Source organism: Tachypleus tridentatus, chromosome 12 (assembly GCF_004210375.1).
Source record: "Tachypleus tridentatus isolate NWPU-2018 chromosome 12, ASM421037v1, whole genome shotgun sequence".
In the NCBI taxonomy this organism is placed as follows: domain Eukaryota; kingdom Metazoa; phylum Arthropoda; class Merostomata; order Xiphosura; family Limulidae; genus Tachypleus; species Tachypleus tridentatus.
The window spans coordinates 23,344,988-23,633,345 of NC_134836.1; the positions used below are offsets into that span (position 1 = coordinate 23,344,988).

Sequence of the window (288,358 nt, forward strand, 5' to 3'; positions counted from 1 at the left end):
TAGTGAGATTGACCGTCACATAATAACGCCCCAACTGCTGAAAGGGCGAGAATGTTTGGTGCGATCGGGATTCGAACCCGCGATCCTCGGATTACGAATCGAACGCCTTGACCCACCTGGCCATGTCTGTCCGTTGAAGTTTTAAAATTATTATAATTAAATGTAACACAGAGAATTTTCCAAGAACTTAAGTAGCTGAGGTTATGTCTATAAACTAGTTAATCTTTGTAATCTAAATAATAATAATTTATATATGGTTTATAGAACGTATCTGATTACATATGGTCTTCAAAAAAAGTATTTTAATTTAAACAACCTGAATAAAAATGTATGTTAAAAAACACACAGACAATTGAGATAAAAATCCTAATAAACAACGCGAACCTAGTTCATGCATATTTCTGGGAAATATGCAAAAATAATAGAGATTACTTCTGAAAGTGTATTATGCGAAACATAATACTTGCTTGCATCATTTTCAGTAACACAGTCCTTTATTGCCATCTATAGGCAACAAAACTTACTATTTAACTCTTAGCATTTAGAGAAGAAAAAACAAATACGCCTCTTCTCTTCTGCCAGCTACCGATAATAACAGTGTGTAAGGTTCTTATTCTGTTAGACTTCAAACTCAGTAAGATACTATTGTGAATATGAGTGTTCTTTAAGCCTAACATTCATTTACTTGGAAATTTATGTTTCCAGATACCGTTAACTTGATTAATCCTTACATATTCTGTTATATCAGCCAATTTGTTCAAGCATTCGGTATCTGTTCTCCAAACACCGAGAACGATTGATAATTACATTGCGATGTTGTTTCATTTGTTTCGTACATTTTATTCTAGAACTATTTTTAAAGTTCCATTCCTTCGTAATTGAAACCGATACTTTTCGAATTCAAAACTCATAAGATAAAACAATGTTTGTAACTTTCAATACGGGAGGAATTTTTAGAAATTTTTTCAATTTATTACTTAATTAATACATATAGGTGCTGACTTTAGTATTACTGTTGTTACGTTTTATAATTTAACCGCCCTTTCAGCCGTGGGGGCGTTATAATGTGATGGTCAATCCCACTATTCGTTGGTAAAAGAGTAGCCCAAGAGTTGGCGGTGGGTGGTGATAACTAGCTGCCTTCCCTCTAATCTTACACTACTAAATTAGGGACGGCTAGCACAGATAGCCCTCGAGTAGCTTTGAGCGAAATTCAAAAAACAAACAAACAAACTTTACTGGTTGAAATTTAGTCCCGTTTTCCTGTTGACGTCTCGCAACATAAGGTTTTATCACGTTTTAATTTTTGTCCTTCCCTTGAATCTTCTCAGCACTTGTTTCGAAGTTTTCTGGAAAGTGGTAAAGTGTGATATACCTAATTCATCATTAAACAAGATGGAATTCTCAATAGCCGCGGCACTTAAAATTATTTCAGGCAGAATTAGAGTAAATTAATCTATGAGACTGTTTTTTTTTTATCAACTATATTTTTGTGCACCAACAGTACCAAGCGTCGGCGGACGTATATCCGATTCGATTTATTACTCAACGAGATTTCCAAGAACATACACTCAGATTGAAATTCTTTTAGGCAGGATTAGAATAAGTTAATCTAAGAGAACTTGGGTGTGGTCAAATTCATTGATTAAATGGGTTTGACATTTTGAGTCCAAAACTGTAATTAGATCTCAAATCGAAATGGAAATGACAGAGCTATGACCTAAAAGTTTGTATTTGATTTGTTTGTTTGTTTTGAAATTTGGCGCACAATTACATGAGGGCTATCTGTGCTTGCTGTCCCTAATTTAAAGCTACCTAGTTATTACCACCCGCCGTCAACCATTGGGCTACTCTTTGACCAACGAATAGTGGGATTGGCCGTTACGTTATAGCACCCTCATGGCTGAAAGGGCAAGTTTGTTTGGTGTGACAGGGATTTGAACCCGCGACCCTCAGATTACGAGTCAAGTGCTCCAAACACTTGACCATACCGGGCCCGTATTCTCTTTCAAAGCCATGCAAACATTATCTACGCAGAGCCAACCCTAATTTTCATCTAATAGTTTAGAGGGAAGGCACTTCGTTAATAGCTTCTACTGCCAACACTTGGGCTACGTTTGTCTGTGTAACTTTACTGTCACTCTTATAGCACATCCATGACTCCAGTTCAGGCAAGCAAACCACTAGGCTACATCCGACCTGTTATTCTTATTACAATTTATAAATCTAAAGTATGAAAAGATTAATCATAATTCCACGCTCTTTTCTCTATTAATAAAGCTCTTTTCTCTATTAATAAACCTGAAGTATTATTACAAAACCATTATTGTGATTAAACGTAATTTTTGACATAGACTTTAACCTGAATAATGTGGCAGAAGTTTGTTGACAAAGTTCGATTCTGAGCTGACATGATGTTAATATGACAGTTGTAAGAACCAAAAACAAACCTAGAAGTAGACCACGCGTTTTAATATTTTTTACTGCCTTTAGAAATTGGAAGAGAAAATGTGGAAGGGTTAAGCAGCTAGAAATATATAGTTTATAACTTTATCATCTTTTCTTAGCGTTTCGAGAGAAATTAAGTATTAATAAATAAACATTAAACAACATATGTCATGGAACCCCGCGGAAGTGTTTCCAAGAGGAGGCAAAATAGTGTGAAATTGTGTTTCTTTGAAATTAAGCACGAAGCTACACGATTGGCTATCCGTGCTCTGTTCGGCACGTGTATCAAACCCGATTTCGTTTTCTTTTTTTTAATTTCGCACAAAGCTACTCGAGGGCTATCTGTGCTAGCCGTCCCTAATTTAGCAGTGTAAGACTAGAGGGAAGGCAGCTAGTCATCACCACCCACCGCCAACTCTTGGGCTACTCTTTTACCAACGAATAGTGGGATTGACAGTCACATTATAACGCCCCCACGGCTGAAAGGGCGAGCATGTTTGGCGCGATGGGGATGCGAATTCGCGACCCTCAGATTATGAGTCGCACGCCTTAACACGTTTGACCATGCCGGGCCTAACCCGGTTTCTAACGTTGTAAAAACTGGAGTACAACAGCTCAGAAATTAAAACAAAGCTGGAGCTATATTGAAGTTATTATACCAGTGTGAGGTTAGTTCGTTATAAATGTTATGGTTCCAATTTCAAACTCTATCATTATGGACGATTGCAGCAAAATACATTTCTAGTCAGATTATTGAAATAACATTTAGTCAACAAAGTCTGACTATTTCTTGGTTATCCGTTTGTTTCTATGTTTTAGTTCTTTCAAGCATTATTTTGGAGTTCAATGAATTTTAAGTTTACATTGATGACACACTGTATCAGTTACTGAACTCATTGGTCAATGACACTTCTGAGGTTAACGAACTCAGCAGTAACAAGAACTTTTCAATGTTTATGGTTACATTAACTTATTATATGAAATGGAAAAGAGGTAATCCCAAATATATATATATATATATTGATCAAGGTTAAAGAAAAACAATTATAGATAGATCAATCAGTCTGTGGTCTAACGGTTAGACAGATACAGTCATAGCGTACAATTCATTCTAGTTTGTATAAGCAGTAACGTAGCAGGGTCCGCCATGGCCAGGTGGTTAGGGCACTCGACTTGCAATCTGAGGATCGAGGGTTTGAGTTCCCGTCCGACCAAAAATGCTTGCGCCTTTGAGCCGTGGGGGCGTTATAATGTGACGGTCAATCCCACTATTCGTTTGTTAAAGAGTAGCCCAAGAGTTGGTGGTGAGCAATGATTACTAGCTAGCTGCCTTCAATCTTGTCTTTCACTCTTAAAGTAGAGACAGCTCGTGCAGATAGACCTTGTGTAGCTTTGCGCAAATTCAAGGAAATGTAAGAAAAATATATTTAATTGTTATACTGGATGTCAGGTTGAGTTTTAGTTTCACTTTAAGCACCTAGCATTCTTTGTTCAGAAGTTCTGTGATTAATCTTTCCTATGCAGTTAGAATATTTTTAAATAGTCTTTGACCACAAGTGTCTCTTAAACAACCTTTAACCACCATATTGTGTCTTACATTTACAAAACTTTTAGGACATGCGTTGTCCACTGTATTGTGTCTGATGAGGTATAAACAATTTTAAAATAATCTTTAGCCATCCTATTTTACAATAGGGCCTGGCATGGCCTAACGCGTTAAGGCGTGCGCTTCGTAATCTGAGGGTCGCGGGTTCGCGCCTGAGTCGCGCCAAACATGCTCTTCCTCCCAGCCGTGGGGGCGTTATAATGTGACTGTCAATCCCACTTTTCGTTGGTAAAAGAGTAGCCCAAGAGTTGGCGGTGGGTGGTGATGACTAGCTGCCTTCCCTCTAGTCTTACACTGCTAAATTAGGGACGGCTAGCACAGATAGCCCTTGAGTAGCTTTGTGCGAAATTCAAAACAAACAATCAAACAAACCTATTTTACAAAAGTTTACAAAACTTTTAAGACAAGCGTTGTCCACCATATTGTGTCTGATAAGACTTTTAAGACAACCTCTGTCAATTTTGTTCCGTTTTAATTTTTTTTCATAGAAGTTTCAATTAAAAAGCATTACCGCTGAGCTTGTGTGAATTTTCCCAACGGTGTATCTTGAGTTAATATATATTCACAAAAAATATCTCATAGTATTAACAATAAAGTGAACTTTCGTAGTTGGCTGCAAAGTTTCTATAAAACAAAGGTGGTTTCGAATTGCACTGATCTGTATTTCTTATCATTTTAAGAACAACCTTTAAATCTAGTACAATTTTTGAGGTTTTACTTTCTACGATAGAGCGCATGCGTTCGACTAAAGCGTCACGATTTATATTTCAGATGGTCACCGCGTGCACGTGATGTGCGAAGAGACGCAGCGAGAGGTTGATGATGACCAAAGCGAAAATGGTGATGTTTTTCGTTTATGCGTAATTGGATATTCTGGGTTTATTTGAGAAATTTTGATCGGTGGTGACGAGATCCGTTTTAGTTCTTATTTCTCTAAACAACGTCTAGAACGTTTTGGGCACTTCCGAACGACTCTAACTCGTGCTTTTAAATACAGATCGGCATGATTCGACTTTCAAAAATCATTCGATTCCTTATCGTTTCTTAAAGTACCTTCTGTACAGTTACTTCTATAGAATTATAATAACTGTCAATATTAAAAAAAAAAAGAACGAACACTTCAGAATGCGCCTTTTAAAGAGTGTTAGTGCTCATGTTAGAGTGTTGGTACTTACGACTTTATTAATGAAGATTGTCGAACCTTCTAAACCTGGTGGAACACCTCACCATATAAGGAGTACCAGAGGTATTTATTACGTTTGTGACTTAACTTTACAGTAGCAAGTAGATCCTACGTCTAGCGATGGCTGGATATATTTGCTTCATTTGTTTAAGCGCAAATCTATACAATAACTGGTTATCAACGCTGGATAGTTACACAGCTTTTAAACTTACACAGTGGTCTAGTAGATATGTCGATATATTTTACAGATCTATAATGGTCTAGTTATCTGCGTTGAATAGTTATACAGAAAAATGTTAAACTACACAGTAGGCTCGCTATGACTATCTACACAGAATTATTATATAGAAAGATTTCAAAGCTACAATGTTCGTGCTATTTGTGCTGCATAGTCATATAGAAAGCTTTTAAAGCTACAATATTCTTGCTATTTGTGCTGCATAGTCACATAGAAAGCTTTTAAAGCTACAGTGTTCTGTCTATTTGTGCTGCATAGCCATATAAAAAGCTTTAAAGCTACAGTGTTCTGGCTATTTGTGCTGCATAGTCATATAAAAAGCTTTTAAAGTTATACAATGGTTTGGCTGCACTGGATAATTATATAGAAAGCGTTTATAGCTACAAAATTGTCTGGCTATCTGCGCTGAGGAGTTATATACATTACTTTTAAAACTACACGTGAATTACAAACTGAAATATGTTAAATTTGAGATACTCCAAAATCTGCTTAAAATATAATCTATTGTTGTAAAAGTGAAAATTAAGGCGTGACTTGAAATTTGGAATTTTCTTGTTACTAAGTAAAATATGGACTATCATGACTTCACGGGAGCTCGAATAACAGACTGTGAGTTGTAGGATCAAACCCCGGCACAGAACAGGCTTGCCATTTCAGTTGCAGAAGCGTTACAATGTGATACTCAGTTACTAATAAAGAGTAGTCCAAGTGTTGGCGGTGGGCGCTGCCACTCGGCTTCCTTCCTTGTGGTCGGCAGTTCAAAATAAGGGACAACGACAATTGTCTTGGCAGTGTTGCCATTAGCAATACCAGTAACGTAATACACATCGAATATATCAAATATGTACACATAGGTTATAGTTTTTGTTTGATTTTTTGGTAACATTTTGTTAGAGTACCGCTTTATTACTTTTCTATAATGATTGGCCTGAGGTTTTGAATCAGGATATTATGACGATATTTATATCATTATGCCGCTATGTCATAACGATATTTTTAACTTCATAAAACCATGTAATTCAATTATAAATCTTTTAATATTTTAGCATTATGACCTATGAAGATCATATCTAAAAAAAAATTATGCACCATTTGTAATTGTTGTTTTCATACAGACAAAAACGGTTATTTTGTAAGTGTGTAATCTGACATAAAAACCTGACATTAGCCATCCACTTGATTGTCCAGAGTAACCAATTAGAGTAAAGACATCAACAAAATCAATCCCAGATGCTTGTGGAAAACGAGCTGTCCTTGTCGAGGCTTTACCTCGTGACATGTAATATGAGAAGTGTTTGGTTGTTACTGTGAAGTCTGGGGTACGTCATGACTTTTATTTAACCAATAAACACGGGTTTTCACTTAGTGTTTTCTTCTCGTACAGTGAATGTAGCTGACACTTTTGATAACAAGAGGAATTCGAGACAGAACCCCTACTAATATCCAGTGAAAACACGTCTACAATTTTACTTCATTCACGTACGTTTGTATAAAACACTTCTCTGATGTTGAGAAACGTGTAGTCTTACTCATACATTTATAGATTATATTTGGACTTTAATTTTCTCGGGGCACTCCCGTTTCCCCCCACAGCAAAAACTCAGGCATTGGATCTTTAGATCCCAGCCAAGGTAACTATTGCCATGCCCCGAATCGGGTCGTGTAGATTTATGTTCACATTTACCGTGACATCGGCCTTTCGGGACGGGATTTGGCCGTTTTCTCCGGTGCTACCTGTGGGGCCTGGCATGGCCAAGCGCGTAAGGCGTGCGACTCGTAATCCGAGGGTCGCGGGTTCGCGCCCGCGTCGCGCTAAACATGCTCGCCCTCCCAGCCGTGGGGGTGTATAATGTGACGGTCAATCCCACTATCGTTGGTAAAAGAGTAGCCCAAGAGTTGGCGGTGGGTGGTGATGACTAGCTGCCTTCCCTCTAGTCTTACACTGCAAAATTAGGGACGGCTAGCACAGATAGCCCTCGAGTAGCTTTGTGCGAAATTCCAAAACAACCAACAACCAACTACCTGTGCCTCGTTCACGAATAATACTAAACTTTACTCCTTCACCCAAAAAAAGAGTTTAAAAAATTATTTTATAAAAAAACCCAGCTAAATTCAATAACCTTCCACGAAAGGGGATGAAGAGGAACCACAACGTTCCTGAACACCCCAGTTGGAGAGAGAATTCTTCTGATTTCTCTCTCTCTAAACTAAACCCTGCCACGTTAGTTTGCGTTTGCGTTTGCGTTTCGGACTTTAGCCTCCGTAACGTAGGTTTTCCAACTAAAATATGACTGTCTTCTTTTAAACAGTAATTTTTAGTAACGGCTTACATAGAGATGACAGTTTGTAGAAAAGACTAGAACAAACAACTTTGACTGGTTCACTTAACTACAATAAAATAACGCGAATTGCTAATAATTGTTAAAATCACTGTATTTGTAGTCAAATTGACTAAAACAAACGTTTCAGTAGAAAAATGGACCTCGACTGTTTCAAGTGTTGGCGGTTAACGTTTTCGACTAGCTGTCTTAAATTGACTAAAACAATCAAGTTTACGAAGTGTTTCTAGAAAAATGGACCTCGACTGTGAATACGAAAGTATGTGGTCAGATAAGAGCATCTCAAGTGTTGGCGGTTAACGTTTTCGACTAGCTGTCTTACCTCTAGTTTATCCATTCAAAACTATAGACAGCTATGTAGCTTTGCGCGAAAATCTGTCATTACAATACAGTCTATGATTATTACACTTTAAAAATCACCACTATACACACTTTATGGTTGAACTCACGTTCTATAGTCTAAATTGTTTGTTTGTTCTCTTTTACTCTCACAAACTTCCTTACTTGCACCAACTTGATCGCCAATGTATACATTTTCCGACTGAGATCTAGAACTTCCTACAAACTACAAAATGTTATAATGGAACAATACTCACTTAAAGCAACGAGAAATTTTTAGAAGGTTAGGATAACGTGGCGTCAATTCACAACAAATGATTCTTTAATAGTTACCTAAGCAAATCTGTAATATTTATAGCTTCTAAAAATAACTTATTTTAACACTCGAACCACGTAAACATTATAAATAACAACGCTCACGTTAAAAATTAAATGAAACAGTCAGACATATCTGGATATCAGGAATGCCGTAATTACACATGGTGGTTTATTTTGAATTTCGCTCAGAGCTACACGAGGGCTATCAGCGCTATCCATCCCTAATTTACCAGTGTAAAACTAGAGAGAGGGCAGCTAGTTATTACTACCTTCCGCCAACCTTGTGCTGCTCTTTTACCACCAAACAGTGAGGATTGACCGTTATATTATAACGTCCTCATGGCTGAAAGGGCGGGCATGTTTGGTGTGACGGGGATTCGAACCCGCGACCCTCGGATTATGAGTTAAGATCCTTAACCACCTGCCCAATCCGGGGCCCGTAATTTCACATGGTAGATGTTATTGATCCTTACTCAAAAAATGTAATTTGTAAATGTCTTAAATAACATTTATAATAATTACATTTCACTAACTTAATCTGGTTCAAACCCTCACAGTTGTTTACTGTCCATCAAAAGTTATGATACACGTACACATTCACACACACATGTATATTTATGCTATAAATGTTGTATTCTGAGTAATCTGGTGAGCTCCGGTGTTATGCGAAAGGCCTCGTCGACACGCGATATGGCAAATGTAGTGTGTTCTTTGTTTCCACTCATGGGTTCTTCGAATTAAAAGCCATGTTCTAATTACTCGCGTCTGCTCCATATAATTTAAAGTACTTTAATAAATTAATTTATATTTTTTTATTTCACATAGTTTCTTAACCAACTGTTTTAATATTTTTTCTTCATTTTATAATCAATTTAACAAAATAATAATAAAAACGCATTTAAAATATAATTTTAATGTACAATTTAGTCAACTATCCTTGCAAACATATTGGAAAATATCATAAAATGTATACTTCATCGTGCCTGGCATGGCCTAGCGCGTTAAGGCGTGCGCTTCGTAATCTGAGGGTCGCGGGTTCGCTCCTGAGTCGCGCCAAACATACCCAGCCTCCCACTTTTCGTTGGTAAAAAAGTAGCCCAAGAGGAGTTGGCGGTGGGTGGTGATGACTAGCTGGCTGCGTTCCCTCTAGTCTTACACTGCTAAATTAGGGACGGCTAGTACAGATAGCCCTCGAGTAGCTTTGTGCAAAAAACAAACAAACGTATACTTCATCAAAATTTACTCAGTTTATATGCCGCGATTCTAAGTGAAGGTCTAATACAACCTGAGTCTTAATACGTATTTTATTTGCGAAATTGTCCTACCAGTGGTACAGCGGTAAGTTTTCGAACTTACAACCTTAAAACCAGGGGGTTGGTTCCCCTTGGTGGACAAAACAGATAGCCTAATGTGGCTTTACTATAAGGAAATACATTTGTGAAATGAATTAATAAGCGGTGAACTAGATGACTTGTAACAATAACATTCGGAGTTCGATCAATGGCGGTTGCGTCACAAATAGCCTATTGTACAGCCTTGTGCTTAAAACAAACCAAATATTCAAAAAATGGAGCATTTTCCGAGTATCGCAACGAGTTTCAAAACGAAACCAAAACCAGCCAAGTGCGTCACACTCATGTGATGTGACACCTATATTTTCCACTTTTCATTATTATTCTTAATATTATTCATCAATATTTGATATCTGCATTTCCTCATTATTTTATCAAATAAAAACAAAACTAATACTTAAAATATGGAAACAAAAGACAAATCAATGGCCAATGAGAAACGTGTACGCGTCAATCTTTTCTTTCTTGCGCTTCACGACAGCCATAGTGTTACCATTCAATTTGTTTGTTTGTTTTTGAATTTCGCACAAAGCTACTCGAGGGCTATCTGTGCTAGCCGTCACTAATTTAGCAGTGTAAGACTAGAGGGAAGGCAGCTAGTCATCACCACCCACCGCCAACTCTTGGGCTACTCTTTTGCCAACGAATAGTGGGATTGACCGTCACATTATAACGCCCCCACGGCTGGGAGGGCGAGCATGTTTGGTGCGACGCGGGCGCGAACCCGCGACAAGAAAACGTCTATAGAAGTAACAACCACGTCTTCCAGTGTAGACATACGCAAGTTCTCATAACGTTCTATGTGGGATTTTGGAAACTATGTTGTTATATATAATTTAAATGCCTAATGAACAGAATAATACATAAACCCTCCATACAGATCAACTTCGTAACCTTTACTAATAAAGAATACTCAGTGATCCATTTGTTTATATTACAATACATTTCATAATACAGAACAGTTGAAAATAAAACATACTAGTTAGAAATGGGAACAGTTCACTGTAAGGAGTTTTAAAGTTCTGTTTAACTCTTGAGCCATTAAGTTGGCCTTTTTTTTATAATGTTTAAATCTTGAGCCATTAAGTTGGCCTTTTTTTTATAATGTTTAAATCTTGAGCCATTAAGTTGGTCTGTATTTTATAATGTTTAAATCTGGAGCCATTAAGTTAGCTTGTGTTTTATATGTTTAAATCGTGAGATCTTAAGCTGGCCTGTGTTTTATAATATTTAAATTTTGAACTGTAAAATTGGCCTGTGTTTTATAATTTACAGATTGATTAATAGTAGTTGAAATTCATTTTTTTCTAAGAGTGTATTGATTTTAAGCGCAGCTTTTCTGTTGTAACACTTCTTTTGTAGAAATTATTTTAATGACGTTCTCGCTTGAAACTACAAAAGACATTTTTAAATATTCTACTGTGGCATTCAGGTACACTGATGTACAGTTGCTTCTCATAAATATATTAAACAATGCAGATTCAGGAAATGTTATGCAATGAATAAATCGAAACAATAAGCAAAGAAACAAACAAAAACCAAAACAACAAGGAAATACAAGTGAACACAAATAAACACTGTTTGAGAAATACATTTATCTACGGTTCAGTTACTTATTCCCTTCCAAATCTCCTATTTATATCAATCTTACCATTAAAAACGAAAACAAAAGATGGCGCATCAATCCTATTTAGTTCTTTAATAATTATGAACAGTTTCAACTGATTCATGTAATCCTTATTTTCTCAAGAAAAGATAACAATAAGAACCTTAACTTGTTATTATATGACAACTCCTTCATCCCAGGGGTCATCCTTGTAGCATATTTTGAATACTTTTTAAAATTTCCATGTTCATCTTAAGGTAAGGAGCCCCAAACTAAACACAATACTCAAAATGAGGCCTAACCAGAAATCTGTACAAAGAAGTTTCTTTGTTTCAGCGCAAAGCCACATTAGGCTATCTTCTGTGTCCACTAAGGAGGATCGATATCCCGATCTTAGCGTTGTAAACCCGCAAACTTACTGGTGACCCGCTGGGATTCGTACAAAGAAGCTATTAACGCCTTTGAGTTAATATTTAATATTTCTATAAGTGCAGCCCAAAATCCTGTCTGCTTTCGCACTGGTAACAACATAAAGCTTGAAAGGCTTAAGAAATTAAAGAAACTGGTCTACAGAAACACGTCAGTTTTTTTTCCTTCACGACAGATTTGAGTTAATTTTCATCAAGGTGATAATGATAATTTAAATTAAAATGTATCGCATGCGTTACTTTGCACTTAGCATTATTAAATACTGTCTTCAAATTCAGTTGTCTAGTTCTCTAAATAATCTAAAAACGTGATCACGAAGATTCACGAACATAGTCGTATCTTCAAGTTGGGACACCTAAACAGAGCATAAAAAGGTGACTAATTTTGTGAGACCACAAACATCCTTTTCAAAACCAGCGAAATATATGCTAAGTAAGCCACGAAGTGTCAAATCCACAGTACAACACATTAACTTCTGGGTTCATTAGGGCTTCGTAAGCCTACTTTTAGTTGTTCTCGACCTTGCGATATTTCTATCTGTTGTTGCACTACAGCACAGTTTATTATATACGACTAATCTTTGTTTTATGTAGTCTATACGATAGAGCAAAGTATTTCTTGACTCACTTTAGCATGCCATATAAACTGTTACATCTTTTGTTTTCCCGATAGAATATAAACATTATTTTTATACCTATTTTAGTACTACTTATGCGTTTTTATTACCATCAGTCGAGTCTAGTTACGCGTTTGTTCGAAGTTTGAAAATGATACTAAGGCTGTAGTGATACTAAAAGCGTATAACAGGATTTTTATTCAACTGACTTTATCCCTACCCTAGTGGCCCAGAGGTACGTCTGCAAACTTACAACCTAGAAATTGGGTTTCGATACCTGCGGAGGACAAAGCACAGATAGCTCATTGTGCTTGTCCACAAACAAATTTAACGTTTCGACTGTAAGTCTTCTTCAGCAAAGTTTGAAAAGAAATGTGTTGGAATGTTCCTTTTGTTGGAGAATAACAAATTCTTCTGCATGACAAGAACACACAATCTTTCTATATATGCCTCTCAATGTTTGTTCTGTGCATTTATATATTAATCGGTTTTTTAAGAAGCCAGATATTGCTGTGATCTCTTGTTTGTTTTTGAATTTCGCACAAAGCTACACGAGGGCTACCTGCGCCAGCCAACCCTATTTTGGCAGTGTAAGAAAAGAGGGAAAGCAGCTAGCCATCACTACCCACCGCCAATTCATGAGCTACTCTTTTACTAGCGAATAGTGGGATTGACTGTTATATTATAACGCCCCGACGGCTGAAATGGTGAGCATGTTTGGTGTGACGGGGATTCGAACCCGCGACCCTCAGATTATGAGTCGAGCGCCTTAACCACCTGGCCATGCCAGGCTGATGTATCTGTATACTTCTGCTATAATAAATTATATGCTGTGACCTGAAGTGATTTTTAAAACATACCAGTCACCAACTAAAAGTCATGTTAAACGTTTTAAAACATACCAGTCACCAACTAAAAGTCATGTTAAACGTTTTCTGCTTTCTATTTGATTGCACAATTTACCCAACAAATAAACATTTACTCTGCCACATATCGTGTATGCTAACGTTATATTAACGTATATCCACAAAGGTCATTGATCGTTTTTGTGTTTTGTTTTTAACTTTTCCTTCTCTCTTTCAGTAACTTCATAACTTTATCACGTCGGTCGTGCCTTCCTTTTTTTTTATTCATTTTTGTTTCTTGTAACGCTGATGCTTAATGGAATGCGGTGGAACTTACAATAGTCCCCGGCTGGGACAGCGGTAAGTCTACGGATTTACAACACTGAAATCAGGGATTCGAATCCCCAGTGGTGGACACACCAGATAGCCCGATGTGGCTTTCTTATAAGAAAAATACACAGATACTCACAACAAATTATTTAAATTATACTGAGTAAATGTTAAAAACAAAAAACGCATCAGTTTCCAGGTAGTACACGTTTCAGAGACTGAAGAATCAGACTGGGTAGACGACGTAAAGATAACAGTATCTATAAACCGTGTGAACAGTGTTAGTTTAGCTTTTCATATGATACATATATACTGATGTTTCTACATAGCATTTCAAAGGATAGATGAAAATTGGAAAAAGTAGGAAGTATAAGTAAGACACATGAATAAAACTGAAACTATAGACACGTGACAGGTGTGTTGAAAGTTTACAATGAAATTGGCTTAGCTGGTTGATATGAATATTATGACAATCCTACAGACAAACCACATATCAGATGCATTTCTAAAATCATATTCCAAGTAATATTATTAGTACTTACAATACAAAGATTAATAACCAGTGGCGGCGGAACCATAAAGGAAGGGGAAGGTTAGCGCCCCCAATAAAAATTTTCATAAGAAATATTTAATAGGTGTTCACAATGGTTGTTTTCCTTTCTCACGCTGACAGTTTTAATATGTTAAGTGTTAAATATATTGAAAGTGGGAACTAGTTTTTGACCTATTACAAGCAAAGCCTGCTGAATGTGTATATATTGTTTACTTATATGTCTATCACTATAGCCTGCTTCTCATTTTCATTGACATTATAAGATATTTTAACAGAAACTATTCTCCGGATCTGGAGCCAAAGCAGAATTCCTATTTTCATTTTCAGGTTATAAAGTGACATAAGAAGATATATAAATAGAAAACATTTTCCGGATCTGAAGTCACACCTTTGCTCAGATGAAATGTTTTTGTTTCAAACGATCATCCTTCACTGTCATAACAAACGGAAAATAATAGTCCCTAATGTCTTCTTAATAAACCTGTTTCCAACCGACAGACTCGAAAGCGCATAAAACAGACTAAATAAGAAATGAATAATAAAAAAAAGTACCCAGCGAGCTGACGTAATCATTACCCGAGTCCGAGTTGTCGTCATTCGTCCCACGCGCCTGTCCCTATGTTTTTAAACAAGAGATAGAATGAAAGTGCATTCCAAAAGTTCCATAACCTATACCTTCACAGTTGTTCAAACGAGCGCTTAAGTCAATAAATTTGCCCTACATAAACGGAGTGACACTGGCGAGCACAAATGCAGTGCATAATAGCTTTGTTTACGTATCATCTCAACACATGTACACTAGGGGACTTGTTTGTTTGTTTGTTTGTTTTGGAATTTCGCACAAAGCTACTCGAGGGTTATCTGTGCTAGCCGTCCCTAATTTAGCAGTGTAAGACTAGAGGGAAGGAAGCTAGTCATCACCACCCACCGCCAACTCTTGGGCTACTCTTTTACCAACGAATAGTGGGATTGACCGTCACATTATACGCCCCCACGGCTGGGAGGGCGAGCATGTTTAGCGCGACTCGCGCGCGAACCCGCGACCCTGGAATTACGAGTCGCACGCCTTACGCGCTTGGCCATGCCAGGCCTCTAGGGGACTTAAGAAAACAACTGTTAAACACTTCTAAATTACCGACACATAGAAAATACCAGCAAATTAGTGTGTAAATTGTATGATTCATTTATTAAGTTGCAGTGGTTGAAAGTAGATAATGGTTAATCTCTTGCTTTTTGGAACATTGTCATATAATATATTACGATACCATTTTTTAATTACATGCCTAAACATTCATTACAGATGTAATACATCATCTAAACATAACAGAATATACAGTCACTCTGTCCCATTCATAAACTGTAAGACCATATGAATAAAAACAAAACACAACATGCTATAACATGCCAACTATACTACACCTACCACGTCTAGTTAGTGTTGACGAGACATTTCTTTTCACGCTGTGGCTCATAAGTCCGTCTTGGATACCACAGAAATAGACGCTACATATCGTCAACTATAAAAGATATATTCTATTTGTCACTCTGTAGATAACGCTTTTACCCTTCGTTTTTGATAAAGCTCAACAGTATACATCGTTGCTTTTGACCAAAACATTCTAGCTACTCCAAAGACAATTGAAAATCAATTGTATTCGCATGCTAACGGAGAGGGAAATCTGTAACAGAGAAATGGGAACATTTTACTCCACGAGTAGTCAATTACACTTACATCAAAGATCTGTAACTTAGCCATCTGAAACATCAGTTAAAACCTTCCTATATTTGAATCATGTAGTTAACAAGATAATATTCCATCATTAAACTGAATAAAGTTACAAAGTTCACCACTTCAATTGATGTGTTTAAGACTGTTCTTTTGTTTGTCGTTAATCACAAAGTTACACAATGGGCTCTCTGTGCTACACCCACTACGGGTATCGAAACCCATTTTCTAACGTTGCAGGTCTGCAGACATACTACTGTGTCATTTCGGGGGTATTTAAAGCTGTCAAACCATTTGACCCTTTTTTACCTGAAACACCTTCATTAATACAATTGTTTTTCACCTTCCAAGATCCACTGAATTACTTAAAATCAACAATGAACCATGAACATTTGAAGAATTTGATACTATTATACTTACATGAATCTACAGCTGATTAATTAAACATCACTGAACATGTTAAGTTTATTTCAGCTAATGACGGACGCGTTCAACACTTGTTTCTTATTTATTGCTGTGTTGTTGTGTAAATAGTACAAAAGAATAAAGGCTAATAAAGGTTTAAATAGTTTGTTTTTAGAGCAAAGTCACATTGGGCTAACTACTGTGTTCACGGTTTAGATTCGAACCCCGGAATCTAAAGTTGTAAATCCGTTAACTTACACTGTCCCACTAGAGGACAGTTTAAAATGGAACTCAAGGTAAACTAGGCAAGAATATTGTCAAAGAACTGGCAAAAACATTCAATGAAATCAATAGAACTGATAGATAAAGACCTGATGGAGTAATAACCAGTCTTCTTACCCTGAGAACGTTGTACATTATTATATTTATAATTATAATACAAATCTCTCAGCACTGGTCAGTGTCAGTGCATCAGGAACGGGCATGGCCAGGTGGTTAGGACACTCGACTCGCATCCTGAGGGTTGCGGGTTCGAATCTCTGTCCCACCAAACATGTTCGCCCTTTCAGGCGTGGGGGTGTTATTATGTTACAGTCAATCCCACTATTCGTTGGTGAAAAGTAACAAACAAACAATCAGTGCTGCACTGAACAAGATAGATTACTTTCCTAATCTTGGTTAAAAGTAGGGCAACCCAAGCTTGCTATGAGCGTTAAACATACATACACATCATAACTACCAATAATGCCATAAATAATAATAATTAGTTTTTAACAAAGTGAAATATCTTATTTTATTTATTTTTCGTACCGAGTAATTGTTCAATGTAATATTAGTAATTGTATCTCAGAACGGCTGGTATGGGTATTATCACTTTGAAGATGACCTAGGAAGGTCGAAACGTTGTTCTCTGCTTATCAATAAACGTGATAATACCAATACCAGCCGTTTGAGATACATTTTTATTGCAAGTGGGTTTCTCGTCATCAAGAATATTAGTAATTGTTACTGAAAGAAGGGTATATTAAACGCAGGTTTCAATCCCCGCCCGCGATTGTGAAAAGCTTCTGTCGCATATGTATTATAGATATATAATCCATCCTCACCAATAGTGGTTAAGTGAGAGGCTTGTTTGTTTGTTTATTTTTTGAATTTCGCGCAAAGCTATAAGAGGGCTGTCTACACTAGCCGTCCCTGATTTGGCAGTGTAAGACTAGAGGGAATGCAGCTATTCATCACCACCCACCACCAACTCTTGGACTACTTTTTTACCAACGAATAGTGGATTTGACTATCACATTATAATGCCCCAGGGCTTAAAGGGCGATCATGTTTGGTGTGATGGGGATTCGAACTCACGACCCTCAGATTGCAAGTCGAGCGTCCTCACCGCCTGGCCATGGTGGTCCGCAAACAAAAGAAAATAACATACAGTATAAATAATAACTACACCAATGAATACTTAATGCACTTCTTTCTTGTTGTTTTGATACTGAGAAGATGAAAGACTAATATTTAGTATTCAATAATTCCCTAACAATTGAAATCTGGAGTTACCTTGTGGAGTAACATTAGCTGATAACGTCAGATCACTTTTGTGGCTAATTTATAGCTTAGCATATTTAACTTCTTACTAAAGCAAAATAACTATACAAATTAGAGCTAAAACTTCACCCAGTAATTACTACAGCTAATTTACTATAACGCTTTAATTAAATGTAAGCAGAGCAAATTAAAACCAAACAAAATTGATGATGATTATAATGGATTGCTTCATCAACTAAGTACGTTCACTGTTAGTGAAGTACCTTCACTGTCAGTGTTATTTTATGTTACAACCTGTCCGTGAATAAATAATTTACTGCGATAACACTTCGGAGGTTAACTGACATATTGGTAATATTTCCTTCTTTCCTTTTGTCTATTAGCCTAAGCCACTGCGCATAAAGCTAGTTAATAAATTGAGATATCAAGTCCGAAGCTAGCTGAGCAGGTTAGGTGATTGGGAGTGCATTTACGTTTTGTTAATAATATGAGAGATCATGTCTGATTTGATGATATGTCTTGGACTAACTATCATACTGTTTTTGGCTAGAAGACAGTTCGAGAGATTACATTTGAGATACAGTTTATGTGTATTGTAACTAGAGTTTTTGAAAGATAGCACAGTTGAGTTAGTGAATGTTCTAGAAATAGTTACGCATATGTACCAATATTAATTAATATAAATAGAATGACGTAGCTTTGGTTAAAATAACGATTATTTCATTTTAACCGTGAATTAATTATGATTATTATTACTAGCAAGGCCCAAAAGAAGTTAAATAACAGTGAACGGGGTTTTATTTATTGGCATGTTTACAGGAAATCTTACGAAATAGCTAATGCCAAACACGTACAGAAAAAGAATGAAGTGGCCGTTAAACCTAACCACACCTCTCAGAATCAACCCCATACGAATCTCTTATCAATTTATGTTTCTGCTTCTCTTGTTTTCAGACAAATTTCTCTCTCTTCATTTAAAATAGATACACTAACCGTATTTGTAAGACCACACCTGATTTATTTTACCGACAATTGTTTATTTATTTATGTCCTAAAGGATAAAAAAGAAGACAGCTAGTCAATACAAATATCTTTGTATAAATCCTGCGGTTGGAACCTTTTATCTTATAATAAGCTACTTTTTTCCAACATCAACAGATCAAATGTAAAAAGAGTCTATTTTTCTTTCTTTTTACTTTTTACGTATGAGTAGAAAAAAATAATTATATTCAGGTTTATCTTTACGAGAAAGATTACTTACTGTTTAGTAAGTAAAGTATATTAATCGTGTAATAAAAAATATTGTAATATTATTTGTTTAATACGTCGTTACTGTAGGGCGTTGGCCTTTTACGTGTATGTTGTTGCATTCTGCGATTAGTGAGGACTACTTTTTGATTATGGCCGAGTCAAAATGACCTTACGTAAAATAATTTGCTAAAATGCATGGCTTGTAGCCAGTACCCCATTCCTCCTTCCTCCCACAAAAAAGTGTCGAAAATCACTATAACATCTCACTAACAGCTCAAATGAACTAAAATTACAATAAATCTATCAGTATTTCTAAGTTAAAGAAAACTTCATTAAGAGGTAATTTGAAATACGGTTTTTTGTGAACCGTTTACAGCGTTTGTCATTCCATGTGTAATTTCAATTAGAGAAATTGCATTTCGTTTGATTTTAAGCAAAAGAGACCAACTATAATGTTTTCCCACCCATGTGGCACAATTGTATGCCTGTGCACTTAAACGACAGAAACCAGGTTTCGATACCAATGGTAGGCAGAGCACAGATAACCCATTGTGTAGGTTTATGTCTAATTACATATAAACAAACAAAAACTGCAATGCATTGTTGGCAAAAATGTTTGGGTTTCGATACAATAGGAACATTCCAGTAAAACAGAGCGTTCAGCTTCGCTCGGTAACGGAGGAAATTTTTTCCATTGGATGCCAACGTTCCTTGTCATTTTACTGACCGCAAGAAAAACTCGCCAGCAAAATGAGCTCTTTTTGACAGTTGTCATTTCTTTCAGAAGTGTGAAAGGTGAGATATTAAGTTCAATTCAAATAAATTTCTGTGATGGTATAATAAAATAATTAAAAACAAAACAAAAACGAACAATAGCAATTACATGTATATACAAAAACAAGTTATTTTTTATGCGTTTTTTTCCATTTATGTTATTACTATTCAAAATATTTCTTTTAATCAGTCGGCTTAGTATTTCTCGTTTGTTTGTTTTTTTGTGAACTTCTCTCACAAAAAAAAAACAATTTTGTTCTTAACGCGTATTTTTCTCAGATTCACCACATACGAAGACTGACGGATAAATATTGATATTGATACCAAGTTTTAGGAATTAAAAAAAAGGAATGATTTTTCCTTTAATGTACATTGGAAAATAAAAATTTTGGTGTATATATGTATATTTACTGCGGTTAACCGCTTAGGAGACACAGAGTGAGATAGACAGACAGACATTTGCTATTATATTTATAAATTTGTTTCTTTAATGTCCGGTATTTATAGAGTCTAAAAGAAATGTAAGTTCAATTATATGCACGAGAAAGATTTCACACGAACAGTAAATCGACAAAAGTGCCTAATGTTTCATTCTGTTTTACGTTTAGTCAGTGTCGGTTTGCTTTCGCAACATCCAAAAACGAGATAACGCCAATTGTCGCAATAAGGCTCGGCACGGCCAGGTGGGTTAAGGCGTTCGACTCGTCATCTGAGGGTCGCGGGTACGAATTCCCGTCGCACCAAACATGCTTGCCCTTTCAGCCGTGGGGCGTTATAATGTGACGGTCAATCCCACTATTCGTTGGTAAAAGAGTAGTCCAAGAGTTGGCGGTGGGTGGTGATGACTAGCTGCCTTCCCTCTAGTCTTACACTGCAAAAGTATGGTCGGCTAGCGCAGATAGCCCTCGAGTAGCTTTGCGCGAAATATAAACAAACAAACAAACATTAAGAGAGAAGTTTTCTTATAATTCTTTGTTTCGAAAAGCAACATAACAAGTGTATATAATACCTTCAAATATTACAAGCGTTCATATATATGTTCAGGATAGAGAAATATACTAAACTACGCTAAGTGCTTAATTCCAAACAAATAAACTTTGAAGTTTAGTATTTTATCTCCTCTCCCATCTCAGGTGGCTCAGCGGTAAATCTGAGGGCTTAGACTGCTTATATACCTTTTCGATACTTGCGTTGGCAAAGAAGATGTAACAAATTGCGCAACTTTATGGTTGATAAATACACTGCATTCGTTAAAAGTCAAGCGAAACAATACAAAATGTCAAACCATACGATTTTACAAAACTTTAATGAAAAGATGTTATGAAACTGTAATAAATATTTTAAACACATTCTATTCTAATCCTTATGAAATAATGTAATTCAGTTTGGTAAATGTAGCTTCGATCAAATCTTTTAAAAATGTATTTTTAAGTAAAAATTATTGTTTCACTTTATTTTCAGAGCTCAATATTTTGAAAGAATTAAATATCAACACCACCTTACGAGGAGTGAGTGAAACTAATGGACCTATACCCTGGCTACCATCTTGGCGCTTACATTCCGGAATGAACCATGTTCAGGTTCCAAAGATGGCGACTAAGGTCTTTTTTCAAAATTTGAAGGAATCCTTTTCCGTTTTTTTCGTCTTCAAGCCAAACGTGAAGAGCATAGCTACATTGTTAAGCATACACATACCGGGCAAAACGTCACCGCTGTTGAGTTTGACCATTAACCCGCGATCGAAAAAATTGGTGTTTTCATATATGGCCCAAAGGTCATTGACCTTTCCACAGGTCAGACCAAATTTAAGAGCTGAAAAAAGCGACAGCATCCAACAAAGTCGCGTTCATGGCCAAGTTGTTCACCTGGATTTCCCTATACCTCGAGACTACCTCCGTGAATGGATGTGGTTAAGCGTGTCTGCTAACAGCTCTACCTTGGTGGTCTTTATTAACTGTCTCAATGAATCCTACAGAGAACTGAAACGACCTCCGAGTTTTAACTTTCGTGATGACTCACTCATATACTTCAGACAAGAACCAGGAATGAAAAGAAAATTTTTGGTAAGTTGTTGGAATTCACTCGCCATATTGTTAAGGAAGTGGAAGAAGCAAATAATCATATGATCATTAGGTAAATTATGGCGTAATAGCATTATTCACAAACGTACTGGTAAACGGACACAGTCCAGTGTACACAAGTTGAAAACACATGTTAAGATAACGTTTCAGTAAGACAGTAATTACCCCTCCCTATGTGTGTAAACTGTATATGTAAGCCTGTTTTCGTTTAATTTCGCACAAAGCTACACGAGAGCTATCTTCGCTGACTGTTCCTAATTTAGCAGTGCAAGACTAGTGGAAAGGCAGCTAGTCATCACCACCCATGGTCAACTCTTGGGCTACTCTTTTAATCAACGAATAGTGGGATTGGCCGTGTATAATAACGCCCCAACCGCTGAAGGGACGAGTATTTTTTGTATGACGGGGATTTGAACCCACGACTCTCAGATTAGAAGTCGAATGCCCTAACCACCTAACCATAGTATTTTAATTAGTCTTATAAGTTTGAAGGCTTATAGCACATAAAAACCGGATTTTGATTCCCGTTGTGGTCACAGCCCAGAATAGAATAGCCTATTATTTAGATTTACGCTTGAATTCAAACAAACAATAATATATCAGGCGGTTATTCAGAAAATGTAGGTATGACACTTCAGTTTGTTTTAGTTAAGCACATCTCACAATCCACATGAAATGACGTAATTTCCCTTAGTAAGTACTGTTTTAATCAAAATTTTAAAAGTTAATTTCAAGATCCGGTAGTAGTAGGAACAGTTTTGTATATAAACTACATACAAAGATTAATCGTATCTGAATTTCTGCATTGAATTTCCTAAATAACTGAAGTTCGCCATTTCCACTCAGAGCTTTAGGAAAGGGTATAAAATAATAATATGTAGTCTTCGCTACTGAAACCAGAAGGAATCCTCAATAGCTGCGGCTGTATTTAAATCTCATGTCGCGGCTAAAAATTCAATTTTTTTTAACAAACAATTTTATAAAAACCGTTCAATAAATTGGTTGAATTAACATCATTTTGACAAGAATACGAACCAGAAACCTTCACACTCACATTTAGAACACCATAACCACCAGGCCACACCCGAGCCCTTTAAATCTTGGCATTTGTTTCTCTCCTCATCAGTATCATGCTTCGCAGCAAATCAGGCAAGATATACTTCATTTAATAATTTCTCAGAAACATCGTGTAATCTTAAGAAAAATGTTCATAAAAAAGCATTATCTTTGATCTTTGTTACATGTTCATCTGTTAACCGTCGTCTTTTGTTTTAGTAAAACAATGCGTTTGCGATACATCCTATTGTTTGGATGGTTGTTACTTTCAAGTAACACTTTTGCTTTATTTAAAAAAATGAAAATATGTAAATATGTTTGTCTCGACTTCTCAACATCTAAGTGTTTGCCATAATTAAAAATACTTAAAACTCGATTATATTTCGTAAGAAAACACATTAACAAAACAAACGTGTTGTCTTTGTTATAAAAATATATATAAAGGTCGAGCAATATCTATCATTGTTCTGTTTGTTTTGAATTTCGCGCAAAGCTGCACGAGGGATATCTGCGCTAGCCGTCCCTAATTTTGCAGTGTAAGACTAGAGTGGAGCCCGGCATGGCCAAGCGTGTTAAGGCGTTCGACTCGTAATCCGAGGATCGCGGGTTCGAATCCCGGTCGCACCAAACATGCTTGTCCTCCCAGTTATAGGGGCGTTATAATGTAACGGTCAGTCCCACTATTCGTTGGTAAAAGAGTAACCCAAGAGTTGGTGGTGGGTGGTGATGACTAGCTGCCTTCCCTCTAGTTTTACACTGCTAAAATAGGGACGGCTAGCGCATATAGCTCTCGAGTAGCTTTGCGCAAAATTAAAAAAACGAAAAAAAAACCCATCAAGATTAGAGGAAAGGCAGCTAGTCATCACCACCCACCGACAACTCTTAGGCTACTGTTTTACCAACGAATAGTGAGATTGACCGTAATATTATAACACCCCCACGGCCGAAAGGGCGAGCATATTTAGTGTGATGGGGACTCGAGCCCGCGACCCTCAGATTACAAGTCAGTGCCTTAACCACCTGGCCATGCCGGGCCCCATTGTTAAGGGTTTGTATGTGTTTGTGTATATATAAATGTATGACATACGTATAGTTTTCATATAAGTGAACTCTCCAAGCAATAAATGCGAATATATATATATATTTGTCACGAAATTCGGATGTGCATATTTCACATTACATCCTATTATTGTACACATAAATTACACTCTTCTTAGGTATGGTGGTCATACTCGTCTTAAAGGCATTCAGATTTTAGGGTTTTTGTCATACAAATTTTCAAAAAACTCACCTAACCTTTTGAAGAAATGTTTCAACAACTATAAAAATAACATTACCGTTGTAATTTTACATAATTTTTGTTGTGTCTTGTACTTATGAATAATTTATGTGTATTTTAAATCACTTACTTTCCATAAAAAAATACGTGTTTACAGATTATATTAACCTATTTATTTAAAACTTAATAAACTTTTAATAGTTATTATAAACATTTTAGGAAAGGAGATCATAAAGCAGGAGCATTTCTTTACAGAGAAGGTTTCTCTCAAAATTTGAAGAACTAGTACAAAAAATAAAGCTTTTCTCACACATATGAGATTGGCAGATAAAATTAGGGTTCAAACTCTGATGTCCAGGATTGGGTTAAAAAGCGTTACCTGCACTATTAGAAACTACTCGACGGTGGAGATACCGTGTCTATCGGAAATTAACTCTCTTCTTAAAAGTCACACGTGAATTAAAGCTGGAACTAAATACTTAAGAACAAATATAGGTGCTCACTCGCACAGGAGTCCAAGTCCATAATTATCATTCACTGTATGCAGTATGTATTAGAAAAGTGGTTCGATTCATCTCGGTGGACTCAGCAGATAGCCCCAGGTAGCTTTGCTTTAAGAAAAACACACAGAGACACATATGTATTAGGAAGGTTTTGTCATACTGAAACAAGCAATAATGATAAAAGATAAAATAAATACAGGTTACCTAAAACAGACTACTGGAATGATATGTTAGGCTTATCTCCTAAGATTAAGTATCTGTATGAAAATCATAATAAATATGACTGTGCCACAAATGACTGCTGTAAGAAAAAGTCTACTTTAACCTCCTTTAATAACATATAACCTTCTTCTTGCCAAACATGCTGTTAAAACAAGTGTTCATTTGTACAAATGACCATAATTAACCACATGTATACCATTCAATACACATAAGTTAGTTACCAAAGTTTAACTTTGGCACATAGTGAAAGTCAATAGAGGGACAGTGACATTAAAATAACCGATAATGAGAGAATTTAATGACAGATGGATTAAATTAGGTCACAAGAAACAGTTGGAAATCTGTAAGTTGTTTGAATTTCATATGTTGCATAATGTTAAAATGTATAAAAAGAAAAAAACAAAGCTAAAGTGAAATGTGAACTCATAACAGTGTGACTTGATTCACTTACAATTTCAAATTATCTATTGATTGGGTTATCACAGTATTTTCATAGTATTAACTTCAATATCTTTAAAAACGCTATTTTTACAGAATATACCCATATCAATATTATAAGTTTACAAGTGTTATCACCGTATTTTCGAACATACTGTTAGTGTGAACATGCTTTACAGTCACTATGAGAAAAATCTAAACACTGGCTAGGTGAAGTGAGGAAAAGATATCATCGGCCATTATTCAGTTCTTCACAAAATATAGCCCACTAATATAAAGAATTAAATAGTGGCAAGTGACATTTGTTCTTCATTTCACCTATCCAGTTTATAAGTTTTTCTCGTAGTGACTATAAAGCACGTTCACACCAACAATATGTTTGACACTTTCACTATGATATACACTCAGAGACCACTTTATTAGGTACACCTGCTCTTTAACGCAAATAGCCAAACAGCGAATCATGTGACTGCAACGCATTATATAAATGATGCAGATGTGTTCAAGTGGATCAGCTGTTGTTCGACCAAACATTAGAATAGGGAAGGTGCGTGATCGAAGTGACTTTGACCGTGGAATGATTGTTGGTGCCAAAGGCGGTGGTTCCAGCATCATAAAAACTGCTGACCTCCTGAGATTTTCACCCACTATAGTCTTTAGAGATTACAAAGATTGGTGGAAAAACAAACAACAACAACAAAAACATCCAGTGAGTAGTAGTTCTGTGGACGAAAACGCCCTGCTGATGAGAAAGGTCAGAGTGAAATGACCAGACTCGTTCAAGCTGACAGGAAGGCCACAAATATTTAAATAACCACTCTTTACAACACTGGTGTGCAGAAGGGCATCTCTGAATGCACAACACATCGAACCTTGAAACGGATGAACTACAGCAGCAGTAGACCATGCCAGGTTTCACTCCTGTCAGCTAAGAACAGTTAAATGAGGCTACAATAGGATCACTAAAACTGGACGATTGAAGATAGGAAGAACGTTGCTTTGTCTGACGAATATCGATTTCTTCTGCGACATGCAGATGGTAAGGTCAGAATTTGGCGTAAACAGTATGAATCCATGGATCCATCCTGCCTTGTATTAACGGTACAGACTGGTGGTGATGATGTAATGGTGTGTGTAATGCTTTCTTGGTACACATTAGGCCCTTTAACATCAAATGATCATCATTTGAATATCACAGTGTACCTGAACATTGCTTCCAATCACGTGTGCATCCATTTATGGCCACAGTCTACTGGTTTTCCAATGGCTACTTCCAGCAAGATAATTCGATATTTTACAAAGTGCGCACCATCTCAAGCTGGTTCCGCGAACATGACAGTGATTTCAGTGTACTTCAATAGCCAGCAGAGACTACAAATTTTAATCCAATAGAGCACCTTAGGGATAAGATGGAACGAGAGATTCGTAGCATGAATGTGTGGCCGACAAATCTGCAGGTACTGCGTCATGATATCGAGTCAGCACAGACCAAAATCCCTAAGAAGTGTTTCCAGCACCTTGTTTAATTCATGCCGCGAAGAAATCAATCTGTTCTGGAAGCAAAAGGGGGATCTACTCGATACTAGATAGGTGTACTAATAAAGTGGCCACTGAGTGTAGGTCCAGCTTGTCTCTTTTTGGTTAACTTGTATTCAGGGTTACTAATGAGAAATGGGATTCTTTGAAAGTAGTATAAACCAATAAAACATGGCCTGGACGTTATAATGTGTTAGTCAGTCCCACTATTTGTTGGAGAGTAGCCCAAAAGTTGGCTGTGGTTGGTGATAACTAGCTGCCTTCTCTCTAGTCTTATACTGCTTAATTAGGGACGGCTAGCGCAGATACCCCTCGTGTAGCTTTGCGCGAAATTCAAAAACGAGCAAATAAATAACTCAATGAAACATGTTGATCAAAATGCAGATTAAACTAAACCTCCTTTGAACTTCGACTTCTAGATTAAACAATTTTCTTAAGTTTATTTATTATACCCGCTTTTCAAAGCTTTTGATGCATATTAGACTTTTCCACTCATTATTCTCAAATATGCGAGACGGTGCACGCTCATTAGTTTTGTGACTTTTAATTTATCACTTCAAACAGTGTCAACGGACTCGTTAGTTATCGGTTTTACTGATCTATTCTATTTTGAGAAGATAGTTTTGTGCAGTAATAAGAGTCTGTGACTCGTGGTTTTATGTCGTCATGAATACATGTCGTCAGTAATTTTTGTAAGTTATTAAATATAGGAAGATTTTCTGACATTAATTTTTTAATATATTTTCATTGTTCCAACATACCCTCGCCCGACGTGGCCAGATGGTTAAGGCTTCGACTCGTAGTCTGAGGGTCGCGGGTTCGAATCCCAGTCGCACCAAATACTCTCGCCCTTTCAGCCGTGGGGGCGTTATAATGTGACGTTCAATCCTACTATTCGTTGGTAAAAGAGTAGCCCAAGAGTTAGTGGTGGATGGTGATGACTAGCTGCCTTCCCTCTAGTCTTACACTGCAAAATTAGGGACGGCTGGCGCAGATAGCCTTCATGTAGTTTTGCGCGAAACGTAAAACAAACCCACACAACCCTAGTGTACAAGTAAAGGGATTACAGATAAATATTAATTTCCTTCCCTACGAGGATATTAGTTACATATGATGAATTAACGAGAAATCTTGAGCCTTACAATTTTCCCATGAAATCCACTTAGACTACAGTTTGATTAGCTTACCTATTGATTTTGTCTTCAAGTTATATATCGAGAATTAAAAACTACAGATATGTCGCAGTTTGGAAACAAAATCTACTATAAATCATCTAATTTTAATGTTGGATTATTGTTAAACAGAAAGCTACTAAACGGTTTGTCTGTGCCTTGTCCAACACGGGTATCACAACCAAATTTTTCGCGTCGCAAGCCTGCAGACGCATCGCTCTAGTAGGCCCTTTTTAACGTAGTCTCATAAGAAGAAAGGTCTATCATGACTGCTTCGCGAATGTGTCAGTCTTGGAAAAATAAAGCAAGAAACTTTTTTCAGTCTATGTTTTATTGTGTTTATTGCTAAAAGTAATTAATTGTTTAACAAGTTCCTAACCATATTATGCTTAACGCATTTTATCTTCATACTGTTTTTTATTGAATTAATTAGCTCACTATTGCTTTAATAATATTTTAAACTAAAAACAACTTTAAAACGTGTCCTGAATAATATATTTTTACAGTTTTCTTATTATCTGTGAATTTATTTTTCATTATTATTTCCGTTCTTGGATAACCCTTGTCTATATTGGTGTAAACACAATGTTGTGAGGTGGGCTTTAACTCCTCATCAGGATGCTTTCACAACACCGCTATACCATCTTCAACAACTTACACTTCAGAAGGAACTTCCAATGTTTTTTTTTTTTTTTCATATTCAGTCAGAAGACAATAAGATATAACCTCATTCTCCTTCAATCATTCACTGTTCACAGTTTGTACTTTAGAAACACTACATGCTATCCTGTTTACATATGAAACAAGTGGATTTCGAACTTATTGTTGGTTACGTCATTACGTTATTTTTAAGATATAGAAAAAAAGAAAGTTCAATCCTGACCACTGTTGAAGGAATTGATTACTTTAACCATACTTTGGTGTCTGTCCTGTCGTTTCAATATGTCACCAGCTATTTATTTTCTTATTTGTTGTTACTGTTAATAAATTGATGATAGATGAATATGAAAGGCCGGTAAAACCAGTGGTCTTTAATAACAGATATGTATCACTGAATTTCACAAAAAGATACTCTTTGCTCATAATTGCCCCCAATTTTGAGCTCGTGGACAGGAGGAAAGGAAGGTAGTCAACATCACCCATCGCCAACTCTTAGGCTACCGTTATCTAGATGAATAATGATATTTGATAATCGCTTTTACTGTGTACCCATGGTTGCAAAATACAGAGCGCGTACAACAGTTCACGAACCAAAAGCCCATGCATTTAACGTAAGATACTGCTCTTTCTAAATAAAAACTGCGTATTATGTCCCTTTAAAGGTTATAAGTGTATTGTTGTTTTATACGTCACAAGTAACTGCCTAATACATCACAAGCAATTAAGTAGAAAGTTCTACGAAATGTGGTAGGGGTGGCGGGTCCTAATAACATGCCCTGTTAATAATGTGTGCAGCTAAAATTAAGTTCAAAATAATCAATTCACTGAAGATAAAAACTTTTCTTTTCGAAAGTTTTTAGGGTAGTAAACAAAAACATTTTTATTCAAGTTTTATAGCTTTAATAATTACTACAACAATTAATATTATTTTACTATATATAGAAATGTGTTATTTTCTATTCTCGTATGCCAAGATTTATCTGTAAATAAAACAAATGTTTTGTAATGGCTTTCTCTGTGAACTTTAAACATAAAAAAACTGAAAAAGTCATAGAGGTTTAAATTAATTTATCATTTATTAGCAACTTTGAATCAAACAAGTATTAAATAACTAATATATTGAGGTATAGTGAGATGGAATTTGCCCTTTTTGAGAAACATGAAAAACAATACTTTTCAGCAACTTTACGAAAAGCAAAACTAGAGGTTTGTCTGTACCAAAATGCATGACCATCCACATATTATTCCAGAGGAATAAGCCATCGTAGAGTGCAGGCCGTTTGTCTTGGAGTTTGAATGTGATGCTCTGCTGGCTATGGCTTTTTTATGTAAACCTAATTTCGTATTTTATATTCAAACACTATTTTTCTGTAATATAGGTTTTCAATAAATTGTTCAAATAAAATTACTTCTGAGATTCCAGGAGGACATGTGCTCACTTGTCCCTCTGTTAAGAACGCTCATATAGGTAAGGGAGCTGATGATATTAAATTTTATTCTGTTAAAAATAAAGTTGTATTAATAATAGCAAAAGTTGGTGTTTTTAAATATTCGGAGCACAATGCCCCCCATCCATAGCACAGCGGACTTATAATGCTCAAAACCGGTTTTTGATACTTGTGGTGGACAGAGCACAGACATCCTTTTATGTAGCTTTGTACTTAACGAGAAACTAATAATAGTTTAAAACGTTTTTTTTAGATAAGTTATAAAGTTTTAAGTAAAATTCCAAGTTTGTTTGTTTGTTTTGAATTTCGCACAAAGCTTGTTTTGTTTTGGAATTTCGCACAAAGCTACTCGAGGGCTATCTGTGCTAGCCGTCCCTAATTTAGCAGTGTAAGACTAGAGGGAAGGCAGCTAGTCATCACCACCCACCGCCAACTCTTGGGCTACTCTTTTACCAACGAATAGTGGGATTGACCGTCACATTATAACGCCCCCACGGCTGAACGGGCGAGCATGTTTGGCGCGACGGGGATGCGAACTCGCGACCCTCAGATTACGAGTCGCACGCCTCAACACGCTTGGCCATGCCGGGCCTAAATTCAAAGTTATAGAAACAAGTTCGAAACCCAATTTGTTTAGTACAATGTTTTCTATTATGTTAATAGTACATGAAACGATTCAAGTTCGTTTAAGCTCATGAAATTCTAGGCTTTCTTATACAACTAGAAAAAGAAAAAACATAAGTGGTGGATATTGAGAATTGTTTGATGTTGTGTTTTTTTAGCTTTTTTATCACGAAATGTTTGTTAGTTTGAAGTTAAGCACAAAGCTACACAATTGGCTGTCTGTGCTTTGCCCATTATAAGTATCGAAACTCTGTTTTTAGCGTCACAAGTTCTCAGAATACTATCGCTGTGCTATTGGGGGGGGGGCTTTTATTACGAATGGGCGTCGTTCTGATAATGTTTTCAGGATATTACTACCATACCAGCTGCTAGGAAATTAAAACTACGCTTGAAAGGGTCCAATAAATCAATGTCTCGCGTACAGGTTCCTAGATGGTTAATTCCAACTCTTATGTGCTGATAAGTTGATATCAGCTAATCTGTTGTGACCTTTCAGTACCATACAAGTTTTTATTAATCAAAGTTGCACTTCGACGTTGCTAATAGTACTATAACTTTATGGTTAAAAGGAATTGATGGTATTATTTTTAGTTGGTTGGTTAGGAATTAATATCACACTTATCAACGTGCTTGATGATCGCTGATACATTTGCAAGACACTAATAATTTTGTGTTACTAGGAAATTGTAGGTTCATTTGAATGTTATGAATATGTGTTTGCCGTGGGTCTTATTTTTGATAAATTACGATAAGAATTGCAAAGTTTCATATGTACATTAGATACAAATAGTTTACGTAATAATCATCATTAAGGTAAATGAATAGTTTTATGTTATTATTAATATCATCCACTTTTTGCTTTCACTAAAATGTTTATTATTATTATTTATTACTAGGGGCCAATTCAGGTGGCGCGTCTATTTACGACACAACTGACAACTCGGCCTTGGATCTGTTCGACCGAAGGCGCGCCGATGCTATCAGGTGCGTAATAAAGGAAGTTGGGAAAAAGCTGACTGATCTATTGGACGACATAGAACACGTTTCTCTTGCTCTCTTCTTTTTCTACATCTAACCTTCCTCACTAACAGATTGCAAAAGCTACAAATAACCATATGGTTTGTCTGAGAATTAAGCAGTTGTGAAACCAAATTTCTGTGATTAACCATTTGATGGTGGCACTAATAATCTATATACGCCGTATAATAACATTAATAGTAAGCCTTAAAAGCTTACGTGTTGAATATGATGCTGGTTACATTTACTGTAAGTGTTGGTGAATGTAATATCAAAGAATAAAAACGTAAATAAACTATACTTTTTACTGTCGGTTTTTCCATGATTTATTATTGTTTAATTTGTTACTGCTAGACTAGAGTATGAACATAATTCTTCCTTATGAAGAATTGTTTTCTTTTTTATAGTACAAGGTAAAAAAATAACGGTTTAAATACTATTTTATGAAGGATTGTTTGGTTGTTGTTTTTTGAGTTAAGCACAAAACTACACGGTGGGCTACCTGTGCTCTGCCCACCATGGGTATAAAACCCTGATTGTAGCGTCGTAAGTCCGCAGACATACTACTGAGCCACTGGGGGACCTTTATGAAGAATGGATGTATCCTTGTCTATCTTTCAACCACAATTTCATAGCAAATAATTATCGACACCGACATACGGCCCACGCATACAATTTTTGTTTAGGGTGATAGTGTTACACAAGGAGAATGGTTGGTTTAGGGAATGGGCGTCATTCCCTAAACTTTTGTTTCAAAGACAAAAGTTACGAGCATTCATCAACAAAATCATCTTATAAAAAAAAGTGTTACTTGCAACATAACTAAAAACATATTACCTCCAGCATTACAAAATTAATTTTAAAAATCGTATTATCTCTAAAATAACTCAATAACATTTTCTCATAAAAATGTGTTACCTGTAACATAACTTAGGAAAATTACCTCAATAAAACCCACATTACCTCTAAAATAATAAAATTATTTCATAAAAATTAACCCTGTTACTAACTAATATACCCAAATCATACTTTGTCTAAAATAACAAAATTTTCTAACCCAAAAGTCCTCTAGTGGAACAGTTGTAAGTTTAGACTTACAATACTAAAATCCGGAGTTTGACTCCGTGCAGTTGACATAGCAGTTAGCTCAATGTGGCTTCACTATAAAACAAACACAAAATCATAAAAATCGTTACCTCTAACAGAGCTTAACAAAATCATCACATTTAAAAGTTATCGCTAACATCTCATTTTCTCTCTTTACCCATAATTTTTATCTTTTTCAGTTCGAAAATATAAATATATGAAAAACGGTTTAAGAACTTAGGTGTGTGTATTCACGTGTGTTTTTTTTATATGTGTTTTTATTTTACAATGTGTACAAATTTTATAATTTCAACATCAATAAAGTTGAGTTAATTTTTTCAGTACTAAAACTTTTTGTAGAATTATGTGGTGTTGGCCTAATAGTTATGAGTTGTTCTTAAAACACGAAATTCATTACGTCTTTTTTTTTTGTTCTTAGTAATATCTCAGTGTCATAGGTTTATTTCTCTGACTACCAAATACAGAGAACCGCAAACAAATTTTGAGATAAAAGTTTTCTATAATTCACATGAAAATCTTATTTGCTTGTGTGCATTGTCTGATTTACATCAAGAAACGACAACGAAAACGAATAGGTTACGTAGTTTTTAAGTTTTATTATTAACTTCTATTACACAATTATCAAAGGCTTCACAGCTTTAATCTAATCTAAGTGTTGTTTCATTCTACGAACCACAGTGTTATATTCAATATATTTAACAAATGAAGGAATGTCACTTTACAAATTTTCAGTCATCGTAAAATTTCTCTCACATTGAGATTGAAAGTGAATGGCATAACTACAAAGATTCCTTCCTCCCGGCCCGACATGGTCAGGTGGGTTAAGGCGTTCGACTCGTAATCCGAGGGTTGCGGGTTCGAATCCCGTTCGCACCAAACATGCTCGCCCCTTTCAGCCGTGGGTGCGTTATAATGTGACGGTCAATCCCACAGTCCTTAATTTCAATAAAAGCATTTAGAAGTGTGTTTAATACCGAATGAGCAGTTGTATTTCACGACACGTTTCAAACTATTATATGTTATTTGCAAAAATTGGTGGACTGAAAAGTTTCAACCTCAAAGCCAAAAACAATAATAAAATTCAGTGTTTATTACAAATTAAAAAAGTTGTTGTATTTATTTTAGCATAAAGCTACTCAATAGGTACTCTGTGCTGTGTGCATCGTGGGGAACCGAACACTACATTTGAGTGTTGTGAATCTATAAACAAGGCCCGGCATGGCCAAGCGTATTAAGGCGTGCGACTTGTAATCTGAGGGTCGCGGATTCGCATCCCCGTCGCGCCAAACATGCTCGCCCTTTCAGCCGTGGGGGCGTTATAATGTTACGGTCAATCCTACTATTCGTTGGTAAAAGAGTAGCACAAAAGTTGGCGGTGGTTGGGTGGTGATGACTAGCTGTCTTCCCTGTACTCTTACACTGTTAAATTAGGGACGGCTAGCACTGATAGACCTCGAGGAGCTTTGTGCGAAATTCAAAACAAAGAAAACCTTAAACATATTTTGTAGGTTAAATATTACTTTGTGTACTGATTCAGTAAGCGCTTTACTGTGATTATGAAATGTAACAACATTCTATATTTTTTTTTACATTTCTCTGTATTGGTATATATAATATGATATCAGTCTTTTTTTCATCTTTTATTCTGTCACCCTAATAGTAGCAGTAAATTTTAAACCTAATAATTGTTAAAGCCTTCTTTTTTAACCTGTTATAATTTTCATTATAGATTTAAGTTTTATCGCAAGGTGTGCGAAGTTTCAAAAAGTGCCTTAAAAGGAAAATATTAAGATCAAGATATTAATATCGTAATTCCTTCAGTATATCGAGAAGAGTTAAAAAACTCAGTACTATTACTTAATTCATTCAATACATCAAAAAGGGTTAAAAATTCGAATAATAAGAGCGCCTTTACCTACGGCCAAATATGGTCTCTCGCAAGTCTTAACTTCATCTAAGACAACTTTGGTCTTCAGACAGCTCATTTTCAACCTTATAGAAAATTACTGTTAGCAGCTGATTGAGTTGATAGTCTTGTTGTGGCTATGCTCAATAATAATTGATTTCTTGGGGATCGAACAAATTCATTTTTAAAGTCTGTTGACAATGGTCCTTTCCTATAAATTAAATTACAAACTGCAGTCAGGTGTTTAGTCACTAAATATCCATTTAAGATTAAAAGAAAAATTCTACTCAAACCTTCTTTGTGCCACACGCTACGGCCCGACATGGTCAAGCGTGTTAAAGCGTTCGACTCGTAATCCAAGGGTCGCGGGTTCGAATTCCGGCCGTACCAAACATACTCGCCCTTTCAGCCGTGGGGCGTTATAATGTGTCAGTCAATCCCACTATTCGTTGGTAACAGAGTAGCCCAAGAGTTGGCGGTGGGAGGTGATGACTAGCTGCCTTCCCTCTAGTCTTACATTGCTAAATTAGGGTCGGCTAGCGCAGATAGCCCTCGAGTAGCTTTGCGCGAAATTCAAAAACAAACAAACAAACAAAGCCACACGCTACACTATTTTTCAACTTTAAATAACTTTTTATACCTCTCTTTCTAGAATCTTTGGCGTTTTTAATTTGTTTCATTACAGAAAGGACTGGTTCTTCTTTCCTGGGGTTATTATACCTCGTATAATACACTCAGCCCATCTGAGAGAATAATGATTTTCAATTAAAAAATCAGCTCCAGTTTTTGGTTTTACTATTATAATTCTTCAATATTTTGGTTTTATTATTCTTATAATCTTTCTAGATTTTGGTTTTATCATTCTTATAATCCTTCTAGATTTTGGTTTTACCACTCTTATAATTCTTCTACATTTTGGTTTTACTATTCTTATAATTCTTTTCGATTTTGGTTTTACTATTCTTATAATTCTTCTACATTTTGGTTTTACCACTCTTATAATTCTTCTACATTTTGGTTTTACTATTCTTATAATTCTTTTAGATTTTGGTTTTACTATTCATATAATTCTTCATAGGGCCTGGCATGGCCAAGCGCGTAAGGCGTGCGACTCGTAATCCGAGGGTCGCGGGTTTGCGCCCGCGTCGCGCTAAACATGCTTGCCCTCCCAGCCGTGGGGGCGTTATAATGTGACGGTCAATCCCACTATTCGTGGGTAAAAGAGTAGCCCAAGAGTTGGCGGTGGGTGGTGATGACTAGCTGCCTTCCCTCTAGTCTTACACTGCTAAATTAGGGACTTCTAGCACAGATAGCCCTCGTGTAGCTTTGTGCGAAATTCCAAAACAAACATATAATTCTTCAATATTTTGGTTTTACTATTCTTATAATTCTTCTAGATTTTGGTTTTACTACTCTTGTAATCCCTGAAGATTTTGATTTTACTATTCATATAATTCTTTTCGATTTTGGTTTTACTATTCTTATAATTCTTCCACATTTTGGTTTTACTATTCATATAATTCTTCTAGATTTTGGTTTTACTATTCTTATAATCCTTTTAGATTTTGGTTTTACTACTCTTATAATTATTCAAGATTTATGTTTTACTATTCTTATAATTCCTCTATATTTTGGTTTTACTATTCTTATAATTCCTCTATATTTTGGTTTTACTATTCTTATAATTCTTCTAGATTTTGGTTTTACTATTCTTATAATTATTCAAGATTTATGTTTTACTATTCTTATAATTCCTCTAGATTTTGGTTTTACTATTCTTATAATTCCTCTAGATTTTGGTTTTACTATTCTTATAATTCCTCTAGATTTTGGTTCTACTACTCTTATAATTTTTCAATATTTTGGTTTTACTATTCTTATAATTCTTCTAGATTTTGGTTTTACTACTCTTAGATTTTGGTTTTACTATTCATATAACACTGGGGAACACTCATTTTGTTGCATTTAAAAAAAGACCTTTCTATAGTCAATTTGAGTGTGTTGATTTCAAATCTGAAGTCAGTTTTTGTCTGCAAGCTACAGATTTTATGCAATTTGACATTTTATTTATTTTTTAATTTTTCGTTATTATATTATTAGCTTATCAATTTGTTTGTGTATTTTATTCAGGTAGGAATTTGCGTTTGTAACATTTTGGCGTTTGTACACTTCTTCTGGACAATTGGTTTGCTACTATTCTGTCCCATAATTCTTTGACCTTTAGATCTTTGGGTTTTACAGCCCCAGGTTTCAGGGAACTTATCAAGGTGGCTGTCCAAAAAATGGACGTGAAAATGCTTATACGTTTTGCAAGTTCATTTGTACAATTTCATTAACCTCAAATTGCATATAGAGCTTGTAGAGAAAAACTAATTTCAGATTTGAAATCAACCTAAAATTTTGGTTTTACTAGTTACTTTTATAATTCTTCTAGATTTTGGTTTTACTACTATTCTTATAATACATCTAGATTTTGGTTTTCCTATTATAATTCTTCTTATAATTCTTCTAGATTTTGGTTTTACTATTCTTATAATTCTTCTAGATTTTGGTTTTACAAGATATATGTTTTACTATTCTTATAAATTCTCTCGATTTTGGTTTTACTATATTTTGGTTCTTATAATTTTTAGATTTTGGTTACTACTACTGAAGATTTTGATTTTACTTATAATTCTAAATTTTGGTTTTACTATTCTTATAATATTTTGGTTTTACTATTCTTATAATTCATATAATTCTTCTAGATTTTGGTTTTACTATTCTTATAATTCCTTTAGATTTTGGTTTTACTCATATAATTCTTCTGATTTTGGTTTTACTATTTTTACTATTCTTATAATTCTTCTACATTTTGGTTTTACTATTCATATAATTCTTCTAGATTTTGGTTTTACTATTCTTATAATTCCTTTAGATTTTGGTTTTACTATTCATATAATTCTTCTGGATTTTGGTTTTACTATTCTTATAATTCTTCTAGATTTTGGTTTTACTATTCTTATAATCCTTCTAGATTTTGGTTTTACTATTCTTATAATTCTTCTAGATTTTGGTTTTACTATTCTTATAATTCTTCTGCATTTTGGTTTTACTATTCTTATAATTCTTTTAGATTTTGGTTTTACTATTCTTATAATTCCTCTAGATTTTGATTTTACTATTCATATAATTCTTCTAGATTTTGGTTTTACTATTCTTATAATTCTTCTAGATTTTGGTTTTACTATTCTTATAATTCTTCTACATTTTGGTTTTACTATTCTTGGTGTTATTACTTTCCTTTTTTTTAACACATTTTTAACATAACACACTGGTGTTCAACATCCTTATTTGCAAATTCTTTTTTTTTATTAATAATATTTCAAGTCGGCCGTTTCTCTGTTCCACGAAGTTTTAGGGTATGTACTTAATTTTAAATTCTATGCATCATTTCGCGTGTGAGGTAACTATGTTTAGCTTCTTAAGTTTCAATTTTATTTTTCCGATCGCTTGGTTATGTTTAGAACCACAGTTTGCCTAAGGATATTCTATTACATTTAAGTTTCTGTAGCGTTCTTTGATTTGAATGTAGTCTATCTGATTTCTTACAGTTCTTTAACTATCATCTGCTGATCTCCAGGTATATACTAATGCCCAGGGGCATGTTTGAATCTTTTGCTTACAGATAAGCTTACTTCAGAAAAGTGTGTTAATCTGTCTCCCCTGCAGCTTTGTTCGCTAAAGCCGAGTGGACCAAACTATTACTTCGTTCCTACTTTCAACATTATATTAAAGTCACATAGCAGACAAAATCCTCGATTATGTTTATCTTTCTATAAATGCATAAAATTTACTGCCTTCACTCATAAGAGTCCCTGAATCAGTCCACTTGATCCCATTTATTATATCCCTGAGATGACACACTTTAATTTTTGTTTTTATTATTTCTGGGCATACAGTGATCAAAAATCCAGTTCTCTGATCCATGCTTCTATCAGAATATTTACCTTTATTTTATTTTGACATAAGGTTAGTTGATGCTGCTTTTAATAGTCGTAGCATTAGAACTAGGGAATCTCGCAGGAGTGAGATTTGCTGACAGTATATAATTATGCCATACATTATTAATAGAAACACCAGAACCATTCTTTTTAGCATATTTCACGACAGACTGTCTATTAGTCCACATCTTGTCGCATCTTTCCGTGAATGTCCTTATAAATTTATTAGAACTTTCCATAACTAACTAGAGCTAAATAGTAAGGTAGGACACCTGATCTTTTCCACACCCAGTGGGTGTTAGCGCCACTGGTCAGATGGATGCCAAGGGGTGATAATTAAGATAATTTAATGTGCTTTAAGCACCCACTAACGAAAATCCTACATCAGAAACTTCTTTATAAGATGTGTTAACGCGAAGTAAATACAGGGAAGTTTACATCATAAAGACTACATATAGAAGGGATATCAGAATAAATTAAAAAAGACAGGTAAGTTAGATCCATCGAGTGCACCTTGTATGTTTTATGGGAGAAGATTGTATGTTTGTTTTTTGAATTTCGTTAGCTGTCCCTAATTTAGCAGGGTACGATTAAAGTTGTCACCCCTCATCACCAGCTCTTGGCTACTCTTTTACCAACGAAGAGTGGGATTGGTATTCACATTATGTTGGCGGTGGGTGATGATGACTAGTTGCCTTCCCTCTAGTCTTACATTGCTAAATTAGGGACGGCTAGCGCAAATAGCCCTCGAGTAGCTTTGTGCGAAATTCAAAAGAAACAAAAGAAACTTATTTTTGTGACGTAAAAGCATCCCAAAAAAATGGAACATGCTAACATCTTATTTCAGTAGTGCATACACACACGGATACGAGTGACTGAAATAGTTGATATATTACTGTTGAACAACTATTTAATTTATTAATATACTTTAACATAAACTATTCTAATCTTGTAACTTAGCCATTCGTTCTCTCAAATATTCTGCGTACTGACCTTTTCTTTCGCATCTGAGCGCAGATAAGCCAGTGGCGTAGCTATAGGGGGGCAAGGGGGTACATCTGTTCGGGGAGCGCCAAATTGATGTTACGTAATTAGGAATTATGGCTTACATTTTGTCACGAGAGGGCGCGAAAACTGACTTTGTTTCCGGGAGCTGAAAACCCTAGCTACGCCTCTGAGATAGGCCTCATGCAGCTTTGTGCTAAATTGAGAAAGAAACGAACTTTGGCATCTGAACAACACGTCACGATAACAGTGTTATCATTATGCAGCAAGAGAATATTTTTTCTTCTTAATCCTTTCATTAATCAAAATAAGATATAACATCATAGTACTAAATTAATATACAATACTGAGTTACAACAAAGACTTCCTTCTAAATATTATAAGTTGATATATATATCAAACTTAATGGTAAGCACGAAACATACAGAATCAATTGATTTCTCATTATTTAGGTAACTAACATGTAATACGAGAATCACAATATTTTTAGAAGATATTGCACTGTAATTTGTAGGGGCTATTAACAAATCGTTCAAATAATTTAGTGTAAAATTTAATTTAGAATAACAGCTGGAATATAAAAGATTTTCGATTAAAACTGACTGTTCGGGGGGATTTACGCTCTCCCGCTAGTACAGCGGTAAGTCGACGGATATTTGTAACGTTAAAATCAGGGGTTTGATTTCCCTCGGTGAGCTTAGCAGATAGCCCGATGTGGCTTTGCTATAAGAAAAACACACACACACACTTTTCGATTTAAAATACACCAGTTAATCGAAATAGCTACAGAAGCCTTGATATTTTAAAAGTTTTAGTCAAAATTATGAAACACTATTATGAACAACATATCATTACATGTATTACCAGAAACTAAAAGCAAAACAATGATTTGTTTGAATAAAACTTTAAAAATACTTATCTTTCTGTTTGACTATTTTAGTCAAATAATTTGACTGTGAAACCATCAATAATTATATTACGGGAAAAATAACTTATTTAATTAGTGAAGACTTATATTTTGTTTAATTTTGTAATGTTCCTATACAAAAAAAAAACTTTTAAAATGTATAGATCTACTACTGAATAATGTTTTGTTAATTTATCTAATATTGATCTTTTTTGTATTGTTGATATATTCAATTTTAATTGAGTTTTGAATAAAATAAAAACAGTTAATGGGTAACGCATACTAAAAAAATAATGTGTTGTGCAGACATACCATGAAATTCTCGGAGGTGTTTACAGTAGTGTTGTGCACATGTGTTTGTTTACGTTTCTTTCTTCGTTGCTTGTTTTGGACGCCATCTTAGATTTAACATTTCGGAAAAAATGTCTGTGTTTGGCTGAAAGAGGAATGTGCAGTTTAATGTCATCGACACAACTCGATGGTTCTATTCTGCTTGCTTTCTTTTTTGTTACTCTACACGTTAGCCGCATATATGTATTAAATATTATGATCTATATAGTAATATATAAATTTATCCAACTTATATTAAAGATTTATTAAAATTATTTTAAAAATTAAATTAAAACGTAATTTTCTTGTGTGTTTAATTTAAAACAGTTTTATAAATAAATAATTTCTGAGAAAAAAATACATATTTAAGACATTTGAGAGCTGAAATATTTTACATATACACAATATATTGTAGAGAGAAACACATCTATAAAATACGCCCAATTAATTTATATTTATCAATAGGAGAAATTGTCCCATACGTCAGTAGTAAGTTTACAGATGTACGATACTAAGATGTTGAGTTCATTTTTCGGTAATAAACAAACACAGACAGCTCATTGTGTGGCGTTGTAGATATATTTTTTGCATGTATGTACAGTTAAGCCCTATATTAGTATTTTGTATAGCATATATATATTTATGGAGTTGTATTTTTAAAGAGCCAACCAATTTGTAATTATAAGAAATGAACACTTAAATACATGTGTACTTTAATCATTTTTTTCATAATCAGAATATTCGTTTTAAAGAAAGGTTTTTTGGGCAGACAGTATCAAATAGTTATGTAATTTGACAAATGAATCTAACAAATTTTATGTGCGAGTTTACTAAAATTCGTGAAAGAAACAACTTATAAAATTACACACTGAGGAAACGATATAGCGTACAAGTCCAACAAATTTCACAGTAACATTTTTTTTTTCTTGCTTTCAAACGTTATTTGATTTTTGACATCTTTCACTAATTATTGTAACACATGCATTCAGGGGTTCGATTCCTCTCGGTGGGCTCAGAAGATAGCCCGATGTGGCTTCACAATAAGAAAACACACACACAACACGTGAATTATAACATTTTTATCCAAGCTTAAAACTAAGAACAAAATTAAAATTTTACTGTGAAAGAGATGTTTCACAGATACTAATAAAGTCAGTCATCTTGTTAAAAAAATAAAACCATTTTAGCTGGCGTTAACATATTTTTGACATATTTTTTAAAAAATAATTTAAAAAAAGTATCCAATTTTTTGCCTTATGCTCAGATATAATGCTGAGGGATCAAACATCTCCAAACGGATGTGATGTTCAGACTACCAGATTAAGAGATGAGGTCCACTATCTTCAAGATGTAACACTCACCCTAAGAAAAGAGGTAATAACAGTTTAATTGAGTGTTTTATTTTAACCTTATTATTAAATAATAAATAGAACTTATTAGAAGGGATGTGGAAAGGAGCATTTCTCATTTAAAAGAACAGAACAATAAGAAACTCAAAACATTTATGGTGTATCATTTAAGTAACTAGTTATAAAAATGAAGAAGGACTTAAATAATTGAAATTATTTTAACTGGAAAATAAAATGAAGATGAGACATTTCAGGTGTTTTAAATTGTTATGCAAAATCTGTTGTAGTTCTGGATTATCTGATAGCAGTAATGAAAACCTTCATATTGAAGATCAGGTTTATGTTGTAGCAACTCTATTATTCCAGCTAATTATATGACTAGTATCTGGTGACGTGGTGTTGGGTCAGATTTTTGAAAGTTTTTAGTTGTCAAAAATTGCCTTGCTAGCAGGATATACTGGATTAAACCTTTAGCCCAGTTAGTACAGTGTTTACCTGGTGTACAACAGGTGCTGGGTTCACTTTTCATTTTCCTGAAAACAACAAACAAATAAATTCAACATTATTAAACAAATTTCAGAAGAAAAAAGCTTGATTTAACTTATTAATACCCCTAATGATCAGGACTTTCAGAAACTTGGTTTGTGAGTTGGGACTATTAAATAGCTTTATCTCAGTAGATTTTGTTATTTTTTAATATTGTTTTTATATCCTTTCTTTCTAATGTTAACTTTCTTACAGTTCACTGCTGATACATACATGACACTTAAATAGAAATATCTGAACTATTTGTTATAAACTTTAGAAATTTTGCTTGTTACTTAAATTTCACTGGGTGTAGTTGTCTTTTGTAGTAATGGGTCTCATATTGCAGATTATATTATATTCTTGCTGTATTTTATTTAACTTTGATTCTGTCAATTTATTATAATTTAATTATTTTTTTTCTTGAGGTCTCTCAGTTATTCAAAAGTAAGTCTGTGCTTACATTGCTAAAAATTGGGTTGTAATACTTGTGGTGGGCACAGCACAGATTGAGCATTGTGTAACTTTGTGCTAAGCAAAAACAGAAAAACTTTGCAGCTTGGTTATGATCTTTTGTTTTTCACTTGACTGTGTTATTAAATGTTAGCCATTATCATATGCAATGTTGATTATGATTGGTATGATAGTATAAACTTGAAGTAGTACATGTATTATCTTGTATTGTACTCTGTTGTGAATAGTAGTGGAAAATTTTCAATACCTATTCATTTGATGTGTCCAACTAGTTCTTATACGTATGACATACCTTACATGAGGTTTCATTTGTAAATTTGTTATTGCTTTTTTCATCATTTCATTATGTTAATTGTTATAATGTGTAGCTGTGTAGGAAATATTGTGTATTAAAATTTTTCTTTGCAATGTCAGTCACTTCAGACACAGTTAAAGTGGATAATTAATTTTGAGCTTTGATAAACATTGAAAAGTTAATTATCAAGACCAAAATTAAGAACATCATAAAAAAAGATGTTTTGTCTTAGGTAAAAATACATTATTCTTTGCATGAAATAATTAAAGACTACATGATTAAGGGTACATTTTTATTCTTGTTTTTATCAGGAAGTGCCTTTATTTTATTCAAAAGTAGAGGAGGCAAGCTGAACTAAACTTGTAGATTACACTAACATGGGGTAAGGCTCTTGATTAATTTTTTTGGGTGGGATAAGATTTGTGAGTAACTTCTTGGAATGAGATGTGTATTACCTTTACTCAATGTTCACATGGAAGGTAGGAAGTTGTTGCATGTATTCAGATTTGTAATGCATATTTTGAATAAAATATTTTATTTATAAATGTTTTATTTAAATTTCATAAAATATTTTTTATAGTTTAATTCTTAATTTCAGAAAAGGGATCTTGTTCATCGTATTGACCATCTTTTAGAGCTTTGTGTTTGTAAAGCCCAGTGTATGTATGATGGAAATATTTATGTTGAAGGAGAACAAATTTACCCAGATCCGTGTACTGTGTGTGAGTGCCAAGTAAGTTTGGAATCAGTGTATTATTATTTATTAATAATACTTTATTGGTGAATGATTTAAAGTAATTCTTTAAAATTCATTTTAACTAAAAATTGTACTATTAAGAAAACTGTTATTTTTTTATTTAGATTTTCCTCTGGGAATGTAACTTTATTCAGATTTCTGCAGAAAATTACCTTGTCTCAGATCTAATCTGAGATTAAACAGAAAACTGTTATTTTTTTATTTAGATTTTCCTCTGGGAATGTAACTTTATTCACATTTCTGCAGAAAATTACCTTGTCTCAGATCTAATCTACACATAAAGAACACAATGTTCAAAATAAATTATTATAAATAACTGTAGCTATGCTAATCTAGCTTGACCTAATAATATTAGTCTATGTATACCTTACAAGGCTTACATTATCTTGTGGATAAGACCTACTTCATAAAACTATTTATCTGTAATATACTTTCATCCATATTTCCATATAAGAAAGAAAACTGTGATACATTGTGTGCACAGAACGTTCCTTAATATTATGCATCTTTATGAGATAAAGATTCTATTAATCTGATGTTGTACTAGTAATATTGAGTGTTTATTAATAACACAACATTATGTTTTGGAATAACATGGAAAATATTGGTCCATCTTAGTTGTTCCATCTTCTTAACTAACTTAATTTATAAAATAAATTAAAAATCTTAAAGCCAGTTTTTATCATTCATATACTTATCAACCATTTTCTTAAACTTGTATAAATTTACTGCCTCTACAACATCCACCCTATTAAAAAAATAAAACTGTCTTAGCTGAAGAAAACTCTAACCTTGCCAAAGTTTATATTTGTGTTCCCTAATCCTACTATAAATATAAAAATATTTAATATTTTTATAAATTTTTATAAATATAAAAAAGAGATAATACATCAACACTATCACTCTCCTTTACAGTCTTAAACACCTCAGTCAGAGCCTCTCTTACTCTTATTTTCCCTCAAAAGAAAGCAAGTTAAGAAATTTCTGCCTCTCCTTATATGACAACTCGTCTATCCCTAGCATCATTCTGGTAACCCTTCACTGAACCCTTTCCAACAATTCAATGTCTTTCCTCAGATAAGGGGCTCAAGACTGAACATGATATTTCAAACATGGCCTAACCAGTGACCTGTACAATGAAATTATAAGCTATTTAGATTTGTTTTCATTATTTCTGTAGATACAACCTAAAATCTTATTTGCCCTACCACTAGCAACAGCACACTACTTGGATGGCTTTAGAGACTGATTGTCTATTATGCTAAGATCTCTTTCCTTCATAACACTGTTAAGGTTATTTCCATCCAAATTATATGTATAATTTAAATTATAAATTTAGATTTAAAATAATTTAAATAACCCACATGCATTAATTTGTATTTATTATAACTAAAATCTATTTGCCATTTATTTGTTGATCTCAATTCTCTTCATAGCTAGTAACACCAAGACTTTCTTTATATCATCAGCAAATTTAATTAATATATTAACCATTCTTTCATCTTTATTACTGATGTAAATAAAAAAGAACAAAGTTCTTAAGACTGAGCCCTGAGGTACTTTGCTTATGACATTAATCCAATTTGACTGAACTCCATTTGTAACAATTTCTGCTTTTTTTTTTTCCATCCAACCACTCTTCTATCCATTTTGCTAACTTATCCACCACACCTACAGAGATAATTATTTTACAACCCTTTTTATGTTGCACTTTGTCAAATGCTTTTTTGAAAATCCAGATATATCAAATCCAGAAATGTGGCTATCAAATAAAATTCTAAACTTTGTTAAATTACTTTGCAAAGTATCTTTTAACTGACTTTCCAAAACGTTTCCCACAATGGATGCAAGATTAATGGGTCTATAATTACTGGAACAGTTTTTTCATCTAATTTGAAAAGAGGAGTTACATTAAATAACTTCCAATTCTTTGGTACATGTCCATTATTCAAGGACTGGCAAAAATTAGTAGTAAGTGGATCACATATCTAATCTTTAACTTCCTTCAAAATCCTTGGAGAAATATTATCTGGCTCTGGAGCCTTATCATTTTTAAACTTCCAAATATTTTCTTAACCAGCTCAAAATTAATGCAGTCAGTTTGTTTGATATAAATTTTCATTTATCAGCTATTCAAGATGTGGAGTACTGCTCAAATCATCTCTAAAAAAAATTGAAAAAAAAGCAAAATTTAATAGCACAGTTATCTTATAACTGTCACCCCCCACTGGCTCAGCAGTATGTTTGCAGACTTACAGCGCTAAAAACTGGATTTTGATACCCATGGTAGGCAAAACACAGATAGCCCATTGAGTAGCTTTGTGCTTAATTCAAAACAACAAAACAACAACTTATAATTGTCAGATACTAGTCTTTTTTATTATCCCTAAAGGGTTCTACACCTATTTTAACATTGTATTTACCTTAATGTATTTGAAGAAATCTTTACTATTAATTTTTATATTTTCAGCTAACCTTTACTCACACATCCTTTTTGGTGTCCTAATTTCCTATTTCACCAACTTTTTTTATTTTCTCTGGTCTTCTAGATCTCCTGTTATATCAGTCAGTTTAATATTTTTAAAATTTATGATGCTTTTCTTTAATTTTATCTGTTAAATTATTTGTGAGTCAATCTGGTGTTTTTACTTGCAGCTACACTTTTTTTTTCTTTATAGAATCTTTCATGAATATTTAAAAATTTTTCCACTTCTGATTAGTGTCTTTAAATAAGTCAGCTGTGTAATTTTGACACATCCACAACAGATAATTTTTGACACATCCATTCAAAATTGAACCTTGAACAATATTTTTTGAAATGTATAAATAAAATATTGTCATTCCTTATTTCCATGTGCAGCACAACATTGAACCTAATAGAACAATAATTATTTGCACCTACACATTCTCCAATTTCTACTCTCTTCATCATTCCTTACTTCCATGTGCAGCAAAACATTGAACCTAATAGAACAATAATTACTTGCACCTAGATGTTCCCTAATCTCCAACCTTGTGATCATTTCTATATTTGAAGTTATCAATAAATCTACAATATCTTTGTTTCTAGTATGTTCTTTGACTAATTGGTGAAGAAAACTGTTCTGAACAGTTACCAAGCATTTCAGTAAAATGTAACTTGCATATTATATATAAAGCCACTCCTTCCCCTTCTTTAATACTCTATCCCTATTAAATAGTCTGTAACTATATTTGAAAGAAAGTCCTGTTATCAAAATTATCTACATTTAACCACGTTTCATTTATTCCCATTATACCAAAGTTTTTCATTCCTACCAGTCCTTTAATTAAAGTAATTTATTTTCTTTCTTATAATTCCAGCATATATCTACTTCTGTTTTATTGTTATGGTTTTTTACTCTTTCATTGCCATTTTTATAGAAAATTTTTTCTCCAGTATCAGGTTTATTTTTAGGTGCAAAATGAAAACAAAGAGGCACATATTTCATTACTTATTAGAAACTTGAAACTAGTTAATTTTTGGAAGAATGAGAGAGAGAATGTCCTTTCTTCAGCATGGTGCAAAATTTCAAATTCAAATAGCAGTGAAAGAGTTAAGGAGAGTTGAAGTCTTGTTTTGTTTCAATAAAAAATAAAAGCAAATAAATAATACAGTGAAAATTCCCAACTGATTACCAACCATTTAGATGAATAACCTGTTTTTCTTAAATAATCAGTACAAGAAATTACACTTGTATCATTATTCATGTATAGTGCAAAAGTGATGCAAATAATTACAGCATTGAATGTTTTCTTTGTAACTGTATGTCCAAAATTTATATAATACAATAAAATACTGTTAATTTTTTATTAAGATTAATATTTACATTGGGCATTAACTATAATGTGGAGATTTAGATTAACTCTCTTAAATCTTGAGGTTCAGAATATTATGAATACTAGGAATATTATGCAGATTCATAATGTTCTGGAAAAAAAAACCTATAAGTAATAATCTAGTTTTTATTTCTCGTTTTTTGTCTCACAGGGAGGAAGAGTAACATGTAGGATTTTAACAAATCGACCTGAATGTGTAGATCCTTGCATCTCAAATCCATGTATAAATGGAGGACACTGTCATGGAAAACTTGGGAATAGAAACTTTTCCTGTGATTGCCCACCGATGTATACTGGGAAACACTGTGAGTTTCACATAAATTGTTGTGTTTATCCAAGGACTGATGGAGCATGCGTTGAGGAGGAAATGCGATGGTACTTCAATATTGTAAACAACCAATGTGAAAAAGTTATTTATTCTGGTAAGTTGAAATATAAAATATTTATTTTAAATTACATTTTCATATATAACACTTTAAATCAAATTGCTTACATACCATTAATAGTTTTTTTTAGAACTACCTGAATTACTTTTATTAAAAAATCATAATGATTTGCATTAAGATAACACATAAATAGCTAATAAAAATACAAAGCCCAGTCTGTTATTCAGTTCCCCACTAGCCACTGAGTTATACCAGTTTTGGGGAATTTCAGTAAAAACAGAAATTGGCTTCATATAATGGTGTTCTGTTTATTATATGTAACACACATAAATAAATATCTATATAATATAAATGTTTAAGCATGAGATGATAACTAAGATTTTATAGATATGCATTTGTATATTTTGGACAAAAAGCACATTATTATTTCTAACTCTACCTTAACTAAATTATTTCATGTCATAAATATGTAATTTAGCCATGAGGCATTACTCCCCATCTTTCCTTTAAATACCAGTAGAACATACTATAAAAGTGTTTTGACTGTTGGTATAAATGCCACATGGAAATTTCTAAGAAATGACAGTATAAAAATTATATTTTTATTATACTTTTTATAAACATAATACTGGTGTAAAGTATAGGAGTCTTGAGCTGTAACATTTTTTCTTTCATTAGGTTAGTTTTTTCAAATTGTTTGAAAGTAATTTAAGTCCACTTTACATAACAAGGACAGTGTAGTTTATCTTTATACAAGCCACCTTCACTTTTTGAATTTGTAGACCTAAATTTACAAATGACACATGAACAGAAATGCTCTGATGATAATACTATAACTATTTTAGAAATGAACTTACATATACAGTTTCGTAGCTTATAAATCGAGTAACTCATTGTATCTAACACTGGCTCAAATACTGTATTGAATGACTGGCAGTCTATTAACTGAAAGACTGAAATACTAAATCAACAATTCTAGGTATTCACATGCTGAATATTTAACTTTCAAATTTACTACTACTTTACACTTAATGACCTGTATTTATAACTAATTTCTTACTTCTAGATATTCATTGAATTTACTAAAATGTCATGGAATGTTTTAAAAGATGTCAACTTTAATGCCATGTACCCTCTAGTTCACATCTAAACTGAAACGTTAAAAATATAGCTTACAACATTAAGTGCATTTTACAAATGTAACCAGGTATTTGTAGTAAAGTTTCTTTATCTAATTTCAGATATTACAAATATTTCAATTAATTGGAGGTAATTACATTCAAGCTTTCTCAAGTTAAAGACACTATTATTTTATAGACTTATTTTAAAAATAATTCTGTCAAAGTGCATGATTATATGGTTTTTAGCCAAGTAGATAATGATCCGAGTTGGTCTTGTTTATGTATGACTAACAGAGAGATAGCCACCATGTTTAGTTAATTTGTGCTCTTTATTTTAAAAACAAATTTTGAACTGATTGCTTAGTTAAATCAAAATGTAATTATAATTTTTTTTCAAATTTTCAGAAATATAAAGTATAGATTCAATAGATCTTTAATATATTTTATTTGTTTTAATTAGGATGTGGTGTTTCACCCAACAATTTTTTGACACTCTCAGAATGTGAACATACATGTAGATATGGAGCTTGTTGCTTCAGAAGTAAAGGTCTTCCCAAAGTTACTGAACCTGTAAAGCCTTATGTGGAATGCAAGGTTTGTATGTTTATTGAATACATATTGTTAAAATCTATGTTTTTTTTAGTTGATAAAACAGACAGTTTTTTCAGTGAAATCTTAAGGTTTCTTGGTATAATTTTTATTTTGTTTAAATACTTTAATATTGTGTTGTTAAGTAATAAATTAAGTAATAGTGTATAAGTGCAAACTGTGACAATTACATGGACATACTTGTATATAAAATGATCAAAATATTCTTTGTGTTCTTTTGTTAATGTTTTTATCTTTTGCAGTCCCAAGTAGTTTCTGAATGTAAAATATAACTAATAAAAATGTCTCTGTGAGACATATGTGGAAATATCATGCCTTTTTTAGGCATATCCAATATTTGTAGGTTTTTTGAATTATTTAATTGTTTTATTCAGCCACACACATTTGACGAGTGTCAGCGGCTGCACCTTGAGGAAATTGAATATGAAGTTGTTGCATTCCATCCAGGTGCCACTTGCAACCAAGAAGAATGCAATCCTTTGCCAGTTGGTTTTGTATAATGGGTAATATAACTTATCCAAGTGGAACCAAAATGATGTTAGGGTGTGAAGAGTGTGAATGCATGAGCGATGGGTCTATACATTGTGGGTAAGTTTAAATACACTTGTGTGCAGTCTCAAAATATATATCAAAAAATTATTTTGTCAGTGTTCATTCAAAGCTGGAACAACTTTATTAAATGCATGGCATTAGAGTGAAATTTGTATTTTAATGTAGGCTTAAGATGTTGCAGCATCTTTTATTTAATACATTAAAAATGTGTTAGCCTTTCTTTGTGAGTTGATGGCTTATATGATCTACATTTACTGTTAAATTGTAAGGGTAAGTATTTTGTTAGAGATAAATCATTTAATGAATATGAGTTAGGAAGTTGAAACCATGATCAAGTGATGGGAAAGTATAGCCAAAAGGTGATATCTTAGTCAACTATGTCAGCTAAGTCAAAACATGGTCAAGCAATGTTTAAAACTGCCTACCTTTATTCAAACTATTTGAAGTACAATTGCTATGACTGTCCTTCTGTTGTTTTGAATAAAAGTTGTATCAATTTTGTGCACTGTGAAAGAATTATTTATAGAAAAATAAGAAATCTGTGTCTGAAGATACATGCAAGTCAACAACTTTAGTGCTCAGTTGTTGTTGTTTTTTAAATAATAGTTTATAATCTTAATTTTCTGCACAAAGTAACATTCAAATTGTTTAACCACATTTGATATTATTTCCCATCACAGAATTAACTATTCTCATCCATTGCTGCTCTGTATATGTGAACTTTTTCTGTTGGCATGCTGCAAGGCTTCTGCTTTCCTCTATTGGACTTGCAAGATTCCAACATGTCTCTCATGCAAATCATCATGCGTCACCTCCTTACTAGTAGGAACATGAGATGCCCACGTGATTCACTCAACACTCCTGCACCTAATTATCAATTCTTGTTTAGCAGTGCTTGTGTTTGGACATGCTCTTTTGTTTGTTTAGTTCTTCTTGTTCAACTTTGTTTCCTCACAAAATGTTTTTTTAAAAATTATTTACTTTCTTTCAGCCTGTTTCTTCTATCAGTATTTATCAGTTAATTCCAGTTGTCTTGTATATATAACAGTTAATTCCAGTTGTCTTATATATATATCAGTTAATTCCAGTTGTCTTATATATATGTCAGTTAATTCTAGTTGTCTTATGTTCTGCACTTGAATTTGGTGAAGCTTTCTGTGCAGTTAATTTCAAAGTTAAAGTTACCACTTCACAGTCATACCAGCAACCAGTCTTTTTTTTCTTTTTTTGGTCAGGCTTTAGGTTTTGGGGGGATCAAAGGGTGGATTTATACACCAAGAGATTGAATATTACTAGTACAACCTTTGTCCCCAGACATTGTCCAGACTCTTCCAGAACAAGCTAATCCTCTGCAGGCCAACAAGGGCTTCAGTTGTGGTTTTCCACTTCTCAATTTTGCCTTTACTTCTCATTCCAACCCAATGAGTTTGATAGGTCTAATGTAGCCTTTATGGGTTATGTCTCAGGCTTGTGATATTTTATCTCTTTCCCTTATCTTATGTACCTTGTTATTCTTTATTTCATGAACAATTTTTCCAACTCTTTCCTTCCTGAACTGGTATTCAAGTTCATGCTATTCACTTTGCCTTTGAATTAAGCGAGGGGATCAGCATGCCATGTCACTCTTGGACTTCAGATCAATTTGTACTTTCCTTCTATTTTGCTGATTTTCCATTTTTATGCCAGCAGTTGTTATGCTCCTTATTGCCTTTTTTAAGGGGGTAGCTACCTTATCATCTGTCAATCTTACCCATACCCAATATTCTTGCTTGAATCTTACCTTTATCAATCTGTAATGGTATCATTCTTCCACACACCTTCTATCTGAGGCTCTTCACAGAAATCCTGAGAGGTTTTTTAGACATACCCTTTTCCTTCTTTCCTCCAATTTAGCTCACATATCATCTTCAGATATGGCATTACATAAGTGGTTTATTTTTTGTTGATACTTTATAGATTGTGATGCCTTACTGGCTTGGGTTCATTTACCTGCAAAATATCTTAGGGATTTTCATTTGGTCTTATGTCTGAGGCATTACATTTTTGAGATGGTTCCAGAAATTCTAGAGCTTATGGTGATATCAGTCTAATAAAAATCCACCATTACAAATATTGTAACCCATTTGTCTCTGTCAGAGCCTTGTATACTTTCTCTTACTGTTTTTTGTATTTCCCTTTCCCAGTCCTTAACTGTCACTTTTATGTGAGGTACTTCTCATAACTTCCATGGATGATGCAACCCTTACTACTACCAGTACCAGTAGTTACCCAGTGGATTCCAGTTTGGTGAGAGTTTGGCTTCTCAAGTTTCTTCATTGCAGATATTCCTTTGTCAGCAATCAATGGGTGTTTCAGGTTCTGTCAGATAAATTTGTTGTCCAGATTGTTTCCTTATCTCCCACTTCTCCTTACCTTGTTTCCTTCAATTCTCTTCAACAGAAGTGGTTTGGGAATTGTTCTTGCAGTGAGCCATTGAACCTATTTCATATGTTTTCCTGTGGTTTATAACTCCCGTGTTTTTCTTTTTCCCAAGAAAAACAAAGATTTGTGGCTGGAAATTGATTTATCTCACCTCAACCGTTTTGTTTCACTACCTCATTTCACCATGTCTCTTGTTAGATTTTGCCATGTTGCCATGCCTTTTCTAACCCTGAGATGGGCATTTTCTCTGGGGTTGTGAATGACCAAAATGTATGTCTCTAAATGCTTACGTACATATACCAGTATCACCTCAGTCTTATTCTTGTCTTAACTTTGTCCAACTCGGGGTGATTTATCAATTTTGGGCTTTCCTCTTTAGACTTGCCTTGTCACCTTACATATGTTGCTGAGTGGCCCAAGCTTTTTCTTGACATCTCTATGTTCTCGAATTTCAGTTGACACAGCCTTCTCCTTTACAACTTTGTTCAATGGAATTAATGGTTTGCCATGCCTTTTTGACTTACTCATATACTTCTTGACTCAGTCATATACTTTTCATGAGGTTCTATTGCTTGTGGGATGTAGTTATGCTTGTATTAGATCCATTCAGTTGGTGCTCCATGATTGATGAAATCTTGCTTATGATCCTCTTTCCACCCCATTTCCTTCCTTTTTTCTCTATGAGATCAACTTCTTTGGTGGTTGGGTAAAGCCCATATACTGGAGACCACACTGCTTTATCCCTTTTATCTGGATGTACATCTTGTCATGAACACATACTATTAGTGATGGAGGCATGTGGTCAATCACCAGAAGCTTCAGACCATTGGTGTTTGGATGAAAGTCTTTGCATATCAATGTTCTCGACCTTTTAGCTGTATGTAGGGCATTGCATTATTTCGTTTTTGTTGCTCAGCATTGTTTTTCAGACAGTTTTACAGTGGTGGCACATATCAACCACCAAGGGGGCACCCAGTCCAGAGATTTTTGTTTTTGGATGTTGTATTTCTTATGTTGGGCCCATAGACATCATATTCATCTTATTGTGTGTCATGTTCCAGGTGCTTTCTATCTGGTAGCATATCACCTTTTGTGCCCCAACCAGATATACCCCATAGAGTTGGCATTAGATTCTCTTGTTTTCTTGTATTTTAGCTAGCCAAGGGGTTCTCTCCATGTGTATGCCTTTGTTACAGAATGAAAGAACAAGCTACTTCTATTATGGTTGACTACACCTCATCTCTAGGCTCTGGCAGTTGATTGGTCGCATAAGTATCTTTGGGTATATCCACCCATCCGATTACTTCATTTTTAATTTTCTCTTCAGTTCCTTATTGGTCGTTTAAGCCTTGGTTTCCATGGTTACAGTAATTGCTTCTCTCCCATTCTGTTCCTTTTCCACTTTCTCCCTACTTTTTTCATCAAACTCAATTACATGTCCTGCTTCCCAAATTTTTATGAAGACCTCAGCATTTTGAAATGGTGGTTCCTTCTCTTCCTTTTGCTTTTTTTTACTCTCACCTGGATCCAGATAGGCTTCTGTGCCTGGTCAAGACTCTTTGTTTTTATATTGCTCATACAACTTCTTTCAGGGGTATACCTTTATAGCTATTTATTTTTGGACAGGCCTCTTCCATCAGATTCTTCCACCTTTTACCCTTTTCATCTTTTGATTAAATTGGCCCTATTTCTCTGTAATTAGTTCTACGTATCCTTCCATCGGATCTGACACCTTGCTTCTTGTCTTTATTGTCAAGTAGATGAGATTCTACGAACTATTATGTGTTCCACACCCAGAACATTCATCTCCCACTATCTTCATCATATTGTGGTTTCCTCTTTCTTAGGGTTTCATCTACCGCCTATTGCTAATTTTTAGACATTGGTGGAACTCTAAGTGGTAAGTTTTTATTCATACTTTCTTTTGAGGAACCACTTTCTAGTTTTTTATCACATGGATCTTGCTTTGTGGTGAGTAGTGCCTGACCAGATATTCTTCAACTCGAAATCTGTATTGTCCAGCCATGTTGATTCGTGCTTTATCTTTCATGGCTTTGGATACTCACCATTTAGATGGGGTATTCCACAAGATTTCTTGCATGTTTATGACCTTGCAATTTTTGGCTTCATAAACATGTTCATCCTCTATCATACCACCCATGGACTGCATAGGTAAAGGAGAAGGGAATTACTGTCCATTCTTGTCGTGCTTGAAGTGAATAACTCAATATGGTATGCTTTTCAAAGTAAGGCTTTGTGGTTACCCATTGCACTGTCTCATGTGATCATGTTCCTCTGGACTTCTCACCATACTGTTACCCTTCATTCTTTGAGTGGAGTATGGGAATCTTTACCACTTTCAAGTTCCAAGCTGTTGGGGTGATTAACCATGGAGGCACTCCTCTGAATGAGTTCCACACAATAATCATTTAGTTACAGAGTATAGCAGTGATGTTCAGCAGGTGTAGATGAAGTGATATCTTCCTATTTATGATAACCAGTGACAACAAAGGAAGAGGTCAGAAAGCATTTCATCCCTTCATTTGGAAGCCTTCATTCTACTCTCTTATGGATGTTGCTTTCCCTCATTCAGGTTTTAGATTTAGAGCAAACCAATCACTATAAGTTTTCACACAGGTTTTGGGTTGTCCATCTTCCTTCCTTCATTACCTCTATCTATGCTGTGGGTCACAGTAGTGGTACATGGGATTGTTGTTGTTCTGTCCTTGGCTGTTCCTCATTCTTTATTATGGGGATATTATTGCCATTTAGATGGTCTCAGTCTGTTTCAAGGTTGAGGGAGTTGACTGCATATGATAGACATCCTTTCAATATTGGATTGATATCTCAGAGCTAATTTTTGTGTCATGTCTGGGAATTGGAGTGCTTTTCCATCCCTCAGTTCTTGGGCTTAAAGTGTAGGTGGTTTGACCCTTCTCCTATCCTTGTGCAGATGTTGGTATACTGCAGGCATGTTTTTTACATAGTTTACTTACCAAGTATTATCTGCCATGCCATAGCAACTCTCCACCTCAGTTTGCATCCTTTGTTTATCCACCTTTATCATTGTGGGATTGAGTTACATTTTATCTCTATGGCTAGGATCACATTCCTGCCTTATTCTCTCCCAGTTGTATGTGCTCCTCCAATTTTCTTTTCTTGTATCTTACACATTCCACAATTGGACAAAGAATATACTAAGCTCAGAAGTGGTGTATTTCCCCTCTTCTGGTCTTCAAATCTGGATCTTTCATTTACAGGGGTATCCATTGGACACCTGGTTGATTCTTCTTGTCATTCCCTCATATCAATGTGGATTCTGGCTAATCATGTGAATGGAACTAGGTACTGTATCAGAAGTTATAAGCTCCTATTGGTGAGGAGGTGATACATGATGAGAAACATGTTGGAATCTTGCAGTTCCAGTAGGGGAGAATGTAAGACTTGTGGCATGGGTAAACAAATTTGCACATAGAAGGCAGCACTAAATGAGAATAGGTAATTTTGTGAATAGAGGCAAGCACCTGTCAGAAATACATTTTTGAGTATAGAAAAATTATAACTGTTATTAATATTATAGTAAAACTAAGCAAACCATGTTATATATGAAGGTTATAAATCAGAAGAACTTGGATTTTCTAATTGTATTAGCTCAGTAACATATTTTTTTTTTTATGTTCCTACTAACAAATCATGAGCCAGGTGCTTGTCCTTATGTTCTTAACTGTCATTTGGTGTCTGATTTTCAAATGTCTTTTTGTGCTTACATTTAGTTGTTTTATATGTTTGAATTTTGTTATATATGATTTTAATACAACATTGTAGGTGTACAAAGCTTGTTGTTCGAAAGGAAATGAGGGATATGACCAGAGATGAAATTAGAAGATTTCAAAATGCCCTGAAGCTTCTTCGTTTGTCTGGACCTGAAAACATTTGGGAAAAGTTCCGGGACCTTTATATGTCTCATATCATGCATTCCCATGATATCTTGTACTTCTTACCATGGCATAGAGTTTTTGTACGCTATATGGAACAACAAATCCAGGAAATAGATTGTGATGTTTTCATTCCATATTTTGATGTCTCAGTTGATGCAGGAAACTTTTCTAACTCTATTCTTTGGCAACCTAATTATTTTGGTGGTAATGGGGAGGGAAATCAACATTGTGTTGTTGACCACCCTTTTCGAGGGAGTCCTCCAGATTCATGGTGGCCATGCTTAAAGCGACAGTTTGATACCAGAGTAGTGATACCAAATATGATAGAAATTTCACATGCTCTTGCTGGGAACAGTTTCTTAGAATTTAGTGAAAGTATGATGTCATTAGTAGTTCAGATTCACAGTTTTGTTGGTGGGGATTTGGCGACAGCAGGTAAGAAAATGAAGAGATCAGTCATGTGTGAATTTTTTTTATTTTAGGCTATCACTCCCAGTCACTATATAAATATCTAATGAGTTTATACAATGTTTAAATAGTGTTACGATTTTACATTTATACAAATTCTGTTAAAGGTACTACAAAATGAATGTGAATATGTTAAAACCTCTTTTGAGAATGCTTATATATGGGGAGAATGTTTATTTGTTTTTATAGGTCCTTCTTCATAAATATTAAGTAAAACCATATGTAAGGTGAAAAGTGATGAAATCTTTTTCCTTTGAAGAAAAAAGGGAGATATATGCTTAACTTGATGATACTTTACTGTGATGTTATAAAGTTAGTTGGTCTTTTCTAATGTTCATAATTTAAAAATAAGCATTAGAGAACTATAGTATATGATAAATTAATTTATAAGGTGGCATAAAATATACCTGTGCCAAAAAACAGTTGTCACCAGTGTGTGCAACATAAAACCAACATCAAACATTGTAGAATTCATTCTGCCTTTAAAAAATGACTCCTTACAGGTTATTTTTGAACATTAGAATTCCTCTCACAAATTACTACAACAGTAAGACATTAGTGACATAGAAATAATGAATGAAGAAGGTTACTCAGCAATGAGGTTTATGGAAACTTGATAAAAACATTGAAATAAAAGTATTAATCTCTCATGTATCTTGTAAATATTACCACCACTACACTTATTTATGTTGTGGCAGAAGTTATACATAATTTGCTATTGGAGAAGGAAATCAACACAGGGAGTGAGGTACTGATGATGCCATACACATTGGATTAACACAATCAACAGTCTGGAAGGAGATGCATGTAACAAAAACAAGGCTGCATTTTTCAGGGTAAAGATCATGTATGACCTGGTAGCACACAAAGAGCTAAACTTTGCATGTCAGTTCCTGGCTTGAGTGCAGATTAGCAACGTTTTGTTGGACAAAGTGATGTGGTTCACTTTTCTCTTTATAGACATGTCATCAGGGAAAAGGCACTCCATAAGCCTTTGTGGAAAGGTAATGAAAAAATTACAGTGTGGGTTGAATTATTGAGCATGAGTACAATCGTTAGGTCTCAGTGAATGGTGAATACTTCTGATACATGTTGAACTGTTCCTGCACTTCAGAGTAAATATAATGTTGAATGAAACTGTTAAAATGCAAAATAGTGCTCCATTCCACATTTCATGTTCTGTGATGATAGTGCTGGAATATGCTTTTGGATATTGAGTAATCCACATATATTATCCATACTGAAAGTCACCACAGTCTCCATATATCACCTGGCTGCTTTGTGAGGCCACTTCAAGTCACCGATTTAGTGTGTATCTAATGGATTTTATGGATAGCAGATAAAGCCAGGTGAAACTCTTGGAAATTTGACAGTGTCATAATTCAACAATACACTCTCTCACAAAAGTCAAGCAATAACGGACATGAATGACAGTCATGTCAAACATTATTAATGTGTTGACTGTACAAGTTTACAATCAGAATCTCCTAGTAACAGTTGTTTTTCTTACTGAAAGCACCCTTTACATTGCTCATCTACCAAATACTAGGACTGTGAGAATTAGTTTTTGAGCTATGGTCGTTGGAATAGATCAACTAATTTTGTAATAATCCTCTATATGTAAAGGTGAAATTCTTCTGAGGCTGGACAATTTTTATGAATAATTTATGCCAGAGAAATATACTTAGTTAATGTTTATGGCTAAAGCATAACATGAATAAATTCACTTTAACCAGAAACAGGATTTTTTTTTGTTTTGGGAGGGATATGCGTGAACTTAAAAGAATGGTAAATAAATGTTAAAGACATAGTAATACCAAAAACATTCTTAATATGGATGCTTTGGAATTTCCTAAAAATTCCATCATCAGTGTTAATATCTCAAAAAAAGATAGTTTATAATATTTTAACTACAAAAAAGCATTAGCATTGAGTTTTCATTTCAGTCAGTAGTTTAGGAAGAACATTGGTAATTGGTAACAGCATTATGGAATGTACAATAAAATGTGAGGCATACACATGTTTAATAAATAATATTGTTAAGAGAAACTGTTATAGAGAAAGGCTCAAAATATAAGTATCAACACTGAGAATCTGAAACTGATTATGTTAATGACAACAGAGAGGAGTTGATGTTATTATTTAATGTTGGGTACTCATTGAAAATGGAGAGGCTTTCTTTAATGAAAAATACTGTAATCTGTGGTTCCAGAGTTGATAATTTTAAACTTTTCTATAAGTATGGGGTGGTTGGTATTCTCACTGCACAATCAGATATAAGACTCGGGTGGATTACTAAGCTTACATTAGCTTTTTGCTGACATTTTCATGTGCTCGTGTGCATATATTTTTAGGTGGCATGTAGTTTTACCAATATAGGTAGCTGTACAGCTACCACACGTGTATTTATGTAAGAGCCATGAGTGCATGAGTAGGATATATTTGGTTTTAAACATTTTTAATTTTAAATGTTGAGGTAAATACTAAACATAGCTTAATTAGTGGGTAATATGTTTTGATTATTTTTTAATTTGATATTTGAGTTTAAAACTTTGTTTGCCAATGAAATAACTGATAAAAACTATTTTGAGACAGTGTGTGTTCTGTCAAGAGTATCCCAATACTTGGTGGTAGGTGCTAATAACTAGCTCTCTTTCCTCTAGTCTATCAGGAACGAATATACAGCTTTTCTGTAGATTTTTTGTAAATATTCTGAAAATACGTACTTTCTCTAATAATAGTAAAAGGATGGATAGGTCTCTATGAATTTGGCATGTAAAAGTTATGAAAAAAACACTGTTGCCTTATTTCCAAGCAAGTTTGTTGTTTTAATTTATTTCACTTTGTTTTTGTAGGTAACTCCAGTATAAGGATATTAATTATGCTTATTAATATGGAATGTATTATAATTCTATTAATTCTGTCTTGCTTTTGTTTATCCTGAAGATGTGTATGATCAACATTAATTATGTTTTATAGCTGCTGCTTACGACCCCCTGTTCTACACAGTACATTCTTATATTGATATGCTGTATTGGAAGTGGCAGAAATTACATGGTAATATTGGAGACGACAGCTATCCCTTAGAAAATCTGGACACTCCCATGGTTCCATTCAACCTGGCTTCTCATGATGTCGTACATTCTGAAGAAACCATGTGTGTCACATATGCTTTACCTTCAGAAGGAAAGCCTTGTAATGGTTCTTTTGACCACTTCTTTGGACCTGATGGTTATGATTTGAATGGTATAGTTACATTGATTTTCATGGCTTGGTATGAAACAGTTATTGTGTATTAATGATGTTGTTGTTATTAAAACGTTATATGCAGCTATACTAAAATATTTGTAATTTACAAAACTTTTGTGATTCAAAACACCCTTATTATGCATGGACACCTGTGTGATTAACAATGATTGTATAAAGATGTTTTTACCTGTTTTTATCAGTTGACTTACATAGTTTGATGTAGGTCATGAAAGATGTACTTTTTTTATGCTCATGATTATGAACTACTATGTACAATATTTTTTCCAAATTCTACTTATATAGGATATGACATGCAAGGATTTGACAAGTATGGATATGATAGAGCTGGATACGATATCAGTGGATATAACCGAAGTGGACATTATGATAACAGAGACCTTTATCACTTTGATGGCTTTAATTGGGAAGGATACAATCGTGCTGGGTATGATAGGAGGGGGTACAATCAATATGGATATGACCAAACAGGTAATTTTCTAATTTTTTTTTAATATAATGAATAGTTTAGTTTCTTTTTATCTAAATAAAATTTTGCACACTAATATACAATTCAATTATTTAGTTATTTTTATTAGGAAATAAAACTTTGAGATATGTCCTGAGAAGTAAACACTTGTCATGTCTTTTAACTAAGTTACCTTATATAAAAGAATATATTTTCCTTGAAAGTGTCACACAAGATGTGTGTTGATTAAGTGAGTAAAGGAGAATATCACCAAGAAATTCTATTTGTCATCTCATGCATGGAACCATATTGATAACACATAGAATTTGTGGTTATTTTATAAGTATGGACATATATATGGTTTTTATTATCAGTAATGTTTCATAATATATAAAAAAAATTCAGGTGTAGAAGCAGTGTAATAATAATAATAAAATGACTATAAGTTCATCTTCCCACTTTATTTTGCCAGTAATATTTTATTAATGTATGTAATTTCACAAAATAATAATACTTTCTGGCTTCCATTATGTTTCTAATAGCAATACAAGATATTATTTACTTTAGGTTATATCATTGTGTTTCAAACCATATCAATAAACGTGATCCACTTGTGCATTGATGTCTGATGTTCTTTTAGCTAGTAGTTTCTTTTCTTGTTAAATAACACTCTCATGAACTTTATTTTGAGGAAGCATCATAGCTCATAACAATGTTATATATTTTAAGCCAAATAAAATTTGTTTTTAAATGTAATATAACTTAAAAGGGCTAGTATGTCTTTTTGGAGAAGTTTCCGAGCTAAATAAACATTCACCAGTTATCAGTACTATTATATGTTATCAGCTTCTCACAGTTTGAAGGTAGAAGAGTCTTACAATATTTCAGAGTAGCAATAATATTTATGATGAGCACTTATATTACTACACGCATTAAAAACGATATAACTTTTGAAGAATTTGTCTAATTGTTTGACAGATAATTTAACACACAGAATTAGTGATTTATTTGAAATTTTCACAAATCCAGAAGATTTTTAAATACCTTTTTACTTAGATTTACATGGTATAATAGTTGGAAATTTAGATCCAGTCATGTTATTAGTACATAAGCCTCTTGTACTCATTTTATATTCAAGCTTAAATAAAAAGGGGTAAGTTCAGTTATTTATCTTAGGCTTTGCATGTTGTGAGACACATTTATTCTGGAAAAACAAACAAACAAAAAAACATTAAAAAGAGTTTCATAAGATATATGTGTGTACTTATAGAATGGTAAAGTTGCTATTGTGAGATCCAAATTCAACTTAATATTATTTAAGTTTCTTGCTTGTTTGTTAATATAAGAACTTAAAGCTAAGCTGAGTGGCTTAGAAATTTGTGAATTTTAGTAATAAATTCTCAGTTATATACAATTTAAAATTTATTAGGTTACAACCGAGAGTGCTTTGACATTTATGGCTATGACTGTGATGGTTATGATCGTTATGGGTTTAACAAACAAAGGTATGACAGATATGGAATTGACCATAGTAGAAGAAGGATAGAAGCTGATATTGGAGATTTTTATGATGAACATGGCCTTGATGTATATTGTCTTAATTTTCAGGGTAAGCTTGTTTGTTCTGAACTTGTGATTGCTTTTTCTTAAAGTAAGTGACATATTTCTGAATACTCTAATGAACCCTTTTTTGTCTAACTTGTAAATTTTGTTCTTTTTATTTTTATTTTGTATTAAGACATTGTAATCCACTGAACAAAAATACTGACAGTTGTGTCATTTTTCTATTAAGAAAACACTATTTTTATTGATTTTTTTTTTTTTACAGAAAGAAGGCTATCTTTTAACATAATTATTTTATCAGAAGTTGTAGGAGAAAACTTTACCACTCTTCCAGTCATGAGTTTTGTTGACATTAATAAATAAAAATTTATTGGTAACAGTATAGAACTATTCTTTCTTTTCTCTGGGTCTCCAACTGGTACAGCAGTAAGTCTAAAGAATTACAATGCTAAAATCAGGGATTCAGTTCCTCTCAGTGGACTCAGCAGATAGCCCAATGTGGCTTTACTATAAGGAAACATGCACATGCACACTCTTCCCTGTGGAATACACACAAGATACACATATTCACAGTAGTCTAGCACTGAAAAAAAACTAATCACTTTCCATTATGCTGTAGACACTGCACTTAATTATCTCAGTGTTGTTAAATTTGTTTTCAGTTAGAATAATGTTACAGTAAAATGTATTAATTTTAATAGGTTTGAGTGTTGATGGCTATGACCGCTTTGGTTTTAACAAGGAAAGATTGGACCGTAATGGTTGTAGCTGTGGCTATGAAGGACCCTTTGTACTTATAAATGCTAGACGTCTCCAGGATATTTTACACCATCAGAGTAGAGAGTTTCTTCATACTCTGCCTCGAAGTTGCAGTAGACAAGACAATGTGATGCTCACACTTTGGGAAAATCAAACATGGAAAACAGAGTAATAAAACTATTCATTTCTCATCATTTAAGGTATGTGATATTATAAACTAAACATTTATTTCGTTAAAATAAATAATGCTACAATGATTTAAACAATTTTAGTTTTTCTCCCAGCTGGTTATAATTCAGCTTGTAATTTTTGATACTGTGTGTGTGTATTTTGTAACCCTAAAAGATAACAGGATACAGATAATTTTTCAAACTAACAAAGAAAACGTAGTATTATTGGTTTTATATATGTGTAAGCTATAATGATGGGAAAATTATAAGTAAAAAAAAAAAGACTGCATTATGAACATTTCACAGCTCACATTACGTAAGTTAAGGACAGCTAGTGCAGATAGCCCTCATGAAGGTATGTGCAAAATTCGACCAAAATAAACCAAATTTTTTATATTTGTAGTATACATTGATTACCTCTTTTGAATCAGTTTTCTAGGCTAGTGATGTACATCCAATCAAATTAATACATTAAGCATATCTTGCAAGATAAAATGTTCTCATTGATATAGTGTTTTAGCTTTTGGAGCTGTTTTCATTATATTTCTTAAGTTTTATTGAAAACAATTATTATATACTTCAGCTGTGGTTAGGTTCATCCTGTAATATAATTTCTTGATAATGTATACATCCAAAGTAGCTAATCACACAAGATAGTCACTTGTATTTTGGCCCAAGTGAAGTAACTATTATTGATTGTACTTCAACATCTTTTTCATTATGTTGTACGAATATGAAATATTATGTTTAAATATTCAAATTAGTTAATTTTTGATGCATATGTGAACTTCATAATTCAAGTTATCTTTAATCTATTAAATTGCAAATTATGTCTTTAGTCTGTGGGGTTATTATTATGTTTGTTAATTTGCAGCCAGTATCAACTCATCAGTCTGTTTGGTCTAAAATGTTCTGCTTTGATGCTGACATGTTTCTTTCCCACTGCCCTTGCCAAGAAGAGACTGTAAGTAAACTTATTACATTGTCTTGAGCATAAGTAAAATACCATATATTATATGTATTGTACTCAACATTTGCTAGATATCACTGATTTACTGCAGAGGCAGGGAATCCATTACTTGATTAGCTGATGGAAAAGACAGCTTTCTATTCCTGGATGTCATGTACTCTCTTCCCTGCAAGAAAGTCAGTTAATTGTCAGTTAGTAATAAAGATCTTTGACACAGTTAGAAATAAGCTAAGTAAAAGAATTGTGTTTACTTGAACAACTTTTCATTTTTGAACTGAACTAAAAAATATTTATATATTAACTAAGGGAATATAAAACATATGGTACCATCCTTCATATGGATTATTTTTGGATTCCTCAGTGTTTATGTGAAATTCTTGTATTTCAAACCATTTTTGTCTGAGAATAATGTCAGAATGCACTTAAGCATGGAGGAATTTTAATATTGTCTCGATGTGCTACACATGAAATGTCCCATTGTTATACTGCTGGTACCTTAGTTGTGAGTCAGAGTTTCGTTTCCATACTTGGAAGTTAAGTAATTGAAGCACTGAATTGTGCAGAAGCATGATGAGAGGAAACAAGAACATTTTAAATATTTAAAAGAAATAATACAAGCAACATATATTTATTTAGTTATTTGTTTATTCATTTTGTAAGTGCTTCCTCCCAAATTTTAACTAGTGTGTAAATATATATACATAAATATACATCAGAAAACTTCAGTTAAATTTAATTTGTACAATAAATAGAAATGTTTTAAATGGGCTTGTATATATTTGGGAAAGTTTCAACTCTATACTTAGAAAACTTTCATTAATTTTATCCATACTTGGATTTCTCTTTTGGAAATTAGTATAATTTGATGATTAATGCCATTATTAAAACGTAATTCAGTTAAAATTAAGCCAGTTCTTAGAGGTTTAGATTTAACCTTAATGATGGGGTGTGTATTCGACTTAGTAAATTAAAAATTACTGAGAAAAAAGTTTTTCTTTTGTTTTTGAATTTTTGGATATGATGATTGAAAAAGTGTGTATATATATATTTACTGATGGATAATAATAAACATTAAAAGACACACCTAGGAATTATGTTTAATTTACAGCTTATCATAGAAAGAAATTTATCTATCTAGAGTATCACAAGCATTACAGTAGTTTTTGTAAGTTTGAGGCAGTTTTTCTGGGTGTTCTGCTATTTCTAACTCAAATAAATTTACTTTTGTTCTATGGATATAAAAATAAGAATGCAAGTTATAAATATTTTTTGCTTGTTTTTACTAACTTTAATATGTATTTTATTGAAATTCTAAGATTATAATTATCCTCTTCACACACAAAAAAAAAACATTTTCCTTATGCATTTTCTTAAAGGTTGTGCCTGCCACTAGCCTTGAGACAAATCCCACCTAATTTCATGTGTTTTAACATTAACAGATGACATTGTCCTGCAGTCAAAGCCCTCCACTGCTGGGAGTGTGACACAACCTCAATACAAAGTAACTACCCCTATGCACTTGTACTCATAGTAACTTCATATTTCCTCATGGCATTGAACTGAGCAAACAATCTGTTTCCCTGTGTCTTATTATTCAGCTTTGGCAAATGATGTTTTAAGCAAGGCCTGGTATCATTTGTTTCTATAAGCCTATTTCTACCTTTCTTAGATACTCACCTTGATACACAACACTTTGTCATGTCCTATTTTTGGTACCTCTTTGGCCAGCTCAGTAATAATTTTCACCCCCCCTTCCTTTACCCATTATTAACTTCCTTTCAACCTCACATATCCATTTGTCAAGGAATATCATCCCATCATTTTCATGTGTGGGGTTTATCCAATCTTTTCACCCCTTCAGGGTTACCATTATTAACTTTTCCTATCTTAGGATCACTCTTCTTCTTGACTCCTTTATTAGGTATGTTTGTCTCTAGTTGTGGATGCTTGAAAGATTATTCACATATTTTTGCATTTGATTTGTCACTGATTTCATTCTCTTGCATTTTATCTTCAACTCTTGGACAAAGTCCTACAGGTGGGCATGTGGATGACTTCCCATAACTTTGTTTCTCTTTATCTACACCCTATGATGGTTTTGCCTTTTGATTTATTTCAAGTTCTATTTATTTCCATTCTCATCTTTCAGAAGAATATGTCCAGTTTATTTTTCAGAACTTGTTTTTAATTTGATAGGATCCTGCCAAGTGATAGTGTTGCCTCCCATGGTATACTTGCCCCAAATTCATATCAAACCATGATAACATAAAGTGATCACACCATCTGTGCTGGCCTACCAGTATCTGCTCTGAGACCACGTGTTCTGCAGGCAAGACCACTCAAGGTATTCTTATGGTTTACATATGTACTCAATTTTCTGATTCAGACTCTGTGTTTCATGGACTATTATGGAGAAAAACCAGAAAACAGCATCAGGGAAATGTTCTGCCCACTTTTTCTAGCTCATGCTTGCTGGCTTTAAAATAGAGTTTGATGATCACTCATTGGGCTGTATTTAGTAAAAGGCTTTTCTGGTTGGAAGTTCAGTGGGAATTTGATACTTTTCTGGGCCTTTCAACTGTGAATTCTTTTTCCCTCTTTCCCTTTGTTTGGTGGAGTACCATGGAGAAACCTAACTGACTGGGCTTATCAAAATACATTTAGAAGTGAGGACTGTTGTGACACTGTTAGTGTGTTATGGGTCACCCCTCTAAACCATAACTAACAAAACTTCGCCTTTCTTCTGATCACACACTATATGAAACTATGCTGCATAATTAAACTGCCATTCTCTGCTGCTAGAGTCTATTAGTAGAGTTGAAGTGAGCACACACTAGACTAAACCATACTGCATAACTACAGTGTCCTCCCCTTGCAGCTGGAGTCTGGCTTGTAGAATATATTCAGCAGAGTGGAGGTGAACACTACACCTATTGGCTCACTGAATGATTGTCAATAAATAGTCAGGTTCTTATAAATCTCTTCCCTGAATTGTTCATTTGTCTTTTTCCCATAACATTCTGGCCAAATAGCATATGCTGGGTGAGATGGCATACAATCTCCCAGGAGTGTACCCATACAGGGCCTCTGCCATTAGATGTTACACTTCATGGACTCCCCTTTGGGTGCTTTCTGAGGGGAGCTCATCAAGGTAACATTTTGCAATGGCCACTCTACCATTTCAATGTGGGATTCTAGCTTTTCTGTGTGTGTAGGTTATGGTCTCAGAAGTTTATATTTTTGTAATGAAAACGTATTTCAATACATACTTCTTCACACATTCCAACTTTCCACCTCTGGTGCACATTTTTTATTTTGTTTCATAAGAGAATGAAGTTATAAGGAGTGCAAGTGCATTGAGGGGAGTTACTGTGTATGGAGGTTGTGTTGCCCTCCTGTTGGTGTATCTCTCAGATACACATTTTCAAATGATGAAAATGTAAACTTCAGTAACTTATAACTCTTAAAAATATGTTTTAGATACATCCAACTAACTGTTTCTAATGCAGAAGGTAGCATGCAAGAATAAGAAATCAAAATTTTGTTATTTTGTATTTACTTATAAAGTTTGTGAAGGTTATGAAACCATTACATACAGTAAATAAAAATAACAGACATGCTAGTCTGTCAACAGTGGTTATAAATCTTTTCTAAAAATTGCATTTACAAAAGTAATTTTGTAATTATGCATTGAACCAATATCAGTTGTTTTTGAGCACAAGCTTGGTTAGTTCAATAAAATGTCTAATCATAGGTATATGAGAAATAACCAAAAGGATGTAAATATAAAAATATTCTGTATATATACTTTATTAAATTAATGTTACCATGGTTTTTTTAAATGCATCTTTGTTAATTATTTTATCATTCTATTTTGGAAGTTAAGCACTTTACTTTTAGAATATGGATATTGTTTTTCTTTTATATGTTGCAAAAGTTTATTGCGACTTAATAATTTTTTTTGTCCATTTTTTAATTTTCAGAGTGTAGATTCTGTTTTTCTTTTCATATGTTGTAAAGATTTACCACCAGTTAATAATACTCTTTTAACTTTCTATAAACTTCTTAATTGTGCAATGAATTGGAAAGATTTGAATATAAAGGTGGTTGTATTTGTTTTATTTCTTCTGATTTAAAGGTACAGCCTTGTGATGTCACTCCTGATATCTCTGAGTGTCAGAATTACAGAGAAGCTAAGCGTGTTTTGACTGTTTGTGACAGCTGCACCACTCGCTGGCATATTGATGGTCAATTTGTTGATTGTTCAGAACCTCAAGGTAGCATATCAAAATTAAAAAGTAGTTTTAAAATATTTTTGTAAATAACAAAACATTTTTAATCAGTTCTCAGTTATATATTATAACTGTTATATCAGTGTCTTTGCAATTTTTAAATTTTGGCTGTGTTAGTTGCAAAAGTGTTTTAATATTCTGATTATTATAGTACATGAGCTTTATCAGAAGTGTGAAGAAATTATATAATTATATTATGTAGATATTAAATATCATCCATGTAATGGGATGGTATTTGGTATGACTATCACATGGCTTTATCAAAGCTAAATGTTTAATGAAAAAAGTGTACACATGCATTTTATAGGAACTTTGAAATTTCCAACTGGTGAATTTTGAAGCTACTAGAGAATTTGCTTTTATATAGCTCATGCTGCTTAAAGGCTCAATGCTAGTTATTTGGTTATTTACTACACTAAAATACGTTAGTAAAAAGTTTTGTCTTTTGTGACATAGTCAGAATAGCTTATTGATTATGTCATAGGGCATTTAATGCTAGATGATATTCTCCAAGAAATGTACTTCTGTGACAATAGCTCATGCCAGTGTTTCTGTGTTCCCAAAGTAAAGTATTCTGTATTATTATTTATTGTTATTTTCAATAACAGTATTGCTCAAACTATTTAATTTATCTGATGTCATTACACTTTTTTATTATTTTATATCATTATACTTCTGGTATAGAGATTGTTCTGCACTGTTAACTTAATATATGTATTTTAGAACTAACCTAAGTTTACTAAGCTGGCTGTATCTCAAGATATATTATTGGAATTATGGACAAAAATATTGCTAACATTTAAGTTCCCAACTGATGAAACAATGTATTCCAATCTTTATAAGTAGATATGTAAGAGAAATATACATCATTAACTACATTGATGTCTAGGTTGGTTTGTTGTTTTAATTTTAAGTACTTAGCTTTCTCTGATTGAAATTTAATGTGTTAAGTGTGCAGACATAAATGTGTAACTGGTAAATGGTAAGTGGTAATCAAATAGAAATGACTCCTCACTCTGTGTAAAAAGTGAGCACTGCTCTTATACTTTATGTGTGGGGTATTCTTTATGTTGCTTTATTACACATTCAAATGTTGATCAATATGATTTTAATGTTTCTAAGATGGAACAATTTATATGAAATATAGTTTTTATCATTAAACAAAAGCACTCTAACTTTGCCTGTGTAGTTGCTTTACATTAATATCTCTCAAGCAGTTAATAAAAACAGTAACTATTTTAAATAATAAGGTTGATAAGCTCTTTTGTCACGGTGGGAAAGAACTAAGAGATATCATGGTGATCCATGATTTCTAACTATGTCACTTTATAACTGGTGCTAACCATTCTGTTTATAGTAGGGTCACTAGGAATTATGAGTAAATGAATTAGTTCATTAATGAATAGTAATTTATCTGTACATTTGTTGAATGTAACTTACTTAATATCTTTCTTGAACTAAAATGATTATTGATGTTGTGAACTATAACCAGGGGAACTCGAGGTGGAATCATTGATGTCAAAGTTACTATATCTTAAACATTTATAAATATCACTGAGAGAAGATTTCATTGATGTTGTCAGTGGGTCCTGATTAAATATAGCCTCATACTTAGAACTATTAGATTAAGTCTCATGCTGCTTACACACAAAAAAAGGAAAAAACGTTATTATTCTGTAACTGGAATTTTCTACTCACTCATTTAATTTGTCTTATTGTCTGTTGTACATTAAATTCCACTGTATTTATAGTCCAAATTAATTATTAAAACATGTGTAACCATCTCTTCATTAGTTCATATAACTTGTTGTTTTTTTACATGCTTGTTGCTTTAAGTACTGTTTCATCATTTTTTTAGTTTTTTTTTTTATTCTGTTATAACAATATATAGCCATGTTATTGATACAACAAATCAAACAACCATGTTACTGCTTAGATAATGTGACAAATTGTAAATTTACAAAGCACAATAGACATTTTACAATTTTTAGAAATGATTTAGTTATTAGTGCCTAGATTGGACTTTTTAGTAAAATATTTCAAACTATAAAACACAAATATTCAAAGAAAAATACATCAATATTTTAACACAGTAAAATGATAAGAATAATTCATGAATTACAGAAAAAAAAGGATTCAGAAGGAAAAAAAAATTAAAAGATTATACAAACACTTCTCCAAAGTGTCATAATTAATGGTCAAGCAAGTAGCTGCAGCAGTCTATTTCTTATAATAACAAATATATTTTGTGTATTTTTTTAATTTCATTAATCTTGTTCAACTTAAGATCTTAAGCATTTTTGTACTAGACCACAATCTTGAATACTGTACATTACTCACAACGTATTATTTATTTAATGTAAGCATATGTGAACTTAGCATACGCACATCAATTGTAGGGTGCCTTGTGTCAATTATTTTGATATAACAATAACTTATTTAATACTTAGTGAACACTAGGAGGCAGGTGAGATAGGCAAATAAAAATGTATCAGAACTAAATGATAGAAATAAAAAGAAAATATATAAATGATAAAAACAAAAAATCATAACTAAAAATAACATAGAAATTTTTAACTTGCACCCTGGTTGTGGAGTTTTTATCAGTCAACTTGTATATATTTTTTTTTAATCCCACTGCTAACATATGTTTTGCCTCCCAGTGGTTCAGCGGTATGTCTGCAGACTTACAATGCTAAAATCTGGGTTTCGATACCCGTGGTGAGCAGAGCACAGATAGCCCACTGCGTAGCTTTGTGTTTAATTCAAAACAACAACAAAAAATTCTTATCTTTACTGCATTAAATTTATATGTAATTTATGACATCATTAGTTCCTAAGACAGTAACAGCTAGTAAATTTCAAATCATATCTTACTTTCTGGCTTTATTTTAAAGTGTAATCTGAAAACAAATGTGAAGACATTCATATAACGTTCTAGAAACTTTTACTTTCTTGTTTAAAAGTACTTGTGGTTCTTTTAACATAGTGTGAATTAGATTGAAAAGCTGTTAAGTTACTGGCACAGACTGTCTTTAGAGTAGGTGAAATTTTTAAGTGTATGAGCAAATGGTTTAAACTAAAAGGCTCAAAACACAACAGAAACATAGTAACTACAATTATACTTATTTAAAAAGTTGGGTTTATTGTATTGCAGTTTAAGTATAGAAGCTTAGTTTAATACACTTTTTTATAATCTTATAAATCGTTTACTTTCAAAATTCATGCATTTTTGATGAGTCCACTGGCTGATCAGCAGTTAATTTACAGACCATATTAAAATTGAGGGTTTGATTTCATGTGAATAAAGTACAAATAACCTACTGTGTAGTTTCTCATTAAGGATTCAGCAACAGCAACAGCCCAAGGATAGTTAGTTATCATAGTCTTAATATACAATTTATTACACAACTAATTTTCAGATTTATGTATGTATTAAATAACTATTTGATTTATAAGTTTCAAAATTATTTTGAGCTTTTAAATGTTTCCAGATTACTGCATCCCTAACCCTTGTCAAAATGGAGGAACCTGCTTATCTTCTAGATGGCCTCAACATCCTCACCTAGTGAGTTGTAACTGTGCTCCACAGTTTGAAGGAACATACTGTGAGCATCCTGCTACTCAGTCTTGCTACTTAGCTGTGGATCCTGGGAATAGTAAGTATAAAAGTATAAAAAACCAACAATAACAAAAACTCAGGTTACCCAGTTCAGATGTTATAATTAAAACAAAACAGTTAAATCTGATATAAAATATATTTTTATAATCAGTTACAAAATTAAAATTTCATGGGTTTCATTCAGATTATACTGGAGATAATTTGTGAAAATATATCAAGGTAAGTTTTAATCACTTTAATCTTCATCATTATGTTAATTTTAAATATTATTTACAGTGGTGATGGCATTTTTGTTTTGTCCTGTGTTGTCAAAAAAAACAAAACATTATGGTTCTTTGACAAAATATACATTTATATGATTCTTTTTATTTCTAACCATGGCATAGAAGCTCATAGAATGGCATCGTGTCTTTTTCTTAAGTAAGAACTTTTAACTTGTAGCTCCTTCATCTCTTGACTGATTTGAGATAAAATTGCAGTTTTGGACATAGGAGGTCACACTCTTTTGATTGGTGTATTAGATCATACTCAAGGCCTTATAGATTTGTTTACTCTAATCCCACCAAAGTAAATTTCAATATGTGGATGGTCTGGTAGAGATCCTGATGAATAGTAAAATTGAATTAGATGTATGGGCACCCTCTGCTTGGTGCATAAAATATAGTTAATAAAAGAATGAAGGAATCCTCATTAGCTGCATCACTATAAATTATTTTAGACAGGATTAGAGTAAATTAATCTATGAGACCTTTTTTTTCCCTTTTTATTAGCTATATTTTTGTGTGCCAGCAATACCGAGCAATACTCATCAGAATCTCTACCAGTCTATTCTGAAATTGAATATCTTGCAGTTAATTAAATTAATTTATGAACCATGCATGTAGTCAAATACTTCAGTTGAAAGGGCTTGACCTCCTGGGTTCAAACTATAATTAGATCTCATATCAATCAATAGATGATGGATCTATGGGATAAAAGTTTCTACTTAAAAAAGTATAAAACCACAAACTTGGAGCTATTCTATGAGTCATTATGCTATGGTTAAAAAAAATGTTTAAAGATTAATTTACTCTTATCCTGCTTAAAAGAAGTTCAAGTGCCATGGCTGTTGAGGATTCTCTCATGTTTCAGAAAGATATGATTTCAAAAGTGGATGTGTAATTAAAATATTTCTAAAAAATGTTGTTGTTACACACTATAGAAAACTGTCATGATGATCATCAAAGATGGTTCTTCAACAAGTACACTGGGAATTGTGAGCCTTTTATATATTCTGGATGTTATGGTAACAGCAACAATTTCCCATCTTACTATGACTGCAGAGTTTCTTGCATAATCGGAGCATGCTGTTATCGTATGCCACTTTATCCTGATCGACTGTATGGCTACGATGCTGAGGGCTATGACAGGTAACATATTTCTTTAGATTATTGTCAAGGTTTTTCTATTCTATACTTGTATGTTATTGAATAAATAAGGTATTATTACCTTTCTAAACTTTGATTATTTTCTTCTTAAACGCACTATAATTTCATGTAATCAGTTGAAGATGTGATTTTGAATAGAACTTGCAGGAGTAATAGTACAGCAAGCTGACTTTTAAATTTAATTTCCTTTGTATTATGATTTTAATTGTATTTTGTAGGTGTTTAACTTATTTTACTATTGATGCTTACATCTGGCTTTCATTCAGTAAAGAAGTAGCTAGTATAGTCTGTAAAATGTGTGTTAACCAGGGAAGAGTAAACAGTCCTATACACTTTAGTTACACAAACAAAAGGGAAGAGTAAACAGTTCTATACACTTTAGTTACACAAACAAAAGGGGAGAATAAAGAATTCTATACCCTTTAGTTACACAAACAAAAAGGAAGAGTAAACAGTTCTATATCCTTTAGTTACACAAACAAAAGGGAAGAGTAAACAGTTCTATATCCTTTAGTTACAGAAACAAAAGGGAAGAGTAAACAGTTCTATATCCTTTAGTTACAGAAACAAAAGGGAAGAGTAAACAGTTCTATACACTTTAGTTACACAAACAAAAGGGGAGAATAAAGAATTCTATACACTTTAGTTACACAAACAAAAAGGAAGAGTAAACAGTCCTATATCCTTTAGTTACACAAACAAAAGGGAAGAGTAAACAGTCCTATACACTTTAGTTACACAAACATAAGGGAAAAGTAAACAGTTCTATACACTTTAGTTACACAGACAAAAGGGGAGAATAAAGAATTCTATACCCTTTAGTTACACAAACAAAAAGGAAGAGTAAACAGTTCTATATCCTTTAGTTACACAAACAAAGGGGAGAATAAAGAATTCTATACCCTTTAGTTACACAAACAAAAAGGAAGAGTAAACAGTTCTATATCCTTTAGTTACACAAACAAAAGGGAAGAGTAAACAGTCCTATACACTTTAGTTACACAAACAAAAGGGAAGAGTAAACAGTTCTATACACTTTAGTTACACAAACAAAAGGGGAGAATAAAGAATTCTATACCCTTTAGTTACACAAACAAAAAGGAAGAGTAAACAGTTCTATATCCTTTAGTTACACAAACAAAAGGGGAGAATAAAGAATTCTATACCCTTTAGTTACACAAACAAAAAGGAAGAGTAAACAGTTCTATATCCTTTAGTTACACAAACAAAAGGGAAGAGTAAACAGTCCTATACACTTTAGTTACACAAACATAAGGGAAAAGTAAACAGTTCTATACACTTTAGTTACACAGACAAAAGGGGAGAATAAAGAATTCTATACCCTTTAGTTACACAAACAAAAAGGAAGAGTAAACAGTTCTATATCCTTTAGTTACACAAACAAAAGGGAAGAGTAAACAGTCCTATACACTTTAGTTACACAAACAAAAGGGAAGAGTAAACAGTTCTATACACTTTAGTTACACAAACAAAAGGGGAGAATAAAGAATTCTATACCCTTTAGTTACACAAACAAAAAGGAAGAGTAAACAGTTCTATATCCTTTAGTTACACAAACAAAAGGGGAGAATAAAGAATTCTATACCCTTTAGTTACACAAACAAAAAGGAAGAGTAAACAGTTCTATATCCTTTAGTTACACAAACAAAAGGGAAGAGTAAACAGTCCTATACACTTTAGTTACACAAACAAAAGGGAAGAGTAAACAGTTCTATACACTTTAGTTACACAAACAAAAGGGGAGAATAAAGAATTCTATACCCTTTAGTTACACAAACAAAAAGGAAGAGTAAACAGTTCTATATCCTTTAGTTATGCAAACAAATGCTGTATTTTACAAGATAACTTTGAGAGGTTATTTTTGTTTGTTTGTCATTAAGCACAAAGTTATACAATGGGATATTTGTGATGTACCACGTGTATTGAAATTCAGTTTCTAGTGTTACAAGGCCACAGACTTACTGCTGGTTGTTGGAGAGCATTAAGTGTTCAAAAACTTACCTTATTGACTTTTTATTTAAATAAAGAAAATTCAAACACATTGGTATTTTGACATGTCTGACTATTTAAGTACATTGGAAGACATTTTCTTTAATTGAGAAGATCAGATTTTTGGTTTCCACTTGGAAGAAACTCAGTTGTTTTTACTAAGGTGTGGCTTTAAAGGTCTAATAATTTAGGTCCTTGTTGCTATAAATTGGCATCTTAGACTTTCACTTTTGGTAACTATCAATAATCTCTCTAACTATTTGGACTAATTTCATATTTAACCAGTAGTTTCAGTCTGTTTACTTCAAGCTCAAGCTTATAATAGCAAAAAAATTCCAAAAAGTAAACTGTATGATACATTTATAAATATTTCTTGATTGATCATTTTTGTTCATTTGGAAATGAGGGAACAAAAGTAAACGAAAACTGTTAACTTTGAGTTAGATTAATGGTTAACTCCCTAACATTAAAAACAACAAAGTATTGTCTACAACCTGACAATAATAATATTATTAACACAAGACCTTTTTAACTAAAGTTATGGAAACTTTCACAGTGAATTTAGACATTCAATCATTAGACTTTAGATTGTTAATATGAAGAGAAATAATTTTAGTTAGGTCTTTAAATCTAGTCTCTTTTTAATAAAATAATAGCTAATGATGTATAGTACTGGATAATACAAGTTTGTAATTAAAACAACAAATAAAATTCCTACTTGAAAATATATCCTAGTATTTAGTTAAACATTTTAATTTCATAGTACTTTATGATTGCCTTTGTATTTAACTCAAATACACAAATCTCATTAAAAACTAAAAAGGAATAACGGTAATATCAGTTTACCATTGAGAACAACAAAGAGTCTGAAATTGAAACCATTTAGAACAAGTTTGATGGCCTGTTGAGATTGTAGGCCATGAATTGCCTCCTATAGATACTGGCTATACATTGACTCTCGATCCTTGACAAAAAGATGCCATTAATGAAGAAAATTGGCAAGTCAAGCTCCCCATGTGTAGTCACCAGTACTGTTAGCAAAGTGATGTGTTGTCAAAGAGAACAATGAGACGAGGCATCCTAAGAAGGAAGGACAGGTTAGGGTTGGGAAGGAAAGGAAACTGAAACAGGTATCATAAAGAACTATGATTGAGATGAATGGGCAACAAGATTGGATAGGGTAGACTGTTGTTGTACTGATGAAACTTGAGACTCCAGGGATTCAGGGATTGTGTCAAATATGTAACACCATAAAATAGAACCAGATGTGAATTATGAAGAAAAGATGCTGGTAAATAGATGGAGTTAAGGTCACACCCCAACCTAAGGGGTACAACAATAGAGAAACTACATATGCAAAACCAGAGCCAAAGAACAAAAATGGAAGAAAGAAGGGAGAGGATGACACCAGGTAACCCTTCAAGATTTTGATGGAGAGCCTCAGAGATACCATAAAAAAGTTGTGAGGAAGGAAGTGGTTCATAGGAAATAGGGGCAAGGAATAAAACATAGCATGCCTGAGAAAAAAAAAAAAAGTAAAAAAAAAACTGTAGTAGGCTTAACTATAGTTTCGGGAAGGGTATGGGAAAGGCATGAGAAAATCAGAAGGTGAAAATAGGTGGTGCAAGCCCTCATTAGTCTGAACAGACTCAGTGTGTTCTGGATGGAATGGGGCAAGGTTCACAGATAGATATGGACCCAAATAACATTCAATTTCCACATGACAAACGCTGATTAATCTCCTGCCTGGTTGCTTGCACTTGAGGCCTGTGATGCAGCATTAGTCAAAGGCATGACCCTTTAAGTAATAACATGGACTTCAGAATTTATAATCAAGAAGAATAGACCAAAACTGGAATTATATATAATAATGAGACTGTAATAAACTGGGATTAAATGAAATTAAAAAAAACAAAAAAAAAACTGTCTAAATAAACTTGGAAGTTATTTAAATGAAAACCACTTCATGAGTATAGTAAAGCTGATTGTGAAACTATAAACAAAGAAAAATGTCAATGCACAAACACTTTCAAACAAGAAGTGATAATTTGGTATAAGCTTATAGAAAGAGTCATATCAGTATATCATGCTTTTATTGGTGGTTAGAGTGATCCATGATGATTTTCACGAGAGACATTTTGGAATCATTTGATTCCATTAGGGAGTGCAGAAGGCTTGTGCAGAAGTGAATTATTTTAATATTTTACATAATTAGAGACCACTATTTAGATTTTAGTTTCCAGTTGGGTATCAAAATTATGATGGCCTTAATTTTATCAGCCAGTCTTCAGGAAAAGGATAAAGTATTTCATATGGCTTCAATTGTTGGCAAACTGTATGTGGTGACTTGCCAAAAGCATACTTGTTATAACTGATCATTAATTTTTCAAAAAGTATAAAACAAAATTTCAAGTGTTGCTAGGAATGATGGTCATTATATTACCTTTCTATAATAATTTTATTTGTTATAATGTTATTGCCCCCAGTGGCTTAGTGATAAGTCTGGAAGCTCATGATACTAATAATTAAGTTTTCAATACCTATGATGGGCTTAATACAGATAGACCATCATGTAACTTTGTGTTTAACAACAACCAAAACAAATCATAGTGCTATCTTTATTTTAAAAAAATAGTTGTACATGTAATTATAGGATTCAACACTGTCTGGAGTTTTGTGAAATACAGTGGAACCCCTCTAAAGCAGCCACCTTTGGGACTGAGACAAACTGGTCTGATTAGAGGGGTGGCCTGATTAGGGGGGTTCCACTGTACATAATTAGGGATTATGTAAACAAAAAAAGGGACTGTGATTGAATGACCACTTTCAAGGGGTGACCGAATCTGAGGGGTTCCACTGTAGATTTTTTTAAACGAATAAAAAAAAAAGATTATTTATCTATTTGTTTAGTCATAGTTTTTGTACTGTCATTCAGAATTGTCAAAGAAAAATATTTTTAAATGAAATGCATTTTTCTTGGGTGACACAGATCTTTTAAAATAATTACTGTTTGTTGTTAATATGATTTTGTACATGTGTGTGTAAATGTTTTGTTAATTTTAAGCCACATTACTGTACTTAACTGAAACAAATTAATTGTACATTCAGATTCTAAAATATTTTGAGCATCTCTTTTTATAGATATGGATATAATATCAATGGATTCAATAGAGAAGGAAAACCACACTCTTTTAATGATTATGTTGGAGGTTCTCAAGAAATTTATGATGCTGATGGTTTTGATTATCAAGGTAGACATTTTCTTTTTTAGTAAAAGGACATGGTTTATCATATCTAACATTTTTATTTTCATAAGAAACCTATATTTCTCAAGGAGTGATTCAACCAAGTACAATTAGCTCTTTAACCTTGCTATGCTTGTATATTAAATTTATTTGGAATAAGTTTTTGTAACAATTGCACTTCCATTGAAAACATTTTACAGTTATTTTGATGTAGAGTATTTTGATTTTGACACCAATGTGAAAAAACAACACCATTAAAAATGTTGAAACATTTTTACTGTTAATCAACAATTAATGTGTATTATTAATTTATAATTATTTTTGTTAATATAGTTTTTGATGAGTAAACTAAGAACCTGTTTGTGTAGTATTATAATTTTTTACGTAAGTAGTTATAATGTTGTTTCACTAGTATTTTTAAACCTCTGTTATTTTACCATTAGAATCTTTTTTGTCCAAAATAGGAAATTGTGTGTTATCAGCTTTCAGATGTTTTAGAACAAAATATTTTACCATTTTAAAAGTAAAACATGAGGTTGTTCCACTTCTTGTAGATTTCATGTAAAAGGAATTTACAAAAATAACCTAGTTGAAAAATATCTGTATATTTTTTTTTACAAGGATATGATCAACAAGGTTTTGATAAAGATGGATATGATCGCCTTGGTTACAATCGTCGTGGCTACCACAAAACTACAGGTTTTAATATGACAGGTGAATGCACGATTCAGAGTTGATTTTAAAACAAAAGCTTAGTTGATGTATGTATTCTGTTTTAATTTACTACAAAAACATGTTTGCACTGAGAAATTTCAAAACACATGAAACAGAATACAAAATCTCTGATTTGATAATCTGCCTGTTGAACAAATGGGTTAACACTTAAGTTTATTTGAAGCATTGGTGAGTAGAGTCAAAGCTACTTTTAATTAAACACATGCTACAATCATTTAATGTGCAGAACAAATTCTTGTAAAGCACTCTTTCTGCCTAAGTGTGTCCAGAAACATATTTTGATAACACTTAAAATGTCACATTTAGGTAGTTTGAATTTTAATAATATGATTGTTAACTTGAGTGTGTTGTTTCACATCTTATCTTGATTATGTATAATTGATTTAGCTTGAACTTATACTATACTATTATAAAGTGCATATAATTGTTAGCTTAAATAATTTGTCAAATTCATCTCTTTTTAGAGGAAATAAAAGAAACAAAGGTGTTTTCTGGTAAATTAAGCATTACTTTAATCAGACACACAAGAGTAGGTTACATGGATAAGACTGCTAGCAAACTTTCAAGTTTTTGCATTATGAAATTTTCATAACATTTAAACAGTTCACTGTTTTTGTTAATTTTTAAAGAAAAATTATGTGTATATATCTAACAGTTTTACATTATGATTATGAAAATATGTTTTATTTATGACTTTGTCACCTGTTTTTCATCATAAGTCTTGTGATATCTTTTTTCAAGTTGTGAATGTGAGGAAGTTCAGTTTCATAGGTATATATTTCTTTCTCTTTGGATCATCAGATTGCATAAAAATTAGCAATACACTGTTCAATGGCTTGTTCATGAGATAACTCCATTATTTATTGTATAGGGTATTTACTATATGCATTTGGCATTTTATTTTTTCCCTATTTGGGCTGCAGATTTAAAAAGCTAGGGACTGGATTTCAGTACCTGTGGTAGGCAGAGCACAGTATGTAGCTTTGTGTTTAACTGCAAACAAACATTAAATTTTGTCACTTATCTGTTGTCTTAATTTGTGTTGGTAGAGCAGCCACATTTTCTTACTGTCTCAAGTTTCAATTCAGTGTTTCCTGCAAAACGTAAGCAAGTGTAACTTGTGACACTTGAAGTGATAACAAAACTCATTAAACTTTTATGGCTGAACCAGGTATGTTAATAAGTAATCATTTTAATCTCTAACATGTTTGATTTGGTTTGTTTTGAATATTGGACAAAGCTACTTGAGGACTATCTGTGCTAGCCGTCCCTAATTTAGCAGTGTAAGACAAGAGGGAAGGCAGCTAGTCATCACCACCCACCACCAACTCTTGGGCTACTCTTTTGCCAACATACTGGAATTGACCCTCATTTATAATGCCCCTATGGCTGAAAGGGTGAGCATGTTTGGTGTGATGGGGATTTGAACCTGCAACCCTCAGATTACGAGTCGAGTGCCTTAACCACCTGGCCATGTCGGGCTGCTCTAATGTATTAGATTAGGAATTGACAACCCAAATAACAAGGAGAGTCATTTGTTTCACATTTGGTAAAAATGAATGTTTCTGAGAGTCATAATGCAGGTAACCCCTGTTTCAGTAATTGGACAGCTTAGAGAGTTAAATAACTGCATACAGCTCTGGAGTTGAAGGCTACTGACCCCTATGTTAGATGAACATGAAAGTTTTCACATTTGTATGTTAACATTTTCATGGAACGTGGGTATCAGCACCCCTTCACAGCCTGCAATTTATCCATATTTTGTACTTAAGAAATAGATAACTAGCATTATTACAACTAGTTTAATTTTGTTACAAATTTGGCCCCAATGTAATTTCATATACATTAGAACATATGATATATATATATACACACACATACAAACATATATACATAATATATATGTATATATACGTTTCGTATGTATATTATATATATGCTAAACATTAACTAAATGAATGTTAGAGAAGCAGACACATACATATGATCTCATGAATGTGAAAATCTTACAATACTCTTCATTCTCCAACTATGCGACAATGTTCAAAATGCATCTTCTTTGATCCCAAACATTGCAAAAACGTAAATAAACTAAAAGAACTTGGCACTACAAGGTCTACCAAAATTAAAGCAACACTTATGGGCCCAAACACCATCACACACCTAAATCTTTCTTTTTCAAATCTTCTTCATTTGTTAATACATTTTAAGTTTTAACTAAATAATGGATGTACTTATATTTTACTTATTTAACATATAGAAAACACTATAATGATCATTATATTAAATTAATATAAAAGATGACATAAAAATGTCAGTTGTGGCACTTGAGTATTTCAAAGTTTGTGTATTAAATGTTGTTATAGTATTTTCAAACTTAAAAAACAAATGTTGTGCAGGTGCATAAATGTTTATGTATTACTAATGTTTTTATTTTTATTACTGAGATTCCTGTTTGGTCTCCTTTCAGGAGTGGTCCCCAGTGCCAGTGCATTAGCATAGTTATGCCATTGATCTCTAAATTACCCAGCAATATTTCAGAAGAATCCAAATTATCAATACATTTCAATGTGTCATGTATGTTATACCAGAAATTATTCAGTTAAGTAAAATGCATATGTGTTTTCTTGTAGCAAAGCTACATCGAGCTATTTGCTGTATCCATCGGGGGAAATCAAACCCCTGATTTTAGCATTGTAAATCCAAAGACTTACCTCTGTCCCAGCAGGGAAAAATTAAGTAAAGAAAAGACCCAATTAGAAAAACGTAATTCTAGTCTTCAACAAGAATTTAGTCATCAAATAAAGATTTTTTTTCAACTGATTTTTGGTTTTGACTGCTATAGATGAAGACAGTCACAGCCCTACAAAAGATTTTTCATAAATCCTTAGATAAAGAATAATTTTTCAGCTTGCTTTTTTACATTGTTTGTTTTGAATTTCGTGCAACTCTACTCAAGGGTTATCTGCACCAGCTGTCCCTAATTTAGCAGTGTAAGACCAGAGGGAAGGCAACTAGTCATCATCACCCACCGCCAACTCTTGAGCTACTCTTTTACCAACGAATAGTTGGATTGACCGTCACATTATAAATCCCCCATGGCTGAAGGGGTGAGTGTACTTGGTGCAACCTGGATTTGAACCCGTGACCCTCGAATTACGAGTCAAATGGCTTAACACACTTGGCCATGCTGGGCCCTTTTTTTACATCCTCATCACTGTACGACAAAAAACTACACATATTTTACATACACGTATATATAAAAATTTTATTTTTACAGCTGTAAAAATGTAAAGAGGTGAGTTGAAAAATGATTCTTTATCTGTAGGTTAATGAAATAATCTCTTGTAGGAGTGATACCATTTTCATGTTTAACAGTCAAAACTAAAAATTAGTCAAAAAAAATTTTATATTTGATGAATAATTCCTGCTGAAGGCTATAATCAATGTTTTTAAAATTATAGTCATTTTCTTTATTCAAGTGAATAATTTGTGTAATAGTATGCATAGCACATTTAGGTGAGTTGATAATCTGGGTTCTGTTGAGGATAATTTTGTTTTTTTTATATATTAATGCAAACTCCTTTATCTGCTGAGTGATCCATATTGTATGTGGTTGATTATAGTTTTCATATTATTTTGTTATTTTCTGGTTTAGAATGTAATATATTCAGAACAATAGTCTGATTAACAAATTCTGTATAACTATCTTGAACTTAGGTACACTTTTCAGTGTTGCACAGTTAATACTATAATCTCTTTTCAAGTGTTTCTTAATTTTACTATTTTAGTTTTTATTAAATTAAAAATCTAGAAAATACATTTTATAATTTGTAATATGTGAAGAACAAACAGTTTATGTAGAATAACTTACAATGTTCATTTTATTTGTTAGGTACTTTTTGTTATTTCTATTTTATTAATACTGTTGTATAATTTGTTGTTATTTTAATTGTTCAGGATATGACAGTTTTGGAGATCATGATGGGATTATTGCTTACAATGTAAAAGGCTTTGACAAGGAAGGATACAATCGAGCAGGATTCAACTGTCAGGGTTATTCTCGTGATGGCTGGAATTATTATGGGCTCAGTGCTGGTTGGAAGTATGAATGCAGAGCCACGTCCCTTTATGACTGTCAAAAAATAGAAACTGAGTATCCCTATTTAAAGAGGAAAGTTGTGAAGTTTGCCTTAGGTAAAAAATGTGAAGAGACTCAGTATCAAGAACATTGTGGTTGTATGTTTTTAGAACATTCCTATGTTTTGGGTGAGAAGTTTAAAATGGGATGCACATCATGTGAGTGTCAACTATCTGGAATAATACATTGTTCATGCCCTCATCGTCTTGTTAGGAAAGAGATAAGAGACTTGACCATACAGGAGTTGAAACGATTTCAATATGCTGTGAAGTATCTTCAGACATCAACAGGATTTCCATCTAGGTGGCATTATTTCACCTCCTTATACCATGATTACATTGCTCAGGCTCATGGGGGACCTTTTTTCCTACCATGGCACCGATTCTTTTTAAGACTCATTGAGATGGAGCTTCAAAAATTAGATTGTGAAATTACAATTCCTTATTTCGATTGGACTATGGATGTTGGAGCCTTGGATACATCAGTTGTTTGGCAGGCAAATTACTTTGGAGGAAATGGAAACATTGATGATGGCTATTGTGTAACTAACCATCCTTTTAAAGATTCTTTGGAGCTGCATTGGATGCCATGTTTCCAAAGAAACTTCAACTTGTCTGTACAATTACCTGATGCAGTAAACCTGCAATTGATTCTGAATGAAGAATCATATGACACATTCAGAATTAAGTTAGAATCTGTTAGCAGCCTTTTTCATCTTTTTGTGGGGGGCCAAATGGCTTCCCCATATTGTGCCTATGATCCAATCTTTCTGGTACATATTGCTTTTGTGGACAAATTGTGGGATAATTGGCAGCACCAAAAGAAAACTCCTGTTATTCAATTTCCACCAGAACTTCGATATGTTCCAATGATGCCTTTTGATGTCACTCCTGATGATGTACTTGTAAGTCATCAGCAACTTTGTGTAGCTTATGTACTGCCAACAGAAGGTACTCCTTGTAACACTAGTAGTATTGTATCTGATGAACAAGAAAATAGAAACTTTGATCTTAATGGTTTTGACAGGAATGGCTATGACAGAAATGGTTATGACAGCATGGGTTGGAACTTACATGGATTCAGTAAAGATTTATTTAATAGAGATGGGTTTGATCAAAATGGATATGATTTTTCAGGCTATAACCGTTATGGATTTGATAGGAATGGCTGTAAAGACTCTGGATTTTGCATTAAAGTTGGAATAGAAGTCCAACCTGATAGTCTACCTGATGGTTTTGACAGCAATGGCTACAATCGCTTTGGCTTCAATGTTTTTGGTTATGATCGAAGAGGCTATGACATCTATGGGTTTGACAGCAAAGGTCTTGATGAAAATCACTGCAGTTATGGGCATGAAGGTCCATTTTATCCTCGCTTCAAACACTGGGTAGAGAAACAATTACCCCAAGTTCCTATTGAGAAAATTCCAACAATTGAAAGAATTTGTCCCCAAATGTCCACAGTTCCTGAGTGGTGGCTGGAATTGGTTTGGCTTGTTAGAGATGACCAGGTTGATGACATAAGAGAATTTGAGGTCACAGTAACCCTTCAGCATTCAGTGGATACTAATTATATAGGAGAAACTTCAAATGGTGAATGGCAGCCACCTATGCCTGATGAAAGGTGAATTTTATGTAAATCTTTATTTTCCTACACTAATTTTGATTATGCTAGACTTTCTGTATGAACATGTAAATCAACTTTATCATATCAAGGTAATAACTTGGGGAAATTGGTGTATTTTCACTTCTAACAGGCTTAGTTGTGCATATCAGTTATATATTATATTAGTTACATATCATGTATGTGTGTGTTTGTGTAGTAAAAATATAATTTTACAGGTATGTCACTTTGTTTCTTTTTTTTTCACAGTACCTTTCATTTTTATTATTATTACAACTTTTTAATGCTGTGAAGTTAAATCCTAGTTTTACATAATTTCATTAGATCTGTAAATTTTTCCAATGTATCAATTTGGGCTAGGTTTTGTTTTAAGCTTAATTTCTACACTGGTTGTGATATGGGAACCATGCCTTTGCACTGTACTCTTGACAAATGTACAAATGTCTCCTGTCCTGGATTTCCTGGTGCTCACTGTCAACCTAAAGGATGTGAAGTGTGTGAAGCAATGTTTGTGGATGGATCATCAGGAGAAACTGTGGAGTGCTTGAATCAAAGTAACTACTTTATATTCTATAGAAATATATAAATAATATTTATTTACATACTTTGGTTCTAGCTTGTTTTTATGTTAATCAAAAGTGTATGTTTTTATCTATATGAAGGTTTACACATGAGTATTTCAAGTATTTACAAATTGTTTTACAGACTGTTACAACAAACAACAGTTTTGTGGCAGTATGGTTTGTAAAAATCTCTGACCTTCTTTACAATGACATAACTGGATGTAAGTTTGTTAAAAGAGACTTAAATAAATTTTGCACTGTTTTTTACATGTTAATTAAGGACCAAGACAACACTTGATAGGCTGTCTCTCTTGGGATGTTATATGGACTAGAGACTAAACATTTGCTAATTATAGCAATACTTAACTGATCACTAAATTATAATCAGTTACAAAATATCATTTTACTGATTAACTGAAATTTCGATGTAATATTTGTATATATTATTGAACACTAATTTTGTAGTTGTCTAATTAATGTACACTTTAGTTGAATTACTGTAGTTTATTCATAATATTTAAATTCTATCAGAATGTTTAAATGTTAACCTTGAAGATGCATGTTTGTTTATTATTTGGATGGAAAAATATCTGTTAAGCGTTTCATCACGGACACTTAGGTTTGACTTGCATGTGATGATTAGACAAAAAATTGCTTGACAGCCTAAATACTGAGTAGAGTTTGAATTGAATGTAAGGTAATTTCAATAAAAACTTTCAGTATATCTTTATTGAAGGAAAATACATTCATTGTACATAATATATAAAGAGCTATTAACTTAAACTTATTGATGTTGTTAATTTCCACGACCATGTAAAATAATATATATATTTTGGCATTTAATAATTCTCAGTTGGTTGCTTGATATTTACTTTTTATGAAATTATAAAACTGTATCCTTATAGTGGTTTTAATCTCATCTTAATATCATAAAATAAACATGACCAACAAAACAGTTATGGTAGTTTCTTGTCCTTCTCTTGAATCTTCCTCAGTCTATCATTTTCACACAAGCCTTTTAAGCTATGTTTTCATGCAGGTGTTATGTGTTAGATTAATAAATCTTAGTCTATTTGAAAAACGTTTACATGGTCTGCAGATGAACAAACTAACATAGACATAACTTTATTTAATAACACTACACATAAAATAAACAGTAAAGCAAAATAATAGTGTTTATAATGGTGTACAGAGTATGTTTAGTGTATGACAAAATCTCACAACTTGCAACAAAGAAACTCACAAAAATGAAGAATAACACCTCTAGTAAAGAAAAATTACCAAAAAGGTGTTTGTAGCAATTTGTGAAATTAACAAAAGTTAAGTTGTTGTAAAGTAAAATAAATGTAAAGTTGTAATGAAGGCTAACTTAGCTGCATATGCAGAAACTTCTGAATGTGTGTTTACAAAGATTACAGTTTTGAACAAAATGCATGTATTTATTTTAGATGTAAATTGTTCAAGAAAAGTCAAAGAAATTGTATTTAGTGTAATAAAACACTTTGTTGTAAACATAATGCGCATGAAATTCTGATAAACCACCCAAGAAAATTATTTCACTGACAGAATGCCAGGACAAAAATGGAACTTTCCGAGAAGATGGAGAAGTGTGGTACAAAGATGTTTGCCAAAAATGCAGATGTGAGGTATGGTTTCACATAACAAAATAAATGTGAAAAAATTACTGATAAAATTTCTCAACAATAAATAGTAATTGTTTTCAGTGTGACAGCTCAAAATACTGAGTCTTAATTTTCAACATACTCAAAATATGTGACATTGTTTGGATTGATTTCAATAGATAGATCTTTATTCATTATAGAATTCCTTGCATTTTTGAAATGTCATAATAAATAGGGATAGCTCCTGTTATAATTTTTGTTAGTAATTAATCTTTTAGAATTGACTGAAGAGTTATTTTATGAGAATTTCATATGGAAGTAATTTATATTGTGATGCTGTCTTCCTTAGAAGTGTAATATAAATTTATTACCATATTGCATGTGTTATTAGTTAAAAGTGTTATATATTGTAATTGGTTGCACAAGTTATTTTCAGGTTAGTGATTTACTAAAGTTAGTATTTTGCCATTTTGCAGCGCAGCCTATAGAATGGCACTGAGTTTTTTCTAATTTATAGTACAAATTTTAGTTCATATAACTCCATCTTTCAATAAATTTGAGATCTAATTACAGTCATGGCTATTGAGGATTCCCTCTTATTTTTATATGTTAAATGTTTGTGAGTTTTTAAATAAATGATCCAATTAGTATTGACCAAAATATATAATCACACACCAATGACTTGGTTGTTTTTTTTTAATCTAAGTAACCTATTTTTTTCAGTTTGTAACTGTTCATTGTAATTTAAGAATAATGTTAATCTTTCAATAAGTAGCATAAATATGATGCAAGAATCAGGGGTAATTAAAAGTTTATTTTTAGAATTCTAGAAATTCAGCAGGCAGTGTACTACAGTTTACATTTTTATGGTGTGACCTGAAATGGAGTGGTCATACTAGTGCTAAGCATGGAACAGTAATCATGCAGAATTTTAAATGTTTTATCATCTTTGTTACTTATTATTCATAATAACTTACAATAATGTTTTTATGCTAAACATGAAAATATTTTTCATGTATATGATATAATTATTTATATTTTCCTTTATTAAAAATTATTTTTATGTATACCCCAAGAATGACATAGTATATCTTGAGTTCCTCCAGTGGATCAGCAACATGTTTATGGACTATCAGCAATGCTAAAATATAAGGTTTGATTCCACACAATGAACAGATTGCAGGTAGTTGCTTGTATAGCTATGCACTAAAATAAAGAAACCAACAAATTGCACATGTGGGAATAATTGTAAAACAGTTAGAGTAGAACCAGTATAAATTATGAATTCTGGACAGTCAAAATCAACTCGTTTTTGAAAGTTTGTCGATATGTGTTTGTAAGCTACTTGAACATAACAGCTTTTCTTTATGCTAATTAATTAATTGTATTTTAATGTAAAAATATTTGTTTACCATAGTGTAGGTAATACTGTGCCATGATATTTTTGTTTCAAATCTATGTGCATATTTCTTTTTTTTTTTAGTAGTTGCGATTTTCAGTGACAGATTTAATTATTTAGGCAGGTCAGGTAACATGCATACATGTAACATGCCCGAAAAATTATGCTTGTCTTCATCCTATCTCAAAAGATGAACAGTGCTGTCCTCTGTGCAAAGGTAAGAACGTTTTAACACGAGCTGCTAGGAATTTAAATTGTTAATTATTTTTAATTTAAAATATATTTTATTTTAAAAAAGTCAAATATGTTGTCATAAGCTATATTTTTAATGTTGTAATTTTTTTTTTGTTAGAGAACTGCAGGTCTTACTGATGACATTAAGATAAGAAAGTTTAATAAAATAAACTTAGGATGCCTACAAGGTCATAAAAGATTTGATATAAATTTTTGTAGTACATTGGAAGGTAGATTATAAATTAAGAGATATTTGTGAAGGTTCTAGGACTATTTCAAAATAATAAAGCTGGTAGAGTGAATCAGTCAGTGTTTTGATGTCTTAGTTGCTTTATCAGCCATTAACCTGTACAAGTAAGTGTATTTTAACATTAGTATAAGACAGTTAGCATAGTAGTAAACTTAGAACTACCAGTTACAAAGTGCATAAGTTTGTAGAAATGTTGAAGAAAAAAATAAATTAATGTTCCATCACTTACAGGGACTAGTGTTTGAAAAGATAATTTAAAATAATCCACTAATAAAATATAGTGTGTAATATATCATTAAAATATTTAAGGTAAAAATTACCTTATTTAATTGCAAAAAATGGCATGGTCTTTGTGGTACAGTATAATGTCTACTACTAGCTTTATAAATGTTTTTAGAGTAAAAATAATAAAAAGATTTTACATTTATTTGAGAAAAAGGTATAAAACATTTGTTATAATGTAGTTTGAATTTATTATTATACAAACAACTGTCTTATGTCTTAACTGCAAATGCTTTTTGTGATAAAGAGTAAGGTTGATTGAAAGTGAAGTTTCATTTTTTAGAAATTTCTGCTTAGCAAAAAATATTTGATAAATTGGTTGAAGCATAACAAAAATATAATTTAGTTTATAGAAGCTGCAATTAGATTAACAAAATAGTGATTTTTTTTTTGTCTGTAACATCAATGATGAAATAATAAAAATAATATTGGCCAATATATTGATGCACTTTTATATTGTTTCATCACATGATTAGTTAACTTACTATCTAATCAAATGTACTCCAATTTAATTTAAGGAAATGGTATAATACTTTTAATAAGCAAATTGTATAAAATTCTTAATAAGGATACAGAATTGTGTAGTTTAACTTGTTCCTTAACTTAAACTTTAAGTATAAAATATTTAATTTTTATTGGAAAGTGTGTGAAATCTTAGGAAAATATAGAATATTCAATTAAATTTATAATGGAGCTTTTTTACTTCACAAAAAAACTTTAATATTAACTGTTTTATTGTATGTTTGCTGCTTTTACCATGAATAAAAGAAGCTGCAATGATCCAAGTGTTATCAAGGTTTTAAGGGTAAAATTTCAATGTTGGGTTTTGGTGCTTAGAATTTATTCAGATTTGACCTATGTATATTAAAACATATGTTATAATATAGATAATGTTGTAAAATACGAAGACATTATGATATTTTATTCCAAAGTTGAAAAACTATTGTAGTTTCTTTTCTTTAAAAATTTATAATATAAAATTTTATTTGGTACTTTAGAGTGAGCAACTGAACACATTTCTGTTTTTCCTGCAAATGTACATACAGATAAGAAAATCATTATAGAAAGTTAGAACTAGATTACTGATAGGAGTGTATAAATGTGAGTCATGTATTTTGGAAGGGGATTACAAAACAGTGTGCTACCATCTTAAGATAAACTGTCTTAAAATTTAAGAAGAAATAGAGAAGTTACAGTTAAACTAGGATCTCTCTAATCTTTAACTTTCACTTATTTTCATCTTTATTGACATTTTATGAAATTTATTGATTTTACTGAAACAACATTCCATTAACATTTGTTAAGCAATGCTGGTGAAGTATTCATCAGGTTTATTGGAATGTGCTTTTTGTAACAAGTGAACAATCATGGCATTGGTGGATTTAGCTTATTTTTTTACATAGAAAAGACACTTTTTCTTATAAATAACAAATGTCTGTAAAACAAAGTTCTTACTGAGATATTTTTAAATGTTCAAGTAGTTCTATAATTTTTTCTTAACTAATTGAAATTTTAATTTCTATTAAAAATTACTACAACAAGCTCTTTTTGAAAGAATGAACTGCATGATGGGTGGTTATTACTTACAACTAAAACTGTGATTAAGTTCATAAGATTTTAAAGATTCTTTGTTAAATTAGTTTTTTATGTATTAAAGTATAACTCTTTACAGTCTTGTAACTATAAGTAAGTAATAATTATATTACCATAAAAACTCACGAATAATAACTTTTATGTATATGAATAGGTTGTATGTATGAAGGACAAATATATGAAAACAACACGAAGTTTAATCACCCCCAAGACCCATGTCTAACATGCGTATGTACAAATGGGACAGTACGGTGTACTGGTACTACCTGTCCCTTGACAAACTCCTGTGATCCAAAAGACCTTGTAACACCTGTAGGCCATTGCTGTCCTCTGTGCACTACATGTGGACCACATCAACATGGATCACATTGGCAGGAAGAACATTGTAAAATATGTACATGTAAGGTATGTACTGTGTCTAAGAGTCATTTGGAGTTATTTTGAAATTATTATTCAATGCAAGTTTTTATAAGTTTTACAGATTGTATGGATGGAAGTCAGTAGTTGTGCCTAATCTTTAAATTATACCAGATTTTAACATGTAGTTACTAACATTAATTGGTCAAAATAATATTAAAGAACATATAGTTGGTGAGGTTTTTTCCAAGTGTTTTTTTGTAAAGCAATTTTCCCTCAATTCTTATTATATACACCAGTGGCAAGAATTGTAACTAAAGTCTAACATATTTAAATATGGCTAATAAAAAACATGTACACACATTCTGTGGGTTAAACAATATAATTCTTTATTTACAATTAAAAAAGAAATCAGTAATGTGAAAAATAAACCATGTATTTTTATTTTCACTATTTTACAAATTCTATGAGCTACAATTAACTCATCATTTATCCCATCAACTAAATTATAATTACATCTCCATAAATTGAGAGAAAGAATAACCCTAAGTTAAGTCGGACACTAAACTTATAAATAATTATACATTAAACAGTGATAAATACTGTGTCCTAACAATGTTGTTGAATGTAACATTATTATAAGTAAATAACAGATTATCACATATTTAGGTTCAAAAGATATTTCATAATTTAACTTGCATAACTGAACATTCTGAAATATATCAACTGGTAGTTATTATATGCAAAGTGAAGTTTCATTTATTCTTTAAATTTATGTAAGTACAAAACTTTCACAGGAAATGTAGCAATACAGAAAATTACAAAACCTAATCAAGGTTCTAGCTGCTTTCTCAGCATAGCTTTTGATGAAAATGTTTATAATATATTTCTTTAGCTTCTATAATGAGGGTATATATATATATATATTACTTGAAATATTATATTGATGAATGTTTATTGCAGGTTCTAAAATCCTCAGATACATTTCGTGTTCTCTTTTTATTATGTAAAATCTGCTTCATACTTTTCATGATATTTTGTACACTGTTTTTTTCTTGACATAATTCTTTTAAATTTTGTTGAGAAGCCAAGTGGTTTTTCTTCTGACAAGATGCAGATTCAACAATTCTGTTTTTTTAGAATTTTTTTCAAGGCATTCAACCATCTTTATGGGTAAACTTTTCTTCTAAACAAGAGAATAATCGATATAACAAGTTTGTCTTGTATCCATGTGTGGTATTTTAACTTAGTTAATACTGTAGCAGTTATTTGTTAAATCTTGATCAATACATTTAATATTTTGGGATAGAGTCACTGTGAGTAAATGGAATGAACTTAAAATACTATTGATAAAAAATTTATATCCTAAATTTTTCACAGCTCAGGGAAGAGTTAAATCTTTTAAGTTAATGTTAAGGTTCATAAATCATCTTCTATCCCTTCAACCCAAATTATTAGGAGGGAGGAGTATTGGTGGCATTGTCTGTCTGTTAAACATCTACTATACTCACAATATCTGGAGTTCCTTGCTTGGAGAAGGGAAAGAATCCTATTGATTTTGAGGGTTAAAAGATCAAAGGTTATCATTGGGAAAAAATGGTTTCAGTGCAAAAAAAGAATAACCAAAAAAATAAAACACAAATGAATGGGAGGAGCAGTTTTTTTCACCCATGACTATTGTTATTTTTTGTCAAAATATAAACAAAACTGATTTCTTATGTTTTATTTTTGATATTAGTTTAAGATAGAAAACATTTCTTTACATTGGTAATTTTACTTTATATTTCATTTTATTAATCTTTTGAAAGGTGGGGAAAGTGGAATGTGAACAGATGAAATGTCCGTCACCATTATGTTCTTATCCTTGGACACCCCCTGGTGGATGCTGTAAAGAATGCAGTGGTATGCTGTACTTTGTAATCTTATAGAAGCAATATTTTTTTTTTAAATTTAATGATTGTTAAATACAGTAATGTCAATTTAAAATAATTTAGATTACAATAAGCCTAGGTGTTAACAAAGAATATATTTTCACATTGATAGTGAATGCTAAAGAACCTGTGACCAGAGAAATGATACAGTCAGTTGAAAGCCCAGGTCTTGAGACATGGTCAAGGATCAAATATTTTATGTTAAGAATTCATTTCTTTAATACTGTTTTAGTGTTTTTTCTCACTGTTGAGGTAAAAGTTTAAATAATGGTTATTGCTCATATATCAAAAACAAGTTGAGAAATGGGAATCAGTAGTGTCACTTCTGTATTTATTGACATATTAAGAATAGTTTATTAGAAGCTCTTTAATAGGATATTGTGACATTTATTCTGGTTAATATTTTTTAACATGTAGACATGGTATCATAGAATGAGAATGAAAACTAATTCTAGAATTTTTTCTATGCTGTATACACTGCATAGTATTTATTGTATTTAAAAGCTTTGTGTATAGAACATACAGTAAAATACAGACATGCACTAGTACAAATTTTGTATCCTCTGACCAGAATAATAATAATATTTTACTTTGAAATGTGTTTTGAATCAAGTGAAACTAACATTTTTTGTAGAAATTTCACATTAATAATTATGTAAATGTTGAAACACATTTCAAATATCTGGTTAGAAGATATGTGTTGCAACTGTCTTGTGTAGTAATAAAACAAATAAAATTCTTACATATATTTTATATTTGCTTTGACAATTATATCATGCAACTCTTAGAAAAATTATGTGTTTCATGTTCATGTTGCTGTTTTTCATCAAATTAGTGTATCTATATATGTAGGTTGTCTGTATGAAGGCAGTACTTACACAGATAGTGAAAGATTCAGAGCTTCTTGCAGTGACTGTGAATGCAAGGTATGTTACATATGAATAATTCCAAACTATATTGCACTAATAATTATTAACACATGTTCAGTATTTTTTGGGGGGATGAAAAGTATGCACATATTACTGAAGACATTTGCTATCATTGTTTGGTATATTAAGTTGTTAAGAAATTTGACATTCTGGAAGATATTTTAGCCACTTAGACGTGAAGGAAGTGGAGAAGCAGATTGTCTGAATGCTTTTGTTTAACAGTGGCAGCAAATGTTTTTATGTACAAAAACTTAACGTTGCAAACAATAAACCAGCAGAATTTTTACTTTGAAGTCAATTTTCAAGTTGGAATAGAACAAATGATAGTAACAAAATAATTAAATTCTATTTAATATATTTATCCAAATTAACAAAAATCAGTGAAACATATTACACAAGATTTTGAGTATGAAATGGAAATGGTACATTTACATTTTAACCATCAACATCTTTCCAGACATATTTCATAATTTGAATACGTATTTGACAGTAATTTTATTAAATATGGCTGTGTCTCAAATATTTAATACAGCTGAGCTATAGGTTTTAATAAACTACATTTCTCCTATCTAAAAATTAAAGAAAGATGGACATTGTGAAACTGTTCATTAATCTTAAAATAAGCATGAAAAGCTCTTGGTAAATATTTAAAAACACATTGATATTCCATCAAGTAAGTTAAGAGAGGTTTTATGATGTTAAATTGTGGAAATTAGTGCTAGCAAAGTAAATGTAATAGTTACGATAACATAAATCATCATGCACAAGATGTAAAACAAGTTTCCAATACAAAGTTTGTTTTATGCATATCAAACAAAGAAAATCAGTGGAACATAAGATAAACATTACCTCAGAAGTGTATTCACAAAATATGCTTTTGTTTACAACTGTGAATATTTAACATAATATATAAAAACTGCACATTTCTATTATGCCAGTGAAGAAACTGTGTGTAATTAGTTACGTTGAAATTATGCATACTCTGAAAAAGTGATTTTATTTTGTTCCATAAAATTATGTATGAACAACATAATATGCTGAAAAGCCCTCATTCATAATTCTATTGTTTGACTCTAGCATAATAATTATACTATAAGTGTAGTGTGAGCTATGTTTCTATTGCAGTGTTGATTCTGTGTTCATGATCAGTTATTGATGCTGGCCATTCAATGAGTCATTGTGCTACAATGAATTGATTAGAAAAATAAAAAGTTGAGTGTCTGAGACTTGTGTTATTTTATATGCTTTAAGTAATTCACAAGTCAAAAGTTCACATGGCTGATGTGGACAAGCACATAGAGGATGCACTCTTATCTAAATTTATCCTTGATACAGAAAACAAGTTTGAGAGATAACATTTTTTTAAACAACTTATAGTGTAAGAAACATTTCCAGTCCAGGACTACCTACCACCTTTTGTGAGAGTAAACATGCTAAGTTCTCCATATGTCAGGTAACTAAAAGTCAACAGAAAAAGACTACCATTAAAAAAATGTTATTATCATAAAAAGGTTCAACACATTGTTTATTTTAAAATTATTCCATAACATTAAAACACTCAATTCTAAAATGTGCAGAATACTAACAAAAATCAAACAAGGACTGGGTATGGCAAGTGGCTAGCATACCACAACTATAAATCCAAGAATTCCTTGTTTGTATCCTTTTGCCAACAGAGATGTGCTTCATTCTTTGAATCTTGTGGGCACACTTTAAGGATGACAGTCAAATTATATTATTAAGTCACAGAACACTAGCCCATGAGTTTGTAGTGGACGTTATTGACTAGCTTCCTTCTTTATAGTTTGTCAGCTCAAAATTAGGGATCATTTGCACAGATCGCTCTTTTTTAATTTTCATGAAAATGTTTAATGATAGAGATTTACTTATTCCTTTTTTTTTCAATATTTTGGTAGCCACTTTTTCATTCAAAGTTTTCCATATTGACACCAGGAGGGGTCATGAACCATAGTTCCAGTACATCTACATTATAAGTTACTTTAAATTTTTATTGTTGTTTTATTAATAATAAAAAAATCATTTATTTATTTACTACTCTGACACAAAAATGAAACGTTGGTAGCTGGTGGAAAAAAGTTAATATCATTTACTGACCAATCAGAATGTTTTAATTTCCATAATTATTTGTGTTCCCATAGAGAGGTAATGTAAAGTGTCAGAGGATAAAATGCCCACAGCTTCACTGCTCTCAACCAACAGTTAGACCTGGTGAATGTTGTCCTACGTGCGTGGGAAGTATGTAGTACATTTGTCATATATATAACATCTGTAGTAACAATAAATATTGGTAGAGTCATAAAGTAATATAAAAAGCACAGAAAAAAACTGAAAAAAATGCTAATTGTTTTTAAAAGGCTATAAGTGACAAGTTAATTTGTTGAAGAAATTTTACAGGTTTTTCTGCTTAATATTTTAAAATATGGAAATGTGCAAGAACTAATTATATATCTATAATTCTGGAAGTATTCTAAAACCTAAATGTATTTTTCATTCTCAGGACCTTACATGTAAACCATTAATAAATAAAAGTATAATTATCTCCTTAAATGTTATGTGATATGATAAAGCTGCACATAACTCTATATATTTGCATTAAAAAGTAAATTTCTATTTGTTGCTTTAATTATATAACAATATTAGTGTAAAAAGAATTGCATTAGAGAAAACATGTCTTTTTATTTTTTGAGTGTTTCAAAATTTAGAAGCTCAAACAGATGGTGTAATTTTCTATTTTCATTTGCATAAATTGTTTCATGCTTTGATATGATATGAAAGTGGTAAAGCATATATGAAATAATTTTTGTAATTGTTACGAGTATTTATATAGACAGCTGTCAATATGAAGGAAGAACATATAGAAATGGAAGTTTTTTCTCACCTAATTTTAACCCATGTCTGAATTGCTCATGTAAGGTATGTACTAAGAAGCAATGAATAAATATCTTTATATTCTTTATTACTGAATTGCATAGCTCACTACATCACTAGTGTTAAGGGCATACCTTTCTTTGACATATGTTAATTTGCTTTATTTTCTATGTATTAAGTACATTTATATATTAAGGACATTGCCTTCCATTTTTTATTCAAATATTAACTGGAAAAAAGTCATAACATCACAGAAATTGCTTGTTTTTTAAATTTTAAAGGTAAATTAACAAAAATTAATATTAATAAGAAGAGCTCTTATCTTTTCTGGTAATTTTAAAAGCTTCAAGAAATTAAAAAAGTTATTTTTGAGATGTGGACTTGGTGGACTCAGCAGAGAGTCCAGTGTGGCTTTGCTATAAAACATCCACACACACACACACACACACACACACACTCTTTACTGACTTGTAGTCAATATAGAATCTTGTTGCTTTAAGCATATAAGATATTAGTATATAAAAAAAGAAACCCATTAAAGAAAAGTTGCTTCTTTTTTTGAGTACCTCAAAACTTGAAATCTGGAACAGATAGCATAATTTTCCACAATCTGTTTTAGGTAAATGAACAGGTAGTGGATATATGTTTTGGAAATAGAGTGCAATAAAAAAGTAGTTATAGACAGGCCATGAAATTTGACTCGCAAACTAATGATTGACTTTATTAACATACTCACACTCACAACAACAGTTAATTCATTATATGTATGATTATGATGATTTATTTGTTGTTAAGCACAAAAAACCTATCATAGGAACCAAAATTAGGTTTTTAGAGGAATATAAAACAAACAATTGTGTGACTTCCTAACAGATTTTAGCAAAATATGTGTATAAATCATACACAGGCTGTCAAGTTCAAGTTATAAATCTATTCCTTCAAGTTGAAGATTAATGTTATGGACACAGTAAGAAATTACCATAAAAATGTACATGATAGTAAAGTTAATATTTTTGTTAAAAACTATAATATTTAATTATGATTTTTAGTGTAACTGGTAAATTGTTTTGCCAAAATAAGTGGCTTCACAGTCACCAAAAATGTATTTGTAAATAACCTATGAAGATATGGTGAAACAATAGATATTTGTACAAAAACTGTAATTTATAGATGAAATTGAAACAAACTGTGAAAAACAAATGTGCCTTTTGATTTGAGAGGAGAGCATAATCTACTTTGTTTCAAAACATCTAACTTTGAAATTCATTTTTTTTAACCAGTTATTAACCACCAGCTTCTTTTGTGAATAAAATGATGAATTTACTACTTTTCTTCTTTTGGAAGTAATCGAGAACAAGATATGGAAAACAAAATATTTTAGGACTTAATCCTGGCAAAAAATGCAGAAGTTACATTTTATTTTAGTCTTTTTTTTTGATAATTAATTGAATGTATATCAAGTATTAGTGCAGTATAAATACATATCATTGCTAGTAGTGAGATGTATTATTTGTTTAGAATTAGTTCATTGTGGATGTGATTATGATGGTTTCCTTGTTTATTTGTTGTTAAGCATGAAGCTAGATAATGGGCAGTTTGTGCTGTGCTCAACACAGGCATCAGAACCAGGATTTTAGTGTTGTAAGTCCAAATACTTAACATTGAGCCAATGGTAGACAATTATGATGAAAATAAAGATATGGATAAGCACTCAGTGAAATTGATAAAGCAAATTATATTGAAAAAGATGAAGGTGTGAATGTTACAGCTGTGGAGAACCCATTGCTAATGGATTTTAAAAGTGTTGCTGATTCACTTATCTTATTTGATATCATTGGGAAATCCATCCATTTTCTTAAAATTGTAAACAGGGAAAATACAATGTGGAATTTGAAAGACATGTAAAGCTTGAGAAATCAGTCATTGTTCTTTCATGGATAACATCATTTAATAGCAACACATGATCAACATGATGAATTGGCATCACTGTGTTCCTCATACAGTCATGTTAAAGTGGAAAAATTGTTGAAAAGGTCAGTTTACATACTATGTTTGATCAAAAGGAGTTACATCTGTAAAAATATTCTATAAAAGCTGATTGGAATTGGAAGATAAAGAACTAGTTACAAAACAGCATCATGTTGCCATGTGCTCTGGAGATACTGTTAACAATGCAGTAAGGTATATTCTGTTATTTGACAATATTCAAATACTTTCTCAGGTTGAGCAAGTGATTGTTTTGGATAAAATACCCACAATTACTGGAATATAAACATAATAAATTATTTAATGATTATATTAGTAAATGTTTGATACAAATAATCAAATTGATGTATTTTTGTTTCTGAAATTAGTCAATGCTCTAACTTATATGTGAGTTGCAACAGTGATAGGTTAGTGATAGGATCCTACTGCAGAACTGTTAAGAAATTGTAACTTTGATAATCAACACTATTGAAGATAGTGAAATGGGATATACACTGAATGATCTGAGGAAAAATAGCAAAAAAAATACTATAGAATATAACAAAATAATTGGGTATTGTTAATCAAAATATGTTACTTGGTTATAGCTACAGCATTCTAAACTTATTATGTTGCATAGGACATGAAAGTCAGATGTCAGCCAAAGACTTGCCCAGAGAAGAACTTTTCATGTGCTTATCCAGTAACCTTGCCTGGAGAATGTTGTCCTGTGAAGTGCCCAAGTTAGTTTTATTTCTTGGTAACTTCTCTTGTGCTATTTTTCTAATAAACAATAATTTTTGATGTAAGGTACTTTTATGCAGTGTCTTCCATATATGAGCTGAGTTTTCTATGGACTTCTCCTGCCTATTCTGTTGATTATGAAATGACATTTTGAGCTTTATTGACGTTTTGACTTGATGGAGAACTTGGAAAAAGAGTCCAAATCATTGTTTCACCTCCCCAACAAAAAAAAAAAAGACAGGAGAAGCCAATGCAAAAATCAAACTACAATAGATTAATTACTTTTATGTGTGTTGAGGATAGTTAACTTTTCTTCTTTTTCATGATGATGAGAAACCCACTTGAAGTAAAAATGTATTTCAAGATAGCTGGTATGAGTATTATAAATGTTACCAAAATAAAGTAGAGAACAATGTTTCAACCTTCTTAGGTCATTTTCAAGTTAACAAAAATGACATAAAAAGGTCAAAACGTTGTTCTCTACTTTATTTTAATAAAAGTTTTAATTCTCATATCACTTGTCTTGAAATACATTTTTTCTTGTTTTTATTAATTTTATTTTGTTCTTTCATTGTTGGTTGTAATTTTAAAAAGACTGTAACAAGCATTCAAAATATTGGAATAATATTGAGATAGAGCTAAAATTATAAACTACCATGTGCTAATTTTTAAAGGCTGTATACATAAGGGACAGGAACACCAACATGGGGAAGAATGGCCCTCAATAGAAAGTGATTGTGAACTCTGTAAATGTATGGTAAGTGTATTAAACAAACTTTATTTTAAAATTATCAATTCCAATTAGTTTAGAACAGAGTTACATGAATGGCAAAGAACTGAAAATTCTCTAGAAAAATATATTTATGTTTAAAATTATAATAGTATTTATGAGAAAGAGACAAAGAGGTATGGATAGATAGAAGTATAACTTCATAAATCATAAGATATTTATTAAAAGAAAAAATATGAATAAAGTTACCTGATGAAAGCCAGTAGCATTTTCTGTAAAGGCTGTATTTATGCTCTGAAAGATACTTCAACATTATTCTGTTTTTGATACTTGAAGCTATACCATTAATAGAGATTAATTACTTATATCAACTGAAAGCAGATACCTTTAATTTAATCAGGGATCGATTTAGTTTATTTTGAATTGCACACAAAACTACATGAGTACTATCTGTGCTAGCCATTTTTAAATTAGTGAAGGACTAGAGGAAAGGCATCCAGCCATTATCACCTACCACCAACTTGTGAGCTACTCTTTTACTAACAAATAGTGGAATTAACCACCACACTATAATGCCCCCCCCCCCTGGCTGAAAGGGCGAGCAGGTTTGGTGAGATGGAACTTAATAGTGGAAGAACAGACTGATTTTTATCAATGTTCCAAGATTATATCAAGAAATTTTGGTCTGTAAAATGTACCAAATACCAATAATTAAAGAAAGTATACAGTAATTAACATGTTTGAGATAATTTGAAAATTAAAAATAGATGCATGTAAAAACTATGAAGTTATATAACAACATGGGTCACCTTACTGTAAAAGTACAAAATCCTTATGCATGCTTGAAGGCATTTTATTTTTCAAAACACGTTTTTGGAACCATTGAAGTTTTTATCATTTTTTAACTTTGTTTTTCAGCATAACTTAAGCATTTAACAATATTCTCTACTATAGTGTAAAACATACTTTTCATGTGCTGCAGCAATTTTTGTAGAGTAATATGTGAATTATTTATGCTTATATTTACTGTTCATTGAATTTCCTGCAGAACTACGTGATAGCTATGTGCATTAATTGCTCTAATTTTGAAATGATAGGACCTTAGGTAATGCAATCAACATCACCTGTTCCCTACTTGTGGGCTACTCTAATTGAATAATGAAATTTTATTGTAACTGTTATAATGCACACACTGAGTAGAATTGTTTTGTGATAATGACACAAAAATTCAATTAAAATAAACACAGATGAAGAAACCTTACTTCAAGGACTTAAAAAAAAAAAGGTGTCAGATAAATAAAAGAAACAGCTGAGTACTTTATTAGTAATATTATAATTATCAGTGTCTGAATATTGGTGAATTGTATTTCAGCTTATTGTAAGATCAGAGTAAACTGTCTGGAAGTTTTTAATTTTTATGCACTCACATTAAATTCACTGCAAATATGTGTGTGATTAACTTTCCATTTTAAGATAATATTTTTAATTAGCTATACACTATTTTGAATATTTAAACGTTAATATTAGAAAATACTTAACTTCGAAAAATGTTTCTTGGGTTTTAACCCTCAGAAGAACTGTCAGTCAGGTATTTCATATAAACAACTTACTTGATATGACTTATCAAAGTTATATAACAATTGTATAAAAAAAGTAAATTTTCATATGTGACAGTGTGTTTTTCTTATTCTAGGAAGGAGTGGTGACATGCTATAGCCAAGAACCTTGTCAGTCAGAATGTATACATGGTTATAAGCCTCCTAAAACTTGTTGTTCTCCTTGTGTAGGTAAATATCTATAATTTATTTAGTGCTAACTGGAATTAGTCACTTTTACTTATTAAACAGTTTGATGATGATGAATAATCTTTTTTTATATATTCAACATTTTGGTTTATATGTGCTTCAAAATTGCTGTATATTGTCTGAGCAAATAACTGTAACTGCTGTGTTTTTGTTAGTTATGTAATAGTGTATATTGAATTTACTTACAGATCTTTTATGTATGAAATATTGCTACATTAGATTATCAGAATATTAAGTTCACATCAGTAGAATATGAACATTATTAAGACTGAATACATAAAAATTATAGTTTTTCTTCTTGTAATATTATTTTATTTTCACAAGTATCAGAATGATTTATTGAATAAAACATGTATCAGAAATATAAGGGGTGAATATATTCACAGACATTAATTAGTCGTGCCAAGCTTCGTCTCTGTACTTAACCCTGTGATGGTAGTTAGTTAAACTCCAACATATTTTCATATTAATGTGCACTTCAGCTATTGCACATTATTTTAGCGTTCTGAATAGGTTTTAGCTTCACTTGACTCTGTTAGTTTTAGGCATTGCATTAGTGCATCTGTGCATAAACCATTATATTTTCATTGTTGATATAATATACAGATTTTAATACATTTTTAGTAAGCATTAAGAACTTTTGTTATTAAAACATGTACATAAATACAGTCACAAATTTAAAACTGACTGTGAGGTGTAAAATACTACGGATAATTTTAAAACCCTCTTCATTATTGTGGAATTACTCCTAGGCATTCTCAAACTAATAAGCAAAGAGAACCAAATTTTATGTGAATAGATTGCAAATCTTCTTACTTCTAAGACTTATAACATGATATTTAATCCAATATTGTAAAAAAAAAAAGAAACCGTTTTTTAGAATCTATAATATTTTGACAAAATCAATAAATAGAGATTCAGTGAAAAGTTAAAAACACAAAACAGTATACAGAATTAACTCGACAGTATCAGTTGTCCACCTGTCATACAGAAACACAGCACCATATATCAACATTGGGTGTATTTCAAGACATAGCTCTATATTATTTAACAATGGTACTCTCTTATTCAGTGTTTTGTTTTTCTTTGTGCTTTTAACTTGTTCACCAATTTTAATCATATATTTTTCCAAACTTCTTTAGGTCAAAATACATCTTAATTTTCTGAAATTTTACTTAATTTACTAGATTTCAATTTCATAATTTGCTCTTACAAAAAAAATAATTAAACTATAGTAGTTTTTTATAGTTTTTTAATTATTATTTTCCTTAATTATTACACAATAAAACAGCAAAGAAAGTTTATTATATGTTAATTTTTAATAGTAACTGTATTTATTGTCTTCAATCAAACTTCTAAACCATTTTTATTCATGTGGAAAACATTCCAGCTGTGGAATTAAACTGTTCTAGTAATAACTTAACTTGGGACAGTTGAGTCCATTTTCCTTAGTTGTAGAGATTTAATGTCTTATGACAAAATGTGAGTGGAATCAATATGTTAAGACTACTTTTTTTAAGCTCAATTCAATTTCTTGTAATATTATCCATCGGAATGAAGAAAGTGATTTTCATCATATTTTTACTGAGTAATATTATCAGAAACTAGTTGAAAGTTTTATCTGGACATGATACTTGTTATCTGCATGACATAATATTTTTAGGTTTGTACAGTTTTTCAAATTATTATTGTGTTTATGTTGCTCCCAATGCTGGCTAAAAAATTCTAACATTATATATCATAGAAAGTTGATTTGTGGGTTTTGTTGACTTAGATTGTGTATATGAAAGTCAAGTGGTTCAGAATGGGCAGACATTTACTCCACCACATGATCCTTGCCTCAAGTGTGCCTGCAAGTTTGGAAATATTGCTTGTTCTAAATTAAAGACTACATGTCCACCTTTGTCCTGTCAAATCACTGAGGTACCTGAAGGACAGTGCTGCCCAGTTTGTAAAGGTGTGTATTTCTTTATTACAAAATTACATGTATCATTGAATAAACATTTTTTTTATTTACACTAGGTTCAAGATTTGGAGTAATTTGTTTGTATCAAGTTTCTAAGTTTACAGTACTGTTTTACAATATTTTCACTGTGATCAAAACATTGTATATTATAACAAGAATCCCAGTACATAAATAATAATTGATGAAGCTCATATTTATAGCTGAAACATTATTATATTTTAAAATATAAATCATTGTACAAATTAATATCCTACAACATAGCAATTCTATATCATGAGAATATTAGTTGGACTTTTTTTTTATTTACTTTATGGGGCACTTTTGAAAACAGATACTTCAAGGATGGCTTAAGGTACATAACATTGGGATACTGTAAAAAAGTGTTTAGTTCTTGAAAATGGAACAAAGTTATTTTTTTATATACAATTAGTATATAACCCATCAAAAAAATGATGGGGCAAGTATTGCTTCCCCCACCCCAAAGTATACCATACCTGCACATTTAATAGCCAACTGAAATAAATAAATTTTGCAAAATGAAGTTTGACCAATAAGGAGTCAGAAGAGCACAGTTGAGGTAGTACATTGGTATATTCCTTTGTGAGCCAAATTAAAACTCATTTCATGAATCATAATGAGTTTGTAGAATAATTATTGGTTAAAATTATTCAACCAATTGAATAATTGGTTATATTTAAATTGACATCACAATGTCAGTATCAATATACTAGATTTGCTTTCTTGGTTTATTAATTAGAGAATAAATGCTTCACATTTGTGATAGATTTGCATAGGCCTATGTTTACTTTGAAGATTAGTTAATGCATTACAGCTCTAAACAATTTTAGGTTGCGAGGATGAAATGAGACGTCACTTGGAACATGGTAGAAGGTGGATCCATCCCAGAGATAATTGTCAAGTTTGTACTTGTTTGGAAGGAAAAATTCGTTGTGATAGACAGAAATGTGATGCTCACTGCTCTCATCCAATTAAACGCTCTAATCGATGCTGTCCAGATTGCAGTGGTGAGTTATTTGCACACATCTAAAAATGACTTTGAAAGTATTCCTTTTAAATCAAATTTCATTTATTTTCAGTATTTTGTATTTTAATGAATAAAATCATTATAAGACTTAGTGAGTGAAATACTCCAAAGGAACAAAAATTGATTACTCTTCAGGGTGGTATACCTTTATAATATATATTTGTTTTTATTTATCAGTTTTTTATTTCTAATTTCATTCTAAATGTTTTTACTTTGTATAATGATTATTCTACATAGACCTAATTTTAATATTGATTAATTTTATCATACAAATTATTTCATATTTTTAGCTTTATGTTAATTAAAAACCTACTAAGCTGACCAAACCAAATATATCTTTATCCATGCTGTGGTAGTTCATACTTGCCTATCAACCTAAAAAAAAAACATGAAAGTTTTGTCACAAAGCAGGCAGTGTTGGTTAGAATATTCAGTATGTGTGTGTGTATATATACATAAAACATTTTTATTATTTCTAATCTAATTTAATTTTAGTTTTTTTTTGTAATTATTATTCTGTATTTTTAGCTTAGTAAATGGATTTAGAACTAACCTAAGCCTCCTGAGTTGGTTGAATCTCATGAGATGTTATTAGGTTTACAACTGACAATATAATTAACAACAAATGTACTCAATTGATCAAGCAATGCATTCTAATAATTATAAATAATACAGTTTAACCACTTTATTTAATTAAATGGGCTCATTATTAGGTATATGTTTTTTCGTTTTGATTTATGTAAATACCTTGCTTTGATCAAAAGTTATAAATCTATGTCATTATTTTGTAGTCACTACTGTTTGAAAAGTGGACTCAGCAGATGGTTATAAGAAAAACACGCACTTTGTTTGAAAAGAAAATTGATATAAAATAAAACAAGTTGTGTTAACTGTGCAACCTTACAGATCTTTAAAATGTGATTACAACCTCTGTTATAAATATTTAATAAGAATGTACACAGACTTTCAGGTACATCATTTGATTTGCAAACAGTTATAAACTCATGCAACTTTTTGTTTCCTTTTTCCAATGATAGGTTGCCAGTTTCATGGAGTAGTGTACCATCATGGAGCAGAAATCAAAACAGAAAATCCTTGTACCAAATGCTATTGTTATAATGGTGAGTTCTGAGTGGTAAAAGCAAGAAATTAATTCCTTCATGTTTTTGTCTGTATGACGTAGAGTTAATATATTAAACTTCCAGCAAAAATATGGTATTGATATAGATATTCAAGTCTGTATTAAATATAGTGTTAAAGATTTGTTTATCTATTTTAAATTCATTGTTATTTAATAAACTTGTGTGTTATAGATCGAGCTTCTACTGAGAATAGAAGTCAAACATCACTGAAGTACAAGAAACATTATAATTATTATTTATTTTTTGTATAGTAAAGTTATTACAGTTATGGGTCTGTATTCAGACTTGTATCATGGCTGCTTAAATTTTTTAATTTTAAAAGCTGGAGAAACATTGTAAACCAGTAGGCCTGATATTTGTGATATCTGTCATGTTAGACTGCAACATAACAAGATTGGATGGCTACTTGTATAATGATTAGTAAGAAAAAATGAATTTCAGTTCCTTAAAAATAGCATTATTGTATAATTCAGCTTTTTAACTGCTTTCATGTATTTTTAAAACTACAGATAATAACTGAAAATAAATGACTATTAGAGAAATTGTAAATAATTTATATACAATAAATATTAGTCAGAATAAATAAGGTACTTTGGTGGAACGTTCATGCCTTTTCAGTTATGAACAGGGGCGTAGATCCTGGGGGGGATGGGATATACATCCCCTCTTTATTTTAGGTGGGGGGTATGGTGCATACAATCATTCCTCTCTGCAGTTTGGTCTGTTGAATTGTTTTATTGCATTACAGGCCTACAAATTGTGTGTTTGTTCTTGTGATTTTCGTGTTCTTACCAATCGAATTACATAATTAAGCCTAGAAGTAGGCTTTTTCAGTAGCCGAAATGTACATCTTTAATATAGGCGTGCTTCTAAGCTTTTCGATCTAAGTGATAGTTCGTAAGTATCTGTCAGTAGGCCTAAGTATACATGCAAGTATCATGGCAACAAGATTACTCTGTGACTGCATGTTTACAGCTTCCAGGTTCACATAATCAGAGATTACCAATTTACAAATTGAACAGTCCACATAAGTGGTTGCAAAAATCATCCCCCCCATCAGGTGTAAAAAATCTACGCCCCTGGTTATAAATAACAATTAAAAAATTTTTTTTCTTGCGTTATGTTTATTGTATGATTTATTCAAACTCTTTTCTTAACTGTCATATAACAATTTTGCATGTAGAAAATTTTTTTACATTTCTTGGTTAAAATTAAGTGGCTTAACGTACACTTGGTCAGTCTGGATTTGGATATGAGGGTCCAAAATCCATGTCTTGTTACTTCAGAAAGGAAATTGCACTCCTTGCTTTAGTTTTGTGGATGTGTTATAAAAGTTATGGCCAAACAAATTCACTATTTTAGTAACTCAAGTGTGGGCTAAAACTAAATGTTTTTCCTTTAATTTGTCAAATAAAAATTAGATAACCTTTGTGTAGATTTGCTCATATATTTAAAACAAACAAACTGTTATAATGCTTCAAAATGGAAATTACCATCCAAACCCCTGATGTTTTTAAGGCTGTAATGATTGGTTTAGACGTTTTGAAAAATTACCTTTTTTTGAAAGAAATTTGGAGGTGATGTTCTTCATTTTGAACTATTTTTAGGCAATGTTGGATGTGAGTCAGTCAGATGTTCAAATGTTTCCTGTAGCAGGCCTTATATTCCAGCAAATTCCTGCTGCCCAGTTTGTGATGACTGCCTCTATGATGGATCTACTTATAAAGATGAAGAGATATTTTTTCCATCTTCTAATCCCTGCTTGAATTGCACATGTAAGGTAAATATGTAATGCTAATTTACGGAAATAATGCTCCAAATTTTTTCCTTTTCCTTTCTGGCAGAAATATTTAGTAATCTAGTTTGTACAGATTGCTTTGTTGTCCCATTAATACAAAAAGAAAATGATGGCAAACTAACAAGTTGTACAGATACTCAACATTATACACTGAAGAGTTTTTATTTTTCAGCATTTTAATCACAGAGTGTATTATACAAGGTGGAGCAAAATATTACAAAGACACTTCATTATACACTGAAGAGTTTTTATTTTTCAACATTTTAATCACAGAGTGTATTATACAAGGTGGAGCAAAATATTACAAAGACAACTCTGTTATTTTGTATTTCAGAGTAATATTTAGAGATTGAACTACTATGTTATGAATGAAACAACTGTACTACACTTTTGCCACACTATATAAAATAAATATATATATATATATATGAAAGAATCTTGAAACATAAACAGCTGAATGCTAGTTTAAATAATATGTATGGCAATCTATTCACTATTAAAAAATTAGAAAAGTTAGTTATATCTCATTTTTGATATTTAACTTTTCTAGATATGTTTGTTTGCTGCCAAAATTGTAAATATTCAACATAAATATAATAAATAAAGTTTACACTAATGGTATTCTCGTGTGTATGTGTATATATAGATATACCATGAATTTAATCACATCATTGATGGTAAAAGTTTTTTTTTTAAAACATATATTAAGAGCAAACTAACAAAACAATTTTTACCAGAATTTGATACAGGCAATATTTGATACAAGGAGATAATCACTATACACTTGCTTCCACTGAAGTGTTACTCTCTCCATACACATGATTCTATTAACATGGAGGATGAAATTAACATTTATTTTAATAATGGGAACAGAGTTCCCTTCCAATCCCTCTCAGTTTGAGTGCTAATGTTGACTAAGAAAATACTGTAAAAATAGTTTTAGCACCATCTAATGTTTCTAATTCTGAATATTTCATCTTTCAATATGTTGTACAGTAATTTTTATATTTTGTGATTGTAATATACTTTAAGTTATTTCAAATTTCTGTAGAAGGATATTGAGGATTCAAGAGAAGCTGATATAATTAATATAACTTATTGGGTATTGAACATCCAAAAATCCTATAATAATATATGTAAAATAGTTTTTGTACTTTATTAAGCTACAAGTTTTTTAGTACTAAATATTCATCAAAGTGAATGGCACAAGTTATAAAAATGCTTTTAAGCTTAGTTTTGCACTACAATTTATAACATAATTTTTCTTTAAAAACTTTTGAAAAACTAGAACTGATTGTAATTTACTGTTTCACTATTATTCTAGATATTATATTAAAGAGTGTCAGGTATTCATTTGAATAAAGTAGTAGACATATTTGCTTAATGCTTGTTTAGAATGTACAGATTTTTAACATTTTGTTTGTGATTTTGATTTCTCTAGAAAGGTTCTGTGAAATGTGAAAACATTGAAAACCTCTGTAACCCTCAATGTTCCCATCCAGCAAAAGCCAAGGGACAATGTTGTCGTATGTGCAATGGTAATGTTTAATGATTTTTGTAATTAATTTATCTCCTATCAAAACAAGTGTGTAGAATAGTCATATCCTATGATTAAAAATAATCACAAAAAACACTATCCTAAAAATATGAAATGATTGTATTTATAGTGCAATCAAATTAATAAGAAATTAATAAATTGAACTAACATTTACTAAATAACATGGTTAGAAACATTTCATAACTAGTGAATACTTTAATTTGAAATTAATAAAATAACAATATATACATATATTAAGAATAAATTAGGAAATAATATAAACACTAGGAATTGTTAAAGTGTACAAGACGTTATCAAATACTAAACTCTACAAAATAATTACGTGTGTGAAAGCTACTTTACATCAAAACTGAATGCTGGAAATAAACAGTTCTGTGATCTAAGAATATCTACCTAAAGCTGTAACACTTCAGTTCATATGTAAATAAAGTTTACAGTCTTTGAAAAATTATCATGGGAAGCTTGAAAACGAAACCAAAACCAGAAGGATAATATTGTAACTGGTTCACATTCATAAAGCAATATTGTAAGGTGTAGTCCAGAAACTGTTAAAGAAAAATTCATGACCACGAAAGGACTGATCCACTGACCAACCCAGTTATTTATGCATGCAGACACATTTCTTAGTAGAAAGGTAGAAACCGTATTCAAACCTTTGTCAGTCTGCTCTGGAGAAGTTTGCAGTTTGTTTCAAGCATACATTTACCCAGTTATTTCTACTAACCAAGGAAAGTCTATTACTCGAGCATAGGTGGGAGTCAGCTGATAAAATGAAGCTGTACATGTTATTTCACAAAAAAATAAACTTCTGTAAATTCTTTTTATTAATTACCAATAAAAAATATTTAATGTATTTTAATAAAATTTAATTTAATATGTATGCTGCAAAGCTTTGAATTACAATACAAGTATGCTCATAGTGTGTGGATGATTGTTCAGATAATGCAAATGTGATTGTGTTTACCTCTCCATTCTTAAGCCTCATTTGACTGTTTCTTTTGAATAATATTTTAATAGCATTTATAGTATCACAGTTACCTTTTGTAGTTATAACCCTTTCTCTGTTTAAGATGATGAAATTACACAGAGAAACATAATTTTGGTGAAACTCTTTGAACTTCACTAAAAATCAAGAAGTCTTAAGTGTTAACTGTTTTCATCAGGATAGGAGAAACAAAACGAATACATTAAACAAGTGAGGGAGAACTTCTGTGTTATTTTCTAGCATGACAGTATCTGTACTCATGGAGTAGAAACACTTCCATATGTTACTTCACTAATAGTTTGAGTATGTATTAAAATTACAATATTTGAATACATTTGTGAACAAGTACACTAATTAAATATAATAAGACCCAACCATTATTAACAAAAAAATTAAAAAATACCACCATCATATAGATAAACTGTAACATGGGTGTTAATGGTATTCCATGATTATAATTTCTGTTGTTTTTTTCAATTTTGTGTCTGTGTAGTTGGAGTATGTGAGTTAACAGGATCTTATCTGAGTATTAATTTTTAATCAAGACTGTAATTTTATAATGAATATAATTTAATGACTTTCAGAAATTAATTATCTGTAAGTAGAATTTACCCCTTCAATATAATATGCTCTTTCTTTTTTAGACTGTGAGTTTAAACAGAGAAACTACGTGAATAATCAAGAGTTTTTGTCACCAGATGGAGACCCTTGTGTAATTTGTCATTGTAGGGTAAGACTTTCTTGCATTTATTAAAAATTCAAAAAATAATTTGTTTTAGTCTGTAAATAATGGTACACAAAAGTTTTTATTCTATATCTCAACTGACATATATTTATCAATGTTTAAATTTATGAAGCTTTCACTGTATCATTTTCTTTATATAATTGTCAGCTTTGTTCTAAGTATTTGTTCAAGTATTTCTGTGAAACTCGTTTCAGTTCATCTTTCCTTTCATATACGTAGTTGAGTTATTGTGCTGATTTAACTTTTTCTGAATATACTTCTGTGCTCTTTTTTTTTTATCACTCAACCTATCTTTGGAAAATACAGAATAAACAGTATGTGGTGTACTCCAGTGTAGGCTTAGTTCTCATTGTCAAATAATGTTTTAACCTTAAAAAATTCACATGAAAAATTGAAAGGTTATCATGTTATACATAGGAATCAGATCAATGTTCTTGTTGAAATAAACTGCTTGAATTTACTGAATTAAGAAAAATGAGGTTAACTGTATATTTCATAAATATTTCATTTATCACTGTCATGGTTATGCATGTAAAAATCATGTTTTTTGTAATTCTACTTATGTTTAGCTGTCTTTTTAGTATTCAAACTTTTTCATAGTGAAAAACACTTAGGAATTAGTTTTATTTTTATTAATTACATAAAAATAAATCGTCAGAGTTTATTGTTCAAGGACTGGAATTTCCATGTAATTATCATCTACTTTAAATTAGTTACATCCATTAGTGGTTGTACTGTCATGAAAATTATCTTGAACACACACAGTTTTTATTGTGATGTTATTGGTTTGGTTGTGTTTGTTTGAAATTCTTACAAAACAATATGATTTGCATAACTAGTGAAGTTTCAAACAGAAATTTCTTACCATTTCCTGCAGATATAGTCAGATTGTAAATATCACTTCCAAAAGTAGCATTATTCAATTCAATTACTCACTGAATACTGTTAAAGCTAAATGGATGGAATGTCATTTATGCCACCTATTAGCAACAGCTGCATACTGTCTGCTGTAATTCATGCTCATTAAAAATTTAGTGGGGGCCTGGCATGGCCTAGCGTGTAAGGCATGCGACTCGTAATCCGAGGGTCCAGGGTTCGCGCCCGCATCGCGCCAAACATGCTCGCCCTCCCAGCCGTAGGGGCGTTATAATGTGACGGTCAATCCCACTATTCGTTGGTAAAAGAGTAGCCCAAGAGTTGGCGGTGGGTGGTGATGACTAGCTGCCTTCCCTCTTGTCTTACACTGCTAAATTAGGGACGGCTAGCACAGATAGCCCTCGAGTAGCTTTGTGCGAAATTCCAAAACAAACAAACAAAAAATTTAGTTCTTAATCTTTATATGAGTAACTACAACTAATTCCTTTTTATTTCATTTAGTTGTTTTCAAAGGAAATAAAGTTTAAAAATACTTCCATTCCTATTACATGTTGAAAACATAGGGTAGGTAGATAGGCATTTTTATTTTTTACATCCTTGAGAATAGGGTAGATAGCCAGGGTATTCGTTTTTAATGCAAATACATATTTTATGATATTAATAAAATTATGATATATCAGATTGTACAAGATGCCAAGCACTATCAGCAAAAGTATTATTTAGACATATGGTCACTACATAACTAAAATGTAAAAAAACAGGAAACTATTTAGGTTGGTTAAGGTTAGATTAGATAGAATAAATAATAATATAAATTTTTCATGAAACATGCATTTGCAGGACAAACTAGCTCATGGGTAATGTAATTTGTTGGTAGAATGTGATATGCACACACTCCAAGTGATTTATAACTTATAATGGTGTGAATAGTGTTTAAACATAGTCCAAATGGTAGTAAAAGAATAAAAGTGAACTATAAATAGATGTATACTATTACAAGTTTAATGTTATAATTTTAAGTCATTATAGAAATAAAAAAAGGTAAATTAGATTTATTCTGATATTCTTTTTTTTGGTGGTTACAAGGTTGATCAAATTGACCAACCTTTTATAGAATTATGGTGGAGAAAATAATAAATATAAAGTTTTACTGTAAAAAAAGCATAAGAAATCTATTTAGGAGGGCTCAGAGATTATGCAAGTGACAATTGAGTATTTTTAACCTTCACATGAAAATCACTGGTGAAAAAGAGACAATATAAATCTTTAGTAAAAGTACATCACTAAAAAAAACTGTTTTGTATATGTAAAAGATGTAATGTTTACTGAAAGTCTACTAAAATTTATGAAGATACACTTACTATATTAAAAGTTAGTAGTATCAAAACTATACATAGTGATCACATGGTCAGTCAGTTTGGCTGAACCACTGTTGAGAGAGATAATTAGCTGAGAGTGTTGACATCTCATACTAACTAATAAATTGTATATGGGATTTCTTATAACCTTCACCTTGCACAATGTGGTAACAGATTGGTGCAATTACATAATGAAAATAACAAATTAATCAAATGGAATATTTCATTAGCATTAGTCAGGAAATAAATTTGTTTTGGGAGAAGTGTTGAAGAAATTTGAGGGTTGAGCATTGTTATACAGGGTCAGTCAAGTAACCAGGAGCAAAGCATTTTTTTAGGCCTAAGTAAATATATATCTGTTAAATTCATGAATAGATTATCATACTTGAAAAGAAAGAAATGTGACCAATATCTTGATTTAACTGTTAGTAAAAGATCAGTTCAATGAACTTTCATTAATGAAAACAAAAAATAAAGTTTGAATTATGACCTAATCTGCAACTGAAGTTCAGTGATAGTTGAGTAAAGGAGTTACTATTGTACCAGGGATTGAATGACAGAAAGCCATCACCTGAAATAACACTTCAAGAAAGAGCCAGCCTCGTGAATAAAACTTACACAAAGGAAATACTAAAAGCATTGCTGTACAAAATTAGAAAAGAAGGTCAATGGTAATGGAGAATAAAGCTTCTTAAACCATCAGAATTCAAAATCTCTGAAACTGAGGGATGAAGAAGAGATTCTAAAAATCTGTTTAGTGACCAATTGTCCAGGTATTTTATTATCTCAAAGTCAGTGTTAGCAAATACAAAAACAACAAAACATATAGTTTGTATATACACTCACAGTTAAATAGTGCAGGTTCATTCATTACTTTTACATGATATAGCTCTTTGCCATTTATATATACTAAATACGAAGTGCTGATAACTCTTTAGGAAATGGGACATATATATATTATTCTTTTGTCTTCCCATAGGATGGTTACATAAATTGTATAAGACAAGACTGCCCTCCAGTAATGTGCAAGAACCCTGTTATGATACCAGGCCAATGTTGTCCTTCTTGTCCAACCTCCTGTAATGTTGATGGCTCACCTAAACGTGAAGGAGATATCTGGACAGACCCAGATGACAAATGTAAAGACTGTAGATGTATTGTAAGTTCAGTATTTCTTGTTTTTACAATAATAATTGAGTAAAACAAAATTTATATCGATATGAATTAGTTAAATCTAATGTATGTGTATAGTTGTTGTAGTAATATTTTTTCTGTACCATGAATTAAATATGTGAAAAAAATAATTATGTATTTTTAGCTATTAAGGAGAGAAAGTTTGATTTCAACCATTATCAAATATAAAATTGTGTTTTGCTTCTTTCTAACAGTCATCACAAACTGCATGGCCTGAACCTATTCTAAGAGTGATAGATTTCTCATTATAAAATGACATACTTAGATCTGACGTGATCATTAAGTTAATCACAAAGAACACTGGCTAAAGAACCTGATATGACAAATTGATGTACATGAATATAGTTTTTATTTTTTGAACTGGGGTGGAGTAACATTACCAGTTACTTATGTTATTACTTGTTATTATTCATTTATTTATTCCAGGGTAATTAACATTAAGGTTCAACAATGCACCAATGGTAGTTATTATTCCTTTTCACTATAAAGAATTGCTGTGTAGGTGTGTCAAAAAAAAGAATATTAATAGAAATTATTAAATTGTTTAATTAGTTACTTACATTTCAGTCATTGTAAATTAAGTAATCATCATATTTCTTAGCATGGACAAGTTCAATGTCAATTGAGACCTTGTCCAGAAGCTCCTTGTCCACACCCTGCTGCTCCATATAGGGAATGCTGCCCAGTTTGTGAACACTGCCAGTTTACTCGGCGTTTGTATCGCAATGGTCAGAAGTTTGTTCATATTGGAGATTCCTGTCAGACTTGTAAATGTCAAGTAAGTGAAGGTTTAGTTTATAAATAATAATAATTTCCAATCAACATAATTTGTATACTGAGATCTCACCTTAAAATCAACCTAGTCATCAGTATAACTAATTAAATGTATTTTGCTTGTGTTTCTACTTATAAAGATTAGAATGTGCTGCTTCATCAGTTGAGTACCATTGTTATTAGCAGCATTTTTGGCCATAAATCCAATAATATCTCGTGATGTTTGGCCAGCTTAGGAGATATTGGTTAGTCATATGTATTTTTTAAGATAACAATGCACAACAACTTTTATAACAAAAGTATAATAATAAACACTAAATGAAAATAAACAATAATAACATTTGATAAACTAACGTCTTGCATATTTAACCAATATACATGAACATGGATATACTATTTAGTGAGAATAAGATTCTTGCCATATTATAACATAATGACCACTATCACTACAACATAGGAAATTTCATAGTTCAAATTTTGAAGTAACATTGTTGTGATGGTTCAGTGTTAAAATTCTTGCTTTATTATGTACATATAATGTATTCAAAGTTACACAATTAAAGTCTAATAGTCTGTGTATTTAAGTCTAACTAGTTCTAAATCTATTATAGATAATAAATAACATTTTTGAGACTGTTTGACTGGGTAACGGAAATAACTTTATTACAAATGTACGACATTTTAACAAGATTTTGCCATCCTCAGGTACAGGTAGTAGTTTACAGAAGTACATGTATGCAGTACAGAACAAGGAGGCTACATGATCAGATATTGCTTCATAGTTTAACATACTGTTTCAGGCAGCTTAAGGTTTTTATTATAGAACTTGACAACAATTCATCTATTCTTAGTCTAACCAGTTTTTCTATTTATTCTCCACTTTCAGTCATAGTTGGAAATTCATTCAGAGTGAGATTTGTTCTTGTAGTTTCATTTCCAGTTATTACAAAGATTAACACAAGTAATAGTATGTGACCATTTGTTCCAAACACAGCGTATAAAGTCCATTAGTATAGTATGCATTAGTTAAGCAACAATTAATTCACAGCACTTAATCGTGAAATATATTTTTATTTGAAGCCAACTGACAAATACACCTTAGGCTAGTACAATTCAAAACAAAGGACATGTATGCCTCAATTGCTTGAATTATTTATTATTGAAACATAACAAAATTTTGAAACATTTTAAGGTTACAATATCATTCATCTGGTATTCATTTTATTACAGTTGAATATCCTCTTTAATTTCATAATATCAAAATATTTTATCTTGAAAAAAATAATACAGAAAATTCAGTTCAGGATTTTAATTAGCTAATTTAAAGGGTAGCGCATTAATTGCTTAAGTATAACTTGATTTGTTTCCACTCTTTTTTGAAAAAGTACTTAAATCTTATATATATATATATATATGTAATTATAATACCATGCCACAGTATTATTCATCTTTAAATACTTTGTGTTGGTGCAAGTTGTAAAACTAGAGATCTTCTTTTTGGTACACTAAACTGTAAAAACAAGCAAATATAATTTCAATCAGCTGTTTAGCTACAAACTGGAGGTTAGTAAAATAATAACGTGATATTCAGGTTCATTGATCTCAAACAGAAAAGCCAAAAGTTAATGAAAAAACAAATTCATGACTGTTAAGTTAAGACAATAAATAAAAGCAAGAAAAAAACATATATGTAGTTTGAAACACAAAAACATTTTGTTTGACATAAACATGGTGTTTGTTAAGTAAACTGGTTGGACTTCTCTCATATCATCTACCTTTTTGGGGTTGATGAGAAAACAATCTAGAGCATGAGAGGCTGAAATCAATAGACATACATAGATAAATACTTGACTGAGACGCTTAAATGAAAGAAAAGAAAAATATCCCACAAATCCGAAAATTACTTTCTCCAGCCAGTTTTTACACACTTAAGCCAAGCCAGATGTGTTGGTTTCTGTGTTGCCTATTTGAATATCTACTTTCCAAGAAATCCATATAGAAACACTTAAATGCTAACTTGAGACTTGAAAACAAAGGTTTCAGTATGTAGTCTTTATGTGTGTAAAATAGTTAGTATTTTAGAGACACCTGTTCAAAGAATGTCAAAACTACATGCAGAAACTCCATGAGATGTTTGAAAAACAATTACATGAATATACCTGAATAAAGATATAGTATGTTTTAGTTATAAGAGTATGTGTGTGTGTTTTGTTATAGCAAAGCCACATTGTGCTATCTGCTGATTCCACTGAGGGGAAGTGAACCCCTGATTTTAGCATTGTAAGTCTGTAGCCTTACTGCTGTAGCAGTGGGGGACAGTTTTAAGAGAGTGAAATTCATAACTATTTCATAATTACCATAATAAAATTACTATAATATGTGATTTATATATGATTGATTATACCTTCATGTAATTTTTTTATTGTATAAATCTGAAAGCTGAGAAGCTGCTAGGTTATTTAAGCAAATTTTCAGAAGGCCAAGAATAAAAGCAAAACAAAAAACGTTAGCATTTTAAAATAAAGTCCTAATGTTTATGTGCTTGTGATACAAAAACAAGATTAAATAAATGTGATATTAAAAAAAGGTTGCTATGTTTTGATTACGGTGCATCAAGACCAAATGTAAGAACAAAAGTTATGACACGTACACTTTATAAACAAAGGTTTATGTGACAATGAAGCCATTTTTTAAGATTTTCAATAAATTAAGTATAGCATTCTTTAAGAAAGAATAGTCATTATTGAGTACTTTTGTCTGTGGTATCCTATTAGAATGGAGCCGTTACCTGTGTCACTACCTTATGCCCTCCTCTGAAGTGTTCCAATCCTTCAGTTTTTCGTGACCAGTGCTGTCCTCTTTGTCCTGAAGTTATTAACTGTCAGCATAATGGTAAAACTTATAACATTCAAGAAACCTTCCCAGATTCAAAGAATTCGTGCAGGCAGTGTATCTGTTTAGATGATGGCAATGTTATCTGCCATCTTCTTCCTTGTCCAGATGTCACATGTCCCAATCCTTTTCATGGAGAGTGTTGTGAGCAGTGTAATGGTAAATATAGTAAATATTTTAGCTTTTTGTAAACTTTTTTGCATATACTCTTCAATATAACTGTTTGTATAAGATTAGTTTCTACTTGAATCTTTTATATATACGTAGAGAATATAGTTTACAGAACTTTGCAATTAATATACATTTAAGTTATTTAAGATAGCTTTGTATGAAACTTTGAAACATTGTAATGTAGCTTTTCCAGAATGTTTAAAAAATTACAAATTTTGGTGTTGTAGTATCATCTTATGAACAAATAACAGTAGAAAGAAAGTTAGAAGAAGTGACTTATTTACTTATAAAACAAGACAAAAATCATGAAATGATATTAAAAATTGTATTTTAGTATCATGTTTGAAGTGTTGTTTTATGTCAGAAAACTGTCTTTAAAAAAAGGAGTAAATTAAGGTTTTTATGAGGTTTATTAAAATGCACATCAAAAGAAAATATTTATACTATCAAAACTTTTATAGGCTGTGGTGTTTTTATTCTCCATCTGTATTATTCATTGCAGGATGCCCATAGATAGTTATGTTTAGGTCTTTTTGAATTGTCTACAAATGTAATCTATACTGGTGAATTTATGAGGAGCTGCAATTATGAAAACTTTTATTTTTCTATATAAAATGGCTTTCAAAGTTTAATAACTTGTAAAACCAGCCATAATTTACGTCTGAGTATAGACTTCAATGAATCATTTTCACTGAAAATACTTCATATTTTTTACAATCTCACTTATGTTGGCTTTAGTTATATATTAGTTATAATCATGGATCCTAGAATATGGTATTAAAGAGTTAATGTCTGAGTATTGTAATACATGCTTTTAAGTAGTTTATTTGTGTTTAGTTAAATAAGAATACAAATGCTCACTCATTAAATAACAAAAGCTTGTTGAAATGAGGATTGAGGCCATGCCTTAAAAAGATCATCTTTAACATAAATTAGATAGTTATCAGGTCAAACTTGAAGCTAAAGGTTAATAAATAAATAAAATAAGTTAGTTATTAAATCATACAAACTTGAATGTAAATTTTAATATGCATGAGGTTTTCAAAAGATGCAGTCGTGTGGACATATCATCAAGAGGACTGAATTATTCTTTCAGGATGTTCTTATAGTGGGAAAAATTTCAGAAATCAGCAAGACTTCACAGATCCAGATGATCCATGTAGGAAATGTCACTGTCAGGATGGCCACGTAACCTGTAGTCATGTACAATGTCCGCTTGTAGATTGTAAATCTTTCGTTGAAGTAGAGGATGAATGTTGTCCAGTTTGTCAGGGTAATTATGGTTTGGTGATTATGTTGATTAGTCTGTATTATATAAAACTGTTCAGAAGAGGACTATTACATGATAGCACAATAGATTACTGGTAGCTGATTCTGTTAGTAATGTTTATTTAACAGTACTTGTTTTAAAAAAAAATGTTTTACTCATGGGTGTATACAGTTTATATTCAGAATATAAAAAACTTGTTTGTTCAGGACAAATAAACAAAACAAAATATGCTGATAAGACTTAAAATTGGTAAAGCAAAAATACAAAAATAAACACTGATAAACAACAGTACTTAGATCTTTATTTTTTCCAGAGAGAGCAGTTAAATAAAAATACAAGTTATATTCAAAGATTAGGAATACATTCAGTGTTTTGGCTGTGATTCTAGTGATATCAATCTGCAATACAATGCAAGCATAAAACTGAACAGAAACAGACCTCTCATATTTAGTAGCTTCACCCTTTTTTTCATGTTCCAAAGGGTTTTATGTTTAATGAATTTATGTATTTCATGGGCAGGAAAATATTGTATGTATCTCAGACACTATCACTAGTTTCAAAGGACAATGTAGTTTTAGCTGTAACTATTTTATTATGGTGTGTGTGATATTTTCAGGTAAAGCAGTTTTTTCTTAGAACTTAAAGCAACAAGTTAGGTCTAAAGAACAAGGGAAGATTTGAACAATATACTTTTATCAGATTGACCAAACCTAATGATACTTATTTAAAGGACTAATATCAGATACAGCCAGAGCTGCTAGTGCTACCCAATTCAGACATTGCAACCTTTAGATATCATGGGACCGTTTGAAGACACCTATCTACATTCATGTATAAGGTGCAGCTATACAGTCATACCTTCTGTGGGTAGAACAGATATTATCTCAAGAAAATAACAGAGGTAACAAGGAGAAAAGCAACCTAATGGCTTTCTTAATCATTGCTATATGAAAACTTTACATACCAAATTATTTTTAAGTTCTGAAAAAAAAAACTGTATTGAAGTAAGTATATAGAAAATGCATGCTATTTTTATATTCCAAATGTGAACCAATTTAATGAAGCCTTGCTTAATTAAAGGATACACAATAATGTGTTCCATAAGGAAGTTAAACTAATACCAAAAAGCTTTTTCTTCTGAAAGAAATTAGTCTGTCATAGGAACTCTGTCACATAATTTCTTGGTGTTCAATAACTTGCTAGATTTTTAATACTGATTTTTCTGGATTTTTTTTAACTTGTCATTTTGTACAGTCCTTGTTTTTAAGTCTTCTATTCTCAGTTTTGAAAATATTTCGTAATATAATTAATTATCTTCTGATGTTACTCCTTATTTTATGTGCCTACTTTGTGATGTAATCTTGATTTGGTTATTGAAAAGCTATTGAGCAAGATATTATTGCATGAAAGTTCAAATATATAAGTATAAATGGTTTAATTTAGAGGTATATTAGGTAGGTAATGACAAAGCTGGCCATAAAGTGGTTTTTGGAGGGGCTACTTGACTTAATTCACATGCAAAAAATCAGGAATAGTGAATTTATTGGTAGTTAGTGGCTGTAGTATAGGTACTATAAATTTTGCAAGTTTGTAAGTATGTGTGCTTAAGGCTGAAAGAATTGGTTGGAAGGATGATGGTGCCTGCTTTATGGATTGTAGGAAGACATAAGCTCTTTTCTTTGTCTTTAAAATTTTCACATTTGCAAAGATTTTCACTGGTGTAATACAATTATGTAACTAAGAAATTACAAGGTAGTTCTTATATTACAACCTGTTACTTCTAATTGTAAATACCTCCTCTGTTTTTTTCAGTGAATGTTTTTCTCCCAGCTATAATGTTGAAAGGTGTAATATAATTACACCTTATGTATTAGTACATATTTTTTATAAACTGTATAATTTGTAATCATTTAAGTGTCTTTTTTAATCTTTCAGAGGGTTATAGTTCATTTCTCATTGCCATGAAAATTCACTCTACATTTGGGTGTTACAGGTATATTATAAGAGTAATAGTCAAATCTTATTATTTAATTAGAGTACCTTAATAGTTAGCAGTGGGAGCTGTTGACTAGACCTAACTTATCAGTTCAAATTTGAGGATTTCTAGTGTAATCCTTGTGTAGTTTTGTTTGTATATTTGAAACAAACAAATTTTCACAGCTTTTATAAGTTAGGATTCTTCATGTAGATGTCAAGGATGATGTACATTTTAAATGTACCGAGAAAGCTTTGATTTTTTTTTTCTTTTCCCCAAGCTTAACTGTTTCTCTTGTTTCAATACCCAAGCCTAGCTCAATCTGTTAATACTAGAAATAAATGACTTTGTAACACTAGAATGTTGTTTATATTTAATTGGACACTCAACATTTCACCTTACAACTTTCTCAGGAGAGTTCACTGAAGTATGAACCAAAACTGACAGTACAAGTCTCTGAATGATATTATCATGTCTTATATACGCCATATGCACTATAGAAATTAAATAATAGCTAGTCTATATTTTAAAATTTTCTGTCTGCTGTGACATTTGTACCACATTTTAGTTTATGTTATCACCTTTAATCTTGTGGTCACTTTTCTTATTGTACTCCATGTACTGCTATGATTTTTTTACACATTTCCAAAAGGAGAAATGAAACAAGTCCAAAAATTAGGTTTGGTCTCATTTGTCATTTTATGTGTTCACATTTATTTTCTTCTTTAAAGTGTCTTTTGTGTAATTGATTTGTCATGGATTTTTAAATGTCTTATCTTTCTTCCTTCCTCCACTGGTGGGCCTTTATTTTTACTTTTGTGAATAAGTTTGCACAGAAATACCATAATAATGTGTAAGAATAATATATGTAAGAAACTTAAATTGAAATTATGCTACATAAAAAGAGTATAATATTGTAAATCGTAAATTATTGTATGATTAAGTCAAGAATAAAACAATAAAAATAAATGACTTGAAGAAATAACTATCAGTGTAAGTGAAACCTATGAATATCATTTTTAAAATGATGTGAACAAATTTGTGAAAATCTCTTGTATGTTGGGGCACTCAACCATGTGACTAAGCATCGGGAATGCATTGTTTGTGCTAACTGGACAGATCATAGCCGAAAGGAGCTTGCTTGATCGATGTTCACAGGTGTCCGCGACACACGCTAGAAAATCACAGTCGTAATATTTGTCTGTCCATTCTGTCATTGATAATTTGTTATGTTACTTAATAGCATTACCAGACATGTACGTTGTTCAGATGTATAGGTAAATTAGTGAACCAGACATGTATGTCGTTCAGAGGTATAGGTAAATTAGTGAACCAGACATGTATGTTGTTCAGGTGTATAGGTAAATTAGTGAACCAGACATGTATGTCGTTCAGATGTATAGGTAAATTTGTGAACCAGACATGTATGTTGTTCAGGTGTATAGGTAAATTAGTGAACCAGACATGTATGTCGTTCAGATGTATAGGTAAATTTGTGAACCAGACATGTATGTCGTTCAGATGTATAGATAAATTAGTGAACCAGGCATGTATGTTGTTCAGATGTATAGGTAAATTAGTGAACCAGACATGTATGTCGTTCAGATGTATAGGTAAATTAGTGAACCAGACATGTATGTCGTTCAGATGTATAGGTAAATTAGTGAACCAGACATGTATGTTGTTCAGATGTATAGGTAAATTAGTGAACCAGACATGTATGTCGTTCAGATGTATAGGTAAATTAGTGAACCAGACATGTATGTTGTTCAGATGTATAGGTAAATTAGTGAACCAGACATGTATGTCGTTCAGATGTATAGGTAAATTAGTGAACCAGACATGTATGTTGTTCAGATGTATAGGTAAATTAGTGAACCAGGCATGTATGTCGTTCAGATGTATAGGTAAATTAGTGAACCAGACATGTATGTTGTTCAGATGTATTGGTAAATTAGTGAACCAGACATGTATGTCGTTCAGATGTATAGGTAAATTAGTGAACCAGACATGTATGTTGTTCAGAGGTATAGGTAAATTAGTGAACCAGACATGTATGTTGTTCAGATGTATAGGTAAATTAGTGAACCAGACATGTATGTTGTTCAGATGTATAGGTAAATTAGTGAACCAGGCATGTATGCCGTTCATATGTATGAGAAAATTTATATCAGTTATCACTAAGTTACACAATTTTGTGTTTATTTAACATTATGTTTATTCTACATTACATAGGTAAGAAAAACTGGGGTGTATTTTAATTTAGCCAAGCAATTTTAAAATAAGTTAAAATATACTATAAAACATTGGTATTCAAATTACATTTTTTAACTACTTCACTAGTGCTACATTAATGGTGTTTTCAGTCTAGTTTTCTTAGTACAAAACTACTTTATTTTACAAAAAAAATGGTGGGTTTCTATACTGTTGTTACTGGCTGGTATATGCGTTGTATCTCTGATGTTTGTGTTGTTTTTCGCCCCTCAAATCTTGGTATGTGGGTAGAATGTTAATTACTTTTTTTCTTTCATCCCATTTTTGTGTTTCACTATATCATTCAACTGAATTCTGCATAGGGTTAGTCATTTCAGCTGATCTTGTATTGGGAGAAGTAATGTTGACTATAATTTTGAGTTTATGAAGGGTAGGTATTTTTACGAATTATATAGCAAGATTTTAGTCAAAAGAATAAGCCTGTTTTTGTACAAAATATGTCTGTGAAAAGCCAAACTCAGTCTGACTTATACTTTGACAAGTCAGTGTGCAAAGTGATGTTCATGCAATGAATAAAAATAGTTCTGTCGATTGTACAGTTTGCATAAACTCTACACAATCTCTTAAATGCACAATTAAGCCTTTCTCAATATCTCTGTATATTGTTTCTGGTATTTTTTCTACTTTAACACAAACAACAAACAATTTGAAAGTAGCAATGTAGGGTAACATGAAATGCTGATAACTTGCATTAAATGCACAATGCAATGTTAAATTGAACTCTATACATGGTTGTACCATGCACACTTTATCCCCACTGATGCTCATAAGGTTAAGCTCAATTAGTTGTTATCTGTTTTTACCTTTGATACAAATAGTAAACTCTGTCACCAAGTAAATATTCTAGTATTTTATCCTACACTATTCTCTGCTTTATATATTTTTACATAGTTAAGAGTTATTGGTGAGGGATGGAATGTTATGAAATAAGTCTAACCAAAAGTAAGGATAAAACATAATTTTGGAACTTTCAAAATGCCAAACTCTTTCACCATAAACTGATGAAGAAGGATGTAGATACATTTTTATTTCTACGGCTTTAAAGTGTAAGAAGTATTAAACCATGCTATTCTCTTTCATTAAAATTTATAAAAACATAGATTGCAATAATTATCTATGTTCACATTTCAAAATTAAAATGGAAAAATGCTTTCAGAATATTTAATTAAGTGACAAGCCATAGTTAATTGAGTGCACAATTCTGTGATGTTTCAGACTGCTTGTACAAAAATCAAAGGTTTTCTGATGGGGAAAGCTTTACTGATTCTACAGACCCTTGTTTAATTTGTCAGTGTAAGAATCAACGTGTAGTATGCTCCAGACAGATCTGCCCAAAAGAAACATGTTTGCATCCACTGATTACAAAATGTTGTAAAGAGTGTTCAGGTAAGACTTTGATTTATATATATTAACCTACTTAGGAACATTTTTTATTGCTTGAACATCTCTTATTATCTACATAAAAATCTTTAAATGTCATGTTTCTCAGATAACGCTTTTCACAGTAATAACAACATTCATTGATACTGTGATTTTTACTGCTGCATCTTTAAGAATGTCTTATAACAAATAATGTAAGGTTATTGTAAAAGAATGTTTTTACTATGCTATTCTTTTTCATTAAAATTTATAAAACATAGATTGCAATAATTATCTATGTTCACATTTCAAAAATTAAAATGGAAAAATGCTTTCAGAATATTTAATGAAGTGACAAGCTATATTTAATTTATTTTTTATAATATAAAGTACTTTTGTGTTATATGTACAAATTCAACATTTTTAAGAACACCAGTATATAATTCTGTGCTACATGTAATTCATAATATTAATATTTTTAAGTTTAGTATTGGAACACTAATTGAACCATTTACTGCAGCTCATATATATGGCTTTAATTTTTTTTTCACTGTGGCATTTCATAGTCAATGCTAACTACTAAATCCACAAAATGATCTTGACTTTTCCCAGCTTTCAAGTTGTTTGGTGCCATGATAGTGAGATGTCATACATTCTTCTTTATCATTTTGAGGAGAAACTGATAGATAAAAGACAGAAATAATTAACCTACTGTATGGCAAGATATAATGGAATATTTATAAACAACATTAACATAAAACATTACAATTCAGCACTTGATACAGGAATTTTAGAACAAGAAATACACATGTGTACCAGTCACAGTGAACAGAAAAACACGTAGAGGCCATATATGAACCAGCTGCAGTAAATGGATTAAATAGAAGGATCTTTTTATCATCTTTGTGAATTATTTCACAAATAATATTACCTGTTTTCATTAAATAAATAGTTCTCCCATTACTTAATCCTTACATTAGAACTGATTGCATAATTTTCAGATCAGATATTGTTTTTCTTTCTGATTTGCTGTTATTTTCTAGATTGTTTCTTTGAAAATAGAAAGTTTTCCAACAAGCTGTCATTCCAAAGGCCCTCTGATCCTTGTCAGACCTGTATATGTGAGGTGTGTTAAGTATTTTTCATGTTTCAATTTTAAGTTAATTTTTCCAGTTTGATAAAGTTTATAATTATTAATATAACAGCAATGGACAATTTATTTATTGTAATGTACTTTCAACCAAAAATGAAAAGCAAGAAACTCTTAAATATTTTACTGTACATTTTTTTAATTTTCTGTGTATTATTATTATTTGCTGTGTAGAGGATCCCAAAGATAAATGTACCTAAAGCCATGAGTAACTTTGTAATTGTGCACCAATTAATGTTTTGAAATAATTTATTGAAAACAAAAGGTAATTAAAACATATTAAAAGATATGATTGTAATGGTATTTTGTTTATGTATATTGTAATTACAGTCGTGTCAATGCAATTTCTGGTTGATAACTTAAGTTTTACCATTATTAAACAGCTTCTCTCCTTTATATATCAGCTGCAGAAAAGTGGGGGGACAGAATCTGCAAAAAGGAATACATAGGTGTGAGTACTCTACATAAAATGAATTTCAATATGCATATCAGTAGATCACATGACAACCACAGTGAAAATGAAGTCTTGGTAGAACAGATTGTATCATAACTACACTATGACATTTGGCATTTGAAAAGCAGTATGATGCCACTTGATATTAGAAAGGGTATGCAACAGCTCATTTTGACACCAAATATTCATACTCAGATCATAAAGAGTGTTTAGATTTGAAAAATAGAATTTTCAAGGTAGAGCTATCCTTTCTACTTAAAGGGTATAGAGAACAATGGAATGTGGATGAACTTGGAACAGTATGACTATTCAGAAAGAAACCTACAAGAAGTTGTGCCCCCCAGCCATGGTAAGCAAAGTGCAGAGTCTTGTAATAGGTAAGAATCCATTAAACCTATTAAGACTTAAGGTGTGGGTTCACCAAGATAAGGCTTCTAATCATACTTATTCAACCATTGCATACCTCAAGTGGCTGAAGATTGAAATGGATATTCATGCTATTCCGTAATAAAACATACTGTGTAAAGTGCCTATAAATCTTTGTGCAATTGGATTGTTAAAACAGGCTCTGAACTCTTGTCTTTGTATACTTGATGGATTATTAGAGTCTATAGGGAAGAGTGGTGTTATTTGGACATGACAACTTTGTGACAGAGCACTTTGCAATGTAAGCTACACATAACCAGACATTGCATTGTAGACTGTAAATCATGTGGTGAGGCTAAAATTGTTTAAAAAATATAATGTAACTCTTTGGCCACATCTGTAGTTTATATGAAATGCAATCCTATATCATCAGTGTTTCTCACCTTCAGATTTAATGTTAAAATAGAAGGTTAAAAATCAATTAGATCATTTATTTTGTTGGTGATTGCTAGAAATATATTTCTACCTATATGTATTTTATAACATTTTGTTTTTCTGTTTAATTGTTAAACAGAATGGAACTGTAAGCTGTCGGTCCAAAATTTGTGAAGAACTTAAGTGTACTCACCCCTTCCAAGGTCGTTGTTGTCGAGAGTGTGGTTCTGACTGTAAATTTAGAAATCAAAGGTATAACAATTGGCAAGTTTTTCCAGATCCATTTGATCCGTGCCTTGAATGTCAGTGTAAACTGGGTAATGTCACATGTAGAGATAAACCTTGTCCTTCTGTACACTGTGACCATCCTTTGAAACGTCACTGTTGTAAAGAATGTGAAGGTAAGAACTGTAATGTATTTGTTATTTTATAGTCAACATTACATAGTATTTAGCAGGTTTGATTGTAATAGACTGAAAGTAATATTTTAATGATTACATAGAATGTTACTATTGAACTGCTAGAATTTTTATATACTGTTTAGGTATTTTAGTGCATGACAATAAAGCTGTTGAGAATCATATCATACAATTATTTTAGATACTGTGTTTCTATGGTGTATATATATGGACCTCACCTAGTGCTACATAGAGAAGCCAACTTTATGAGACACAGTTATTGTTCATTTTATTTGCTTTAACAAGCTCTTAATAACCAAACCTTAAACTATTTTTCTTTATAGCACAATGTATTATTGTTAATAATTTGTTGTGGGTCTTGCTAATACATTTACTGTGTGTTTGTCCACTCTCATTCTGAATCATTACCCAATTCATGATGAATGAAGAATGCAGATAACTGTTTGAAAAACATATTTAGCAGGTATAAAACTATTTGAACTTGTTGATATGGACACTTCTAGCAAGCCCATGCACATGTTTAGCAGGTCAAGTGTCATAGCTAAAATAATCTTGGATTAAGCTCACAACTGGCATATTTTCTACCGCCTGTTCCAAAGGCATACGGGATAAGATTTATAAGGTCAATGGAAGGTATTTTCTCATCCTCTTTCCATTTTGCTCTCAAATGGCTAGAAAGTTGCTAATGTACAGGGCATTGTTGATACTCGCAGTGAGAACTTTGCTAATCTTTCCAGCACATTTGTCTCTTTCACTGCATTCTTGGCAATCAAGCCTTGGTCAGAGCTCCTTTACACTGGTGGAATTGAAGCTTGTTCTTCATCAGTTTGGCAACATAACAACTGGACCTGATTTTTTTTCACTATAAGATGTTGTACCATCTCTATCTAGCTTCTCTTGTTACTCTTCTAGTTGTTTTTGATCAGATCTGACAGGAAAATATTTTTTTTAATACTTGGTGCCAATCTATAGTCCTCCGTTTCTCTAAGCCTGGGAAAGATTCCAAGATTCCTTCTAATTATTGTCCAATTGCTTGGACTAGTTGTCTCTGTGGGGTCCTAGAGAGGATGGTTAATGATCATCTTATTTGATTACTTTCATGAAACAATCTTCTCTTGATTGATCAGTGTGGGTTTCATTGACAATGGTGTACTGTGGACCACTTGATTTGACTCAAAACTTTGATCAGAGAAGCATTCTCAAGGTCAAAATACATGGAAAAAAAGATGTTCTCTTATGTGGAAGTTCAGCATTTCACAGGACATACACTCGTATGGGTTGCATGGCCATTTACTCATTGCTGGATAGGTGGTTTGATTCTTTCCCATTCTTTATGTAGGACCTAGGAGTCCCTCAGGACTGTGTCTTGAGTGTCATACTTTTCAGTATTAAGATTAATGCTATCACTACACAAGTTCTTCTTACTGTTAGTACGTTAGTGAGTTCCACATCTTGGTTTTTTAATGTGAGGTTTATTGAATGGCAGTTTCAGGCTGCCTTCAATCACTTGTTGAAGTGAACCACAACAAACTATTTTATCCTTTTTTTTTTTACCCCAAAACCGTTTGCATGCAGCTTTGCAACAAACATGGTCTACACTCCAATCTTGAGCTGCATATTTGTGATATTGTTCTTCCAGTTGTCCCTAAGGCCAAGTTCTTGGGGCTTATCTTTGATCTTACACTTACTTTTATTTCTCACATTCAACAGCTGTGTGTCAAGTGTCTTCTCTTCCACCTATGAGGGGGGGAGGAGAATTGATATTTTTTGCTTAGGATTAATCATGCCCTCATTTGATCTAAACTAGGCTATGAGTCTTTGGTCTAAGGTTCTGACAGGACTTCAGATGTGAAAATGCTGGACCTCATCCCATTCACTATATGGGGCTTCAGCTCTCTTTATGGAGGCTTTCTAGTCTAAAGTTTCTACATCAAGTCCCAGGAACTTCCTCTTCACCTTATTCATTTGCAACTTTCTCTATGATATGCAATCAAAATTCACTCCTTACCATAGTATCCCACCTGGGGTTGTGTCTTTCCTTCTTGGTGGGCAATGCCCTTTCAGAATTGATGGTCTGAAGTTTTTTCTTTTGGCCTTCAGATCCAGTTGTATAACATTGCTCTCCCAGTGATCAGCCCATTCCACCATGGTTTATTACTATTCTTTTATTCCTATTTACACAAATGTTTTGAAATCAGGTGACTGTATACTGCCTTGTTTTGCTGTAGTTTGTTAGTTACTCACAGGATCCTCTCTACAGTTTCTATATTCACTGCTAAATTGAATGCTATTTCTCTCTGATTGTACTATTTACACTGACCCTCTTAGCTCTGTACTGGCCCTGGAATCAGTTCACATTAGTTTTTTCCCATCAATATTCAACAGTGACTGACCCATTTTTATCTATCTTTCATTAGTATCCAATTTTCTGGATACTTGATTACATTGGTATTCCTGGGAATGAGCTCAATGATGCCATAGCCATATCCATCTTCTCTGGTTTGGTCACAGCCTTACCTGTCCTGTATTGAAGGTTTGGCTTCATGTCAGTTAGCAGTTGACTTGGCATGGGCAATGTCATAATAAGATTTTTCAGATCAAACCTTTTCCATTTTAGCCATCTTGCTTTTGTAAGGATCTATGGAAGGAAGTTGTCCTGGCTAGGCTACACATTTCTACAGTTTTTTAACCTGTTGTTTTCTTTTATCATGGACTGATCGACTAATGATCAGCCTTTGCAACACTCAAGTCACAATGGACCACAATTTTCTGTTGTTACAACTCAGCGTGATGGCACCATTTTAGACATATGTTTCCTCTTAATTTAGCCCTGAGATTGGATGATGTCTTTGTCAATGGTCACACTGTCCAACTTGACTGCTGTTTTAAATTTTTACTAGCCATTGGCTTTCTTAATTACATTTAAATCTTTTATCTATATTTCTTGGCATTATTTAGTTTTAACTCGATTTATTTTTATATTTTATAAAAAATTCAACTTTTACAATTTTTACTGGTTGTTTGCCACAGATAAGTCTTGTTGCATTGTGCCAATAAATACAAAACAACCAACCATCATTACATATTTCTTAAAATGAGACTGTTTCCAGTCTGAAAATTACAATAAAATGCAAATAACTTACTCTACAGGGTAAAAAAAACCAAAAAAACCTGATAAGACTGGAGACAGTTTCATACATTCCGTATGTTTCAACATATTTTACTGCATAATCCTTGGGAGTGTAGAATATGTGTCAGAGGTTTGGATTTTCTGTTTTTAACACAGTACTTTCTTGTGATTTTGGTTATTTAACTTCATTAACATGTATTCATTTGCACTATATAAATGTGTTATTTAATAATTTTCAAAGATGTAACATAATTGCTTTTAAATAATATAAAATGGGGATGGCTGGTCCTCCCCTTCCCCAAACACACACATAAATCTGCCACTGTGAAGTACATGACCTACAAGTAGAGCTTACATACTGTGAAAAGAAATTAAAATTTTTAAGTGTATGTTGTATTAACAAAAAATTAATTTCTTTAACTTACTGAAAGTTTTAGTATTGAATATTATTTATCTGCTTATGTAAAAATTTGACTGATTTAAAAAAACAACAACATTATTCTATAATATTCACAATTTCATATTAAGCACTCTGTAACTATCGTTTCTTTTTTCAGATTGTTTTTACCTTAATCGAGCTATATCCAATGGCCAGACATTTCGTGATTCATCAAATGTATGTAATCAGTGCACTTGCAAAGATGGAAACATTTTTTGTAAGAAACGTCCATGCCAACCAGTTTCATGTCAGCATCCAGTTTCAAATGGTTGTTGTCTTGAATGTAATAATGGTAAGTTTCACCTTATCTTTCTTCCATACTATATAGTAATAACTCATATTATTACAATACAAGACATACAACAAGAGTGATTTATAAAATTGACATTTCTTCGTCAGGAGCAACGTTACAAAACTAACTCAGCAAAAAAGAAGATGCTTTCTAACAAATTTTTAACGTTTTCTTGTTACAGACAGAATTCAGTTCATTTCTGCAATCTTCTGAAAAATATCACCTTTAATAAATTAAAAAAAACCTACCTGTAAACTTCACAAAGGACTGTATATTTTTGTCATAATTTGGAGTATACGAAGCACGTACAGTAATGAATATTTTGCCATGTTGCATAATTTTTAGTTGATTGTGAGTTAGAATTTATGTTTTAAATATTAATATCCTTCATTCATTTGAAATCCCATTTAACATATATTTGTTCTTTTCTCAAATTGAAATCAATATTTTGCCATATAGCTTTTTCTTGTGTAAAGCCATTTTATTTTCAGTAATCTAAACATGTAAAATTATACAAAAATTGAACCTAATATAAAACGATAGTTTTCATTGTAAGATTTGATGACTTGATGCTATTCTAGAGAAGTACAAAGTATTGGTCTCACATTAATCCTATTTAAGGCTTTCACCTTTTCTCTCATAATTTTTGGATTTTTTGCTAATAATTCTTCTTGTTTTGTAATGACTGTAGAGTAATTAAGAAAATAAAACATAATGATGGTAGTGAACTACAATAATAACTTTCGTATTTAGAGATCTACACTACTATTCATCAGTATTTCTAACAATCTGTATTTATCTTACAGGGTGTCTTTTTGAAGGAAATAAGTATACAAGTGGAGTAAAATTTGAAAATCCTCATAATAAATGTCAACAGTGTTTGTGTTTTGTAAGTTTTTTTTCCAAAATTTTTAATAAACAGAGAATTTACACAAATCTTTATATGTACAGAATTTTTAGATAAAAAGGAACTTTGGAGTAACTTTTTCTTATCACGTTATTTTTTATCTTATGTCATAAAAGATTGCTGGACAAAACATTTGCCACTGTAAAGGGTCTTAAATGTTGTGAGCTCTCATGTGACTTGAATAAAACTGAGTGTAATTAAAGGGCCGATGAATTAATACACGTTTGGTCACTTTCATTTTGTGTAATGCTCCACAATTATGCAAATTGTGTATGAATCATAAAACTTTTTTTTTCATGATATCCCTAAAGAGACATTGTGAAAATAAATATACATATACATGCTATCTTGTGCTCATCAGTACTGTTGTGAGCATGAGATGTTTTATTGTATTTTCCAGCTTCTACATGGTGTGTACTAAATACAATGTTTTGTTTACCAGCTAGTATTTCACACCTTATGGATTCTATTTAGTGTATATCGGATGCTACCTGGTGCTCACCAGGTATTACCTCACATGCACCAAATGCTATCTCATACTCATGAGGTATAAGCACAAGATAATGTCTGGTGGACACAAGTTAGTATCTGGTGCACAGGAGATTGTGTATGTGTGTATATATTTTCTACATTGTCTCTTGAGGGATTCTGGATTCTAGTGTGTTTTTTTATCTATCTATCTGTATATATAATCCTTTAATTTTGTCCACTAATTATTTTTTGAAGTGAGTAAAATTATTTGCTATTCGACATTGATTTTGGATTGATTCTCTCCAACTATAGTTTATTTGTTTGTTTGTTAGAATAGATAAATGAATGTGATTATGCAGTGATAACCTACGTTGTCTTTATAAACACTCTGAATGTAAATATAAACTTCTTTCTTTCCAGATTTAAATTGTTTTGTAAGTATACTGAATAAACTCAGAACTATATTTCATCAACACATATTAGTACTGAAGCAACCACTTTACCTCTCTGCATTGCCCTTCTGCTGGTCTGTTCAGGTTTCTAAATGTCATATTAATAGAATTTAGCTTCCTTCTATGTAATGTTTCTGTAGGTCATTCTCATTTTCTCTTTCCTGGTTATATCTGTATTATCATTTGATATAAAAATCATGTTGGTGGGTTTCTCAAAGCATATTCTAAATACCTCTATAATCTTCTTGCCATATTTAATGTTTTAAGTTATCTTACACTACATAGAATTTATGATGATAACATTAAAAATTATCTGCAGGTATTTTCCTTAAAATGAGTTGGCATTCTTTCAAATTTATATTGTAAATTTTCATGACTATTCCATAAAGGAGAATATACGTAACACTGGTATCATAAAGTTATATTTGTGTATCAATTTGCCTATTTTGGTGTTTGTTGCTGAGCATCTAACATGGTGTGACTGTCAATGCACATCTCAGTCTCTGGATAGGTAAAATCGATAGGTAAAAGGCAGGGAAAATTCTTAACTGTTTAAATTGTGATTAAGATCTCCCAAATTAACTCATTAATTAGAATTTTGCCTCAGCAGGTGCACCTTAACGAGGTCAGTAGATCCTAAGTTAAAGTATCTGATAGGCTGTTCAGTAACTTAAAAGCTAATGTGAGCCTCAGTATGTTATTACAGATCATGTTGCCATGTCCAGTCATGCATTGTATGATTATCATGCATCTTGACAATGGCCTTACAGGGTAATTTCCATTGCAAAAGGCTCTTTTATACAGATGTCATGTCAAAAGTACACTACTCCTCTTTGCTTTGTGTCCATAATCCACCCAGCGTGTGAGGATGAGTGTTTTTCGATCACCCATTTCATCAGTTATGTCACACAGAAATCCATAGACACTTGATGACTTGACTTGAATGTGTTTATATGTAAGAGCATGAATGACAGTTCAAAGGAAATTATGACTAGAAGTTTATCTTTGTGAACCTTTTGGTCTTGTTTCAAGACAGAGACTTCTGTATTGTTGTCTAGTGCATGTGAACAGCCTTTGCCAATGACTCCTGTGTTTGTACAGGGTGTCAAACATCTGGAGCCATATAGACAAACAAATTTTACAGTATGTGATCCACAGGTTGTTCTTGTAATTCAAAATTAGTTTGGTTTAACAGCAGGATTAACTCAACCTTCTCATGCTTTTACAGTACTATAATCAGTAATTTATCTGAAATTCAGAAAATATGTAAATAACATGTGATTCCAGACTTTTAGGTCACTCCGTAGAGTCTTAACTGTTATAAAATTGTATTTTTCACAACATGGCTAGTGTAAACGTGTTGCAGGTTTCAATCTTTAATTTGTGACAGTCATCTAGTGGGTGATATTAACTCTTTCTTCTGGTGGCAAAGGCACATGATTTTATAAATATTGTAAGAATTCTTATGAGAATAACAAGTTTAAAGGAAAATAAATTTCCAAATTTAGAAACCTGTTCCAAAATAAATAGATGTGAATTTATGGATGAACTCTACCCAGAAGTGAAACAAATCTGTTAATATATTTACACTGTATGTGGTAGTATTTTAGACAAGTTTTTTAGAGCATTAAACTTTGGAATTATAAGAGTAGCCAATTTATTTGACATTTCACAGATATTAGTAGTAATAAAACAAGCCTTTAGGTCAGTGAGTTGCTAGTATATTTAAAAAGCAGTGTTATGGGAAAAATAAACCTGTTTCATGTAGAAAATATTATTTCATGTTTTTCTCAGAAAGGAACTGTGAAGTGTTCTGCTAAACCTTGTCCACCAGTAAGGTGCACTAATCCTGAACAGGGAGAGTGTTGTCCAGAGTGTCGTGATGCTTGCATGTACGGTAACCAACAGAAAGAAAATGGTACTACCTTCCCACATGTTACAGATAGTTGTAAGGAATGTCTCTGCTTGGTAAGATTTAATCATATCTTATTGTATTGATCCATGGCTATATAACCAGAATCAGATGGATTCTCAAAAATAAAATAAACTAGATCAGATTATGGTATCAATAGCTATAGTGAAACAAAATAAGAATGTAACATGAGAATTTATGTATAACAATAGGTATCAGTTATGTTGCTGTTTCTAATGTCAATTTTAATATGATAACTGTTCTGTTATTCTTGAAGGTAGAATTACCGAGTAAATTCAGTATTATGAAATAAATATTTCAATTACAAAGTAAAGTTAGAAGGAATGAAATAATAAAATATAAATGTTTTTATTATGTAATTATTGACATGTATATGCATTTGTACATATAGTAGGTTTATTCATTGGACCCAGGGTTATATGTATATTGGGAAGAGAGTTCCATTACTTTAATGGGCAGAGTCTCTGTCATAGCAACAATATTCACAGAGATGTAGAAGTCTTTATAAGGATGTCCTATATTAAAAGGATGATTGATGCAATTTAAGTATTACTTTATCTAGTATTTTGGGTATGGGGATTGTAATCTGTCTTAATTTTGTCTCTCTTATACAGTTAACTTCCCAGAATAATTTTAAATTTATGTCAAGAATTGATCTGTTTAAGTGATCCATGATGTTAAAAAAACATGTAGGTTCAAGAATGACAGAGATGAAATAAAAACACCACGAGTGAAGTACTTTTGAAAGATAGACCTTTCTTCAAATTGGGAGTCAGTTTACCTCTGAAGAAGAAAGGTCCACCTATTGAAAGTGCTTGGGTTATAGGGTTTTTATTTCACCCATTTAAGTGATGGTGTTATGTTAAAATTTGTGTCTGTTTAAAATAAGTTATCTGATAATAATAGGAAATTATGTGATTATAAAGTAATATAGCAACAAAAAAGATGATATATAATAAATTCCTTTCTAAACCTGCTGTTATGTTTGCTTGTGAAATCTTATACCAGGAAGATATCTGTAGCTTTGTTTGTTTGTTTTTTTCTTATTCAACAGCAAGAATTTTGTACACTAAAATTCAGATATGTTATGCTGTATTATTTTTTTCATAGAACTGTGGCAAGGTATATTTTTAGTGCTGGAGTTTAAGAGTAGAGAAAAGGGATTGTTTATAAATTCAGTGTTTTTCATTATTCTTAGGATTATATTGCTGAGAATCAGATGTTTTTATGTGTTGGGTTTTACTTAACTTTTTCTACTTTCTAAACAAAAAATACACTGAAATGTGCACTACACAACAAGACATTTGAATGCTGTCACATGTTACAGTTAGCTAAGATTGACAAATTCAATACATGCCCATTAAGATACCTTCTTGATATTTTGCTTTAAATGACATTTCATCACACTGAATAGATTTTAATGTTTTTATAAGTTGTTGTTGTTGTTCAGCACTTGTTTTTTCAGCCTCAACAAGTTAAGGAAACAACATACTACTTATTGTTTTTTAGCATTAACTCCACTGTTTGGAGATAAACTGTATTCAAATTAGTAGAAAAAAATAAGACTGCTTTGGCTGTTCATAAAAAAAGTCATTGAAAAATTCTACTTTTAAATGTGGACAAGTAGCAGTGTGTGCAGTAATGGTATTTGAAAAAAACAGCCCCTCTGATAGTGTTTATTGATTGGAACTCTAAACATGTAAAGAATTATGAATTGGGTTTGAGGACATCTTATTGTTTTACTTTGTATAGAAACTGTATTACTGATTATACTTAATCAGGTTCATGTTTGGGATGTTTAGAATCTGGAACATAATCTTCATAATATTCTTTAATAAGTTATTGTTATTGTTAATAAGAAGGATGTTCATCTGTAGAAATTTATGTTATTTGGCTGTGCCATTAAAAATAGTGAACTTGTAGAAATATGTAAAATAATGTTACTTCTATACCTGGCAGAAGGAGCATTACCTCATTTAAGCCTGTGCTCTTGGCTTTGAAACTTTACAGATCCTGGTTAAATACTTGGATTGAATTTGGTAAAAGTGCAGATCTGCCTATTTTTTAATCATCCATTTGTCTTCTTGATGACAATACTAGATTGAATAAGCTCAAAAGAAAGTGTTTTTTTTAAGTCCTCAGAAGTTGTAACACAGTGTAAATGAGCAGTATAGTAATATCTTTGCAACATTCTTTATGAATGATTGCTTATAATTATATTTCATTGAAAGTATATTCTAGAGGATAATAAATCTCAAGGTTTGTCTTATACACTTAGATGGTAAAGATTTCAGTGTATTGCTCATCCAGGTTTAACATATCGTGGTTTGTCAACATTTTTCTCATAATGGACCAAAGTTATTAAAATAGTCTGGGTACAGCTAGTTTTATTAATAGCTTCAAACAAGTAAGGATAGCCAATAAAGTGCTGATGAACTGTGTGTGAGTTTTAATGGGTGTAGATGACAATATCTCTTAAATTAACATATCTAAGAAGGGACTGTCTGTCCAAAGAGTGCTTTCTAGCCATGTGTCACTAATTATCAACCTGGTCAAAACCCATTGCAATGTCAAGTTAGATTTGTGGGTTGTATCCTTTTTAATGCTACACACATCTAAAGAAATAAGCTCTGAACTTTAGTGGTTTTGTTTTTTCCACACTGTGTTTATGATAGATAAGTTATCACACATACCTTGTCTACTTGCTGCTTCAAAAGAATGTTTCTCAGGTAGGTTTTGGGTATTCTGCTCAACTTCTACTATGTATTTATAGGTACAAATGAACAACCAGAAGGAGCCTTTTTTAACAAACTAATTTTTAATGCTCTTAGACTGCTTGTGCAAAAATGAGGATTCTTTAAAAGTTCCCTTTAGCCAGTTAAGTAAAACTCATTATTTGAATTGCACAGACAGACAACAATTCTGAAAAGAGAAATATATTTCATTCAAACCACCCATTTTGTATTGTTGAAAGGGCCAGAGAGAGAGTGAAGAGAACTATGCTTGTTTGCTAGAAAAGTAATTTAAGTATTGTTTTAAACCCACCCTATCTTATGTACAATATTGACTGAATAATAATAACTAAAACATTCAGTTTAGTTTTTAATAAATGGTTATTAAAGATATAATCATTTAAAACTTGGGATTTCCTTTATAGTCACCATACACATGTTAGAAAATTTATATATTGGAATGTGGTATCTTGACATACATTAATTACCCTGTTGGATGAGAAATAATTAGTTTTTAAAACGTCTCAGTTTTGATAACCCAGTTTTAATATACTACTACTAATAAATTGTGTGGTGATCATTTGTCTTATTATTTGACTTTTTAAAAATTTATTGTTGACAGAACGAGAAAGTTGAGTGCCATAGGAAAGCTTGCCCTTTTGTAGCATGCCAGTATCCTGCTCTTGGCCGTTGTTGTCCAGAGTGCTATGATTGTCTGTTTTATGAACAAAGGTGGTCGCATGGAGAAACATTTGAAGATCCTCAAACTTCCTGCAGTAAGTGTAGATGCCAGGTACGTTCTGAACTATTACAGTTGTTTTCACATGGACCGTAGTAAAATAAACTGCCAACCAATGTCACTTTATCTGATTCCACACACATGCTTATATTTTGTATACACTAGTAGTAGTTTTTATTCTTACACTTTAAACTTCTTTTATTGAAGTATCTATGTGATTGTATTATTATGTTGTATGGTAATTTTGTATATTAAGGACACATTTTGTTATTATGAGATCAGCATCCATAAGTATAAGAATTATGAAACAAAAGACTTAAAAAATTATATGTAATTAAAATTGCAGTTCTAAATAAATACATATACTCAAAAACTCAATCACCAGGTGAAAACTAAATTGTAAAAATAAAAAGCATCTTGAGAAGTGACCAATAGTATCAATTTAATATTGTTTTTATTAGTATTGTTACTGTTACTAATGGTATGAAAACTACTACTTTTTTTAAAGTGCTAAGAATAATATATGTATAAATATTTTTATTCTTTAAATATTAGCTTAAAAATGAAAAACTGGGGTTAGTCAATTTGCTTTTGACGGAGTATTTTTTTAATCACATTTTACCGTGTTTTATATGTTAGACCATATATTGTGAAACTTGGTTTTTATTGATTGTTTCAGTTGAGATGATTACATTAATAAAACCTTACTATTGAAAATATCTCAATTATCTTTGAAGTATCTTAATTAAGCAACTTCATTCTTTTTTCTCCTGAAAGACATATAATACCAGTGCTTAATCCTGGTCTCCTGTAGCACAAGCAGATAAGAACGTGAAGGAAGAAACTTCAGGCTTTTACAGTACAAAGTCTTTTACTTACAAGATGCTTATTTTAATCAAACCTTAGTATTTTATTGCAGCATAACTTACAAGTTATACATTTGTTAAGGATGAGTATGTTGAGAATGTTAAACCTTCTGGTGTTCAGTTAGGTCTAGATTTCTCTATTCAATCCTCTTATGACTTAGTCTTTATAGAACTGTAGTGAATTTTATTTTTTTGTGATGTATTTCCTAACCTTGTCATTGAACTTGAGAGCCTGTCATATGCCATAAAGGGTTAGCTGCTAAGCATTTGCTAATAAGTCAATATTTAAGAACTCAAACTATTATATTTTTTCCCTTTCACAAACAAGGCCTGTGTTCAGGCCTAGTTTTAGTGTCATGGGATAATCACTAGTTAGGTGCCAGTGTGGTAAATTATAGTTTTTTCACAATATATTTCCTCTCATTTAATTTCAGCTCTAAACCTTTAATATGTCTCATGAATGCTATACAAATTTGTTAAAGAGTTAACACCTTAACATTTGCTAATAAGTTACTTTTATCTGCAGCACATTGGCTCATAGAATTGTTCTTTTTTTTCAAGTACAAACTTTTAGCTTTTAATTCCACTTCTTGACTGATTTGAGATCTAATTACAGCCATGCCTATTGAGGGTTCCCTCTTGTTTACAATTTGAGCAAGTCTACTGTTTGAATTCTTTGCTAGATTTCCAAATGAGTACTATTTTTTTAAAGTTGTGAGCAGTGGTAGTTCCTTATGTTCATATTGTTGGAATCAAACATGAGTTTCAGTTTGTTTTTCTTTTACACTGCAAATATATAAAATATTATGAATGTTTTTTCTCTGGTGTATAATTCTCTTTTACTTGTAATGATCTCTTTGGGGAACACAAGGAGTGCAATTTGAAGTTAAGTACTTGTTAATTATTGATTCAAGCAACCAAACATCCAGGATCATTATTTATTTATTACACTTAGTTATGAAGCAAGTAATATTATTCAAATTATTAAACTATTTTAAAAGTAGAGCATGTGACTGATGGTCTATCCCACCTTTTACAAAAAAAAATAGTTTCCATCCCCACCCAATTTTGGCTTTTACATACCAAGCATCAGTTAGAAGACCTAGAACTGTCACTTGATTGTAATCTATGAAATTGTGTAAATAAGATTAGTTACAAATCTGTGATTGTGTTGTCCCATTTCAACAGTGAAATTTTAAAAGGAGTTCTGGGCAAAAGGCTATAGGGTCTTTGGTCTTTTCTGGAATTGTGTGACAGTTCTACAGCAGTTTACTCATACTTCACATTCAATAATTTTCTCTATGCATGATAAAAAGGATTTTATTGAACTTTCAACTTTAAAATATGCAGTCATCAGAGTATTACATGACAGAGTAGATATTATTGAAGTGTTTCATTGTAGACACAGTTATCAATGAAAGTGCCTTCCTATTCTGTTTTAGCACAGCATGGCCAGGTGGTTAAGGCACTCAACACATAATCTGATGGTCGTGGCTTTGAATCCCCGTCACACCAAACATGCTTGCCCTTTCAGCCATGGAGGCATTATAATGTGACGGTCATTCCCACTATTTGTTAGTAAAAGAGTAGCCCAAGAGCTGGCAGTGGGTGGTGATGACTAGCTGCCTGCCCTCTAGTTTTACACTGCTAAATTAGGGATGGCTAGCTCAGATAGCTCTCAAGTAGCTTTGCGTGAAATTCAATACAAACCAAACCAAATTCTTTTCCATTGCAACACTCATGAGGTTTTCACTAAAGAAAAACAAATAAACTTTTTTCAAGTTTGTATTTTGTTGTTTTGTACTTTAAACATACTTCTTTTTTAAAACGTTTTATTGGTTAAATCTGAAACATCATTTTTATGGAAATTTCAGTTGTTTTATTTATTACTCAGTTATAAAAGTATTTCCAACTTTTAAAAATATTATCCATTTATGATTGGAGTGATAGTTTATGAGGTAAGAGTTTTTGACATATAAATCACAAGCTCCATTATAATAAAAAGTTTGTTTTCCTTACAACATTTATAAAAACACTGTAAATTAATTTTTAAGTTTATTGTTCAGAATGTTAATGATAACATGTATTATTTTGGAAATGTTCATTTTAGGCTGGTAATGTGTCTTGTGAACCAGAGAGATGCCCACACCTCTCCTGTCCTCTTCAGTTTACCCCACCTAATGAGTGTTGTCCTGTATGTGAAGGCCCATGTGTTTATGAAGGTGTAAAGTATGAGGATGGAGAAGAATTCACATCTGCTCAAAGATGTCAGAAATGTTTGTGTGTTGTAAGTTACATGTCTCATATGAACATGTCTGACAGAATTGTCAATTTGAATTCTAATTTATAAGTTGCTTACAATGAAAATATTTATAAATATTCTGATATATCAGAGTTCTTAATGCACTGACATTAAGTTAACCCTAACAAGTTGTATCTACTTAATATACTATTTTATTATTAGATGATTAAGGGAATTAGTTTTGTTATTTTATTTTTGTTTAGTTACTTGTTTTAATATTATCTTTAATTTCTACTGCTAGTCTCTCTGTTTTTACTAAATTATTTTTTTGTTCTGACTAATTTTAGTTTTAGACTAGAAACATTAGCTAGCTTGTGCTTAAGAGTTAATGACTTGTAAGTATTTTTCCTTTTTTATTAGTGTTACATATATAAAATAATAATATATGCCTATATATTTGTGTTGTTCATTAGACTTCACCATACTACCGAGCAGAACTTATCTTTATTATTTTTACAGTTTATAATTCTTCAAAGTATGTTTCTTGTTTTTGTATTTATTCAACTTACCATTTTCAAAATCTCCTTTTCCTGCAGCTTGGCATGGGCAGGTGACTAGGGTGCTAGACTTGTAATCTTAGGGTTGCAGTTTCGAATCCCTTTTCCATGAAACATGCTTGCCATTTCTGTCGTAGAGGCATTATAAGTCATGGCCAATCCAACTATTCATTAGCAAAAGATTAGCCCAAGATTTGATGGTGGTGGGTGATAATGACTAGCTGCTTTTTCTCTAGTCTTTCACTGCTAACTTGGAGACATCTAGCACAGATAGTCCTTGTGTTAGCTTTATGCAAAATTCAAACCAAATCTTTTCCTGCACTAGTACTATGAGCTGTATAAAGCAAACCATTAGACATTATTGCTGTGAATGTTTTCAGAACCTGTTACTGGTAGTTTAGAATACCATATTATATTTAGAAGATATTCAAGTTGTAACAGCACTACACAGCATTTACCAAGAGTATACACTTTATTTATAACTGCAATTACTAGTATCAAGAAAGAGTATTCTTATAAAAGTTATGTGTAATGTTTTTAGAAAATATGTTTGAATGTCTTTAAAAACAAGGCATGTTCTAATCAGTAGTTAGAGCCTGTTTTAGGTTAAGATTCTAGAAATATCAGTAAGAAACAGAAATGAAGTGTATTTACAGTAAAAATTAAATAGAAAAATAATTTATTCCAAGCACTTTTAAAAGGCAGACCTTCACTCATCAGGAGAAGACTCCCTTATGAAGAAAGATTCACTTTTTAAAAACACTTGGGTTATAAGGTTGTATACTTTTCTATTGTGTGGGTAGAATATTATGTTTTAGTAAATTTAAGTTTGAGATGAAAATTATAGAAATGAAATTATTGAATGAATGTTTGATAATGTTTGCATACATATGTGCAGAAATGGGTCATTAGTTTAAGAACAAAAAATATGATGGAAGTCTATTCATTTCTCCCTCATAAGTCATAATTTCCAAAGCTATAATTTACACTGTGCATTTGTGATTTATACAGCTGTAAACTGTATAATATGTTTGTTTATTGAAACATAACAGTATTAATGTCAGCCTAATCTGGTCAAGTGTTTTAGCAACCAAGTTTGAAATTGTCATTTTTCATCACAAAACATCTGTGAAAAATCAAAATCACATACCAATAAAAGAAATAATTAGGTTCTAGGGTGTAACCTCTCTTTATTGTTTTCATAGTGTAATTATTTTGATATAATTAACACAGCTATTTTTTATAAAAAATAAACTAAGATATCAGAGACATAATATTTTGTTTGGTTTCAGAAAGGTAATGTCCACTGCACAAAATTAGAATGTCCTGATTGCCCACACCCTGTTATCAATCCTAGTCACTGTTGTCCTCAATGCTCAGACTGTATATATCAAGGAAAGGAATACAGAGAGGGGCAGATGTTTCTAGAACACCCTTGTCAAGAATGTATTTGTAAGGTCTGCTTTGTTCAAATTATTTTGTTGCTGTTTAGTTTGCATGTTTTAAGAAATGGAGAAAGGAACATATTTGATGAAGTGCACAACTAAAACCTAAAGTAGTTGTTTGTTAAAAATAGATTGAGAAGAAAACACTTAACTTGATAAAATAAATCTTTAATAAACAAATAATAAAAACAAGAGTATGTAAAAAATAAGCATATTGAAATAAAAGGTGGTTTTAAGTTTGATCCTCTTAACTTTCTAGTTCTAGAAAGTTCAAGGGAATTGTTTTGCCATAACTAACCAAGTATTTTAAATTTTAAGTTAAAGGATCCCCACTGAGGTCCAAGTTAAGCCCCTCTACTGTTTTGTTAATTTAAGTTAGCTATATGCTTTTGTTGTTTTCATTAATTATTACACTGAGACCTTGTGACTTTAGTGTTGTAAGAAGCAAAGTAGTTTCATATTCATGCAATTGTATTAATATATTGTTACAAATTATTAAACAATTAAAGAAATTTAAATTTGAAAACATAAATATACTTTATATATTCTCCAAAGTATTATATATTTTAGTTTCCTTTTCAGAATGATGTTTTTAGCATGCAGTTATTAATTTGTTCAGTTCTCACTTATTTTTTTTTTTTTTCTGTACATTCAAGTTACAGGAGTTGTGGGATTGTGCCATGCCTTTATTCAGAAACAGTTAATATCAAAAATAGACATTCATAATGCTTTTCTTTATATGTCTTTTAATGCACAATCAGGGTTATTTGTTTTGTTTCATCTGGAACCTTGAATGTATTCATTTTTATATTTCTTATTTTGATTTTTTAGACCTTTCTATATTTTACCCATTTAGTTTTCCTTTCTAGTAATACAGCCATCACCAAATACTACCTAAAAGTCTGGACACCAGATGAAATTTAATTAAAAACTACCTCTGTAGGCTCCACTTATAATTGTATTAAAGCTACTTTATCAGAATTAGCTTAGCCCAGGTTTAATATACAAAGACCATAATTTTGCAGCAAGGTGTTAAATTAGGTTTATGATGTATCATTTATACAGGCCACATGTGTTTAAGTCTTGCTCTCAGTGCAAGGGAAAAGTACAATTTAAGCTATATATTGGAAAAAGAAAAAAAAGTTTAACCTATTAAAAAAGACTATTTTATAATACTCAAGCTTGTATGCATGTCTTCTTTGCTCAGCAGCATATCTATCACAGTTTTAAAATGTAAAGTGGTCTGTGATTGGGTAAAACACTTGCACCATCTATTTTAATTAAAGTAAGATGTTAAGTTTAATTCTTAGACTCTACACTAGCCTGTTACCACTCAGCTTAGCATGGTGAAGTGGTTAGGGTGCTCAATTTGTAATAAGTTCCAGTGAACAAAATTCCTTTGTTCAATGAAAAAATTATATATGCCATTTCTACAGGTGCAGGATATTAAAAAACACCTACACTTTTTAGGACAACCTTTCATTCTTAGAACTTGCAACACTTGACTCACAATCTGAGAGTCGTGGGTTTGAATCCCCATCACACCAAACATGCTTGCCCTTTCAGTCATGGGGTGTTATAATGTTACAGTCAATCCCACAATTCATTGGTGAAAGAGTAACCCAAGAGTAGGCAGTGGGTGGTGATGACTAGCTCTTTTGTGTTACACTGCTAAATTACTGATGGCTAATGCAGATAACCCTTGTGTAGCTTTGTGCAAAATTAATTTAAAAAACAACAAACAAAACTGTTACTACTCTTGACTTGCTTTTCTGTGAATAATAATTTTTTTTTAAGTTAGTAGCCTGCAGCTGCTCAGTCAGCAAACTTGGTGGCATATCATGAAACTGAAAGTATGTAATATAGATATTATCTTCTAAATTCCTGAACATATTTCCCTTGCCTGTTGTTTCACTTGTAGGGTTTAATTTCATTGTATTTCAAAAGATACAAAACTGTTCTTGAAACTTGTTTTAAGCCTAAAGGTTTAGTAATTTCATCTGGATACAAATAGAAGGTTTCAGTAGGTGCAAGATCCTTTTGTAAGTTATAAAGAAGTTTGAAAACAGTGATGATAAAATTAGTAACAATATTCATTCCAGAGAGAGCAGTAATAGATTGTTCATAGAGGTGTGAATACCCTTGATATTAACTTGAATATTTCTCTATGTATGTAATCTTTAATTCAATGCGACAGGATGGCACCGTAACTTGTTCTTCTATTGTTTGTGACACACCAGACTGTATAAACACAGTGGTACCTGAAGGACAGTGTTGTCCAACCTGTGCAGGTAAGGAAATTCAAATAATGATCACATGATTATCTTTCACACTAACTGTTTTTGGTGTAAATATAACACATATTCCATTTATTTTATTAAATGTGTATTAAAAAAAAACTGAATTTTCTCTATTTTGTGAAGATTATAGATATGGTTTTAACCTGTTATTTATAATATTATTGATTACTGTTATTACTAATCAATCATTGTTTAAAGCAACATTGGAATTCCCATCTGTCTTATTCTTTGTTCTAATACTAGTGATCCAACTGATAAATTTGCAATATTTAAACAAATAAGTTGGTATTTTATGTCAGAGGTTGTTTAATTTCACATAGTTTGGTTGAGTTTTGGTACAATATTCACATTACTTTCTGTTTGATTTGGTGTGTAATAAAAATAACCTTTTGCTTATATCATCACCTGCTTGGATTAAACCTAGTTCTCTAGAAACTGTAATATTCTAGATATAGATTATTAACATTTGTAGTAACTGTTGAGGAGCTGCTTCTTCTGTAACTTAGAAGTTTGTATTTTGAAATAAACAGTTAAAATCGAATAAATTAATTATGTATCTGTATTGCTGATGAGATATTTCTATGCTTATTTAAAACTAAACATAATTCATCAGACAAAATATTAATAATATTATAACTGTTAATTGTAATTAATTTTGGCTATTCATCCTTCTGGTGAAATATTTGATGTTTGTATGCATACAGTGGTAGTTATAATTTGGAAACTGCATAGTTTGTGTGATGGTGTGATATTACTTGTAGTGTATTTTCAGAAAACTAAAATACATAATGTGTCCAATAACAAAATTATTAATTAAACTTACTGAAATTAATTATAAAATATAGAATTCTGTAGCATAATCTGAATTTATTGTATATTAACATCATACTTTGTATCAACTTCAGTTAAGGAATTTTTTTTTTGTTTGATAATCTGTACATTTTGAATACAAAAGTTGTTTTTATACTGTAGACAAACAGTACCCTTTAAGAATATATGCAGGAATGTCTGTAGAAATCATTAGTGTTAAACAAGAGCACCTTGTTTGTTAACAATGATGGATGTAAAATATATATATGTATGTATATAGAAATTAAAGCTTCACATGACAGTATTAAGGTCATTTATTTGCAGTTATGCATTTCATGCTTCAGTGATCACACTGATCACTGTCATTCTAACTTGTACCTTGGGATTTTTCAGTTGATGCAGCATTTTTTTGTTTAATTTGTTTTTATTTCAGCTTGATTTTGAGTTAAAACAACAAATTATGTATAGTTAGATGTGTTTTATTAGTTTTTCAAACAAAATTGTATAGTTTGAGTTTTGCTATGCTGCCCTTTTTTGTTTTGTTTTTTGCTATGGGAATCAAGTTATCCTGGAATTAGGAGAATTGGTTATTATTATCTCTCATATTAGCTTAGTTGTCAGAGCAAGTATAAGTACCATGGCACTGTGTAGATGTTCTGCACCATGGTCATATATTTATCAGAATTGACATATATTTCTTCAAAACAATCAGAAGAAAATGCTTAGTTGCATTTTGAATTGTAACCAAAGACTGTACGTCTTATGTAATTTAGCATATCTTAATTATTTCACTGCTTTGAAAAAGTAATTGGTAATTTTATATGAGTAAAATATGATCTGCATTTGCTGAATAACATTAAAATATGAAGATATATTTGTTTATGAGGTGTTATTATTATTTTTAAATGAGAGAACTATGTTCATTGATTAATCTATAAAATATATATATATGTTTATTAATTTAACGTCTGTAATGATTACGTTTAAAAAGTTGTTTGAATATTTTAATTCATGTATAATTCTATTTGTCTTTTCTAGGTTGTGTTGAGAATGGTGTAAATTACAAGAATGGAGACCATTTTATTAATCCTAAAAATATATGTGAAGAATGTACCTGTGTGGTAAATATTTTCAAAGTGTTTGTGTACTGTTGAAACACTGCAATAAAGTTCTTGTTTGTCGTTAGATCTCATGTAGTGTGAAGATCTATAATTTGGTTGTCCTTCCAGGTTGTCTTTCTGTACATTTGTTTTTAATGTGTAGTAGATTTATAGATAGATTGTAATTTGTGTACAAAGGTGATTTATGTTTGAAGAGAATAGTAATGTAATCAAAAAGTAATAAAACTAGGAATTAAAATGTTTTAAAGAGAATAAATAACGTGATTGGTAAAGTTTTAATATGCTTGAGAGACTGTAAAGGTATTAATTCCAATGCAGGTAATTTCTTGAATATATGGTTTCTGATAGAATATTTTTTATTAAGAATAAGTTAATAATGTAATCTTAAGACTAAGTTATTTACTTAAAAACTGTTATAAATGGGTCATTAAGGAATAATGTGTAAATTAAAGAAAAATATGTTTTTTTTTTCACCAATGAATAAATGAAAAGCAATGTAAAAGCATGAATTATTGATTAGGAAATGTACCCAGAGTGTTTGGTTTGTCTATATTTTATTTTTCTCCTTTCAGCAATCTGAAATAATTTGTAGCAAGTCACCGTGTCAGCACTCTTGTTCGCATCCAAAACCATATTCTTGTTGTCCTATTTGTGATTCCTGTTTTTTTGAGAATACTGAATATGAAAATAGAAAACACTTTGCACCTGATCTTTGCCGAAATTGCATTTGTACAGTGAGTAATACTCATAAAAACACATTCTTGTAGAGTGTTAAGGTTACTATTCTTTCTTAATGTTTAACTAGTGTTACACATTACCATCTGTTGTAGATTTAGCATCTTATTTCTTTATGCACACAACTATTTCTCATTAGTTTTGTGCATAAAGAAATGTACATTTTAATTTAGGCCTTTAAAATTTAAAATGTTAAAAAATTTAAGTAAAATTTTGTATAGAACACTTTTAACAAAATTGTCCACTCAGAAATGTTTTCATTTGGAAAAAGTATACAAAGGAAATACCAAGTGACAAATGTAAATGTTTTTAAACTCTTAATTTAGCTGAATTAAACATAATTAGGTAACATTAAAAGAAGTTACAACATACAAACCTGGCCCGGCATGGCCATTGGTTAAGGCACTCGAATCCCCGTCACATCAAACATGCTCGCCTTTCAGTCTTGGGACATTATAATGTGACAGTCAATCCAACTATTAATTGGTAAAAGAATACCCCAAGAGTTGGCAGTGAGTGATGATAACTAGCTGCCTTCCCTCTAGTCTTACACTGCTAAATTAGGGACGGCTAGCACAGATAGCCCTCAAGTAGCTTTGCTCAAAATTCAAAACAAACCAAACAAAACATCCGAAACTGATATATAACATGCTATTTTATTGCAGTAGTAGAGAGTTGTAGAATAGAATCAACACACACAAATAATTTTTTTTTATTTTTAATGAAATCCTACATTCATATCATGTTCAAATTTTGTTATAAGCTACAATATGATAGGTATATACCTACTCTATAATACCAGCTGATTCTTATTTTGTTTAAAATATTTTAAAAAGCACCATTTCTTGATGTTCATATTAATTAAGTTTGCCAATAATCACACTCCTTTAGTACATTTATAGATTAATTAATTACTAATTAGGTTTTTAATTAGAAATTACAGTGAAAAGCTACTGTGAAATTATCCATTTCAAGTATTGTATCATTTGAACTTTTTCTATGTTATGGAAAAGATAACATAAAGGATGCAAAAAGACTTACAATATGAGAACCAGTTTGTCCTCTGCTATCTTATTGATTATTAATCATGATGTTGTATGATGAGCTTTAATTCCTATTAATGCACTTTAATTATGTTATTTTATTTTATAAATTAGAACTTTTGGTTTGATATTTGCATATCGATGAATTAATTTTTTCAAAGTTTCCTTGATAACACTATACAACACAAATTTTATTCCTTGGTAGTACGTGTTATTTCTTAATTGCTCATGTTGTAAAAGTACAGAAAATGACCATTATTTCCTTCAAACTTAGCTTTTGTGACCTGGATAATGAAATTTAGAAATTAATCTATTTTCCATATAAAAACAGGCAAATTTACACATTACATTGTAACCTTACATCTTTGTAATAATTGTTGTAACATATATTGTTCTCTCTAGTCTGGATGCTTTTCTTGGATCCATACCTTATGGTTAACTTGTAATCATATTGAAACTTGTAATCCCGAATTGAGACTGAAAACTGAGCTTTTGGTCAAGCAGCTCAATAAATCTGTTAGAACCAGTTATTTCTTGATCTTCATTTTACTTGTGACAACTCTGATGATGTAGTTAAATGGAATAAAAACATTAAGAAAGAGTACAATCTTTTCTTTCATCTTTGTCTTGTAGCTTGAGAGAATTTCTTGTAGGACTGTTACAACCAAGAATATGAAGAAACAAGAACTACTTTGTTTTTTTTGTTAGTCTTTGTCTTTAAAAAAAAGAAGAAAATATATCTCAAACACACACATATCACAAATGTCAGAAAATGATTTTAATTTATGTCTTTTTTATTTTTTGCTGTCTGTAATGACAAGAAAACTTGCTTGCAGAGAAAAATATATTTGTAAAAATGGCTGTTATGGGCAGAGAAAGCACTGTGCTTTTTGCTCCTCAATATATACATAAATATAACTTTCAACACTTTCTTGTGTCCTCATCAGTCCATTGTTTGTTTATTTTACATGGTATTGCATATTTACCTAATATGCAGATCGAAGGTTAAAGAATTTTCTTTCAGTTTTTTGTTGTTATTTTAGTACAAAGTTTTTTGTAATTTGTCTTATGTGGGGAATCAAACCTTAGATTTCAACATTTAACCCATTAATTGTAGCTGTGACATGTATTTCCTGGTGAAAATGTTACATTTTATAAAGTTATTATTGAACCAGTGGGGACCTGTTTCCTTTTGTTAACTTTACTGAGCTTTTTATTCACAATTATTCCTAATTTGACCCAAATTTTTGTTTTACTTATTGTTTTTATAGAAAAAAATATTTATATTTTTCCAGTATCATTTGATTTCAGTATATTTGAAAAGTTCTTTGATTTAATATTTATTTATTTATTTAAAGATGTTTTCAAACAGTATTCTTTCTGTTATATAATTTATGTTTATTCATGTTGCTATTTGATCATGTAATTATTTATAATATATTATTTCTCCAATTACTGGCATATTAAACAACATTAGTATATGCTCAGTTTTATTATTGCATAATTTCTTGTATGTTCATTAATTATATTAGGACAACTATTTCTAAAACATCTGATATATTTATACACTTGCAATAAATAATATAATATTTTTTTTGCTGATACTTATACCTGTATTCCTTTTGTTTTTATTTATCTTATAGAATGGAAATGTTCACTGTGTGGAGGAAGCCTGCCCAGAGTTAAACTGTGTGTTAAGAATCAAAGTTCCAGGGCAGTGCTGTGAAATTTGTCGAGGTAAGTATCTGTATCTATGATTTCTGCAATTAATTTCTAATTTATAAAAACTTCTCTTTAGATATGGTGAAAGTCGCTTCAGAAGGAAGTATTAAGAACTGTTTGAATTAAATTACACTTTCAATAAAATAATTCAAACCAGATTATGGATATAATGTCATGTGAGTTGTTTCCTGTTACAGCCACCAAGAAAAAAAAAACAAAAAACTCCACACTTTGAGGCTGTCGATATATTATAACAGTAACACAACAGTATCCTAACAGTTGGCAGGGCCTGGCATAGCCTGGTGGTTAGCACATACAATCTGAGGGTCACATGTTTGAATCTCTTCCTGAGCAGCTATGGAGGCACTATAATGTGATAGCCAATCCCACTATTAATTGGTAAAGAGTAATCCAAGAGTTAGTGGTGGGTGGTGTTGACTAGCTGCCTACCTTCTAGTCTGTGTTGATACATGTTTATTCATTGAGAGCACATGTACAAAAAATAATAATAATAATGTTCTCCTACAGGTGACAGCACTTATCTCAATATTCTTAACACTCCCACTTAATTTTAAGTTTCACACAAACTTACAATTACTGTCAAGCTGTTATTATAATCGTCACTTTATCTGGTTCATTTATCCATTAGTGCCAGTCCAACATTATTTCTGAACCTTTCAAATGCATTTCTAGCAAGTGGCTTTGTAAGAATATTATCAGTCATACTGTTTGTGGGACAATAGTCTAGTTTTACTGATCTGTTCTGCACACATTGGCGAATGAAGTGGGAACGAATATCAATGTATTTTGTTCTTGCATGACCCACTGGATTCTGTGCCATGGCGATTGTTCCTTGGTTATCTTCCATAATACGTACAGGGTCATCAACTTCGGAACCTATTTCTTGCAGTAGTCTTTTCAACCATACTGTTTCCTGTGCTGCAAGACTCAAGGCTATATACTCTGCCTCTGAGGTGGACAGGGCCACCGTGGATTGCTTTTTGCTAATCCAACTTACAGCTGCTCCTGCTTGAATGAAGATATTTCCTGATGTGGACTTCCTATCATCCAGGTCTCCAGCAAAATCTGCTTCTGAGTAACCAGTAATGAAGTCTCCTGGTACCTTTTTAAACTTAAGACTAAGATCAGCTGTTCCTTTCAAGTAATGTAGGATTCTTTTTGCTTCTGTCAAATGTGCTGTGTTGGGCTGAGCACAATATTTCGATATTGGTCCCACTGCATATACAATATCTGGTCTTGTTCCCATTGCAGCATACAGAAGGCTGCCTACCAACGACTGGTACAAACTACAGTCAACCTGAGTGCTAACACCATCATCCTTTTGCAGTTTCACGTTTACATCTGATGGAGTTCCAACTGCCTTACACTCAGTCATTCCAAATTTCACCAGCATAGTTTGGATATACTGCCTTTGATTTAACCATACACAGCCATTCTTTTCATCCTGAACAACACTGAGTACAACGATGTAATGGAGCTTTCCAAGGTCTTTCATGCGGAATTTTTCCTTCAGTGCTTCCTTTATAGTGTTTATTTCATCATCACTATCAGCAACCAAAATAATGTCATCCACATATACTGCAACTATTGCTAGATTTTTCACCCTTCCGTATGTAAACACATGGATCTGCTGAACTCTGAACAAATTCCAATTTCATCATTTGTTCATGAAATGATTTGTTTCAACAGTGTGGTGACTGTTTTAATCCATACAGTGATTTTTTCAGTTTACACACAAGGTTTTCCTTCCCTGAAACAGCGTAGCCTTCTGGTTGTTCCATGTATATCTCTTCATCCAGATTTCCATTCAGAAATGCAGTTATGACATCCATCTGGTGAATTTTCAAGTTGTTCTGCACAGCAAATGCAAGCAAGGAGTGAATTGATGCATAGCGCACCACTGGGGAGAAGGTTTCCTCGTAATCCAGACCATAATTCTTCGAGTAACCTTTGGCCACCAGCCTACTCTTGAACCTCTCTACATTTACAGTATTTCCATACTTAACTTTGAACACCCACTTACAACCTATAGGTTTTCTTCCAGCTGGTAATTCCACCATATCCCAGGTGTCATTTTCTTGTGAAGACTCAAATTCCAGATCTGTGGCTGACTTCCACTCTTTTGCATTGTCACTTGACATTGCTTCACTTCATGTGCTTGGCTCTAGCATACTGCATACGTTTGCAGTGTGACAAACTGATTTATTTGCTGCTGCCATATCAGCATACTCATCATATCCATAGCAAATGGGGGGTTTCCTGTTTCTTCGTGGTTGTTCAGCTTTATCTTTAGCTTTAACTTCTGTTTCTTGGTTCACTATCTGTTCACTTGATGAGATATACTCATTTGTCACAGGCTCTTGACCAACTTCTGTTTCATTAAAGATAACATCTCGCCGTATGAAAATCTTTCTGGATTTTTCATCATACAGTCGATATCCCTTGGTGCAGTTATCATATCCAATTTCTGTCTTGACACATCTGGCACATGTGCATATGCAAGACATCTGAACACTTTTATGTGTTCTACATCTGGTTTCTTCCCATACCATCTCTCATATGGCATACTACCATCTTTTATTGCTGATGTGGATACTCTGTTACCCCCATACACTGCAGTAGCTACAGCTTCTACCCAGTACATTCTTGGTAACTTAGCATGTGACAGCATTATTCTTGCTGATTCCACAAGAGTTCTGTTCCTTCTTTCAGCAACACCATTTTGTTCTGGACAATATGCTACTGGCATCTCAGGATGAATGCCTCTTGACTCAAATATTGCTGGAACTCATTTGATGTATATTCTCCACCATTATCTGTGCACAGAGTTTTTATGCACTCTTCAGATCCATTTGAGTACAACTTCTCAAATTCCTTGAATTTCTCAAAGACTTCTGATTTCTGTTTCAAGAAATACACTCTGCAGCATCTTGAGTAATCATCAATAAATGTAACAAAGTACTTGCTACCTTCAATAGATGGAGCTTTCATAGGACCACAGGCATCACTGTGTACCAGTTGCAGTCTTCTCTTTAATCTGATTTCTCTCACTGACTTAAATGGCTTCCTGTGCATTTTACCTTCAGTGCATCCCTCACAGAAACTGGCTTCATCAGACTTCTGGAATTTGATTCCACTTACATTTCCACTCCTGACAAGCTTCTGTAACTGTGAAACACTGATATGCCCTAGTCATTGATGCCATATATCCAAACCATTCCTGCTGCTGTTTGAGGCTACTGAGGCATTCTCAATAACACTGGTCTTACAGTCCAGTTGGTATAGACCATCATTCTTTCTTGTACCCATACCATGGAGTTGTCCTGATTTACCTTGGATGTAACAGAGATTAACTCCAAACTGCACAGTATTTCATTTTTTAGTAACAGCTCCTACTGAAAATAGATTGTTAGCTAATTTTGGTATATGAAGGACACTTTGCATTGTGACATGCTTTGAATTACTGGCTTTAAATGTCATTTCTAGTTTACAGTTTCCAACTCCAAAAGCTTCAACAGTTCTTCCATCACCAATCCTAACTTGCTGAGGTCTGCTAAGCTTGTGATAATTTGATAATATGTTCCTCTGGTGTGTCATATGCTTAGATGCACCAGAATTCACCAACCATTCCCCATTTCCTATTCCTTTATCCTGGTTTGTTACAAAGGCAACACCATTGTTTCCATCAGTATAATCTTCTGCCACTTTAATATCCACATTCTTAGCGTTTTATATGCCCCTCTCTGCCACACTTGTAACACTTGAAGCTGTTGCTCCTTTTCTTTGTTTCTTGTGTTCCATGTGGTTTGAAGTTGCTACGAGTGGCTAATGCAGTTGATGATGTTTCATTCGATGTGGTCTTTTGATTTTTTTGTTTTTCATTAATCAGTGCTTGTTGCACAAATTCCAATGAGATATCATCAATTTTGGTTTCCAGGACTGTTACAGTTGTATCATAGCTAGTTGACAGACTACCAAGTAAGGTAACAATCTGATCTTCTTCTATTTCTGCCCCAACTGCAGCAAGCTGATCCATTAATTCCTTCATTTGTTTTAAATGTTCCTGGACCGTCATGCTTTCTTTCATCTCACATCGAAATTACTTCTTTATCAGGAATAGTTTACTGGCTAGTGTGTTCCTATCAAAGTGAGCATGCAGTACATTCCATGCTTCCTTAGGAGTTGTGCATGAGGTGACAAGATAGAGTTGTGCACCTTGAATATTCAGAACAATTGTTGAAAATGTTCTTTCCCTTTTCCTGTTGAAATCTGCCCTTGTTTGGTCATTGGCTGTTTCTGCCAATACCTCTGTTTCAGTCACATGGCCCCATATGCCTTTTCCTCTCAATAAATGTTCCATTTGAAATTTCCATGTGGCCCAATTATTTTCTCCTAACTTATCAATTGATATTTTATCTTCTGTTGTCAAACTATTTCAACCACAACTGTAATATTCCTTTCTTTGATTTAGATCTATTTCTCCCTTTATATGACTTGAGAAAATAGAGTATCAATCAGTATTTTACTTACAGTTTATCTTGGTATTTCACAATGGCTTCCAGACAAAGGAACGAATCATCCAGCACTTGTGATAAAGTAACCATGTAAATCCTGTGCCATCCAACAAAAATTGTCATCCAAAACTGTTCTACAGTAATCCTCAGTATCTCCTGGATTACTTGTACTAACAATTTTAAAGTATGTCTGGAGACTTATAATGCTAGAAACTTGGTTTTGGTACTGGTGGTGGGTATAGTACAGATAATCCATTGTGTAGCTTTGTACTTAACTTCAAACAAACCATAATAGTAATAATAAATCAATTTAAATTTACTGTAAGTAAATATAATAATTTCTCAACTTTTGTTGCAAAAACAAGAGATACTCTAAAATTCCATAACAAAGTGTTTTGATGATCTTTCAATTTACTATAAAATTATGACTAGGAGTATTTACTTTTTTTTTCTAGTAATTTAGTATCCACATTTTCCACTACTTATAGCCTTTTGAAAACAGTAAAAATCATATTTCAAAAGTTCTGAAATTTCTAAAACTTCTATGTAATTATTTATGATATCAAACGCTGTCCAGAAACTAATTATTCTTTGTGGTTCCATATTTTCTCTTGTTGCTTAAGAAATTAGGAACAAGCACTTCCATGACATAAAAAAGATTATTTCTTTATTTCATATCTATCTGTCAAAACATCTGTTAGACATGTATGTATGTATGGATGTATATATATATTTAAATGTGTTGCTCACATATTTATGAATGTAGTGTTGGAAGTGTATATTTTCAGTGTAAAGGTATGGTTATCATTGTTGGGTAATATCAGTATCATATTAAATATTCACTAAAGGCATTGCTGTGTAAGCAGTATTTTAATAATAAATGTTGTCATATAAGGTCTTTCAGTTTCAATCCTGTTACAAGCTGAAACTGGAAAAATAACAGAATGGTGTAGTTTTACAAAATGTAAAAACAACAAAAACAATAAAAATTTTGAAACAACAGGTATCTAAGTACATACAGATTTACCTTTTGAGATTTTTTATTAAAAATTATGACATTACTAGTTTGACAGTCAGCATGTAGAACCATATCATGGTACAGAAAAATTTATAAACAGTCTCCAAAAAGGCTTTTTATAAATCACATTATTTAAGGAAAACTTTCTGAAGTTTTTCTACAACAAAATTTTTAACAAAATGATGTTTCAACACATATATATAAGAAATATAAAAGCTAGGAATATTAGGTACTAAAACTATATAAACTTTGTTAATAAATAATATTAAAATGAGTATGTTGTTTATAGGTTGTGTTTATGAAGGAAAACAGTATGAAAATGGTGTCAGTTGGACATCTGTCACTAATCCCTGCATGTCATGCCAGTGTCAAGGTGGGGTTGTGACCTGTGGAGAGCTTCATTGTATTGTCCCATGTGAAAATCCAGTGCCTGTACCTGGTCATTGTTGTCCAATGTGTCCAGGTCAGATTATTTGATAATTTTGTGAAGATTGTGTCTTGTAATAATCTTAAGTAGTTTTATACCATATATGTCACAAATGTTATGACATTTCTTCCCCTGTGATTAAAGAGCTATTCTTTTCATAAATTTTAATTTTTAACTATATTCACTTATATAAGGCTTAAAATGTTGCTAAGGGAATAAAACAAAGGTGTATATAAATGGTTCTAAAATAGTCCAAGTTCATCTCCTATATTTAAAGTAGTTCTATAGTTTTAATCTTTGTAAATGACTTATTATTTTGCATGGAATTAACTTTTACAGTTTTTGTGGTACATATGTTTGTGCAAACAATAGTTCCAGCAAAATAAAAAAAACCTTTGTGAGTAATAAATGAAAACCAAATAGATATACACAAGCAAATGTTATTTATTCTTTAGCACATGAAATTAAACCTTACAACTGCATTGGAACTATCACAGTGATATACAAGACTTATGATAAGTTTTAAATTAAATTTGAAAGTGACAAATGAATGTTTTTGTTGTTTAAATAAAATTACAGGTATTATGTTTGGTACTATATGTGGTCGTAGTATCAGTATTCATTGTCAGTGAAAACCTATTCATAAGAATCACATTAGCAAATTAACATACCATTTCCAAAGAAACTCAAATATTTAAATAAAGCCTCCATGAAAGCTTTAAAGGTAAATAAAATTCCTTTACCTGGCTGAAGGTTTTTAAAGAAAATATGAGGTCGTTTTTTTATTAAATTATCACAAGTTTATTTGAAAAACCATTGTTGTTATTATTTCCCTTTGGCAAAAAAAAAAGTCCCATACATATGTACTTTTTACTTGTAAATTTTTGAATATCAATCCAACTACTTGAACCAAATAGTTTTGGTGTTATTCAATAGACAGGTTTTATCCTTTTTTTCTGTAGAAAAACAATTTTCTGTTAGTTTCATGAGTGTATATTTTGTTAAATGTACAAAATGGAATTTATATTTAACTCTACTATTCATCTGCTTCCTATTTTCTTTTTGAACGTATGAGAAAACAAAAAGTCAGTACATTGTTGAATGGTGTCTAAACTACAATGTGCATTATTAGTATCAATCTAAGTATTGCTTACAAAGCTAGATTTGAATCTGTTCTGTATAGTGTTTATGACAAAAGTTTTCATGTTTAATTGGTGCTAAATAATTTATTACAAATTATTTCAATGGCCTCTAAAACTAGGAGTTTGAAGAAATTCATCAGTTTGCTTTTATTTCATGACAAGTTTGATGTGTTTGAAAAGTACTTTCAGCCTAACTTTAGACTTATCCATAGTAGTTCACTGTGGGCTTCACTGGGCTACAGTGGCTGAGTTCATTTATTAATTAGATTATTTTATTGAAATATTTGTGTACGAAGCCATGAATGAAAAACTTGCTCAGGTTGAGAAATGGCAAGTAAGACTGTAGCCATGACCATGTACTTCTGTTTCACTTATAGCTTTGTATTATTGTAAGTTAACCTACCTTGTAAATTTTAAAAGGTTTACTTCATTTGAATTTTTCTTATTTATTTTGTAAAATATTTATTATTGTGATTATTAGTAAGAGAGAAGAAAAACAAGTTCCAGTTATAAACACCAGTTTTTACAGATTGATGTTAAGTTCTGCTTATTCTCAATCAGATTGTGAAATGAGTGGAAAAAGCTACCAGAATGGAGAGACTTTCACACCCAATGAAAACCCTTGTGAAACCTGTTCATGTGAAGCAGGACAACTTCTCTGTATTACTCAGCAATGTCCGTCACTGCTGGACTGTCCACTTGAAGCCATCAGACCACCAGGAGAAGGACAATGTTGTCCAACTTGTGCAGGTTTTGGAACTAATTGCACTTTAGAGCATCTTGGTATGGTGGTTCATCCGAGTAGTGACCCTTGCTTTACATGCACTTGTAAGGTGAGACATCAGATCTAAGACTTAAGTCACTTTTAGAAACAATGGGTGACTTGACTTTAAGCTATTGTTTTGTTTACAGCTAATTTTTTTTCTCTCCCTAAAATGTTATTGTTTTGATATCAAAAACAGTACTCTGTTCTAGATTTAACACTGAAGTTAGGTGTTAATGTTTCAACTACAGCTGTTGAAGTATTTGATGTAGATGCAAAAGAAATTTTATAATTAAAGTTGTTACAAGGATTTTTTTATCTCACGTGTAATATTAAATTATATCCCTGAAGTATCTGTAATAGCTTTTTATTCAATTGTGCTACAACATATCCCAAGCCTAGCTTTAGAAGGAAATAAGACTTCAAACTATTTACTCAACTTAAATGTTTTTGTAGATCCAGGTCTTTTTCACTTCAACAAGCATACCATTTTTTGATAAAAAAACCATGTGAAAATAGTTGTTTCCTTATGGTACTATACTTATTTATACCTACAATACAAGTATTCAACATAGTAAATGTTGAAGTTTATTCTGCTATCAGCTTATGAAAAAAAAAATATTAATTACTAAATTTTGGGCCATTTCTTAGGCTTAAAAGAAACAATACATTATGGTAGAATAATAATTTATATAACATAATTGTCTCTTCCAACTAGTAATAGAGTATTATTTTCAACATATTTAAGTAATTAGTAATTAATGATTATTTTTTCTTCCTTGTTTTATTTTAAGGATGACTTCAACTGGCTCTGCTTGCAGGAAACTTGTAAGGAACTTCAACTGGCTCTGCTTGCAGGAAACTTGTGAACGCCTTCAGTGTCCACCACAAGAGATTTATCTAAATAAAAATGAATGTTGTCCAAAGTGTAAAGGTTTGTTTAAAACATTTTTTTGGAGTTAGTGACAAAATGCATGCTGAAATCAAAATGAGAAATACAGAGATGAACAGAAACAGTGTAGGAGAAACATGCAAAATATTTGATAACATGAATTACGTCTCTTGATTTATGCTCATTACTGTAACATGACTCATTTTTATCTAATCTGATACTGATTAACCTGTATAATGTGTTTGTGTAGTAAAGTTAAGACTTCTATCTATATGAAAGAAATCTGAGGTAGATAATTCTGTACCTTTATAGGATTCACTTCCTAGTGGGTCAGCAGGAAATCTGTAGACTTATCACGGTAAATAGCTGTGTTTTAATACTTACAGTGGGCACAGCACAGATAGCCCATTGTGTAGCTTTATATTTAACAACAAACAAATAACAGAATTTTGCTTTTAATTTGAAAACCAACTTGTAATGCATATCATGAGGAAAAGAAATTGAACTAGCAGTAAACACTTTAGGTGAAGAATCTAAATTAAGTGCACGCAGCAGTTGAGATAAGCCATCTATCAGATTTGATCTACTGGAAAGCCTCATGTGTGAAAGAAATTTGGAATTCAGATTATTAGCAGATGTAGTTTGTCCAGCCCCACAATATTTTACATCCAAAACTACAGATAATCATTTGTAATCAAGAAGTTGTTGAAATATAGCTGTTTCTGATATAATAACAAATCAAAACACTAAAACATTTTCTTAAAAGCAAACCACTAAGCTATGTGGAAAACATCACCCAATATATATAAAGCTAAGTATAATAAAACTTAACTTGCAAGGTTGTGTTTAAAACACAAAACTTGCAATCTGCAGATACTAAATAAATCCAGCAAAATGTATTAAAATACCATAAAACATATTTAAATATATTTATGTGCTTATCCATAAATAATTAAATAACAGTTTAGTTTGACAAGTTCATCATAAAAATTATTTAAACATAACACATTATATCTTTATAATTTGTGCCCAGCTAGTATAGCAGTAAGTCTCTGGATTTATAACTCTAAAATCAGGGGTTCAATTCCCCTTGGTGGGCTGAGCAGGTAGCCCGATGTGGCTTTGCTATAAGAAAACCACACAAACACTTTATAATTTATTTGAAATTCAAATATGGTTCTGCAAAACTGGGAGCAAATTGTTAGTTAGATCTTTAACAGTTGAGATTTGTTATGAAAAACACACAACTAGTAATACAAATAATATTCTGTATGATAACAAATCTAGATGAAACCCTTTAGCATCAGCATATTGTTGTTTATCTTCACAGCAATTTGTTTTCACTTGGCATACTGAGTTAAAAATCTTATTGTCAGGCAAAGATTGTTGTGAAAATTATTTCACATATTGATTTTGAAATGAAGATTCTCAAGTTGACTGTGTGTGAGAATCAGTTTTGGCTAAATGTACTTTCAGTTAATTTCTCATTAGTTAAAAATATGTCTTTAAAAATGAAAGATATTTTCTATTGTTATTGGATGAAAACCTGATCATATTAAAACAGGTTGGACACATGCTTAGTCAAAAGATGTTCTCCATAAAGGTTGCATTTCCATCCAATGAATTGTGTATTGCTTACATATCATTAAATGCTTATTTTATCATTAATTAAAATGAAAATTATTATGACAACAATCTAAAAACGTCAAAACATTTCAAATGTGATTTGGCATAAGGTAAAGTGAAAAAAACTCGCATCACAGAATACTGTAAAATAATGGTAACTCATCATTTCTTGTGTATTTGTTTTTTTCAGTGTGTTTAACAGATGAAGGAAAGACCTATCAAACTGGGGAAAACTGGACATCTGTATTAGATCCATGTTCATTATGTCACTGTAATGTAAGTTCATTGTTCTAGGCATCTATTTTGTTAGTATAATGTAAGTTGGTTGTTATAGATGCTATGATATTGATTACATGGTAGTATCTATACATATTTTACTATGCTAGTATGGTATTGAAATATTCATTGTTTAACCTAGACCCTTGTTATTTTACTAATATATATGTGATAGTCATTCTATACCCTTGCTACTGAGTTCATTCTTCAATAATTTAGTAAGTTAGTGTATAGTAATCTGATTCTTTTACACCCTGCTGCTGTCAGTGTAATATAAGCTTGCTATCTTTGGGCAACCTAAAGAAAATACATCTTATGCTTTATCTTATATGTTTGTAAATGTTATAACATAAGTTCCTGTATTTACATCTTGCTTACGAATTGGCATGTTAACTTGGATGTGTGGCTAAGTGCTTAGTTGTATTGACATACAGCACATAATAAAAAGATATTTCTTCACAGAACTTCAATTAAGCACAGTGACCAGATAACATAAATTTTAACTATGGTAAGTTACAAGTATAATCTGCATCCACCAATTTTCATGACATATTTTGTACCTTTTTTTGAAATGTGTCACCAGCAAGATAATAATAAATCACTCAAATTTTGTTACTGCAGCCAAGTAGATCATCTGTTTTGTCTGATGTGACAACATATTACCATTTACCACATGTGAGATAACTCATTCTGCTTTCTATTGTTGTAAGTCTTGTTTTCCTGTGTAAAGTGGAAGAAGCTAGTAATCCCAGCTTTTATTACCTTCTATGACTTGTTTGAGATAACTTGGGCATCTTCTGTGTTCCAAAAAATAGTTCCCCAAGTTAATTTATGTATACTATTTCTTGTCATATGTTTAATTATTTGCCCAGTTCTTTTCCCATGTTATCATCTATTGTAACTAGTGCTCACTAGATTAAATGGGAAATGCTGTTTATGCTGGTCTGTATCAGATTTATTGAAAATTTTGTATTCATAAATACTGGATAAAAAATTTTAATTCTTTATTGTAATTCGATTACAATAGTATATTTTGTGTATTAATTCAGATGTGTAAAAGTATTTATGGAATATATTTTGTGTAGAAATACAATAACAGATTTTAAAATTACTTTTGTTTTATTAAGATACAATCCCCCAGTGGGACATCTGTACATCTTTGGATTTACAATGCTAAATTCAGGAGTTCAATTCCCCTCAATGCACATAGCAAATAGCCCAATGTGGCTTTGCTATAACAAAACATGCACACACATTAAGACTTTTTTCTTAGCACATTTCCAAAACAAAAACCTAGTATAGAAGAAGTTAAGTCATATTTTTAGACTGAAATCCAGTGGATTATTTTAATTTCCAAGAGAAGTTCTTACAATAGATGTAAAAGAAATCATTAAACCATTATGTTTTTGAAACCATTATGTTCTAGAAACCATTATGTTCTTGAATTATTTCTGTTGACAAGCTGTTTAATTTCCTTTACTACTTCCACTGTGTGACTGGTCGTGAAGTACTTGGTAGTATGTTTTGTTCTGAGTGACTGATTGTGAAGTACTTGGTATTATGTTTTGTTCTGAGTGACTGATCGTGAAGTACTTGGTAGTATGTTTTGTTCTGAGTGACTGATCGTGAAGTACTTGGTAGTATGTTTTGTTCTGAGTGACTGATCGTGAAGTACTTGGTAGTATGTTTTGTTCTGAGTGACTGATCGTGAAGTACTTGGTAGTATGTTTTGTTCTGAGTGACTGATCGTGAAGTACTTGGTAGTCTGTTTTGTTCTGAGTGACTGATCGTGAAGTACTTGGTAGTATGTTTTGTTCTGAGTGACTGATCGTGAAGTACTTGGTAGTGTGTTTTGTTCTGAGTGACTGGTCGTGAAGTACTTGGTAGTATGTTTTGTTCTGAGTGACTGATCGTGAAGTACTTGGTAGTGTGTTTTGTTCTGAGTGACTGATCGTGAAGTACTTGGTAGTGTGTTTTGTTCTGAGTGACTGGTCGTGAAGTACTTGGTAGTGTGTTTTGTTCTGAGTGACTGGTCGTGAAGTACTTGGTAGTATGTTTTGTTCTGAGTGACTGATCGTGAAGTACTTGGCAGTATGTTTTGTTCTGAGTGACTGATCGTGAAGTACTTGGTAGTATGTTTTGTTCTGAGTGACTGGTCGTGAAGTACTTGGTAGTATGTTTTGTTCTGAGTGACTGGTCGTGAAGTACTTGGTAGTATGTTTTGTTCTGAGTGACTGATCGTGAAGTACTTGGCAGTATGTTTTGTTCTGAGTGACTGATCGTGAAGTACTTGGTAGTATGTTTTGTTCTGAGTGACTGGTCGTGAAGTACTTGGTAGTATGTTTTGTTCTGAGTGACTGATCGTGAAGTACTTGGTAGTATGTTTTGTTCTGAGTGACTGATCGTGAAGTACTTGGTAGTGTGTTTTGTTCTGAGTGACTGATCGTGAAGTACTTGGTAGTATGTTTTGTTCTGAGTGACTGATCGTGAAGTACTTGGTAGTATGTTTTGTTCTGAGTGACTGATCGTGAAGTACTTGGTAGTATGTTTTGTTCTGAGTGACTGATCGTGAAGTACTTGGTATATGTTTTGTTCTGAGTGACTGATCGTGAAGTACTTGGTAGTATGTTTTGTTCTGAGTGACTGATCGTGAAGTACTTGGCAGTATGTTTTGTTCTGAGTGACTGATCGTGAAGTAATTGGCAGTATGTTTTGTTCTGAGTGACTGATCGTGAAGTACTTGGCAGTATGTTTTGTTCTGAGTGACTGATCGTGAAGTACTTGGCAGTATGTTTTGTTCTGAGTGACTGATTGTGAAGTACTTGGTAGTATGTTTTGTTCTGAGTGACTGATCGTGAAGTACTTGGTAGTATGTTTTGTTCTGAGTGACTGATCGTGAAGTACTTGGCAGTATGTTTTGTTCTGAGTGACTGATCGTGAAGTACTTGGCAGTATGTTTTGTTCTGAGTGACTGATCGTGAAGTACTTGGCAGTATGTTTTGTTCTGAGTGACTGATCGTGAAGTACTTGGCAGTATGTTTTGTTCTGAGTGACTGATTGTGAAGTACTTGGTAGTATGTTTTGTTCTGATATGGTTTAACATTATAGAAACCTTTTTTTTTCAAAATGCTTAAATACCTTTACTTGTGGTATGCTTTTATAACTATGGAATAAGAGAATTTTGCATCAGAAAGTCATATAAAGAACTGTAGATCATGATTCATTTTTTAATCAGTCATGTGACTGCATCCAAAAACACACTCTACAGTTTCAAACCACTACACTTAAAAATAAAACAGGAAGGTCAGGGATCTTAGCTTGCACTTGGAGTAACAAACCAGGAACAAGATAATAGGATGTGCAGGTTGTTACCAAAAAACTTTGAACAACCATTTGCAAATGTAGAATATAATATGGAATGTTAAATATTTTACTTTAATTTTATTAATTTTGTTTCTTGTTGCTAGTATGGAGATATATCTTGTGACTTCATTAAGTGCTCCAAAGTGACTTGCCTTGACAGTGAGACTAGACTAGTTCCAGTTGGCAAGTGCTGTGAAGTGTGTGTCCCTGCTCAACAAATGACATGTTTTTATGGAGGCAGAACTTTCCAAGTGAGATTTAATTGGCATAAAAACAAATTTTTACAAAAAATTAATAGTTTCAATAATATGTGATACTTTGCACGTGAGAGGTTTCTCGTGGGTGACCAAATTAAAATATTCTAGTGCCCATTAAGTAAGGTCTGCTGGGTTTGAGATATTAAGTTATTGTTATTTTAACTATTAAGGACTAACTACTGTAAAGAGCATGTTAATGTTGGATTTCTCAGTAGGACTTAAAGAAATGGAACGTTGAAGTACACAATTTGTGAAACAGCTAAAATTGGGAAATATAAATTTTGAATACACATTCTCAAGACGGCTGGTACGGGTATTAGCATTTTAATTAAAATAAAGTACAGAACAATGTTTCAACCTTTGTAGGTTAGTTAAAAACTCTCTCTTTGTTAACCTGAAGATGACCTAAGGTCAAAACATTGTTCTGTACTTTATTTTAATTAAAGTGCTAATACCCATACCAGCCATCTTGAGAATACACTTTCACTTTAAGTGGGTTTCTTATCATCACAAAATATGACAATAAACTGTAACTCCCATATAAGTTACATTTATGAAACACTAAGAAATTATAGTTAAATATTTCACTTATTTTCCTTATTTCTCGTTATTCTACGGACATAGTACAAATGTATTTTTATCTCCATAGGACTTAGAGAAGTGGAATCCTGATGTATGTACAGAATGCTACTGTAAAATGGGCAATATTTCTTGTCACACACAACGATGTCTACCACTGCAGTGTCCATCAGACCACATTCCCTCAGTTGATCCAGGACGCTGTTGTCCTAAGTGTATACCTCGTAAGTTTGAAATAGACCTTTTCAGTCATAGTTTTCCATCCATTTTTGCTGTTATTCTGTACATGCAGGCACATACAATATATCCATGTGAAAACATTGGATGTTATTAATATAATTTCTATAAAGTTAATTTAAATATTAAGATGATTGATTTTCTTTCAGGACCAGCTACCTGCGTGACTTTTGGTGACCCACACTACCGAACATTTGACGGAATGATGATCCATTTTCAAGGAACATGCCGTTACATTATGGCCTCAGATTGTTATGAAGGAAACTTTAGAGTTGAAGTCCAGAACAGTGATCGTGGAATCCAGGGAGTTTCCTGGACTGATAGTGTAACAGTGATTGTGAAGTCTATAACTGTAAACCTAGGGCAAGGTCCAGTTGTCTCGGTACATATGTATATATATTTGTGTGGTTATTTAACAGAATATTTTTAATTACCTTAACTATTAAAAGTTGTGATACTGTGGGCTTTCTGAAGATTGAATGTAGTAGTGAACATATTGTACCAGACCCATCACATTGTGTTAGTACTGTCACATTCATGGGAACATTAAGTGAAAATTAACTTTAATGCATTTGTATTTTTGTCTATGTGTGCATATAAATGTGTGTCTTTAGACAGTATATTTATTATTACTGTTTGACAGATTAATATGTAGAATCAGTTTATTGTACATCTTAATAAATGGTTTTGTTCATAGATAAGGTTAATTAGCAGACATAAGAAACAGTTTTTAACTCCAAAACATTGTTGTACTATCAAGCAAGCAGTTTGTGTATTATGTATTTTATTCTGTATGCAGATCTTTATAGCATTATGATCTTATACTTTATGTGTTTCTGTGTTTGGCAACCTGTAAAATGTAACATAAAGCAAGGAAGAATGAATCAGTTCAAAAACAAACATTACATACTTATAAGATGTGTGACAGGATGGCAGTGTGCTTAATAATAGAATAAATTTATTGATACTGCTTTAAGAACTAGCTTTTAACCTTTAGAAGTTTAGTCTTGTCTAATAACTAACTCTACAATACAAAAGAACAAAAATAGATTGATTGGTAGTGAATTATGGATGAAGTAATTGTGATTACCTTGATAAAATGAACCACTCTTGTCCAAATCAGAACTTTTGAAGTCAATCAAATATTCTCTTGTTTGGTGTTATAAGCCTCTCTATTTTTTATCAGTGTTGTTCTTCCAGCCAATCAAATTAAAAAAGCATCTCATTTATACAGTTCCACAAAACTGAAAGTTTTCATTCAAAGTCTCAAGCCCTCTCTTACTGGTGCATTAAAGGACTATTTTAATTAGTCTATAAATAAAACAACATAATTGACACCCAACTGTAAGCAACATTTGCAAATAAAGCAAATAACTTTTAAGTAAGGAACTAAGTTTTACCAAAGAACATGAAAATCATAAGTGATTAAAATCAGTTTAAAATGGTAACCAGTACTACTTTGTATTGTTTTTAACGTAATTGTATAACATAGTTTGGTGAATATTCTCTTACAAAAATATTGGGAGAAATAATGGGCTAATAAAAAACTGTGAATTGTTTTACTCTGCTTCAAATAGCTGACTGTCTTCAGATAAAATTTGATATAGTTTGATCAGTGGCATGGGCTTGTCTCAAGTGAATAACTTGTGGTTTCATTAAATGGATTAGCAGTGAGTTTAAACAATTGGTGCTAGTGGGGACTTGGTCAAAACAAGGAAACAAACAAGATAAATTTTCAATAATATTTGCATATTTAATTTTGAAATATGGTGCATGTTGTGAATCCTACCCCCTTCATAATGTGGTATTTAAATTTTCTTTTCATATGAATATGCCATAGTAAGTTAGCAGAACTCTACTATGTACTTTTTATTAAATTATTTTCCATCATATATTTTTGATCCAATTAGTTTCAATTAAATATGTAGCTACTGTTCTTGTATTTTAGGTGAACAATAAAAATGTGACACTCCCTTTCTTCCAAGATCCAGTTCTCTATATTGAATATACGGGAGAGTCAGTTTTGGTTAACACAGACGTTGGATTGAAGGTGAGAAATCTATTGTGAAATAAGTAGTTTTGTTTAATAGTGAAAAAAGTATTTAGTACTTTACATCACTTAAAATGCATGTGAAACAACTCTATTAAAGCAGATATTCAGACAGAAATAATAAATTTACAAAGCATTGAAGGAATACTTAGACATTGAAAAAAATGTGACCAAATTGTAAGAAACCGTTAATGACAGTGTGTTATTTATTATTAATATTTATGAAAGTTGAATTATTTTTGTTATTTAAAGTTTAAAAAATTGTTTGATAATTTTGTCCTTGTAGTTATTGTATTGGACTGCAGATCAAAGAGTTCAGGATTTGAGATGCAATGTCACTGAGTATGTTCAATACTTGCCCCCCCATCATCCCCGGTTTAGTTAGTTGGTTCTTGGTTCACTTGGGCTTGAATCAACTGAATACCAATACCAGTGTTGGATGTTCTCAACAGGTGTTGTGGACATTGTATCTGATGATGGTGTTTGGGTATAGTGCTCACAAATCCCTTACATTGCTGCAGTGTCCTTGTTTGGCACTGTAGTGCATCCCCTCATAGGTCTTCATGGTGGGTGGAGTCAGAATTTGATCCTGCCATTGTTTGTTAGCCATTGACAGATGATTGTGTGGCAGCAGTGACTGACTATATTGTCCAGGTAGCTGCTCAATGTATTCCTAAAACCTTGACATGTTTTCCATGGTGTCTTTGTCTGTGATGGAATCCTGCCTATCACATGGTATGGAAGGCACATAAAAGGGCCTGGGAAATCTTTGATAGGTATGCCACATTTTCAATCTGCATCGCTTTTCAGTGGGCCTGTACACATGCTCAGCAGATAAGACATCAAAGCCAGAAGGTTAATGCCATCAGTGGACAACTCTTCCTTACAGTTGCAAACATACTCTATGTTCATGACTTTCACATCTCATGTTAGTCATTGAGCATGAGGTTTATTGAGCTGCAGCTACGAACTGCCCTCTATAATTTACTGAAGTGAACTACAATAAAGTGTACGGTTTTACTTTTTCTTTCTCTCTTGAAAGCTGTTTGCTTGCACTTTTGCCACCATTGGGGTACTCATTTCAACCTCAAGCTCCATCTTGGAGAAGTTGTGTTTCCTGTGGTCCCCAAGGCAAAATTCTTGGGGCTTATATTTGATCATAAGTTGACTTTCATTCTACACATCAAGCAGCTACATGTCAAGTGTACAAGGGCACTGAACATCCTCAGTGTTCTCTCTTCCACCTATTGTGTTTCAGTGATCACACACAGGATCCCCTCTATAGTTTCTTTCTTCACTGTAAATTGTATGTGATAACAAGCTTTTTTAAATCTGTTGCTCTTTGGTCATTTTGCTTCCATAAAGATGGGAAGGAGAAAGTTGCCCTGGCTAGGCCATGCATTGGTCACAGTTTTTAACTTATTGTTTTCTTTTATTTGGGACCAATGCACCAGTGTGTGGTCTGTGTGATACTTGGGTTACAATAACCCACATTTTACTGTTGTACTGTAAATATGACCATGAGTGACAGCACCATTTTGGACATATTTTTACCATGGGTTCATCCCTGATGTTGGACAGTATCATTGGTGATGATGGCATTGTCCACCTCAGTTGTGTTTTTAAGGGCCATTGGCATTTTTAATTCTATTTACGTTTTTGATTTGAAAATTGGTTTTTTTCCATTTTAACATGATTCCTTTTTAGATATTTTAATAACTTATCTTTTATTTTTAACATTTTACATTTTGTTTGGGGCAGATAGCCTAGGTACTTTGCACCAATAAACACCAAACAACCAACCTTTAACTCCATGCTCATGAAGTGCTATACAAATTTAAAAATCTAAATTCTCTTATCAAGTGATATTCAAAATGGTAAAAGTTTGCTATAGCATAGACATTTAAATTCTTTTACATAAATAAGTATCTTAAAATGCATTTCAGAAACAATAGCTGGTTCATTTTTTTGTAAGAAAATTTATTCAGTAAATAGTAGAGTTGTTGCTACCAAAATTCTTTTTGAAAAGCAATGTGATGAAAATTAATTTACAATACAGTGATATCTTGTATCCAGTTTTTCTATTGCTTTTTAAAATTTTGCATATATACTATCTTATTCAACAGAGGTGACCCTTCAAGATGAAAAATACTGTTTTTTTATCTTTCTTGTACAGTTAATGCAGAAACTTATAATCAGTATGTTAAGTGTTTGTTCATTTAACAAAACCAGTCATAAAGCTCCTCATTTTGGGTTTAAAGAGATTTATTTAGTTTATTTATTTAAAGATAAACAATTTTGTTTTAGTATAATAATTTCAATATTTCCTTAGTCTTATGACAGATTTCCTGAAGATAAGTACAAATGTATGTTTTGGTGATTATATACTCATCAGTAAGTTATAAAATATTTAATACTGACTTACTGTAAAGTTGTTGATTGATAAAAATTTAGATTATCTTTTGATATTGTGATATCCCTTGTACTGCGATTCAACTCTTTTTAACAGCAATGTATTCACATTCACAGAACAGGCCTAGTGAGTTCAAATTCTGTTCCAGAACATGCTGGCCTTTTCACCTATGGGGCATTATAATTTGATGGTCTATTATGTTAAAATTAAGCATAGATAGCTCTTATGAAGCCTTGTATGAAATTCAAAAAACAAATATGCAACAATCGCTTTTTCATATATATATATATATATACAGTAAATAAACTATAGGAAACAGGTTACTTCAGGTAAGTGCAATGTGAGAGAGTAGTGCAATTGTATATTTATACATAAATAGTTATGCTATGAAATAAATTGTTTTAGAACTGTCCAAACAATTATGGAATACTACTGCATTATGCTACTACACAGGTATTATGGAATGGTGACAGTTATGCAGAAGTTAGTGTGTCAGGAGCCTACCGTGGTAAGGTGTGTGGTTTATGTGGCAACTTTAATAACTTCCCACAAGATGACCTCCGTGTTCCATCAGGAGAAGTCGTCACTTCAGAAGCAGACTTTGGAAATAATTGGAAGGTATTGTCAGAGTTCTTACACTTTCTCATTTTATTATTTCATATGGAACTGCTGTTGAATAATTTATTATAAATTATATAATTCTTCTATATTAACGTTATAAAGGTTGGAACTAGTATGAGCCAAATCCTAATACTGCTTGTAAGGTGATGCCTTATGCAAATTTAATGTAATTGTTATTGAAGTGAGAGTTTTAGCATTTTAAAAGATAAAACTTTCTTTAAATACTATTTCTGTCTTTCAGTTGAATATTGTTACCTAATCTTTTTTTGAATAGTATTTGTAAATATTATAGTGATTCATTTGTAAATATTATAGTGATTCATGTTATCATGAACCATTGCTGTATAAAAGAAAGAAACAAAATATTTCGTCTTTTAGGAGTTATATTTCTGCCTTATTTATTAGCTACACTAATACATTCAAAACTGAATTTGCAGGTTATTTATAAAACTGGAAATGAATTATTGTAATAAAGACCATATAAATTTTTAGTCTGTAAAAACAAGCATCTTAAGTAAGTATCTTTACAAGTAACTCAAACATCACAACACCGTTTTCAACATTCATCTGAACATATTCAGATAAATGTTTATTTATTCTACCTGATATTTTTTCTTATGCCATTTTCCAGGGTTTATGAATGTCACAGGCTATATATATTTAAAAAAAAAAAAAACTTTAACAATATGAGATGTATTTAAAGTTATGCTGAATGGTTTAGAGTCACAAGTCATAAAAATAGACATAAAAAATAAAATAAATACATTAATATTAAATGTTAAAAACAATAAGCGAATAAAAATATTAAATAAATAAAATAAATACATAAATAGTAATAGACATTAAAATCAAACAAGAGAGCAATAATAGTTTTATATGAATTAAACCATCTTAACAGCAAATCATGTAGCAACCACTTAAATCTCGAATATTTAATTATCAAAATACAGATGTTAAACTGTTACATTTTTAACAGTTAACACAATTTCTATAGAAAGCTTTAATTTTCTTCTTGTCAAAAAACTTATTTTTTAGTGGCATATATTTTAAAGTGAGTATGTGGATGTGTTTGGCTAAGGATTCTTCTGTAATAGGTGTCTGTGACTTGTTGGAAATAAAGTGGATGATAAGAGAACAGCACACACTCCACTTGTTTTAAAATAATATATTCAACAAACATAAATGCATATACAAAAAGTAGGTTAATTAAGGTGCTTTAGAATTTTGTATTCTGAACTTTGAATACTTTTCTGCTTTTTCATATTTAGGCCTACTGCCAAATAATTGTCTGTTTTTTGTCAAAGTCCATGCAGGCAGGTCTATTTGATGAGGGAAATTATTTTCCTAAAATGTCAGAAAACTGTGTATCATACTTTAACGTATCAACCATTCACTCCAACGATGTTTTAACTTTATCTTTTCTAACTTTCTTTCACTGGGTTTTACTTTTGTCTCTCTTCCTACACACTGTTTTCTTGTGTGGTTGCTGCAAATTAACTCACAAAATAAATTAATTAATATTACCTACACCAAGCAGTCTTTTACATCTGACACTTTTATGCACGTATAACAGCAGGTTGCTATTAGATATAAAGGATCATTTGAAAAACCATCTTTAGCTTTAGAGTTATACAGTAGAACAGGAACCATGTTGCAGCATAACATTAATAAGCTCAAGTTTCTAATGCAGAATATTTTTAGTTTTTTATTTAAATCACAGATTGTTTCAATATGTTTGTATCCACAATGTAATTCAGTGATTTCAGTACATTATTTTAGAGTCCAGGTTATCAGTTATCTACGTGTAAAGATGCATTTAACATTGACCCTTGCAGTGAAGGGGGATATCATTCTAGACGAACTGCCATTTCCAAGTGTTCTGTTTTAAAGGTAGGAGGCAATGTTTGCTATTTATTTGTATAAAAACTACATGTGATGGTGAGAAAACATTACATATAATTTGAAACTTTTGGTTATTACCACTGTTTGTTTATCGATTTTATTTTTGAATTACATTTTACATACAACACCGATAATATAAGCCTGGAAAGTTACGATTCAGTTCTTTGACTGGATAAAATGTGTAATAAGTAGATGAGATGACTTTGTTTTAATGATGTTTTTTCTACGTTGTCTGTACTGTAAAAATGAAGATTTCTGAATGGCTACACTCGAGTGTAAATTACAAATCTTTTTCACAGAATATTCATATTTGAAGAACATTTAATTTGCTTCATAGAACTTTGTGGTGTTTTTAAAATGTGATTTTACATATATTATTTTCAAATATTTAATTCAAGGACCACCTGTTCGCTCCATGCCACAGGGTGATTCCACCAGAACCATACTTTGCTGCATGCATCTATGATCTGTGTGCCTGTAGTGAAAATGACAACTGTTTATGTGACATTTTATCAAGTTATTCTCAAGAATGTTCCCAAGCTGGGGTGGTGCTACACTGGCGTTCTTCTGGGCTATGTGGTATGTACAAATCGACAGTTTACATTTATTTCCTTCAATACTCATTGCTTTATGGTCAATTTTAGTGTTAACGTACAGAACATACAAATACAGTATTTATAAGAACAGTGTAGTATTATCTAACAAAAGTTATGTGAAATGCATATAAACATAAAGAGGTTTAACAAACAAAGTAGTAAGGCCTAAGTGTTTTAAAATGAAGCTTTTCTCTTCCCATTAATGTTAATGGTATTAAATGTGCCTGCCATGTCCAACATGATCTCAGTAAGGCTGCCAAAGGAAAAAAAAAAGAAACATGAACAAACTTAAAATATTCATCTTTTCTGAACATGGCTGTCCCACACGTACAGATAGACTAGATAATACCACAGAGTCAACATGTAGGAACAAAGTAGTTATGCATTAAAAGTATACCAACCAAAAAAAATCTCTCAAATTTGTATGGAATGAAATGTACTATTCCAAAGTAATGCCTTTGTTAAACTGTCTTCTTTATAATACTTTCTTGACAGAGTTTAAGTTTTGTGATTAATTTATTGATGTATTAAACTTGTACGTAAAAATAATAGTCACAACTTAGCTTTATAAATTATACCATCACTGTATTTTGTTTTAGTAGAATGAATATGAGTTGGGTCCACTTTAATGTTGTCAGCTAAATAGCATTTGTGAAGTATGTCATCAAACAGTAAAAATGTTAGTTACTTAACGTTGTTTACAAGTATTAGTGTGCTAGGTTTGAGGGCACTCACATGAAAAAAACATTTTTTTTATGCTTTGATAATAAACTTTAACATGTTATTCACAGAGATTGTTAGAAAAACAACTCATAAGTTGATGACTACATGGCTTGATGTTAATTTTTGGAAAATAAGTTTTTTCTGTGTGTAATTTGCCACATTTCAGAACAATGCCCACACATTATAGGTAGAAGAAACTGGACATAATTGAAATTTTATTTGAAAATTTCAACATTCTCTTTATTTATTTTTTATTTAAATATCTAGTGAAATGTTCTTTAATCAATACTATATAACAGCCAGAACTGTGTAAAGTTCTGTAATGTTAGTTAGGCATGATTGGAAAGTCTGTATGATAAAAATAACAAATATATATAAAAGTTAAGCTATTTAGACTAAATATTCACATTTTTGTGTTATAATCTGTAATCATTTTAGAATGAAAAACACACAATTTACATTTATTTCTAATTTTTTATGGTGGTTACAAGGTCAGTAAAATTGACAGACCTCCATATAGTTAGGGCAGAGAAAGTAACAGAAAAAAATAAAAAGTTTTACTGAAAACAAGCATTTAAAATGTATTTAGGAGGTTTTACAGATTTCACAAACATGTGAGATTTTTAGGACAAAGAATAGTTTTTTAACATGAAAAACACTTTGCACTTGGACTAGTAACATAACAGACTCAATATTTTCACAAACAAATCTTTAGTAAAAAGTTTTTGTTAAAAAATCTGATTTTTTGTGTATGAAAAACTTGCAGTCTTTACTAAAATTCCAAATTTTATGGAGATACACATAATGTATCAAGTTATAGTATATTTAACTTGTATATTATACTGAGCCCATTGTTAATTAATTAACAGCATATGTGAGGTGGTGTTTTTAATGCAGTGATATTGATGTTGGATTTTTATGTCTAGCAATCAGTTGCCCTTCTGAGAGTGGTCAGGTTTTTGATGAGTGTGGTCCTGCTTGTCCAAGAACATGCACGAACAAAGATGTTCCATTTGGTGTCTTAGAAGCTCAGTGTTTTAAACCATGTGTACCTGGCTGTCAGTGCCTAGCTGATAAAGTGTTACATAATGGGCACTGTATCCGTCCAGAAGAATGTCTTAAAAACAATCAGTCAGAAATTGTGAATCAATTGAACTTTTAACTGAATTTCCTTTATTTGTATAACAAGATAAGTGCCTTTAGAAGTTTTGCCTTATTCCATTGAAAATAGAAAGTTAATAGTGTTAAGATTAGCACTAGTGTGTGATGGCTAGAAGGTTGTACAAAACTATGATGTGTAGATATATAAAGACATGATGAAAAATATCCCGTTTTCCAAAAGAGGCATTTAAAACTTTGAACATGTTTAACGTATACTGCATAGTACAATTGTTACGTCCAGAATAATTCTCTCTGTCACGTGTAATTCTATGTTGTGCCAAAGAAAGAAACATCAAGATATCTTAATTCAGCTTGATAAGTATAATAAATATTATATAATTTCTAATTGATTGCTTAATGCTGTTTTATTTTTAATGTTATGTACCTTTAGTATAGTTTATTTTGATACCTCCTGTATGATCACTGAGTATTTTCATCACTAATTGTTTGTGTAATATTTTGTAAAGAAAACAAATAGTGGCAAATTACTTCCAGTTTTTATTTTTTTATCTGCAATCAAAGGTTTATTCAAATTTAGCTGTGAGTAGGAGAACCAGATATGGACAAAGGAGATTAATTTTATTTCATGTTGACACAAACATAAATAAAGCCTTGAAAACATCAGGTTTTTAATGCTTTACAAGTTTTGAAAAGAACAACAACAAAAAACAGTGATTTATTATTAATTCCACATGTTAAATTGGATTAACCAGTTATTTGAACACATGATGTCACTTTTAAATGATCCATAATGGTGGATTTAGCACCTTGAAGTTACAATGAACCTCCAGAATGGTATATATATATATATTTTACAAGAAAGATGTTTTGTCTTATCCAAATCCAGTTTGTATTTTTTCCATGTAAAATTTTTTTTCAAAGAACCACTCATGATGCATTTATTTTATTTTTTATATTGGAATTTAATTTTTGATTAGTTCAATAAAAATATAACAATTTGTAAAGTGCTGGTAAGTTTCTGAAATATTTGTCAATAGTCTGAATCTTTAACACAGCTAAAATACAACAAAAGTCCTACGTATCTTACATATTTTAGAACATAAACTAATTTTTCACAAGTAAATATAGCAAATTGTTTGGTAAGTAATGAAGATGCACTGATGAATGAAAGTACCTTGTAAGCAAGAAATTAGTTTTTAGAACTCTGCATTAATAGCTTCTCTTGATTTTTTATTATATACATGCATGTGTGTGTGTGTGTGTGTGTATAATATTTGACAACAATTTGTAGGTATGTCTACCTATAACTGGTTATCACTAAACCTGACATATGTACTCTTAGATCCACCCCACCTCATCTGGAGAGCACTGTATAGGGAAAAATGCATTCAGGTTTGAACCCCCACATCTCTCATGACACTGAACGTGTATGTATTTATGGTTGAATAATTCACAACTTTAGCTTCCCCTTCCTGAAATTTCATTTCTTATGTAATGCAAGTTATGACTACATACAAAACTTTTGAACATTACTTTGCATAAATATTTGTAACCAATATAAAGAAATTATTGTTTTTTGTATGATCATCTTACATTAACATTTTCAACCAATTGTCTTTTGTGCCAGCTGAAAAGGAATTCGCCACAGCAGTTGGCCCGGCAAAACAGGGAGCATGAACAAGATATAAATCTTGTATAGTATATAGAGCCACTAAGAATTTCACTCCTCTGACAATCTATGTATGATTTGCTCTCTTCACTATCCAACTTCAGTGTTTGGTATGATGGCACATCAGAGTTGTGTCTCCAGTTGTGATTAAAAAAAAAAAGGAACATTGCAGCATTTCCTGAGTTCATGCCCATCAAGTCTCTCTAGTAGGTGCAACTGGTGTCATAATAACACACTCCAAGTGATTGTTATACAGTCACAGCGAGAATGCAGAATGCTAATGAAGAAGACATAGTAACTCATGAAACAAGTTCATGACAACTTACAGATTACCATCAACAAGAAACTTCATTTTCTGACCATGGTTAGTTGGTTATGTAGTAACTTTAGGATATTTAACTGAAAAACCAGCTGGTGAAACAATATAGCTATTGATGCAAACAGGTCTACTAAATAAACATAATCTTGCTTGCATCTGAAGACAATTTTAATTCAGAAAAGAAAAATGACTTAGCTGAAACTGAAGTATGCCAACATAAAGGAAATGGAAAACATCTCTTATGTACTAGGAATCACTTTAAAATTCATTCAATTTTTGTGTATAATTTTAACAGAGGAAATTTAGTCAAGGAATATAATCACTACTTCTTAGCTTTTGCTACCTATTGTACAAAGTCATTTTGTTTTGGAGTCTCATCCACTTTTTCATAAGAAAGATTACTGTGTAGTAAGACAAAACACACAGGTTGCCAATAAACTTTTCCACTGGTGACTCAAATTCACCTGGAGGATGCTACTTCCTTAGTTTATTTATTACAACAACCAAGAGTGATGTGTGTAGTGTGTGTGAACTGAAAGTTATGGCATTACAGATACTTGTATATAATGCCATGCTCTCTCAGTCTGGAACAGATATTGAGGAAGATATTATAGTCTACTCTTGCAACTGAAATCCAGTGAAACTTTTATTTTTAATTAAGATTTGTGTAAAACTAAAGACTACTTTCACTGTACTTATAACACTGAGACATTTTTTTTATATCTCAGTTAAAACTAATTTACTCCCCATATTTTTTGGTTAAACCTCATTATTAGCAGACACCATATCTACTGAGAAAAACAGTTTATCTGAGAGTACCACAAATTTAGCTCACAGAACATTCACATCTGGGCACTAATGTTGTTGTTCCAAGTGTACCATTCCACATCTAGATCTTTTTTTGAAAGGCCTAAGCTGCAAAAATCATTAGAACAGCAAATCATATCAATATAGTTGTAGCTAATTCATGTCCAATGACTATCATCAATTCTTAGTTCTTTAAATAAGGCTGACTCTTCAGATGAGTAAACATGAATACAAAAAAAGTGATAAGAATGAATAAAACATATAGTGGAAGTATGTTGGCAGTCTGAGAGTACCACATAACAGAAATAGCAACACAGACATTTACTGGTAAGCAAAGAAAGATAGGTTTTTGTTGCTCACACATCATCAGCACTTTCTGCTGCCTGCCCTTTGTATGAGTACTTTCTTCATAATTATCTAGGCATGCACAGAGAAAGGAGCCAAACATAATGTGTTGCAAAGAATATGCCTCGGAACTTTATGCATTACCATGTAAGGGCCAAGTACCATGTCTTAACTGAGCTCAACATATTTCTGGTGTAAACACGTTCAAAGTTCTTATTATGTTCATCTTTCTGTTCATGCAAGGTACCAGTACACTATGCAGTAGACAGTTGATTAATAGTTAGCTCTTCTAAATATTTTACAGTTTGATACCTGCAACCTCATTTTATTTTGTACAACCAAAGTCAGGAAACGATGAGAAAAAATATCTTTTGATTGCTGTGAGTTAGCTAACAGTTTCAATGCTTCCAGGAACTTAAAAAATAGTGTTGTTTCTAACAAACCAAAGGAAGGCATAAGAGTGATGTTACTGGGAACTTGAGACACATATTGTTACAGGAACAATATATTGTGAACACATACAAACAATATGTTAATAGGTAAGTTCTGCTAGACATTCTAAACCATGGCCAGAATCTTATTGTTCTCAAAATTTATCTTTGAGATGTTACTAATGTTCAGCTGTATAATGTACAATAGTTATATCCTGGATGTGAAGTCTGTTCTGGGCATTAAATGACAAATGTTGTCCCTCCCTACAATTGAGCAGAAAAACTAATTTCTCACCAAGTTTCAAGTATGAAAAACCTGAAATTTGCTTTCTCTCTGAACAACACGATAAATAAGTAAGTTCCACAACCTTTATCTATCCATGTATGATTGAACGTCATGTGATATAGTAAACATGAAGTGCTTAATGATGATAGCATTACCAATCTTCATTTCTATTTTGAAATATTGTATTTTTTATCATCTTGATCCTATCCATAGATTAACCACTGGGGTACAGTTTGCTACTGTCAATGAGAAATCTTTGTTGAGTTTTTATGTAATGAATAAAATCTTTCTTTAATCACCTTTTAGTAATAAAAAATACTATCTAAATATTAAAAAGAAGGTCACTGCTGGTTTCTTCAACTTACATTCTCAAAATTATTGTTTGAACATAACTCAACAGTTAAAAATTAACCACATACTTGAAAATTCTATCAAGTAATATACATTGTCTAAGTGATCAAACTGTGCAACAAGCCATTTATTAAAATTCCTAGAAAGTTTCATTGTTTAAGAATTTTTCACAAAACTACACAAGGGCTGGCTATGTACAAATGATAAAAGAATAAACTGACACATCTGAATGAAATGTTTCCATCTTTCCTTCCATGTATCAGATTCTCAAACCTATAGGTTCTGTACAGACTGAGTTCCTGGGTCTAACCTTGAGATTATCACATGGTTAAAACCTTTTAGAGTCAGTCTTCAGTAAATTTATAGCTTGGAAAATTTGAACATTTTTTTTCTGTCCTTGAAATCAAAGAGATATGATTAAAAGAAAACAGAATAATTTTGTGTAAACCATTTCTTTTGTAATTAAATGTTTTGCAGGTTGTTTTTTTCTAATTAAGATATATCTCTAGAAGTTCCTTTGTGACTTATCAATTTGATCTGATAAAAGTCCATCATTTCTCAAGTTTCTTTCATGTGAATAGTAAAAAAACAAAAACATTTTTAGGCACAATGAAAAATAAAACCCTTGTTAAATATTTCACTGTACATAAAAAATAGTTTTTTCTTTGTCACTTTTAATATAGTAGCAGAGTATGCCTGAAAAATTATATTTTTTTGTGTATTCATGTGTTATGTAATTGGCTTTAGTACTTTTAAACAAAATAGCTGTTGAAACCCTTTTTTATGCTCCAATGTATTTGACAAAGTAGCAGTTTATTTACCTTTCTTAATCTTTTGCTGCATCTTAAATCTCTTTAAGTACAATAAAACCAAAACACCTGCTGTTCACATTAGTAAAAACAAGTTATACACAAAAACTTGGTGTCTGGTTACAGGAAGATAAACATGCAACAATACAGTATTGTCTACTCTCACTAAGAACTGAATCACTTTTTTATACCTTGAACTTAAATTTTATCAATAATTCGAATATAACACAGTGCTATAAATGAATGTCTTCGTCTGTGCTACCAGAAACTTTAAGGTATCAAATTTCATAACTGCCCAAGATAACTTGAGCTTCTTTTATCTGCTATGTGAATTACTTTGTTACCTTCATAATTTGAGAGACAAATCATGTGAAATGTTACCTTATAAATAATAACTTTATTTAGGTTCCAATACCCATTTTTTCTTTAAATAGACAAACTTTCACAACTCTGCTCAGTGCATTACTTTACTGAAATTTATACAATTTGACAAAACAAATTCTGATCTCGTGCTTTTGCAAGTTTGATGCTAGAAAATCTGATCTCAAGAACACAAACTCTAGAACTCATTAGGAACAGAGTATAACTCTTTTAAACATAATTTTAAATATCTCATTAATTATTACCTCAAACTGTATGCTGTTCCTATATTTCCAAAGGATTCACAACAGGCTTTCACTTATGTTTATGTTATACTGACTAACATGAAATAAGTAGTTAATGATTGGTTTATATATATATAATTTGTTCTAATATTCATACAGTAGCTGTTTATGTTTAGATAAATAAAACATCTTATATGACCACTTTACAAAAGATTTTTAAATACACTTTTAGTACACAATTTAAAAGTTACATTTCTCCGTACAGATGAAAATGTTTTTCATGTTTTCTGATACATAATTTCTTCCTAATAACATGCTTTAAGATCTTTCAACAAAAATACAACTGTGCATTTTCTCTTCTTTTTGTCTGTTTCTCTGCTAAACTTATAATTATTAGACTGCTCTGACTGACATTAAACCGTAGCTACATTAACAAACTTTAAAAATTAACTCAGAACAACATGTATTAATTTACTGTAAACAACTACTGTAAAATGTTAATTACTGAAGTAAATTATTTACCACAATCCGAGCTTCAAAGAAAAGCAATATTTGCTGTGAAATATTTTTTTTAAAACTAGAATATACTTGTAAATAAATGCAATAAGAAAATATAACTCAGAACATCACAAGACACAAACACACATCATAAACTTCTTAACAAAATAAAGACATCTATCCCAAATAACTCACCGATATAAACTTATCACTTTTAACAGCACTTATTCATCGTTACAACATCAAGCTTTTATACGAGCTATATATTATGCAGTAAAAGTAATTATTTATTATAATAGTATCAGTGGTACTGCATTTTATGACACTCTACTAATTTAGAAAACTCTTTAAAAGGGTGGGAACCTTTCAAGGTCATACAATGTAAAGCATATTTATCTTCCTATGTTTGAGAAAAACCAAAACAATTTTGTATTAACTGCAGTTAAAAAAAAATATAAAAGTTATTAACAACCTTTAAGTACACAATCTCTGACACTGGAGAACAAGTCTTATTGTCCTGAAGTAAAGACAGTGGAAGTCCTGAAGTATCAGGTAAATGAGGTATAAAGATTTTTTACAGATGTGGCTTATCCATATTGATTCTTTGTTTTTTTATTGTGTGTATGAGAACAGAACATGATTTTTTAATTAATTTATAAAAAAATAAAAAAACAACTGTCAACTGATACCAAATACTTCTTCCTATATAACAATTTGTGATTAATCAACAAATGTTGGTAAGATTTTTCAGTGTAAAATATTCTCCTTAATGCTATTATTTTTTCAACTTCACAAATTTGAGAGTCACATACATATCAAAACGACACTTTACTGGACAGTTTAAGCTTCTGGAACTTTTCTTGCAATACACTAAAATTAACATTTAGCACCAGAAAAGAAAAATATTCAATCATTCAACTTCTACTTTAAAGTAAGAATAAATGAAACAAACTACCACTTCCAGGATGATTCAATAAAACAAAAAAAAGTGTGGGTTGAATTGAAATATGAATCACATACATGTATACTAACTTGCTGCTGCTATTCAATAAAACAAGCCAATAAATACACACATACACACACACATTAGAATTACAACATTCATAAATTAGAGTTACTAACCAAAACATTTCACCACTGGTAGAGAGTCAAAATTTTAGCAAGTGTAGTAAGTATTGGCTTTAACAACAAAATTATATTAAAACAATATACTGTTTTAATATACTGCCTACACAACAAAATCATAACTTAAATTACTATGAAAACAAGGTGGACTTTAGTTGTTATTTGTATACCTTGAAGTACAGATGTACTTTGCAAAAGCGTAGTTTATGACTAGGTAAGAGTTCTAAATAGCATTCAGATGGAAATTCATACAGTAAAATTCTTACATTCCAAAAGAAAACAAACAAGTGTTGCAGCAGCCAAAAAATCACCATAATTATAATAGATATATCCCAACATACTTATCAGTTAAAATTAGCACCAACAATTTTAAAATATTTTGTTTTGTAAACTTGCACTTGTTTGTCTTAAGGAAACAAAAAAAAAATCATGTAAGATTTATTTCTCTCTTACAATAACTTTTGTTGACAACACTCCAATTACACTTACAATATAACATTCATAATGTTTCTAAAGTATAATATTAGACATACTATATTTCTTATAGATTAGATATATTACACAAGTTAAACTGTTTTACATGAAACAGGAAAAATACATGCAATCTGTCTAAATAGTTTTTACTGACATCACTGTAAATACACTTAACCATACAACATTCATTACGTCTTCAAAATTTAATGTTAAACATATTCCATTTTTATAGGGTGTATATTACAGAAGTAAAACCGCTATAATTATAATTATTGTATTTACAGTTAGTCACTTCATTCATAAAAAAAATATTGGATTTTTATACTGTTAACCAAAACTACTGTTTCTTTTTAAGTACTGTTTGCTTTTAAGAAAACTGACTAATATAAAATTAAAGGTAATGCCTTAAAAGAGAATTCATCATATTCTAATTGTGTGAACTTCTTTGCAAACTTTCAGAAAACACTGTAGTGGTTATGTAAATACATACATTATGAAACACTAGAAGACGACAATAATAAGGAAAGTACTTAAAGCAATTTTCACAAACTTTGACTTACCAGTTTTATTATTTCACATACTGTTTATTAAACAACTCTAAATATAACTTCATACACGAGAAGCTGATAGATTTGTTTATGGCAAAGCTACTGAGGCTATCTGATGCTATCCATAACTTTGACCCACTGACTTGATAGAAAGCAACTGGTCAGAAGCACCCAATGCCAAATCTTGGGGTACTCTTTTACCAACGAATAGTGGGATTGGCTGTCACACTTTAAAGGACAAAAGCTGATAAGGTATTATATGTATTATGATTTACATACAATCTCATTCTATGCAGCTTTCAAATAGAAACATGTTTAAACCAGAAATGAAAGATTGTTTAGAATGTCTGTATATACAAATTGAAATATAAGAAATATGTATGGCATTGATTGCAGAATAAAAAACACAAAACAACCATCTCCAATAAACTTACATCTTTCATTCAATGCAAATAACAATAAATTTCATTAAAAAAGGACAACAAGAAACAGTCCAACATGTTAATGCTCACTTTATAATATACATACATTTCAAACTTTTAACAATCTTTTTCAACTCTTTCAAAAAATTAAGGTTTTATGGAATATGAGAAAGCTTAAAACAGAAATCCTAAAAATTTCTTGATCTCTTATGAATGCAATATATCACTAAAATTTGTTTTAATTTCATGTGTGTTTTAGAGGAAAATGTTCAAAGAGTATCATACAGAGTCAATATACTCATAACAACTACAATTTCAGACTGAAAATTAATCTTTTCCTGGGCTCTGCCATGCATCTCATTAATATTTTGATGATGGATTATTAATAATTTAAACAAATGAAAATTAACCTTTATGGTCAATTCAATATGGAAGTGTTTCTGGTTGCTGAAATAAAACTACTGATGACCAACTAATCTCTTCCTCTGACACATTATCACTGCTTCAATTCCCACTTTTGTATCATGTAACAAGAGGAAAACAATGCCCAAACAAAAAATCATGCCAGCCAATAACTCACAAGTAACCAGTGACAAAGACACATCAAATCCATTGCTAGAGCCTTCCACTCACATGCCACTAACCATAGTTGTGGAGGACATTCCCCAAACTATCAGACAATCTCAAGTTTCAACCAAACTCTGCTGTCTATTTCTTTCCTGTTGACTGTCTAAAGTGGGCATAATCATCAAATGCTGAACTCCAAAACATTACTGCCACTTGTTCAAACTACAGACTGCTAATGTTTTGAAGATCAGCTAATCAAGCTACATATTCCCATCAACACCAGCTGTCATTTGAGGAATCCCTCTTGAAATAAATGACCAAAAAATGAAGTAGAAAAATCGAACACTTCACCCGCACTCATAATTTAACAGAAATTAACAATAATTCCTCAACCAACACACACCATAGTTGTTCATAAATAATAACAGATTTAGTAAACAACTTCAACGCACACAAAAATATTGGTGGTGACCACAACCCTATATTTTTTGAGATTAAATAAAGCAGCAGGATAAGTCACCCTGAGTGAAAAGATACAGAAAAATTCAAGATTACAGCAGAGTGATGTAAGCCCAAGTCCAACAACTCACTCCACAATAAACTTCCCAAACTTAAAACCTCAGCAAACATTAAGGAGAAAGTAGAACCACAGTAATCAGAAATTACTATTGCTATTAAAGAAACCATTCCATACAAAAACTATAAAGTGCCACCAAATTCATAGACCTTCACACCTGAAATTCACAGACTGATAGTAACTATAAAATGCCTATAACGAGAAATCATAACAACTAGACACCACACACTAAAACGTATTATAAACAAAGCAAAAAATGAAGTGGAAGGCTCATAAAAACTCAGTAAAAAGGGAACTTCAATAATTTCTGTAAACACCTGGTGACTTGTAATTCAAATTGGCATCATTCTGGAAAACATTCAAAAATATGCATCAAGAATCTAAAGATTTCAGAAATAGCCACAACAAAAATGCAACAGCTTCTATAGATAGTCAAAAAACCCAACCTATTTGCCAATTATTTCCTTCACATTTTCACTGCTTCTAATATCAATCTCAACCACTTTATAAAAATTAACAATTAACTTTTTTCCATTAATGTCCCAACCAATACTACAAACATAATCAGCACAAAACATTTCCACTTCAATTACAATACCAGAAATTAGAAATGCACATATAAACTCTAAAAATTAACACCCTCTTTGAAGACATAATACCAAACATAATTCTCAAGTATGACTCTCCTAGCATACTAGAATATTTAAATACCTTATTCAACCTAACTTTTTTTTTCTCAGGATACTTCCCAAAGCTTGTAAATAACTCTAAAAATCCCAGTGATTTAAGACCAATTACATTAAATTGCATATAGAAACTTAAAGAAAATATAATACTACTAGATTATTATGGGTATTAGAAGAAAGAGCAGAAAAATAGCAGATCACCTTGTCAAGCTAACAGAATCTACCTTTAATGGATTTAATGAACACCAAGCCACAATAGCTATTTTCCTAGTTGTTCAAAAAGTGCTTAATATCACATGGCATAACAACCTTCAAATATAACTAATAAAGTTAAAATCCTCATAACTTGTACTAAATGGATAGCCAATTTTGTTAAAAATTGAAGAGCCATAGCAAAAATTAATAACACTTGATATCAACCATTCACCTTTAACATCAGAGTACCTCATGGTTCAGTCCTTAGCCCTCTTCAATACACCTTACTTGTCAATAACCTTCCTCAGCCAGAAACACCCCTTACACTCTCATCATGGTACACAGACAATGTGCACCACCTCTAGAGACCTGACATTTGTTGATAATAAATTACAGAAACTATTAAACAAAATTCTCATGGTGCAATAAATGGCGTATAATACTTAAGCTGACAAAAATACAAGCTATTACATTCCACAGGAACCTGAATAAAAAAATTCAAAAACATAAAAATATGTAAAGCTCACCATATACGATTCTACCATCCACTTCAGAAACATGTCTAGGCATGACCTTAAACAGTAGTCTTACCTGGCATTCCCCGTTAAATAATGATACAAATTACTAGCAACAATATCACACCTCAGAAAAATAAGTCACAATCTTTACAGATATAAGACATCTGTGATTCTCTACAAATATAGTGTTTATCTCACATTTATGGAAGAAATATTTAGCTTCCTATAATCTTATCCATGATAAAAACAATCTACTTTAAATAGAACAACACAACTATTCTTTTTAAGCCTTCTCACAGATTCTCAACCACCTACAACGTAGCTCTCATTGCTTCCCCTCTTCTTCTCGTAGCCGGACAACGGGCAAACCAACATATGGTCCTGCCCAGTGAAAGTGGGTTTTCTTAGAGTTCTTCGATTTCCCTTCACACCAACATTCTAAGTATTGAATCTATGGATCTTAGCTGCAGCATGCAGATCCTACCAGGCATTAAAAGGTCCATTTATTGATACTTTGTAAATATTGTTCTTCAGCTTTTCTGGTTAACACTAAATTGACCACACTCAAAACTCTGCCTCCTACATCCCATGCTACACCTCACTCACTTATCCTTTGTTAACAACTAATACTCATTACATCAATATTATTCCTCCTTGGTAGTAACAAAGTTAGTTCTGAGTTATAAACAATCACTTTATGTGACCCTGAAGGAAGATTATCTATCTTTGAGAATACTCTCTCCCTAGATTATAAAATATAATTTTTTTATTTTAGTGAATCCCATTGTGTACCATTTCCTAGTTATATACTTATAATTATATATTGACTACTACTTATTCTAATACACAAAAAAAACTTTACTGTTAGGTAAAACTATAAACAAAATGCACATTTAATATTTTTCTTTGCAAATTGCAAGATTTCTCACTCAGCTATAATTATAATAACATTAATTTTAAATATACACCACATGAAATTAAATATTTTTTTTCTTCAAACATTTGAGATTAGATTATTTTGAAACACCAACTTTTACACAGGCTTAACAGCTTTAATTTTTTTATCATTAAATCTACTTAGTTGTATTTGAAGAAACTAACAACATATTTAAGAGATTAATTTTATTAATAAATTCCAGTATTATATTCAGGTGGTTAATGTGTTATGTTATGGTACAAAATTTGGTTGTATTTACTTTATGTTGTCTTCTGCTCTGAAATAATCTACAAGGATTAACTTTGTTCACATAGCTCTAGTATTGAAATTTAACAAATACATACATAGATATATATATATACACATAAATGCTTGTTGTTGTACTACATTAGCATTCAAACTATGAACAATTACAAATATTTATCTTCTAATACTTCCACTAAATTAGCTTAAATAAATATTTACACATACTATTAACTATAACAGCTGGCAATGTGACACATAATACCTAGCTTGTAATCTTCCCACATAAATAATAAACAACAAAATATGCACAACTGAACATTTTTTTTAATAATACAAGATCTTAAAATGTAATTTTTAAAATGTTTGCAAATGGATTAAAGTTTCAACATCTCTAAAAGCTTAAAAGAAAAATCAAATGCACATTGTAACAATGTTTTGTATCTACATAACAAAACACCCCAATGTCTGATTTCTCCCTGTCTCTCAAAATAATGGTTTTCATGTCAACTGCCTGAATACAGCTACAAATGTAACTGGTATCAGTCATTTATACATAAGGTTCATATGAGCTACAGTGAATAAATATAGCATTCTTAAAACACATTCAATCATTAAAATACTGTACCCTATCAAATCTCATTTTGAAAAACAAGGAAATACAAAAGCATATTACATCAAAGTTCAAAACAATATTATTTTCAAATAATTTAGTCTTAGAAATATAAAACTAGGTCAGTTTACAATAGACAGTGCAGCACTGTGTTCTTAAAGGCATCTTTGTTCATAAGGCTTTCCTTCCATTTTTGCACCAATTCATCTGCTTTTCACTTATCTAAATTATAGGATAGCTTACTGTATATAGCTGCAACTCAACTGTATGCAAGCTGTACTTCAAATTAAAGAAAATTTTTAAAATAATTTATTCAAAACACAGAAATGAGACTTAGTATTCTAACATGATTTACCATTTCAAAATGTTGATAAAGACAGAGAAAGGTGATCATAAACAATTTTTACATGCTTTATACAGTTTTTTGTTTAGTTGACAGATTCTAGACAAAGTATTCGATCACACTTCTTTGCAAAGGGAAGTGGAGTCAGTTAAATTTCAGATAGAAGACTTACCTTTGAGAGTTAAACTGCACATGAGAATCACAAAAAAACAGCAAAACAAGTAACTGTTAATTTTAAGATTAGATCTACTATAAACAAATCAATGTAACAGGTTATCGTATCTGTTCTTTGTTAAAAATAAAATCCTCATCATGTTTTGATTCAAATCAGAATATGATAAATAATATTATTCTTATAAAACAAGAAAAACTTAATAAAGGATTAAATCTTACAAACAACAAACTGTTCACGTATGTATGTAAAGACAAGACTGTACGTGCAAAATGTTTTTTACTTAACATTTAAACACATGTCACAAGTTAACTCTCTTCTTTGTTGTGGTGGAATCTGTTGATATAAATACAAAATTATAATAAAAATAAAATAACCTATCTATTTTTGAATACCTGTGAGTGCTCACTAGGAATAGGACAAATATCCACTTGGATATTAAACTTGAGATGAAGTTGAAAGTATTTTCATCAATGAATCACCTCACAGATATAAAAACAATATACTACTTGGACATATACCATACATAACTGATATTGTACCACATGTAACCAATTGGTGCCTTCAACTAGTTTCCAACAATAACAGTATTCTCCCTGGTACAATTATTTTGGATCATTTAATGGGTAAATTATTTGACTACTTACCTAACAAGGTATGAGCATATCATTATAGTATCTTTGAAAGAGTTTCATCAACTATAAGTCCTCAGTATCATATATGATACACAGCTGTAAATTGGTCTGTTTACCACTCAGTGGCCCCATTTCAATGCCTTACATTTCTTTTGTTTGTTTTTTCAAATAAAAATTACAGATAAACTTGTTTACATTAAAGAGATTGCCAGATGATGAGCTTAGTACGCTACTGAATAGATATTCTCAAAACCACGTGATTCTCTTGTGAAGTCTCTTCTAATCTCAACCAGTTTCTACTGCCACCTTCAGAAGCATCACTGCATATCAAATATAGTTGTGCATCACATACAATACTCAGGTGCTTTAGCACATGACAGGAATAGGGTTAGAGAGTGGGAACTCTTGGAAGTCAGGATACAGATAGTCATCACATAGTTTCAATAAATATTATGTCCACCTACGTCTCACACTTCATGTTACAGACTGTTATTTTACTTGTAATGAGAAGGACAATCCAAACAACATTCTCAGCATGAGACTGCATAGGGGCATAACGCAATGTCTTACACTGCCACATACCCTTAAAATACATACAATGGCTACTCACACGTGTGAAACTGTGCATCAACATCACGCTTTCAAGAAACAATCATAACTGTTTTTGTTTATGGAAAAGTTACTTAGGCTCTCTGTCACTGTCCCTAATTTTGAACTGCCAACAGCAGCAAAGGCAACTTATTAGTAGTGTCACTTAGGTTATTCTTTACCAATGAGTAGTGGGAGTGACCATCACTTTTAAATGCCCACATGGTTGGAAAGGTGAAAATGTTCAACACCGAGTTTCAATACTGCAACCTGCAGGTTAAACAATGAAGTGACTAATCTGATACCATATTATAATGAAGTGATACATCACACCTGCTATACGTTTTAAATATGTATAACCTCAAATAATATCCGATCCGAAAATACTGAACTTCACCAGAAATCACAAGCAGATGTCAAAAATGTGATCAAAACTTATACATGTCCCATTCCTAGTGTGCTTACAAAACATGAAGATCCAGAGCTTTACATTGTAATTTATTACTATTTTCAATTAGTTACAGGGATTGTATTCTCAATTTTCTTCTTTTTTCCCCCCACAGAAAATTTGAAAGTTCTCTCTTTAACTATGCAAAAAAACTAATAATTCTAAGATTCTCTTTTACACAGATTTTTCAGATAATTTAAATGTTAATGTATATGTAATACTTAAATGTTAGAATGAAATTCTATTTATTCACAGTTCAGGCTACTTTTAACAAACCTTGCACACATCTTCATACCAAACAGAACACTCACATGGGTTTTGAAGGTTTTAAAGTAACACCTAGAAATTCTTTGGAACATTTTCTCAAGTTAATAATGTTAAGCAAAACACTGTACAGTCATTCACAAATCTCAATATAATACTTGTGACGTTTCTTGACTCTTGACAAGTAAACTATATGGAGAACAGCAGAAAAGTCTTCTCATTCTAAATAAATATCTTCTATAGGATAGGCCATTTCAATAAACTTGTGATAAAATCGATGGAAAGCTCGTCTGAAAAAACATGATTAATAAACATGAGGTTTTTTCACTTTTCTTTCTACATTTCAAATTAAAATAATTTACTAAATAACTGGCATTTCTGGCTTTGTCCAAAAGTTTTGATTTTCTTTTTCAGAATGTATAATCATGTCTTTAAACCTGAATATATCAAATATCATGAAAAAGATAGAATCCCATTCATTCACAATAAGAAGAAAAACCAAACTTAAAATTTGATGAAAAAGTCACTGTATGGTGGAGAGTGTTAACTTTACAGTTATTAGGTTACATACATATAATATACTAGAAAGAAAGAGCAAAGTTTGAAGCATTACATAGTGTTCTGAATAATATAATCAGTCATCCAGATAAAATAAAACTTCAGGACCTGAAGAATACATGAAAAGTAATAAGCTGTCAGTTATGTTTTATCACGCTCTTCTTTCCTGAAAATAATTCAGTATTTAAGGCAACGTCTCATAGTCAAACACGGTTAAAAGGTTAACTGAAAGGCAGGACTCACCCAACAGCTTCGGCAACATCTCTTGTAGATTCTTCTCCCATAAATACATGACAAGCAAACCGCTGATATAGAGGATGTTTTGTAATAAATCCAAAATATCTGTAGTATATAGTAGAAGTAATTAATACAAAGAAACTGAAATAAATCTGTATGCAGGTCATGTCAGTTACAGAGTAAATACATTCTGAGGTTTTCATTCTTTTGTCTTTGATTTTGTGAAAACAAAATGTTTAGAAAGATTTATACAAGTCTGTTTATGATAAAGGTACTAAGGCTACTGAAGCCATCAGGGAAAGCAAACAGCTGATCCCACTTACCACCACCAAGTAGTGGGGTCAGCTGTCACACTACAACTCTACCATGATTACATTACAGTGAATGTGTTCAACACTGTTTTGATCATGCAAGCAGAGTGCCCAAACACCAGACCAGATTTTAAAAATATTATTTTAAATTGAGTATTCTTATTTGATTATGATCTAAAGGTATTAAGTTCTAAATTTTAATTTTGGATAAGAGTATCACCACATTCTATCTGATGATCTTAAGGTTAATTTAATCTAATTTTTAATCTGCAGTTTATCCTGATATTACATAGTGTTAACTTTTACAAACAGAAAACTAGAATGTACATTTTATTATTGTAAACACAAGTTAAATATAAAAATCATGTTGACATCTCTGACAAAATTATTTGGTATGTTTAAAAACAACATTTAGAATGAGATTTCCAGGCTTACTGAGGGCACCTTACATATTTTTAAGGGTTTATTCTTAACTATAAGATATTACAGTTTCCAACATTTATAACTTATCAGTATCTATTACAAAGTACGTAAAGATATGTAACTTTACCATTGTTGTTTTTTTTCTCAGTTATGTTAAATTTTAAAGCTTGTCATTACAAAACAAAATGGTAGCATTAACATTAGCTCTTATTTTGAAGATTAGAAATGCATTTGTTCAGTAGTTAAAACAATACAAAAACTTGTGTCAATAATATTTAAGTAAAAGCTATACTGAATACATACTGACCTATGATCTACAGGATGATAGCCACAAAAAGTTACATTCTTTAAGTTAAAGAAGTAGTCATGTGTTGGCACGTGGTTTACCTAAAACACAAATATTATTATTACATCAAAATCATTAACCGATAGGTTCTACTAAAAATTGACAGAAATTTATGTAAAGAATAAAAAAAAAAGAGTATGATACACACACACATATATACAAACAAATTTACAATAACTTAAGAAACTTGCAATCTTATCTGTATGTCTAAATACAAAGATGGATATAGTGGGTTGGTCTGCCATATTTTAATTACGTCTCTTTGTTGTATCTTTTAAGTATGAAATTTAAAAGAATTAAAAAAACAAGAACAAAAGTAACCTGGCTAAAGAAAACAATCAATGAGAAAAAAAAATAACTTTTTTTTTAAATATTTCTTAAATATATAAAATATGCAAAAACCAATTTGTAAAACATCAACCGCTCCAAAACAAACAACCTGCAAAAGCCATTTGAAAATATTCAATGTGTGTATATTCCTTACAGATGGTCTATTACGATCCACCATCCGAAGTCCTTGGTCACTGATTTCGAGAATACAAGAGTGTGGAGTCTGGATTCCAAGTTCTGAGGCACGAGCTCTAGCAACCTAAAAATAATTTAAGTATAATATAAAGAGAGCCAAATACATCACTGACTCAGGTCATCTCAATGATATATTTAATTACATGATATAATCAATTCATTTTCAACATTTCTGTAAAGTTGACATTAGCTCTTCATCATAATTCTTAAAGTTCACATAGTAAATTGGACAAGCACACTTGGAAAAAACATTCAGAATAAAAAAAACTGTCAATCATTCATTATAAATATTTATTCCTCTTAACTTCTTTCACATGTGATGAGCAAATCTAAATGTCAAACATAATCTAAATATTTGATTTTGTTTTGTTGCATCTTCCAGAAGACAAGTTTCTAGAGCTTAATTTGTACTACATAATATTTTTGTGAACTCCTACTTGTGATAATAAAAAGTAGCAAGCTAAAGAGGAATCTGCTAAAAGATATATACAAATATTTTACCAAGATATCTTCTTATGAGCCATAAAGGATTCTAAAGAGAAAAAATCTGACTTTCCTTTTTTGGTTAAACCATTACTATAAAAGTAAGATCTTAGTGAATCTAATTTTGATATATTTTTAATGATTTAATCAATTTTTGAAAACAGAATATTTTCTTTACTGCTAACTTCTATCGAGTAGACATTCTGGAAAGGAAGAAACTGTAAATGATGGAGATATGGTTTGCATTTCAAACCATATTACTACATCCTCAGATCTACCTTTTTCACTGCACTACAAAGAACTTGATTTCCTTTATGATACGAGACTTCACAGGAGCCCAGGAAGTCCACCAGGTAACGCTCTTTTCTTGTTTTAACACCATCTAATGTACCAAACAAAACACAGTTTTTTAAATTTCAATCTCAGTTCTGGCAAAAACCTATTATAACTAAATTGCAAAATCTCCATAACTGAATTCAGTTCTTCAAGTAACCAGCAAGGAAACAATACTGTTTAACATATTAAGTATCAACTAATTTTTGACTGTTGTTGATTAATTATATCAGAAATAATATAAACCTACCTGGGTCAAAATCAGAATAGTCTATGTCAATTACGTAGGCACTGGGAAAAATCCCACAGGTTCCAGTCCTTAAGTTAACTCCTTAAAATGATATGAAATAAAAAAAACTTGACAATCAACAATGTTCTTTGCAAATTTCCAGTACTCTCTTACTAAAACACAATAGCTCAAATACCTCAACATGCTGACATTCAAGTAGTGCCATACTATTCACAAATTACCATAACTACTCAACAACACCAAAAAGAAATTTCTTAATCACAGTAATATATTTTTTGTCATGAGATGTTTATAATTGCATGAAATATTCACTTGTGTGTTTCTGTAGAATTCCTAAAATGCTCACAAAACATAACAAATGCAGAAATACAATACTTTAGATGGTACAATCACATTGGCAAGCCCAACATAAGATCAAATTGCTTATCAGTGAGGAAGCTGAATTGGTTGTGTAAATAAGTACTGACAATGTTTATGTTATAAATGAAAATTGAAGCAGAAATATACATACATATCTCAGTTTAAAATGTTTATCACATTCAATACTGTGACATTTACATATTTAATTTTGTTCTTTACTTACTCTACATTAATAAACATGCTGCATGTAATACCATTAAAAGCAAAATAATATTAAAATAGCGCATAATGAGTTTAAAACTGTACCTTCACACCATAAATCATCTGCTTCTCTTTGTATGTACACTGGATCACCTATTTCAACTTCAATTTCATCTTCATGACGAGGTATAAATTTTTGTAAACCACGATGAGTGGCATCTTGCAGCTGCAAATGACCTCCAGATGGAGTAGAACTTAGTGTACTTGAAGATGAATGAGATACGGATCCTTCAAACAAGACACTTATTCACATTTAGCATATTTGTTGGGTACATAACTGATAACAACATTAACAGCATATTACATTCAAACACTTAATAAATGTGAGCAGCATATAATTCATTTCACTCAAGGAACTTTTACTGTGGACAGATTCTTATTTTTCATCAACTATAACTTATTCGAAACAAACTTTTGTTAATTTTATTATGGTTTTAACAGATAGTATGCTTGTTTTTTAATTTTGCACAAAGCTACACAAGGGCTATCTGTGCTAGCCATCCCTAATTTAGCAGTGTAAGACAAGAGGGAAGGCAGCTAGTCATCACCACCCACCATCAACTCTTGGGATACTCTTTACCAATGAATAGTGGGATTGGTCGTAACTGTATAACACCCCCTTGATGAAAGGGCGAGCATGTTTGATGCAATGGGGAGTCGAACCTGCGACCCTCAGATTACGAATCGAATGCCTTAACCCACCTGGCCATGCTGGGCCATACAGATAGTAAGCCATACAATATCCAGATATGATCTGCATGTAGTCCACCACAAGCAAGTTAGCTACCTTTGTTAAATATAGCATACAAACAAGTTGTAACAAAATGAAACAACAACAGTCTAAAAATGAGAAGAAAGATCCAAGTCTAACAAGTCTTACCTACCATTTACAACTGGTGAAACAGATGGAGTGTGTGCAGTAGAAGTTCCACTGTCTATTTCATTAGAAAAACGTCCATGTCCATCAAATTCAGGACTGAAATCATTCTCTGTTAAAACCTTCTCTTTCGTGTGACAACTGAAGAAATAACATTGAATAACTATTGAAACAATTATGTAATTACTATGTTTTGCTATTCTGTTTCTCTACAAATAATACAATGAAATAAAAGTCATACAAAAGAAACCAAAACAAAACAAACCCTTTTGTATCAAGCAGGCCAAAGTGCATATTTAACAACCTTTTAAAGAGTTACATTCAATATTTAATTAACTACTTTATTAACAATGTACAAGAATACATTTGGTATCTAAACATAGATAACAGATTAAAGTTTAATACTTTATAAGATTTAAGTTCTTTATTTTATTGGGATATATTTACAAAAATCACAATCTGAAAAATAAATTAAATTAATTATTATGATATAGACATTATTCAGATAAAGCAGAATTTTTTAAAGCCTCCAATCCCTTTCTTTTTATGGAGCCACAAACTACAAAATCAGACCCACACCAACCTGTTCATCTTCTCTTTCACAAGCTGACAATGGTTCTCTCTGACATTTTATACTAGATTATTTATAAACTATTGAAAGTCAAAGTTTAAACCTTAATCTATCAACCAACACATCATATTGTTTTCTGAGAACAAAACAAGTTTGATATTTATTAAGGAGGTTTTAATGATTACGCTGACAAAAATTAAAAATTTTCACATGAAAAGTATTCTTAAAATGAAAACAACTTTGCACTCTGACTCCTTATAATTACAGAATAGTTCTTAGAGAAATAATTTAAAATTCTGATTTTTTTTTATCTACCAAATTTTAATGTTTTTTGAAAGCTTGCTCAATTTGTGAAGCTATGTTGCATGCTCACAGAATTATAGTGTTTAAATGCTGATGCTTACATGGTGGTTAAAAGGCATTGCAAAATACACGAGCTTGTTGCAAAGAATTAAAGGCATCAAAAATAAAGGAACTCAATAATTAAAGATGGTTTTCTTTGAAGCTAAAGTATAAAAAACTCAATGAAAATTTACATTGCAATTACTTCACTACAATACATACCTCAACAAAGGTTTGACCAAACCATCAGTTCTGTCAATCTCTAAAAACATGCTATTAGAAACCCGATGAATCAGACGTCTTTTTTGAAGAGAGTTATCTTGACCAATAGCTATTTCATGGCCATCAACAGCCTCAGCCTCATGTTTATTTGCAGCTTGCAATTCTTCAGCCAAAGATGCTGGCATAGCTGATAATTTTTTTCTTCCTCCTAGACCTCGTTATAAAAGTACAAGTTAACCCTACTTTAAGGCATCAAATATTACATACATGGAATATAAAGAAAGAGTTTTTGAATTAAAGTTTGGATGATGGAGCACATTTTAATAAAAATGAACTTGTCAGCCAGCTAATTTTACATCATTTTGCAAGTAATCCTAACAAAATAAATCACTATAAGATGGTTTAAGTTTTGCACTTTACAAATCTACATTTCTTTAAGGAGCTCTAAACAAGTTTTCTAGTGGTTTCTTAAACTAAAACAGTAAATAATGACATTAGTTTTGTCTTCATTACAGGTTTTCCCATGATTAAAACTTGGATTATGGCTAGCAACTACATTAAATGATGCGGTGGAAGTTCTCTATTTACACCATTAAATAAATACTGTATTTATATCAAAAAATAAACTAATGTTTTATTTACTATAAAACCTTTGAGAACATCTTCAGCTTATATTTCAGATAATTAGATAAAATATCATGGAGTTCTACATGTACATTTAGCCATTAAATGTTTATAGTTTTGAAAATAAAGAAATTGTAATAAGTACATTAAGCCAGGTTTTTTTTTGGTGTGCTAATCTAATAGTATGTATATATCATTATGCTCAGTTATTAACACAATACTTTTTAAATCATAAATTTGCAACCTATGTGTTTCCTTCAAATAATGTTGAAGAAAACAATAGTTAAATTATTTATTGCCATAAGTTAAAATATTACTAAAACATACTTCTTTTATCTTTGGGTATTTCAGGTAGTTTTCGTCGTTTTCGTTCTTGTTTTGGCTGCATGTCGCCAGGGGGAGATGGAAGCCAAGGTGGTTTTGCATCACTGAGTTCACCATCCTGCTAATTAAGAATTTTTACATGAGCATTTCCACAAAAAAGAAAATAATAACAGAAATAAGAATGCATATTAAAATTTTAAGCTGTTGTGGAACAAAATACTAAAATAAGAAAGACCTAGTTTACTTTCAAATCTCTATTACAAATCAAAACCTATATTTTGAAAAATAAGACAAAACAGCTAAAAAATAAAGAACTAAATATTAATTAAGTGTTAACATATTACTTGCCTCAAATTGGGTTAAATGACTATTGTCAGTTTGTTCCAGAGACACTTGGCTCATTCCACTGTAACACTCCAGCTGTGTACCGTCACACATCAGTTCAAGATCGTGTGCAATCCTATTAAACAAATGATTTCAACTGAAATATTGAAAGAAAAACTTTACAATATAAAACTTTTTTTTTTGATGGTTAAATATCTTCCCACATTGTCAACACATACAAATTAATTCTGAAAGGATTTTTCAAAGCATCAGTGGAATACAAATGCTGAACTCAAGAGCTACCAAATGTCACCTTCCAAGAAAAGCACTGAACAGGTGTTGTCACATTTTTATGTATATTATTAAAATTGCTTCAGAGAAAACTATTTTTAGTCTTACAGAATAATAACAAAACTCTACTTGAAAAAACTTAATTATTTGAGATTAGTTACAATTTTAAATATGTATGAAGTTGAGCATTTATGCAGTTATAAACAACACTTCATGATAACAATTTTTCAAAGATACCTTAATATTTCATATTCACAAAAAATAATTACATACAATAATTTCACATTAAACTTGAAACAAATCCAGTCAGCTAAAACAAAAATGTTTAACAATAAATTTAATTAGTTTATTGTTTTCAATTTAACAATATTTGCTACAGAAAATATATTTTAAAAGTTATTATGTGATTAGTTCTTCAAACACCATGTGAAAAAGTGATGTAATTTTAAAAACGACACTAAAGGTAATATAATATTAAACATATTACTGACCAAATCATTGCTTCAAACATGAAGTGAAACAGTAACATATTTTTACAAAACACAGTGAAGGTAATACAATTTTCAAAAGTTATTGTGGAAATCAATGCTTCAAATATGAATTGAAATTACAATGCTGCAATAAAAGTTTTCAACAATGAAGTGTTTCCATATTACCATGCCAACAAAATAAGTGCTTCAAACATTGTGTGAGACAGTAGTTAAAGAGCAACAATGGACATTTCAATAATGAAATGTTTCCACATGATAAAAATATTGACAGCAAGGATTTTATGACAAATGATCTGACAGGCTTAATGTGTATATGACAAGCAAAGCTTAAGCCTAATTTTTCATCTTAACATCTAATACTGATAATATAAAATGTCTAGCTCTCTCAAAATTAAAATTTCACAACAATTTACTGGAGAGATTTAGATGGGATATACAATATCATGATATGAAATTTGCAAATGTTTCAATACATAGAAAACTTAATATATCTAATGTAAAATACAGCCTAAATTCTACAGTAGCTGTTACACACATGTTTATGTTGATATTTTTTTAGCATGTTGCCTTATAAATACGGTTTTAATTTCTTACAGTTAGCTGATGTCACAATGAAATGAAAAAAATCATTACAAAAATCAAAATAAAGGATGAAATTAGTGATATGCAAATTGTAGACAATTCTTTATTGTAAAAGAGAATGTGAAATACAGAAGATTAGCTAAAATGGGAAAAATATAAAATTAATAAGTCTTTCTTTTTAGAAAGTGACAGAAATAAACAAAATATTCTTCATAGATACAGCCCTCATGTTAAACATTTCACTATTCACAAAAGTGATGGGTTTGAGCATAGCATTGGTAGTTCGAGGTTTAGAAAATGATTATTTTCAAAAATACCTCAGAGTTTACAAGTTTCAAAATGGCAGATAACTAGAGAAACTTACTGTCACAAATACTTCAGAAATAGAGGCCAAAAGATATTTTATCACAAAACATACATCAGCTTTATCATATTTGCCATATCCTATGTCAAAGGTACTCAACTCATTAACTCAAGTATAGTTTGTTTTATTGCTATGATGTGTACAAACATGTGGAACTAAGAAATTTTCACAAGTCAAAGAAAAATCAGTGAGCACCTTGTTTTTTAAAACATTTAAAACTTACAGTAAGCTACAAATTAATGTTTAAAAAACTCATGATTATTTTGAAGCAATGATTATTTAATACACAATTCTAAAAATAAGACAGTTTCTAGTCTCAAAAGTACAATAAAATACCAATAACTTAATAAACAAAATTAAACTCAGTAAACACCTGATGAGACTGAAACACTGTCTCCTACACTTTACATGTTTTGGCATATATCAATGAATTAGCTTCAAAATATAACCCTTATTTAGAAAATTGCACATGCTTAAAATTCATTTCTTAAAAGTTTCTAAAAATTTCCTGGCTCTTAAGAAGTATTGTGTCAAAAATGTAGTGGAATGCTTCTCATCTTGATGTTTTTGTTTTGTAATAAAAGGTTCATAACAGGGTAGAACATTCTGGTGAAAATTATGTGTGACTGACACCAATTACATGCATATCAAAACAATAAAATGAGCAAACAAAAAGTGAACCTTCCAAGCTATGTTGCTTCAATTTTCAGTATGTGACAATTTCTGAATTAATGTGTTTAAAGAAAAATAGCTAGTTTATGATAGCCAAGACGATGCTTTACACAAGTTTTATACAAAGGTTAACATTGCTTTATTTCAACAAGAGACATTCTAGAATCCAGAAAATTGTTGTTGTTGTTTTTAATTTCACACATGGATACTTGAGGGCTACCTAAGCGAGTTATTCCTTAGCGAGTAGTAACAGACAAGAGGAAAAGCAGCTTGACAACACCACTCACTGCCAACTCTTAGGCTATTCTTTTACAAACATAAAGTAAGACTGACTGTTACATTATAATTTTTTCCCACTACTTTAAGGACCAGCATGCTCAGTGACAAGATTCAAACCCATGACCTGCAGTTATTAAGCCATGTCAGATCACAAACAAAGGAAAGATAACTAGAATAGTGGTTATTTACTTGGCCTAAACAGTCAAGTCATAATGTAATGCACCCCAACACCTAAGTAACACAATACCAAAGTATTTATTTCATCATTTTTTTTATTATTATTATTAATTCATTGTTTCAATGACCATGGTTAACAAAATTATAAGTCGTGAGAGAAAGATGAGTAATCTTAGGCCTAACCTTAATGCAACTGTCCATGAACAAATTTTATGTGTTGACATGCACTAAAAATGTTAATCTATTAATGTATTTACTTATATTTGTTAAATTATCTTAAGAATTTGTAATATACAGTGGAACCACTATGAGAGGCCACTCCTCAGATTTGGTCACCCATTGAAAGCGGTCATTCAATCACAGTCCGTTTTCTTGTTTACATAATCCCTAATTATGTACAGTGGACCCCTCTAATCAGGCCAGTTTGTCTCAGTCCCAAAGGTAGCTGCTTTAGAAGGGTTCCACTGTACTGGAAACCAACAAAAACAAAACCTGACACTTTTTTTTTTTGTAATCTACTGAATTCATGAGAAAACATCTCTTTCCTTTAATAGATTATTCATTTAGAAAAATTTGAGCTATTGTCTTGCTAATTTAACACCTGCTAGGATAAATGTGGTTTATAGAGTTTTAAAGCTTAACAATAAAGGATTAATAGTTTTATAAATCCATTATCCTCTTCATTGTTGGAAGTTCATAGTTTGAGAACATACAATCTAGTAAGCTAGTACTTAAAGAAAATTAAAAAAATTATTATACAAAAGAGGCAAAATTAATCATACATTATTTTATTTCATATCAAATGGACATTATCTCCAAAACGTACTAGTCAGATTTTGTTTTTGCTAGACCAAACTAATACATGATTATGTGAATACTTGCTTACCAAAACTAAGTACATGAAAATATATTTTAGCACAAAGAAATTTAAATATTTTTTCTTTCTAAAAATAAGTAACTTACCACTGGTTTCAAAAAGCCAGTATAGAAGACAGATAAACTATGGTAACACTGTTGGGCATTTCACACTTTTCAAATTATGAACTGAAAACAAAATGAAAATAGAATAAATCATAAAACTAAAAACAAACAAACAAAAAAAAAAGAAACAGTGTACTACACTGTTCTAAACCAAACCTTGGGGAAAATTAATGCCATATGTGATAGTAGTGATTTACGTTTGTATACAAATGTGATTTCTAGTAAAAATATTTTTGAGCTAGATAAAGACACAAAATGAGTTTTCTTTAGGAGGTTTAACACTTCTTAAATATGGACTTTCAAATTAAATGAGTAACTTTTTAAGCTCATAAAGCTGGAATATATTTAAACTGAAAACACAAACTAAAAATGCTAGAAAAATCCATTCCTCCATGACAAAACATTAAAAATCATGTACTGTAACTATCACTGTAAAAACATATTAAAAGGTAGAAAATAAAGACAAAAAAAGCCTATAGATAAAATGCATGCTAAAATACATAATCTTCCATTCATACTGACTGATATTTCACTCAGTATCCCAAAAAATATAACAAAATAAAAATGTTAATTTATAACTTTGACTACTGTTATATTATACATATTAGACATGTGTATATCTAATAGTTTACGATACCTTACAATTTCAAAGCCAAATAACCCTTTCCACAATCAACATTATACCCTCTTATTGCAACATATCAGATCACAAGCTTTTTTACATACGATAATGCCATATCCTATAACTTCATATCACAAGAAATCATACTTTTTTCTTTTACGGTAGTCAAAATGTAGTGTAACATACAACAAACTTTCTGGACACAATTTTTTTATCACAATAAATCATATATTATCATTTCTGACAATTAATTTTAGCAATAAGGACCCATATTATAAACACTTTTAGATACTGCAACCCAAATAATAAGAACTGAGTATAGCTAAAGTCACAGTTACTGTTTTCAAAGTTAACACTTATAGAATATAAAAAAAGAATATTATAAGGGAAACTTTCATCAATCAGAAAAAAAAATAGTAAAAACTAGTTAAACTAGAAACTAATTAGAAACTTTAATTCACATTTAAATAAGACAACCCAGGATGATCCAACCTATTAAGTATCTTATAGTCCCTTGGGCACTCAGCATTAAACTTATTAGTTGAGATACATTTGATACTTACAGTAGATTGGTCCCACAAAGAAGCAGAAAATCACTTGAAATAATGTAAGCACCATCTTTTGATCTTTTTCCAAAACCTTAAGAATATTTCATTAATAACTAATTGAGGGACACTGTTGAACCTTATCCCATTGTCTAGTCTATACCGAATTCGCCTGAGAACAACGGAAGGATTATAAATACTGTCAAAACTTTCTACATCATTTTGCACCAAGGTTGCATGATGAATATTTTATAGTACTGTTCAATTTTTATGAGTACAGGCATATGGGGATTTTTCAATGGGAAGGTTCTACTATTTTTGCCCAAATGAGTTTGTGAATTAGAAATTTCTTTTACCAAGTTTTCTTGAACTAAGATAAAAATTGCCTGAATTACCACATTTTCTGTTTATAATTTTGCTCAAATGAAAACTGAAAATATGTCCATACGGCCCTCTGTGTTTGTTTAAACTTCATTTAATCACATGGTTACATCAACTTCGTACAGTGTATTAAACAAACCTGCAAGGTACACGTGCATCAGGCAACAATTTAGTGATTTTCCACTTTCTGTAGCTCATACTGTGGTACTCCAATCTATCACACATTTTCAGTAAATTTGATCTATTGGATTCCTACCCCACAAACCAAATTTCATGGCAATCTTAAGAAATGCAGATTTACAAAATTTCAATTTTTACAGCATTGTTCCATTTTTCATTCTTCACACCTAAAGTATGAAATCTGTATTTTATAGAAAAACATACTTAACTTTTATGGATATTTTTCAAATCTGATAGATTTTTACAACCTATAATGAGGTGTCAAATTTGGTCTAAATATAAACATATGTGCAAAGTTATTCAACAAAAACTGCTCCAATTTCACCAAAATGTTTGTGCATACCTATGCAAAAATTTGTATGAATTATGAGTCTGAAATTTCTACTACAGTTTCACCTAAGAGTAAAAATGTACCATTTAGTTGTTTCTAATTCTAATTAAAGATGGCTGGCTGGCTTAGATCAGAAAAACTGCAGAGAGAAATGATGGGCAGATATGCAAGTATTGGTTAGGCCAAGAAACTAGATTAGCAATTTTTACCTCAAGTTTTCAGAAGTATCATACAGGTGGATGGTTATTATTCATTGTCTACTTTCAAGTACAATTTGCTAAATTATATGAAGTTCTCTTAACTAAAGTGTTCAGCATTAGGTGGTGTTAGCTTAACCAATTAGTGTAAAGAATGATTCTTGATATGGCTGTACCAAGTGCATGTGGATAATGACAAGATGTTAAACTAGATTCCATGGCATTACTATTAGTTATTAACACTTTTAGAAAAGAAAAACTGCCACCATATATTTTAAAGAATCTGACTGGTTCTGTAGAGGTCTGTTCTGACTAATAAGGGTGCGATCCTAAAGCTAATGATGGTTACTATCGAATATCATTTTCTTACTTGTTGCGGTTTCTTGGTGTGTATTGACAAAAACATCATGATATTTAATCAAAAACACCTTAGGTATGAAAAAAAGGTGTAGCCAAAAAAAAAGGACTGATCATGTGACTTAAAGAAATTAAATTAAAATTAGTGGCCAAACTAGCAGATACACTTACAGCATTGATAAGAAGTTCATAGCAAATATTCATATTTTGTTTTACCCACAATCATGCCCCAAGTTGAACTATAAACATAGCCTGGCTAAATAATAGATGAGTATTTGCTGTTAAACTGTTATCAATGCTATAAGTAACTAAGTGTTTGGCCATCAGTTTTAATTTCAATCCTTCAAATCACATGCTCAATCCTTGTTTGGCCACAGCCTTTTTATCACCTACAGTGTTTTTGTTAAATTCACTGTTGTGATGATGTGTTTCACATAACTTGAGCATAGCATATTATTGTTGTAAAATGTTACATTCATATTTCTTTTTTAAGAAACACTTTGTTTTAACCAATTTAAGTTTTCAATGCATAAACATATATTTCTGATGGAAAATCACAAACTGGTTATAACACAGTATACCATTTGGGCTCTTACAATCACAAATTTGTTTGAGCATGATGTATTTACATTGAAGTAGTCTTAAAGTATACATGTCAGAATTAGAGACCCAAAAAATGTCTACCATCATTGTGATAGGCTAACCAATCTTCTGTCACCTTGTATTTCTTTTAAAATGAATTAAATCTGTCATGGTTTTGCAGTGTTTGTCCTAACATTTTGAAAATGTTAAATTTTTAAAACAAGAAAACACCAAAAAACTGAGTTAAAGAGAGTCTACCAAAGCCTTGTCAGACGTTCTGCATAGAGAGAGATGCAGCGTTTTCATGGTACTTTATACAACTGTTGACTTAGAAAACTATACTGTGTGGTAAATGCATTTTGTACTTGTTACTTGAAACAGGCTAAATAGTTATAATTAAAATCACAGTACTCAGTAGGTATTTGGTATGAAACATTATGGAGTTAAAGATTTTACAATAAGGATGACCTGAACTCTATTTGCATCTCTATTTATAACAAAAACTGTATGGCATACTTTGTGGTTTTTAATACATCCTTGATGTTATTATTGTTTCAGTATGAAACTTCCCCTATTTCTTACTAGTTATGGTGATATATGGCTTGAGTTTGAGAATTTTTAGTACCTCTTACATATGTAAAAATACCACCTTGATATTCATCACAATTTTCAAAATGGCAGTAAATGATTAAAAAGTATTACAGAAAAACTGAAATCCAGGAAGAAAAATTGAAGAAAATTTTCTGATTTATCTCTATTGTATATTGCTGCCAATTACTAGCCAATACAAGGTAAATTATCTTCATGTCTAAAACTGTGATTAGAAACAAATATTACAAAGATAACTAAATTTATATAACTTGATAAAAGTGCCAGTGTCCCTAATTAACACAACTAAACCCTGAAAACTATGTACTCTGGCTTACTTTGTTATTATTACAAAAATAAGTTTCTTGCAATGCCTAACTAGTCTGAATCATCAAAAAATTAACGATGTGTATATAGAGCAATGCTTCTCTAACTTATGAGCTTGTATGCTATCTAACCAAATCATATTGGGTTCTGAACTAAAATTATTTTATCACTACTTCCATATTCCAATAGTACTCAACTCTGCATTACATTATAGTATACTAATATTAGTATATTCACAATTTAGTCTGAAATTAAGGTGTTAGCCTAGGTCTGCTTTGGTCATGCAGCTGAAAAAAAACAAGTGTAAAAAAACTGAGCTTTAGCCTGAATTTTGGGCTAGTCCTTGAAGAAATAATAACACAACCACTTCCACTGTTGTAGAACCTTATTCATTAAACTGGGAGTTGTTACCATTAGACTATCAGATACTGATAAAAATAAAAACACATGGTCAAAAATAGAACATTTAAATATTCAAAGTTATCCTTGCATTGCTGTTGAGGAAAAAAATAAACATTCCCTTATTTTTCATGAATTAATATATCCCACTCTTTTAAACTCTCATAAACTGATAAAGTGATTGTTTCCATATTGCCAATAGCAACTCATTAGCCTGTGAGAAAATAACTGTCTTAACTAGAAATTAATCTTTTTTTAAAATAAATCTCGAACTTTTGTCCTCTCGTTCTATAAACTACAGAATATACCAAGAGAGCTAAGGCTTTTTAAAAACTATCAACTATCTCAGTACCTGGATAATCTCGTAAACTTTTTTTTGGTGAAGCCTAACTGGTGATTTCTATGCGAATAAAAATAATTATACTTTTATCATTTGTGAAGTGTATTCAATATATACAAGTACATTCTAAAAGTAAAATTATATTTAGTAGTACTGCTAGCAACACAACAGTGCTTCAAATAGAAAAAAAACATCCACCAACAAACCAGTATCATTTTCTTCACTGCAGTAACGTTACTGACTGATTTTCTATGTTAAATAATAAGCTTATGATTCGAATTATTTATAATTCTGATGCATTACTAGTAATGATATACCACTGATATTAGTAGTAATAATACTAATACTGTTATTCTGTCAACGCCATGTCCAACTCATTCAGTCACTAGTATTACTGATACAATTAATTAATTGTTTGTACGATCTTAATCAAAATACACATTGTTATCCAGCACGATTATTTAGAATTTTATGGATTAAAAACTAAAATAGTCATTTAAATTTAACCTGTAACAATGAGGTGTGGCTTTAATATACTGTGGCATTTTATCCGAAGACACTCGAAATTCTTCAAACTCCGGATCCGCCATCGTAGGAACATGAAAAAGGCAGTTTCTATAGGCAGTAACATCAAAAAGCTTCAGCGGGTCTATGAAAGACAGAATGAATGGGATTTACTGTAGCTATTGGCTATTTTATCAAATTAATTAGAGATGTAAATTACAACTGAAGATTTGTTTGAAGAGAATATAATGAACATTTATTGCTTGTGTGTAATTGAATTTTATACATACATACATACACACACACATATATATTTTATGCATAGAAATGAGTATATGCCTAGACTGAGACACAAACTCCTGTAGGCACGTATAAACTTTTACCAGCAGAAAAGAAGCCTTTTCAAATAAAACACATATGTTTAAAATATCACTTTAAACAATCCTTCGTATTTTTAAAAATAATTATTCTACGAATGTGTGTGATAAAAGTTTAATGTCATATATACTCATTTTTTCTTTTACTCCTATATTTCATACATAATATAACGGTTGGTTCCCTACAGACGCTGATTGCATAATGTACAAAGCATTGAGTACCTACATGTTACAACCATCTGATATTCATCTATTATTGGCTAGCAATTTCTATTTTTACTTTATACTTAGGATTTTAGAAAGAAATGTCACGAATCTGTAAGAAAGCTATCTTCGATGGGTAATGATAATACTGTTTACATCAGAATTATGATGTTTTGCAACTTATGTAAATATAGAAGAAACAAACCGACTTTTTTACAGACCTACGAATTTTACAGAACCTTATTTAGTATTCTACAAAAGGTTTGAGTGAAATAAATCAAGCCGTTTTTCTTGCAGGCTGGCAAGAGAATAACAGTTATTACAAACAGGCCGTTTTAAGCGGATTTTCTTGTTTGTGAATTTTAATATGTGTACAGTCTTAGCAAGCAATATTAAAGGTTTTAGAGTGTTGTTTGAACTGAATCTTTACTGTTTAAGGTGATTTTTGCCCAAACATTTTATTACTATTAGGGTTTGTGCACCACCTTGCAATCTCTATTATGAATCACTATCGTAGTTCATGACTGACAACTTGTTACAACAATAATTATTACGATATGAATGTTTTTTGCAAGCTGGCAAAGTAGGATTATAATTAATTATACTTGTCATAAGACATAATGTTACGTATATTATTATTATTTTTAAATATTACATTTCTAGTTGTATTTCATAGACGAATTTTTTTAGGTAAGTGTTTTTATTATTATTACATGCTTGTATTTTGTTTGTTTTGTTTTTTTTGGAATTTCGCACAAAGCTACTCGAGGGCTATCTGTGCTAGCTGTCCCTAATTTAGCAGTGTAGACTAGAGGGAAGGCAACTAGTCATCACCACCCACCACCAACTCTTGGGCTACTCTTTTACCAACGAATAATGGGATTAACCGTCACCAAACATGTCCACCCTTTCAGCCGTGGGGACGTTATAATGGAGAGAGCTGGGAAAGAGAGCATGTTTGTTGCGACCGGAATTCGAACCCGCGACCCTCGGAAAACGACTCGAGTGCCTTAACCACATAGCTACGCCGGACCGATAGACACAGATGAGGGGGAAAATTGTGATATCCAGATATAACGTGTTTTCGCATCATCTTTAGTTTCGTAGAAAATTTTGAATTTTTTAAATTAATCCGTTTGTATGCAATTTTGGCATATACACGTGATATAGAAGACCATTGAAGTTGTCTTCTAGTTGGTTTTGTGTCTTTGCTATTCTTGAAACCAAACAATACAAATTTAACCTGTGTATATATTACTGTAACTTTACCAAAGTTTTTAGAGAGGTCAACAGCTATAATGCCCTTTACTGGCAAATTAGGTGATGTCTGCATGTTTCAGTCAGTGAATGCTGAGCAAAAACGACCAGTCACGTACATTACAGGAGAAAGGTCAAAATCTTTATAGCATTATCGAACCCTTGCCATCTTAATGTTTAGCTGAACCGATTTTTGTCTCGAGATAATATAAGGTACAAACCGACACTTTGAATCAGTATAAGCAATCGTATAAGTGTTTATACAATATTGTATAACACTTTTGTTTGTAAATAAATATTGTGTTTATTTTCCTATCAAACGTGTTTAGTATTCTTATTTTGTCACTTAAACTTAAAACTGAATTATGTTTTCAAATAAACACTTCACAAAATTCGGGTTCTACCCTACTGTTACTAAGTGGACTTACAATTTCATACTTACGCTGAAATTAGTTCATCTGAGACAGTGGTTCTTATCCTTGTTAGAGGTACTGAATCCCGGAAGTTTCGTACTTGCATTCACTGAACTTTTCGTAATTGGAAAAATAAAATATGATTTTTTTTCAAATTCAAAACATAAGTAGATATTTTATCAGTGCACAAAATGAACCATGCATAAGTTGTACACAATATCATTGTGTTCAAAGAACAAAACCAACAAAACATGAATTTCATACAAAAACAAATTGTTTGTTTTTGTTGTTTTTTTTAATTTCGCACAAAGCTACTCGAGGGCTATCTGTGCTAGCCGTCTCTAATTTAGTAGTGTAAGACTAGAGGGAAGGCAGCTAGTCATCACCACCCACCGCCAACTCTTGGGCTACTCTTTCACCAACGAATAGTGGGATTGACCGTAACATTATAACGCCCCCATAGCTGAAAGGGCGAGCATGTTTGGTGCGATGGGGATGCGAACCCGCGACCCTCAGATTACGAGTCGCACGCCTTAACACGCTTGGCCATGCCGGGCCCCACAAAAACAAAACTCAATGAATGTTTACTGCAAATAAATGTGAGTTTTGCTGTTGCCTTTCAAAGACAAGTTCAGAAATGCGCGGCTTCACCTTGGAAAGTACTACTCTTATATCATTTTCGCAACAAAATATGTTTGTTTTCTTCGTTTTTATGTCTACCATCCTCGAAAAGAATTGCTCGCAAAAATACGTTGTAACAAACAGTATGAGTATCTCAAGGGCTTTCTTAGCAATAAGAGGGTACGCTACGATTTGGTGACACCAAAACGTTGAGAGCGTTGTTGTTCTGAAAAGTTGCTGTTGAACCTGGCTCTGCTGAAGTTCAATGATTTCGTCGAGGTATTCATCACTGACATCTGCTGTCGCAACACTAAACGTGAACGGCTGTCTCACCCATGCTGGATATGACTTTCTGGTGGGAAAGTATCCGTCGAGAGACTTTGCGAGCTCATCTAAGTGCATGGCAATTGCTTGCTTCAGTTCCCCTGGCACAGAAATGTCTCCGATTTCAGACACATTTTCGATCTTACTTACACATTCGTCCAGCATGGGAAAGTTTGCGAAGTCATCATTCTCTGTTCGTCGTTTCAATAACGGTAGCTTTTTTGAAAAGCCTTCAGGTTTTCTTCCGCTTCAATGATGTTGACTCCACCACCCTGCATCTGTTGATTGAGAGCATTGAAGATATCGGTCATGTATGCCAAAATGAAAATGAACTCAGATTTTTCGAAGCAATCTGCATGACAATATTGGTGCTCTCACAAAAACAGGGCTAATTCCACACGCATGGCAAAAACACGATTCAGCACCTTTCCCCGGGATTACCACCGAACGTTAGAATGGTACAGAAGTACCTCGAATTCAGAGCCCATTTCATTACACAACTCTTTGAAGATGCGGTGCTTCAGGGCACTATTTCGCACAAAGTTGACACATTCCACTTCAATTTTTAATACTTCTGCCAGTTTTGAAGGAAAGGTTTTTGTTGCCAACGCATGCCTGTGCAGAACATAGTGCAGTACAATAATGTGTGGTGCATCGGCTTTCACCAGCGCACCAAAACCAGAGAGTTTCGTCCCACCATGACGGAAAGCTCGGTCCGAACAAACTGCAGAAACCATATCCCACGAAAGATCGTTGTCTCTGAAGAAGTCATCCACAAGTTTCTTCACGTCGGCTTCCTTAGTTGTTGTTGTAAGAGGCTTACAAAATAAAAAATGTACTTTTATCTCGTCGTTCTTCACATAGCGCACGAATACAACAAGCTGGCTTAGATTGGAAACGTCGGTGGTCTCGTCGAGTTGAAGGCTGCAATTTGCTGGGCTTGAAATCAGATCTGCAACTACTTTAGCCAAGATGTCATCGCTCATGTCATCTATTCTGCTGCTGATAATCTCATTTGAAAGAGGAATTTGGGATAATTTATTTTCAGCAGCTTTTCCCAGCAAGATATTCGCTATCTTCAATGCACCTGGTTTTACGAGTGTTTCACCAATGGTGTGTGGTTTGCCCTGCTTTGCGATCAAGTACGCAACTTCGTACGATGCTGTGAGGATCGATTTGTCGCTGGGTACTAAGCCGAGAACAGGCAAAGTAGCCTTTTCATCGAACCTGGCTCTCTTTACCTTGAATTCAGCAAGCGTTGTGTTCTTGTATTTCCCATCTCCATGCAGCTTTAGAGAGTGTTCTCTTAGTTTTGCCAGTGCTACACTAGAATTTCTCAACTTGGCATTGCAAATCATGCATTGAGGATGCTGACTCCCATCATGTTCCGTTATACACGTGAATCCATATTGTACGTATTCGTCGGACCACTTTCTGTTTTTGCTCGACATAGTTAGTACGAAGGGATTGAAAGATTAGGAAAAAAATTACAAATGACGCACGATTACTACAGTCACAAGTCGACTGCTAAGCGCACGAAGTTCCCTGCAGCACAGATATTAAGGCTATGTGATGTGACGTGATCAGCCGCAGCCAATGAAGGCCAAGTGGAGCATGACGTTACGAATCATACGAGTGGGGTGAACGGAACGAACACAATGTGTGGGTCTTAACCTCTGCCGAACTCCTGAGACTGACTCACTGAAACTCTGGGGTTCGATTGAACCCAGGTTAAAAACCACTGATCTAAGATGATATCATATAATTTACTAGGCTTTAGAATTTTATTTAATAAATAGAAAATGAAAACAATATGAAAATAAAAAACTCTTATGGATAAAGAATCATCTTCAACCATAACATACGCTGTGCTTTGAATACTCTTTACAGTCAAACTTAAAACACTTTTACATTTTTCCGGCATTTTTTATCCATTTCTAGATAACATTACTTGCATTAGTCATGCTTTCTTGAACTTCCGGTTTCTGACTTTCCATTTGAACTTCCGGTTCCTGACTTTCCATTTGAACTTCCGGTTCCTGACTTTTCATTTGAACTTCCTGTTTCTGACTCTCCATTTGAACTTCCTGTTTCTGACTTTCCATTCTCTGTCAGATGTTCTTGCAGTTGATTACCATCCTTTTTGTTATTTTGTTTAATTAGCTCCTTTCCCAGCATCTGCAGAAAACGCACATCTTCTTTTCTTCTTCCTCTATTCCAGTTGTTGTGAAGATGAATCCACAAAATAAAAGATTTAGGTTGAATACACCTAAATTGACATATAAAACAACACATAGTTATCTGTTTGTTTCATTTTTAGATGTACAACTTCTTGCTATTTGACCAGCAGTATTCATGCTATCTTTGGTACAGTAATAACTTAGAATCACCGCTGGCGTTTATGCTACTTTATTGTTGGTAGTTTGTGACTGGTCATGCACAGTAGGTAGTAGTGACTGGTTATACACAGTATGTAGCAACACAAATACTTACACTTAATTACAAAGCATAATGTCAGGACAGCAATTCAACTCAATTTTTTTGTTATCATATTAACTATCGTTAGTTGCATTCCCGGAATTTCTTTGTCAATTTCAAATTCATAAATAGTTATCATAAGTTAGTTTGCATTTACCCTCTATTTATGCTTGTAGCCTTATAACGCTGAAAACCAGGTTTCGATATAAACATATGGGGTGTCACTGTTACAGAGTGCCCAAATTTTTATGTAAAATTTTTCAGTTTGACTTGGAATACATTGCTCGAAGGGGCATCTACTAAGGCATGTGTCGCCCTCCCCCCAGTGGCACAATGATATGTCTGCGGACTCACACTGCTAGAAACCGGGTATCGATATCCGTGATGGGCAGAACAAAGACTGCCCATTGTGCAGCTTTTTGCTCAATTCTGAACAAACAAACAAGATATGGGTGAAGTTTATCAAAAGCCCGCATTTTCTCATGGCACATAAAACCTGTTGAAGAGTCTGCACTCAGACACTGAATATCTCTTTGTTTCTTTTTTATTTGTTCTTCAGCACCATTAAACTGAAGCATATTGAATTTCCATGAAATCCGTTACGTTTCACTGTGAACGAAAAAAGTCGTTCTACCAATGTGTCGATTCCAACAGTGTTAAACTATATATCCTGTGATTTAGCACCTTGACATCAACAAAAATATTGCATTTTGGTGAAATCCAAATACTTCCGGGTTTGTTTTTTTCCTTCTTTCATTAGAGTTTATACTTTCCTGTTTGCCAGATTCAGTATTTCCTTCATACTGGTATTCTTACTGAATATAATGAATTCAGATAACGTTGTGTCATTATTTCGTTATGTATATTTAATTTGGCCTGATGTATTTTTAAGTATTCGCAGATTGTCTCATTGTAGTTGGTTAGTCTCTTGGTGTTGTAAAATATTCCACTTATTTATTTTTGACAAAGATGTTTTCTGTTCATCAGTATTATGATAACATTTGTTAATATCCTCATTCTCATCTGAGTTTATATCACTTGTGTTTTCATCGTTTCCAATTCCACTATCCGATGTAATGTAGTTTTCACTATTAAAGTTTCGATTATCTTGAGAATTATTAGTAATGTTTTTATCCACCTCATTTTTGGCTTTCTGACTCATTTCACTCATTGAAAAATTATTAGAGAAGAGATTCAGAAGAGAAATGAAAGTGAATGGATTTCATTCTAGAAACGCCAGCCTTTCACACATGTGAAATATGGGTCAATAAAAAACAACAAGAAATGTGACTCAGTATGATGAAATACATTTCTGCATATTAGGAATTTTATCCTTTTACTTCATACAACACACAATGTGAAAAGCTAATAATAAATCAGATGAATTGTTTGTTTTTGAATTTCGCGCAAAGCTACTCGAGGGCTATCTGCGCTAGCCGTCCCTAATTTAGGGAAGGCAGCTAGTCATGACCACCTATTCTTGGACTACTCTTTTACCAACGAATAGTGGGATTGACCGTAACTTTATAACGCCCCTACGGTTGAAAGGGCGAGCAAGTTTAGTGCGACAAAGATTCGAACCCGAGACATTCAGATTACCAGTCAAACACCTTAATTTACCTCGCCATGCCGGGCCGTTTTTTAGATGTATTACACTCGTTGAAATATAAATAGGACCCACGCAGTAATTGGTGGGACTAATTGCAATACTTATGGTATTTGAATGACTAAAATAGTCATGAGTTTTAGCCTTGTTTTTCTAGTTTATAATATATCATTATTCGGGTATATTGTGGTTTGTTTTTTTGCCAGTTTCGTGCAGGTATTTTACATATAGTGTAGCATTCTTGTTAAACTAATGTTGGAAAGCTGTAAACTTCTACAGATCATTTTAATCATGTAAAGATATTTAAACTAACGACTAGAAATTCTTAGCATTTTGTTCCTGTGGGTGAATATTCTGGGGAAGAACGAGCCAACCTCAAAGGGTGGCAAAGATATTTGTACAGAATGGTATGAGTTAGTGTTTTTTCTCCTATTTATTTGAAACAGTCAGTGGCGTATGTAGCATTAGACTGATATATCAAATTTTGAAGTTTTGTCTGATAGTTATCATTTTTGTTCTGCGTGGACGTTTCAGAGACAGCAGCCAATAAGAGTTATAGGATAGCTGTAAGTATACAAAACAAACAACTTGTATGAATAAAGAATTTGTTTGTTTCTCCATTAGCGTTCGTCTCCTTCATTTGATCTACTAGTTCAATTAATTATCTTTATAATATTTTCTGAATCTGCGTTTTGCAGATGCTTTTGAACTTATTCCTCAGTTATCAATGGTCTAAGTTCAATACTACATTTATTTGTATCTTTGTTTGTCTAATATGTTTTGGGGAGCCAAAAACCAATGAATCCACAAGCAAGTTCGTACATAAGTAGCTTTAAAATGTATTTCCAATGAAATCCTATAACGTGCTCCTTTTCATTCCTTCAAAGTTTAGTCTTCCTTTTGGCATATTTATAAAGAAAGGTAATTGTCTTCCTTAGTGTGTCATTTTTGAAGATTATTTTAGATTAGTTTGATATTATCTTTTACATCATTCCAATTATCTAGATTAAAACCAGTTATATGTATGACAAACCTACTGTTCGACCTGGCATGGGCAGGTGGTTAGGGTGCTGGACTGGCAAACTGAGGTTCGCGGTTTCGAATCCTTTTCACTCCAACCATGCATGACCTTTTAGCTAAAGGGGGGTTGTAAAAAGACGATAAGTGTAACTGGTCGTTGGTAAAAGAGTAGACCAAGAGTTATCAGTGGTGATGACGACTGTGTGTCTTCCATCTATTTCTTTATTTTGTGCTAAATTCAAAATAAACTCAGAGGAAAACTTTTTAAATACTTATACTGAACTTAAATATTTATAAACGGACATCTATTTTTGAAGTGTAAACAACCTCTTGGTCTTATTTCTGTGAAACATTTACTCTTATCACCTTTTTTGTGTTGATAAAACAGAATTATGTCTTCAACTTCAACGCTGTAAGTCCTCAAGCTAAGCCACTGTGACCACCATATAAGTCAGAAAATTATACCTGCATGTAGAACTTAAAACCTTATAATATTTTTCTGATTTAGTTACTTTAGTCCTGATGGCCTTTCAGTAAAAGTGTTGTCCACGTCATTGTATCTATGAGTTGTATCAAGTGCTTCATAGGAGTTTTGTCTGGAAGATATTAATACTCCACTTTATTTATTTATTTCTAACAAAGTTTTACTTCTACTTCAAATTACTGGATAATCATTTTTATCTTAGATGAATGATTAATTTACTGGAGAGATTCAAACAATAACTATAGATTTTTCTTTTTTACTATTTTTTTAAGCAAACATTTTGTGAAAGATACATTGCAACAATATAGAACATTTCTATGTAATCTTTTAAATAAAGAAAAGAAGTCCATTTGCAAAGGACAATGAACTTGTAATGTGCTGTTGATCTAAGTAATTCGGAAATGCCAATAGTGAAATGTTCTTTGTCACTTCTTGTGCATTCCTGTTTCATATCTGTTTTCTGGTGAACTTAGGGGCTTCAAACGAAACGTTTAGGAATTCGATCTCGAAAGATGAGTGAGGTAAGCATAGCACAAATAGCCTACTGTGCAGTTTTGTGCTTAACGAAATAATTTGACAAACCAATTTCCAAGACGAATACATTTTATTTCAAATAGAAAGTCTGCTTCTATGATAATATTTTATCATATCTAATTCAAGTATACATGCATCACATCATGTTGTCCCCTGTTGAGACAGCTGTTAGTCTTCGGATTTACAACGCTAAAATCAGGGGTTCGATTCCCCTCGGTGGTCACAGCAGATAGCCCGATGTGGTTTTGCTATAAGAAAACAAAAGACACACACACATCATATAAAGCCTTAAGTAAACTCTAGTTTTTCTCGTTATAGCAATTTTAGGCGGATAGTACTGACTGTGATAACACTCCTGACAGCTCCTACTAAACAGCTTTTGGTTATCGTTGGAGCAATTCAAAATTTGATTTTTTTAATATATTTATTATTCTATTCCTTTATTCACGTGTACATTTATGAAAAAAAACAGAATTTTTTTATTTATATAAGAGTTATGCATTTAATTAACATTCTCATGAACAAGATGTGAATAGTCACGAACTTGGACAAATAATACATCTTGAACCTAAGCTGAAGAAACATAAAGTATCACAATAAGAATTAAAGGCATAATAAATTTAGTAATGCTATTTGTACACGCTCGATACATCGTGATCATGTTTGTTTGTTTGTTGAATTTCCCACAAAGCTACTCGAGGGCTATCTGTGCTAGCCGTCCCTAATTTAGCAGTGTAAGACTAGAGGGAAGGCAGCTAGTCATCACCACCCACCGCCAACTCTTGGGCTACTCTTTTACCAACGAATAGTGAGATTGACCGTCGCATTATAACGCCCCACGGCTGTAAAGGCGAGCATGTTTGGCGCGACGGAGATGCGAACCTGCGACCCTCAGATTACAAGGCGAACGCCTTAACGCGCTTGGCCATGCCGGGCCTCATCGTGATCATGTAGCATCTTTCTGTTCAATACATAGCGACTATTTACAATTGTTATATGATCAATACATAGTGACTAGTTACCATTTTTTATATGCTCAATATATAGTGAATATTTATCATTTTATAAGATCAATACATTTTAACGACTTCCTACTTTTTCTTCTCTCTAGACTCAGTGATTATTGCAGGGTTTTTTTAATTGTTCAGTACAAAGTGACTATATACAATTGTTCAGTACAAAGTGACTATATACAATTGTTCAGTACAAAGTGACTATATACAATTGTTCAGTACAAAGTGACTATATACAATTGTTCAGTACAAAGTGACTATATACAATTGTTCAGTACAAAGTGACTATATATAATTGTTCAGTACAAAGTGACTATATACAATTGTTCAGTACAAAGTGACTATATACAATTGTTCAGTACAAAGTGACTATATACAATTGTTCAGTACAAAGTGACTATATACAATTGTTCAGTACAAAGTGACTATATATAATTGTTCAGTACAAAGTGACTATATACAATTGTTCAGTACAAAGTGACTATATACAATTGTTCAGTACAAAGTGACTATATACAATTGTTCAGTACAAAGTGACTATATACAATTGTTCAGTACAAAGTGACTATATACAATTGTTCAGTACAAAGTGACTATATACAATTGTTCAGTACAAAGTGACTATATATAATTGTTCAGTACAAAGTGACTATATATAATTGTTCAGTACAAAGTGACTATATACAATTGTTCAGTACAAAGTGACTATATACAATTGTTCAGTACAAAGTGACTATATACAATTGTTCAGTACAAAGTGACTATATACAATTGTTCAGTACAAAGTGACTATATACAATTGTTCAGTACAAAGTGACTATATACAATTGTTCAGTACAAAGTGACTATATACAATTGTTCAGTACAAAGTGACTATATACAATTGTTCAGTACAAAGTGACTATATACAATTGTTCAGTACAAAGTGACTATATATAAATACAAAGTGACTATATACAATTGTTCAGTACAAAGTGACTATATACAATTGTTCAGTACAAAGTGACTATATACAATTGTTCAGTACAAAGTGACTATATACAATTGTTCAGTACAAAGTGACTATATACAATTGTTCAGTACAAAGTGACTATATACAATTGTTCAGTACAAAGTGACTATATACAATTGTTCAGTACAAAGTGACTATATACAATTGTTCAGTACAAAGTGACTATATACAATTGTTCAGTACAAAGTGACTATATACAATTGTTCAGTACAAAGTGACTATATACAATTGTTCAGTACAAAGTGACTATATACAATTGTTCAGTACAAAGTGACTATATACAATTGTTCAGTACAAAGTGACTATATACAATTGTTCAGTACAAAGTGACTATATACAATTGTTCAGTACAAAGTGACTATATACAATTGTTTACAGTGACTATATACAATTGTTGACAAAGTGACTATATACAATTGTTCAGTACAAAGTGACTATATACAATTGTTCAGTACAAAGTGACTATATACAATTGTTCAGTACAAAGTGACTATATACAATTGTTCAGTACAAAGTGACTATATACAATTGTTCAGTACAAAGTGACTATATACAATTGTTCAGTACAAAGTGACTATATACAATTGTTCAGTACAAAGTGACTATATACAATTGTTCAGTACAAAGTGACTATATACAATTGTTCAGTACAAAGTGACTATATACAATTGTTCAGTACAAAGTGACTATATACAATTGTTCAGTACAAAGTGACTATATACAATTGTTCAGTACAAAGTGACTATATATAATTGTTCAGTACAAAGTGACTATATACAATGTTTCGTGCTCTATAATAATAAATATGTATTGCCTTTTACCACTGATTATTTAGTGACACATGTGTGTGTGGGGATTTAGCCCCACGAATTCACAATTCTAGCTCACATCGAATAATTTTGGCTTGAAAACGTATCAGTTCCCTTCCCGTTTTTAAATTGTTGAATTACAATTATACTTTTTCAGTTTCTGATTTTAAATAATTATTGTCAGCATCAAATCCGCACTCAAATAATAAATAGACTCATTTTCAAAAATTTAGTAATTCTAATCTGAAGTACATTGTTAAACAGTAATTCTCGCAGGCAAGGGCATGAGTCTTCTCACCCACCCAGCCTCGAAAAGAAATAGTCTACCAGATACGTCTCTGCGACCATTAAGTAGAATATACAAGTTACTAGTCCATGTTTCTTCCTTGTTCGGGTGACATACGAATGGAACAGAAGTTTTAACAAGTTTGGATAAGCTGGGGGTTTAATCTTTTTTACGACACGTGAAACTGGATTGATCACTGATTTAGATAATTTAAGATAGTGAGATAATGTACTAAGTCTTTGATGTAAATTGAGTGTGTGGTCCAGATATAACACGTTTTGTCTTTATTGAGTGTACAGTTTTAGGCCCTCTTTTCTCAAGCAATCAGTTACAAAAACAAGGAAGTCAACTACTAGCTTAGTGTAAGCTTAGCACATTTATCGCATTTTAAAATTTTAGTGTTTATTATTTTCCCACTTCATACTTCACTGAATCTACTAAAATGTCTTTAGTGACGAAGTCTTGAGAAACAGCATTTATTTGAATTAGATTTAATCTTTGTCTTTCTGTGAGAAATACATCTCACATGTAACTAAAAATACTTTTACAGAAAATGATGTAATTGAGCCATGCGTGGCCTAATGATTAACGTGTTCAGATTGAGAATTTGAAGCTTTTAAGTTCGTGTCTCATTACCATAAAACCGTGCTTTCATTATTTGTTCACATAAGAGTAGTTCAAAAGCTTAACGTTAGGTGATGTTCATTAGACGTCTTTCCTTTCTACAGCTATGCGTAGATAACCCTTTGAATAACTTTGAGAGAAAAACATAAAACGTATAATTTCGGCGAGGTAAGAAGTTCCAGTTTTGAACAATTCCACCTGGACATAATATTTAGTCTCAGAAGATTCTTATAATAAGTTAATACCATAGATCTGTTCACCAATTTTTGGTGTTTTTGTATAGTTTCGAAATGCAAATCAAATCTACCTCAAGACATGTAAATTTTTATTATATTGGTATTCAAAGCTAAGTTTTAGTGGAAAGAAAGCATCAGGAGTTAAACTTGAGCCACCCTTCAAAATTCGCCCTTCTGTGAAGCGTAACAGTAATCGTTGAAAAGAAAGAACTTTTACAATTAACACAGAAAATGTATTGAACATTTTACAACAGCCCCAAGCTGCTTTAACAATCTCTATAAAAATCAGCTCCCTGAAGAGTGATTTGGTTTCTATATTTGCTGTTAAGTACAAAACTATATAATGAGTTTTTTGTGCTTTGGTCATAGTGTGTATCGAAACCTGACATTTAGCGCTATACGTTACTGGCTTGCTGTTGGGCCACTGGTGGAAGAGGAGCCTGAAGAAGGAATTTTTTTGAGTTAAAAATATACTCTTCAAAAAAAGAAACGCAAAAGGGATATTTTTGTTATTTTAAAGAGAAATATATGTAATAACGTTACAAGCTCAGAGTATGTGATGGTACACGTGTAAAGGCACTGATTGTCAGACCAAAATGACAATAAAAGTTGTGCACTTTGAAAACGGAGGAAAACATCAAATTTTCGCCAAAACGCATTCGTGTCCAATACATTTGTTTGAGAGATCTGCACGTTCAGCAAGTGCAACATGTGCAAAATCCCTATAAAAGTGATGGGTTCTCGGTTTCCATAGCTCAGTGTTGAGCCACCGACACGCAATACAGTTACGCCAAGACTGACTGAAGCACAACGCAACAACGCCATTGGTCGATTGGAAGCAGGCGAATCTCGATCAGATGTTGCCAGAGCTGTGAATGTCCACTCAAGCATCATCACAAGGCTATGGAATCGTCACCAACAACATGGATCAACTTGTAACCGTCCACGATCTGGCAGACCTCGTGTGACCGCGCCCGCACAAGATCGCTACATCCGGTTATGTCACCTTCGGGATAGCACCACCACTGCGACGTCTACTGCCTCACCCACACCAGGGCTGCATAGGATTTCTGATCAGACCGTACGCAACCGTCGACGAGATTTTTAGGCCCAATGTGCAACGTGGTGAACGTCAACGACGTTTTTCAACATGACAACGCCCGTACTCACACATTCCGACTCACCACTGTCTTCTTGAGACACAACAACATCTACGTTCTTCCCTGGCCCTCCAGATCACCAGATTTAAACACCATCGAACATCTTTGGGACGAGTTGGACCGACGTCTGCGACGGCGACAACCTCAACCGCAGAATCTACCTCAGCTTGCAACAGCTTTGCAGGCTGAGTGGACAGCCATTCCACAGGATGTGATTCGTCATCTCATCGCTTCCATGGGCAGGAGATGCCAAGCAGTTATTGATGCTCACGGGGGGCATACTCGTTATTGACGTTAAACTTCAACTAGTGAGCGTGGACTTCGCCTTTGCAGACTTTGGATGTTCAGCAGTGAATGTGCAAAGTTTCACACATGTCATACAGAACTACCCGGAATAAACTTGTTAACAATATGTCTCAGATTTTGCCTTTTGCGTTTCTTTTTTTGAAGAGTATACATGTATTTCAACATCCAATTTTGATTCTAGATGTGACTAATGTTCTTGTAATTTAAATACACATCAATAGATGGCAGCAGAGTTTATAACACTAAACACTACATTCACGGTTTTTCGTGTCCTTCGTTTCACTCAATACCAAGTAGTGAATCAAATGATAGAATTATACTTCATATTTACTTTTACACTTCTGAATGTTTTTAAATAAGCGATATTTGAATACTATTCACTTAGTTAGCAACACGATACAAGATCATTACGCTAATTTTGTTAGGACAACAATTAGCTACTTGCTATTGATGTCTGATTTATAATTTTTGTTATACATAGTGATATTACAAGTGATATCAAGTGGAAAAAAATACAGAATTGAACCATTTTTCTCTTTAACAATTCGAACTTCTGTAACTTCGTTCATAGTTACATATTCTTTTAAAAAATTCTGTTGAATACTGCGTTGTAACGAATAGTATTTATTAAAATAACAAAAAAACAACAACAACAAATTAGCCTCAGTTGTGATTCGCAATCTGTGATATAGAAAAATACAAAATGTAACCAATTTTCAGGATACTTTAGCGATGGATTACGTAGCGGCACGATGATAAAACGTTAAAATGTATATACTACTGCTATGATACTTGTACGCAGGGATTGGTGATCTTTTTCATAATAGTAATAAATAGTTATGAAAAGTTTGTTTTTGAAATTTCGTGCAAAGCTACTCGAGGGTTATCTGCGCTAGCCCTCCCTAATTTAGGGGTGTAAGACTAGAGGGAAGGCGGCTAGTCATCACCACCCACCGCCAACTCTTGGGCTACTCTTTTACCAACGAATAGTGGGATTGACCGTCACATTATAACGCCCCACGGCTGAAATGGTGAGCATGTTTGGTGCGACGGGGATCTGAACCTGCGACCCCCAAATTACGAGTCGAATGCCTTAACCCAACTGGCCATGCCGAGCCTTATGAAATGTTTCTCAGAGATAAATGCTTGGTTAATATGTAATGCATCTTATACAATTAGAATATAGCCTAAAGAAAAAAAAAAGTATTGTAATTTTTAAGGTGTCTAAAAACAACAAAGATCATCAGATTTTAAAAGAGATAGATTATGTTATTTTAGGCACAAGCGTGCTTTATTCTTTCACTATTTTCATTTCATTTTATTAAATAAACGAAATTCTATTCTTAATCTGGATGGCGTATCAACAGAAGTTACAACACTCAATGAGTTGTCAAAACCGCTGTGTTATAGGCCTAACCGTCCTTTTAGCTATAAATTTCAATTTTCTACTTTAATTAAATCAAACCTCTTCGAATCTGTTGGAGCTGTGAAACTAGTTGTTTTTATTGAATTATTAAATAATCATGTACAATAACATTTTTTTTACACATGTCTATGGGATTTTGAAATTTCCATCTAATATGAAAATTTCAATTTAAAACATTCATTTACATAAAAATAAAACTGGATAACTGATGGATGCCTGCAATCAAGTTAACTGTGAAAGTTTACTTAAGCATCCTTTGAATATTGGCAGTCTGTACCACACGGCTCAATGACGCCATTTATTTCCGCTTGGAATGAGGTCCACAGTAGGCTCCAAGTTCTGAGATTGAACAGCCCTTCCTACAACATTCATCAGCTACTCCTCTCATCTGCCGGTAGAAAACATCACGTTTTCCAAACAATGATAGAGCATTTCTATTGTCCAAAAAGCCTTCTTCGGGCCTTGGTTCGAATTCTTGGGGGGCGTACCACCATGGTTCTGAAATCATTTTTAAAAATGAAAAATGCATATATACATAAATATGAAGATATTCTTACATATATATAATACATTACTGTAGTTGTTGCGTTGGGTTTAAAATGTTTTAATTCAACTGAACGCCAAACTATATGAAATAAACAAAAATATTACAAAAAAGGTTTTCTTTTGGTATTTATCAAAATAATTATAGAATTCTCAAATAGATACATTATTAATGGTTACTTTTATTTTAACCGAGTTGTTTTGGTAATTTTGTTCAAAGCAATATAATTTAGGGAATTTTTTTTTTTTTAGTTAAGCGTGATTTATTAGTTTTTAGAAAATAAAGTTATTTTACAGACTCACGATTACAAGATTTAAACACTCGTGATTTTTATGGTTCAGTATCTTGCTTTTAACAAAAAAGTGTTACTGATCTACCAGGACTACAAACACATACGTAGACATGAACATATAAATGGTTTTCGTGATAGTTAATCATCGTGTGTCGTATGTTTTATGCAATCACTCAACTTACCAAGAATTTTCTTCATTCTATAACGTTGCAGTTGATAACTGATATAAAGCACATAAGTGGATCTGAAATTCTCTGCTTGAAAGCATATCCCTAAGAGATTCTTACCTAGTTCCACCTGATTGGAGATTAAATCGCTACCAGCTCTCTTGCCGGTGTTTGGAGTGTAATAGATACTGTGGCACACTACAGCTAGTGCTTCCACTAGGTGTCTTCCACAGAGTCTAGCATTTCGAGTCTGAATTTTGTGCTGGTTCGGCAATCCATGGGCATGAACAACAACAGCTGCGCATGTGCAAACAATGACAAGTAATTGCCAGTTCATCTATGAAATAACAAATGTTGGATACATTTTCTGAATTATTCACAAAAATTATTGTTTTATATTGAATAAGATTTTAAATAAAAAAAATAAACACATTATAAGACACATGTCTCTAATTGTTCTAGAATTAGGTACAACTTAGCAAAGTAACGGAGTAAGTACCATTTAAAAGTAAATCTCATGAATAATATTTTATTTATCATCTATCGTATATATGCAAAGAACAAACTTTAACTAGTACAATTTAATACGAACGTTTTAAAACTTGTATCGTGGGTTTCTGAAATTTTACTTGATGACGAGAAACCCACTTGAAATAAAAATGTATCTCAGAAGGTTGAAAGATTGTTCTCTGCTCTATTAGTGAAATACTCATACCAACCGTTCTGAGATGCATTCCGAAATATTAGTTTAGATAAGTTTGTATTTTACAATGTAAACGTTGGAACTGTCAACCCCTATGTTTTGGTTTTTGACAGGAAACAATGGTTATTCATAGCTTCAAACTCTTATCAAACAATAAAACCAATAGTTCACATGGCAAAGCGTTATCGCTTCTCATTTAGTTAACGGGATAGAAAGTTTACATACATTTCCCCGGGTTATGGCAAAGAAAAACTAGTTTTCTTCTATTTAAAACTTGTTTATTTTTCAATGTCTATTAACGAACCAAATTAGACGACTTTCTCATAATATATAACCTAATCAAAAGCACTGATTAAAATTACGTGTAAGGTGATATTCCAAAGAATATATTTTCGTTTACGGTATTGTGAAAATTAAGTCTTAACCTGTTATTTGAAAACACTTTTTGTTTAGTGAATATGACATTCGGAAACTTTTTCATACAGTAAACAAAACACTAATTAAATTAATGGCCTTGATATTTAAAACAGACAGAACACATAGACCAATAAGTTGTCGCTTAATTAAACGTTCAGAACAACGGCAAACACACACAACAATACTGAATCCTAAAATAAACTAGAGTGATGTGCGCATCCAATAAGGCTTAGTTTTTATTGAAACTCATGTCTTGTATACGTCTATCAAGGTTATGATTCTATGAGAAACCCACGTATTATATACGTATTCAACAATATTTGGCTTTTCTAACAAATTCATCTGCTGTTCCAATCCAAAAATGTTTGGTTTCTCTTGTAAACGCACTTGTCACACGCGTCCAGGCCAGGTGGTTAAGGCACCCAACTCGTAATTTGAGGGTTGCGGGTTCGAATCCCAGTCACACCAAACCTACTAGCCCTTTTAGTCGTGAGCTTGTTATAATGTTACAGTCAATCCCAGTATTCGTTGGTAACAGAATAGCCCAAGAGTTGGTGGTGGGTGGTGATGACTAGCTGCCTTCCCTCTAGTCTTACACTGCTAAATTAGGGACGGCTAGCGCAGATAGCTCTCGTGTAGCTTTGCGCGAAATTCAAAACAAACAAAACAAAACCAAATCAAAGCTTAACATTGCGAAAAACATGAACTGGTCTTTGCATGCAAACTAGTATCTGAAAATGTTATTATTTTTCAATACAGCGTACAATGTCTTTTTCTAGTTTATTGAGACGTAACTGAAATCCATGAGATTACTTGAATGAAATTGTAAGCTTAGAGCTTTTATAACACAAGAGTGAATTATTAACCCACTCCTAAGCATACAAATAGTACTGCTTTCCATAGAGGATGAATCACCTCTGACAACAGTCGCCACAATGTTGCTTAGCTATAGAAATATTCTGTATCCCACCAAACCCAACATTTACATTTCTTTCTTGAAGAAACGTGTCGGCTCTGCTGCCAAATCTTCGAAACACTAAATTGAACATGGGAACATATCACGTGAACAGTTGAGCTGTCTATAACCATGTGTTCTATAGAAGTAAAGGTTTTGGAAATAAGTTAAATTGGTGTTTATTATTTAAGCCAGGAATTATGTATATTATGAGTAATGAATGTTTAAAGTGACAAAATGTTTCAATGATATAGGACAAGAAAAGTTGTGTGAGAAGAAGGTTGATATATTAAATCAGTTCTTATTCATAAAAATATCCATTCACAAGAAAAGTTGTGTGAGAAGAAGGTTGATATATTAAATAAGTTCTTATTCATAAAAATATCCATTCACAAGAAAAGTTGTGTGAGAAGAAGGTTGATATATTAAATAAGTTCTTATTCATAAAATATCCATTCACAAGAAAAGTTGTGTGAGAAGAAGGTTGATATATTAAATCAGTTCTTATTCATAAAATATCCATTCACAAGAAAAGTTGTGTGAGAAGAAGGTTGATATATTAAATCAGTTCTTATTCATAAAATATCCATTCACAAGAAAAGTTGTGTGAGAAGAAGGTTGATATATTAAATCAGTTCTTATTCATAAAAATATCCATTCACAAGAAAAGTTGTGTGAGAAGAAGGTTGATATATTAAATCAGTTCTTATTCATAAAATATCCATTCACAAGAAAAGTTGTGTGAGAAGAAGGTTGATATATTAAATCAGTTCTTATTCATAAAAATATCCATTCACAAGAAAAGTTGTGTGAGAAGAAGGTTGATATATTAAATCAGTTCTTATTCATAAAAATATCCATTCACAAGAAAAGTTGTGTGAGAAGAAGGTTGATATATTAAATCAGTTCTTATTTATAAAAATATCCATTCACAAGAAAAGTTGTGTGAGAAGAAGGTTGATATATTAAATCAGTTCTTATTCATAAAAATATCCATTCACAAGAAAAGTTGTGTGAGAAGAAGGTTGATATATTAAATCAGTTCTTATTCATAAAAATATCCATTCACAACTACTGGAAGATAATTAATAACCTAATCTACATAGACAACTATTCGTTAAACAGATATGTCTTGACAAATCCAGAGGTTCTTTATCTTATGTTCATTCTCAAACATAAACTTCAAGACGTATCAACTCATAACACACTTCAAAATAATTGGAGCAATACTTAAGTCGATGGAGTTGTTTTCGTACAGCGCTGTCTTAATAGAGTTGATTTTTAGTATGTGTCCTTTTAGCAATACTAATTACCTTGTTGGGTGTGTTTTCAATAATTCTGGTAGGTGACCTTTTAGCAAAGCCATTTCTGACCTTATTGGTTTTAATAAATCTAGTATTTAAGGTGATAAATATCCTTTTCAGAATTGATGAGTGTCCTTGTATTAAAGCTTAGATTGAACTTGTCGGTTACGACTGATGGGTGTCGTTTCACCAGTACTAGATTTGATCGTATGTGTGTTCTTCTAGTATCAATCCTAGTAAATCTATCTTTCTAGTATCACTAGTGTTTACTGTGAAGAGTATCCTCTCTGTAGCGGTAATGTTTATTCAAGTAAATATAATACTACTAACAATAGTGTTGGTCCTGGTGAGTGTCCTTTCAGTAAAGCTAATGTTGTCATCCTTATTCAATCTTTTTAACAATGCCACTGTTAACCCTTGGATTCTGATTAAGAAGTTAGCCCATAAAAAAACTTGTTTTGCATATGAGTCCCTAAACTCGAGGGCTTTCGAATAATTCAGTATTTTTTCAGAAGAATAAAGTTGTCCTATACACTATTAATCTGGACGTATTCTGTTATTAATAATGGAATTGACTCTATTTAAAGTCCTTTTGAACATGGTAGAGTTGATCGAAATGACATGCTTTCTTCACCAGATCCTTGATCTTCATGCGTGACTAGAGTGAACCTGGTGAGTAATATTAGAATTAATCGAATGTTACGTTAATAGGCACTTGAAGCGCTGATTTCCTTGCTCTGAGGATAATTTGACAAATTGTGAATAGAAAATCGGTCCTATTACTTCACTTATACCAGTTGCTTACTGTAATTACTGTATCCATGATCTTAGTCTCTGATAAAGCGAGATATTGGAAACACGAGTCTGTCATTCGATTACTTTACCGGATGTAGTATTACATTACGATTTCGACATGTCAATCCGAAACGGGGAATCGTTTTCTTCCTGGGTATATGAAGTATTGAAATCCTAGCCATACTTGTTCAAGTGTGTAACAAATATGTTTTAACAGCATATTTATTAGTAAGTTACTTTATTCGTATGCTAACCCTGATCAGTGTCGAAGGTTTATACTTATAAAGTTTGTTTTAAACTTGCCGTATGACGTACAAATAAATACGTGTAATTACAGTAGTTTTCAGGTAGTTTCTGATAATTCATGAATTGGTTTAAGTAAGATGTTAAGAGCACCGCTTGAGATAATATTTTTCGCCGATGCCGTATAAATCTAGAAACATGATAAAAAAAGCGTTTCGAAACGTCGTAGCAAGACTGCTTATGGCTTTTTAACACTTTGTTCTTTAGAGATATTACCAGCATTTTAAGTACGTTTTGTTTATCTATTGCTGATGGTATCTTGTTCTCACTGTTTCGCAGTGTTTACTACCCTATAAATTTTATGATTCGCCATATTCAGAATTATGTATGTTTAGAGAACAGGGTTGTCCATCACTTGTCTATCTAATGTATGACATTAACAGTTGTTGGTAAGAAATGGCTCAATCAGTTTTGAGGAAATTTGTTAAAGGAACTAAGTGATGTAAATTGGACAAATGATTCGAGTTTGTCTGTCATGTCAGTAGGCTCTTAAAGAGTCGCTAGATGTTCATATGAACACGCTTGTAAAGAGCCACTAGATTTTCATATCGACCGGTTCGTAAAGAGTCACTAGATGTTCATGCGAATGTACTCGTAAATAGCTACTAGATGTTCGTATGAAGTTTTTACTTCTGTAGCAAATTCGGTCAAATGCACAAATGTTTAATATATTCTTTCAATATGTATAAACTTAATATTTGGAGTCATTTGGAACATGTACGCTAGTATTGAGAAAAATGTTCATAGAAATGTTATAGTGTTTCGCTGTGTAATTCACCATCCACAACGTTTTTATATACTTCCAGTAACAGCGAAAACTAGAACAAAGTTGTCAAAGTCGAGATCATTAAACCTATCTTTATATTTCATATGTTTTAGTTCGTTATTTCTCATATCTAGTACTTATTACTTGATATATGATAATGCATGTGCGTATTTCAATAGGCATTTCCTGTCCATAGAAGCAGTTTCGAAGAATACAGTTTACTCATTACTGTTTATTTACAGACAATAGCACAAAGTCTATATACAGAGAGCTGTTATCACTCCCGTGTTTTTTTTACCTGATCCACTTGCTTTTGAAATTCACTATTAATATGATAGTAGTTAACATTATATATACCTCGAATAAATGAATATTGCCCTTACAAATATTACAGATAAACTGGGATTTAAAGTTTCTTAGTCGAATCCACTAAGTTATCAAAAACCGTCTACAAACTGATAGCTTTGAAATAATATTGCTTACAAAACCATACATTTCAACATAATCAGAAACCGCCGTTGTTCTATTTTTAACTCCCTCATTTAGGTTATTAACCCAAATAAGTAAAAGCATGAGACTGGTTCTAAGGCAAAATTTTGAGATAGACTTTGTGTGAGTTCATTTTCCATTAAAAACAACACTTTTATTTCCTTTCTGGAAACCGGTTTCCACTCACTATGTCAGTATCAAACTTCATCCTATATCAATAAGGCCCGGCATGGTCAGGTGGTTTAAGGCGTTCGACTTGTAATCTGAGGGTCGCGAGTTCAAATACCCGTCGCACCAAACATGCTCGCCCTTTCGGCCGTGGGGCCGTTATTAATGACAGTCAATCCCTTTATTTTTTGATAAAAGAGTAGCCCAAGAGTTGGTGGTGATGACTAGCTGCCTTCCCTCTTGTCTTACACTACTAAATTATGGACGGCTAACGCAGACAGCTCTGGTGTAGCTTTGCGCAAAATTAAAAAAACAAACAAATCTATATTAATAATTATTTAGCGATCATTTGTGTAGCATTTTAGAGAGAGCAAAATCATTTCTTTGTCTAAGCTAAAATGAAGTAACCTCTTCGAAAAACACGATCAAGTTATTAAATAGGATTTACCTTTCTTAAAACCTTGCACAAATAATACGTTACTTCAAATGAGAGTCTGCAACAACCTTTTTGCATCATGTTAAAATAAGGGCTCCAGTGTTACTGATTTTAAATGAATTATTCCGATTTCAAGATAAAAATTTATTAACAAATAAAACACAAAACCTGCTACTAAACTTAGGAAGATCATAATGATGTGTGTGCTCTAGAAGTCTAGAGATCAATCGTCGTCACGTTATAATTTCACGATAGAAATATACATGAAGTTGACGTTAAACGAAAATGGTGTTTAGTGCTGGGCGCGGCCTACAAATCTTAAACGAATCGTTCGCGAGTACGGCTCAAAACAGTGGAAAAGGTGCGCCCACGCTCCGCTAAAATCATTACTTTTTAATGACTGGAAAGTATAGTTCTTATGCTAGTAACTTAATATTATTAACGTTTTCTCACTGTGGGAGTTAATATTAGTAAGACTATACCAATTAAAACTATCCAAACAAGTTACGTAACTTGAAATTGGATTGACGGTGAATACAGTGGAACCCCTCTAAGCGGCCACCCTCAGATTCAGTCACCCCTTGAAAGTGGTCATTCAATCATAGTCCCTTTTTTCGTTTACGTAACCCCTAATTATGTACAGTGGAGCTCCTCTAATCAGGCCAGTTTGTGTCAGTCCCAAAGGTGGCTGCTTTAGAGGGGTTCCACCGTATTCCTATTTTCTGTGGTAGTTATGAATTTTTTAATTATTCAAAATAACTTCAAACTGTAAATATGTTTAAACTTCAATATTTCTCATTAATCTTACCAGTACTTTCATGAACGACCGAAAATACAACTTTGGAAAAATAGAATACTCAACTTTGCCATAATTACATCACTGACTTCATTTTATATCTATAATTGTTACAACTCAGTACTAATGTAAAAAGATAAAATAATGTTTTACAGCATAATATATTATTGTCTTGAGGTTCCTCTAGGAAGAAACAATCACTTAAAACATTTGATGTTGTTTTAACGTAAAGCTACACAGTGGACTATTTGTGCTTTGTCCACCGACGGAGAATCGAACCCTGAACTTTAGTGGTGTAATACCATACACTTACTGCTAACGAACCGGAAGACTTTAGACACTTGAAAAGTAAGCAGATTAAATAAGAATATTTAGGTAAAAGTGGTTTCTGTTTTCTTTAATGTTGTGTATCGGTTTTAGGGCCAGTTGTTTATTTTGTACAAAGGCAAAAAAGTGTTCGATAAATTACGTTTACTAAGACATCTAATTTATATTTTATTAAGAGCATGTTTTTTCTTATCAATTAAACTGATTCATAATAATCTAACATAAGATTATCAGGTGACTGAGCATGCGTGCATGGAAGACCATATACAATGTCAACCAAAATGTAAATAACATCGTGTTTTTAATGCTGTTTTTTTCACCTGCGGTTAATCACTTTCGTTTCTTAAAGTTTTTTTGCTAATTTATATTAATTCGATTTCCTTCGTGGTCCTCTATTATTGGTAGAAATTCTAATTAAGGTCCAACGTTTTGCTTGGAAGAGTGTTTGCGAAATCATAGTAGCTTATGATGTTGTTGTTTTTAATTAAGCACAAAGCGACACAATGGGCTATCTGTGCTCTGCCCATCACGGGTAACGAAACCCGGATTTTAGCATTGTAAGTCCGCAGACATATCACTGAGCCACTGAGGGGCAGTAGCTAATGAAATTATATTTTGTATTACGCAATGAGCTTAAATGAAAATATAATGTTTCAATGCTAGAAACGCGTTTGAGTTACAAATAACCCATCTGAGTTACTGTACATGTAGCAACACTGAAATGATCAGATTTAGGCTTAATAACGTTTCAGTAATGAATTAATATTTCATATGACATATTATATTAAATATCACATTAACTCACAAATAAGTATAACTGCTTCATATAATACTTTTATTTAATTGCAAATATCCTTATAATTATGATGTACAAGCGACAGGCACTTAGCAATCAATAGAACAGGAAACTTTTGTTAACTGACGACGAATGAAATGCTGTAGTTGTCTTATTTTGTAATTTTCTTGCAAAGCTATCTTCACTTTAAATAAAAACATTTAAATAACAAGAATAAGACTGATATTTGTCAACAATTCTAGCGTCAAACCAGGTATTATACAGACTTCTATAATTGACTGGTTAGATGCCGTGATACGAATACTCCCTTTCTTGATGAGAGAAACCAACTTGTAATAAAAATGTATCTCAGAACGGCTGGTATGGGTATTAACACTTTTACTATAAAATCAGAGAACAACGTTTCGACCTTCCTAGGTCATCTTTAGGTTAAGAAAGAGCTAAATGCTGTTCTCTGCTTATCAATGAAAATGTTAATACCCATACCAGCCGTTCTGAAGTATCATGAAAATGTTAATACCCATACCAGCCGTTCTGAAGTATTATGAAAACGTTACTACCCATACCAGCCGTTCTGAGGTATTATGAAAATGTTACTACCCATACCAGCCGTTCTGAAGTATTATGAAAATGTTAATACCCATACCAGCCGTTCTGAAGTATTATGAAAATGTTAATACCCATACCAGCCGTTCTGAAGTATTATGAAAACGTTACTACCCATACCAGCCGTTCTGAAGTATTATGAAAATGTTACTACCCATACCAGCCGTTCTGAAGTATTATGAAAATGTTAATACCCATACCAGCCGTTCTGAAGTATTATGAAAATGTTAATACCCATACCAGCCGTTCTGAAGTATTATGAAAATGTTAATACCCATATCAGCCGTTCTGAAGTATTATGAAAATGTTAATACCCATACCAGCCGTTCTGAAGTATTATCTTTCACTCAATAAATCAGGTTTTCCTGTAAACTGTTTTAAAATATGTCTTTAAAACAATTATGAGCTTTAAGAAAATAAAACAGGAAGCAACCATTCGTTGGCATGAACAATTATGGAAAACGTGGGCTATTATCAAATAACATTATTAACATCGTGTTTGGAACAAAACAGTTCGTGCATAGTGTAGAATGATCACTAAAATCTAAATAGTTAATAAAATAACTTAAGCATGAAAAGACAGTTTAAGTTACCTCGGTTAGTCTAACAAGATATTTTTTTATTTTAGTCCAGTTGTGGTGCCATCATATAATTACGGTTTACGTTCAACTGTTGTACTGCCTAAAAATGTTGATATAAAACGATTATTTTCTGTTAAAAAGATGACTGACAAACAAATATTTGTATTGTGTCATACAAGTAATGTGAAGCTACTGCCAACTTCTCACATCCTGAGTGTAGCTCTCAAACAATGCATTACTTCTCACATCCTGAGTGTAGCTCTCAAACAATGCATTACTTCTCACATCCTGAGTGTAGCTCTCAAACAATGCATTACTTCTCACATCCTGAGTGTAGCTCTCAAACAATGCATTGCTTCTCACATCCTGAGTGTAGCTCTCAAACAATGCATTTACTATTTAAATAATGCTAATTTGTTTAGAACAGAACATTCAAACAGAAGCTTGCGTCGCACCAAACATGCTCGCCCTTTTAGCCGTGGGGGTGTTATAATGTAACAATCAATTCCACTATTCGTTGGTAAAAGAGTAGCCCAAGAGTTGGCGGTGAGTGGTGATGACTAGCTGCCTTCCCTCTAGTCTTACACTGCTAAATTAGGGACGGCTAGCGCAGATAGCCCTCGAGTAGCTTTGCGCGAAATTTAAAAACAAAATTCCACGTTTCATGAAGCAGCGTACTACAAAATCTTCGAATCTAAAAATTTATATAAGCAACAGCAGCATATTTCTTAGTTTTTTACTTTTGTATTTATGGCAAAGTTACTGTGGCTGTTCTTAATCTCGAACTAATAACCAGGCATTCAATAGTATCTAATCATCCTCCACGCACACTAAGTGACTGAATGCCACTCTCATAATGACTTACATTCTAAAATGAGGAAAATATTTTGTGTCATATTACGAATTCGAACCCGTATTCGTACCTTCAAAATCCAGATCTCTACCATAGGACCAATCTGAGCCTCGTGGTTTTCATAATGTTAACTATCTTATAATAAATAACAGATAACCGAGATGAAAAACTGAACTACTATTTAAGTGGAAACCATTGTGCCGAAGAGCAGTTTGATAACTTCAAACTATTTGTAAAAAAAACGTCTTTTGTAAAATTAGTTAAGGTAGCACTGATCCCAATATATATATATACATAATCAAAATACACGTTAAACGTAGCCTCTTTTCTACATAAATAGCCCATTTTTGTCTTAACGGCTACTTTCACAAAAAGAAATTTTTTACTAAAAAAATATGATAAATTTCGTAACTAAAACCAATGTCAGCAAGAAATTTAGCACACTTATTGATATTATACTATTCCATAGCTTAAATCTTTGAAAATTTAAAAATATTTACCATTTGGATTGTTGAGAGACGAAGGCATTAATTAGAATTAATTACTTATATCTTGTTAACACTTCAGAAAAATTTGCAACGTTTTTAATTCAAACAATAAAGATGTTCAAAAATGAGCACGTGTATCAGTTGTCACATGTTTTAATCATTCCTAAGTAATGATGCATACGACATGTATGACCGCAAGTGTAGTTTCAGGGGCTGGGATATCATACTTTTGTTTGTTTGTTTTTGAAGTTCGCACAAAGCTACATGAGGGCTATCTGTGCTAGCTGTCCCTAATTTAGTAGTGTAAGACTAGAGGGAAGGCAGCTAGTCATCACCACCCACTGCCAACTCTTGGGCTACTCTTTTACCAACGAATAGTGGGATTGACCGTCACATTATAACGCCCCCACGGCTGAAAGGGCGAGCATGTTTGGCGCGATGGGGATGCGAATCCGCGACCCTCAGATTACGAGTCGCACGCCTTACCACGCTTGGCCCTTTTGTTTTGTGTTCAACTTGAAGGTTATAATAACTGGTTAACAGTGTTTCCTCAACATGTAAAGTTGCTCAGTTTTAAGGATCAGTGCTATCTTAAAGGCCAAACAGCAAAACCTAAATATTTATCTGATAAACACGATTTTTATATCTGTAGAAAACAACCTGGCGAAAATCCCGTCATCATTAAAAAAAAAAAACAAACAAGTAGTCGTTTGTACTGTGAGTGTCGTAACAATACAGCACAACCAGAACAGCACGCTTAGTACGTGGGATATATGATCCCTGTCTGTGAATGTAGTAAATCGAAAAGAATCGTGTTAGAGCATAAACGGCGTAAAACTGTTCGGGTATCAAAGTTTTTAACTTAAATGAACTATATTTGAACCTAAAACCATGTATATTAAAACCTCTCTAATTCTTGAACGAATATAATGGATTCGTGTTCTATAGTTCAACTAACACAGGTAAGTGTGTTTTACGTTTATCTTATTTACTCTCAATTGCTTTCTTAATGATGGAATTAGAACTTTAGCAACCTATAGATCTTTGTAAAGTTTCTTTGATTGGTGTAAACGTAAGCTGAGACTCTTACCTTAGAAGTTTGGAAACTAACGAACAGACGGCTCAAGACCCGAGGTGAAATTTGTTGTTTCGGATGCAAGACTGAATGGAATAAGTACTGAAGGATATTTGATTGCCGTTCATAGTTATATAGCGTAAAATAATTGTGGTGGCGCTACAGTCGCAGCCCACGTCTGGAGTGTCTGGCTCGCTGAAAGAATCTTACAGTCACAAACACGTTCAGATCAGGCAAAAGAAAAACCCAGCTGACAAAACAGAAAGGTAGTGTAAAACTAGGGGATAATCTCCTTCTCGGTCATAAACAGCCCACTTGGATTTGAATCTGAAACTCGTTACTTTTATTTTTCAGTCACAATCAATAGAGATAACGATTTGCTAAAACAAAAACCAATAAAATAAAAGACCCTCCGTGCCTACATTTTAACAAATAAAACAAATATTTATCGTTAAAATAAAACTGTGAACTTTGTTTTCGTTTCTTACGTTAATTTAAGAACATAATCGTGCAAAATTAAAATTAATTTTTTGAAGTTAATCTCAAAGTTTAAAGTAGCGTTTGTTTGTTTTTGGTTTTGAATTTCGCGCAAAGTTACTGGAGGGCTATCTGCGCTAGCCGTCCCTAATTTAGCAGCGTAAGACTAGAGGGAAGGTAGCTAGTAATCACCACCCACCGCCAACTCTTGGGCTACTCTTTTACCAGCGAATAGTGGGATTGACTGGCACATTATATCGCGCCCACGGCTGAAAGGGCTAGCATGTTTGGTGTGACGAGGATTCGAACCTGCAACCCTCAGATTACGAGTTGAGTGCCTTAACCGCCTGGTCATACCGGGCCTTGCATGATTCAGTGACATTGAGTAATATTTGAAAGTTATTGCAATGGGTTTGAAGCAATAAGACTAAAATGTACTTTGAAAGTTAGAAAACAGTATGAACCTAATTTTGACTGAGAAAACCTATAAAAAAAATGGAAACTAGAGTGTCACCAGTAGATATATCTCCGCCACGCAGTACTCTCATATTTGGCTGCCAGAAAATATTAACAGACACGGACCATTTTTGGCAGGACAATGAGGAATAGTATTCTACATATGTTCACTCAGTTTAACCAAAATCCGATTACCTGTGAATGAGTATTGAGCAAAAATAGTGTGAAAAATCGGCCAACATGTTAACAGATAGGAATCTTTTTTCTTCGTGGCTTTGATCCTTCAAAACTAATCACTCCTAAGTTTGTACATAATCCAAATGTATACCAACTTTCGTTCAAATCTATTCAGCTGTTTTCGAGAAATCATGCTGACAAACACACATACAAGGGTGAAACATAACCTCCGTCCTGATTCAGTGACGGAGCTCATTACCTTTGCGAAAGAATATCTTATGTATCTGTGTGCTGTCCCTCATTCTCGCTGCATAATATTATGCGACGCCATGTTCTGTGAGACATTTTCCTCAACATAGCAGGGGTTATTGTTCCACACGCCGCGGTAACAGCTGCCTTCAACTCATCATTAGTATTATAACGTTGTTTAGACACAACATATGGATGGGTATGGACTTACGGGCCACCGTGTACTTTGCAAGAGTCACATCCTGAGCAGCGCCATCTGTAGTCTGTTTACTCTTCTCCATAACGAGATTGTTATTTCGTTCGATACTTAAGATATATTTTACTTTAATTTCTAATATTCGAAGAGAAATTCATACTCGGTCTCACTTAAAAATACTGATAACATAAAAATAATAAGTGTATAATTCTTTTTAGCAAATATTAAAATAAGGAACATAATACTCTTTTTATACTCTTAAATGAAATGTATATTACACTTCATAATTCACAATTCATAATGTATATTACACTTCATAATTCACAATTCATAATGTATATTACACTTCATAATTCACAATTCATAATGTATATTACACTTCATAATTCACAATTCATAATGTATATTACACTTCATAATTCACAATTCATAATGTATATTACACTTCATAATTCACAATTCATAATGTATATTACACTTCATAATTCACAATTCATAATGTATATTACACTTCATAATTCACAATTCATAATGTATATTACACTTCATAATTCACAATTCATAATGTATATTACACTTCATAATTGAGGAAAACGAAAGAAAAGCACTTTTAAAATTGACTGGACTTGAATTATTTGCAAAAAAAAAAAAACCCTCACGAGCAGCAGCTAGCAATGCTATGTGAAGACATATATTATACTATAGCATGCATTTTTCACGTGATATTTTCATAAATACAAGCTTCACTCAAAATATTACATAAATTTGTTTTCGAATTTCGCACAAAAATACTCGAGGGCTATCTGTGCTAGCCGTCCCTAATTTAGCAGTGCAAGACTAGAGGGAAGGCAGCTGGTCATCACCACACACCGCCAACTGTTGGGCTACTCTTTTACTAACGAATAGTGGAATTGACCGTACCATTATAACACCTCCATGGTTGAAAGAGCGAGCATGTTTGGTGCGAGCGGGATTCGAATCCGCAACCCTCGGAGGAGGAGTCGAACGCCCTAACACATTTGGCCGTGTCAGACATCTGAATAACATGCCATATGTTTTACATTCCCTTTACCAAAAATGATAAGTGCCATATATTTATTTTAACGTTAGATGTCCAATGTTGAACGTTTTGTTTAACAAACGATGGGCGACGTCATTGTTATATATTCTGTTTGAAAAACAATGATAAATTTTAACATCATTTGTTACACTTTAAGTAACGATTACAAATGATAATTATAAAACAAAACCGCATATTTCAAGCTACTCATTCTCTCTCAGGGAAACTAAATTTCATTAAAGACACATTGGTAGTCATAACAATTATCTAACAACGCTATAGAGATTTTAAATCATTTACAGTTTTGTAATTTGATTTGTAATACAACTGATTCAGGTATTACGATGATAATATAATTAGTTATCTATATACACGCACACACAGGCCTGGCATGGCCTAGCGCGTTAAGGCGTGCGCTTCGTAATCTGAGGGTCGCGGGTTCGCGCCCGAGTCGCGCCAAACATTCTCGCCCTCCCAGCCGTGGGGGCGTTATAATGTGACGGTCAATCCCACTATTCGTTGGTAAAAGAGTAGCCCAAGAGTTGGCGGTGGGTGGTGATGACTAGCTGCCTTCCCTCTAGTCTTACACTGCTAAATTAGGGACGGCTAGCACAGATAGCCCTCGAGTTGCTTTGTGCGAAATTCCAAAACAAACAAAATACACGCACACGTATAACCTATAAACTCCTGTACAACTGCTCGAGGAAGAACAAAACTGTTTCACTATTTAAAAAAACATTCACACACTGAAGAAAGAAAAACGACCGAATTTATTGTTACATACAAGCAGCCAGTGAAAGCATGAAAAGAACTGCGTAAACAACTAATATTTAAGTCCATAACGTCAGCTGCGCGTGTAAAAATACACAACTCCCGGTAGGCTAGCTTGCTGTGGCGTGGCAGTTTCTTAGAAATCTGGATTAATTTGTCATAATACTGTAAAAACAAACAAACAACATTACAAAAATAAGATAAAGTCTATATTGTTATTTACGCTTCACGAAGCTAGGAACGACGTGTTAAACTGTTTTTTATGTTTGTGTTTTAGTAGCCGTTTCGGTCAAACACGATTTTTTTTGAGCACGCAATGTATTAAATAGAGGCATAGCAGCTGATTAAACGATTTTGTTTATTATATGATTTTAACTCATTTGAGAACAATAATGTATTCATTAAAAATACCATGCTTGTTAGTCTGCTATTCGTTGTTAGTGAGATAAAATATAACGTTTTTTTTATCTTTTCTAAATATATAATCATGGGCTTTATTGTTATGAGTCCAACTCCTTACAGTGGTTCAGGAATACATCTGAGTGTTCAAACCGCTAAAAACACGGTTTTGATACTCGTGGTCGGCACATTCCAGACAGCCCATTGCGTTGCTGTGCTCTTAACGATGAACAAATATTGTTGTGATTCCTTGTGATATTGCACAACCTATTCTAATTTTTTTTGCAAGGGGAAATGTGTGTTTGTGCGTTTTCTTATAGCACAGCCACATCGGGCAATCTGCTGAGCCCACCGAGAGGAATCGAACCCCTAAGTGTGTGTTTTTTGTGTGTTTTTCTTATAGCAAAGCCACATCGGGCTATCTGCTGAGCCTACCCAGGGGAATCGAACCCCTGACTTTGGCGTTGTAAATCCGTGGACGTACCGCTGTACTAGCGGGGGGCGGCAAGGTAAAAATTGGAAAATATTTAAAAGATACTAGCATAACAGAGTTGATGTCGCATTATTCTTTATGACATAGGCAACAATGTGATGTCGTATATGCAAATTTTGAAAAAAATATATACATTATTAGTGTAACTTAGAATACAGCATACGGAATTTGAGCAGAGCATTTTTTATGTTTCTCCATTGTTGTTGTCCTATTACATAATAATCATGAAGTCAAAAGAGAGGTCTATTCTAATTGTCTGCTGTCTTCAATTATACGAGCACTGTTTGCTCTAACCGTTCTTAATTTTGAAATGCGTGATTGAAAGTAGCTAGCGAACACTACCCATGCACCACGTTTGTTAGAAAGAAGAATCGGATTATATTGTTATTTATAAAACGTACAGGATCCAAGGCGCGGAGCACGATTTTAGTTATTTTTCTTTTCAGAGCAACGAACCACGAAAAAAGGAACTTTAAATTCACAGATAGGCACACGAACCAGAAAATCAATATTCATAGGACTATGCTTGTTAGAGAGACTGACCATTTGATTCCATTAAATAAAACTTATGACTCTGAAAATATACGGGTCAGTAAGTTTTTGTTTTTTTAATACAATGTGGGCCATCAGTTTTTCTTTTCTAATATTTTTTCTTTCCAGCATCTCAACGATTTGAACAATGAGTTTGTAAGACAGTGTGTTATTATACGACACACATTACAGAAGTTGAGATCGTTACATCAAAAAGTTTTTCAAATCTAACCGCGTTACTACGACCCCTTTCGTTACGTCTGGTCATACTCTAACTGACAACCGCGCATCTTGACAATAGCCCTACAGTGTAGTTTTTACTGCAAATTCTCCGTTAAGTCTATTATACCCAGTTTCCCTGTTCATATCGCAATGTAGTTAGTGCAGGTGGATGAAGGTTTTTCAGCACCATTTTCAACTAATCACTATAACAAGAAACAACTGGAGCTGTATCTGATGTCTTGACCGGTATATCTTCGTGAGGATAGGCACGAATAACCCTTTCATTTTCCAGTTGCTTGAGGTATCAAGTGGTTTTATGGCTTATTTTGATCTTAAACAAGCTACTGCACTCACTGCCATAATTTTAGGCCCGGCATGGCCAAGCGTGTTAAGGCGTGCGACTCGTAATCTGAGGGTCGCGGGTTCAAATCCCCGTCACACCAAACATGCTCGCCCTTTCAGCCGTGGGGGCGTTATAACGTGACGGTCAATCCCACTATTCGTTAGTAAAAGAGTAGCCCAAGAGTTGGCGGTGAGTGGTGATGACGAACTGCCTTCCCTCTAGTCTTACACTGCTAAATTAGGGACGGCTAGCACAGATAGCCCTCGAGTAGCTTTGTGCGAAATTCAAAAACAAACAAACAAAACAAAGCCATACTTTTTAAAAAATTAATAGTGGTTAAAACATTATTTAAAGTCTTATTCAAATCAACTCTAAAATGTATAGTGGAATGAACAAAATAAGGTTGAAAATTAACCGAAAGATTCAGCTATGGTGTTACTTACTTATGATTGTTTTATTTTTTATTTATTTTAGAATTTCGTGCAAAGCTACATGACGTCTGTCTACTCTAACTGTTTTTACTTTAAAAGTGTAAGACTAGAGGAAAGGCAGCTCGTCGTCACCACCCACAGTCAACTGTTGGGCTACTCTTTTACCAAAGAATAGTGGGATTGACCGTCACATTATAACGCCCTTACGGCTGAAAGAGCGAGCATGTTTGGTGTGACGGGTATTCAAACCCGTGACCATCAGATTACGATTCGAGCGCTCTAACCACCTGCCCATGCCAGACTCATAATAAAGGTTGTAAGTAATATTTAATGAAAGTGTCTCTTAAGAAGAATTTTGTTTAATGAATTTCCGTAGTATTTTATACTGCTAAGTCCATGTTTTTATGAGAAATATTTCACTTGGATATTCAGAATGTTTATAAGTAACTTTATTTCTACCAACGTGAGCCAGAATTTGTGCTACTCCGGAAAAATCACTTATGGTTAAAAACATCGAGGTATATACTATTTCTACTTTCCTGTTTTCCCAATTTTGTCGAAAGAAAAATGAAAATCGATTTCGTTGTTATGGCAACTTTGAAGTAATGGCGTGGTTAAATACATATAATCTTGTGTAACATTTTGAGCTACCATTTATGTTCTCACAGCACTTAATCGAACTCATAAATGGATGTTTTTCGAGCCCTAGTATAGAGTGGAAAGTTCAGCATTTTTAAGTGGATGTGAAATCAATTAATTATTTGGATTAATCAATGTAAATCAGTCGTTGCAAAATGTTTAACAAAAATGAGAACTAAGAAATCAACAAAACCATTAACATATTTTTCCCCTTCTTTCAAAACCTAAATTGAGAACTTAAGTTGTAAAATCAAATATACAAGAAAAATGAAACGCAAGACTCAGCCTATTTTTGAATTTGGCATTCATCACTGACTTAGTTTCGAATAAACTCACCGGTTATCAACGACTCTCAAAAATGAAAACAAAACAAAACACAACTGGCAACAATATGGCAGTTATCTGTAATAATTCATCTGTGTAATTGTTAGGGGACCCGAGAATAGATTAGTAGCTAGCACATTGGACTGGCAATCAAAGAGCCTTGTGTTCCAGAGCTATTAATACCCCAATCGTTGGACTTTTAGTTGTGGGTACGTTATACGAGTTATAATCAATCACGATATTCCGTAAAGAATGGTTACTTCAAGTGAAGGTGCTTCTTGAGAATCAGAGTCTTTCAGAGTATATCCAACCTTTTCTTTCTAAATAAAGGACTAGCATGGTCTTGGGGCGCTCGATTAGTAATCTGGGAGTCGCTGGCTCGAATCACCTTCACACCAAGCATGCTCACTTTATCTCTCATACGTCTGGGATTATAATGTGACAGTCAATCCCAGTATTCGTTTGTAAAAGAGTAGCTGAAGAATCGGTGGTAGGTGATAATGACTAGTTCCCTTCCCTCTAGTCTTACACTGGTAAATTAGGGAAGGCTAGCGCAGATAGCCCTGATGTAATTTTGCGCGAAATTAAAAACAAACAAACAAATTTTCCAAATAGATAAAATATAAGAATAAAACATAGCGACATTTATTTACCATAAGAAATAATTTTAGTTTTATTGTTGAACGCAATGTTACACAAGGGGTATCTGTACTGTACCCACTACGGATAGGGAAATCTGAGCCACCGGAGGGACCAAAGAAAACAACAACTTTAGTTTAATTGGTGATTATTAATCCTTACTTTGATATTATTAAAATAAAACTTCATATACAGGCATAATTTTCCTGGGGATTTGATAAATATGATAATTTAACAAATTAAATCCTAAAACCATCAATATAAAAAGCTTCAAAACGTTTTGCCTTATATTTGTAAACTTACTTCGTTCGTACAGAACCCACCTCCACAAAAACAACAGCAACAAGAGTAGTAGTTGCGTACGTAATGTCCGTTAACATATATTTTTGGACAAGGATACTGTTTCTAATATCACTTTAGAAGGAAATCTAGGCCCAGCATGGCCAGGTGGGTTAAGGCGTTCGACTCGTAATCTGAGGGTCGCGGATTCGAATCCCGGTCGCACCAAACATGCCCGCACTTTCAGCCGTGGGGGCGTTATAATGTGATGGTCAATCTCACTATTCGTTGGTAAAAGAGTAGCCCAAGAGTTGGCAGTGGGTGGTGATGACTAGCTGCCTTCCCTCTAGTCTTACACTGCTAAATTAGAGACGGCTAGCACAGATAGCCCTCGAGTAGCTTTATGCAAAATTCAAAAATAAACAAACACTACTAAAAACGACAGACGTGTTTCGTCATTTTACGTGTCCTTGTTACGCACGAGGCTATATTAGTGGCACCACAAAATGGTTAAAGACCCGCCAAAAAAAAATATACAAATATGAAGACACCTAATAGTCCGAGTGTATTGGACCACGACTTAGATGAATGTGACATGGTCGCTAAATGAAGTTACTCAACCATCCTGAATGAACTTTAAAACGTTTAGCCTAACTGTAAGCAGAAGCCATAACTTCGTCAAGTTAGGTTCAGGTTATAGTATGCCGATTCACTGTGAATTCAACCTTCTGCTTGTGAGATTGCTTAGTGGAGTGATATCCACAATCAGAGTCATAACCATAGGTGGTTCGAGAAAGGGTTATTAGGCTTAGGCACTCATTATGGTTTCCTGGTTTATAAATCGTGAAAAACCTCTCTATTAGTCCTAAAGTATTCAAGTTTCAGACGGAAATAAAATTTAACATAGTTTATTAGGCTCACACCTAACGTTGGATTGGATAAATATTTGCTGTATTTAAATAATTTGGATTTAAGAGCACCATGAACTACGCATGCGTCAAAAGCTCTCTCACGAGATGGTAGCCCAGCTTTTGAGAGCTATGGTGTACAACTGATTTACTACTGCAGGGAGAGAATTACAGTAACAATACAACTCAAGTACATTTAAAAGAATTAAAAGAATAAAAAGTTCCAGCAACTTGGATTGTTTGAACAAAACAAGATAACCTTATTAGTTGTTTGTCACGTACCGTCATATGAGGAAAGCTTGAAATAACTCATGAAAACACAGCATAAGCTAACGGTTATTTTCTGTTAACTGCTTGTGGTCTAAGCATTTGTAATGTTTTCCGTTTAGTGTATTTGGAAACATTCGAATCCTGACCACTGTTAACAAGATTTGCTTGCGGAAATATCGTACAAAGCTACTCGTTGGCCACCCACCCAAGCTGTCTCTACTTTTGAAGTTATGGATTAAATGGAAGGCGAGTAGTCAACATTACTAACCGTCAAAGCGTGGGTTAATCTTTAAAAAGAAATATTATTATTGACTGCACACTGTAACGCCCCCAAAGCTGAAGGGGCAAGCACAGGTTGGTCGCAAGAGATCAGTCAATTGGTTTACCAATCTGACGTTCCTACACTTTACAAGTCTTTTCATTAGTGTTTTCTGTCGCCCAAGATTGGCAGATGTAGGAAAATGTTTTACAAACTGAAGTATTCAATTTCTGTTGTCTTTACTGATAAACTCTTATGACAGGTGGTTTTGAACTGTTAGTGAAAGAAACAGTTCTAATAACTTTAATTTTTTTCTAGGCACTCTGTACTACATCTCTTTTCAAAAGTGGAGCCATTTCTATTCTTATACAACTTATCCAATTTGCAGTGTTTTACAAATGTGTTGGGAAACGAGGAACACTTTGTGATAAAGTAGTTAGTCAATATATTTCATTTAAAGCGATTTACTTCACGGAATGTCCTTTTATTTTAATATATAATATCCATTTAGGGGCCACTAAAGTGTTCAGTAGTGTATGTATTTTTTTTGTTTCAGTTACTTATACTTATGAAATAATTACAGGAGGTGTTGTATATTTATTAACAAGTCCGATAAATTATGTCTCTCTGTGTATCTGTATACACACGTCAACTTACAAGCTGCTAAATGGGGACATCACACGTTACTGTTGCGCGTGCGAAAGAAGAGGCAAACAAAATATGTGTCTCTGTCGGTGTTTGGGTAAGAAAAGTTCATACCCTGGAGGGTCAGGTTCTCTATGACCTCTTCCTCCTCTCCGTACTTATGTTCTTCACGGATCGGTATTTATAATTGTAGAACTGAATATTATTTTGATCCTTTTCAGGGCAATGTTCATGTATTGTGGCTCATATATAGTGATTATTTTATTCTATCAGCAGAATGTCAAGTTTGTTGGTGGCATTTTTTTATTGTTTAATACATATATATATATATATTATTTTTATTATTTAATATATATATTTTATTAATTTATTTTTATATTTAAAATATAAGTTAACTGGGGAGAGATATTTAGGACTAGCTTCATCATGTATGAGGTACCTGTCTAGTTCGCATAGTAATTCGTTTTTCACCCAATTCTTATTAAAGTACATAATTGTACTATGTAGGAGTCTATCTGGTATGGTTGGTATGTTCGAATATTTGTGTATGAATTGATATGATACAGTTCTTGGAACTTTGTGTGCTGTTGTGAGGAGTGTGTTTTGGATTGTTAGTAGTTTGGTTTTAATTATTTTATTGCTTACAGTTATCCATGCTCGAGCTGCATAATCTATTACAGGTCTAATATATGTTTTATAGATTTTTAGTATGTTATCTGTAGATGCTCCACTGTTTTTACCAGTTAGACTCCTAGCATAGTTAGTTCTTCGCCAGACTTTATTTTTAATTTCGTTCATATGATTGATCCAAGTTAGTTTTTAATCATAGGTCAGACCTAAAACTTTTGCCGATGGACAATCTGGAGTAGTGTGCCATTCGTATATACTTCTGGCTGTTGGTTTTTGTGTTTTGTCAATTTCCTAAAGACTACGAGTTGTGTTTTTGCTGTGTTTATTTTTATTCTATATTTTTGACAGTATTCACTTATTCTATTTAGTTGCGGTTGGATGTTTGTGGCTGCTATTGTTGGTGTTGCGGCACTTTTCCAGACAGCAAATAATTCCTCGCGGTAGTTCCATTTCATTCATTCGGAACCTTAGACCATCGTGCCAAACAGTGTCGAATGCTTTCTCGATATCAAGGAAGCAAGCGACTGTACATTCTTTTTTGTTGAAGCTATCTATTATGGTTTCGGTTAATCTGATTAGGTGGTCTGTCGTTTGTCTAAATTTCCTGAATCCATTTTCTTCTTTTGGTAATTTTGATGTTATCTCCAAGAATGTGGAGAGTCTATTACTGATTATTCTTTCAAGAATTTTGCCTACACAGCTGGTCAGGATGATTGGCTGGTAGCTATTAGGTTTATTTGCTGGCTTTCCTTTCTTATGGAACATTAATATATTTGCAAGCTTCCAAGAAACTGGGATGTATCCTGAGGATAGAGATAGGTTAAAAAGTGAATTTAGGTGGTCAAACAATATCGGAGTGCCCTTTTTAAGAAGGATAGCTTGTATTTCATCTTCACCTGGAGCTTTGGTTTTGTGTTTTTTATTGCTTCGAGTAATTCTTGAAGGGATATTTCATTTGTTAGTAACGTGCTTGTATAATCTGTGTCGGAACTTGTATTTGTATCAGTTATGTTTATTGGAAAAATTGGTTCAAATTGATGTTTATTGTTTAATATGTGATTAGTGACTTTATTTTAGAAATATGTATCCATATCTGGATCAGTGTGAGTTTTAAAAGTATTTTGAAGTTGATCTTTTAAAGCTTCGGTTATTTCTTTATTTGTGTGTGTTATAGTATTATTATGTTCAAGTGAAGGATATTTCTTTGTGTTTGTCTTTTCATTGGTGAGTCTTTTAAGTGTGACCAGAATTTTTTCGGGTCAGTTTTATCATTTAGTTTTGAGCAGTTGTTGTCCCATTTATTTTGTTTTTGTTGTTTTATTTGTGTTCTGATGTGATTTCTAATGTTGTTTATTTACGTTTTTGTTTCTCTGTCTCTTGTAATCATGTACTGTCTTCTTAATTGTCTTCGTTTTTTGATTACATTGATCATTTCTGTGGTGGGTTTCCATGTGTTGTTTGTTGTTTTGGTATTGTTAACGTGGCTGCTTTCTGAAGGCAATCCGTAATTGTTTGACAGTATTTATCCATTTCAATATGGGTTTTAACTTCTTTTATAACTTTATTAGGTAATAGGTTGTCTAATTCCTGTTTGTAATTTTGCCAATCTGCTTTTCTGTAATTATTTCTTTCCTAAATGTTATATTTTTATGGGGGGCGAGATCGAAGACACAATATATTGGGAGGTGATCGCTGTCAACATCTTTTCCCACTTGACATTTTATTATTTTCTGGCTCAGATTATATGTACACATACACAGGTTTAGTATGTCAATGGAGTTAGTGGCATACGCTATGTGTGTAGGGGTAGTATCATTTAATTAGACTATATTGTTATCATCTATGAATTGTAATAGACCTCTACCATTGTACAGTGGAGCGCCATTAAGCCGTGGACCAGTAAACCGCGAAATCGCTTAAGCCGCTGTAGCAAGTCTTGTGAGCGATGTGAGCGAGGATTATCGCGACTCACCGTTAATTTAAGAACGTGTAAAAACGCGGCTTACGAATTTAATCCTGGCTTTATAACTTCAAGGGGATATTTAAAAAGGATTTGCTTTAATTTGGGAAATAAATAAAATATATTACAATAGAAATCGACCGTTAATCTACCTTATCCGCTCTCTATGTCAGCTTTATGGAGGCCGCCATTGTTACCGAATCACACCTCTCCATACATTAAAGTTAATCCGCGGTAAGTCCGTGAAACAAGTGATCAATAATTAAAGTATTATTTTTAATTCTATAATCCGATATAATGATCACGCAATGGCCCGGATGAGGCTCCTCGGCGGAGCTATTGGCGACTTCGGTTTTTCAGTCACAAAGGTTTAAGCCGCGGTTAAGCAGGTTGACCCCCCAAATACCGCGGCTTAACGGCGCTCCACTGTAGTTTGAGCTCCGGTATCCAAAGGTAGCATTTTTACAATTTAAGTCACCCATAACTATGGAGTTTTGGTTGTGGGAAAAGATGTTGCTGAGTAATGCTATATCTATTTGTTTATTAGGTGAGCAGTAAATTCCTGCTACATTTACTTTTGTTTTATTTCTTTGCAGGATATCCACAGTAACATGTTCGTTGTTACTGCTCAATTTAATTTCTATTACTGATAGCTCCATTTTGTAGAGCAGCATAATGCCTCTGTTTTCATCATTTTTATTTATTCTGTCTTTCCTTATTGTTGAATAATTTGGTATTTTAAATCTATTGTTACTGTATATTAGAGTTTCGCTTACTATCATAATGTGGGGGTTAGTTTCTTGTATTAGGTCTTCGATCTCATGTTTCTTGGAAGCTATTGCACCTTGGATGTTGATATATACTACTGTGAACATTATGCTGTGAGCATGTAACCAGTAAGTGTTGATGTTACCGTGTTTCTCCGAAAATAAGACAGGGCTTATATTAATTTTCACTCCAAAATATGACACTAGGGCTTATTTTCGGGGGATGTCTTATTTTGATATATTAAAAAAATGAAGTTACAAAGTAAAACTATTAAACTAACCATTTAAAATAAACTATTGTTAAACCATTAAATTAAATGATTAATACTTAAACAAACTAATTAACTAACTATTAAACTAATTAATAAATTAATTTTTTTTATTTCTTTCCTCTTCCTGCCACTCTTAACTAGGGCTTATTTTAAGGGTAGGGCTTATATTAAAACTATCCCCAAAAATCACACTAGGTCTTATTTTATGGGTAGGTCTTATTATCGGTATGTAGGGTATGTGGTGTGTGATGTGTCTTTTGGAGATATTAATCAGTAATTCGAAGCAGTTGGTTGTTTGGTTCGGTTTTGTGTATTTTGTTACAAATTCTGTAAATATGTTTTTGATTATGGTTGTGAAAGGCTTGTTTTATCTGGTGTGTTAGTATTCGTTTCTTGGAAGGTGGTGCTGTTTTCTTGTGGCTTTTGTGTTTGTGTTAAGGTGTTCTTATCCTGACTAATAATGTTGTTGTTTGTGGGGTTCTTTTTCTTTTAACATTTCTGCATATGTGGTTTTAGTTGTTTTATTAAATTCTGTTGATATGTCTATTTGTATTTGGTTGATTCTGTTCTGATGGTGTTCTTATCTGATAAATACGTTGTTTTATTTGTTTGTATTTATCACATCCTTTATAGTTGGCTGTGTGGATTTGACCACAGTTACAACATTTGGGTGTTTCTTTATCTTTTTTGCACTGGGTGATATGGTGTTCCCCGCCGCAGCCGCAGCACCTCGGTGTTGTCCATATCTTTGGCAATTGTAACATTGTGTCACTACAATTGCCGGAGTTTTTAGTTGTTCTACTTGGTATTTTTGATACCAAAGCGTTATTCCATTATTTATTAGTTTTAGAATGTTGTAACTGTCGTCTATGTCTATACGTATAAGATTAGTGGGTGCCTGTGTTTTCTTTGAGATTATTCGCTGTATATTAGTATGTGGAATGTCTTGTTCGTCTAAAGCTTGTATAATTGATTCAAGGTTAATGGTTTGGTGATCCCCTCTTACTACAATGGCTTTAGGCTGCGGCTTACTTCCTGGCAGGTGGATTTTAATTTTACCTGATTTGAAGGGATTTGCTGGCTACTCTTTCACTAATCTGTTTAGGTCAGCAGCGTCTTGTCCTTGAACAAGAACACCGCCTCTGGGCAGGCGCTTGATATTAACAATAGTTACATGCGGCTTGCAGCGTTTAGGGTCGCAGGTTCCCATCCCTGTCGCGCTAAACATGCTTGCCCTTTCAGCCGTGTGGGTGTTAAAATGTGACGGTCAATCCCATTATTCGTTGGTAAAAGAGTAGATTAAGAGTTGGCGGTGGATGGTGATGTCTAGCTGCCTTCTCTCTAGTCTTACACTGCCAAATTAGTGACGGCTACCACAGATAGCCCTCGAGTAGCTTTATGCGAAATTCAGAAACAAACAAACGAACAAACAATCTTGTTAGTAAGAATTACTTATTCCACAGAAAACCATTTCAAATCAGATAGACTAATACTCTTATATCTTCTGGGTTAAGGCACACATTTGGAGCGTATTACCATCAATGTTGAATATGAAACAAGACGTTTGTTACTGTTTAAGACAGACAGCATGTTTAACATTACCCACATTAATCAACCTATAACCATATTCAAAATTAGAGATGGGGTAAGGTGGCCTCAGTATCTCTACCATGTAAAAACTGTTCCTCTAGAATGTCAATTCAAAATTAGGGAGACTATAAACATAGCCCTTATGCACACTTGTGCAAAAATTCTAAAAGTGTTATTGTTGTTATTCTACAGAAAAACTATACTATAAGCTATCTGCGCTTTGTTGACCTCGAGAAATCGAACCCCAGATTTTAATATTATAATATCGCTAGCTTATTACTCTGGGAAACTTTCAGAAATTATAGATCAGATACGCGTGTGTGTTTTTCATAGCAAAGCCACATCTGGCTATCTGCTGAGTTTACCAAGAGAAATCGAACCCCTGATTTTAGCGTTGTAAATCTGAAGACTTACGGCTGTACCAGCGAGGGCTTGTTTCTTTTTTTGAATTTCGCGCAAAGCTACTCGAGGACTATTTGCACTAGCCGTCCCTAATTTAGCATTGTTAGACCAGAGGGAAGGCAGGTAGTCAATCACCACCCACCGCCAACTCTTGGGCTACTTTTACCAACGAATAGTGGGATTGACCGTAAAGCTATAACGCTCCCACGGCTGAAACATTATAACGCCTCCACGCCCCACTCGGATTACGAGTCGAATGCCTTAATCCACTTGGCCATGCCGGGCCACCAACGAGAGACGTCAGGTATGTGCTCATACACAATACGCCAGATAAGCAGCTAGTTAGCATAGACCACAGTCGAGGACGATGTATTTGTTGTTTTTGTTATACACAAGCTGCATAAAGCGCTATCTGATATATAAGTCCGCGGGGATACCACTGTGTCACTTCACACTGTAAGTGTGAAGTATCACATTAACATATATTTGTCTTAAAGTTTAAGCATTTTAATCAAATATTAAGCACGTTAAAAATTTTAAATATATTAGAAAAGTGCTTTATCCAAATAATTAAATACCTAATTCTATAAAACAATAATAATAAAGTTAGTATATTAAAAATCAATTAAACTTTTTTCTCTTTTCAGAGTTCTCGTGAAAAATGTTTGCTGAAATTAGTTTAGAATTAATTTCTTTATTAATTACATCTCTTAATTATATCATTAATAATATTTAGTAATAATTTAATATTTTCATTTAAATGTTAAAACGTAATTAAAGCAAAGTAATGTGCCTCTTCAGTGAACAACATCTTACTAATGAAGCAAGTTCTTGATGCGTCATTTCAATTAGAGAAACATTCTGAACCACGTTTTGATGTTTGTTTATCGGCTATAAAATATTATTTGCATTTATAAATTAATTCAATTATTATAGACATAATTTTATAAACAAAATTAAATTTCAAAATTATGAAAACAAATTGCTACAGAACTAACTGGAAACATTCTTGTAATAAGTTTTTAATTGGCTGATAGTACTAAATGTATGTATTAAGTCTACCATAAGGCTAGAACGTAGAGTTAGGCACTGCTCTAGCTAATAAGTATAAAATCTCATATTTCATTGCCAATTGCTTTCCCAGTGCACGCTAAAACTAGGTTTGGTCAGATAGATGCACTAGTTGTATTTTTACAGAGTCTCCGAAAGTGTTATGTTTCAAGAAAAGGTGAAACAAAAACAAAAGCGAAAAATCTTTTTATTTCTTGCTTTTCAAGTTTATATATTATGCCATATTGTAGCCTACAGAGTGCATTATTCTTCTCGTGATTCATGGCACGCGCACATTTTACTGACGTCACGACAATACAAATGGCAATAGTAAACGTCCCTTATGTGACATCATTTTAATGTCTATTGACTGACTGACTGAAAGATAACACACTACTGGAATGTGGTGCGAGTGGTTAAAACAGGAGGTCCCTTTTCGGATTATTCTGTCTTCATCCAGTATTATGGTAAATAAATCTTTTGTTAAGTCTTAAGTTCTTTTGTAGGATAAAGATATTAAAAAGTGAAAGGTTTCAAATGAAATACTATTTTAATCAGTGATGACGAGAAAACCCACTTGCAGAGAAAAATATATATGTAAATACTATTTTGCTTTTAGACGAGTAAGAGAAGAAACGTGTGTTGTAGCATGTATAATTTATAATTTAAATACTTAGTATTTGACTGTTTTGTTTCTGCACAACTGAAAAAGAAACAGGTTTAAATATGTTTTATAATTGTAAGTATAAACTGTTTAGGTTATTATTAACTTGTGATCGGACATAAGCTTTATATTCATATTTACCTTACTTGTATACACTGTCTTATGTTTTTAGTGACCTGTTAAGTTTCACAGTGTTTAAATCTCCTTTGAATGTATTATATATAAATAACACACTTAAAACCTATTATGTAATAAGAGAAACAATTACGGTTTCTCCTGTTTTGAGAAGAGTCTGAGGAATCTTTGACATGTCAGATGAACAATTACAGAAATTAAAGAGACCAGCATTCACGTGCAAATAAAACATGTTTCCGTCACGCAATTCTAATTTTACATCATAAAAATCATGAAAACGTAGAAAAATAGAAAACTGTTTACATCACTGCTTGGAATCTTCAAATTTTACCAAATCTCTCTTTCTTTCTTAACTCAGTTGTGGTAGGTATTTAGTTACAATCATGTAAAGGGTGTTCGGCAATCCAGAGATTTCTGTTCGTTCTGCTATTGGGTTATTTCTGTCTAAGGTGTGGGATGAGGTGTGTTACGTATTTTAATTTATTCTGTATGAGTGTCAGATTTATTATTTTACGTACGCTACGCATTAATATTTCAAATGACCGTGAAAGTTAAATGAATGTCAAAATGTATCCAGTTTATGATATTTTTTTCAACAAGACTGATACACACAATTTTCTTTCATAACACAATTATATTTTAATATACAAACAACAATACAATCTATAATAACGGTTATTACTAATAGTTATTACAAATGATTATTTATATACAAAAAATATTACAAGCTCACAAACAATTTTCATTCTTGTATCGGGTCTGTAACTAAAAAAGTTAAACAACGATCCAGGTCCACGAAGCGCAAATTACTTGCATACTAAAATACAGATACACTTCGCTTGACGCTATGCCAGCTATCTCTGTCTGTCGCACGTGAGTTTTCTTTTGCTGAAGTTATAGAATGGCTTAATGAAAATATTAACGTTAGAAGTTAATTTTCTGAAATTAAACGCCTTGTAATGTTCGAAATATATAAACCTCCATTCAAATATCTGTATGTTTTGTGATTAATAAGCGTTTATCACAATTATAGATTCCGAGGCTTATAGTATACTGATTGTAGCGACCAAACAATATTTTATTAGTTTCTTTGCGTGCCAATTTATAATCTTTAGGCAAAATTCTTGGAAATTCACTTAGCAACAATATTCGAAAATACAGCATATTTGCTATTAAACCAAAGGTACAGCAGTAAATCTGTTATAAGTATCAGGTTTGAAATCGAGTGCCATGATATAAAATATTGTTCAGTATAGATACTGTTAATTAGTTTATTCTGTGAATGAATATTTTAAGATTGTTTAGTTTTTGTTATTATAAGAAAGTTAAAACCAGACAATTATTGGAAGTTGTTTTTGTAATTCATTGATGTAGAACATAGAGCAAACAAATGATTAAGTAATAAATATATAAATGAACGGGAAATAACAGTCACAAAAAGACAGAGCAGAAGGTAAAACAAAGTAAAAAAACACGTAAAAGAGACTTTTGGACAAAGAAGAAAGGTCTAAAATTAATATAGGCCTTACGGTTGATATATACTCTTCAAAAACAGAAACGCAAAGGGATATTTTTTGTTATTTTAAAGAGAAATATATGTAATAACGTTACAAGCTCAGAGTATGTGAAGTTACACGTGTTAAGGCACTGATTGTCAGGCTAAAATGACAATAAAAGTTGTGCACTTTGGAAACGGAGGAAAACATCGAATTTTTCGCCAAAACGCATGCGTGTCCAATAAATTTGTTTGAGAGATCTGCATGTTCTGCAAGTGCAACATGTGCAAAATCCCTATAAAAGTGACGGGTTCTCGGTTTCCATAGCTCAGTGTTGGGCCACCGACACGCAATACAGTTACGCCAAGACTGACTGAAGCACAACGCAACAACGTTATTGGTCGTTTGGAAGCAGGCGAATCTCGATCAGATGTTGCCAGAGCTGTGAATGTCCACCCAAGCACCATCACAAGGCTATGGAATCGTCACCAACAACATGGATCAACTTGTGACCGTCCGCGATCTGGCAGACCTCGTGTGACCACGCCCGCACAAGATCGCTACATCCGGTTACGTCACCTTCGGGATAGGACCACCACTGCGAGGTCTACTGCCTCAACAATACCAGGACTGCGTAGGATTTCCGATCAGACCGTACGCAACCGTCGACGAGATTCTTAGGCTCCATGTGCAACCCATCATGGTGAACGTCAACGACGTTTTTCAACATGACAACGCCCGTCCTCACACAGCCCGACTCACCACTGTCTTCTTGAGACACCACAACATCAACGATCTTCCCTGGCCCTCCAGATCACCAGATTTAAACCCCATCGAATATCTTTGAGATGAGTTGGACCGACGTCTGCGACGGCGACAACCTCAACCGCAGACTCTACCTCAGCTTGCAACAGCTTTGCAGGCTGAGTGGACAGCCATTCCACAGGATGTGATTCGTCATCTCATCGCTTCCATGGGCAGGAGATGCCAAGCAGTTATTGATGCTCACGGGGGGCATACTCGTTATTGACGTTAAACTTCAACTAGTGAGCGTGGACTTCGCCTTTGCAGACTTTGGATGTTCAGCAGTGAATGTGCAAAGTTTCACACATGTCATACAGAACTACCCGGAATAAACTCGTTAACAATATGTCTCAAATTTTGCCTTTTGCGTTTCTTTTTTTGAAGAGTATATATTAGAGTGAGACTAACGATTTGAAAGAAATAAGAATAATAGTTTATTTCGTCAAAGAGAGTTCTACAGTAATTGAACTTGCCTGTATGGACATTGACAAAATGTATACATTTATTTGGAAGTAGGCCTATATACAACAAACAGACGTTTATTGGAAATAGACTTTAATACTAAAAAAGGAGCAGACCTTTCTATAACTTTAGAATACAGTCGTGGTAACTCGATGAAACGTAAGTGGACTATGCTTTGATAATTTGGCGATAGCAACAGAGAAAATGTTTTGGTTGTTTTGTTATTAAGCACAAACCTATATTGAAATCCGATTTCTAGCACTGTAAATCCACAGACATACCGCTGTGCCACTGGGGGGCCAATACAGATAAATAGTTCGGCTTCTCAACTAAAAATCTAAAGCAATTGGACAGGCCTAGGTTTGGAATCAGAGTAAAAACAAAATAAATATTAATACATAACCATTTGTGAACAATAAACAAAGAAACTGCTGTAAAGAAGTGAATCAAATAGTAAGTAAACTACATGTAGTTTACATAAATTGTCTTAAATATAATACTAGATGAAGAAAACATGAGATGTAGTTTAGAGTTATTGTAATGTCGAATATAAATTAACGTTTTTAAGCCAGTAATTAAATTGAAAAGGTCCATTGTCGGTGCCTGGTCAAGGATCAGACAGGAGCATAAATATTCAAGGTTGTAATGCGCTGTCATCTCTCATCTACGTTGATTGACATACACAGGGCTCAGCATGGCCAGGTGGTTAAGGCGCTCGGCTCGTAATCTGAGGGTCGCGGTTTCGAATCCCCGTCACACCAAATATGCTTGCCCTTTCAACCGTTGGTAAAAGAGTATCCCAAGAGTTAGTGGTGGGTGGTGATGCCTTCCCTCTAGTCTTACACTGCTAAATTAGGGACATCTAACGCAGATAACCCTTCTGAAGATTTGCGCGAAATTCAAAACAGACATACATAGAAATTGTGCTTCTTTCGCTGAAAAAGAAAGCAAAAGAAAAATATTATAAAATTGTCTATATCTTTGTCGGACCTGTGAAATAAAAAGTATCTTTGTACCAAATCCCATGTACACTGGTCGAAATAAGGTTATCAAGAAAACCATAAAATTATGCCTTTTGTGACATCTTGACTACCCTTATAATTACTTAAAATGGTCAAGTTCGTCATTATTGTTTGTCAATTTATGGGTCTGTAGAAAAATATTGTTGTAGCAAATGCCACGAAAACGGATCGAAAGTTGGCTGCGAAATTAACCCGAATTCTCAAAATAATGCTTTTTGTGAGCTCTGACCCCTCATAAAACATTCAAATAAGTAAATCTAACTTTATTTTTTTGTATGTCACTGTAATGGTCACTTGTAATTTAAGCCATTTTTTATTTCTTATTTCTAGACTAACCATTCTGTTTTTCATAACATTCATTTATACTTTTGTGATATGTACATATCAAGGTAATAATAATCATGGAAGACACACCACTAGTGCTAACTCTGTGAACTAATAGGATTGTGTTACACAAAGAGAAAATAACTCAATATATATTATACAGTTGTACCCAATACTTATGAACGTGATATTTAGTTCTCATCAGAATGGCGTTGATTTTAAGTTCAGTTATTAGCCGAGAATCGATTTGTATGGAGTTAGTCACATGGGAACTAGTTGGCTTTTCTTGGTTTTTTTTCAGCTAACCACCACACCAAGACCTAGTATTATACTTTCTCAATGCCACATGGAAAACAGAAAAACAGCGATAGTTACAAGACAATAGGCGTGCAATTATATTGTTAAATAAGACCTGTGGCTGTATAAATAATAGTATATATGTCGTATGATAGGATAATGTACATTTAGTAATTTACCAAAATGTTTGTAATTATATCATTAATCTAAAACAAAATATCTATTTATTTACCCCTGCTGACAGATCACTATTCAAGTCAAAATTAAGGATTTATGAGTTGACTACTGACCATATTTTTACCTTCTACCTTCTTCATTCAGCTGTCAGGTGAAGAACTATTTTAATTAAAAAGACCTTGGTCATATACGTGTATCGAAATTGTACTCACTAGTTGATGTAGTATAATGACAAACGAGTGTGTGTGTTTTTTTTCTTATAGCCAAGCCACATCAGGCTATCTGCTGAGTCCACCGAGGGGAATCTGACTCCTGATTTTAGCATTGTAAATCCGTAGACTTATCGCCGTACTAGCAGGGTGCAATGACAAACGAAAACAGAAATATATAACTAAGTAAAGAATTTCGATGTTTTCATGCACTGTTTTTACGGCCCTGCATGGCCAGGTGGTTAAGGCACTCGGCTCGTAATCAGAGGGTCGCGAGATCAAATCCCTGTCACATCGAATATGTTCGCCCTTTCAGCCGTGGGGGCGTTATAATACGACGGTCAATCCCACTATTCGTTGGTAAAAGAGTAGCCCAAGAGTTGGCGGTGGGTGGTGACGACAAGCTGTTTTCCCTCTAATCTTACACTACTAAATTAGGAACGACTAGCGCAAATAGCCCTCGAGTAGCTTTGCGCGAAATTAAAAACAAACTAAACCAAAACAGATCCTTTAAAAAAAAATCAAATATTTTGAGACCTATGGAAAATATATTGGTTATTCAAATCTGGTCAGTAGTTGAGAAGTTATCTTAATTTTTTATTCATATATTTTCACGAGTTTCACGTATAATGTTAACTTTAGAAAGAACAGATGCATGCATGTTAAGAGATATGTTCATTAGTAGGAAGCAGTCAAACTGTGCTATGTCGTTTCCATTTTCAGCTTCACTGCTACGTTTTATGAGATTGTCAAACCAATGTTTTCAAGATTGTACTGATAACATGAAAGGACCACAAAATGTTAAACATTTTCTTAAGAAAATAAACTAAAAGATAGAAAAGTTGAAATAACAATGTAGATCAAAGTCTTTAAAATTCAAAAAGATAAAACTTTATAAAATGAGCTTTTTCTCATGTAACTACATAAAGACTTCAAATTTCCATAATTTTTACATATTCGTTATTACTATTTTCAGAACTGTATTTCGTACTTTTTGATTTGGTTTCCAAGATGGAATTACTAATAACATATATTGTATCTTTATTTCCTGCTATAAACCAGAAATTAATGAAATGTATTAAATTAAAGAATCTCCTTCAGTGCCTTCAGTATTGCGGACTTACAACATTTGAAATCGGCTTTCACTTCCTACGATATCAAAGTATCTTTGAGCTTTACTATAAACAATAAACAATATCGCATTACTCGTCAACAAAATAAAGTTATTAAAATATAATCATCAAGTTTATTTCATAGGTTTGTTCGTTTTGAATTCTGTTTTTCTTTAGTGAAAACCTCATGAGTGTTGCATTGGAAAAGGATTTGGTTCGGTTTGTTTTGAATTTCGCGCAAAGCTACTCGAGAGCTATTTGCGCTAGCCGTCCCTAATTTAGCAGTGTAAGACTAGAAATAAGGCAGCTAGTCATCACCACCCACCGCCAACTCTTGGGCTACTCTTTTCCCAACGAATAGTGAGATTATCCGTCACATTATAATGACCCCACAGCTGAAAGGGCGAGCATGTTTGATGTGACGGGCATTCGAACCCGCGACCCTGGGATTACGAGTCGAGTGCCTTAACCACCTGGCCATACCGCGCTTATTCATAGGTAGGTTTACGTCTACAAATTATCTTTAAAAGGATTTGTTATGCTCTGCTTGTTATCCAAAGTGAACCTGATAATAGTTGTATCAGCAGGGTACCCAACTTGCATGGGCGTAAACGGAAGAAGGGGAGAGACACTTGCTGTCCTCCCGGAAATATAAAAAATAATTCTTTCTTTATTCATTCAGCATATATATATATATATATGTATATATGTACATATACATGTATGTGTGTGCGTGTGAATTTTTTATTTACTTCACAATTTCATACACCTTCCCTCTTCCCTCCCCCCCTCGCCCATGCCAACTTAAAACATATTGAAGGAGATGTTATGGTCCCGTATTTCAAAGCTTTTATAACCAATGGGCTTCATAATCGTTATGAAAACCGCAGCTATTTTTTTCCAGTAGCATCGTTGTAAACAATTGGTAAAAGAGCAGCCGATAGAGTTTGTGGTGGGTGGTGATGACTATTTGTCTTCCCCCTAATCTTACACTATTAAATTAGGAACGGTTAACGCGAATAGCTCTCGTGTAGCTTTACGAGAAATAAAATAAAACATCAAACAAACGAACATTATAAACACAAACACGATATTGACTCATTCACATATGATATGATGTAATGGTCCATTAATAGACCTCTTACATGAGTTCTGGTATTGACGAAAGACCTTTTAGGGTGTAACTTGTTGGAGTCAAAAGTAAAATGTCAAATGCTATTTTTTATATATATATATTTAGTTTTAAATCGTTAACGGGGAAATTAAGAAAAGTGTCAGAGAATATTTGTAGACTAAGGTAATTTTTTACCATAAGTATTAAGCTTATTAGTTTTAAATACTATATTGTATTTAAATATTGTACCATTTCAAACACCGCTACAAAATATTCATCTTTTAGAATTTAAGAATCTTTCGGCTACGTTCAGTTAATATTTTCAAAGCAGATAAAATAAACTGATTTATAATCATACAATCTCTAGGAAAGTGTTTATTTATTTTCTAATTTTATGCTTCGTATGATTGTTCTTTCATTTCAACGAGACTTAATTTTTATTCCCAAATATCTTTATTACTTTATAAATTAGTAGCTGAAGATAGATTGAATATATTTATTTATATTGTCCAAGCGTATTAAGGCGTGCGACTCGTAATCTGAGGGTCGCGGGTTCGCATCCCCGTCGCGCCAAACATGCTCGCCCTTTCAACCGTGGGGGCGTTATAATGTGACGGTCAATCCCACTATTCGTTGGTAAAAAAGTAGCCCAAGAGTTGGCGGTGGATGGTGATGACTAAATGTCTTCCCTCTAGTCTTACACTACTAAATTAAGGACGGCTAGCACAGATAACCCTCGAGTAGCTTTGTGCGAATTTCAAAAACAAACAAACAATTTATTTATATAAAACATATTATCTAGCATAAGGTATCAAAACTCGAATCATCAGCAGCTTTATTAGGTCATGAGATAACAAAATTTGTGTGGTGTAGTTTTTGTTTATACGACAGGTTTTTTTTTTTACCTGCACTAACTGTTCCTAACTCAGAAGTAATAATCAGCGGGGCATCATAACTCACAACTATCTGTTGAGTTATTCTTTACCAACATGTCTTGGGTTTGACCATTATATCATACACTCCTATGGTTGAAACTCTGAATATATTTGGTGACGGATTTGATCTGGTGACCTACAGATTGAGAGTTAAGTGCCTTTATAACACCATTCCATCACACTAAATGGAGTAAAACTATTAAGGAAGTTATTGTGAAAATTTTATATGCCAGTAATATAAAATAACATGGATTTAGGTATCTTAACTGTTTGTTTGTTTTTTTGACTTTCGCGCAAAGCTACTGGAGGGCTATTTGCGCTAGCCTTCCCTAATTTAGCTGTGTAAGACTAGAGGGAAGGCAGCTAGTTATCACCACCCACCGCCAACTCTGAAGCTACTCTTTTACCAACACATTATAACGCCCCCCACGGCTGAAAGAGCGCGCCTGTTTGGTACGAGTGGGATTCGAACCCGTGACCCTCGGATTACGAGTCGAATGCCTTAACACGCTTGGCTATGCCAGTCCTGTGTCTTAACTAATAAATATAATGTTAAAATAAATTGTGGTATTGTTAACATCATTATCCCTAATCATATATTGTGTGAAATATCAATAATATAATATATCCTAGTTTTAGAAACACTGAAGTAAAATAAAACTTAGTTGTTATTTTTATTGTTATCATCCTCGTCAGATTTTCATATACGTTGTATAAAATAAAAATTATACTTTATTGACCTTACAATTCTCACATATAGGTCAAAGACAGATTTCTGGTATGCAAATACAAAGTCAAGATTAGTTTTATTATAAAACGTGTAATGGGGAAGGTTTTAGGAACACTATTGTTTTACTGTACATTATTTGACTAAAAAAATATTTGTTAGTATCGCGAGATAGAACAAGTTATTTGAAGAAGTTAATACTTAGTGATAACGGATGAGACGAGAGCTCAGGGCATTCAACAAGTAAAAATTCATTCGATTCACTTAGAAACAAGCAGAGATAAGTTTAGTTAATGGACGTCCTTACTTCCTGTCATCACTTGAGATATTTGTAGAGCAGAATAGGTTATTAAACAAATGAAGATTCTTACATTTTTATCTTCATTCAAGACTTGTGGAAACAAGCAAAGATGATTTTACTCAGTGAGGGTTCTTATTTCTTGTCATCGCTTGAGACAAATACAGACCACAACATATTATAGATCATCGCATGAGACAAATATTGACCACAACATATTATAGAACATGTGAAGATTCTTACTTTTCACCGTTATTCAAGACTTGTAGAGACAAACATAGGTCATTTTTGTAAATGTTTTCGCTTTTCTTTTGTGATACTCAGTGAAAACAAATATTTCTTCATAACTGAAGGTTCTCGTTTATTATCGTCCTTCAAAAATTCATTAAAAGCGGAATTAATATATATATACACCTTATTTTCAACAACTAAGTTTAATAAGACATCTGTATTCTTAAAGAATCACCCTATTAACCAAGTTGTACACGTATATTTTGGCCTGTCCAATTAGACGTAACTTAAATGAGATTCTTGTGAGAACCATTTTCTATCGGGTAAACACTCAGAACTCCTTTATAGATAAATCAGATAAAAAAAATAATTCCCAAAACCCTTAGTTGAGTACTTCAAGGAACCGCTGATATTAAGAGAGTCAAACCTAAGCAATCTTCTCTGTTTTCGTTTCAGGTTCATTGACCCGTAAAATAATTACAAAACAGTATACTTATATATTTATACAAAATGTAACAGTGAATTAACACACATGTAAAATGAAAGTCTTGCATAAGCCCGATAGACTGCATGCATTTGTGCATCAATCGGTGTATTTTTACTGCATGATACTGAAACTGAACACGAAAGTGATAGTTGTTTTAATTTTGTAATTCGTAAACTAATATTAATTACTTGATAAATAACCTAGCTTCTGGTATAGCCTTTAACTTGTTTTTCATGATCACGAGAAACATTCTTAAAGTAAAAATGTATCTCAAGATGGCTGACATAAGTGTTAAAATAAAGTAGAGATCCTTAGGTCAACAAAGAGAGTTTGCAATTGACCATTGCCAGCACATGTCTTAGGGACGAGAGTGTAAACGGGTACGGGATTGTAGGGGGCGCTGCAATATATGTTAGATTATTAATCAGTATAGGTGTAATGGCGTTCCTATATATTGGTTTAATTTTGGTTTTAGTTGTTGTATAAGTAAGGCTTCTTTGATTGTGCGTTTGTTTATGTTTGTTTCTTTATTTAGTATTTGAGTGTTTTCTATGGTTATGTTGTGTTTGAGTTGTAGTGTTTCAAAACGTGTTAAGGTGTGTTTCTGTGTTATTTGAATCTAGTTTCCATTTTTCTGCTTGTTTCTCCAATATAGAAGTCGCGGCAATTGTTGCATTGTATTATATAAATTATGTTAGTGTTGTGTTCGTCAGTGTAGCTTTTACACAGTTATGGACTTTAGTTTTATAAATTTGATGTTTACTGGAATGTTGGGTTTTGTTATAAATGTTTTTTCAAATGTTGGTTATTTTTTCGCTGATGTCGGGAACATACGTAGTGTAAAATTGTTTGTTTGTTGTATCTTGGGGTTTATTGTTATTTGTTTGTTGTTGGTCTAGGTGTGTGTGAATAATTTTGTCAACGGTTTTTGGAGGAAATTTGTCGATATTGATGAAGTGTTGTTATATTTTGTTGATTTCATCGTTAATTTTATCAGGTTAACATAGTTTTGTGGCTGTGTTTATTTGGTTTCTTAGTATGTTGAATTTTTGTTTTGTTTCATGTGCTGAGTCCCACGGAATGTATAATCCAGTATGAGTGATTTTTCTGTGGATTATTGTTTTGAATTGTGAATCGGTTTTCGTGGTCTTGAGGTTGAAGAATGGTTGTTTTTTGTGTTCATAGATGAACTGAATGTTGGGATTTATGGATTTAGCGTGGTTTAAAAACTAAGTGGGTGTTCTAAAGATGAGAACACAGTAATCATATCATCAACACATCTGTGCCAGATATGTCTGTTTTTTGATCTTGTTCTATTGTTATATATTGTTGTTTATATAATTAACATTTTTCTGTATGAGTTTTTTTTTTTTAGTTTTCTTTTCTGTGAAATTATGTGGATGATTTTGCGTGAAAATACTGTTTTGAGGTGTTTTGAGGAAATGGGTGTTTTTAGTTCTACCAGGAAAGATAGGTTGTTGGGTGTCGAAGTTGTCTTTTTTCTGCAGGTTGTTTACCGTTGTTCTGTCGGCGTTTTCAGTTTGTGTAGAATGGATCACCAGTCTTCTAGCTTGGTCTACCAAACAGGCTTTCATTTCGACGGACGGAATATTTCTAGGTGTCAGGGGCGTAGATCCTGGGGGGATTGGGGTATACACCCCCCTTCATTTTAGGTGGGAGATATGGTGCATACAATCATCGCCCCCTAGTCTGTTGAATTGTCTTATTGCATCACAGGCCTACAAATTGTGTGTTTGTTCTTGTGATTCTCGTGTTCTTATCAATCGAATTACATAATTAGGCCTAGATGTAGGCTTTTTCAGTAGCCGAAATGTGCATCTTTAATATAGGCGTGGTTCTAAGCTTTTAGATCTAAGCGATAGTTCGTAAGTATCAGTCAGTAGGCCTAAGTATACATGCAAGTGTCGTGGCAACAAAATTATATGTTTATAGCTGTATGTTAATGACTGTGTGTTTATAGCTTTCAGGTTCACGTAATCAGAGATTACCAATTTGCAAATTGAACAGTCCACATAAGTGGTTGCAAAAATCATCTCCCCCCATCGGGTGTAAAAAATCTACGCTCCTGCTAGGTGTTACTGTGAGGTTGAGTCCTTCGGTCGGATCTGTTAATTACGAGGTTGGTTGACGGTTCGTCATGTTGGCGTCTATTTTGTTGTTGGAACTTTATTTTAGTTTGGGATATTTTTGAACGATTTGTTAAACCACCTATTGTTTCCTTTTGTTATTCCCATTTCTACTTCTTTACACTTGTTTTTTTATTAGGAATGAAAAGCTAAACTTATGAAGCGTAAGATCATTAATTTTGTTTTCTTTCTTTCAGAATATTATTTAGATTTGTAACTTACTAGCTACATTACTGGTAATACATTACGGATACTTGTTGCCGTTCTTGTTTTTGCGCTGCACAAGGCTTCACAGGATGCTTTAGTCGCTCAGGCTAGTGTGTGAAATAGGACCCAGGATTTTGAGTGTTTTTGTGCAAGCTTTACTCACTTATTATGGCTAATACGTTTCTTTAGTTTTGTTTTAGTTGTTAAGCAGTTAAACACGTCACGTGGATTAAATGTTGTAAAAATCTGACAAAGCATACACTTTACTACTAATAACGAAAATTATTTAGTTAGATTTATTAGGGGATCGGCATGACCAGGTGGTTAAGGAACTCGACTCGTAATCTGAGGGTCACGGGTTCGAATCCCTGTCAACCAAACATGATCGCCCTTTTGGGCGGGGGGCGTTATAATATTATGGTCAATCACACTATTTGTTGGTGGTTGGTGGTGATAAGTAGCTTCATTCCCTCTTGTCTTACACTGTTAAATTAGGGATGGCTAGCGCAGATAGTCCCCGTGTAGCTTTGCCCGAAATTAAGGAAAAAACAGACAAAGAGTTAGATGTATTAACATCAACAAGCTATACGAAAGTTACAAGGATTTTTCTTTAATTTCCACACATATCCAATTTACTATAAAGTTCAATTTTTCAGCGATTATCCACAAACGAAGAGTTTGTTTTGTTCCTCATTCAATTGCAATTATCGAAAGCGGATCATCTAGTAGAAACAATGAGGGCTCGGCATGGCCAAGCGTGTTAAGGCGTGCGACTCGTAATCTGAGGGTTGCGGGTTCGCATCCCAGTCGCGCCAAACATGCTCGCCTTTTCAGCCGAGGGGGCGTTATAATGTGGTGGTCAATCCCATTATTCGTTAGTAAAAGAGTAGCCCAAGAGTTGGCGGTGGGTGGTGATGACTAGCTACCTTCCCTTTAGTCTTACACTGCTAAATTAGGTACGGCTAGCACAGATAGCCCTCGAGTAGCTTTGCGCGAAATTCAAAAAACAAACAAACAGAAACAATGATTGGCATAATCGAATGATTGGAAGTTATTTCCAGTTTTACTATAAAAATCCATACTAATTAGTATCTTCACGTCATTAGTAAAGATTCTGCTTATGCCTGAGACATATGTTCACGAAGAGTTTCAAAGAAATTGATTATAAACTCTCTTTTTCCTAGACTTTCAATACATGGTAACCTTATCAAGCACATCTGTTTCATTCTCTTCTTGGAGGCTTCGTTAATGCGCTAAACATGTGCAACTTGACTTCATTAGAAATCATTAACCGTGTTTTTAATATATCCCTTCCTGTAAAACGCCCTGCCACACTTTAGTATTACAGGACTAACAATCTCAATGAAGCCCGGCATGGCTTAACAGTCATAAGAACTACCACTTAACATCAAAACAGACTACTTTAACTTTGTTTAAACAGCAAATATGAGTAACAATAATCGTGATTTGTCTTCTACGTAACTGAAGATAGTACAGACAATATAGCAAAAAATGCAACACGAAGTTCACATTACTTTTATTAACTACGCGAAGTTAAATAAAGCACATTAATAAATTACAAACTGACGGAATTGAAGACAAAATAAATTAAGCCTTTTCATAACAGATGTTACAATAAAGGAAAAACTACAAAAAAACAAGTGTTGAACTTTGACATTGAGAAACTTTACTTCATTATATTAATGTTAATAATTTTTGCTGTTTTAAGTTAATTAATCATAATACAGTTTTATCTTTTGACATAATAATGAAATAAGAATTGGAATTTCTAAAATTACGCTTGTGGCAAAACGGTAAGGTCAGAGACCCCTAGTGTTCAGGATTACCCGTTTCTAATGTTGAGCTACCCTAACCAGCGGGCAGGAAGCCAGCTAATAGTACTCGTCGTCTGCTCAGCTACTTTAGTGGAATAATAGGATTGAGTGACACTAAAAATGCAGCCATAGTTTGAACTGCAGAGGATATTCAGTATTATTATATCTTTAACTTCGAACTTCTCGATTCACTGTCTGTTACAAAACGATTAGAAATTAAAATTAATGTAATAATAATTAAACTAAATTAATTTCTGATGCTTAGGAAATAATTTATTTATAAATACATCATTCATGAGAATACAAAATGACTAATTTATAACTATAAAACCAACATTTATAATTAGACACAATGATGACAGAATGCAGAATTGACACATAAAGCAAATCAGTTATGTAGATTCTCAAACCACACACACACACACACTGGTATGTATTATCTTACTGCATTACACTTCGTCACAAAGTCGCGTTTATTAGTTTGAATCTAAAAGTTTGATTATGATAGCAAAATAGGCAGATTTGGTTTGAATTTTGCGAAAAGCTACTAGAGGGCTAGTCATCACCACCCACCGCCAACTCTTGGGCTACTCTTTTACCAACGAATAGTGGGATTGACCGTCACCTTATAACGCACCCACGGCTGAAAGGGCGAGCATGTTTGGTGCGATGGAGATTCGAACCTGCGATCCTCAGATTACGAGTTGACGCCTTAACCCACCTGGCTTTGCGGGGCCTGAAAATGGATAGAATTAAAAACAATGGAAATTGACTGAATACGTTATATTATTTTAGAACAAGTTTCAGCAATATGACAAGCGTGAAGTGAGATTTAAAAATTGTACTGAGTTGACTTCTCATGGTATGAATGAAGGAAAAACGTCCCGCCATCTCATAAACAGGTTAAAAAAATTGTAATGCGTTGACTTCCTGTGGCACACTTTTTTTTTTTTTTTTTTTTAAGTCTGGCTAGTGAGAAACAGAAATGTAATGATGTAACCATGATGATGCATCTACAACTGCTAGGAAATGTTTGTTGTGTTTCATATCTTGAAAAGTGACACATGCAACATCTAAGATTATGAAATCTAACGGTGTTGCCTCATCACCTTCCCACCGAGTCAACGGTAAGAATGAAAGCTTATAACGCTAAAAATCTGTTTTCGATACTCGTGGCGGGTTGAGCAAAAATAGCCCATTGGGTAGTTTGTGCTCAAAAACAAACAAACTTTGTTCATTTAAATATATATATTTTCGGTCGTAACTTTAGCTCATATTGATTCTGTTTTTTTTTCTTTGCATTTCAGCTGGATTTTCAGTGTTCTTGTATCATTACCTAGATGCTCGTACGGTTTGTTAAAATAGTTTTGGATTTATGTTTTTGGTTTTTGAAACTTTTAAAAGTGCAGAGTAACACATAAACCATATTTCTAGTACTCGAGAAAAGTCGTTTTTCAGTCGTAAAACACTCTGAATGATAAATTAAAATTAGTGCAATGAGCTACAAATAATATAATTGGTTGATTTTAGGTTTTTAAACAATAAATTCAGTAATAGTAGAAAAAAAAATCATTGTATGTGATTTTAAAAGAAATAAGTAAAATTTTATCATTGTTTGCTTCTTATTGTGTTCCTTTACTATAAATGGGTATAATTTTTATGGGTATTAATTCCCATATTTAATTTTTGGAAAAGTCCTTAACAGCGTTTTTATTGACTGACGTTTTTTTTCATTTTAATCAAAATAATATATTTTTTCTATCAGAATTCTGGTGGAATTTAATAATAAAAATGTTATTATATACTGTGATTGGTAAACAGCCAAAATTCCTTAGAAATTATAAGAATGGAAATATTTACAACACTATTCTACAGTTACCTTAACCACAACCCAATTCTTCAATTTGAAAATAAGTTTTATTAAACCTAAAATATTCACTAAAGCACCAGTGTCATATTAGTTGTTTAGAACTGTGCTTAAGTAACTGTCAGATTTAATATGTATATAAAAATCTTTCATAATTAAATCTAATAGCAAAGAAATGAAACTGGAACTTCCTGAATATTTTACTTTAAGGCTGTTTACGACTGAAAAGGTTAAATGTGTGTTTGTGCACGTTTCTAGTTGTTAGAAGGTAAAATGTGTGTTTGTGTACGTTTCTAGTTGTTAGAAGGTAAAATGTGTGTTTGTGTACGTTTCTAGTTGTTAGAAAGTTAAATGTGTGTTTGAGTACGTTTCTAGTTGTTAGAAGGTAAAATGTGTGTTTGTGTACGTTTCTAGTTGTTAGAAGGTTAAATGTGTGTTTGTGTACGTTTCTAGTTGTTAGAAGGTAAAATGTGTATTTGTGTACGTTTCTAGTTGTTAGAAGGTAAGATATTTTAATCATTTTCCACATGTTCAGTTACTTATTACGAAGTTACCCGACTAGAAATGGTCACTATTAACAAGTTACAGATTTCGTGTTTTGTGTAACGTTGTTTGGATAACTCATAATTGCGAGAGAAATTTATGAGGATTTTGTGGTTACGGTTGTCTCGAAGGTTTTTTTTTTATGTTACCCTTTATTATACAGAAAACATTATCTAACTGTTCCAAAAATAAAATTCAATTTTATAAAGAATAAAAATAGTGTACTTCAAAATATTCAGTAAGTAAGCTTACTCTTTAATGTCTTTAACTTATATCAAAAAACAGTATATAGGTTTTATAACTATAGATTATACAGGTTTTATAACTCTACAGTGTATAGATTGTACCACTATACAGTATATAGGTTTTACCATACTACAGTATATAGGTTTTACCATACTACAGTATATAGGTTTTACAACTCTACAGTATATAGATTTTACAACTATACAGTATATATGTTTTACCATACTACAGTATATAGGTTTTACAACTCTACAGTATATAGATTGTACCACTATACAGTATATAGGTTTTACCATACTACAGTATGTAGGTTTTACAACTCTACAGTATATAGATTTTACCACTATACAGTATATATGTTTTACCATACTACAGTATATAGGTTTTACAACTCTACAGTATATAGATTGTACCACTATACAGTATATAGGTTTTACAACTCTACAGTATATAGATTGTACCACTATACAGTATATAGGTTTAACAACTCTACAGTATATAGATTTTACCACTACACAGTATATAGGTTTTACCATACTACAGTATATAGGTTTTACAACTCTACAGTATATAAATTTTACCATACTACAGTATATAGGTTTTACAACTCTACAGTATATAGATTGTACCAGTATACAGTATATATGTTTTACCACACTACAGTATATAGGTTTTACAACTCTATAGTATATAGGTTTTACCATACTACAGTATATAGGTTTTACCATACTACAGTATATAGGTTTTACAACTCTACAGTATATAGATTTTACCACTATACAGTATATATGTTTTACCATACTACAGTATATAGATTGTACCACTATACAGTATATATGTTTTACCATACTACAGTATATAGGTTTTACAACTCTACAGTATATAGATTATACCACTATACAGTATATATGTTTTACCACACTACAGTATATAGGTTTTACAACTCTATAGTATATAGGTTTTACCATACTACAGTATATAGGTTTTACCATACTACAGTATATAGGTTTTACCATACTACAGTATATAGGTTTTACAACACTACAGTATATAGATTTTACCACTATACAGTATATATGTTTTACCATACTACAGTATATAGATTGTACCACTATACAGTATATATGTTTTACCATACTACAGTATATAGGTTTTACAACTCTACAGTATATAGATTTTACCACTATACAGTATATAGGTTTTACAACTCTACAGTATATAGATTGTACCACTATACAGTATATATGTTTTACCATACTACAGTATATAGGTTTTACAACTCTACAGTATATACGTTTTACAACTCTACAGCACATAGATTGTACCACTATACAGTATATAGGTTTTACAACTCTACAGTATATAGATTGTACCACTATACAGTATATAGGTTTTACCATACTACAGTATATAGGTTTTACAACTCTACAGTATATAGATTTTACCACTATACAGTATATATGTTTTACCATACTACAGTATATAGGTTTTACAACTCTACAGTATATAGATTGTACCACTATACAGTATATAGGTTTTACCATACTACAGTATATAGGTTTTACAACTCTACAGTATATAGATTGTACCAATATACAGTATATAGGTTTTACCATACTACAGTATATAGGTTTTACAACTCTACAGTATATAGATTTTACCACTACACAGTATATATGTTTTACCACACTACAGTATATAGATTTTACAACTCTACAGTATATAGATTGTACCAATATACAGTATATAGGTTTTACCATACTACAGTATATAGGTTTTACAACTCTACAGTATATAGATTTTACCACTACACAGTATATATGTTTTACCACACTACAGTATATAGATTTTACAACTCTACAGTATATAGATTGTACCACTATACAGTATATAGGTTTTACAACTCTACAGTATATAGATTTTACCACTATACAGTATATATGTTTTACCGTACTACAGTATATAGGTTTTACAACTCTACAGTATATAGATTGTACCACTATACAGTATATAGGTTTTACCATACTACAGTATATAGGTTTTACAACTCTACAGTATATAGATTTTACCACTGTACAGTATATAGGTTTTACCATACTACAGTATATAGGTTTTACAACTCTACAGTATATAGATTGTACCACTATACAGTATATAGGTTTTACCATACTACAGTATATAGGTTTTACAACTCTACAGTATATAGATTTTACCACTGTACAGTATATAGGTTTTACAACTCTACAGTATATAGATTGTACCACTATACAGTATATAGGTTTTACAACTCTACAGTATATAGATTTTACCACTAAACAGTATATAGGTTTTACCGTACTACAGTATATAGATTTTAAAACTCTACAGTATATAGATTGTACCACTATACAGTATATAGGTTTTACAACTCTACAGTATATAGATTTTACCACTATACAGTATATATGTTTTACCGTACTACAGTATATAGGTTTTACAACTCTACAGTATATAGATTGTACCACTATACAGTATATAGGTTTTACCATACTACAGTATATAGGTTTTACAACTCTACAGTATATAGATTTTACCACTGTACAGTATATAGGTTTTACAACTCTACAGTATATAGACTGTACCACTATACAGTATATAGGTTTTACAACTCTACAGTATATAGATTTTACCACTAAACAGTATATAGGTTTTACCATACTACAGTATATAGGTTTTACAACTCTACAGTATATAAATTTTACCATACTACAGTATATAGGTTTTACAACTCTACAGTATATAGATTGTACCAGTATACAGTATATATGTTTTACCATACTACAGTATATAGGTTTTATAACTCTACAGTATATAGATTGTACCACTATACAGTATATAGGTTTTACCATACTACAGTATATAGGTTTTACAACTCTATAGTATATAGGTTTTACCATACTACAGTATATAGGTTTTACCATACTACAGTATATAGGTTTTACAACTCTACAGTATATAGATTTTACCACTATACAGTATATATGTTTTACCATACTACAGTATATAGATTGTACCACTATACAGTATATATGTTTTACCATACTACAGTATATAGGTTTTACAACTCTACAGTATATAGATTTTACCACTATACAGTATATAGGTTTTACAACTCTACAGTATATAGATTGTACCACTATACAGTATATATGTTTTACCATACTACAGTATATAGGTTTTACAACTCTACAGTATATACGTTTTACAACTCTACAGCATATAGATTGTACCACTATACAGTATATAGGTTTTACCATACTACAGTATATAGGTTTTACAACTCTACAGTATATAAATTTTACCAGTATACAGTATATATGTTTTACCATACTACAGTATATAGGTTTTACAACTCTACAGCATATAGATTGTACCACTATACAGTATATAGGTTTTACCATACTACAGTATATAGGTTTTACAACTCTACAGTATATAAATTTTACCAGTATACAGTATATATGTTTTACCATACTACAGTATATAGGTTTTACAACTCTACAGTATATAGATTGTACCACTATACAGTATATATGTTTTACCATACTACAGTATATAGGTTTTACAACTCTACAGTATATAGGTTTTACAACTCTACAGTATATAAATTTTACCATACTACAGTATATAGGTTTTACAACTCTACAGTATATAGATTTTACCACTATACAGTATATATGTTTTACCATAATACAGTATATAGGTTTTACAACTCTACAGTATATAGATTGTACCACTATACAGTATATATGCTTTACCATACTACAGTATATAGGTTTTACAACTCTACAGTATATAGATTGTACCACTATACAATATTAGAGCTGTTAGCCTTTTATCTTAGAAGTATTTCCTATAATATTCTGCTTTCTTGTTTCATGTTATTAATTCTTGCCTATTCTCATTAGGCACATATTACTATTCGTAATGTTATTATATTATTATTACTTACTTGCTTTCTCTTTATAATTATCATCACTCATATGGTTTGTATTGTTTTAACGTAATTACACTAGTCATCAGCATCTAGTCATTTAGATGACTAAGACAATAAAAATAGCTAACTACTTAGGTGAAATAATGTTTAACATTGTTAACATACACGCCTATTTGCATCCGACGATTCGCTTATAGTCAAGCAATGAGGATACCCAACTGATAGAGTATGGAAAAATGATCATAGAGGACTTTTATAGTTTGCCTATTACTCGTAATTAAAACTATTGTCAACTATATTTATTGTTCTATAATTTTATAATCTCCTCTGTAGAAGCTATTGCATGACATATTATTAAGTACTAAACTCTTGGGAGTGATTAATTAGGATGCTAAAATTTTGGAGGATGGCAAGGATCCAAGATGCAACTTGACACAAAGTGATTTTACCAAAGCATAGAATGTTTAAGAAAATATTTGTAAAGATGTTATCAAATGAATTAGTTTTATTCTAGAGTAGTTTGTTTTTAACACTACTGGGGATTGTTTTTTTTTAATGATAAAATAGTTAGGTTAAAATCCTTTCTTCCAATTATTGAGAAGAGTATGGCTAAGTCGCTACAAATGTCTTCACAGTATTCAAATCACCTGAATTTAAAAAATAATGTCTTAAACTAATAATAATTCTGAATATTATTGGAACTACACTTTCAATTAAAACGAATACTTCTTTAAAAAACAACAATAGTTTTCAGCTTGCCACTTAAATAAAGAAATTTGTTGATTCTTTGAAGCACCTATCAAGAGAATTCACTGGAAGAATCAGAAAATTAGATTGTTAAAAACACCAATAAGAAAGTTTGCATGGACCATTTAATTATTCTATAGGTCTTTAATTGTTGTTATTTAATAAATTCAGTTACTCAAATAACCATTTTTGGTTCTCCAGAGCACCTTTTCAATCGAATAAAAGCTTTTGCTCCTGTGGTTGTATTGGTTCATTACACAACCAGTACTGTGCTATTGAATACAGAACCGATAATTGTAGTTATTGCATAACGCATAAGGTATTTTATGGTGATTTTCATTAAATAGTTTGGTTGTTCAGTTCGTCAATAAAAGGTTTCAGAAAATATACGTCTTTCTGATTGTAACCGACAACATTACTTCTGACTAGTTTTTGGAAAAAAAAATTGATTTTATGTTGCGAAGTTCTCTAATAAACTGATAATTTTGGTCAGAATAGAAAACGGTTAGTTAAACACACTGAACTGAACTGTTTAAATCTCAATAAGTATATCAGATCTCATGTCTCTAATATAGCTCACATTAATTCGTAAACAACTTAGAGAAGCTTATATTACGAATCACATTACGTTTCACCAAATATTATCTGTGATGCGAATATCTAATACATAAGACCCGGCATGGCCAGGTGGGTTAAGGCATTCTACCCGTAATATGAGGATCGCAGGTTCGGATCCCGGTCGCACCAAAAATGCTCGTCCTCCCAGCCGTGGGGACGTTATAATGTGACGGTCAATCCCACTATTCGTTGGTAAAAGAGTAGCCCAAGAGTTGGCGGTGGGTGGTGATGACTAGTTGCCTTCTCTCTAGTCTCACACTGGTAAATTAGGGATGGCTAGCACAGATAGACCGTGTAGCTTTGCGCGAAATTCAAATAAACAAAACAAACCTCATGCATTATTTGCTGTGGACTGTGTTTCTCATCAACACAGCTGTGGTCATTAAATAAAGTTGGCCTTCTTATAATAATAATGAAGTGCGTATAAAATTTATGCTCTTTCTGAGTTATTTTTAATTCACCATATTGTAGTCTAAATTAATTTAGTTGTGTGAATAATATCTTGGCATTTATTCGATATCATTTAACATCTTATTTGTTTACCGATTAAAGGAATATTAAAGAGAGATGAAACTATCTGATTTCACACAGGTTATAAGGTTCATAGAGTGTATAGTTTAAATTCATTTTAGCATAAAGATTGTTTTGTTTATTTGTTTTTGAATTTCGCACAAAGCTACCCGAGAGCTATCTGTGGTAGCCGTCCCTAATTTAGCAGTGTGAGACTAGAGGGAAGGCAGCTAGTCATCACCACCCACCGCTAACTCTTGGGCTACTCTTTTTACCAACGAATAGTGGGATTGAACGTCACATTATAACGCCCCCACGGCTGAAAGGGCGAGCATGTTTGGCGCGACGGGGATGCGAACCTGCGACCCTCAGATTACGAGTCGCACGCCTTAACGCGCTTGGCCATGCCGGGCCTTAGCATAAAGATATGAACTGAAAACCTTTACCGCTATGTAATATAACATAAAACTCACTGGCTTATTTATATATTAGAATCTGTTATATGTGGAACCACTTCTTTTCTATGTGGTTTTCATTAGCTTGCCTCGCATAAGATAAGTAGTACCCAGGTGTACACCATGGGTGCAAAATTTCATATTTCTAGATTACTTTATCTTGGTGTTATGGCGGTCACACACACACGAACATATATAGATACGTCATTTTTGTTATTATAGATTACTTTTATATTTACCAAAGATAAAATTAAAAATATAAACTGTAACCTGGAGACCTAATTACGTTTTTTTTATTCGTCCTATTCTTTGCTGTGATTTACAATATCGCCTATTCCATAATTTCATTCATAGACGAAAATCAATTCACGTTACTATATAGTGAGTTAAAACCTCATATCATATCCCCAAAAGTTGAAGGTTCATTTTAAAATGTTTTATACTGCGATATTTTTATGAAATGTCTTGTATAAAATTATTATATTATTCTTCACAAGCAATTTCAGTCAGAAGGAGTCTAAGATTGGACAAAACATCATTAAGGTAAAAAGTAAATTGCTTTCATATTCAGATCGTTCATCTTAAGTCTGTTTGCAATCCAAGTATAGCTTTTGAAATATTTTTTGTTCACCATAAGTCATTTAATTTTTATTATGCATTATGTGACAAACTTATTTTTCTAACGAACTATATCACACGTAACAACTTCCCTTAACAACAAAATAATTGGCAAATTTAGACTGTTTCCCGTCAGTCCATCCTACCCATGATAACAAATTGATTGTTGAACTTGTTTCACTAGGTCATGTATGGCCTTATCTGTTTTATGTGTATGTGTGTTTTGTTATAGCAAAGCCACATTAGGCTATCTGCTGAGTCTACTGAGGGGAATTGAAACCCTGATTACCTATTAAAAGGACCGGCATGGCAAGGTGGTTAAGGCGCTCGACTCATAATCTGAGGGTCGAGGATTCAAATCCCTGTCATACCAAACATGCTTGCCCTTTCAGCCGTGGGGACTTTATAATGTGACGGTCAATCCCATTGTTCGTTGGTAAAAGAGCTGGCGGTGGGTGGTAATGACTAGTCCCTTCAGTCTTACACTGTTACATTAGGGATGACTAGCGCAGATAGCCCTTGTGAGCCCTGCCCAAAATTTAAATAACAAACAAACAAACATTTTTCTATTGAAAACGGTCTGGGATGTGGGCTGATACTCTGACAGAAATCTGAGTTATGAAGTCATATGACCCCACAAAATATTTCCCGCGGTTTAAGTTGCAAGTTCGTTATAAAAGTGACAAGAGATTTCTTACCATAAGCATTAGGATGTTGATAAGTAACTGTTTATCCCCCCTGATCAATGGGTGAAAATTAGGAAGGGCGACATATAGAATTAACAGATTTCCCATAAATACACAAAGGTCTTTTACGATAAAACATTTCAAATTTCCTCCCTTTCAAAACTTTGAGACGAATTAAGATTTACTGCTATACAATATTTACTGAGTTTCGAATTTCGCGCAAAGCTACTCGAGGGCTATCTGCGCTAGTCGTCCCTAATTTAGCAGTGTAAGACTAGAGGGAAGGCAGCTAGTCATCACCACCCACCGCCATCTCTTGGTCTACTCTTTTACCAACGAATAGTGGGATTGACGGTAACATTATAATGTCCCCACGGCTGAAAGGGCGAGCATGTTTGGTACGACGGGGATTCGAACCCGCGACCCTCAGAGTACGAGTCGAATGCCTTAACACGCTTGGCTATACCGGACCTTCACTGAAAGTATATTTATGTATAATTTATCAGTTATCGGTCACGAGATATGTATGTTTGGTGATATTTAGTGGGTGAATAGAATATTTACATTCATGTTCTACGTTAAAAACTTTCAATAGAAATATATTATGTTTGAACCCAAGAAAATAGTTTCTACATTTCGGTTTAGAATATAGTTCTCATGTCAATATGAATAAACTCTTTGGAAAGATTACATTACCGGTTTTCGCAGTTATTGCGAGATTTCTGTAGCGTATAGTAATACATTACAAAATTTGTTTATGAAACTTCCATTTTTTTTGCTACTTAGAACTGCTCGTTATATCCAATTAACAATATGTGATAAACATTAACACAGTGCTAACTAGTAGGTTAATATACAAACAATTGAAATTCGTCACGCAAACATTCATACATGATAATTTTTCTATGTGGAAAATGGATCAATATGTTGATAAGATTTGAAATAAAATTATCAACATGAAAGAATATACCGGTAAGGGTACTGTATGATGCACTTTGTTAAGACTACACTTATTATTTTCGTATATTAAGTATCCTAGAAAAGTAGGTTGATGGTCATGTCGATATACGTTATGTACCATTATGGCGACTACAAGGTTAGTTAAAAACTGATGTTCAGAATCACTAAAGATGATAAAAGAAACAAATAAACAGTTTATCGCATTGAACCTTTGTATATATATAAATTTTGATTAATATATGGTTATGATGATTATATAGATTTGCTAAATATATAGATGTAATAAATATATAAATTTGATGAATATGTAGAATTTGATTAATGTATGGTTATGATGAATATATAAATTTGATGAATACATAGATTTTCATGAATATATAGATTTGATGAATACATAGATTTAATGAATATATAAATTTGATGAATATATAGGTCTAACGAATACATAGGTTTTGATGAATATATAGATTTGATGAATACATTGCTTTGATGCTGCTAATTTATTGTTTAGCATTATTCTACAAACAAATTATTTAAAATACTAAAGGTAAATACGAAGCCTAACCTATCACTCGATTTATGATTTATCACTGAGTTATAACACTATCAGGCAACCGCATCCGTTATCAGTAACTCTGGACAAGGGCGTATCGAAACTACAATATTGTAATTTTATTAATGGTAAACTGCATATTATATACATATATATGGCGTTTTTAACTGTATTTTACTCACAGCAGTGAAACCACAGTTGTGTCGGTTTTGAATCATATCCAACAGTGATGGTGTTAATTACTGAACCTGTTAGAAGATACGTTGTTAAAATACTACACGTGAATACAAAGTCCTTTGTTTATTTAATATTAACCTCAAAACTATACAATGGGTTATACGTAAAAATGGTAGAAGCACATAACCTGAATTATTTGCGAAAACAGAACAAAACTCTCTGTATAAAATTTTTGTCATATAAATGTTTCAAAACAAAAACTCCACGAGATATATATTTGTGTATCTGTGTCTGTTATTCACTACATGAAAAGTGTCCAGTTTGGTGAGTTTTTTTTACCATTTGCAAATCGAATTACTAACAAAATTACTTACAGAATCAAAATATCTTTATTTCTAGGATATACCTATGTTGCTAAGCGAAAAGTAGTTAAGTTCGAAAAGCAAAAATATGATATTCTCCATGTGAAGTAAAGTGTATTTTTACACACTAGAAACATGTTGACTTGTAGGCATAGAAGATAATGTTGATTTCTTTGTTATTAAGTATAAAACTGTACAATAGGCTATCGCAGGGATTGGACCAAAATATTTAGTGTTATATATCTTTATGTCTACTGCAGAGCAGCTTCAGCTATAAGAAAATAGATACAGATGTTTTGGGTTATACATGAGATATTGGTTTTCAGTATATCACTAAATATGGTTTGGTTTGAATTTCGCGCAAAGCTAAACGAGGGCTATCTGAGCTACGCTAGCCGTCCCTAATCTCGCAGTGTAAGATTAGAGGAAAGGTAGCTATTGACCACCACCCACCGCAAACTCTTGGACTACTCTTTTACCAACGTATAGTGGAATTGACCGTCACATTATAACGCCCCCACAGCTGAAAGGGCGAGCATGTTTGGTATGATGGGGATTCGAACCCGCGACCCTCAAATCTCAAGTAGAGTCCCTTATCCACCTGGCCATTGCGAGCCCCATTAAATATGGAATTGTGGAAACTTACATTGCTGAAGGCCGTCCTACTTATAAGCACAATCCATTAACTCTGCTTGTATATCGCTTGCGATGCGATAAACCTCAGGTTCGATCCCGTGATAAAGAAATCGTACGAAAATTGTAACTAATATGTAACACTTTTCTATCTCTGGGAAAAGCCATGGGAGAGCCTTGATTTTCAGTTTTTAGTTGTTTATTGTTAAGCACAAAGTACACAATGAGCTATTTGTGCTGCATCCATCCGAGTATCGAAACCAGGTTTTTAGCCTTATAACCCTTCAGGTTTACCACTAAGCCAGGTGGGCTTGATTGTGAGAGAGGAGGAAAAATGACTAGTATCTGTAATAACTGTGTGGTTAAGATGTTATCTCAGTTGTTAAAGTAATCGCTTATAGTGAAAGTAATTCGAAGTTTAAAATTTGGTCATGTTACCAAAATGTTACTGTTTTAACTAGTCTATGCCAGTGGTTCCCAAACCGTGTGCCGCGGGATATTTCAAATTTTCGATGGAAACATAGCGATACTGACATCTGTCGGACACTGCGCGAACTAGTAGCTTGAGGTAGTTCACAGTTTTAACACTAGAACGCGCTACATTCCTTCCGATGACGTTCTCGAATTTTTGAGATATGTTTTTCAGTGATGTCGAGAAATCCACTTGTTGAGAAATTTATATGCAAAAACGGCTCGTTTGGGTTGAGAAAATATTTTACATAGAAGAGCGAACAACCTTTGTGAACCTGACGATGACCGAAGAAGGTCGAAACGTTGTTCGCTCTTCTATGTAAAATATTTTCTCAACCCAAACGAGCCGTTTTTGCATATAGATATGTTTTTGTTTAGTTATTCTTTCGGTTACGCCAGTAACTTCTCGAACTTTCTCATTTCTTAGAATGTGTATGTAAATACCTGTCGACTCTCCGGGTTCGTCAGTAATCGAAATAAGTATTGTGATTAAGTGTCTGCGAGTTCTAGCGAAGTTCACTGAATTATTTTGTTGATTTTTAGTCCTTGTACATAAAAATGGAAAGATTTTTGAACATTAATAAGAAGTGTGGGAGTGAAGAAAAGGATGGCGAACCAAAGACCAGTGGCAAAGTTGTAAATAAACGGAAATATTGGAAATATGACGATAGTTATCTAGATTTTGGTTTTACTACTAGATGTCAATCATGAAGAGTGTTCGCAGTGTGTATTACATTCAAAAGTTTCAGCTCCAGAATGCATGCTTCCAAGTAAAATAAAACGTTACTTAGAGACCAATCGTCCTAAAATGGCTAGTAAATCACGTGATTATTTTACAAGAAAGCTAAACGAATGAAAAGAATAAAAAGGTACATTTTTGAAACAAGCATCAATACCAAGCAATGCTTTGCTAGCATCCTACAAGGTGGCATATAGAGTCGCGAAATGTAAAAAAGCCTCTCATCATCGCAGAGGAACTGATTTTACCGGCTACAGTGGATACGGTGAACATCATTGTTGGTGAATCTGCGGGAAGACTGCTTTCAAAGGTGTCTTTATCCAACACTACTATCACTCGTATAACCTCATACATGGCCGAAGATGTCAACGATTAACTGACTGAAAAAAATGAAAGGGAAGGAATTCGGTCTACAGCTAGATGAGATGACAGATAGTAACAAGGATGCTCATTGGATTTGCTACACACGGTTCGTGGATGGTGACAAAATTGTGGAAAACATCCTCTTTTGTAAAATTATCACTGCAGGTACAAAAGTTCAAGACTTGTTTGAGATCCTTGACACTTTTATGTGTGAAACAAATTAGACTGGACTAAGTGCGTTGGCGACTGTGCCTATGGTGGTCACTCTATGTCCGGATGTTATGGAGGACTGCAGACACTCGTACGAAGAAAAGTTCTTGATGCACTGTGGACCTACTGCATAACCCATAGGGAAGCCCTTGCGTCAAAGCATCTGAGTCTTTCATTGAACCTAGTCATGGAAAGTGTGTTGAAGGTGGTGAACTTTATAAAAACTTGGCCACAGAAGGTGAAGTTTTTAAAAAAACTGCATGAGGATATATGATCTTAACACACATCTTTGTTGTACTACTGCAGCTCGCGATGGCTCTCGCGTGGGAATGTGCTGTCCCATATGTAACACGAAAGTGCTAAAAACTTCTTGGATACTGATTTTTTGTCAAAATTAGCATACCTGTGCGACAACTTAATGCTTAGAATCTCTCTTCGCAGGGAAACAACACACACATTCTGAAACACGCAGGGAACATTTCAGCCTTCAGAAAAAAGTTACTACTGTGGAGAAAAAAAATGGTTGAAGATGGTGGCAATGACTGCTTCCCCCTGTTGCAGCAGTTTGTTACATCCAACGAAGTTAATTTGACCAACGAACTAAAATCTGTTTTTGAGGAGCACCTAACACTGTTTAGTGACTGGTTTGAAAATGACTTTTCAGAAGATACGGAGAAGTTTGCACGGATCCAATACCCGTTCAAGGCTTATGTTTCATCTGAATTTACCTCTGCAGAAGAAGAAAATCTTATTGAGCTGTCTTGTGACAAGACTTCCAAAGCAAAATTTGCAGCATAGAACTAACTGCGTTTTGGATATCAGTAAAAGATGAATATCCGCTGCTAAGTGCTAAAGCTCAGAGAATCCTAATTCCATTTGCGACGTCATATCTCTGCAAAGCTGGATTTTCGGCAGTTGCTGTGATAAAAAGCAAGTACCGCGCGAAAATCAGTGTGGAACAGGAAATGACGTGGTGGTGTCCAGTCTGATTCCAAGGTTTGAGAAGCTGTGCAGTGTCCAACAGGTGAACACATCCAATTAGTAATTGTGTTTTTTTTTTAAAATGAAATAAAATATTGTTTCTACTTTCAATTTAGGTGTATTATTGTTTCAAACGTCTACTAAGCTGTTAGGACATAAATACTTATAAAGAATTTAGTTGTTTTGATCTAACCACCTTAATAAACGGAATTGTTAGGTTTTTGTTTTGCCTAGGGGTACTGTGAGAAAAACATTGCTGAGACACTAAGGGTGCCGTGAACCGAGAAAGTTTGAAATACTCTGCTCTACGCTATCTGTAAGCTGAGCCTAGACTAGAAAGAGAAAACAAATAAAACAGATTTTTACTCACAGTGGTGTAATGTATAACAAAAAAAATGGCCAACTTCTTATTTTTACTATAACCTCTCTGCGCATGGTGGGGTGTAAGAAAAGTTGCAAATAACAATGCTATACCATGGTTTTAAATCGTATAAAGAGGTAGTATCATAAAATTCATAGATTACCTTCATAAAGAACTATTCCAGTGATGTATTTAAAACATGCCATAACGTATGCTAGTTTGTACAAGTTTCTGTGTCACCTTTTCAGGAAATTGATAAGATAACCGCTGACTTATGTGATTTTTCATCTTAGAAAAAGGGTTAGTACATTTTTTTTCCAAATTTCGATATTGCTTTACAATAATGTCATAACAGTGTAAGGAATACGTCTATGAAAACCTTTTTTAAAACTACCTGAATATACTATACTAAATATACACGATAAACCAGTTAAAGAAAAGTAACTTGGATTGTTTAGTCGTCCTAATTTACCAGTATAAGACTGGAGAGAAGGTATCAGTACTACTATTAACTCTTGTTCTACCCTTTTACTAACGAATAATAGGATTAACCGTCACAATATAACGCCCCACAGCTGAAAGGGACGAGCCTGTTTGGTGTGACTGAGATTCGAATCCGTGACCTTCCGATTACGAGCTGAGTTTCCTCACCACCTGGCCATGTCGGGCCGACGAAAGAGTGAAATTGACAGTTATTTCAACTGTGACAATACCAATTAAATATCTCGAATTTTACGATATTCCACAAATTAATTAAGAATGTATTTAAAAATAACACACAGGGTGTCCCCAACACATATATACACACTTTGAATGATTATATCTCATTCAAACTTTCTTTTTTCACAGGTGCAACTGATATGAAGTAATGGCAGAAGTAAGACTAAGTTTTGATAAAAGAAAACTTATCTTAAAGTGTTACTGGAAGTGCGAGAACGTAGCTGAAGTGTAAAGACGGTTTAGAAGGGAGTTTCAAACAGATCCACCAACGAGACTTGGCATCAGAGATAAGTTTGAAATAAATGGAACTGTTCAAGACGTCCATAAAGGGCGTTCTGGAAGACCGTGGCCGTCCACCATTCCCGCACGAGAAGCAGAGCTGTTGGAAAGTCTACACCAATCTCCAAGTAAATCTGCTCGGCAAACAGCCCGTGAGACAAGAATCCCAAAATCGAGTTTCCATCGCATGTTGACGTGCGTTCGTTGGAAAAGTTTTATTCCGGCATTAGTCCACGCCCTCAAGAAAGATGATCCTGATCGGAGAGTTGAATTTTGTGAGTGACACCTGGCATTACGGTTGAACACTACGTAAACTTACCATGGGTTACTGTGTGGTGTGGATTATCAGCGTTGGGCGTAACTGGACCATTCTTTTTCGAAAACACAGTCACTGGTCTCGTTTATCTGAACTTGCTGTAAGAATCTGTCGTGCCACGTATTCGAGAGCAGTTTGGAGACAAGAAGTTTTATTTCCAGCAAGATGGAGCACCTCTCCACTACCATCGTAATGTGAGAGCCTATCTTGACGAAATGTGCTGAACAGATGGATTAGACGGAGAGGTAACACTGAATTTCCCCCACATTCACCAGACCTCACACCTTTGGACTCTTTTATGGATTCTACATAGATTCTACACTTATCTTCTTAAACGTGGATTATAAAACCTAGTTATATCTTAATAAACATTGTATTTATAATCATTCAAAGTGTGTATACATTTTTTGGACACCCTGTATTTTCGATGTTATATTGTTTATGAAGGATGTTGCTTGAACTTGAGTAGCATTACATCCTTTACTAAAACGATCACTATGTTTAAAAGATAAGAGTATATTCATATCTCAGGATCCATATATTTGGGGGAATAACAGCGAATTGAAATTACTTATCAGT

The 288,358-nt window shown here is 32.5% G+C and overlaps 4 protein-coding genes across 7 annotated transcripts; 2 read left to right on the top strand and 2 right to left on the bottom strand.

Annotated features, from left to right (window-relative positions):
• Positions 1 to 5,035: 5,035 nt before the first annotated feature.
• LOC143235195 (kielin/chordin-like protein) lies at positions 5,036 to 57,487 on the top strand. The gene is made up of 9 exons (XM_076473126.1): positions 5,036 to 5,300; positions 21,365 to 21,966; positions 31,819 to 31,906; positions 42,442 to 42,551; positions 44,419 to 44,553; positions 48,587 to 48,857; positions 50,403 to 50,536; positions 50,926 to 51,139; positions 57,350 to 57,487. The coding sequence occupies exons 1-8, from the start codon at positions 5,180 to 5,182 to the stop codon at positions 51,049 to 51,051; spliced, it is 1,587 nt and encodes a 528-aa protein (XP_076329241.1). The 5' UTR covers positions 5,036 to 5,179; the 3' UTR covers positions 51,052 to 51,139; positions 57,350 to 57,487.
• Positions 57,488 to 64,029: 6,542 nt separating this feature from the next.
• LOC143235197 (kielin/chordin-like protein) lies at positions 64,030 to 178,566 on the top strand. Its single transcript, XM_076473127.1, is given in 55 exon segments — positions 64,030 to 64,167; positions 65,012 to 65,101; positions 69,246 to 69,384; positions 72,894 to 73,058; positions 74,223 to 74,430; positions 79,600 to 79,709; positions 80,325 to 80,417; positions 84,399 to 86,202; positions 86,563 to 86,756; positions 88,332 to 88,411; positions 89,907 to 90,003; positions 92,300 to 92,550; positions 94,311 to 94,404; positions 95,286 to 95,359; positions 97,522 to 97,618; positions 98,211 to 98,296; positions 100,857 to 100,959; positions 101,635 to 101,717; positions 103,384 to 103,477; positions 105,270 to 105,452; positions 106,310 to 106,486; positions 107,544 to 107,627; positions 109,256 to 109,428; positions 110,888 to 110,984; positions 112,634 to 112,719; positions 115,948 to 116,127; positions 116,764 to 116,940; positions 119,711 to 119,987; positions 121,096 to 121,272; positions 126,734 to 126,904; positions 127,921 to 128,003; positions 129,422 to 129,683; positions 133,389 to 133,562; positions 134,369 to 134,451; positions 137,187 to 137,360; positions 140,680 to 140,850; positions 143,773 to 143,949; positions 145,754 to 145,918; positions 148,104 to 148,197; positions 150,055 to 150,137; positions 150,710 to 150,871; positions 153,559 to 153,652; positions 159,480 to 159,653; positions 161,321 to 161,592; positions 162,317 to 162,358; positions 162,360 to 162,456; positions 164,231 to 164,316; positions 167,784 to 167,930; positions 168,586 to 168,739; positions 168,902 to 169,134; positions 170,701 to 170,802; positions 173,669 to 173,833; positions 175,616 to 175,726; positions 176,137 to 176,317; positions 177,984 to 178,566. Coding segments are annotated over 54 exon segments (9,333 nt in total). The 5' UTR covers positions 64,030 to 64,167; positions 65,012 to 65,044; the 3' UTR covers positions 178,220 to 178,566.
• Positions 178,567 to 186,866: 8,300 nt separating this feature from the next.
• Positions 186,867 to 210,319, bottom strand: Aplip1 (JNK-interacting protein Aplip1). Of its 4 annotated transcripts, none has more exons than XM_076473124.1 (13): positions 210,219 to 210,319; positions 204,845 to 204,925; positions 201,050 to 201,161; positions 200,705 to 200,819; positions 199,754 to 199,967; positions 198,626 to 198,759; positions 197,787 to 197,969; positions 197,121 to 197,201; positions 196,816 to 196,919; positions 196,014 to 196,118; positions 195,491 to 195,570; positions 194,456 to 194,554; positions 186,867 to 193,944 (listed from the first exon to the last, which is right to left on the bottom strand). In XM_076473124.1, the coding sequence occupies exons 3-13, from the start codon at positions 201,137 to 201,139 to the stop codon at positions 193,872 to 193,874; spliced, it is 1,278 nt and encodes a 425-aa protein (XP_076329239.1). In that variant the 5' UTR covers positions 201,140 to 201,161; positions 204,845 to 204,925; positions 210,219 to 210,319; the 3' UTR covers positions 186,867 to 193,871. The 4 variants fall into 4 exon arrangements, with proteins under 4 accessions (XP_076329239.1, XP_076329240.1, XP_076329238.1 ...); XM_076473125.1 differs by lacking the exon at positions 210,219 to 210,319 and adding an exon at positions 209,918 to 209,950; XM_076473123.1 differs by lacking the exon at positions 204,845 to 204,925 and having other exon boundaries at positions 199,754 to 199,961; positions 210,219 to 210,301.
• Positions 210,320 to 226,457: 16,138 nt separating this feature from the next.
• Positions 226,458 to 239,430, bottom strand: LOC143234105 (insulin-like). The gene is made up of 3 exons (XM_076471173.1): positions 239,282 to 239,430; positions 227,529 to 227,745; positions 226,458 to 226,903 (listed from the first exon to the last, which is right to left on the bottom strand). Exons 2-3 carry the CDS (start codon positions 227,743 to 227,745, stop codon positions 226,704 to 226,706), a joined length of 417 nt encoding a protein of 138 aa, XP_076327288.1. The 5' UTR covers positions 239,282 to 239,430; the 3' UTR covers positions 226,458 to 226,703.
• Positions 239,431 to 288,358: the final 48,928 nt, after the last annotated feature.

What these genes read in the sequence shown, in the direction of transcription:
- LOC143235195 (XM_076473126.1), top strand. Translation starts at nt 5,180, where the DNA reads ATGCGCCTTTTAAAGAGTGTTAGTGCTCATGTTAGAGTGTTGGTACTT. An exon ending in CACTCACCCTAAGAAAAGAG is followed by an intron (nt 42,552 to 44,418) that starts GTAATAACAGTT and finishes TCTTAATTTCAG; the next exon opens with AAAAGGGATCTTGTTCATCG. An exon ending in GTACTGTGTGTGAGTGCCAA is followed by an intron (nt 44,554 to 48,586) that starts GTAAGTTTGGAA and finishes TTTGTCTCACAG; the next exon opens with GGAGGAAGAGTAACATGTAG.
- Aplip1 (XM_076473122.1), bottom strand. Translation starts at nt 210,301, where the DNA reads ATGGCGGATCCGGAGTTTGAAGAATTTCGAGTGTCTTCGGATAAAATG. An exon ending in GCCACACCTCATTGTTACAG is followed by an intron (nt 201,162 to 210,218) that starts GTTAAATTTAAA and finishes TTTGTTTAATAG; the next exon opens with GATTGCACACGATCTTGAAC. An exon ending in GATGTTGCCGAAGCTGTTGG is followed by an intron (nt 193,945 to 194,455) that starts GTGAGTCCTGCC and finishes ATGTTTTTTCAG; the next exon opens with ACGAGCTTTCCATCGATTTT.
- LOC143234105 (XM_076471173.1), bottom strand. Translation starts at nt 227,745, where the DNA reads ATGAACTGGCAATTACTTGTCATTGTTTGCACATGCGCAGCTGTTGTT. An exon ending in CTCCAATCAGGTGGAACTAG is followed by an intron (nt 226,904 to 227,528) that starts GTAAGAATCTCT and finishes AAATGATTTCAG; the next exon opens with AACCATGGTGGTACGCCCCC.